At 43.7% G+C, this 284,308-nt stretch overlaps 11 protein-coding genes, 1 long non-coding RNA gene and 3 other non-coding genes across 22 annotated transcripts in view; 8 read left to right on the top strand and 7 right to left on the bottom strand.

The window, feature by feature from the left end:
* The window catches only part of HSPA9 (heat shock protein family A (Hsp70) member 9), a 16,048-nt gene extending 4,933 nt beyond the window's left edge, over positions 1-11,115 (top strand). Inside the window, exons 7-17 of the mRNA XM_060143689.1 lie at positions 1-85; positions 565-727; positions 1,873-1,965; positions 5,434-5,643; positions 6,752-6,979; positions 7,874-7,978; positions 8,742-8,859; positions 9,287-9,381; positions 9,640-9,732; positions 9,919-10,059; positions 10,376-11,115. The exon at positions 1-85 is cut by the window's left edge and continues 22 nt beyond it. Coding sequence (XP_059999672.1) covers positions 1-85; positions 565-727; positions 1,873-1,965; positions 5,434-5,643; positions 6,752-6,979; positions 7,874-7,978; positions 8,742-8,859; positions 9,287-9,381; positions 9,640-9,732; positions 9,919-10,059; positions 10,376-10,453 — 1,409 coding nt within the window. The 3' untranslated portion in view covers positions 10,454-11,115. The remainder of the gene's footprint in view (positions 86-564; positions 728-1,872; positions 1,966-5,433; positions 5,644-6,751; positions 6,980-7,873; positions 7,979-8,741; positions 8,860-9,286; positions 9,382-9,639; positions 9,733-9,918; positions 10,060-10,375) is intronic.
* LOC132518932 (small nucleolar RNA SNORD63) lies at positions 6,035-6,105 on the top strand. The gene has a single exon (XR_009540046.1). It is a non-coding gene; the product is annotated as a small nucleolar RNA SNORD63 (small nucleolar RNA).
* Positions 11,116-22,468: 11,353 nt separating the features above from the next.
* Positions 22,469-50,443, top strand: ETF1 (eukaryotic translation termination factor 1). The gene is made up of 11 exons (XM_060143686.1): positions 22,469-22,604; positions 22,766-22,869; positions 40,668-40,843; positions 41,220-41,359; positions 44,120-44,258; positions 44,586-44,776; positions 45,608-45,737; positions 46,275-46,430; positions 46,838-46,902; positions 47,709-47,856; positions 48,138-50,443. Exons 2-11 carry the CDS (start codon positions 22,784-22,786, stop codon positions 48,218-48,220), a joined length of 1,314 nt encoding a protein of 437 aa, XP_059999669.1. The 5' UTR covers positions 22,469-22,604; positions 22,766-22,783; the 3' UTR covers positions 48,221-50,443.
* LOC132517096 (uncharacterized) lies at positions 34,327-61,009 on the bottom strand. Its single transcript, XR_009539586.1, has 3 exons — positions 60,911-61,009; positions 59,853-60,072; positions 34,327-34,443 (listed from the first exon to the last, which is right to left on the bottom strand). It is a non-coding gene; the product is annotated as an uncharacterized LOC132517096 (long non-coding RNA).
* A 15,928-nt stretch (positions 61,010-76,937) lies between these two features.
* Positions 76,938-80,704, bottom strand: EGR1 (early growth response 1). The gene is made up of 2 exons (XM_060143685.1): positions 80,152-80,704; positions 76,938-79,450 (listed from the first exon to the last, which is right to left on the bottom strand). Exons 1-2 carry the CDS (start codon positions 80,450-80,452, stop codon positions 78,156-78,158), a joined length of 1,596 nt encoding a protein of 531 aa, XP_059999668.1. The 5' UTR covers positions 80,453-80,704; the 3' UTR covers positions 76,938-78,155.
* Positions 80,705-93,292: 12,588 nt separating this feature from the next.
* On the bottom strand, positions 93,293-99,499 carry REEP2 (receptor accessory protein 2). Of its 2 annotated transcripts, none has more exons than XM_060146282.1 (8): positions 99,349-99,499; positions 97,319-97,391; positions 96,954-97,030; positions 95,676-95,796; positions 95,341-95,454; positions 94,838-94,985; positions 94,610-94,740; positions 93,293-94,524 (listed from the first exon to the last, which is right to left on the bottom strand). In XM_060146282.1, exons 1-8 carry the CDS (start codon positions 99,378-99,380, stop codon positions 94,456-94,458), a joined length of 765 nt encoding a protein of 254 aa, XP_060002265.1. In that variant the 5' UTR covers positions 99,381-99,499; the 3' UTR covers positions 93,293-94,455. The 2 variants fall into 2 exon arrangements, with proteins under 2 accessions (XP_060002265.1, XP_060002266.1); XM_060146283.1 differs by having other exon boundaries at positions 94,838-94,979.
* A 1,698-nt stretch (positions 99,500-101,197) lies between these two features.
* Positions 101,198-159,926, bottom strand: KDM3B (lysine demethylase 3B). 3 transcript variants are annotated; one of them, XM_060143682.1, is made up of 24 exons: positions 159,715-159,926; positions 146,610-146,777; positions 143,755-143,868; positions 140,971-141,076; positions 139,267-139,391; positions 137,099-137,173; positions 133,806-134,405; positions 128,875-130,111; positions 127,564-127,765; positions 123,590-123,804; positions 122,665-122,817; positions 117,251-117,358; positions 115,563-115,690; positions 114,200-114,479; positions 113,200-113,456; positions 110,071-110,337; positions 109,099-109,270; positions 108,611-108,701; positions 108,335-108,465; positions 107,266-107,385; positions 105,888-106,027; positions 105,431-105,607; positions 104,463-104,597; positions 101,198-102,617 (listed from the first exon to the last, which is right to left on the bottom strand). In XM_060143682.1, the coding sequence occupies exons 1-24, from the start codon at positions 159,907-159,909 to the stop codon at positions 102,537-102,539; spliced, it is 5,277 nt and encodes a 1,758-aa protein (XP_059999665.1). In that variant the 5' UTR covers positions 159,910-159,926; the 3' UTR covers positions 101,198-102,536. The 3 variants fall into 3 exon arrangements, with proteins under 3 accessions (XP_059999665.1, XP_059999666.1, XP_059999667.1); XM_060143683.1 differs by lacking the exon at positions 122,665-122,817; XM_060143684.1 differs by lacking the exon at positions 133,806-134,405.
* Positions 159,927-162,960: 3,034 nt separating this feature from the next.
* Positions 162,961-173,085, bottom strand: FAM53C (family with sequence similarity 53 member C). Its single transcript, XM_060143681.1, has 5 exons — positions 172,956-173,085; positions 169,492-169,721; positions 169,043-169,100; positions 166,860-167,644; positions 162,961-165,929 (listed from the first exon to the last, which is right to left on the bottom strand). The coding sequence occupies exons 2-5, from the start codon at positions 169,567-169,569 to the stop codon at positions 165,672-165,674; spliced, it is 1,179 nt and encodes a 392-aa protein (XP_059999664.1). The 5' UTR covers positions 169,570-169,721; positions 172,956-173,085; the 3' UTR covers positions 162,961-165,671.
* On the bottom strand, positions 172,952-177,419 carry LOC132518389 (histone RNA hairpin-binding protein-like). The gene is made up of 7 exons (XM_060146353.1): positions 177,376-177,419; positions 176,451-176,546; positions 176,240-176,344; positions 175,472-175,615; positions 175,218-175,326; positions 174,256-174,367; positions 172,952-173,055 (listed from the first exon to the last, which is right to left on the bottom strand). Exons 1-7 carry the CDS (start codon positions 177,417-177,419, stop codon positions 172,952-172,954), a joined length of 714 nt encoding a protein of 237 aa, XP_060002336.1.
* Positions 177,420-178,558: 1,139 nt separating this feature from the next.
* On the top strand, positions 178,559-201,892 carry CDC25C (cell division cycle 25C). Of its 3 annotated transcripts, XM_060146279.1 has the most exons (13): positions 178,559-178,764; positions 179,465-179,559; positions 180,269-180,314; positions 181,856-181,889; positions 182,005-182,094; positions 186,789-186,947; positions 196,378-196,530; positions 197,469-197,570; positions 198,579-198,641; positions 199,940-200,038; positions 200,573-200,706; positions 201,086-201,197; positions 201,397-201,892. In XM_060146279.1, the coding sequence occupies exons 1-13, from the start codon at positions 178,568-178,570 to the stop codon at positions 201,544-201,546; spliced, it is 1,434 nt and encodes a 477-aa protein (XP_060002262.1). In that variant the 5' UTR covers positions 178,559-178,567; the 3' UTR covers positions 201,547-201,892. The 3 variants fall into 3 exon arrangements, with proteins under 3 accessions (XP_060002262.1, XP_060002263.1, XP_060002261.1); XM_060146280.1 differs by lacking the exon at positions 198,579-198,641; XM_060146278.1 differs by lacking the exon at positions 197,469-197,570 and having other exon boundaries at positions 178,568-178,764.
* A 5,407-nt stretch (positions 201,893-207,299) lies between these two features.
* On the top strand, positions 207,300-225,003 carry GFRA3 (GDNF family receptor alpha 3). Its single transcript, XM_060146277.1, has 8 exons — positions 207,300-207,715; positions 214,884-215,171; positions 219,877-219,969; positions 221,288-221,600; positions 223,083-223,186; positions 223,357-223,491; positions 223,901-223,989; positions 224,203-225,003. The coding sequence occupies exons 1-8, from the start codon at positions 207,643-207,645 to the stop codon at positions 224,290-224,292; spliced, it is 1,185 nt and encodes a 394-aa protein (XP_060002260.1). The 5' UTR covers positions 207,300-207,642; the 3' UTR covers positions 224,293-225,003.
* Positions 225,004-238,068: 13,065 nt separating this feature from the next.
* On the top strand, positions 238,069-238,140 carry TRNAC-GCA (transfer RNA cysteine (anticodon GCA)). The gene has a single exon. It is a non-coding gene; the product is annotated as a tRNA-Cys (tRNA).
* A 14,692-nt stretch (positions 238,141-252,832) lies between these two features.
* Positions 252,833-275,762, top strand: CDC23 (cell division cycle 23). 3 transcript variants are annotated; one of them, XM_060146276.1, is made up of 17 exons: positions 252,958-252,993; positions 253,079-253,151; positions 256,373-256,401; positions 256,744-256,881; positions 257,829-257,871; positions 258,623-258,728; positions 258,823-258,955; positions 260,527-260,704; positions 260,790-260,887; positions 261,029-261,110; positions 271,537-271,690; positions 271,811-271,930; positions 272,251-272,326; positions 272,654-272,715; positions 273,417-273,495; positions 273,573-273,692; positions 274,534-275,762. In XM_060146276.1, exons 4-17 carry the CDS (start codon positions 256,759-256,761, stop codon positions 274,702-274,704), a joined length of 1,545 nt encoding a protein of 514 aa, XP_060002259.1. In that variant the 5' UTR covers positions 252,958-252,993; positions 253,079-253,151; positions 256,373-256,401; positions 256,744-256,758; the 3' UTR covers positions 274,705-275,762. The 3 variants fall into 3 exon arrangements, with proteins under 3 accessions (XP_060002257.1, XP_060002258.1, XP_060002259.1); XM_060146274.1 differs by lacking the exon at positions 256,373-256,401 and having other exon boundaries at positions 252,833-252,993; XM_060146275.1 differs by lacking the exons at positions 253,079-253,151; positions 256,373-256,401 and having other exon boundaries at positions 252,857-252,993.
* Positions 257,136-257,257, top strand: LOC132518954 (small nucleolar RNA ACA64). The gene has a single exon (XR_009540067.1). It is a non-coding gene; the product is annotated as a small nucleolar RNA ACA64 (small nucleolar RNA).
* A 694-nt stretch (positions 275,763-276,456) lies between the features above and the next one.
* On the bottom strand, positions 276,457-283,896 carry KIF20A (kinesin family member 20A). The gene is made up of 18 exons (XM_060143680.1): positions 283,715-283,896; positions 282,454-282,543; positions 282,232-282,351; positions 281,513-281,651; positions 281,222-281,409; positions 281,006-281,135; positions 280,630-280,824; positions 280,406-280,517; positions 280,228-280,296; positions 279,865-280,008; positions 279,558-279,723; positions 279,283-279,447; positions 279,014-279,153; positions 278,769-278,871; positions 278,253-278,451; positions 277,917-278,008; positions 277,555-277,692; positions 276,457-276,926 (listed from the first exon to the last, which is right to left on the bottom strand). Exons 1-18 carry the CDS (start codon positions 283,877-283,879, stop codon positions 276,609-276,611), a joined length of 2,673 nt encoding a protein of 890 aa, XP_059999663.1. The 5' UTR covers positions 283,880-283,896; the 3' UTR covers positions 276,457-276,608.
* Positions 283,897-284,308: the final 412 nt, after the last annotated feature.

Genomic DNA, 284,308 nt, shown 5'->3' with positions numbered 1-284,308 from the left:
TATCTGGACTAAATGTGCTTCGGGTAATTAATGAACCCACAGCGGCTGCTCTGGCCTATGGTCTAGACAAATCAGAAGACAAAATGTAAGTTTGTGCAGTGAATTCCACCTAGATTTGTGAGACTTAAGTGCATGGAACCTTGAAACTTACCCTAAATCATCATCTTGATTTCATGGTGATTGAGCCTTATACTTAGACTGGAAATGTACTGCCTTGACCTTTTCCCAAGGCTTTTATGGTCTGTGTTTTTCATTCATTTCAAGATTGTCCCTTGATTACGTTTTCTTTTTAAAGTACTGGCTGTGGTCATTTTTTCCCCTTGGTATGCCTGTTGGCAAGTATTCATCCAAAAGAGTGGTTTTTGCTTTTTAACATTTCATTTTAATTGTATGTATGTTTTACATGTTGCTATTAGGGCCACATGTTAAGACATACATCACTTATGCAGTCATCAACTTTCATAATTATACCTGGGGGGGAAATAGCCAAATTTATGTTGGTTTGGTTACTGAAATCCATACGCTGTGATGAGTTTTGTTCCTGACGGCCTTTTTCCTTTCTAGCATTGCCGTATATGATTTAGGTGGTGGAACTTTTGATATTTCCATACTGGAAATCCAGAAAGGAGTATTTGAGGTGAAATCCACCAATGGAGACACTTTTTTAGGTGGTGAAGACTTTGACCAGGCCTTGCTGCGTCACATTGTGAAGGAGTTCAAAAGAGAGGTTAGTTACCAGTGTGGTTAATACGTACACATTGGAATACTGAGAATTTCTTTGTTCGGACTGCTATTTGCTTTGTTTTACGATTTTTTTCCCTTAAGAGAGTGTTGAATAGGCCACTGAAATTGCATTGTAGTTCCATGGGTGCTCTGAACTATTCTGGTTATCGTAGCTTCAAATTGGAAACAAACAACAAAAGGCTATAGCAGGCTTCCCTGGTGGCACAGTGGTTGAGAGTCTGCCTGCCGATGCGGGGGACATGGGTTCGTGCCCCGGTCCGGGAGGATCCCACATGCCGCGGAGCGGCTGGGCACGTGAGCCGTGGCCACTGAGCCTGCGTGTCTGGAGCCTGTGAGAGGCCACAACAGTGAGAGGCCCGCGTACCGCAAAAAAAAAAAAAAAAAGGCTATAGCACCTGGTGTACAATAGTACTATGGCATTTTATATAAGGGACTTCGAATATCTTTGGATTTGGGGTATCCGCATTTGACAGGGGTTGCTGGAACCAATTCCTCACAGATACCAAGGGATGACTGTGTAGGTTTCCCTCACTATCTGAAAATTGAGCCTGCGAAATTTTTGATAAGCTGAAATGTCGTGAAGCTACACATTTTGCTAACGGATGCACAACATAAATGGTTGTATGCTCACAGACAGTTCAAAGCTATGGTGGTGGTTTGGTGCTCAAATAAGTGTAGTTACTGGGGAAGGAGCTTGGGGTGCACACTGCCTCTGTAATGGCTCGCTGCAAAGCAAACGCTGAACATTATTTGTCCTTTTTGCCTTTTTTGTAAAAGTGAAAATCCTTTTTAGATTTCATTTGGTTAGCAAAAACAGGTATTAAAGTAGATCTTATATAAAAGGGAAGTGGTGTAAAGCAAACTTTGGAAAAGGAATTATGGGAACTCCTTTTTTGAGCTAGAATTCTACAGCTGGAAAGAACTGAGAACAGTTCATCCTCTAACTCCAGACACATATTTCTTTTTCAAAGTAGGTCTTCTTTTTTCCTATAGATTTTTAAAGGCAATAAGTAATTTCTGCTTGTTTATAACGGTATGGCTCTATTTTGTTTTGTTACACCTTACCACTGCAATTTAAGTAGCATTTATTTTCTTAACATTAATATATTGTGTGTCTTCACTTTGTAGACAGGGGTTGATTTGACCAAAGACAACATGGCGCTTCAAAGGGTTCGGGAAGCCGCTGAGAAGGCCAAGTGTGAACTCTCTTCATCTGTGCAGGTGAGACGTGGACAAATTCCACCAGTCTTGATGGACCTTTTCAGCCTGAGTTTACTCGAATAGCATATTCTAATTGGCATAATGTCAGTCAGATTTCTTTTAACAGCTTTCTGGTTGGTGATAAAAAGCCTTTCCATTAGCAAAGGAGCATTATGTTTTTTATGGGTGAGCTGAAGCACCCAAATCAGAGGTTATGATTTGCTTTCCTGCTGCCACCTGAGAACCTGGAATTAGATCTCCTGCCATCTTGCTATATCCCTGACACGGACCTAACATACTGTTATTCTGTTCTTAGTGGTTAAGGCAAAGGGAGGCTTCATCTTTCAGAACTGGAGCAACTTTAGCACTCTGGGAAGGGAAGAGGTATTCATAGCATCTGTCATTGTGTTGGTAAAGTGGGTGACCTTCAGTCACATCTGGATTTTTTTTTTCTTTTTTTTTTTTTTCTTTTTAATAGCAGCTATAAGGAGTGACAAAGCTGTACAGGGTCATCCATGAAGTTGATGGTATTCCCTTGTCCTGCTGTCAGAATTTGCAGCACGATGGTTGGGGCTGAAATATGTGGCAGTACCAGAGGATAGCTTATAATTCTTCCCAGGGGTTGTCACTGTATGAAACGGGACGTTGGTTAGTTTTACTGTGGCTCTATCCTATTAATAGATATTTGGATTGTTTTCCACCATTTTGCTATTATAGCAAGGTGTATTGACCACCCTTGTACATTAATGTTTGTGCATGTGTGATTGTAAGTCTGTAGGTTAAATTTATAGAAGCATTTATTACCCTTGAGTTTATAATGGGGTTTGGGGAGGTGGACACTAATGAGAACACTATTTTTTTTTTTTTTGCGGTACGCAGGCCTCTCACTGTTGTGGCCTCTCCCGTTGCGGAGCACAGGCTCCGGATGCGCAGGCCCAGCGGCCATGGCTCACGGGCCCAGCTGCTCCACGGCATGTGGGATCTTCCCGGACCGGGGCACGAACCTGTGTCCCGTGCTTCGGCAGGTGGACTGTCAACCACTGTGCCACCAGGGAAGCCCGAGAACATTATATTAGTAAACATCAGAAGTAATGTAGAGGTTAAGAGTTACTCTGGGGCTTCCCTGGTGGCACAGTGGTTAAGAATCTGCCTGCCAATGCAGGGGACGCGAGTTCGAGCCCCGGTCCAGGAAGATCCCACATGCCGCAAAGCAACTAAGCCCGTGCGCCACAACTACTGAGTCTGCGCTCTAGAGCCCGCGTGCTACAGCTACTGAAGCCCATGCACCTAGAGCCTGTGCTCCACAAGAGAAGCCACCGCAATGAGAAGCCCGCACACCGCAATGAAGAGTAGACCCCGCTCGCTGCACCCAGAGAAGACCCAACGCAGCCAAAAAAAATAAATAAGTTTTTAAAAAAAAGAGTTACTCTGCAAGCAGACTGGTGGAGATGAAGTCCTTATTTCATTACTTATTAGCTGTGTGACTTTGAATGAATTACTTAACATTTCTGTTTTCTATAAAATGAGGATAATTAGTGTTCCGTTCCCCCTTAGAGTTGAGAGGATTAGTAAATTAATACATATAACATGCTTAGGACAATGTGTAGTAAATAGTAAGTGGTATTCTAAATGTATGCATGTATTTTGTTTTTTTAAAAAGGCAAAGTTAGATTTATAATAAAGGAACCTGACAGGTGTTTGACATAATTAGGAGAGCTTCTGTAAGGTGAGTTAATCAGGAAGAGATAAAGGGTCAGGCAAGTATGAGGTTCTCGGGTAAAGACCTGAGTAAGGGTCAGTGTGGCTGAAGTACAGACTAGACTGGCAGGAGGAGCATAGAAGATAAGGCTAGAGGCTTTATAGATTGGGGATTTGGTATCTTTCCTGAGATAATGACAACAGACAACTGAAAATTTTTAAGGTGGGCCAGTTACATGGTCAGATTTGGTGAAAGCACTCTGAGGTGGAGTGCTCTTTGTGGCAGCCTGAGTGGGTGTGGGAAAATGTTGGGAGGCTATTGCAGCACACCAGGTGGTGAGAGAGGAAGGACTTGGACCAGAGTGTGGTAGTGAGAGATACATGGTTGGAATTGAGAGAGAAGAGGGACAGAACTTCATGGTGGAACTGGCTTTCGAGGGTGGAGAACCCTGGAGTTTTTCACCTGGTCATTATAGCATATAGAACTGCACTAATACAGTAACTACATGTGGCTATTTAAAATTAAATACAATTTTTAAGAATTCCATTTCTCAGTTCCACTAGCTGTATTTCAAGTATTCAGCCACATGTGACTAGTGGCTGCTGGATCGAAAAGCAGAGATAGAGAACATTCCCATTGCCACAGAAAGTTCTGCTGGATTGCATTACTATAGATAATTTTATTTACTGATGCGGTTTGTTAACATTTTGCAAAGAAAGAGAAAATTGTTATTGGTGTTCTTGAAACTATATCCAGTATCATTTATAAAAGATGTGCTGATTTTCCCTGTAAAGCACTTATCTGTCCAGGGTACTCTACCTGAAGAAAGCTGGTTAAGGATTTGCTCCCTTCAGCCTTTATTCCCTGTTGGCCTTGCTTTGTGAAGTTTGAGGGGCAGCATGCACAAACTTTTCCTGGGGGTTCACCCCGAGACATGTGTTTCTGCATGTTTAGTAATGAGTTTTGTTAGTCTAAATATTCTTAATCCATGCCTTATCAGGATTTTAGGCTTATTAAATACTGTATGTTACATGGTGTGACTGTAGCAGTGTTAGCTACTCTCTGGGGATGTGATAGCAGTAGTCAGTCCTTGTACTTCTCTTTAGCATTTTTGTTGTAGCTTTCTTAACCATCTTCCTGTAACTTGCAAAGCCCTGGTTTAGTGGCAGATTATTTGGTTCAGAGCATACCTTTCACATTTTTCTTAATGTGCAAGGAAATTTTTTAAAACTTGGTGAAAGAACACAGTAGTGTGATTCTTAATATATATATATAGATAGATAGATAGATATATTTTTTTGGTGGTATGCGGGCCTCTCACTGCTGTGGCCTCTGCCGTTGCAGAGCACAGGCTCCAGATGCGCAGGCCCAGCGGCCATGGCTCACAGGCCCAGCGGCCATGGCTCACGGGCCCAGCCGCTCCGCAGCATGTGGGATCTTCCCAGACCGGGGCACGAACCCGTGTCCCCCGCATTGGCAGGCAGACTCTCAACCACTGCGCCACCAGGGAAGCCCCTTAATATATTTTTAATAGCAGGACAGACTGTTCTTCACCTGAATGGGGATTTTTCCTGCTTCTCTATTCCTTTCTCCATTGTTAATAACAGATTTATAGTGTTTACTTCTGGGAAGATAAGAGGTTGAATCTTAAAGAGTCACTGTCTTTGGTGGCCATTCATTTAAAGTGTCTGACCCTCACTGTGGCTTTCAGAGTCTTCCTTTCCTAGGGTATAGTCTTTAATTGAAGTAATAAAGAGACTTCACTACTGGTCTCCCTGCTTCCTTTGCAGACTGACATCAATTTGCCATACCTTACAATGGATGCCTCTGGACCCAAGCATTTGAATATGAAGCTGACTCGGGCTCAGTTTGAGGGGATTGTTACTGATCTAATCAAAAGGACCATAGCTCCATGCCAAAAAGCCATGCAAGATGCAGAAGTCAGCAAAAGTGACATAGGAGAAGTGATTCTGGTTGGTGGCATGACTAGGATGCCCAAGGTAAGGACCCATGGAATTCTTGACATAGAGCGCAGAGAGGGCCAACACATGATGATTTATTAGGACATAACATATGGCTTATGTTGTGTAGGGACATGAATATGTGGCCTTTCTACCACGCTGACCTGAAAGACCGATGAATTTGTGCCCTTGCTAAAGAGTTCTTAAAGTGTATTTTAAAAAAAGGATTAGGAAAGGGGGGAATGTCTTTGGGGTAGTAGCAAGGAGGATCCTGAACTTCAGTTTTATAGAATTTTTAGGAATGAAACAAAGTTTGCGGTCAGAGACAGCTTAACATCCTGGTATTAACTAGCCTCTATGGGCAGTTTTGGACATGTGTTTTGCAGTATAGTGTTTGGGGTTTCTAAAGGCATCTCTTCAACAGAGATTTGTGCAATGATGCATTTTATCAACACATCATTCTGAAAAGACAGGTGTGTGGAAAACTAATAACTGAGCACAGAACCTGTTGATGGTGTAATTCTTGCTTTATAGCTTGAACAGAACTATCTTGGGCCTTGATTTTCATAATTTTTCCTTTGGAGTACTTGTGCTTAGGAAAATGATGCATACAATAAATCTGAAGTGAAAAGGAGAGGCTTTGAACCAGGCAGATATTTTTATGTTAACAAATTATCCCAGATGTTACTCAAATAGAACTTTTTCCTAGCATTAGTAAAATAAGCAGGAGGGGAAAACATGCCTCATACTTGCACCAGTATTGAATTACTACTGCTTCTGTTAAGCTGATTTTTAGTTGATATGTAGAAGAGGACTTGGACTATACAAATTAAGTCCCCTTGCCTTGTACCTTGTATTTCTAATTTGATGTGTTGCTTGAAACCAGATAAAAAAATTTAGGCAAATTGTTCCCAAATTTAAAAGGGCTATGAATGAGATACTCAAGAGTAAAGTATATGTGTAACCAAATAATATACTTAACTCATTAACAAGAACTCAACTACAAAATAATTTGAGTAAACGTTCTTGGATCTGAAGCACCCTGTCCTGAGACCTGGTGGGGTCTCAGGACACACGTGCTACTCTCCTCTTCTCAGGCAACTGCCCTGAGTAGTGAGTGACAAGGTTCTTTTTTCTTGGTGCTCAGGTTCAGCAGACTGTGCAGGATCTCTTTGGCCGAGCCCCAAGTAAAGCTGTCAATCCTGATGAGGCTGTGGCCATTGGAGCTGCCATTCAGGGAGGTGTGTTGGCTGGTGATGTCACAGATGTGCTACTCTTGGATGTCACTCCCCTGTCTCTGGGTATTGAGACTCTGGGAGGTGTCTTCACCAAGCTTATTAACAGGAACACCACTATTCCAACCAAGAAGAGCCAGGTAAAAGCCACCCCACCCTACTTTGTCACAGAGATACTAGGTTCTGTGAGGATGTGATTATAGCCACTTCTGTGAGCTTTTCCTAGAAAACTTTCCTTTTTGTTTTGCAGTCCATACTAGTTGAATATGGAGGGGTGGTAAGAATCTTCTCCTTTGTTCTCTTTTGTTCCTAGAAAAGTTCTCTTTCTGTCAGCCAGTGGTGATAATTTTAGGGAAGTCATCAGTAGTCTCTCCTTCTCAGGATAATAATTGCCAGAAGGAGCCTCATTATTTGAGACTGAATTCCTGTACTCTTCTGTTCTCAAAGGCAGTAAAAAGAATGGCATGGCTGAGACTAAGGGAGTTTGCTTGTCTTCCTGGAGAACGATAGGGGTTCTGAGATATCAAGCCAGGGTTATTTGGACAATGGCTTGGTCTTAGATTAAGAATTATTTCCTTTCTCAGGTTTGGTGTTTTTCTGAAAGAACTATGGCTATTGCTATGTTTGAAGTGACGTATTGCCAACACATCATTCTGAAGTGTGTGGTGATTTCCTGTGACTATGAGCATAAAATAAATGTCCTCTCTCTGACCCATTTCTTTGGATGAGCATGTTTCAACATCTCGCTTTTTATAGCTCCTTCTCTTGAGGCCTTCTGTGCTAATGCTGCATCTTTGTACAATGCCTTTGCTTAGCTGAAAACAATAGCTATTGTATGCCCTTTTGCTGTGCTAATCCTACTCCTGTTCTCTGTAAAGACATAAGCCTTTGTTCTGAACATAGTGTACATTAGGATTCTTCCAGTGTTGGGAGGTGAATTTCTTCCTTTGGTTTGTTGCACTTTGTAAGGGGGAATAGGCTGGGAAAAAAAAAAATCAGGCTGCCAACCCAGCAAGTTTCCTTTTTCTCCCTAGGTGTTTTCTACAGCTGCTGATGGACAGACTCAAGTGGAGATTAAAGTGTGTCAGGGTGAAAGAGAGATGGCTGGAGACAACAAACTTCTTGGACAGTTTACTTTGGTAGGTATTGGGAATCATGAATGTTATGTTCATTTTTTTATGGTGAAGTTACACTATTCTAACCCCTAATGTTACCATAAACTGCTGACAGACGTAGTCTGTGTTATCTTAGCATAGTATTCAAATGAATTCTGCAACTGGATAACCATGGCTTCAGTTTTTACCTGAAAGCCCTGCTTCTTGTGCCTTAGGAACTAAATAAAGAAGCTTGTAAAAGCCAGGGAAATGTTCATAAACAGTGCTTATTAGAAGAAATTCCTGATTACTATTTTACTACTTTTAAAGACATTTGATACTGCTGCTACTTTGTCATCGTCGTCTTTTTTTTTTGGCCATGCTCTGTGGCATGTGGGATCTTAGTTCCCTGACAAGGTATTGAACCTGTGCCCTCTGCAATGGAAGTGCAGAGTCTTAACCACTGGACCGCCAGGGAAGTCCCTTGTTACTGGCTTCTAGTCAGCATCGCTTATTGCTTGTTGGGATGAATGATGGAAAAGTTTACTCTGCACGCATTGTGTATCCTTAGGTACATAAAGCCACTGTGGTTACTTGCTATAGCCAGCCTTCGCTAGTATGAGTCCTGTTTATTTCAAGCAGCAATAAAATTACCACCCTCACCGACAAACTCATGTTTTTGTACATTTAAGTGAAAGTTTCACTTGTTCCTCCCAGAAACCAAGTAATTTCTTCCCCAGAAGACTGTATAGGTTTTGCACTGGACCCCTTTGTGAGAGGAGCTTACTCTGGTATTTATTTATTCTAGATTGGGATTCCCCCAGCCCCTCGTGGAGTCCCTCAGATTGAAGTTACGTTTGACATTGATGCCAATGGGATTGTACATGTTTCTGCCAAAGATAAGGGTACAGGACGCGAGCAGCAGAGTAAGTACTCTTATTTATTAAGACTGTAAGAGTGAGGTGAGGGACTTCTCTCTGTTGGGAACTAGACCCTCTAGATTGGGCATTATCTTTTCCCTTAGCCTCAGGGGAGGATGATGAGTCCTCTTTGCCCTCTTTCTCCTCAGGTATCAGTGTCACATTAAAAGGTATGGTGTTTATTCCCCCAAAAAAGGCAAGCACTGAGCCTCTGGATTGCTGAAGTTTTGGTAGGTAGGACAGTTAGTTGTTCTCTGTATATTTTAGACCCTTGGTTTCCCTCTGCTTATTGTAGAACAATAGGATATTCCCCTTCTTCATAATGCACATCAAGACAGCTACTTTGAAGAGGAGGATTCTTTTTCTTAATACAGTAGAGGAAGAAGCATATAGTTTTCCTGGGAAATAATGAGGTGCCTTCTTTTCACTATAGTTGTGATCCAGTCTTCCGGTGGGTTAAGCAAAGATGATATTGAAAATATGGTTAAAAATGCAGAGAAGTATGCTGAGGAAGACCGGCGAAAGAAGGTGATTACTTTGCTCATAACTTCTATGTGAAATGCCTTTCTTATTTATTCTCAGTCTTCCCATATCAAAATTTTCATGTTACAGCATCCAGCTAAAACCTCTTACAGATATCTCAGACCACAGTGATTTCTCCCTCTTAACTGTTTATACTCTGTTAACTGTGTGTAGCAGTTTTCATGTTGTCTTCTTAATGAGGACATTCAGCCAACTAGTTGATTGGGAAGTCTTCATTCATACTACATTTTTAATTTCTCTTAGGAACGAGTTGAAGCAGTTAATATGGCTGAAGGAATCATTCATGACACAGAAACCAAGATGGAAGAATTCAAGGACCAATTGCCTGCTGATGAGGTAAACCCTCTTTTAAAATAGCTCAAGAAGTTGGGAGGCATCGTCACCAATGTCAGTGAAGGTCATTTTTTCTGTGTGGGTCTTGATAGGAATTTAGTTTTTAAAAAATGTTTCTAAACATTCTGCTGTGTGTTAATGGGATAAGAACCAGAAAAAGTGAGGGTCTGGTGTTGTTTTGTTTTTAAGTGCCACAAGCTAAAAGAAGAGATTTCCAAAATGAGGGAGCTCCTCGCTCGAAAAGACAGTGAAACAGGAGAAAACATAAGGCAGGCAGCATCTTCCCTTCAGCAAGCATCATTGAAGCTCTTCGAAATGGCATACAAAAAGGTACAAGGCTGTTTTACTCAATGAATATTTTGCTCCTAACTTGATGTAACTGCTCTTGATTACTGTCACTGATGGCTCCTACATAGCCATTTATGGAACTGGGAGTATTGGAATTGGAAATATCCTTCTTCCTGCCTTCTTGACTACGTTGGGTGGGTGGGAGGGAGGGAGGGAGGGAGGGTGAGGTCAAAGGGAAGAAATCACTAAAACTGGGAGAGTGGAACAGGCAGGATATGGCTTTTTCGTTTTTAGTTCATCAGAGAGCAAACTGTCACCCTTAACATTAAACAAGTGATTCTCAAATGTTTTCTTACAGATGGCATCTGAGCGGGAAGGCTCTGGAAGTTCTGGCACTGGGGAGCAAAAGGAAGATCAAAAGGAAGAGAAACAGTAACAGCAGTAAACTTTGGAGTCGAAAGGACAACATATTATGATGCTTGGGAGTGAAGGGATTTCCTGAGCTGAAATGGGCAAAACTTCAATCTTCTACTGTGTTTTTGCAGTACTCTATATATAATTTCCTGAATATGTAAATTTAGTGACCATTAGCTAATGATCATTTAACAAGTGATAATTCCCAACAGTACAAAGTTCACAGTATTCTGTCCCTAGCCTGTCATTCTTTTTCAGCTGCATGTAAGATGGGGGGAAAAGTTATAACGTTGTTTTGTGCTGAAGTAGCTGTATTTTCAAAGGGGTGAAGCCATCTCACACACTGAAGACAGGTCTGGAATGAGACCATAGGGGGATGAGATCCTTCTAGTTACCTAAGTACTGCTGTACCAGCCTGTGTGTATATGGAGTTCTTCAACTGAGGCCTTGCAAGGCAAGCCAGCTAGCTGTGCCATGTTGGGAGGTAGGGCAGGGGAAGCTGAATCAATGGAAAACTAAGCTAGCTATTTATGTGAGGTCCAGCTTCTAAAACACAAGTCTCCCAAACTTTCTGAAGGCATACTTTCCTAGCTACCCTTTGGCCTGTGTCAGTGGCATCTGTATCTCTGATGACTGTTCTTTTTGATCCATTCTGGATTTTTTAAAAAATAAATAGGAAAAGCATTTTGATCTCTTGTCTGTGAGGGGTGAGGCCCTGAGATTTAGCTTCAGAAATATGACATGAATCACATTTCCCAACTCCCTGACCTCGATAAAGGATTTTCTAACACTGGCATTTGAATTTCTAACAAATTGAAAACTTGGGAAGGCTGGTATAATAAGCATTATCACCAAAGACAAGTCTGGTTCAGAGGAGGCTTTTATTTTTTTTCTCTCCCTAGCCCCATCTAAGGTTTGGAATGTTGAAATAGTCTTTAGATCTCTAACATGAAAATCAGGCCTCCTATTTCCAGGCTGCTTTCTGCTCTAAATAAGTCCAACCAGAATTGGCTTACAGTAATGAAACACGTCTAGTATTAAGTCCTAAGGTGATTTCAGTGGCTCAATAACAGGAACCCAGATTCTTTCTATAGTTTTGCTTTTTCATCCTCAGTGAGTTGCCTTGTCCTAATTTCTCTAATGTAGTTCTAAATATCACATGCTAACAACTTCAGAACCAGGAAGGTGACTGCATCTTAGAACTCACTTTAGTTTTAATAATTATTTCTTAAGTTTATTTCTTAAAAATTGAGATTGTTTATGTGATAATTATATTTCTGGAAAATTGTTTATTAACACCCTTTTAAAAGCTTCTTGAGGTTTCATATGAGAAATAATAGGCTCACATTTTCAGCCACACGACCACTTGGTGGGAACCTTGTGGGGTGTGCAGTAATTCTTTATGAAGGATTGTTTTGTGGCATGCTGGGGAAGATAATTAGCATCTCTGGTTGGCCCTTGCTCACTAAATGTGTCTAGTGTTTACCAATCATTGTGATAACTAAGCCTCTCAAGCATTTCCAAAGTACCCCAATTCAGAACTACTGGTTTATATTATTCAAGATTTCATCTTTGAGATCAGTGAGAGGAGCCAAGCATACCCTGAACAAAATGGGTTCTATCAGAGAGGTGGGGAGAAGAGCTGCTTGGGCAGGTACCCACAGATACTGTCTCAAGCTGTGCCATGAGTGGTATATGTAGTAGTAGTTCGGTTACCTTCTAATAAAACTAATAATCAGCACAAGCAGCCTTGAACAAAAATTTATAAATTCAGATACAGTCTTCCTTTTGTGGTGCAAGTGCTTGATAGGTCCCAAAAGGAAAACTTCTGGGATTATTCCAGTTGTCTTCCCCAACTTAAAACTCCACCCTTGCTACACAATAGTACAACACATGTGATCTGACCCCTGAATACCTTTCTTTTCCCCTGCCCTCCTACTATACTTTGACCTTGCTTGGACAGTCTCCCACAGATTTCTACCTGACTCATCCCTCACTTTTTTCATAAGTCATAAGGGTTTTTTTTTTCTAATTTAGTCATAAGGTTTTGAAATGTCATAAAACATGCTGCCTTCTTCAAGTCCCTGTCATTTCCTATCCTTACCCTACTCTTTCTCCACAGCAGTTATTACCACCTAATTTATCTTCCCCCCATTGCTATGGTCTGAATTTTTAGGTCCCCCAAATCCCTATGTTGAAATCCTAACTCCTACAGTGATGGTATTGGGAGGTGGTAGATCACTAAAAGGGGCTCTAGAAATCCCTGATCCCCTTCCACCATATGAGGACACATTTAAATTTATAACCTGGAAGAGGGCCCTCACCTGACCATGCTGGCACCCCAATCTCAGACTTTCCAGCCTTCAAAACTGCAAGATAAATTTTGTTTATAACCTACCCAGCCTGTGTTATTTTGTTATGGCAGCTTGAACGGACTAAGACCCACCATTTTAAGTTTCAAGAAGCCAGAAACTTCTGTTCACTGCTATTTTCCAACAATAGAACAATGCTTGGCACTTAAGCACTCAAATCTTCTGTCAAATCAGTCTCTCCCACGTCCAAAACTCTTGGGTGGTTTGGTTTCTCCATTTGAGAGAGAAAGGCCTTAATTTTTAAGTTTATGTATAAATTATACTCTGTCAAGAGTTCTAGGGGCAACAAACCAAACCCAGAAATTAGAACTTAACTGGTAAAAGATAAGTCTTAATTAGGAAAAGAATTTAAGGAAAAATTAATAGTAATGTTTAGAGGACTAAAAATGTGGCCTGAGGTATTCCTGGGCCAGCAAAGGGGGAATACGAATGACCAGAATAAATGCGCAACCCTCTTTTATACTTCATAGGTGTAAAAGTCCAATTCTGTTGCTGACTCTCTTGAAAAAATTTATCCAAGTGGAGTTTTTTCTCAACTTTTTATTTCAAACCTGTTCTTAGAAAATTAAAAGAACGGTATAATGAACACACAAAAGACCATTCACCTAGATTCAATTTGCATTTTGCCACATTTGCACTCTTTCACACGTGTGTTCACTCTATATATATTTTCTGAACATCATGACACTTCAGCCTAAATTTTTCAGCACTCTTAACATTCTCCCCGCAAATATTATAATCAGGAAATTTAGCACTGATATACTACCACCATATATATAGTCCATATAAAAATTTCCCTGATTGTCTCAACTTTTTCATCTAAGGTCAAATCAAAGATTGCACATGGCATTTAGTTCTATCTCCTTTTCCTAAGAATAGTTCCTTTGCCTTTTTGTCTTTTCATGATGTTGATAGTTTTGAAGGGTACAGGCCATTTGTTTTACAGAAGAGGCCTTTGTTCAGATTCACCTGGTGATTTCCGTGTGCTCAGCGTCATGTACACATTATTGGTAGGGATACTATGTAAGTCTTGTGTCTTAATCAATGCATCAATTACCAGGGAGAATAAGATATCAATTCTGCGCTTTGCTCCACACTTCATTCTTAAGATACCTTTAATAAGTAATCTCTGGCGGTGGCTTAATTTTAAGTATAATGTTTATACTAGGGATTCTATAGCAAGAAGGAGCAGTAAAGAGAAAAGCAAGTTCTTACAGATGGTACATGAGAAGATCGGGAGTAAAGAGACAACTCAAACTTTGAAAATAAACTGCTTCAAAGCAAAGACCCTTCACTATTTCAGATACCACTGTGACTCCATTCTCCAGTCCTAAGGCTGCTATGTTAGGGCTATGTCTCCACCTTTCCTTCCTCTGGTATCAGAAGAACAATTAAATGAGTGAAAGCCCTAGATAAAGGAGCTATAAGGCAACATACATTATTCAACCTGTGAAGGAGGTAATGTAGCAATTACAGAAAGAACCATTGAAACAGCCATTTTAGTAGGTCAAAAACGGTTGAGTATCACCAATTTCATATTGTTAAACCTAATTACAATGCACCATCAATCCCATTTCTGCTGCGGTAAGTCAGGAAATGTAAATCTATCTTCACACTAAAGAGAATACTGCAGCTGAACCAACCTTTAATAATTAAAACTTTCAATGCTGAGTGAGGCCACAGGAAACAGGAAATGTCCCACCTAAACCGTAAGCTCTTAAACCGGTTCTTGGAGCCCCTAACCCAGAGCGTAGAGATTTGGGGCAATGGTTGGTAAGTGGGGAGTCCACGTGAGTGACTTCAGGGGGTCTATAAACCACTGATTGTAAAATGCAAGACTGCAAATATTAATTTTTCTGGGGAAACGGTCCATTGCTTTTACTGATTTCTTGAAGGAATCTGTGACCAAAAGGTTAAGAACCACAGATTTCCTAAATGGGAAACCAATCTACCTTACTAGTCTAACTACTTAAATTCAAGCCATACGCCTTGGTCCATGTACCCCCCTTGCCTTTAGCCATCTCCCCAGTCATGCCTTTCCATATCTTAGGTATCCTTGGTCTACCCTCTTCTCTGAAGCCTTCCCCATTCAGCCCACACTGGCTGTTTCACTCAAATTCTTACACTCTATTTTTCAATTTTTTAATGTTCAATTCAGGAACTTATTATAGCTTTTAATATTTTCTCCCATCTTCCTTTGGATTATTTTGAAGCAAATTCCAGAAATCATAATTTTACTCTAACATTGTACCTCTAAAAAGGTTATTCTATAAAATATAACAATATCATGATCATATCGAAAAAAATTAACAACTCCTTAATGGCAAAAACTTGAATGTTCAAATTTTCCCAATATTTTCAAAAACTTTTTTTTTTTTTTTTTGACCACGCCACGTGGCATGCAGGATCTTAGTTCCCTGACTAGGGGTTGAACCCGGGCCCCCTGCACTGGGAGCGCATAGTCTTAACCACTGGACTGCCAGGGAAGTCTCATAACTTTTTCAACTGTTAAAGAGTCAGGAGCCAATAACGGCCACACCCTATATTGGTTGATATGTCCCTTAAGTCTCTTTTAAACTATAGATTTCCTTGCCTCTTTTTCCTCTGCTTTGCAATTTATTTGTTGAAGAAACTGTGCCACTTGTCCTATAGTCCTGTAATCTACATTCTACATTTCACTGATTGCATTCTTATGATGTCATTTAACATGTTCTTCCATCCCCACTTGATCTGATTCAAGTTAAGCTTTTTGACAAGATTAGTTCATCAGAGGGTATATAATTCTGGTTGGCTCTTTTGTGATGTTAGCAGCCACTGATGATCATTACCTACCCCTAGATCTCTAATTTCATTAAAGGTATACTATTCTACTTCTATCTTTTCTTCATTTTTTTATATGAAATACCTCTCTAGTGAGAAACTTCCCCTCATAACAAGTAACTAGTTACCCTGAGGTAGAGTTCATATGGGAAAGGCTTCTTTATTTACTGGTTTTTAGAATGAGTTAGATCTGTAGTATTAATCAAAGGTGAGACCAGTGAGATTTCTTGGGTGTCTTTGTGAACGCACGGATTTTAACTTATTTAATGTGCTTCAATTCACTGCAATTATTCTTATTAAGGCTCAAATTCTTCTAACTTTGGCCTTGGTAGGCTTTTCCTTCTGGCTTAGTTTTTTTTTTTTTTTTTTTTGCGGTACGCGGGCCTCTCACTGCTGTGGCCTCTCCCGTTGCGGAGCACAGGCTCCGGATGCGCAGGCTCAGCGGCCATGGCTCACGGGCCCAGCCGCTCCGCAGCACGAGGGATCCTCCCGGACCGGGGCACGACCCGTGTCCCCTGCATCGGCAGGCAGACTCTCAACCACCGCGCCACCAGGGAAGCCCCCTGGCTTAGTTTTGACAAGACCACATTAGTAAAGGACAGTATCTTCCATAAATGGTGTTGGGAAAACTGGACAACCACATGCAAATGAATGAAAATGGACCACTATCTTACACCATACACAAAAATTAACTCAAAATGGATTAAAGACACGAACGTAAGACCTGAAACTATAGAAGACAGTAAGCTCCTTGACATCAGTCTTGGATTTTTGGGATTTGACACCAAAATCAAAAACACCACCAAAAATAAACAAGGGGAGGGGGTACACCAAACTAAAAAGCTTCTGTACAGCAAAGGAAACCATTAACAAAATGAAAAGGCAACCTACTGAATGGGAGAAAATATTTGCAAATCATATATCTGGTAAGGAGTTAGTTCCCAAAATGTATAAAGAACTCATACAACCCAATAGCAAAAAAATAATCAAAAAATGGGCAGAAGACATGAATAGACATTTTTCCAAAGACACAGATGGCCAAAAGGTACATGAAGAGGTGCTAAGCATCACTAATCATCAGGGAAATGTAAATCAAAACCACAGTGAGGTATCACCCCACACCTGTAGAATGGCTAGTATCAAAAAGACAAGAAATAACAAGTGTTGGCATAGATGTGGAGAAAAGGGAACACTTGTTTACTATGACTGGAAATGTAAACTGGTGCAGCTACTATGGAAAAGAGTATGAAGGTTCCTCAAAAAATTAAAAATAGAACTACCACAGGATCCAGAAATTCTACTTCTGGGTATTTATCCAAAGAAAACAAAAACAGAAATTTGAAAAGATGTATGCACCTCCATGTTCACTGCAGCATTATTTACAGTAGCCAAGATATGGAAACAACCTAAGTATCCATTGATGAATGAATGGATAAAGAAGACGTGGTGTATATATACAATGGAATACTATTCAGCCATTAAAAAAAATGAATTCGTGCTGCTTGTGATGACATGGATGGAATTTGAGGGCATTATGCTAAGTGAAATAAGTCAGACAGAGAAAGACAAATACCGTATGATCTCACTTATATATGAAGTCTTAAAAAAAACAAGCTCATGTATACAGAGAACAGATAGGTGGTTGCCAGAGGTGGGGTTGGGGGTGGGGTGGGAGTGATACGGGGCTGAGTGAAATGGGTGAAGAGGGTCAAAAAGATAGACTTCCAGTTATAAAATAAATCAGTCTTGGGGATGTAATGTATAATATGGTGACTGTAGTTAATTATACTGTATTGCATATTTGCAAGGTGCTAAGAGAGTAAATCTTAAAAGTTCTCACCACAAGAAAAAAATTATTTAACTATAAATGGTGATAGACGTTAACTAGACTTATTGTGATCACTTCACAATATATACAAATATCGAATCATGTTGTATAGCTGAAACTAATATGATGTTATACGTCAATTATACCTCAGTAAAAAACCGAAAGTCTATCAGGGTATTAAAAGTACTTTAAAAAAAAAAAAAAAAGACCCCCAGTAGTCTTCGTTCCTTTCCTTTCTTACTGATATAGCGAAGTGTTTCAGGCTCAATTTGTTCATTTCTGCCTCAGTCCTATAAACAGCTACTTCTCCTTTTATACTATTATCTATTTGTTAAATATTCCTATATCTTTTTTCCCCTAAAAAAAGACCATAAATTTAATGACTGCACTACATCTAAAAAGAATGTTCAGCACTTACCCCAGCACTCTGCTAGACAGAAAACTAGTACGCGATAAATATTTACGGAATTGAACTAAAAGATTAGCATCTGTCTAGCTATTCTACAAGGATGTCTACTGAGTCAAGACAGGCAGCACAGGAAACATTAAGCACTTACCTCCTCCCCAGGTGGTCCAATGGCATGGCTCAATCTCACTCTAATTATTCTTTCATGTTATGGGAAGACCTACTCCAGCTCTAGTGAGTACTCCCTAGAACAAGGATTCTAAAAAAAGAAAAATAAATTTTTCTAGAGTTGAAAGAATGAGAAAAAAAGTTCTCTATGTGCATAAAGTTGGAAATCATTATAAGGTAAAGCATTTAATGGTCCATATCTGCTTAATTTAACAAGACTACAAATTAGTGTAAAGATGTTTGGTTACCTAGAGAGGAAACTGCTGTCATTCCTTAGCTGTAGTCCCCCTTCCCACTGAAAGGTTACATTTCACCACTAGGTGTCCACAGGGGAGGAAATGATACCTTACACTGGCCCATTTCAAGTCACTTTCACACACATCTGCACTCCACAATTAAGCAACTGTGCCTTATGTCAATTTACACAAATCTTCAATCCTTTGAGTTTTATATTGTACCATGTAGGTCTTCTTCATAGACTTTTACTTATGTAAGATTTTTTTATTTACTTAAAGATGGAATCTACAGAACTGCATTCCTTAAATTCACTATGCTTAAGTACAGCCAAGAATTGAGGGCAGACTACACATTCCTTTATTTATAGAGCTCTACTTCATGAACCTGTAAGCACTTTAGAGATAGTCTAATCCAGAGATTTTTCAAACTATTTTTTATTTTTCTAGGCACAGAAACATTTTTTTTTTCTTTTTGAACATACTATATGTAACTCTTTGATGGATGGACGGGGCAGGGAAAACACACGCAGTTACTAAGATACCTAGGAAAACGTCATCCATTCTACTAATATAGTTAGGGTTATAAAAACCCAATATTTTAAACTCTAACTCTGAAAAGTTCTGAATTTCTAACAATCATTAACACACCAGCCATGGAAGCAGCAGAAAATATCCCACAGACTTATTTTACTGGTCCCCTCTTTCCACCAGAAGGAAAAAATCCCTAAGAATTGTACTTTGGATCTGTTCTTCCTTTAGTTTTTCAAACTTACTTTCTGCTAGAGAATGATCAGGTGAGTAGTGTCACAGATCCTCAATAGAAAGAGTATAGAAAACAGCAGAAGAGGACAGAACAAATTAGGAAAAACTAAAAAGAGAACTAAAATTCACTGGTGACACATGCTTGCTGTAAATGGTACTAGGAACTTCACACAAATTATTCAATCCAACAATAGTCCCAACAAAATAGATGGGATCCCCATTTTACAGACAAGAAAACTGAGATTCTGCAAGATTTAAGAAGTGACTTGTTCAAGGTAAGGAGGAGAGCGAAGGCTCAACCCTAAGACTTCCTAGCTCCAGACTTTTCTTTAACAACGCCATTGACTTCCAGAAGAGCCATGGGTTTGCCTTAGCAAACCTTTCCACAACCATCCCTTGCCGCCTTCTCCACCTTGATTACTCCTAAACTGGCCTCCACATTAGCAACCAATTATTTCATTCTGTACCTAACAGCACTTTGTTCTCAAGCTGCTACAGGTGTTTTCAACATCGAAACAATCCATCCCTTTCCTTTCCCCTGAATCCCCACCTATTTACTAGGAATGTCACCTATACCCCATATTTAAAATTATTACCTAATGTTAGAGCTGGGGGAAAAGTTCTGAGGTCATCAAGAACAAATCCTTCATTTTTCAGAGGACAACCTGTGCCTAGAGAGGTTATATATTCTACATTTTGAAAAAAATCTTTATCACCATTATATTACAGGAGGTTCCTCCTGAACACTGAATGGTCATGGCCTCCTCCTTGCCAAAGGAAATAGCATCCCTGTTCTATTGCTCCCAAATCACTTCTGCTAGAGATCCACGCCAGCTTTTGTCTCTAACACACTGATTTCCAACTCTAAGTGCAGAGATGGTGAATTTGCAGCAACTAGGCAAGTAAGCTTTTAGGGCTACAGTTCAACTGCCTGGATTTAGAATATTCTAAGAAAGAAATTGCAGGAATATTACTCAGCCATAAAAAAAGAACAAAATAATGCGGTATACAGACACATGCGATGGACCTAGAGATTGCCATACTTAGTGAAGTAAGTCATAGAGAGAAAAACAAATATCATATGATATCACTTATATGTGGAATCTAAAAAAAATGGTACAAATGAACCTATTTACAAAACAGAAATAGAATCACAGGTATAGAAAACAAACTTATGGTTACCAAGGGGGAAAGGGGAGGAAAGAGATAAATTGGGAGACTGGGAATGACATATACACACTACTATATATAACATAGATAACTAATAAGAACCTACTGTATAGCACAGGGAACTCTACTCAATACTCTATAATGACCTATAAGGGAATAGAATCTACAAAAGAGTAGATATATGTATATGTATAACTGATTCACTTTGCTGTCAGCAGAAACTAACACAACATTGTAAGTCAACTATACTCCAATAAAAATTTAAAAAAAAAAGAAACAAGTTGCATATCTTGGTAATCACCAAATTTCAAGGATTCAAAGGTTAACAAACAGCAATTCCATCTGGGATGTCACCATGCTTACTTCAGCATGAATCACAAAGAAAAGCCTGTGAGCTAGTCTAGAAAGCCTGTAAAGCTATCACACACGGACCTGAAGCAACACTATAAACATAAAAATGAGCAGGAAAAGAAAATCAAGGCAACCTAGCATAAAAAGTAGGAATTGAGGCAAAGGGAGTGAAGTAGGGAAAATCAAAGGACATGGTAGACAACCAGTCAGTAAGCAGTGCTTATGACTATTTAAGAAGGCCCATTACTAGGCACAGTGAATGGCACCCAGTAGAAGTACAATAAATATTATGAGTTAACATATGCTGAAAATTACAAAATGGAACCTAAAGAAGAGACTCCACTCTGGGAATTCATTTGCTGGGGGAAAGAAGACTTGCCCCCCATGTCCCCAACCTGAGCAACTCCCTTTTACCTTTCTTTGCCTGAGTTTCCCAATGTATGAAATGGGGGTAAAAGCCCCATTTCCAAGGTGTGGACAAAATTGAAATAACATGCAAAAAGGATTCAAAGCTCACACAAATGCAACCGCCTGAGAGCACCACTGGCATGTCTCATAAGCAATCTCAAATTTAATAAGCACAAGATGAAACTTTCAATAATCTCCCTCAACCTGCTCCTCATCTTGCCCATCTCAGTAAAGGAAACCATTTCAGTACTCTGGCCATCATTCTTGCCCTTCCTCCTCATCCAACCCATCATCCAGTCCTATCCATTCTAACCTTCAAATATCATTCACTTCTATCTGCACTGTCATCACCCTATTCTAAGCTACAATTATCTCTCACATAAATTACTGACCTTGCTCGAGCACACCAGCTTTTGAAGTTCCTCAAATGTGTTTTGCTCCCTCCTGACAAACTCCTGTTCACCCTTTGGGTCTCACTCTAGAGTTTTCACTCACTCCTCATTCATTGCACTCTCACACCATTTTGAAGTACTTATGTATTTGTGCAATTATTTTCTTTCACAAACGGCTATAAATCCAACTAAACTAAGAGTTCCACGAAGGTAGGCACTGTGATTCGTTTGGTTCTCCTCATGAAAACCGGGTCTGGCACATAGTTTAGGCCCAAATATTTGAATGACTCCAGCTGAGGTGGAGACATAAAGTAGCCAACTACAACTCCTAACTCAAAAAGACAACTGCCCACGTTGCTTCAACACTCTCCCCACCTCCACTCTCAACAGCTCAGACCAAACCATTCACGTCATCAGATACCTCAGGGTTCCAACCTCAGGCAGCCCCTGCTTTCTCCACACACACACACCCCCGTAAAGTTCCAGGTCCAAAGAGAACCCCTCAGCCCTGGGGCGGGAAGGGACGTGCCTCTTTTGCCCCTGCGGGTGCCGGGGTGCCGGACTACCCAGGAGAAGTTTCCTAATCCGGTACACCCTGGCCGAGCGTCTGAACACTAGTCCGCGCAGCCGTGACGCACGCAGGCCGGAGCGCTTCGTTAGCTATGAAGCAGCAAAGTGCGAGGCGCTTCTTTGAGATATCTCAGACGCAATTTAAACCGCGCGTCCCGGCTCGAGCGTAAAGGCGCGTCGCAGACCCTCAAATGTCCATTCTATTCAAGAAGGTGGGACAGAAAACACTACGACCCACGCGCCTTGCCCTTTAAGAAACACCCCCGTTTGAGCCAGGCGGGGCTCCGAGTAAATCCTCGCGAGAGCCACCTGCTTCCGCCCGCTTCCTGCTCTCGGCTCTCCGGACCGGAAGGAAGGAGGTACTTCCCCCGCCCCCGGCTTCTACCTCACAAGGCAGCGCGGCCCCAGCTGCGGCCAATCGGCGGGCTCATTCTAGGCCACGGCCCAGAGAGCCAATGGAAAGTCGCGGCGCGCGCAGAGCTTCCTCTCTTCCTCACCGGCCCCTTCCCTTCCGCCTGCCGACTTCCACTCAGCCCCTGGCGGAGGAAGTGATGTCACAGGCCCCATGTGAGCGGATTGCAACACATGCAGCTGCCTGGAAAGAGGGAGCCGGTGTCCTACGTCAGAGCCGCCGCCGCGGAGCCGCCGCCGGGGAGGAGCAGCCGCTGCCGCCCAGGACTGGGCCCTTAGGTAAACCAGGGGAAGGGAAATGCCAGTGACCACCGCGGCGGGCCGCGCGGGGCGGGAAGAGGAGGGACTGTCGGGGGTGGCGAGGAAGGGGGCCGCTCTGCCCCAGCGGCGGCGCTAACTCTGTGGTCTTGGTGTCTCCGGGCCCCGCCGGGCCGCTCTAGGGAGGAGGAGGCGAGAAGATGGCGGACGACCCCAGTGCTGCCGACAGGAACGTGGAGATATGGAAGATCAAAAAGCTCATTAAGAGCTTGGAGGCGGCCCGCGGGTGAGCGCCGCGTCTGGGCCCCCCCATGCCCTCTTGGTTTCCGGACCCCTCAGGATGGCCGCCCCCGCGCCGCATGGCCGGATGAGGAGAACCGGGCACTAGCCAACTCCCGCCTTCTGGACCTCTGGGTAGTAGCCCTAGTCTTAGGGGCGAGGGTCTGCGCGGTTGGTCCGAGAAGGGGCCCTTTACCCTGTTAGGGCTAAGGGGTCCCGCTCCCGGGGCTCGGGCCCCTCGACCCCCTCGTGGTAGGCTACTGCTACTTTTGTACCCCTTTCAGGCGCTTGAATCCAGAACCTCCCGTTTTGAGCTCCAGGTGCTGCCACCCAACTCGGGTGCTGCTGGGGGAAAGGGCCAAGCCTTGCTTTCCGAACGCCTTCCCTGATTTCCTCTCTTCTCCTTCCTTCACTTTTCTCAGCCAAGTTTCATTAAAATGGCCTCCCCCTCCCGGGCTTCTGAGACCCGGGTGGGTGAAGTTTGGATGGGGCGGGAAGGAGGGGTTGTCAGGGACAACCTCTTTCTGACTTCCTCTGATTTCTCTGGGTCTTACAACTCTCCCAGTATGACTTCCTCCAAGTCCTTTAATTACTCCGTAGCTTCCTGGTGTTAGCTGTTACAGGAACCACCTCTAAACTGAAAATGTGTGCGGGGTCGGGGAGTGGGGGAGGTTTTGGTTGACAGGTGTGTATCTGTATATACAGGAGAAATCCCAGTTATGGGGCCGTTCATGTGAACTCTACCAACAGGGTCCCTTTTGGCCTCTCTCTGGAACTCTTGGGGTAGAGGTGCTGATGTATTAGTATTAATGCTTGTTGAAATTCAGAACTGGATTAAGCGGGCTTTGAGGGTTTTTTGTAAATTTGGGTAAGAAACTATTAGGTGTGTCCGTTTTGGGAAGGGGAGACTAGGTTAAAACTGACTTTATATGTTCTTTTTTTAATTAAAAAAAAGTTGTTCTTTGGGGGAAGGTGTGTCAGAGGTATATCCGTTCTCTCACTATATTACTTTATTTTGTTCTTTTTCCCAGTCATAGAAACTCTTTACTTACAGGAAGTAGAGGGAAAAAGTGTTTGGAACATGACATATTTGTATGTCTTCAGCATTCTTAGAAGAGCAGAGTGGCTTGTCCTGGGCCATGTTAAAAGTTATATTCAGTACAGGAATTGGACATTCTGGTTTCCAGCACAGGTTTTGTCCTTGCTTGGTAGATTTGCAAGGATAGGATTCATCAAATTCATAGTTGTTACTGCTTTATGAAATAAAGTATGCTTAGTTCCATTGAAGGCCCAGGGCTAACAGTTTTGTCATTGTGTTGTTTTGTTTATAAATTTATTTATTTTTTATTTATTTATCTTTGGCTGCATTGGGTCTTTGTTACTGCATGGGGGCTTTTCTTTAGTTGTGGCGAGCGGGGGCTACTCTTCATTGTGGTGCACAGGCTTCTCACTGCAGTGGCTTCTCTTGTTGCGGAGCACGGGCTCTAGGCGCGCGGACTTCAGTAGTTGCAGCACGCAGGCTCTGTAGTTGTGGCTCTCGGGCTCTAGAGCGCAGGCTCAGTAGCTGTGGTGCACAGGCTTAGTTGCTCTGTGGCATGTGGGATCTTCCCGGACCAGCACTTGAACCCGTGTCCCCTGCAGTGGCAGGCGGATTCTTAACCACTGTGCCACCAGGGAAGTCTCTGCCATTGTGTTTTGTTCCTAGTAATTAGTGACAGTTCTGTTTGGGGTGAAACTTCTGAAAGTTTAGTCCTCTTCTGTTACTGGGGCTTTTGCTCACTTTCTAAGATATGAATTGAAGATAGCAGCTTATTTTTCATTCAGTAGGTTTGTTTTTCTTTGAATTTAATACGACATTCAGACCTAGATAATAATCTTAACCAGAATTTGAACACAGATGATTCTCTGCTACATGGTAGAATGAATAATTATTCCCCAAGTGTGAGAATACTGTACAGGAGAAGCAATATAGGTCATGACCCATTATGATGCACTACCAGGAATTAGCCGGGTTCTTTTGTTTCACTAGCACCTGCTGTTATGTTACTTGAATCCTTCACTTGAGTATGGCTTTTACAGTTTGCTGTTGTTACTGTTGTTTAAAGCTGGATGTACCCCTTGAGTTTGTTCTCTTATTACTTTAACTTTTTTTTTCGTTTATTTGGTTGCGCTCAGTCTTAGTTGCGGCACATGGGCTCCTTAGTTGTGGCATGCATGTGGCATCTAGTTCCCTGATCAGGGATTGAACCCCAGCCCCCTGTATTGGGAGCGTGGAATCTTAACCACTGCACCACCAGGGAAGTCCCTCTTGTTACTTTAACTTGAAGGCAGGTTCACACATTAGAACTTGAATACATTACATACTCTGAGGAAGTCTAAAATATGAATTCAAACTATAATTTGCTTCTTGTCCAAGTGAAGTGACACTGAAGATAACAGTGCTGAATAACAGCATTCCCTTTACTGCTTGATGAAGGAAGCTCATTCTTAAATTTGTTCCTATCTATGTTACCTAACCACTTGAAACTTTTAAGCTCCTCTTTAAAGCTTTTAAAGACTTTAGTCCTTTGATTAGCAAAGTCCAGTAAAGTTTAAAGCATGCTAAAAATGAGGTTCTCTTTGCAGAACTTTTTTTCTAAGTAGTAGTTTTTATACAAGATTAAACTGTCCTCTAAACAGTGTGGTTCATAATCGTGTCTTGCTTTGCCTACTTTGCTTTTATTCAGGATTTGGTTACATCTTGATCCCATGAAAATGTAAAATCTTGGCCATCTATAGGTATCAGGAAGGGAGTCACACGTTTCTTCTGTTTAACTCAAATGGTTCTTGGTATATACCAATTTCTTTTTGAGAATAGCAAGATTGTATTATCATGGTTGAGTTGTGTTAGTCAGACTCATTAGATTATAATAGTGTACAGTGAGAAATGTTTTTCCTTCTTTGCCTAATGGTAAAATACTAATAGGAGAAGCGTGATGGACTTTAAGCACAAACTGGATAGCACAATAAATCTATCTGTACTGGTGTTTAAGGGGCAAGTTGTGGGTTTCAGGAGAAAACAGGTTGTGTTCAAGCATGGTTATTAACACTAGATAGCACTTAGTGGCAGATGAGTAGAATGGCTTTGGAAATGAAGATTTCTTCTCCACCCCCCACCCCCCAACACACACACATACCCCCCCCAGCAATTCTGGGCATGAGAATCACAGATTGGTTTGTTTTTAACCCTGGCTCTTAAGGTATGCTGGGATAAGAGTAATTTTGAAATTGAGATAGTCAATATGTGATTATCTTGATATATGACCCCCAAGGTAATGTAGCTTTAAAGGGGAACCACCTGTAAAATGGACTCACTGATTAAGTACATCTGAACAGAGTGAAGTTTCTAAGCACAATAATTTATTGCACACTTGGCATGTTATAGACATTGTGTTAAGCAATACATTATTTCATTTAACCCTCACAAAAAGTATTGCCACCATTTGGTGGGAAAGGCAGACTAAGGCTGTGAGTTTAAATATCTTACTTTCTGGAATGTAGCAGATGCCCAGGATTTGAACCAATGTGCTGTACTGCCCAATGGATATATTTTATGTTTAAAAAAAAATGCAAGACTACACTACAGCTATAACAGACTGTTTTATGCTATGGAAGACCACTTATAGGGGCCAAAATGACTAAAATGGGGAACTTGCTAGGAGTCTTTTTGTAGTCTTTTTGTCATACTTAATTTTCTGAGTTAAAAAGTGTGTTACACGTATAACTTGAATTTAAGTTGGGTGGAACATATTTAGCTTCATATAAGCCTGGTAGAATGTTGGTTTCTGTTTATGCTAGTAAAATAACCAGCTAATTCTTTTCCTATATATAAGTCCCACTTAAAGTTAATGATAGCTCTTTCCGGTTGACGATTGCTCTTGGCGTATTCTCTGTAGTTGGCTTAATGAGGATAAATGTGTACATAAGTCAACTGGAACTAGGACAATGTGGATGGAAACCATGGTTGTGGGTATTTTGAATAAGGAACTAAACCAGGTGAAGATATGTAGGAGAAAGGCAGTTGGGAAATTTACGTTGTTTTTTCCTAATGTTTTCTGAGCCAGCAAGAGGTAGCCACAGAAATTGTGTTGGAAGCTTTATAGTTTTCAGGTAATAAAATCATAACCAGAGCCTGTTATTACCAAGGACAGTGGTGAATGTAACCAAGGAACAGACAAGGTTCATTTGGGCTAAATTGTGTCTGTGGGTATTAGAATATTTTTTCACTTATCTTCGGCAGGGAATCTTATTTCACATATAATGAGGGCTCAGTCAGATAACCCATGTTTGAAGATCAGCACAGTTTCTAAGCTTCATTTGAGTGTTTGGGCATTTTTAAAGCTTTTGTTAAAAGCAACTTGTAGATATCTTGACTTTGAAGGAAATAAATTACCTGGCTTTACATGACTGTCTTTCCTGCCCCCAAATATAACTGGTGGGGGGACTATCTTTTTCCTCTACTCTGAGGAGTTCTGATCCTAGATGTGTGGTTTTTTGCCCCACACCAGGCAGTTCTCCAATTCTCACTCTACACCAACTGAGCGTTCCTACAGTTGAATTAGATTCTGACACTACCCAGAGTTAGTGTTGGATCCCACTAGGTAACGGGGTCAGTCCCACAAGACTGCCCACACTTGTGATGCCAAAGCAAGTCCTACCCTACCCTACTTCTCAGACAGGCTATAATTTGGGGGTTCCTATGACTCCCTCCTTGGGTTCAGTAATTTGTTAGAATGACCCAAAGATCTCAGGGAAACTATTTATGTTAACCGGTTTATTACAAAGGATATTATAAAGGGTATAGACGAACCGCCAGATGAAGTGGTACATGGGCAAGGTCTGGAAGGGTCTGAGTGCAGAAGCTTCTGTCCTTGTGAAACTGGGGTATGCCACCTGGGCTTACCAACCCAGAAGTTCATTAAATCTTGTTCAAGAGGTTTTTTTATAGAGCTTACTCTACAGCTTCCCCTTCCCATAGGTCTGTGGATAGAGCAGAAAGTTCAGCCCTCAGAAAACTTGGTCTTTCTGGTGACCAGCTCCATCCTAAGTCTGCCTAGGGGCCCCACCCTAAGTCACTTCATTGGCACTCCATATGAATAACATAAACTCCCATCTCAGGAAATTCTGAGGAATTTAAGAGCTTTGCTAAAGGCCGGGGACAAAGACCAAAATCTCCACAAAATTCCTTACGTTATATTGAATTAGAAGTTAGTAATTTTATGAAATCGTTGAATAGGTTTTTTAAAGACAAATAATACAGATTGTTTATATGGTTCGAATAAATTAAAGTATCTAAAATGTGTTTGGGTACCTTTCCCAAGTGAAAATTGTTGATTAGTAGAACACTTGGAAGTTCTCAAAGCGATGAATTTCGGGTACTTTTATTTTTACTTTTGTTCTCCATATCCTTAAAGAGCCGGCTGTAACTAGAGTGATACTTGGTAGTTTTTCATACTAATACAAGAATATTCAGGCTCTTAAAAGGCTTTTTTCATCCTGTGTTCTGGCTTCCCCTGCCTCTCCTGTCTCTGATTGTTAACACACAGGTAAAAGACCCCCCTAGAGAAAAGTCAGGAATTAGAATATTTTTAATTTCCTGAGAAGAGATGAGTGTAGAACAAATAACTACAGAGGTCTTGGTGGCTTCTCACTAAGGGGTCAAAATACAGATGCCACCAACAGGTCTGAGCCATGAGAAGAGAGCAAGAAAGAGGTAGTAAAGGGAAGAGGAGGAGATAAGAGTAGGGTGTGGTGGTGTTCCTCAGTCCATTCCAAGTGTCATAGGCTGCCTGCCTTAACTCGGATCTAGTCCTAACTGCCTCTGTATTCTGGCATGGTGTTCTGTGCACTGTGAACCTAATGAACAATTACTTTCTTTGAATTTCAACTCTTGACAGACTTCTCATTGTAACAGCAGATACACTTATCCTTCCAGGAAAGGAAGGCTTGCTCTGGACACATTCCTAGGTAAGCAAGAGTACCTAATTAGAGTACCGTTTAAGGCAGAATGTAATGTAGGTCTCCAGTGTCCCCCCCCCCCACACCAGTTGGACCCCTTTAGCAGAGGGCCCTTTTTCTGTGAGCTTGGGGTTGACGGTGTGCTCAGTGTGGCAAACCTTTCAGAACATGTTTGGTTGTGAGAAAACTTAAAATGTGGGTTTTGTAGCAGGGCTAAATGGTTTTAGATCCTATTTAAAGAGAAGGAGAAATCTGCCTCTTTTCCCTAGACCTACTGCTGGAACTGTCCCTCTGAGAACTTGGGCAGCAGAAATTTTTTCTGAGTCCAGCCTGTTCTCCAGGGATCTCAGAATAGAACCTTCTTCTAGAATACATTCGATAGCTGTCTCTTAATTCTTCAGCAGCCTGCTCTTTTAGTGGCGGGGGAGAAAGGATTTAGAGGGGGTTCAAGATTCTTCTTTCCAGCAAGTTGGAAATTATGAGATTTCTCTTTGGGGCAGCTGTCCTCAGAGAGCATGATGAAGTTCCCTCTGATAACAGCTTTCTCTTATGCCACTGGACATACTTTGAACCCTAGCTTACTGCCTATCAGGAATGAAAATTTCCTCTTTTTTTTTTTTCTTTTTCTGAACAGGTATCTTTTTCTTTGAATGTAAGTGAATTGAGGTAAACAATGATTGCTCTTTTTCTCACTTCTAAACATAACTGAGTTTGATTAAGAGCCATAATTTCATTATTATTCTTGTGGATACAAAGATAAAAACACTTGATTATTGGACGTTGATAGATTGATCAAGCTTTCTGTGCTTTAATCCAGCCGTCTCTCTTTTATCTCCTTAATTTGTATGTAATAGGTGTCTTTAAAGTATTTACATGTTCGCTTTGTCCTTTTTTTTAACCTCCAAGTTGTTTTATATCTTTTTTAACACCAATTTTTAGACATGTAGCTTTCATCCAGTGTATACTTTGTCTTTACTCATCACCATCTTTTCTACCCAGTTCAGAGGACTTGACATTTTCAGGTGCCTGACAACAACTTCTTGTCATGCAGATAATTTGGGGAGTACTGGTCCTGTACTGTTCTGTTTTCACATTTTTGTTTTATCCTTTAAGGTCTCCTTTAGAAGAATGATCCTAGTCAAAACAAAAGATTGTCTTTTTCTTGCCATATCTGTGGCCTTGTAAATTAGATTTTCCCCCGAACTCACATCTAAGTATATGAAAAACAAAGCCCACAAATGTATTTTTTACTATTAACCAGTCAGCTTACAAGCTTCATCAAACATCTGCTGTAGGTTGGACATTTATACATTTAGGGGAGCAGTGTGTAATACCATGAGAATGGTCTGACACACAACTTTGGAGTGATACTATGAACCATTTCTGGCCCCAGAATAACCTGGTACATGTTGAAGGAGATGTAGTGTAAGCAAATGATTTGGGTCTTGAATGAGGCATTGGGCATTGTCAAAAACGGAGAGATTGTTTAACTACTTGAGCAGATTTCCTAGGCAAGTCAAGTGTTTCAAAGAATGTAACTGTGGGCATTGGTATTATTTGGTTGATACAGTATCTTTGATACACTGATGTAGTGGAGCTGTAACTGAACTGAGACTTTGAAATGGTCATTGAAATTCATTCTTGATTAAAAGCCAGTTAGCCTAAAATTAGATTCAAAAGCTTTGTGTTGGTCGATGGTTGGTGAGCTGTCGGGGTATTGAAATAGTGCAGAGTATTTGCATATATGTGCCTTGTTGGTAAAGTTGGCTTGACAGAGTTTGACAGTCCCAACACCAGTTTGCCTTTCAGTGTAAATAAACTTTAGGGTGCAAGTATGGAAAATGTACTGATCCCCAAACATTAATTCCTTAATACCTCTGAATATTTTTAGCTTTTTACTGAAGAAGAAAAAAAGTTTTCTTCCTATTTGACTATCCCATTCTCTGGCATCTTCTGGCCTTTATGACTCTACTTAAGAAAGAAGGCTCCTCGGGAAAGACAGGGTTAATCAAATAATGAAACTAGTTTTCTGAAGATGGGTTGAATAGCATACATTTTGGCTCCTCACAACAGCTCTGTGAGAAAAGCTATTACTGCTATTTCATGGATGAAGAAATTTGAAGTACAGAGAGATTAAGTAGGTTGCCTAATACCACAGTCTAGTACGGGGCAGTGCTAGATTCTGTTCCCACTTTCCTGATTCCAGAGCCTCTGATCCTAACTGTTGTACCACACTGCCTTGCTCTTTGATTAGTATTTCTTTTGCTGAATAGAAACATCTATTCTCTTCTGAAAGGAGGATTCTTGTCCAGGGAGATCTGCAATTTACTAGAGGGAGCAGATCTGTGGAGACCGAGGAGCAAAGATAAAAGGGAAGAGGCATGCTGTTTGCAAATCTACCCTAGGAAGAATTGGGGTACTGAACATGTTTGTTTTTAATGAGCGTCATTGGTGAGGGAAAAAACTTAAGTTTTAAATCCTTCCCCAGAAGCTCATTTGTGTATTAGAAAGAAGATTAACAGGAAGGCTGTGGCTTTTCTTTTATTTGAAAAGTACTTGGCGTAGTGGCCAGAAAAGATAAGAAGTGGACTTTCTCATTTATACAGTCCTGTGTAGAACACTGGTTGTTAGTAAGTCCCTAATGTTGGTTGTGATTGATATCTCCTGGCTTTGCACTGATGTGAGAATGCTAGAGAAATTTTCCAGCTTCTGCTGCTCCCTGGTGGAATATTCCACTAGGTCGATTTGTTTGTTTTTAGTTTTCTTTTTATGACAAAGTAAATTCCTGTAATTGTAGAAAAAATACTCCACCAGATATATACATTTTTGTTTTGGAGGACAGCAATCCTAGTGCTTTGAGGATAAAATGAACCTTCTGTAAACTTTACTTTCTGTAAAATATTGGGACATCTTGAGTTACTGTATCCTCTAGGATAGAGACTGCTTTAATGTCTCAGCATGTTCAGATATTGGTACTTGTCCCATCTGGTAATGGCATCTAACCCTGAGGTCAGTTGCACAATACCAATTTCTAGTAACTTTGTCTAGCCTCTTTCAACAGTAACAGAATCCTCCCTTAGCTTGGTATTCTGCAAGCTCTTTATAAAAAGCAGCCCCATCGACCTCCTACCTGCATCATAGGTAATGTGGGGGGCAGGCATCAAGGTGAGGATGAACCAATTAAAGGTGGCAAAAGAAGGCATTCTGAAAGTGTTAGTTTTGTTGTGTTAAAAGACTGATGGGATGGTGTGAGCATTTTAGTGAAGCTAAAGCAGGGACAACTAGTCATTTCTAGGCACATGTTAGTTCCTCTCCAAAGACTGTCAAACTTTTAATTGGTATTTTATTTAGTAGTTTAAATAAATCTCTGGCGTCCACTTAGAAGAGACTATATAGAGAAGACCCTATTTTTTATGTTAGCAATTAACCATTTATTCATTCTCAAATGTTTGAGCATCCACTATGTCCTGAAATGAGTTCTGCTTTCAATAAGTAAGTGTTGTTTCACTGTTACTTGGTGGAAGAGAAAACAGGTCAGATCTTTGAAGTGACTGATAACCAGATAGAAGTGACTGTCTCTGAATTATATCAGAATATTTAACCCATGCCACAGCTGTAAGATGAAGCCACTTAAGCTATTTAAAGTTTTAGAGGGAAATGAATTTCTTTATTTCTCCCTTGTGATAAATTACAAAACAGCTTTAGCGTTCTGACCATATTGTTTTGAACTGTTTTGGTTTGGTTCTTTTGTTCTGTTGGTAGATTTGACAGGTCCTGTAACCCAATAAAGGTGATTACCACCTCCCACAAAGTCAACTATTATCTCCCTCTTTGGACTTAACTCAGATTCAAAGAAGACTACAGCACCACATAACAGTGTTGCTCCCCACCTCACCCCACCCCACCCCGCCCCGCCCAGCTGTGCTGTGCCCTTAATTCTGGTTTTTACTATTAAGGGCAGGGGGGTAGGGCACAAGAAGCTATCAAGTTCCATCTAGTTACCATTTAGCAATCTGTCTGCTTCCATGCTAGGCAGTTGACATATATTCTCTTATAGAATCCTCATGACCTTGTGAAGTAAGGAGAAACTGAGTCCCAAATGGATTTATGTGTAATTTGCCCTAGGTTGTGCTGATAGGACAGGACATGAACCCAAATCTGTCAGATTTGGAAACCTGTGCTCATAACCACCCTCCTACTACGTTCCCATATTAAACCCATATAAAACCATGGTGAATAAAATGACAAAAGGAGTAGTAATTGGAGAGGAACTGATTGATTTTCAGCTGGTGATCCATATAATGTAGCTAGCTTAGTGAATCCCAGAAACACTGTGTCTGAGATTTAAGTTGAAGTTTGTGAGCTTGAAAAGGGGATAGGGGGAACCTTGGCCATCCATATCCTAGGCATATCCTAGACAAACATCGAGATGAAAGCTTCCTGGGGGGCATATACTCTTAAGTCCCAACTAGACCGTATAGTAGGCAGTCTCTAAAATGCTCCTGCCCTAATCTGAAGGTAGTTCTATTATGTAGGGGTGATAAGATGGATGGCAGGGATTTGATGATAGGGTTCTGGCTGGAAAAAGTTGGGCACATCTGAGCCATCACAATTCACTGGAGTTGTGTTACTGCTAGGGTAAATGACAGCAGCTTACTTGCAGCACTTGGGCTCTGAGTTTCTCTTTAGGTAGGGGTGAGGTCATGGAATCTCCACGACTTGAGCTGGCTAAGAGGTCTGCTTAAAGGCATACAAAGCAACCCAGACACGGTGATTCTTAACCCTAGTTGTGCATTAAAATCTACCTGATTCTGTTTAAATCAATCCATTTGAGAACTGAGACTCTCTTAACCCATAATCACTATCACCCTCACTCTCCCTGTTCATGAGCTATTGAGTCAGAATATAGAGGAAGGGGAGATCTTTTTGTACCGGAGCATTTTTGTTTTGCTTTTTAAGAAAGCTCTCCAAGGGTTCTGTGGCTCTCATGCAAATTGGGCAGTGGACAAGCTTGTGGGTACCACATTTTCTTCCTACCTACCTTTCTAAAGTGTTCTTGAGCATTGTTAATGATGAGCACTGGTGAGATCTTTACAGGTCAAAGAGTACCTAGATTTTTCTTTTTGTCACTCTTATGACCATCTGCATCAGCAGGCTTCTTGAATCCTGAGGCTGGAACCCTGAGAGCCGTAAAGTTACATAAACATATACCCCACAGCCCAGGCTTTGCTCTGCTTACCTTGTGTTTTCTTCTTTAGAGACCTTTCAGTCCTGACAATCTGAACCTTAAGTTTCCCTGTCCATAGTGTTTAGGGGTCATGAAACCTTGGATTAGGTAAGTAACTGGTGGTACTACTCTAGGGAAAGAAACATTCCTTTCAATGGTCACCTTTGAGAATGAGGGAACAGAAAGCTGTCAGCTATTTAATTCCCTTCCTTCCTGAGTTTTGTCTAGTATTATTTACTGTCCGTATTTAGTCTCCTTACAGCTACTTCCTTCTGTCTCCCAGCTGTTTTATTTCTCAGAAGTTAGTCTTCTGGGTGGAAGAACTGCTGAACTCTTCTTTGAAAAGGGAAAGTGCCCCTAAAATGATGAGAAACAAGAAGGGATCTGAGAACAGAGGCCCTTGAGGCCTTACATGGCACATTGTATGTTGTGTCTTATTTTGCTCAGTTTTTACAACCTGCATGTGAATCATTGCTGTATACCTCATAATTCACTGGCTCTTGAATGAGAGCCTTTTGACTTTGGGAAAGGGACATGGTGACAAAGCAGAGGAGTGGATGAAAACTATTAAAATCAAAGGCATAGTTTGCATACACTGCCAGCAGCTCCTTAGTGAGAGCTTTATTTCTCATTCTCCCCTTAGGACTGTTTGCTCTACTTTAAAATGAAATACTCAGCTTCCTTGGTTTTATTTTGGTGTTTACACAAACTGGTCTAGCAACTTAGATTGGCTTGGGGGGGTGGGGTGGGCGGGGAGGACTATTTATTTTGTTTGGAAGCTTTCCTGGAAAAACTTTTTTTTTTTCCTTAATTTATTTTTTAAAACCAGAAGCCTCCCTTTTTTTTCATTTTAAAAATTTTTATTTATTTATTTATTTTTGGTCACATGGTGCAGCGTGCAGGATCTTAGTTCCCTGACCAGGGATAGAACCCATGGTCCCTGCAGTGGAAATGCAGAGTCCTAGCCACTGGACTGCCAGGAAATTCCTGGAAAAACTTTAATTTTCTGTATCAAACCCAACATACAAAACATCAGAGATTATAATGTGGCCTTTAAATTTCTAAAGTAAAAGCCATCCATTTAAATAATCCTTGTTTCCTCATCCCCAGTCAGGTGTCAGATGAATTCAAAAACATAAGGTTTCCCCCAGACTGGGTAGGGAGAGGCACAAGGGGAAACTAGTGAAAGGTAATTTTTTTAAACATTAGTCAAAATTCAAAATGAGTAAGAAGCCAAGACTAACTTTCAAGTAGTGTTTCAGATTTAGCAACTTGGTAGAAATCTACCAAACAAAATTTTTTGGCAAGCTATACTTCCAAACCATTTTTTTTAAGTGGAATCCTATAACAAGATTCTGTTCTTAGGTATCTCTACCACTTTGTCCTCTCTAGGATGTTAAATGGATGTGAGTGCAAGGTTGCCCAACTCTGGTGCTATACAGTGAAGTTGCTTAATGGATGCTTATCTTCTTAACCTATCTGCAGTGGAAAAGTAAATAGCTGCTTATCTTAAGGTCATTGCTTTGTCCTCCACCTGATTATCTTGCTTTAGGGATTTCCTTTAGGCATTTTGGGTTCACTCAGTTAATTTATCCCAACATCCTTTTTAGCCTCAAACTTTACATCCTTTGGGGTTTGGTGCACATTAGCTTCCTGAGCTCTGAGCCTTCACCCCTGCTATCCTTGGAGCCCCTTCTCATTACGTTTTTCCTACTTACTGCCTCTTTGCTCGTTCCATCTCCTAGGAAACTATTCTGTAAATCAGAGCACATGAGCTTTTTAAAACTGAGCCCTTCTTTTGAGAAGTAACTAACTCCCTTGGTCCCTAAAGATTCCAAAAGCCCCAGGGTAGAGAAATACGCTCTTTTGAGAATTGTTCATCTGAAAACAAATACAAGCCAGTGAAGCCCATATTGCAATTTAACCTGTCTTCTTTTTTCCCTGTCTTGTGTATTTTCATAATATACAGGTGGCACCTACAATCTAGAACAAGTTTAAAGTTAAATTTACTTGCCCAATTTTTCCAGCCCCTCCTAGATAAAGCAAACTCCTATTTTCCTCTTTGGCCTATAAGATTTGGCAGAACTCCAGACGGAATTATCAAAAAGTTTTTTGGAAATTCCTCTTCAGGAACCTAGCAAGATAAATATTGGAAAGAAAGCAGTTTGTTACATTTGATAGCTGAAAAATAGGACCCAGAGCATACTCACTGACTGTAAAGATCATTTTTCTTTTTTTGTAATAGAAGATACCAGTTTGTTTCATTTGAGAATTCTTTTTCTGTCTAATTCAGAAACTGGAACACGGCCACAGGTAGAATTGTCTGAGAGCGATACATCTGACTTAGTGTAAATGTGTGTGTGCATGAGCAAGGGATTGTTCCGAATCAGTCTGGTTTGTCAGTACTGTATTTGAAGTTTTAGGTGATTTAAATAATGGAACTAGATATACATTTATATAGGTGAAGAAATAACTATGGGTCAGGTGTGGTGTGTGGATATGCTTTATCTTATATGAAGTGTATCTTGGAAGCAGCTTTTTTTAATGATCATTTTCCTTGTGTTTGTGGTAACAACTAAAGCTGCTTATCATAAATTTGTTTGATTCTCTGGTTTGGCTAGAATATTTGCTCTGCTATCCAAGGGGTGGCAGCAGAGCACACACCATACTTTACCATGTATTGTTAATCGACTTGTAGTTCATTGGGGGAAGTATCACAAAGGTTGTGAACCAACCTTCTAGATTTGGAGTAGATACCCCAACAGAAACAGTGCCGGTTTTGGAGACGGAACATTAGCTGACAATCTGAGAGCAACCATTTTGATAGTGGAAGAGCTTGATAGCCAGCTTGTCTCCTTCTATAAAGAAAACTTGTCTGACTAAGGGACTTGTGGAATTTACCACTAGGAGAAAACTTTCAAAGGGCAGGGTCTTGTGTAAGTGAGGTACCTTTCCAATGCTGGTACCAAGGTGCACATTTGTGAAGTTAATTTTACTCTAGAAAGGTAGTTTCCAGACACTTCCAGATTTTAAACAACTATAGTTATAAAGCTAATATTAGGGGTTTTCTCTACTTTTTGATGTTGTTCCCCTCACTGTCTCTTCCCTTCTTTCTTATGCCACTTGGCACATAAGCCCATTTGACTTAACACTGTACCCATCTTTCTAATTTCTTTTTCTTGCCAACTTCCACCAGACACTGGATATGTGAGATTACACACTCGGTGATTAGGGGAAAATTTAGGTGTTTCTGTCAGTCTTCCCAGTTTTTCTAAAGAAAGCCCCCACCCATTTCATTATGACACTAATACTTGTAATGATTAAACTTGTCATAGCCTTTAGGGGCATGATCTATAAGAGTCTCAGGAAGTAAGTTTCCTACAGACTCATTAAGTATCATGTAGAAACAGTCTGTAAAATGATAATCACATTACTTAACATGCTTTGGCTCGTATCAAATCAGCTTTTGCCTTCAAAATATAAATTGTCTCAATTTGTTTATTTTTATTGAAGTATAGTTGATTTACAGTGTTGTGTTAATCTCTGCTTTACAGCAAAGTGATCAGTTATACATATATACATTCTTTTTTTATACTCTTCATTATGGTTTATCATAGGATTGTTTTAATTGATTTATTTTTGGCTGCATTGGGTCTTTGTTGCTGCGCGTGGGCTTTCTGTAGCTGTGGTGAGCGGGCGCTCCTCTTCTTCACTGTGTGCCGGCTTCTCATTGTGGTGGGTTCTCGTTGTGGAGCACGGGCTCTAGGCACGTGGGCTCAGTAGTTGTGGCTCACGGGCTTAGTTGCTCCATGGCATGAGGGATCTTGCCAGACAAAGGCTCAACCCGTGTCCCCTGCATTGGCAGGCGGATTTTTAACCACTGTGCCACCAGGGAAGCCCGATAATGTAGTTTTATGTTTGCTTCAAGGAGAACTAGGAATATTGAAATGAGGTATTTCTTAACTGGTGGTGCTAGTAAGTATCTTGAGAATGCCCAGGTAAAAAAGATATGTTGCTGGCATCAGTATTAAGGTAAGAGTGAGGCTGGTGGCTGCTCATAAGGGACCTCCCATGTGACAAGGCCTTGGGGGTGTCCTCCATAGGTCAGGGTTTAGTCCTGGTTTTTAGTTGTAGAAACTTGAATTTGCTTGAGTACCCAGAGTTGATCAGACATTCAGTGCATTCCTCTTTTTAATCAAACTCAAAAGTGATTAATATGTAAAATATATTTAGAGATACATTTATTTAGAGAGAGAGGTGTGTGTATGTGGGTGTGACACTGTGAATACAAGGCTCTCGTTTCCCATTATAAGGATACTTAGGGTGCTAAATTAGTGATTATAAATTTTCGTGGTGAGCCTGGAATTTTATTTATTTATTTTTAGTATTTATTTTTTTGGCTGCGTAGGGTCTTAGTTGTGGCATGCGGGATCTTTGTGGTGTGGGCTCTTCCTTCTGGCGCACGGGCTTCTCTCTTGTTGTGGTGTGTGGATTTTTTTTTCTTTCTCTAGTGCCGCGTGGGCTCTCTAGTTTTGCGGCACGCCAGCTCTTTCGTTGAGGCGCCCGAGCTCAGTAGTTGTGGTACACAGCTTAGTTGCCCTGCAGCATGTGGGTCTTAGTTCCCCGACCAGGGATCGAACCCACGTTCCCTGCACTGGAAGGCGGATTCTTTACCACTGGACCACCAGAAATTTTAAAGGGAGGGACCAGGATATTAAATTGGTATTTCATCTAGACTTTGGAAAGATCTGTTGCACCATCCTATGATGGCATCATCCTCTGAAGAACCACCAGATTCCAAGCCTCTGCCATAGACTCAAGGTCAAACTCCAGCCTGTTGTCACACCCTTATCAAAGCTTCTCTCTTCATTCCTTGGGGAATGAGGTGTTTCCCAAGAACCCCTTAAAGTGCCTTACTTCTTTACATATTACATAACTAATATTCATTCAAATATTTGAGCACCTACCATATTCTTTTTTTTAATTGAAGTATAGTTGATTGTAAATCAAACTGGTGTACAGCAGAGTGATTCAGTTATAATACATATTTTTCATATTCATTTCCATTATGGTTTATTACAGGATATTGAATATAGTTGCCTGTGCTATACAATGGGACCTTGTTGTTTATTTTATATATATATTAGTTTGTATTTGCTAATCCCAAACTCCTAATTTATCCCTCCCCCACCCGCTTTCTCCTTTGGTAACCATAAGTTTGTTTTCTACGTCTGTGAGTCTGTTTCTGTTTTGTAAATAAGTTCATTTGTGTCATATTTTTAGATTCCACATGTAAGTGATATCATATGGTATTTGTCTCTGATTTCACTTAGTATGATAGTCTCTAGGTCCATCCATTTTGCTGCAGATAGCATTATTTTTCTTTTTTATGGCTGAGTAGTATTCATGTGTGTGTGTGTTTACCACATCTTCATCCATTCATCTCTCGATGGACATTTAGGTTGCTTCCATGTCTTGGTTATTGTAAATAGTGCTGCTGTGAACATTGGGGTGCATGTATCGTTTCAAATTTTCAAGTTTTCTCTGGGTATGTGCCCAGGAGTGGGATTGCTGGATCATATGGTAGTTATATTTTTAGTTTTTTAAGGAACCTCCATACTGTTTTCCATAGTGGCTGCACCATTTTACATTCCCACCAACAGTGTAGGGAGGGTTCCCTTTTCTCTACACCCTTTCTACCATTTGTTATTTGTAAACTTTTTGATGATAGCCATTCTTACTGTTGTGAGGTGATACCTCATTGTAGTTTTGATGTGCATTTCTCTGATAATTAGCAGTGTTGAGCATCTTTTCATGAAATGTCTATTTAGGTCTTCTGCCCATTTTTTGATTGGGTTGTTTGTTTTTTGTTATTGAGTTGTATGAGCTGTTTGTATACTTTGGAAATTAAGCCCTTGTCAGTCTCATCGTTTGCAAATATTTTCTTGCATTCAGTAGGTTGTCTCTTTGTTTTCTTTATGGTTTCTTTGCTGTGCAAAAGTTTACAAGTTTGATTAGGTCCCATTTGTTTATTTTTGCTTTTATTTCTATTACCTTGGGAGACTGACCTAAGAAAACACTGGTATGATTTATGTCTGAAAATGTTTTGTCTTATGTTCTCTTCTAGGAGCTCTATGGTGTCATGTCTTGTATTTAAGTCTTTAAGCATCTTGAGTTTATTTTTGTGTATGGTGTGAGGGGGTGTTCTAACTTCATTGATTTACAGGCGGCTGCCCAGCTTTCCCAGCACCACTTGCTGAAGAGACTGTCTTTTCTCTGTTGTATATTCTTGCCTCTTTGTCAAAGATTGACTGTAGGTGTGTGTGGGTTTATTTCTGGGCTCTCGATTCTGTTCCATTATTCTATATATGTTTGTTTTTGGAGCACCTACCGTATTCTGAACACAATTCCTAGCTCTGGGTATACTTTGATTACAGTGGTGTAGCCCCTACCTTCATGGTCACCTTGAGAGTGATTTATTTCTACTATTTTAGGGGCGTCTCACTTTTAACTCCCTTTATTAATGGTAACTCTTTACTTATATGGTACTTAAACCTCTAATGCTATACTTTCTTCGACAGCAATGGCACAAGCATGATATCATTGATCATTCCTCCCAAAGACCAGATTTCACGAGTGGCAAAAATGTTAGCAGATGAGTTTGGAACTGCATCTAACATTAAGTCACGAGTAAACCGCCTTTCAGTCCTGGGAGCCATTACATCTGTACAACAAAGACTCAAACTTTATAACAAAGGTAATCTGGAGCTTGATCATTTACCTCCTCTACTTTGTCTTGGTTGTATTTTCCACTTTGATCCTGCCATGATGCTTTCGGTCACTAGTGTTTTCTTCACCCAGCCATAAGCATTGTCCCTTTGGTCTTTTTTTTTCCCCCTAAGTTATTTTTTGAAAGTTAAGTAGTATTCACTGTACTTAAAATAATAAATCCTCCTTTTTAAAACATCTCAAGTTTCACAATTAGGGAGAGAAATCTGCCTGAGAGATTTACAGATATTTCCACTTTATTTAAATTATGAGGGGCAGGAACAACAGGCTGTGGGAACATTTTCTATTAATTGAGGAAAATTAGCTGTGGATGTAAGTAGAGAAATTGTTTGTGTTCTTTGCAGTACCTCCAAATGGCCTGGTTGTTTACTGTGGTACAATTGTAACAGAAGAAGGAAAAGAAAAGAAAGTCAACATTGACTTTGAACCTTTCAAACCAATTAATACTTCATTGTATTTGTGTGACAACAAATTCCATACAGAGGTAAGAAGTTCATCGAATATTTTCATTACCCGGAAAGAAACCCCATACCCATTAGCAGTCATTCCCAGTCCTCCCTCCCTACCCCCACACCCCAAGATCTCTCAGCTCTAGGCTACCCCTAATCTATTTTCTCTCTGTGGATTTGCTTGTGCTGGGCATTTCAATATAAATGGAATGATAGAATGGATGGCCTTTTGTGCCTAGCTTCTTTCACTTAGCATGTTTTCAAGGTTCATCCATGTTGTGGCATGTATTTTGCTTCATTCCTTTTTATTACCAAATAATATTTGCCACATTTTACTTATTTAACATCATTTGATGAATATGTTGTTTCCACTGTTTGTTATGAATAATACTGCTTTGAACATACAAGTTTTTGTATGTCCATATGTTTTCATTGGGGGCAGGTATATACCTAGGAGTGAAATTTCTGGGTCATATGGTAACTGTTTAACCATTTCAGGAATTGCCAGTCTGTTTTAATTGTGCCATTTTACAAGGCTGGCTTTTATTTTTTTTTAATTATTATGGCACTGAATGATATGATCATTCAGCATGTTTGAGGAAAGTGCTAAGCTGGGTTTGAAGAACTAATTAGAAGCAAAGAAATAATTGGTTACCTGATCTCCATGTCTCCTTATGTATCCATGATACTTCTCTACATTTCTCGCTTAGTTTTCAGCTCACAGATTGTAAAATCTTTATTAGCAGGTCCATAAGAGCTTCCCCCGCCCCCTATAAAACTTTTGAGTGACAGAGCTGCCATAATATGATGAACATTAAGGGTGGAAAGGAAAACTCATTAGAGTGACCTAAATCAGTCAACAGTAGAACAATCAGGAATTCACAGCTGGCTCCTAGTTCAGTCTCTTGCCTTTCATCGACCTAGGGGAAAACCTCTACAGTGGAATTAGAATTGACATTTGTCGACACAGTTTACAATGGATGATTTTGCTAACTTGACAGGAAGTTCAGTTCCAGTCAGATCTTGAGCGGTTGCATAGATGGTGGAGACTGATTTTCTCTTGGCTAACACAGCCTCCTTCTGGCAAAAGCTTTATTGGAGAAGCTCTTTGCCACCCTCTCCAACTTAACTGTTGTCTGGTTTGATGAAAGCAGATTTTAAATCTTGTTCATTTAAATAGTACCTGGTACTCATGTTACCTAGTTTTAGCTTACTTACTAAGTTAGCTTCATTGGTTTTTCTAAACCTTAACTCCTCTTCCAAGACACCATTTCATTGTGCTAGCTTTATCTTGGCTTTAACGTGTATGTCAATAACTACATACGAATGTGGCATACTGAACAATACAACTTACGTCGTGTTTAATCGGGATATTTATACATTCTTACGAGGGATAAGTCTATTCCCTGATGAGCAGGCTTGTTAAAAACCTAAATTAATCAAGCTGCGTATCAGAGGTTATTGGGATAAGGCAAAATTTTTAACGTGGGCAATACTCATGTCTTTTTTTTTTTAATATCCGCCAACACTTTGTTTTATTTAATTTTTTTTTGTTTTGTTTTATAAATTTATTTATTTTTGGCTGTGTTGGGTCTTCACTGTTGTGCACGGGCTTTCTCTAGTTGCAGCGAGCGGGGGCTACTCTTCGTCGTGGTGTGCGAGCTTCTCATTGCAGTGGCTTCTCTTGTTGTGGAGCACGGGCTCTAAGTTGCGCAGGCTTAAGTAGTTGTGGCACATGGGCTCAGTAGTTGTGGCTCGCAAGCTCAGTAGTTGTGGCACACGGACTTAGTTGCTCCGCAGCATGTGGGATCTTCCCAGACCAGGGCTCGAATCTGTGTTCCTCTGCATTGGCAGGCAGATTCTTAACCACTGCGCCACCAGGGAAGCCCAATATTCATGTCTTAATGCTAATTACCGGGCGTGCTTTGGTAAAAGGGTGATTCTTAGTGATTAATCTGCTTTCCAGTCAATTCCTGAAGGAGGTATTTTCTTCCTCAGTTAAATGGTTTGGGTAATAATTAGTGCTAAAGAGGCTGCCACCTAGTAATTAGTCATCCACCAAGTCTATAGAATTTAAACTCCATCATGGAAAGTCTTGCCCATCTATATGGGTCCCAGGACTATTTAAATATTTTCTCTTTCAGGAGGCAGAAATACAGTGATATAATGCTAACCCAGAAGGAAGATTTTCCCCCATAAAAATTCAGAATTATTACCTGTAGTACCTTCAATATAAAATTGAGTTTTAGATCCTGATATCATTAATGATACTCAAGACATAGTTAAATGAAACATTTAAAAATCAGATCTTTTTATAGACTGTTTCTGGGTTTTGTACTCAGTGAGTACTACTCTAGAGTTGATTTACAAGATACTCTTATTTGCCATAGTGAATACCGCCTATTAATGCTGGGGTTATTAATGGTAACAGAAAGTCAACTTTTGGAGGTTAGACTTTGAATGTTATGTTCCCTAGACCATCATCAGTCTAAAATCAAGGACCTAGGAAGAATTTGAGCCCTGTAACTCTGTATTAGTTTTGCATTCCTGTGCCTAGGTCAGCTTTGTAAAAAGGCTTCACATTGATATTGTTGGTTTTCTCCTGAATCTGGTTCAAATTTGTCCATGTGAGTTACATATTTATAGCTGAAGTCTATAAATTACTCCATGAAATGGTTTTTCTGTAGTACTCATACAAGTGAGTGGAGAGGGCTTGTATATGTCCTTTTGGATTTTTGTCTTGACTTTAGCAAAGCTTTGAGGTTTATTGTGTGGTACCTGTGTTTGCTTTTCAGGCTCTTACAGCACTACTTTCAGATGATAGCAAGTTTGGCTTCATTGTAATAGATGGTAGTGGTGCACTTTTTGGCACACTCCAAGGAAATACAAGAGAAGTTCTGCACAAATTCACCGTGGATCTCCCAAAGAAACATGGTAATCTAGGAAGAGAACATGAGCACCTTTCCTTTGTATCTGATTAAAGAAGCAAATTGTATAACAGGGGAAAGTAAATCCAGATGATGGGAGAAGCATCATGCAATGACTTGTTGGTGCTTGTGGCTCTTTTGACTAGAGAATTAGTGGTCACTCTGGGAAAGCCAGTAATAGTTTATACCAAACATTTAAGTTAAGGGAATAGTGATTTTCCTCTTTCTCCTTTCCTTGGGGAATAGCATGATTATATAGTTACTTTTTAATTAGCAAGGCATCTTGTACTTTTTAATAATTGACTTTTTCTCTCACTACTTTTCTTTGTCAAAGGTAGAGGAGGTCAGTCAGCCTTGCGTTTTGCCCGTTTAAGAATGGAAAAGCGACATAACTATGTTCGGAAAGTAGCTGAGACTGCTGTGCAGCTGTTTATTTCTGGGGACAAAGTGAATGTGGCTGGTCTTGTTTTAGCTGGATCAGCTGACTTTAAAACTGAACTAAGTCAATCTGATATGTTTGATCAGGTAAGTGAGAAGTAGATGCTCCTTTATGTAAGTTTCTAGGTGAGAGTAGTTGAGTTCTCTGAGTGCTGGGACATGCACATCTTTTTTACTTTTACAGTGAAAAATTCTGTGTTAAAAACCTAGCTCTGAGTGGACAAAATTCCATGTGTATTATTAGGAATATTAGGAGATATTCCCCCATGTCTTTCTGGACTTTTTTTCTTTTGAAATCAGCCATTTTTGGGATAGTATCTTTCTGGACCCTATGTTGGCCCCTGCTTTTTGTGGGTTGCCATAATTGGCTTTAAAATGGAGTTTGATTTCAAAGAAACTAGGACTGGTTTTTCCTGTCTTTTTCCTGGAGGTAAGTAAAGCAGTGAACCTCTCAGCAATATGACGGAGCTGATTAAGCCTAAAGCGTTTAATCCAGAAAGCTCTATTGGTTTATGACTTGGGCTGGGCATAACACATTCCCAAGGTGTTCTTCTGGTGTGGGGTAGTAGCATTACAGTAGAAGGCTCACTAAAGAAGCTGTCTTATATACTCTACCACCTTATATAGCAGGAACCAATAGTTCCTCCTTTCCTCCACAAGACACTTTGTTTTGTTTGTGTTTAATGAGTTAGGCTTTTATAGATCTGATAGAATGTGTGATATTATTGGCTAAGAAGTTTATCCTGGCAGTGTTCTTCAGTGAGACCTATTCATGAGTAAATTTGGCTCTTTCCCCTCCTCTTGAGGCTTCACTGATCGTGTTGCTAGTTTTGCATGTCATTAAAAGGTAATGGGTCTTGGTAAGGGTGTTCTGAAGTACTAATGATGTGCTTTTTAAATTTTTTTTAATTGTGTCAGAGGTTGCAATCAAAAGTTTTAAAATTAGTTGATATATCTTATGGTGGTGAAAATGGATTCAACCAAGCTATTGAGTTATCTACTGAAGTCCTCTCCAACGTGAAGTTCATTCAAGAGAAGAAGTTAATAGGTATCAGTGAAATGCAACTTACTTACTGTGAAATGTTTTTGTATGTATATGTGTATGTATATGATTATATGTACGAAACAAAACACTGAAAAGGTAGAAGGAAGATTTAGCATTTTAAGTCCTCTTCAGTGGAATCATTAATCTTTCTTTAGTTGTTAAGTCTAATAAATGTGTTTGTTTTTCTACTGTTTTTACTGTTTTTGGCAATAGGAACCAAACTTCAGTTAGAGTTCCCATATTAATTATCCTTTGTAATAAGAGTGATGAATAGAGAGCTCAAATTAAAAATTAATGGGGCCATTGTTTGGCTATGTTTCTAATTTGACACACATTTCCAAATGATTGTGTATTTGGCCCAACTATTACCTCTTCAGAGTCATTTTCTGGAGCCTCAACTAGCAGTGTGATTTTTCACTGACATTTGGCACTTACTCATTTTTAAGTTGACTTTTTTCTCTTCCCGATTTTGAGTAAGAAGGTCTGTATCTACAAAAGAAACCTTAATATATGTTCTTAATGACCTGTCCCTAACCACAGGGCGATACTTTGATGAAATCAGCCAGGACACGGGCAAGTACTGTTTTGGAGTTGAAGATACACTAAAGGCTTTAGAAATGGGAGCTGTAGAGATTCTAATAGTCTATGAAAATCTGGATATAATGAGATATGTTCTTCATTGCCAAGGCACAGAAGGTATGAGAATTAGAAAATAAGATGACTATTACTGACCTGTGTATTCAAGAAGCCTGGGAGGGAGATTTGGGAAAGGTGGCTGATTTCAGGAGCAATGAAAAGGCAGATCTATACCGTGTTTCCCAGTCTTTCAGTCTGTATCCAATTGAACTGATAAATGTCTACCTAAGATTGTTAAATATTTTGAGGACAAGGGCTATATCTTAAATATCTTTGGTGTTTCCTTATGATAGGAGCAGTGTACCTGGTAGACATTCATTCATTGCATGCTGACTAATGTTCTTATGAAAAGAAGGTTGCTAGAATGCGTTCAGGAGCTCTTTCATCTAACCTGATTCATCTCATGGAACTTAAACCTGTTAATATGAGAAGCGGGTTAACACATTCTTTTTTCCCCAATGCTGCAGAGGAGAAAATTCTCTATCTAACTCCAGAACAAGAGAAGGATAAATCTCATTTTACAGACAAAGAGGTATGTGATTGGTTTGGTGATACACACAAGGAAACATAAATCCATATGTTAGAGCCCTGGCAGCACAGAGTAGCATCAGCCTTGGAAAACCAAACCTCGTACTTGCTGGCAGTGGGGAGTACCGGGAGGTGGTCAGCTCCGGTATGCCACATACTGATCTGATTCCAAAGAAGGAGGCCAGGTCATGGTTACCCTGGTTCCTTATTTTTAAAGAAAACATTCTCATACTTGAAAAATGTTTGAGAGGAAGATTAATTAAATAGTTCCTCTCCTGCACTGTGAAGTCTGTGCTGCTTTCTTCATTTACTTTACCAGCTCTTCTACTAAAGCAGCTTCTACAGGTTTGGCCTAACTGCACCACCACAGCTTCAAGTGTTACCTGCTCAGCACAGGTCCCTTTTAATTGGTAGCTTCTTCAAGTTCTGAGTTGAAGGACTTTGGTTTTTACAAGCCTGCTCCAAAAAGCAGTTCTGGCGTGTCTCTTCTTGGCTGTTGAATGAGTGCTGCCTAGAGACACTTTATAACAGCCTGACTTCTAGAGACAACAGGAGGAACCATAAGCTGCAAAACTGCCAAGTGTGTTAACATTTCCTTATTGAGGCTAGAGCCTGGGGAAGAATGTTGTTTGAAGTAATCAGAATTTCTGTGCTGTTGCAATTATATCACCAGAAACCATAATTCGCTCACAGTTTCACATACATAGATACGACAGGGACAAGGAGAATGTTGGCAGGCAAGGGAGCAAGCGTTCCTGTCTTGATATATCCTAATCCCATTGTTTCTGTATCTCGTGGCTGCCCCTGCAGACAGGACAAGAACATGAGCTGATTGAGAGCATGCCCCTGCTGGAGTGGTTTGCTAACAACTATAAAAAATTTGGAGCTACATTGGAAATTGTCACAGATAAGTCACAAGAAGGATCCCAGTTTGTGAAAGGATTTGGTGGAATTGGAGGTGAGTAGCAAATCAGAAAACTAATAGCCAGGGTCTCAGGCCACAGCCTTTTCCTGGCTATCCCAAAATAACGTTAACTTCAGGTGAGGTGTGCTCATCATCCACTGAAGCAAGGGATTGAGGCAGTGCATGTGCAGGTTCCTTGGTTGGGACCACTTTTTATCATCTCTTTGCTTTCTATAATTCTGCAAGGGGATGGGGCTTCCCTTAATGGAGTGAACGTGCTCCCCACCCCCCAGTTCTGTGAACCACAGCTATTGACTGTTTGTTTGTTTCCCCAGGTATCTTGCGGTACCGAGTAGATTTCCAGGGAATGGAATACCAAGGAGGAGATGATGAATTTTTTGACCTTGATGACTACTAGGTAGTCGACATGGGTCCGGCAAAACGTGCCTCACCCTCCAGCATCCAACCCAAGGAGCATACCCGTGGTGGAATCCAAACAGATCCCTGCCTTACAATTGGAACATTTCCAGAACTTAGTCCATGAGCATTGGATATTGAAAAGAAAACCGAAACAAAAACCAGACCCAACCCTACACTTTGGTTTGTCATGGTGTCAGCACAGCAGCCTACAACTAAGTTCCTAAATGCCACTTTGGACTAATTTAAAAAAGAATCCCAGTTTTTACTTTTACTTGATGGTGAAATTGGTTGCTCTTGTATTTTATGGAACAAAAATGATTTTTTTAACCTTCATACATAGAAGCAAAATACTTTAACTGCTGTAAACCTTCAAAAGTTAATAGAAATGAGATCCTACTGGTTTGTTTCTTATTTTGATTGGAGAAAAATTAAATTGCTGCATTTCGCAGTGACCCATTTACATGGCATTCTCAGCTTAGACTGCATAAGAAGAAATATATGTGGTGAAATGTTGGAACCATTTCTCTCTTGGTCTCTGTTTAATGTTGAAAGGGTGAGCTAATAGGAGGCAGTTTCAACTTCACTCCCTCACACTACCCCTCCCCTCCAGACTGTCAGTTTCAAGAATGCAGATTGCATTGCAAAGATAAACTGACACATGAAGCATTTGGGCCAGTGCTCTGTTTCCTTCCATCTGTTTTGCAGGCGCATTTGTGCCCGGGGTTTGGGAGCCCTTAGCATCAATTGCTTTGACAAGGGTTTGCATAATCTTGCATACTAGAAACTAGTTTGGGATGGATATGATGGGGCTTCTGTGCTATTGCTGGGATTGGGAGAAATAAAACATGCAATTTAAGTGGAAGCAAAGAAATTTAAAGAATATTTTATTTTGCTTGGGTCTGTCCTTGGTAAAAGGGAGGTGGTCATGTTTTCCTTGTGTTGGATGGCATGAGATTATATTGTTTTGATTTTTTAAAAATGAACTGCAAGGTTTTCACAGGAACAACAGACAAGACATGTATGACTGTGCATGTAATTGTAAACCCCTGACCTGGTGGGGTTGGAGCATCTGTTTCAAATATGGGACTTACAAGCACCTCTCATAGGAGAAATTATGGGAGGAGGGTGGGAAGGGCAGGGATGGGAAGGGATGGGACACAGCTTTTGGCACCAAGGACTTAACCACGTTGGATCCAAAAGTGGGCCTGAAAACCTGAAGCTTATGCTTCACAGCTGGGCTGTAAATCGGACTTGACCCCAGCTGACATGCAAGGTCATGGCGTGCCTGAGGTGGTGACAGTGAACAAAGTGTATAGGACGTGCCCAGTGGTAGCAATGGAAAAAAAGTATATCAAATGGACTTTGAAGGACCAAAGGTTTTAAAAGTCAATTGGTATCACCCCACACTGCTAGGGTAGTGGGGTGCATTTGGTTTTCAAATTGGGTACTTTTTAACACTTTAGTGCCTGACTGCTGTTCTTCACTGACTTGACTCAGTCACTCGTAGCTTTATTGGTCTGAACCAGCTCCTTGTTCCCAGGTTACAGACCTGCCTATCGTTCCAATAATCCTGTTTCACTTGAATGAAGGGAGTATGTCTTAAATGTAAAGCTTCTGGTTCTCACACTGTACTCTGAGGTCCAAATGACTGTCTATGTATAACCTGATGTCTCAACCCCCAGTGAGAAGAGTCAATTCTTTGGTATTCACCAACGCGGGAGGCTTCACCGGAGCAGGCTTTTGCTTTGGGCTCTGCTGTTTGTTTGCAGAACACCCAAGAGCGAGCAAACATGCTCTCTTCACAGCAGTACCTTAGGGTTTTGCCATTGTAAATGGGTCTAATGTGATATGACAAGACCAGAGAAATTGGATGTAAATTTACATTTTTGAATATGCTTGTTGTTTCACATGATACATTTAGGGTATGCAGCTCCTTTTGTAGTTTTTATTTTTACTATTTAAGTTTGGAAATGATGCCAAATTTTTGTATTTCTTTAATCAATGTGTTCTCTTTGGTGATATATATTGCATTATATATTGATGTGTGTATCAATATATACTGATATGTATTACACTTACACATACAAACACATAAATAAGAAGGGGTGAAAACCGTAGCCTTTGCATTCTCTATAGCCTCTACGGAGAGATCCTAAGCAGCAAAATCTTGGTGTTGTGATGTACAGAAATGGAGAAGAGTATTAAACCATATTTAAGAATATACTTTGTGTGCTTGAGATTCTTTAGGACTGTTCCTAAGAAAGGTCTAAACCGAGGAGAACAGTGAGTGAGCTCTCTAAGGCACATGTCAGTTTCATCATAGTTACTAACTTTTCAGCCTTAGATTTAGTTGTCTTTGGCTACATTTGCCTATAGAAGGGTATATGCAAAGGGTATCTGAGGTCATGATCCCAGTGTTAACACCAGAGAAAAGAGGTTCCAGTTGCTAGAGCCAAACGAATTTGTATCTTACTCTATTCTACATGCATGCCCAAGGGAAACTTGCCCTTTTTTAGGAAAAGGTGTTATGCCATGTTACCTCAACATTCCATGGAGGTAGATGGTGCTTCCCATTTTATAAGACAGGCCAGAAGAGGTTAAGTAGCAGCTCTTTAGTGGTGAAGCCAAATTTTATCCCAGGCCTAATTCCAAAGTTGATTCTCTTTCTACATCTGCTTGCGTTTGAGTCAATAGAATGGTCCAGATGGAAGAGCAGAAACTAAGCCTCCCCACCTTGATCTTGCATACCTGGCACGGGGTAGGAGAGCAATAACCTCATTTAAGAGCAAGTCAGAGGCTGGCTCAGCGGAGCAGGGCTTCTAGGCTGTATCAAAACAAGAAGATTTTTTTTTTTTTGCAGTACACGGGCCTCTCACCGCTGTGGCCTCTCCCGTTGCAGAGCACAGGCTCCGGACGTGCAGGCTCAGCGGCCATGGCTCACAGGCCTAGCCGCTCCGCGGCATGTGGGATCTTCCCGGACCGGGGCACGAACCCGTGTCCCCCGCATCGGCAGGCGGACTCTCAACCACTGCACCACCAGGGAAGCCCAGAAGAGGATTTTTGTTTCATTTGTTTTTCCAAAAGTGGAGGTACTTAGAGCTTCTATTTGGTAGCTTAGGAAGCCTAGTTGAAGTATCAAGGTGGTATGTGATTTAATTTCTCCAAATTTAAGAAGTCAATGTTTTTAACAAAATTCACCAGTAAGGGAACCTATTGTGTCACTTTGCTTTTTCAGCATACTTTTGCCCAGTTTCTTATCTGATTTAGATGATAGCCTTGATAAAACCCAATCACCCTATGGGAAGGGGCAGACATGCCCCATGCATGGTGGAGGTACAGTTTTTTCTCCTGATGCATTCCTAGCTGCTGTTTGAAATCAAAAGTTAGAAGGCAGCACAGTAGTGCCGATTATGTGGGCTGTTGTGCTTGCCTGTCTGGGCCTGCAGCACTTGCCATCTTTTGTTCTCCAGCTCCAGTTCTCATGCCATGGTGCTCCCAGACAGGCAGTGTATTCAAGGTGGAATTTAAGCTTCATGCCAGCTTCTCCCTTGTTGCCAATTTGAGTGAGCGCCTGCTGAGACTCCTGCCTGCCAAGTCTCACCCTGATAGGACTGTGCCTCCCAGGGACATAGGAACTGACCAGCCAAGAAGTGTGGAAGCAATGGGTGCCAAAGTTATTAAAGGTATGGCTGAATAACTGGCACTAGAAGTATATGTGAAAACCATTTATCTCCAGGGTTCTCTGACAATAAGCTTCAAACGTGTCTGGGAACTCTGCTTCAGATAGAGTCTGAAATTGCTTGGCAAGCTCATCCTTGGGTTCAGTTAAGAGCCCAGGACAAAGAGCCAGCTCTTTGGACAAACATCTCTGGTTCTGTCTCTGCCATTAGTTGGACTTCTGATTTCAGATAAGTCCCTTCCTACCCCTCAGTTTCCCTATCAGTGTAAGGATGACTTTGAATCTAAAGAGTCTTTCCAGCTGTAAAGCTATCAGGATATAATGGTGAGCAGGAGATCTGACTGGAAAAAAGATCCTGCCAGTAAGACTTTGCCCATGTCTCTGAGTAGCAATTTCCCTACCTGTAACAATGCCTACTCCATAAGGACTGTGGTAAGGATTAAATGCAATAAGTCACGTGAAATACATAGTACAATGCCTGGCACTTAGCAAGGGCTCACTCAGATGGAAGATGATCCTAAACTTGGTCCTCAGGAAGTGACCTGGGTGAGTTTGCACTGGCATCCACGAGGTGGTGCTAGAGTTAAGGATACTGGTTGTGGAAGAAAGTTGATTCTGGTGGGGAGATTTCTGACAAGCATTAAGAGATGACTGGGACAGTTTGCTTACCTTTAAAATTTGGCTATATGGAGAAGGGAAACTACCAAAGAAAGTAGGGATGAGCGAACAGAGAGGAGAAACAGGAGTCTCAATCTGGGCTTCAAGCTACCCATCTGAAAAATAACGACAATCACTAACATTTGTTGGACGGTTACCATGCACCAGGCAAGGTGCCATGTCACATGCATCATCTCATTTAATCCTTAGAAAAACAATGTGCTACATACTGCTGTATATCTGCCCATGTGGTTCCAAAGTCAATGCAAATACAGGTCGTTCCTCACTCAAGAAGAGAACAGGTGCTGGTACTGCTAAAAAGACAAGTCGACTCACCTCACCAACATTTGTGCCTTCAGAGACAACCAACAACTTGGAGTGCAACTGGAAGGCATCCATCTAGAAGTTATGTCCTTCCCCCAGGACACACACCTTTTGACTGATCAGCCCAGCTTAGCCCACAGCCACAATTGAGAATGGATAAAAGGAGCTCCCTTGGACTCTAGAGGATCCCTGTAATTTATCCAGCATCTTCAAAGAAGAATGTACACACATAACGGAATTTCTCAGCGACTAGGGCATCTGCCCCTACTCTTAAAAACATGTTGTCAGTAGGGCAATTAATGAAATTGGAATGTGGACTATGGATAAAAGTATTGTATCTATGTTAAATCTCCTGAACTTGATAACTATATGTGGTTACATAAGAGAATACCCTTTTTCTTAGGAAATATACACTGAAGTATCAGGGGGTTTAAAATGAGACATTCACTTAGGGAATTTTTGAAATTTCAGAAATATGGAAGAAAAACATAAAAGCATCATTTAACTAACATTTTAGGGTCATCATGAACGCCCATTATAGAACAGTGTGATATAATGAGTGTTTAGGTTCTAAATGATTCACAAGGTATCTAAAACACAACTTTAGTTTGATTCTTCATTCAAGTTTGGTTTTTACTCAGAATTTGGGTTTGACTCAGATCAGCATCTAGAAGAGTTCATTCTGCTGCAGGGTACGCAGTTGAGGAGAAATCCCTACTGAGTCAGCCAGAGGGGCGAGGGGGCTGAGCCTGGGAATTGGGCCCAGACTGGAAGGAAGTGAGCAGAGGCAGTGCCAGGAGAGGAGTGCTGTCAGTCACACACCTCAGAGATGAAATCAGCTTTGAGGTTGGACCAGTGCTAGGTGAGATGAGACAGTAGGAAGAACAGGGCTTCTTGGGGGACCCTTGACCCCTGGCTCACTGAGCAACCAAGGGGGTGATGGGAAGAAGGGAAAGCTGTATCTCAAAGCCTAAAACCCATTCACAGAAAGGACAAGTGTCATCAGACTCTACTCGTTTATCTACAGCCACACCCTTCTGTTGCCCCATACTTTCACTTCTTAAGGAATCATAATTTTAGCACTTACAAGGGCCCTGGACCTTACTATTCCAATCCCCTAATTAGGAATAGGAAAGCTGAAGCCCACAGAGCAGCACGACGACCTGTCATGTTCATGCAGCAGATGACAAGAGCCAACATGAGCAGCTGATATTGCAACTCCAAATTCAGTACTCTTAACACATGGAGGATCTTGTTATTCATCTAAGCCCCTTCTCCCCCTTGTTAGAGATGAGAAAAGGGAGGATCAGAGAGACTAAGGGAGTGGCCTGAAGCCAAAGACAGAGCTGGGAGGGGAAAGGAGGCCAACATCCAGGTGGAGTTATGAAAGTTGTTTTGAAGTCACTTCCCTGTGAGTCAGGGTTGGCTTGAGTGTGTAGACTAACTTGCTTCTCCAGCCCCGAAGGTTCCATATTAGCCCCATCTAGGTTTCCCTTACAGTCAGACTTCCAGCTCTTCCACTTGGGTGAGATACCCTGCCTGGGCTCAGCCTCTTCTGCTTGGTTCTTCATCCTAACCCAAAGGAAACCTAGGGGGCAAACCCATTTTCAAATCAGGAAAAGAGGGTGGAAACGTCAGAGAGAGGCCCTGCAAACAGGAATGGCAAGGATCTTCTGAGGTAAAGGCAAGATGCAGGAATATTCTGCTACATGGGGGAAGGGAGGTGGGAGCCAGGATTGAGAACAAGGAGAAATCAGGGCTTGATGCTGGAATGCCTGCCCCAAGTTGTATGGCTGTCCAGACCTAAGTACTGGGTTGGCCCAAAAGTTCCTTTGGTTAAGGAATACATTGTTCAATACAGTTCTTGGTGAAAATGAAAAATGTGTCTTTTATTTTTGCTTAAAACCAAATGAACTTTTTTTGGCCAACCCAATACATTCCCGGGCTAGGCTGAAGAGTGGGATGGACCAATCACCTCACATCACAATTCCTACTGGAGGGCCTGCAAAGGGGGACTCTGTTTGTAATAGGACAGGATGTCACCTGAGGAAGAGGAGTTGCATTCCTGTGCTCAGGGTTAGAGGCCCTCCCTCACACCCCTGTCAAACTTGGATTCTAGAGAGAGATGGCAAGGAAGGGGCTCTGCTCCTCCCTGGGGAGCTGAGCAAAGGCCCTCAGAAACTCAGTCTCCTCCAGACTCTGTTTCCACAGACATAGCTCATTGCCACCTCTATTCCTTACATTGTGCTTGGGTTAACTCTGGTCTCATTCTTTCATTCAGCAAGCATTTAGAGACATTTCCTATGTACTGGGCCCTGTGCAAGATGCTGGGATGCAGTGGTGAAAAACAGTCACTGTCCCTGCCCTTCAGCACTTACACTCCAGCAGGAGAGACAGCAAGAATGACAATAAAAGTGAGGAGTATTAAAGGATGAGGAGAGGGCACCCCTACTTCATCTGGGGGTGGCCAAGCTGCCTGGTGAGCCAGGGTCAGCCTGGAGAGGTGAAAGGCGAGTTTGGAAAGGCAGATGTGCTGGTCCTGACTTGACCCAAAGGCCAGGAAACAGCTTTACTGTGGTATAATTTACAAACTATAAAATTAACCCACTGTAAGTATAGCTTGGTGATTTTTTTGAAATAAATTCGTACAGTTGTACAAACATTACACAATCCAGTGTCCATCTCTCAGAAAGGTCTTTTGTGCCCCTTTAGTCAATTCTTGCTCACTCCCAACCCTAAGCAACCAATGATCTGCTTTCTGTCTCTATGGTTTTGAATTTCCTAGAAATTTCACGTTACCAGAATAGTGCTATATGTAGTCTTTTACATCAGGTTTCTTTCACTTAGCTTCCTTCATTTAGATGGATTTTTTACATACATCCATGTTGTTGCATGTTTGTTGCTTTTTATTGTTGAGTAGTGTGATACAGTAAGAAATATATATTTGGTCTTTATCTCCTGTTCTTGGTACACAGCTTCTCTAAAACCCCTGGAATCTCTAGCGTGATGAGTGTCTTTTGTATGCTAGTGAGATGCCCAGATAGTTTCAAGAAGGGGGCTGCTTGCCAAAAAAACCCCAGGATTACAGGGTTGGAAGGTTCAGCCCCACCCCAAGAGAGGGGAGAGGCGCTTAAGATCGAATTACCAATGGCCAATGATTCAATCAATAATGCCTACATGACAGTGCTTCCATAAAAATCCCTAAATTATGGAGTTCAGAGAGCTTCCAGTTTGGCGAACACACTAAGGTACTGGGAGGGATCCTTGCAATTCTATATGAATATGAGGATCAACTTTTCCATTTCTTCAAAAAAAAAAAAAAGCCATTGGAACTTTGATAGAGATCACACTGAATCTGCAAATTGCTTTCGGTAGTATTGCCATCTTAAAGATATTAAGTCTTCTAATCCATAAACACAAGATGTCTTCCCATTTATTTAAGTCTCTAATTTCTTTTGTAGTAGTCTGTGTATAAATCTTTTACTTCCTTGGTTAAATTTATTCCTAGGTATTTTATTATTTTGGATGCTACTGTAAAGGGAATTTTCTTAATTTCCTTTTTAGATTGTTCACTGGTGTCATTCTGGTTTTGATTTTCATTTTCATGATGACTAATGTTGTTGAACATCTTTTCATAATCTTTTCATGTGCTCATCAGCCATTCATATGTCTTTTTTGGTAAATGTAATTTCATTCTTAATCTCCCACTCTGTATTTCTAGAGTGGAGAGAGGGGAAGTCCCTTTGTCTCTCTCACATACTTTCTCCCTTCTTCCATTTCTCTTTACTTTCAGAAAGTACTTAACAGGTAGAGGGATAGCATAGTGCAGGGGGTTAACAACACAGACACTGAAGCCATATCTAGGTCCCACTCTGCCATATACTAGCTGCATGACCATACTTCTTTTTCAGTTTCTTCAAGGTTTAAATAGGGTGTTTTGTTAAATAAGCTTTTATTTCATTTGTTACACAAGATAACTACAGCCTACTACAGCCAAGCATTGTGCTAAACCCTACAATGCAGTCATGAGCAAAAGGGACACAGCCAATGAGCTTCCAACACATTATTCCAGTGAATATGAAACCCCAATTGCAATTAACACCTGAGGGAGGGCCACAGGTAAGTGTCTGTCACAGGGCATTTTGACCTGGCTATCACCTGTTCTGAAGACACTGGTGCTTTAACTGAGCACAGGAGATGTTAGCTAAGCCAAGAGGAGGAAGAGCATCCCAGGCAGTGAGAACATGTAGGGGGTGGCACAGTACAGCTGAGGAGGCAAGTGGAGAGCAGTGTGGATGAAGCTCAGAGAATGAAAGGGGAATGTGGTGGAAGATGAAGCTAGAAGAGGCCAGCATGGGCAGACTGGATTGAGACTCAAAGGCCTTGCTGAGAACTTGAAATTTTATTCTGAAGAATAGGAGAAGCTGCTGAGGTGTTTTAAGCAGAAGGGTGACAAATTCAAATTTGTTTTTCAAAGAGATCCTTCTGGACACAGTACAGTTTGAGAAGACAGCATGAGGCTGAGTCCTGAAGTACTAGAACACTTAATATCCAAATAGAGCCTTGTACGTCAAAATGTGTAAGCAATGAAAGAGAGGCCTTCAAGAAGAGATGATCACCTACAAATCAAATGCTGCTGAGAATTACTCAAGGAAGATGAAGACTGGAAAAAATCTACTGAACTCAGAGTCAGGAGGTCCCTGGTAACAGCTAAGGAGCCCCCAAACACTGCTGCTCAGACCTCAGAGTCTGTCTGCCCTCTCTACAGCCCCACAGCCACTGCGTCAGGACTTCCCCTCTGGCAGATCAGAGCAGGTCTTTCTCATTAAGCTTCTTAGGAGGATTCCCTGGCAGCTCTCCTGGCTGGTTGCACCAGATACATCATGGGGCCAGGCCAGTTTGACCATGTCTGCCTATCTCATCTAACCCACCTCACCCATTTCGCTACTCGGGAGCCAGAGGTACCTACTGGGTGCCACCATGCAGGCAGCCTCATGCCATGGCTAAGTGCTACTCTGAAGGCAGACACCAGTTCCTAACAGCTCTACCACTAATCAAGATCTTGGTGAAAGATTTCTTTTCAATTAAAAAAAATTTTGTTTTTGAATTTTTTTGATTTTTTTTAAATTTTTGGCTGCGTTGGGTCTTCATTGCTGTGCGGGCTTTCTTTAGTTGCGGTGAGCGGGGGCTACTCTTCACTGCACTGTGCAAGCTTCTCACTGCGGTGGCTTCACTTGTTGCGGAGCACGGGCTCTCTTGTTGTGGAGAAACTAAGCCTGTGTGCCACAACTACTGCACAGGCTTCAGCAGTTGCAGCATGTGGGCTCGGTAGTTGTGGCACGTGGGCCCTAGAGCGCACGGGCTTCAGTAGTTGCAGCTCAGTAGTTGTGGTGCGTGGGCTCTAGGGCGCGCAGGCTCAGTAGTTGTGGCACACGGGCTCTAGAGCACAGGCTCAGTAGTTGTGGCGCATGAGCTTAGTTGCTCTGCGGCATGTACGATCTTCCCAGACCAGGGATCGAACCCGTGTCCCCTGCATTGGCAGGTGGATTCTTAACCACTGCGCCACCAGGAAAGTCCTGGTGAAAGACATTTAAGTGGCCGAAACTGTTTTCCAATTTGTAAAACGCTGTGCCAATGAAGCATGTATCAAATACTCCATCTAAGGAATTAGCTATCATAGGTTCATAGTCATTCATTCAACAATTGTTTATTGTACAAGTAATAGGGATATGATAGTCAACAAGACAGACGTCATCCATGTCAACACGGAATGCCTAATCTAGTGGGGGACCCAGTCAAGCAACGATTCAGTGCTTCCATGGGAAAAGCACAGGGTACTGGCAGAGGATTAGGTGGGTGGGGGAAAAAAGTCACACCCTTAGTCTTGATAGGGAGGGTTGATTTTTCTTTGGGCAAGATCATTCATTATAGCATAAATACAGGATTGGTGCCATTGGCAAGAGAAGGTTTGGTTCCTGTCCTTAGAGAGAATTTAATTTGGTTGAAGAGGCAAGCACAGGAAAACAACGAGAAGAAAAATGCAAAGAAATTCTAGGCAACTGTCATACTGGGTGTCACACTGGCTTTTTTTGCAAAAAGTCTCAGCTTATCTATACTCAGGTTCCAAATATCCCCACCATACACAGGCCTAAAAGCTGGGCCCCAGGGCCACTGGAGTATCTGTGTCTCTCAAGACAGGGAGCAACGCAGGACCGCTACTGCTCCATAGGATTTTCCCAGGCTCGAAGCCCTCTCACCCAGAAGTGAACACAAGGCCTGCCCAGCAGAGGTCTGGGGTTCCTGCAAATTCTGTAGCTGGAGAGGAGGCTGCCGGAGCTCCCCAGCTTCTCTCAGGCCTTCCTCCTCTGCTAGGTTCAGCTATGAATAGCTTGCTGGTTTCCAGCTGGGAATCTCCCAGCCCTGCAAAGAGTAAGCACCGCCTTCTCACCCTGTGCTGCCCTCAGCCTGGAGCAGAAGGGGGTGGTAGCTGGCAAGGGTAAGGAGACTAGATGAGGGAAGGGCAAGAATCACCACCCCAGAGAAACTGGCCACTGGACTACATTACCCACAATCCCAGATTGTAAATGGAAAGAAGAGGCCGCTGGAGGCCTGCAGCCTTAGGTAGGAACAAGTCCAGAGGTGTCCTAGTCCCTGGGTGTGCAGCCCAGGTCCAGACCCAGTTTTTTTTCCGAAATGTAACCCCTAAACCTTCAGTCATGGGCCTTAGAGATCATCTCCTCTCCATGTACCCAAATCACAGGCACTCCCTGAGGCCAGAGAGACAGACAAAACTTCTTCTATTTTGGCCTTATTCACAGCGTGTGCCTGTGCTTACCACCAAAGACTGGAAGTCTGTGAGTGATTTTATTCTGGATCAAGTCCAGAGGCTTCTTAGTGCTAAAAGCCCCCTCCCTGGCATATTACTTGACTTGTTACTCCCAAGCTCTGAGCTTTTATCTCCCTGCCTCACCTGAGGAAGAGCAAATGCTCACAGGTTGGTCCATGTTGCACTTCTGGAACCACGGCAGGGTGGGTGTTCAGGAACTGCTGCTGGTTTCGTCTCTGCTGAGATCTGGTCCCTCTCCGAGCTTTGCTCCTCTCCCAGCAGATAGATCAGGGTAACCACATGGCTGCGGCAGGTTTAAGTCCCTGGAGGCACTGTACGAGGGCCTGTGGGGGCCTGCTGGTTCCTGCAGTGGATAAACCGGAGCTGTCAGGCTGAGCAAGTGAAGCCATTCTGGGTGGTGGAGGCACCCAGTGGGCACCACTCCAGACCACAGTGCCACTGCAGGTGTACACCTGCCCCATCTCTGTCTCCCCCACCCCAACCTTCCAACTTTCCACACAAACTATTCATGTTGGGTTCTGGGGCTCATGAAGCTCCAGACCACAGGGAGCGTAGGAGGTGAAGATGTTAGCGGCTGGAACTAAAGTCGGGGACCCCTGTCCAAGGTGAAAAGGTACTGTGGCTATCCTGACAACAGGGTCCTTTCCCTCTTTCCCCTCGCTCAGATATAATAACAACTTTCACATACTGAGCCAGGCACCAGGAATGCGAAGAGGAGTAAGATCGAATCGCAGTCTCAATAAATAACCGATGTGTTAGGTGCATCCCAGACCCGTGGGGTGGGAAGGACTTATAGATGGCCAGAGGCCTGAAACAAGTAAGGGTTGAGTAGCAGTTCTACCAGAATGGTGTGGGAAGGGCATTCCAGGCCGAAGGGACAGCTTGAGTAAAGGCAGGGAGGAGCGAGAAACAGCAAGCCGGGAGGAAGGCAGGGCGAGAGAAATACCGAAGACCGACTAGCAAAATGCTAGCGGAGGCGCGCGGCGAACGAGGGCAGGCCCTCACAGCACGCTTAGGCTTGGGGTTTTAGGCCCCGGGCCGGGAGCCGAGGGAGGAACTCCAGTAAAGTCAGCTGCGCTTAGAGAATTAGGGGGAAAAGTGGGACAAAATATAAAACCGGTGGGGACAGTGGGAACCTCAGACCCTCTTGGGACGCCCAAGTCCGCCTGTCCCGCGTTTACCTCAGCCAGGCCGGGCCGCGCGTTCCCGGCCCCGCCGCCGCCCCCTCCTTGGCAGCGGGTCCCCTGGCCGCCGGCTTCAGGGCGCGGGCGGACCCGGAGGGCCGAACTCCCGCCCACAGCCGCCTGCGGGCCGCCTGCCAGACACGCCGGGAAGGAAGAGCCTTGTATGGGCCTCAGGCAGGGAGCAAGCGTCTGGCAGGGTCCCGGGAGGAAGCTCCATATATGGCGAGGGGCGGGCCGGGGGTGAAGAGCGCGCCCGGCGCGAGGAGCGCGCATGAGATGGAGGCCGCTTCCGCCGCCGCAAGGCGGAGCCGCGCCGCGCCGCGCCGCCCCACCCCCACCCCGCGCCAGGCCCACTACCCCTCACCCAACCCTTCCTGTCTCGGGAGGTACGCACAGCGCCCAGCACGGCTCCCTCGGGGTCGGAGCTACGGGAAGTGGGGACGGGAGGCGGGGTCCAGGCCGCCTTTGACGCCTGACCGAGCCGAGACTGATTCCCGGCTCCAGGCACTTGCTCTGTGACCTTGGGCAAAACGCTTCAGTCTCTGATCCTCAGATTCCTCTTCCTCCGAGAGGTGGGGATAAAAATGAGAAGGATGCCTGTTAAGCACGTCCGGGAGCGGTACGGCCCGCAGGGGCAGCGCATTCACCCTAACAATTGTGTGTGGCGGGGATGGGGGCGGAGATTCCCAGTCCCCTTCTGTGTGTGTCCTTTTAGCCTCTCCCTAGCCACCTCGGTGGCTGGGGGCTATATGGAGCTGACGCCTCCAGAAGATATCTTTCCAGAAGAAAATAGGGCTACCTTAAGGTCTAGAGTTTTCCCTTCCAAGCAGTGGGATTCAGACAGACGGGGTTACAATCCCAGCTTCTCCCCTTCCAGCTGACTGATGCTGGGAAAGCTACTTTACCTTCTCTAAATCTCAATTTCCTCATCGGTAAAATGGGGATAATTCTTGATTTGCAGGGTTGTTGTGGTAATCAGATGAAACGAAATGGGGCCTCTGTGCGTGTATGTGTGTGTGGTGTGAGAGAGAGAGAGAGAGGGAGAGAAAGAAGTGCTTGACTCGGAGTAGGTGCTTAATTAATGTTAGTTCCTCAGTTCTCTGTGCACTTTCCCAACTGGAGGCTGGGGAGAAGGAGATAAGAAGGGCTAGGTAAGCTTGGCCATTCTTCCTGGAAGTCCTGCCCTCTTGGAGGAGACTGTGCCTTCTTTGACATCTATAGGAACTTGTTGCCAATATTTGGTGCTTCTTCCGGAGGCGTATCTGTGGCCCTAATGCTCCCCTTTCTCAGTTCAGCCACTGCCCCAATGACCTGCTCTCCTTGCCTGCTGTTCTTCTCTACCTACCCCAGAGCCTAGCTGACCTCCTGGACAGGCTGGCAAGGGCAAAAATAACCTGGAGGAAGTTGAAGTTCCCATCACAGCCAGAAACTGGTATCTAGGACATCATCCCCTCCCACACCTGCTGTCAGTACCACACCCACACATTTCAACAAGAGATGGGTATCAATCTCAGAGAAACATTCCCTAATCCTCCCTTTGGCCCTGCCCTGCGCTCATCTGTTCTGCCTGTACTGGAGTTCGACTTAAATCTAACCTGAACCTTCTTGCCTGTCAGTGGCAGCCCCATCCTGTAGTTAGCAGCCCCTAAGAGGTTCCAGGCAAGTTTGTGGACACACACAATAAATGTGTCACCCATTGCCTTGTTTCCTTTCATCCTGTCGTTGGCATGGTAACCTTCCCTGTAAAAGTTGCAGCCCTCACGGATGTTTTTCAGTTCTAGCAGGGACATAGCTCCTTCCCCTCACCCCGTGTAGATCACAGGGTGACATGTAGCTGTGTCATTCTGGCTCCTCTTCCAGAATGGGGTCGTGGTGCTGGTGGCACAAAAGAAGGACTGGTTTATGGAGGGCAGCAGAGGACTTAAGGGAGATGCTGATTGGATCTCTGAGGAACAGATTCCTTCTGTCCTACATGTTGATCCTTGGCCACCCAGAGAAACCAGCTCTGAGGCCCAGAATATTTAGGGAGCCACTCAGGATCTCATGGTGAATGATAAACACACATCTTCACTAAAATCAGGCACCCAACAAATGGTATGATGGCCGGTGCTTAAGCCTATAGAATAAACTGATAAACTAAAAAGCCTCCAGAATCCAGTGATTTCCTCTCTCCTCAGTCCCTCTGTGGAATAAATCAATATTTATTAACCATCTCCCGTGTTCCAGTTTCCCCATATATTATTTAAACTAATTCTTCCCACAGTCCTTTGAGGAAGGTATTAGAACACATTTTACAAACAAGGAAGCTAAAATTTGGGCAGAGATCTTAAGCAACGTAACCAAAACTACGTGGCCGTGGAGTGGTGGCACTGAGACCTAAGTCTTCAGACTCCCAATCCCACACAAAAGTCCTGTGTTCCTTTGTATTTGTGACTGTGCTACTGATAAAGAAATCCTTGCCCCCAGGTCCCAAGGCATTGCCTTTCTAGGAGGTCCTCAGGAACGAAATGGACATCAGCGTCAGTCTCTGTGGCCAAGGGGTCCTGCGGGGCCCTGCGGGGCCCTGCGTGGCACAGCAGCAGCAGCAGCAGTGTCCTCATCCTCAAACCTGAGTCTTCCCCCTGCCAGCTGCCTTGTCTCCGTCATGGAGTTTCCCCAGCAGAGGGCAAGCCGAGGGAAAGTGGTTCCCAGCTGCCAGCCTCATCTAGACAAAATTGCATTAGCGCCAGCCCCGGCTTCGGTCCCTCCAGAGTGAGCACATACAGCTCCCCCGCAGAAGGGAGGGGCAGAGAGACACGGAGCAAAAAAGGAAACTTCCATTTCTTTCTTTGGCTGGGAAGCACTTGGCTTCGAGCTGCCACTCATCTTGTAGGTGGGGAAGATTAATACTGATCCTCTGGAGATTATAGAAGTCTCTAAAATGAACCCTTGGGCAAAAGGTTTGCTAGGGAGAGAGGCTAGTAGGAAAGCCCGAGGTTTGAGTGCAGCAGGAGGGAAAGAGAGGCAGTCTGAGGAGGGAGAGAGGCCCCTGATCTCCTCTCGTGCTCTTTTCTGGGTGTCATTCTTCTTTCCGTGGGACTTATGTCCTTTTGTCCAAAAAGACCAGAATAGTCATGTCCTGGCAACTGGAGCAGGGTGAGGGAGGAAGCAGTAGGAGGAGGCAACTATCAGATTGTCACCTCAAGCAAAACAGAGAATGCGTTAATAGTATTAATAGTTAATATTTAATAGTTAATAGCGGGTCAACCACACTTCATTTATTATCTTATTTAATAGATCCTACTGTTATCCCTGTTTTAGAGAAAAAGAAATTGAGAGGTTTATGGGGCTCCTCAATGACAATACCTCCCAATAGGAGTGGGCCAAGCACTCAGCAGATATTCTCATTTAATCCTCACCACAAACCAGTGAGAGGGAACCATTATGCCCATTTTCTCCAGGTGAAAACTGAGGCTCAGAGAAGTAGGGAACTTGCCTGTGATCACTAAGTCATGTAAGTGGCGGAGTGAGGGATTAAAATTTGGATGTGTGAGTCCAGAACTTATGTGTTCAACACTGTCTCGCTGCCACCAAGTCTTCTCCACACCTTCCGGGACTCCTGCTCACATAGCCTGAGACCACAAATATCTGCCCACACCTGCACTTCCCTGCCTTTTGCCACACAGGTGAAAACCCAGCCAGGAGCATTCACTGGGTTTAGTTCAGACTTGCCACCAGCGTCTTTCTAGGGCTTGGACAGATGGGCCTGGGTAACATGGGGCCCTGTGTCTTGGGGCTCTGGCTCCCATCCAGACTCCCGAGGTGGGAGGAAACCTAGAGAGGACATTACCACCCTCCACATGCCTTGAGATTTCCCTAAGAGATACAAAGATGTATAAATTGAACAGCCCTCGGGAGGTCTCCTTAAGATCCAGGAAGGTGCTTCTTGCAGGAAAGGATGGTGAGCCCAGCAATTTCAACCAGTGAGACCCGAAAGCAGCAGTCTCTCCAGCTGGGCAGGCTCCCAGTGGCCTTTCTCAGAGGCTCCTCTGCACTGTTACATGAGCAGACTCCATCACTCCCACCCCCACTGCTGTGGAGGTGGGAAACACTTGGAATCCTGAGTCACAGGCAAGGTTCCACTTCACTTTCCCTGGAACAGCAAGTCAAGGATGCAGCCGGCAGTGTATTTGGAAAGGAAGGGCAACTGGAAAGTGAAAAAGAATAGTGCTCATTTCCTTCCCTACCATCTCTTTTATTTTAAAAACATTTTATGCATTTAATTTTTATCACACCATGTGTGATGCACGTTCATTGCAGAAAATACATGTTATGGAAATGAGGTTTATTAGTGTGAGTGTTCCTCCCTTTTTTCTCTCCTAACTTATCCGTCCACCAAAAGGTTTCCAGCTCAGAATCCAATCCCACTTTCCCACTTTCCAGTTTAGAGGGTTCAGTCTTTGCCAGCCCAGTTCCTGGACATTTTGTGATGCACAATCAGAACTGGGGGGAGGGAGTAGTTAGAGAGAGATGTAGAGTCTGAGAGGCTGGAAAAAGGAAGGACTTGGGCAGAGAGGCTAAACTGATCTATTTAATAAAGAACAAGGAAGGAGAGGGAGAAGGAAAGTTAGAAGGGAAAAGTAGGAGGACTTTTATGAAGTATTGCTGTGGGGCATTATGTGAACTCCCCATAATTCCCCAAGTAGAGATTGGAATAACTCTGTATTTTCTGGCTCCAGGATCGTAATTCCTTATTTGCAATTCTTTATTGCAAACCTTGTAGAGCTTTGACCATGTAGAAATCCAGCATTTATTAGGGTTCTATACAGGAAAGTACAAAATATCATTATCCGATAAGTGAAAGAAAATAGTCAAGTATTTATCCTGCCCTTTTTTTTTTTTTTTTAAACAACTATGATTAAGCCTAAGTTCATCATCGACAAATTCTGGCTAACAAATGCAAATGGAATGGTAGAATTACAAAATCACCATTTAGTAACCTCTAATGAGATAATAGATTTAGACAAGGATCATCAGTAATCCAGGGATTCCTAAAACCATTGGGTGGTGAAGGATGGAAGGGAACTTTATAATATCAATAATACTTGAACTCATCAATTAATTTTAACATCACAAAAAGAGAGACACCCAAGAAAACAGAAAACATATGTTCACATAGAAACCTGTATATAATGTCCGTAGCTGCAGCATTATTTGTAATAGTCAAAATGGAAGCAACCCAAATGTCCATTAACTTGTAAGTGGATTTTTAAAATGTGGTATATCCATACAATGTAATATTATTCAGCCAAAAAAAGGGGAATGGGGCTTCCCTGGTGGTGCAGTAGTTGAGAGTCCGCCTGCCGATGCAGGGGACACGGGTTCGTGCCCTGGTCCGGGAGGATCCCACATGCCGCGGAGCGGCTAGGCCCGTGAGCCATGGCCGCTAAGCCTGCGCGTCCGGAGCCTGTGCTCCGCAACAGGAGAGGCCACAACAGTGAGAGGCCTGCGTACCGCAAAAGAAAAAAAAGGGGAATGAAGTACTGATACATGTTACAACATGGATATACCTTAAAAATATTATGCTAAAAAAATATAATGCTAAGTGAACTGAGATACCAAAGGCCACATATTTTATTGTTTTATCTACATGAAATGTCCAGAATAGGCAAATACAGACAGAAAGTAGATTGGTGGTTGCCAGGTGCTGGGGGGTGGGTGGAACACGGAGTGACTGCCAACAGGTACAGGATTTCTTTAGGGGTTGATGGTAATGTTCTGGAATTAGGTAATGGCAGTAGTTGTACAACAGCGTGACTATATTAAAAACCACTGAATTTTACACTGTAATTTTTATGTTATATGAATTATTTTTCAATTAAAAAATAATATCTAGAAAATTAAAAAGAGAGAGAGAGAACCAAAAATTATGTGTCTCTTGATATATTGCAGAAGCAAGTACATAGCATGACCTTAAAAGTGAACCTGAATTTGATCAAACCTGTAGGTATAAAAGTGAGTTTGGGGGCTTCCCTGATGGCACAGTGGTTAAGAATCCGCCTGCCAATGAATGGGACATGGGTTCGAGCCCTGGTCCGGGAAGATCCCACATGCTGCGGAGCAACTAAGCCTGTGCACCGCAGCTACTGAGCCTGCGCTCTAGAGCCCGCGAGCCACAACTACAGAGCCTGCCCACCACAACTACTGAAGCCCACACACCTAGAGCCTGTGCTCCATAGCAAGAGAAGCCACTGAAATGAGAAGCCCGCGCACCACAACGAACAGTAACCCAGACTCGCTGCAACTAGAGAAAGCCCGCATGCAGCAATGAAGACCAAATGCAGCCAAAAATAAATGATAAAAATAAATATTAAAAAAACGAGTTTATAGGAAATTCACGGGATAGAAGGACATAGTAAATAACATTATGAGGGGAAAAAAATGCAATCTGTCAAATCTAAAAGTGGGGAATTCTTCAGGACAAGTAACTTGGTTTCTTCAATAAATAAATAGCAAGGGAAACTAATATGAATGAAAAGAAACTTAAAAGACATATCAACAAATGAAAAATGTGGTCTTTTTCAGGTCTTGATTCAAACAAAGGAACTTAAAAAATACTCATAAAGATATATACTGAAGTATTTTCAGATGAAATTAGGTAATGTCTGGAATTTGCTTCAAAACAATCCAGTGTGTAGTAGCAGGGAGTGCAGAAGGCAGTGTAGACGAGTCAAGACCAGCTGTGAGTTGACAGGTGTTGAACTGATGGTTAGATACAGAGAAGTTCATTACACTACTCCCTCCTACTTTTGTGAATGTTTGAAAATTTAAACACACACATAAAAATGAGGCTTGATTTTTCCATGAAATTGGGGCATATTTAAAAGTTATATGTTATTTAAAGGAAAATGGGCTAAGGTCAAATAATTGAGTTTGAGGTCACTCGTGCTTTATTGAAAGCTGAAATTAAAGAGCATGTGTAAAATCTGAATGACCAAATTATTCTTATCATTATTGTTATTATTGCAATAACTAAATTGGAAATGGAGCGGGGGGACCAGGACCCTCCCAAGGAGGCAGGAAGCAGTGCAGCCTTTCGAACACCCAGAAACACAGTCAAACTAAGTTGTTGGCCTTCTGGCCCCAACCTGCTTTTCCAGCCCCGTTTCTTGGCCCCCCTCCTTTCCTTGCTCTCAGGCCACACCACCATTAATTCACAGGTTCCTGAACACCTTGACTTCCTTGCCTTTGTACTTGTTATTGCCTCTGCCTGCAAATCCCTCTCCTGTGAACACCCCATCTTCCTCCTACACCCTGTTCGCCTCCTCCGTCATAGGATTAGTCACTCCCTGCTCCATACACACCTCTATCACACTGTGAGGCAATTATTTATTTCTAAATCTCCCCCCACCCAATTCTGTGATGGCCCAGACTCTATCTTGTTTATCTCTGCATGCTCAGGGCATGACAGAAAGCAGGTAGCATTTGGTGAATGTGTTTTGGATAACAGACTGACTGAGTAACTGAGGAGCAGCATAGACTTTGGATGGCCCAGTGCTCTGTGTGGCCCCAAGAAATTTACTCAGACTTGGGCTCTCTCCCAAGATATGCCTGCTAAACTGGGGTACAACAAAGCAAACAGTCTGATCCAAGAATAAACAACAAGATCACCTGGTTAACACCAACCCAGTTATAAGTAAAAGAAAGAAGTTTAAGAGAAAAACTTGGAGCCTAGTAGTATGCATGAATTGTGTATTGGAAATAGGGAGAGATAATTTGGTGATGGGGGCAAGAACTCAAGAGTCCTGTGAGAAATAGGGTGGCAAGCTAATAAAACAACACTGCTTTTTGACTTTTAAAAAACCTACAGCCCCCCAATATAGAAGCCAGCAGCAGCTCCCTGATGCTTCTATCCTGCCAGCCCCAACGGACAATCCACCTACAGGGAATATTAAACAGCCAACCTGTGTCCTCTCAGCAAAGAACCTAGAGCTCTGAGTCACTACAAAATCTTTCCCTTCTTTTCTTTTTAGCACTCTTAACACCTTACAACTGAAGGAGCACATCTGTGCTGGGGGAGAAAATACTCCATCAGAGGAACTTCCTAAAGATGACTACATCATACCAGATTCTAGAAAATAATTATTTGCTTACCTAATCTTATTTTTTCTTTTTCTTTCATAAATACTTTCTTCTGATGATTTTTTAAAAACTTGCTTACTTGGAAAATACAGAAAACTACATGAAATGAAATTAAAATTTCCCATAATCCCATCAGAAATAACATTAACATTTGATGTATGCGTGTGTGCATGTGTGCATTTTATGTAACTGGAATCATGTCATATAGAGTTTTATATATTTACCACTTAGTAGTATATTTGGGTATTTTTTCAGGTCAATAGTTATTTTAGAACATGATTTATAGTGACTGCCTAGTAGTCCATCATATAACAATTTACTTCAGCCATCACCCATAGGACATTTATGTTGTTGCCAGTTTTTCTCCATTGCGAATAATACACTGTAATTAACAGCAATCCTGGAAGAACTGCTAGGTCAGAAGGCATGCACTTTTTTTTTAAGACATTTATTTATTCATTTTGGGCTGCATTGGGTCTTCGTTGCTGCACATGGGCTTTCTCTAGTTGCAGAGAGTGGGGGCTGCTCTTCCTTGCCGTGTGTGGGCTTCTCATTGCGGTGGTTTCCCTTGTTGCAGAGCACGGGCTCTAGGCGCATGGGCTCAGTAGTTGTGGCTCGTGGGCTCTAGAGTGCAGGCTCGGTAGTTGTGGCGCACGGGCTTAGTTTCTCCTCGGCATGTGGGATCTTCCTGGATCAGGGATCAAACCCGTGTCCCCTGCATTGGCAGGCGGATTCTTAACCACTGCGCCACCAGGGAAGCCCCGGCATGAAGTTTTATAAGGCTTTTGGTGCATGTTGTTGAATTGCCCTCAAGAAGGCTTATACCAGTTTATTCTCCCTCCATCAGTGTGTGAGACTTTCGTGCATCCACGGGCTATCCCTCAATCTACCATGTGTAAAAAAGGTAAGGTGTTTCTATATTTCTCACAATTGATATATATTTCATAATCAGAAAAAAAATCATGTTCTTTTTTTAAAGAAAAAGAAGTTTTCCCCATTAAACAGATGGGAAACCTGAGGCCCATGGATGAATAACTTTTAAAGTCTTGCTTTTTGAAGCCTGACAGTTGGGTCTAGGAGATTGAAAAAAAGTATTTCTGGATAGAACCAAGATGCTTCTGAGAAGAAAATTCTAAGGACCTTGGCAGTTTCAGTAGCCAAGAATGAAGTCTGGCTCTGAAGAGAATGAAAGATGGCTCTGAGGAGACAATCAGGGGAGTCATCACAAATTTGAGGGGACAAACTTGGTTCTGAGGCCGCTGGAATGGGATCGGAAGCAGTCACCACTCCAGAGTTTCTGTTTTATAGAGACTTGGGGCAATCAAATTTGCATTTGCATCATTCATAGGATATTGAGAACACTCCCCAAAGTACTGCTTGGCCTCATCACTGATCTAAGAAGACTTACAAATGGGCCAGGTCGGGTGGACCTTAGAGTATTAAATAGGTGGTTCTGAGAAGACAGTTTAAGATGGATGATTGGTGTTGAGGTGACTGAAAACTGTTTTTTTTAGTTTGTTTGTTTTTTTGCCGTACGCGGGCCTCTCACTGTTGTGGCCTCTCCTGTTGCGGAGCACAGGCTCCAGACGCGCAGGTTCAGCGGCCACGGCTCACGGGCCTAGCCACTCCGCGGCATGTGGGATCTTCCCGAACCGGGGCACGAAGCCGTGTCCCCTGCATCAGCAGGTGGACTCTCAACCACTGTGCCACCAGGGAAGCCCTGAAAACGTTTTTTTTTTTTTTTTTAACTACTTATTTCAAGACTTAGTATTTTTTTTTTATGAATCAGTTACATATATACATATGTTCCCATATCTCTTCCCTCTTGCGTCTCCCTCCCTCCCACCCTCCCTATCCCACCCCTCCAGGCGGTCCGAGCTGATCTCCCTGTGCTATGCGGCTGCTCCCCACTAGCTATCTACCTTACGTTTGGTAGTGTATATATGTCCATGCCTCTATCTCGCTTTGTCACAGCTTACCCTTCCCCCTCCCCATATCCTCAAGTCCATTCTCTAGTAGGTCTGTGTCTTTATTCCTGTCTTAACCCTAGGTTCTTCATGACATTTTTTTTGAAAACTGGTTTTGATAAGGCAGCTGGAGATTCACTCTCTCTGACAAGCCAGTTTGAAGGAATTCAAAGTTGGTTCTAAAGAGATTCAAAGGTGTTTGGCAGGTTGGGGTGGTTTTGTTTTTTGTTCTCCCAGATCCCCTCCATATGCTCTGGACCAACTTAACCCCAGTAGGTGCTTCATTAATTTGTTCAATAAATGAGGCCCAGTTTTGTTCTCAGGAGTTTGGTCTTTGGATCTGAAAAGATTCTAGGATGAGAAGTTGGTTATGAGCAGAAATGAGCTTCTGAGGAGGCTGAGATAATTTTCTCTGAGGCGGGCACCCACTTATGGTTCTGTGGAAATGGCGACTTCTGGGTTTGTCTGGGAACTCAGGAGGCACTCAGGCCCAGGTGGGCAGCCTGATTTACCTGGGTCACAGGGCTGGGAGAACACAGATTCGTTTCCATGCATTTGCCTCCCCAGATTTACTAAACCCCCTCCCTCCAAATGAGTCCCAAGTGAGAGCCTTAGGAGGGCCTCCCTCCCCACTATCCCCAGGCCTGCTCTTTGGACTCTAGTTTGCAAATCAGCGTCATGGTCTTAGAGGGCTATGTTCTCCCAGCAGAGAGGCTGGTCAGAGCCCAGGCCAGGACAGCCAGCAGGAGAGAGGGCTCAAGAGGGTCACCCCCAGGGAGGGAGGACAGGTCTGTAGGGCGGAATGAGCACTGGGAAGTCTACCTGGGGAATGGGCACTAGAAGACAGGAAAGGAAAAGATTTTAAAAATCTAGATGTAGTGAGGTATAAAGGGTTTAAAAATAGCTTTATTTACATACCATAAAATTCGTCCATTTTAAGAATACAATTCAATGACTTTTAGTAAATTTCCGGAGTTGTTCAAACATAACAGTTCATTTTTAGAACATTTCCATCATCCCCAAAATAAGAAGCTGATTTGCAGTCAAGATCTACTCTTTTTTTTCTCTTTTTAATTTATTTTTGGCTGTGCCCCTCCGCATGCAGGACCTTAGTTCCCCCACCAGGGATCAAACTTGCATCCCCTGCAGTGGAAGCACAGAGTCTTAACCACTGGACAGCCAGGGAAGTCCCTCAAGATCTACTCTTACCCCGAGCCCCTGGCAACTACTAATCTGCTGTCTATAGATGTGCCTTTTCTGGACATTTCATATAAATGCAACCATACAATATGCACCTAACTTTTTTTATTATAATGTCTTTAAGGTTTATCCATGTTGTAGCACACATCCATATTTTGTCCCTTAATGATTGCAGAGTGGTCTTTCGTTGTTTGGATCTGCCACACCTTACTTATCCATTCACCAGTTGAATAGACATTTTGACTTGTTTACACTTTTTGGCTCTTATGAATACTCGCATCCATATCTTTGTGTAAACATGTTTTCACTTCTCTTGGGTAGATAGCCAGGAGTGGAATTGCTGGGTCGTATGGTAAGTGTATGTTTAACTTTATAAGAAATGGCTAAACTGTTTTCCAAAGTGGCACCTTTTTACATGCCTACCAGCAATGTATGAGGGTTCCAGTTTTTTCACATCACCAACACTTGTTATTGTCTGTCTGAAAAGGGTAACTGTTAAGGATAATCTTCTAAAATAAAGCAAGTCACCCTCTCCCCACACCAACCCCAACATATACCCAGGCAGGCAGCAAGTGCCAGTTTATCAGAGTTGGGAACCCACCCTCTGACCCCCACTGCCTTTTCACCCTCAGGCTGCTGCACAGTCCCAGGCTCCCTGGGCCCAAAGAGGAGAGAGAAAAGATGCAGTTGCAAGACTATCTCAGAACTGAGGGGTGGGAATGTGGTAAGATAGGGTTTGTGATAACTAGTGAGTGAGTGGGGCCCATGTTCTAGAAAATCCATCCAGGTAAGATCCCCCAGGAGATAGTAACAAAATGCAACGTGTACAGATAACCTCTCAGGACTATCTCCCGGGACAATTTCCCACACCATCTGATCTTAGCCCCTTCCTCCTTCTGAGGTACGAGCACCTCATCAGTGTGTGGCCCACCATCCACCAGGCACCTTTTCTCCTTAGAAAAGTATTGCTGAGGACTTAAGGACATTTGCCAAACTGAATAAACAATGACATATAAACAAGCATACCTTATTTAGCCCCAGACATATTACCAAGAAGATATAAACAAACGGGACGGAGTTTGAAATAGAGCAATGAAGATGATGAAGGGGCTGGCTCCGTTTCCATGCAGAAAGATTAAATGAAGCAAAAAATTTTTAGGAGTCTGGGCCCTGACTCTGTGAGTGGGGGGGGGGGAAGGGGGTGATTATTGCTTTGAGTAAGAGAGAGGGGAGTAAATGGGGACGTGGTGGGAAGAAGGTGCCAGAACGGGGGGGCTCTGGAGTGAATGGGCCCACATCCACACAAAGACTTGTACTCAAATGCTCAAAGCAGCTTTATTTCTAATAGCCCCTAAAGGGAACCAACCCCAACGTCCATGCACAGGTGAGAAGGTGAGCAACTTGTGCTATAGCTGTGCAGTGGAATACTGCTCAGCAATAAAAAGGAGTGAACTATTTATACATGCAACAACATGGATGAATCTCAAAATAACAATGCTAAGTGAGAGAACCCAGACCAAAACGAGTACATACAGAATTATTCAACTTGTATGAGACTCCAGAAAATGCAAACTGATCTATAGAGTGACAGAAAACAGATCAGCGGTTGCCTGGGGACAGAAGTAGAAGAAGGAAAGACGTCCAAGGGGTGTGAGGAAAGTTTTGAAGGTGATAGATATGTTCATTATCTTAATTGTGGCGATGGTTTCACCTGTGTACACATGTCAAGACTCATCAAATTGTACACTTTACATGTACCTCAATTGTATTTACATCAGTTTTGTGTACTTTTATATGTACATCAAGTGTACCTCAATAAAGTCATAATAATAGCAGTAATAATAATAATAAACAACCTAAGTACTGAGGAGAATGGACTTATGGGAGGGCTTCCTGAAAAAGGAGATGAGATAGTTTTACTTGGATCTGAGAAGCTGAGCCACCAACTTGACTTAAGAGAACATTATCGAGTAAGCTTTGCCTCAAAAGGCTCTCCTAGGTTCCAGTACTGGGAAAAGGGAGATGGGATGAAAAATCACTGAAGTGGAGGGCTAGATTTGCTATTTGGGTGCAAAATCTTATTAGCACCCAAAAGCGTATGGGTAGAATGTTGACATCTTACTTGCTCATACCTGCTTCTTTTAGACTTGGTCTCATTCCCCTTAGGACCACTGGGATCTCACTCTGCCCAATCTTCCCCTCTCAAGTTGCATTAAGTGTCGCTGCACCAGGGAAAACAGCAGAGGAGAGAGGGGAACATTGGAGAGAACCCCTCTGACTCCATTGCACCCGTTCCTGACTCCATTTCTTCCTGGGGTGTGGGAGCTGTAAGTGGGGGCAGGTAGAAGGAAGCACACCTCAAACCCAGCCTGACAATAGAAGCTAAGCTCTGCCTTTCTGAGTGCTTAGAATCTTTCAAAATGAATGAGGCTGAGCATTCCTGAAATTTAAGAGAAAAGAGTACCTCTCAGATACTAAGAGGTCAGGGTCAAGAGTCCTTAGGACCTGGTTTTCTTTTGCTTCAGAATTGAAACCTGTCCTTCGCTGGCCGAGTTCCCTTGCCCTCTCTCCTCTTCCACCCCATTCCTCTCTGTCCCTCTCCACATCCCTGAAGCCCTAGAAAATGTCCCCAGGTAGCAATCAATTGTTCAACACTATCTGGGTTCCTTCCCAAACCTCAGCCTTTATGATGATGCGAGTTTTTATCAGCACTGCCCTGTGCCCTTGGTTTTAGATTTCCCTCACAGGAGCAGGAGTTAAAGTGAACACTTTCCTTTTTCTTTACACTATAGGACCTTAAAATCAGGCAATTATTGAGTCTTGGCCTATTTAAACCATGCAAAGAAACTTAAATTTCAACTGTCAGAACCTAAAGAAACCCTGGTGACAGGACTAATAATAATTAGCTGGCAGGCTTGGCATCTGCATCAGAATCACCTGGCATGCTAGTTATCAAGGCCAGTTCCAGGACCCCATTCCAGACCTCAGGAATCAGATGCTCTGGGAATGGGGCCTAGGAATCTGATTCTGATGCACTGTAACAATGTAGGAGACCCTTTGCTTTAAAGGAACAGAGTGAGTCTTTTTGCTCCTTCTTTCATATTTTATTCTTGCCATGTTTTTTTTTCTTGGGAGCCTGTGATGAGAGATTCTTAAGAATGTGTAACAGGCATAGACTTGTTTTCCTGGGCCTAGAGTAAGATGGGGAGGGGAGGTGGGGCTGGGAAGAGGTGTGCCGATGCAAATATTGTCCCATCAGGACGTGGTGATTTTGCCAGGAGGCTACAGGGATGTGCCCGTTGCTAGAGAAGGTGGCTTTGTTCCCCGTGTTCCAGGCTGAGGATTCTGGTGTCATGGGAAAGGGCAGAGATCAAACACTGCTGGTGCTTGAGGGGTAGAATGGAAGAGAAAGAATTGGGTTGATGCCAGGGGATTGCTGGAATTCCCCTGGCTCGGGGAGAGGTGTGGGTTGGTAACCAGGGAGACCCTTGGGGGAGGAGAAGGTGTGGAGGTAGGTTAGACTTCGATTTCATTCAGGGCCTGATATCCATACTGGATAGAGGGGATACTTCATTGTCCTTGATTTTGGGGTCAGAAGTTGGGAAGGGAGCCAAGGCTTGGGAATTCCAGGACACCAAATCTATTGCACCCATCTGACCAATGGAAGGTGGTGTCTGACCAATTCACAGAAGACTCATATCAGGGTTGGAAGTAGTGCTTCCATTCAGTAATCCATCCATCCATCCTCCCTGTCTCACACACAAAGCAAGCCAATTGGGCCGACTTCCACTTACTTTGCCAAACTCAACTTTTCCACCTTTCCTAAGCCCCTGGGTGGGTTGAGTGTCCTTTGCAGTACTCCCAGAGAGCCTCATGCTTGCCCATGTTATATGACCTAGCACCATGTTATAATTTTTGGCTTCATCTCTATCTCCCCAACTGACAATGTGCCTTGTTGTCATGGCCAGCTCAAGGCCTCTCACAGAATAGACAGATGCTCACAAGCCCACGAGAATTGCTCTGGCTGTGAGTGTGGACCCTCTGGGGGCTGGGGCCAGAGGAACCTAGCACTTTAGGCCTCCTGCATAGTGGGGACAGACTTAGTCTAGGTGGAACAATAGACACCAGGCCAGCCTCCTGCCCCCTCTGCCCTGTGTCACAGGAGGCTGCCAAGGATCACAGCTCTAGCTGGCAAGTAATGAGATTTTCTCCTGGAAGGATTCTTGGCTTGATAACTGGTCCTTGCCTCTTCTAACCTTCTTCGATACCCTCAGGCTTCTGGGGACATGGAGGATGGGAGGAAGAGTCTGAGGCAGCCCCAGCTTTTACTGTTTCCCAAAGCCCTCTGCCCACCCCTTATCTCCCCCAGGTGTATAGGGCAGGGATTCCCAAGAACACAGAATTTCCCTACCCTGGGTAGAGATGGAGGCAGGGCTGGTCAGACATTTGGGGCTAGAATGGTGCTACCTCTGGCCACACATGTTCCACCTCTACCTCTGGCCTTTTTTAGCTTTCACTAACCAAGATAAGCCTGAAGCCCACCAGACTGAGGAATGGGCCCAGTATCAAGAAGAGGAGACCCAAACCCAATTCTCGAAGAATTCACTCCAGCGACACACAGTGGGCACGTCTCTGGTTGGAATATCCTTGTCTCTGGAAAAGCCCCTCAAACCCCTCGATAGAGACGGCTACTACAGAGGCCTCCCCCTAGCCCAGGAAACACACCCAACCACAGCTATTTTATTTTCCTTTTAATTTTTCTGAAGGATATACACCACATATCCCATGGGCAGTAAAGCGCATTCAACGTGTTTATAAGCCAAACAGTCACTTTGTTTAAGCAAACACAAGTACAAAGTAAAATAAAACCACAAAATAATGAACTGCATGTTCATAACATACAAAAATTGCCGCCTACTCAGTAGGTAACTACAACATTCCAACTCCTGAATATATATATAAATTTACATTTTCAGTTAAAAAAATAGACTTTTGAGAGTTCTGATTTTTAGATTTTGTTTTCTTACATTCTGGAGAACTGAAGCTCAAGCTCAGCCCTTTTCCTTATTTTGCTCCCAAAGCCTCCCCTGAATCACCACTCCTTGCCCCCCTTAAGGCTAGAGGTGAGCACATCCCTCACAATTGCACATGTCAAGCCGTCAGCAAGGCGCATCACACAAAAGGCACCAAGACGTGAAACTTTTTAAACCAAAAGGACAAAAAAAAACCCAAACCTTTCAAAAAAAGGAGAAAAACCAAGCCATATTTTGCCACATGTGAGAGTACAGTCGGGCAATATTTACAAAAAGGTTAACAGAACAACACTCTGAAACATGCTCTGATTAATACCGAGAATTGCTGTTTCAAAAAAAGCTTCAAACTTAATTGTCACAGCATCATCACAAAACAAAGGATCACCATTGGTTTGCTTGGCTTTTCTTTTTTTTTTTTCCCCCAAAGTGAGGATCTAATTCCAAATAATACAATAGAGTATGCAAATTATTTCACATCAAGAGTACCCCAAGAAAAACAAAATCCATGGCACAGACACTGTACAAGAGTACAAGGCTGGACTCTGAGGGGCCCAAACCCCATTTTGCCAACTTGATTTTCTAGCATTGAAGGGAGCAAGGGGTCAGGCATACGATGGAGATGATACTGAAATGATATATCCAAAATCCATGCAAATCAAGTTCTTTGGATAGAAGTGAAGACCTTGCACATGGCTGTTTCAGGCAGCTGAAGTCAAAGGGAGTAGGTCCTGGGGAGGAAAGGGAAGTGGACAGAAAGAATTGTTGGCCAACAGACCTTCCACAGCGACCCTGGGGTCAAGTAGAGGAGGATTTGGCTCTGAGAACCTCCATCTGACTTAAGAGGAGCCCCCTCCTATGGCCATCTCCTCCTCCCGTCCTTTAAGTCTCTTGTGTTTCATTTTCTCCCTTTTTCCTTTCCTTTCAGCAAATTTCAATTGTCCTGGGAGAAAACGTGGTCGTCATGTCCGAAAGCCCTGTGGAGGCGCTGAAGGAGTTGGTGACAGCTGAGGAAGGGAAGCTGCTGACCTGGGCAGGGAAAGCAGGAGGAACGGAGGAGTATGTGGTAGCCACGGAGGGTGACGGGAAACCACTGTGCACAGGCGATGGGTAGGTCGAGGAGCCGGGAGAGGAGTAGGAGGTGGGCACGGGTGATGGGTATGAGGTGGTGGCTGGGGATGGGTAAGAGGTAGCCACTGGGGATGGGTAGGAAGGGAGAGAGGAGGTAGCGGCAGAGGCCACACTTTTGTCTGCTTTCTTGTCCTTCTGCCGCAAGTGGATTTTGGTATGCCTCTTGCGTTCATCACTCCTGGCAAACTTTCTCCCACAGATGTCACAGGCGAATGGCTTCTCGCCTGTGTGGGTGCGGATGTGGGTGGTGAGGTGGTCGCTGCGGCTGAAGTTGCGCATGCAGATGCGGCACTGGAAGGGCTTCTGGCCCGTGTGGATGCGGATATGGCGGGTGAGCTCGTCTGAGCGAGAGAAGCGGCGGTCACAGGACTCCACGGGGCAGGCGTAGGGGCGTTCATGGGGGGGAGTCTTGCTGGGTCGGTTGGGGTACTTGCGCATGCGGCTGGGTTTGATGAGCTGGGACTGGTAGGTGGTGTTGAGGGCCTTCAGGTCCTGGGAGCCCGACTGTGTGGCAAAGGCCTTGATGGTAGAGAGTGGAGTGAGCGAAGGCTGCTGGGTACGGCTCTCCAGGCCCTGGAAGGGTTTCTGGTCTGGGGTGCCCAGGCCCAGGTCCCCCTGCTGTTGTGGAAACAGATAGTCAGGGATCATGGGGACCTGGAAGCCACCCTTGGCAGCAGGGTAGGCAGGAGGTGGGTACTGAAGCGCGGTGCCTGCTGAGCCTGGAAAGGCCTGACCTTGTGGCTCAGGGAAGATGTCGGTGTTAGGTGTGGGGAAGGTGGGTGCCGCTGAGTAAATAGGGCTGCTGTCGTTGGACTGCACTGCGCAGCTCAGGGGTGGGCTCTGGGAGGCAGAGGAGGAGGCCGCTGGAGATGATGCTGAGGATGAGGTGGCTGGGGGGTTGGTCATGCTAACGAGGCCGCTGACCAGGCTGAAAAGGGGCTCAGGCCATAAGGTGTTGCCACTGTTGGGTGCAGGCTCCAGAGAGAAGCGGCCAGTGTAGGTGATGGGGGGCAGCCGGGTGGTTTGGCTGGGGTAACTCGTCTCCACTAGAACCTTCTCGTTATTCAGAGTGATGTCAGGAAAAGACTCTGGCAGGAGAGAGAGAGGGAGGAGGCCTGGTTACTGGAGAGCAATCACTGGAGGGCGAGGAGGACCCACGCTGCCAGGCGAGAGGTCGGGCCAGCTACCATTGACTCTTGAGCTGGTTAATAATTGATAGCAGCAGATTGCAATGTTCCTGGACCCGATCCAGAGGCAGAACCCATTTCAACAACAGCTGACGCAAATACGGAGAATCCCCCTCCACTGCAGCTCCCAGCGTTCCGCAGCAGGAGCTGCGAGGGCGAGGGATTCCCGCCAGCACCCCCTCGGCCACCGCTAGTGCGCGACCCCTACCCGGGGCTGCCGAGACATCCCTGGCCAAGGATCACGGTCCTTCCCTGGGGACAGGAGGCAGGCTAGCCTTCCTGGAGGCGGAGGGGGCGCAGCCCTGCTCGTCAAAACAAGCCCTCCCCCCTCCCCCCACCCCCGCAGCCCCACAGCTCTCCTTCCAAAACAAAAGCTGGCTCCCCTGTGCACCGTTAAGGACGAGGAGGGGGTGGGGGGATGTCCCCAGGCATTCCTCTAACACAGGACCTTGGGGATGACAGGAATGGAAGGGAAACCCCACTTGCATCCCTTAAGTCCAGAAGCACTGCCGCGGTGAAGGGGCGCTGCAAAGGCCGTGGGGAAGGACCAGACTCCAGGATGGTGGCGAAGGGGCTAGCCCTCGACGTAGGCCACAGCTTACCTGCGGTCAGGTGCTCGTAGGGCTGCTCGCCCGCCTCCCCCTGAGGGTTGAAGGCGCCGCCGCTGCTGTTGCTGTTGCTGCCGCCCCCTCCACCTCCACCGCCCCCGCTGCTGCTGCTGTTACCGCCGCTGCCCTCCGGGGCCCCGGAGGCACCGAGGAACTGGGGAGCCCCATTGCTCAGCAGCATCATCTCCTCCAGCTTAGGATAGTTGTCCATGGTGGGCGAATGAGGAAAGGAGCCAAAGGGGTCGGAGATCTGCAGCGGGGACATCAGCTGCATCTCGGCCTTGGCTGCCGCCATCCCGGACTGGTGGGCTGGAGAGCTGGTGTTGGGGCAGGTGGGCGCAGCCCGGGGCAGGAGCTGCGGGGGACACCTCTCGGGGGCCTGGCCAGGTCACATGCGGGGCGCGGGGCACACTGTGGAGAGCGCAGGTGGGGTCTGCCGGCTCGCCCTCGCCGCCGGCCGATGTAGACGCGGCGCGGCTGCCGAGGCTGGGGTAGGGGCCGGTCCTGCGGCGGAAGCTGGTGGCAGCGGCGGCGGCAGCTGGCGGCGGCGGCTCCCCGAGTTCTGCGCGCTGGGATCTCTCGCGACTCCCCGGATCCGCCTCTATTTGAAGGGTCTGGAACGACATGGACCCACCTCCTTCGTGACGTACATGGCCATAAATGGGAAACAGGAAGCCCTAATATGGCAAGACCAGCCGGGAGGACCCGGAGTGACGTGAAGCCCCCTCTCCAAGAGCCATAGGCACTGCCATCCCGCACCCTGGGCCCGACGCCGGCTCCCACACCCTGGGTGCCCAGGCCTTGAGGAAGCTTAGTGCTCAAGCCACAGCTGAGGACTCCCGGACCGAAGCTGCTCCGTAGTTCCCGGCGTTGCCCCCGCCCCTTCCCTCCGCCTTCTTCCCTCCTCCCGGAGCCGGAAACAGCCGGGCCATATCTGGGCACTCCAAATAAGGCGCTGCCCATATAAGGGTTGTTCCGGCGGGGGATCCTTCCTGCTCCTTATATGGCGTTTCCGGGTCGCTGCTTGCTGTTCCCTGCCTCCCTCCCTCCTCCCTGGTTCCGAGCCGGGAGCCCTACGCGTGCGCAAGAGCTGGGGACGCCCAGGCGGGGAGGGTTCCAGGCGCGTAGCTCTATGCGCTTCGAGGCTCCCGGCGGGGACTGGGCTGGGAAAGCCCAGGCCCTGGGCGGGGGCGAGGGCGAGTAGGACCTGGGTTCTGCCACCGTGATCCAGGGCTCGCCCGCCTACCTCTGGGACCGTGGGAGCCGGGCGGGAGCGAAGGGGAGGAGCTGCTGGGCTGGCCAGGGCAGAGGCCGCCCAGGAGAGGCGGGGCCCTGACCCCAGGCCTCGACCAATGGCATGGTGCCTTTCCAAGTGTCGCGGGGAAACTGAGGCTAGGAAATAACGGCCAGATGGTTCCTGGGTTCCTTCCTGTGCGGTACGGTGGGCCATCTGTTTCTCCGCCATCTGCCAATGGGGTGGGGCTGCTGGAGCTTGGGGATCCCTCTGTGCCACCCGAACCAAAAGGCTGTTCTCTGGTCCCTCTGGGGAAGATCCCACGTTTGGGTGGTTGGACGAGGTAAGCTGATTGCTTCTGGAGAGACCTGAGTGCTGTTCCCACCAGGAGCTGGTGGTCCCTGTGTTGGTGGGAGACTGTCCCACCTTTATCCAGAACAGGTGGAGGTGGGGCGGGAAGTGTGGGAATCTGAAAAGGAGGCTTCCCTGTGGACTGTCTGGGGACCCCAGGCTGGCTCGAAGAGAGGACCTGCTTGGCGGGTTGGTGCTGCCCTCTGGAGGTCCCTCCAGCTCGGTTCCCCCGGCCCCTGGCCGAGTGGGCTCTTCCGCCGCCGTCTTTCTCCCCCTCCCGGCTTCTGTGCTGGGCGCTGCGCCAGGCTGGGGGAGCCTTAGACGCAGTGAGCGCGAACTGAGCAGGCGCCGCATCCTGGGCTACCCCTGCAGTCCCTGGGGAGCCGCCACAGCCGAGGCGCCCAAATCCCGGGCGGGATAACACTCCCCTCCTCGAGCCAGGCCAAGGGCGAGGGTGGGAGGAGGGGAGTAGACTGGAATGGTTCCCGCAGGTCTCCCAGGAGCGGGACGCAAACGAGGAAGCCCTCCCTGTCTCGTCCCCGCCCTCCTCCCCACAATCAAGTGCGCAACCAAAAGAGAACTGGGATTCCGGTAGGGGAAGGCTTCAGCTCTAGCTCTGAATCCAGGGGAGGTGGTGTTTTTCTGAATTTAAAAAGAAAGCAGAAAGTGTGTGTGTGGAAGGAGCTTGCTGACGATACTGGGAGGGAAGGGGGCGGGTTAGGGTCTGCTTGAACCTAAACAGCCTCAGGAAGTAGGTGTCGGAGGGTTTAAATTGGGGGGGGGCGTAGCTATCTTGTGCTTCATCCCTCTGAATCCTACACATACACACACACACACACACAGACACACACACAGACACACACACACACACACACACACTTTCTTATAAAAACCGGCTTAAGAAATCCGGCAGTGAACCAGGGCTCCCTCCTCTCTGTGCTCTAGGTCTGAACTCCCCATCCCAAATGCTAGGGCCTGGTGGGTGTCCACTCCCACCGCCTACCGAGTTGTTCATTAGGAGCAAGAGTGAGGCACCTCTCTGAGGCCTCCTGCTGGGCAGAAAGGCCAGGCCAGTCAGGGTCAGATGTCTTGTGTCTGAATGCCCATTTTGCTACTTCCTGGTGGGGTACCTTGGCCAGAATTTTTGTATCTTTCTTCAGCTGTAAAAAAGAGCTAATGTTGGGCTTCTCTGGTGGCGCAGCGGTCGGGAGTCCGCCTGCCGATGCAGGGGACGCAGGTTCGTGCCCCGGTCCGGGAAGATCCCACATGCCGCGGAGCGGCTGGGCCCGTGAGCCATGGCTGCTGAGCCTGCGCATCCGGAGCCTGTGCTCCGCAACGGGAGAGGCCACAAAAGTGAGAGGCCCGCGTACCGCAAAAAAAAAAAAAAAAAAGCTAATGTTAATGATGCCCACATGGAAGGATTGTTGTGAAGACTGAAACTCACGTGGACTTATGTCTGTGAAGTCCTAAATAAAGCACAGTGCCTGCCTTGCTGTTGGCATTCAGTAAACAGTGGCTATTGTTATTTATGACCCCCACAGGGTCACCCACAGCTCACCCACCCATCCTCAGCCTCCAAGCAAACCCCAGTGACCCTTTTCTGAAAAGTTGTACAGAGAAGGAGAAACATTCCAATTCTAACACAGGGGACATTGTCCTGAAGAGCTAATCGGAATCCTTCTTGCGGCAGTAGAACATCATTTCCTAGAGCAGAATTATTTCAACCTTGACTGTGCAGCAGAATCACAGTGGAGCTCTGAAAAAGAAAGGTTTTACCCTAGGCTAACTGAATCACAATCTTCCTGAGCTCCTGAGGGCCAGAACTAAGCAGGCACTTTGTCCTAGGATCCTTCTTCTGTCTCTCAGGAGCTGCCCAGACTCCAAGAGCACATCTTCCTCCCCCAGCCAGGGCAAACTGGTTCCCCTGTGATTCTAATGTGTAAGCTGACCTACGGTATCTTCAGGTCCTCACTGAAGCTGGGCACTCGAAATCCTAACAATCTACATCTTTTGCTTTGCATGTCCAACCTTTCTTTTCCTAAGTGCTCCCTGCCAGTTATTTCCTCTGGAGAGCCACCCCAATCCATGTGGTTGAGGGAAGAGAACCCCATCCTAGTTCTAGGAGAGGGTATGTCACCCTTGCCTGGCCATCTGTCTAGGACGCTTCCATCCAGCAGTCCAGGAGCATTCCATCTCCCTAGGCATAGCCACTGAATCAGGATGGGCACATGACCCAAATCAGGCTAATGAGAATCTCTTCTTGGACTTTTTCTGGAACTCTTGAACAAAGGGAATTCTCTTACCCAGGTGGTACTAAGCCAATGGAATGTAAGCCTGGAAGCCATCTTGCCATCAGGACTGGAGAGCTTACCTGAGAATGAAGCCAGTGCAGAGGAAATTAGAAAATAGATTCACACATAGAGAGTAAGTCTCTGGATACAGCCTGAGCCTTTTAGTTACACAGGTCAGTGTATTCCTTTTTTATTTAATAAAACTTATTTCAGTTTCTGTTACAACACAGCAGGTTCTGATTAATACACCCATTATACACAACAACAAAAAACTTTTTTGAGGACTTTCTGTGGGCAAGGCCTGGGAATAAGGCCTAACGCATAGGCCCCTGCCACTGAGAAGCTTACAGTTGGGTAGAAGCAAGCCTGGATTCCACGTTACAAGAGAATTAAGAATAGGCAGCAGCCCTGTTAGCCACCAAAAGTCAGTTACGCTACAGAACATAGAGGATAGGGGGCTGGGAAAAGGACAAGGATGATATTTTGGAGAAACAACATGATGAGGAACAAACTTTGTGGTGAGGAGATGAGAGGCACTTTCAGGCCGGGGTTGGGGGTGGGTTGGCCAGGAGAGTCCATGTGTGGTCTGTCTAGAAAAAATGCGCTGGAGTAGAAAGCATTCCTATTGGGAAGTAGTAGGAGATACAGTTGAATAAAACATTTATTCTTTTAAAAAGAGGTTTATTGGCCATTGCGTGTATCAGACACAGTGCTAAGGAGGAGGTGGCCTTTTCAACTCTGTCCTGACTCCACGGTATATGCCCCTAGAAGGCAGCTTCCACCCAGAAACAGTGACAACAGCTGGCTCAGAGCCCCTACGCACTGCCTACCTTCGCGCTCGCTGTGAGGGGGCATGAGTGAGAAAGAAGCCCGGCGGAAAGCCTCCTCCTGGACAGGGTTATACTGCTGGTCTGCCTTCTCAGCAGTGGGGCTGGGAGCATCTGTGTTATCCCCATTCTCCTCTGGTCTGTCTTTTGGCCAATGGCACACTTTTGTTCGCTGTGACTGGGGGGACAGAGAGGGGAGGAGACATGGTGAAAAGACTGGGCCCCTCCCAAGGAGGGTTTGTGAGCACCCAACTTGTGACCAACAACCCAGATGGGACAACAGGTCTGGGGCCTAAAGGAAACCAGGTTGGGAGAAGGAAGGCCCTGAGCACCCTGGCCCGGGTGTCAGCGGGGCCTCAGGGGGGCTCAGGGATGAGTCTGGGACTCTCAGACCTTGCCTGCTGGGTGACTGATGCCAAAAACCCTGGAAAACTTGAGAGGCCCTCAGAGGTTCTGCAGGTCTGAGCTGCTATCTGTGCTCAGACCTTCCTTGCAAACCAGAGAAGAGGAAGACGCAGAGGTGAGAGCAGAACTGAGCTGGTCCAGGGCAGCTGAGGCTGCAGGAGAAAGCCAGTGGGAACCATCATGCCTGACCCAGGGTCGAGCAGGCTGCAGCTCTCGGAGTAAAACAAGCCCCTTTTTCCATTGCCGCTTCCTCCTCCCCAGCCCCAGGCTACGTCAGCACACACATGCGCTGCTCAGATCGTGGTTTGCCACCACTGTGGCCCGCCCAGGGCTCAGGAAGTGACTCTTGCTTTGGTTCTGTCTGGGGTGCCTGTCACACTTTCCGATGGCTGATCGGCTCCGCTGGAAACGTGGAGGGCCTGGCCTTCAATGGGTCTGGGGGTAGCTCTGCTCCCACCCCAGGGAGGGTCTTTGGGTGCAGAGAGAAGAAACCTGAAGAGGCCAGGTATGGGGTGGGACAGAGGGTGCACTGAGAGGGTGGGGAGAAGTGGAGACCTGGAGGAAGGGGGGAAATGAGAGAGAATCATCCCAGAGTGTTGTAGAGTGAAACCACCTCATCTTCTCCAATTACAGACAGGAAACCAGGTGCCAGAGGAGACCCTGAGCCCTAGGATAGGTGGAGAAGGGCAAGTTCTGAGATAGGCCCATGCAGAGTGATGCTGAGGCCTGAGGAAGAAGGGGGTCCACTGGGCTCTGAAGAGGTGCCTGGCATGCGCCCTCCAGATGGCATCCAGGGCTGCAGGGAAGAGCCCATGGAGGACTGGCCCAGGTGGGGGTCTGCCTGCGAGAGTTGGGGTCTGGGCTGCTGTCCTCAGAGTCTGCCTGAGGGGTCATGTGCCGGACAAAGTTAGGTAAGGCCTGAAGTGGAAGTCACGGAGGTGGCTCAGAGGGGCCATTGAGGGAAGAGGGAGGGAGTGGGTCAAGATAGACGACCTTTATCGTTTAGGCCTACTCTCCTGGTCCTCTCTGCCCCAGAGTATCCTGCAGATGCAGAAAGAGGCCGCTGTCCCTGGACATCAGTCCCTCTGCCCTGTGCTGAGTGGCCCCTCTCCCAGGCTCAGGGCCAGCAAGATCCCGGGCTTAGAGGACAATCCATCCTGCGGTGGCTTCCTTGCTCCCCGCACCCCCAGCTGAGTGTGCAGCAAAGCTGGCTGCAGAAATCTCTGGAAGCTCGTTGGGCAGGCAGAGGGAGGGGAGTGTTACATAAGAGCCCACTGATGTGCAGGAAGTCTAGAGCAGCCTTTAGATTAGAAAGGCAGCGTTCCCATCCAGCCCAGAAAGGCAGGAATAGCAACTGCGGTTATTTCTGGCCCCTCACCACCACCCAGCGCCAGGGCTGCTCAGCTTCGTGGTGGGTGAGCTTGGACTCTGCAGACCTGGGGGGAGGGCAGGGAGCGGGGACAGGTAGCCCCTGGGGTTACCCCACTCTGGTACTGGCCTCACCGTCCCCTTCCTCTAAACACCAGGATGCTGAAATCAGTGGTGGTGCTCGTTTCCTCTGATTTTCCTTAATCTCTAGATGCATTCTCTATCTCCACCCCACCCCCAAGACACATTTACGATGTGACAGCCTCCGTGCTAAACACTTGACAGGCATTTGTCCTCACAATGCCTTATGAAGTAGGTTCCATTCTCATCCCCATTTCACTGAAGAGGAAACAGGTTCAGAGAGGGCAGGCGACTTGCTCAAGGTCAGAGAGCCCGGCAGTGGTAGAGCCAGGATTCCAATCCAGACAGTCTAGAACCCTCTAGCTGAACCCCAGCTCATCCCAAGAACTGTTTTCTGGGGCCCCAGAATGAATCAGACAAAGCTTTCATCTTACCGGGGTTCTTGAGTCAAATCGAATGGGGAAGCAGACACGTGAACACATCATTTCACTTCATTCATTCAACGATTACTTATCACATATCTGCTCCACTCTAGGCATTAAAGATATAAGGAAAAAAAAAAAGATATAAGGAGAAGTAAGGAGGGTTCTCCCTTTTTTGCAGGTCATAGCCCAGTAAGGGAGACAGACAAGTAAACAAGCAATTTTAACAGTGTGATATGTGCTATCATGGGGGAAGCACAGTGACTGTGGGAGCCCCTAATCCAGCTCCCACCCACTGACGTGGTTCCCAGTCAGTCAGAGAGCCGACTCACCATTTTAAAATAATTCCAGGAGGCTGGGTGGGGGAGGAATGGTGGTGAGACCAGCCAGGAAACCATGCAATCATCCAGGAGAGAGGGTGAGGTCTGGGTGCATCAGCACCAGCTATCACAGAGACTCTCTTCAGGGGCCTCCGAGTCAGAGGCAGAGAGCAAGAAAAACTGACACCCCAATTTACTGACAGGCATCTCAGCCCAAAGTGCATCCATTTCCCATGGTATGGAGGCAATAGGATAGTTAGAGAGGCTGGATGGAAGAGTCCTCTCTTTTTCCTCCTCTAATCATCACCCTATCTGGTCTACCCATATTATGAGGAACGCTGTTTTAGGGCAAAGTCAAAATGAGTGACTGAAGAGGAAGCTGGCACCCAGAACCAGGGAGAAGAGCTTCACTTGGGCAGAGGCTGCACTTCTGTTCCTATCAGCAAAGGGAGGGGATCTTTGGAACTGAAAGGACCCAGTTTCCCTCTGGTCAAGCCACAGAGAGAGCCATCATGGCAGGATGACGATGTCTTTAGGCTGACATCGGACTCACTGTTTTTTTCAAAAATATATTGCAGTAAAATATACATAACATAAAATTTACCATTTTAACCATTTTAAGTGTCCTATTCAGTGGCATTAAGTACATTTGCAATGTTGTGCAACCATCACCAGTATCCATGTGCAGAACTTTTTTTATCATCCCAAACAGAAACTCTGTACCCATGAAACAGTAATTCCCCATCCTGTTCCCTGCCCTCTGGCCCCTGGTAACCTCTGTTATAGTTTTTGTCTCTCTAAATTTGCCTCTTCTAGGTACCTCATGTAAGTGAAGATATTTGTCCATAATATTTGTCCTATTATGCCTGGCTTAGCATAATGTTTTCAGGGTTCATCCGTGTTGTAGCATGCATCGGAATTTCATTTCTTTCTAAGGCTGAATAATATTCCATTGTATGTATGTACCACATTTTGTTTTGTTTATCCTCTCATCTGTTGATGGACATTGGGGTTGTTTCTACCTTTTGACTATTGTGAATAATGAATATTAGTGAGCAAGTATCTGTTTATGGATTCTGTTTCTATTCATCATTCATCTCATCTCAGCAATTACCAGAGGGATTAAAGTTAGATTTAAGAAGGATTTTCTGGTTTCCTACTACCAGTGACCAAAGCAGCAGCATCTCCCTCTTTGGATAGTTTTCTTAACTCAAGTCTCTTCTACCTCCTCTAATCCCACCCCTAGACTGGGGTAATGCCCAGAATGGCTGCACTGGTATTAGAAAGAGGCTTTACAGGGGTCACTCTGGGGTCATAACTCTGGATGGTTTATTTTTAGGAGCTGGGTGGCAGGGGTCTCACGGTCTTCTCCTGGGCTCTGGGTACTTTTGCCACCACTACCCACCCCAGACCCAGACTTTCTCCTTTCCCTGGCAACATCCAGGCTGTCTCCCTTTTTCTCTCCCAGGCTAAATTGGGAGTGTGAAGCTGCTCTTCTTCCCAATTTAGCTTTTGAATTAAAGTGAGAACTGAATGTGGCTGGAAAGCTGACTCCCATCTGTGTGTGTGAGGGAGAGAAAAGCAGAGCAAGTGAGCATGAGCACATGCAGGGGGGGAGTCCAGGCGAGGGCAGGTGATCTGGGCAGCCGCTGTTTAATGCAGACACCCATCCTCAGGTGCAGGCAAACAGCTCAGCAGAGAGATGCTGAGGTTGGAAGGTTGGTGTTTTTCCAGGAGCAGAAGAATACTGCATGGATATCATTCGAACATTCCAGAAAAATGTGCTGAGTTCTTATAGTGTGCCAGGCCCTGTACTAGATGCTGGTGGACCAGGTAGACCCATCACCTATGCCCTGGCTTTCAGTCCAGTGGGGAAACAGGCAATGACCAAACAGGGTGATGTATGCTGTCAGGGAAGAGAACAGAAGGCCACAGGGGCCTGGACTGAGTGTGGTGTCACATCTAAGCTGAGAATTGGAGTACATGCAGGAGCTGACCAAGTGAAGCAGGAGACCAAGAGTGCTCGGGCAGAAGGCACTGCGTGTTCAGAGATTTGAGTGGGCCTGGCTTCCCCAAAGGAGGACGCTGGCCCCGGGAGCCCACCAGGTGGGCTCAAGAGGGCCAAGAGCTCCCATCTCCTCCTCGTCCTCTTCTTCCAGGGAGAACAGAGCCAGATGAGAATGACTGGGCCAGAGAAGTCTGGGAGCATGTGAGTCCCTTCTGCTCAGGCTCTAAATAGTTGAGGCAGGGGGAGGAGGGAAGCCTCAGATCTCCTCCTGAGTCACCACTCAGAAAGCTGGACCTGGCAGGTCCAAGATGGACATAGAAGAGAGGAAATGGGATCTCAGTTGCATCAGAGGAGACAAAGGAATCAAGAAGGGTCTCTGCTTGGTTTAACTTACTCCATCCTTTCCTGGGAGGCTGGCTGAGTTGGTCTCTGGGGGACCTGTCCTCTTCTAACCAAATGGCAATGAATCATGATCTGGCTGAGATAGGAACAGGTCGAAATCTTGGCAAAGAAAGACCTTCTCTTGACGGGAAAAGGAGAGAGCTCTCTGGGGGGCCATGCATTTCTCTGTCAGCTCTCTAGTGAGTTCCCCAATGACAGGCACAGCTAAGGGATGCTGGTGTAAAACTTGCCATTAATATTTCAAGCAGCATTATTTATTGATCACTCATCTGGCTGGGACAAAAGTAGAGGGTAATACATTAGGTATTCAGGGCTGGTGGGGTCAGTTTGGGAAAGAGGTCAGGCAAAGGTAGGTCATTGAGGAGTCTCGGCCCTGGCTGCTGGAAAAGTACTTTGGGATTCCAGGGTTTGGAGATTAGGGTCTTTGTCTCCTTTTTCATCCCTACAGTACCCCAGATGAAAATAAGGGAAGGGGAAGGGGACAGGGACACCTGGGGGCAGGCCTGGGACTGCCACTGTGGCCATCCAGGAGATCATATCCAGGGAATCCTGCAGCTAGGTTAGCGTTCCTCTCTTCCGCCCAACCCGTCCCTCCCAAATTCCCTACCCCTTGCCACCTCTTGGGTCCCTCTTCAGACCTGACCCTGAAATCAGCTCCAGCATCCTCTCTAGATGCCATTTCAGAGCCCAGGTTGGGTTCCTTGGGCTGTAGGGCCCTCCCAGGGTCAGCTTGGCAATTTCCCTGCTCCCAGGAGGTGCCAGATCCTCGCCCAAAGGGAGTACCTGCCCACTGGGTCTGACCATCTCCTGTGCACACAAACTGGGGTTAGGAAGTGATTGAGAATCCACAGCTGTCCTATCTACCCACAAGGATGCTTTCTTCATGAACCTCCAACTCCAGGGAGTGGGGTATAAAGCATCCTACTCAGCAGACTGACTGCTGAATGTAAGACTGTCCCCGGCAGGGGCCAGAGAATCCCACAGTGGAAGCGAGCTGCGCCATCTAGTGGGCTCTTTTCCTCCTTGCAGGCATCCCTCCCACCCATCGCTGCCTGCAGCCTAGATGAGCGACAAGCTCTCAGGTAGAAACCAAATGGCTCTAAGACTTGAGGTGCTCTCCTCCTCCATGCAGGCCTGACCCAGCTCAGAAAGCGAAAAACTGGGGGCAATTTGTGAGGCAGATGATCACGTACTGGCTGATATTTAAGGCAGTGGGGAAGCCAGCAGTACCTTTAGGCCTGGAAACAGTCTCTCCCTATTATCCAGAATGCCACATATATGGGGACCAGAGCCCCCAGAGCCCCTCCTTCCTCTACCTAACACCCTTTCCTCCAGGCTGAGCAAGGCTGGGCTCAGCTCTACCAGTCAAGGAAGAGCTGGCATAGGCTGGAGCGGCGGCTACCTTTCCTCTGACATCAGAGCCTGGAAATCCCATTTTAAGCAGGTTCTCTGGGTGTGGGGCACACACAAGAAAGGGAGGGGGAGCCAGCTGAAGCAGCTTCAGGCCTGAGGCCATTTTAGCCAGGGACCTCAGGCCTGGAGGGCTGCCCAGTGTCCCCAAGATGGTCTGGGCATGGGTCACAGGGCTAGACCTCAGCCCCCGCTCCAGAGCTAATCTCTCTTAATGCCCAGTGGGAATCCAGGCAATGATCAAGCACTCTCCACATAGCTCTAGCCATACACCTGTTATGACTTCTCTTCCCCACTCCCCTGGCCTAGAGAGATCTATTGAGGCAGAGGGGAGAGGGTAGGTGGTCCCAGGGGACGAGACAGCAAGGGGTCACATATACCCAGATGTGTCTCCCCAGCCTCCTCCCCCACATTCTGTTTGTCACTCTCCATCTCTCCTCTCCTACCCTGCACCACAGGGGTCAGGCCCTGTGCCTAGTTCTAGGAGGTTGAATGTTTCCATGGCAACGGACCAATGAACTTGGAAATCGGAGCATGTTTCTGTTGACATAGGGAAACCCAGATGTGCACGGAGAGCCTGGCAATGTGGAATCTGGCAGTGACCTCCTTAGCCACTGGTCACTGTGGATGGAAGTGTGTTATCTGAGTGTGTGTGAATGTGTGTGTGTGTGTGTGTGTGATATGCAGCAAATGAGATTAAGGTTAGAGAAGGCCTAACCTGCTTTCCTGGCCATATGGTAGCTGCTAGCAGGAGACTGCAGCATCTTACTCTCTGGAGATCTTTCTAGAACAAGGGTGTCTCTCCCCTGAATTCTACCCTGACACTTCCTCTCCTTTCTGATAGAGAAAGGGGCCAAATTGCCCAGAGGTCAATGGTGAAAGGAATGCCATTCAAAGGTCTATTGACTGGAAGAATCCAGGAAAGATGAAAAGGGCATCTCACACCCCACCTCCACTGCCACCTCAGTTCAGGAGGTTCTTGGCCAACTGGCTCAAGTGTGGCAGAAGGACATGCCCTTGTGATGCCAGGGAAGGGAGAGGAAAGCCTGATGTAGGGACATTTTGCCAACCTTGGGGTCCAGGGCCTGGAGTTAGGTCCCCACTCATACTCCCTACCCCATCCCCGGCGGCTATGCTTCCTCTGTTTTCCTTCCGCAAGGCTGAGCCGCTATTTCTCTTGCTTCCTTCACCCTCCCCCTCCTCCTTCCCTCCCTCTTTACTCTTTTCCTTCGTCTCTTCCAACGCTGCCTCTGATCCTCTGTCATCCTTTCCTTCTCCTGGCTTCTACCTCAGGATCTCATCCCCACCAGCTGTGCCCCTCCACCCCTGGAGACCTTGGGTCTACCTCCCCAGAACTCAGACTCCAAGTGCTACAGCCCCCCTCCTCCTTCTCTCCTCCACCCCAGCCCAGCAGCTTAGGGCTCGACCCCTCCCTCCTCAGGCCACATGGGCATGCCTCGTTGGCCTCAGCCCTTGGTTCCCTGTCCTCCTTGCCTGTCCCCAGGGTCAGACATGATCCATGGGGCTGGTTCCTCATCTCCACCTCTCCCCTCATCCCACCTATCTCCTCCTTTCAGTGTCTGGCTCACCGTTTCTAGGCACTATGGGCATCCAATCTCCTGGTTCTGACCAGGAGCCCCCATATCCCATTCTCTCTTCCCTGGGGGCCTCATCATGATCTCTGTCCCTAGAGCTTACACCTGGCACTTTCTGTGAGGTACCAGAATGTGCAGGGGTCTCAGGGTAAGATTCTGAGGGACAGGACAACCTCTGAGGGTTGTCGCTCGCTCTTCATAAGTCCTGGCCCCGCCTAGTCCCCTGGCTCTACCTTGAACCTCAAAACCATCTTCCCAGACTGAACTGCCTCAAGCCTATCTCTTACCTTGGAGATCAGAACTCCTGGGGTTCACAGTCTGGCCTCTTCCCCCCTCCATCCTACAGCTGAGCCCTGCTTCTCACTTGAAGTCCTTCCCACCTGTGGACTGGTAGAACAAGAACAAAGCACAGAGGCCAAAATAAATGAGGTGCCAGAATTTGGTTTATTGGCTCATCCAGTGCGAAAGGTCCATTGGGCACCCTCTTTCCATGGATTTGGGAGCCCCCTGGCTCCTAATATCTTTTTCTTCTTCATACATTCCTCCTAGCCCTGACTGAAGCCACGGCAGAAGCTGGGGCAAAGTGTGGGGCAAAGGCTGGGCTCTGACGGGGGTCTGCTTACATGGGGCCTAGTCTGCTTGGCATAAGACGAGGACCCTAGGGCGAAGGAAGATGGGCCCCCAGGTGAGGAGGAAAGGAACCAGCTCAGCAAGGGCCTCTACTGAGGGCTCTGAGGGGTGGAGCCTAGTCCAAGGGCAGGGCAGGAATGGGAGGAGGCAAAGGGGAGAGGATCAAGGGCAGAGGAGGAGGTGAGAGGCCCCTCAGAGCCCTACTCTCTCATGGGCTGGGGTCCTCTGAGGCTCAGAGAGTAGGAGGGAGGGCTGAGGGTGGGGGGAGGTTACTGCTAGAGGGAAAGTCCTTTACTCAAAACCCCCCAGCTCTAGACCCAGAAAGATGCACACACACGTACACTCTCACACGCACACCCCTGGAGCCCCAGCTCTTTTCAGTGGGCGCATGTAGCACACAGTCCTACCCAAGGCCCTCAGCTGCAGCTCTGGCCTGGCCCTCCTGGTCATTTGAGTGCACACTAGGCCCGTGTCCTCTATTCACAGCTTCAGGCCCAGAGCCCCTGCCCAGGTTCTCCGAGGCCTTCCCCACTCCCTCTCTCTCTCCCAGGGCCTTCAGGCCTGTCTCTGGTCATTCTGGGCTGTGACTGGCCCCCGACCCTGACCCAGGGAGAGCGGTGGGACCATGTCAGGACTTCAGACGAGGGAATGGCCATGGTCTTCAGCAAGGCACTGGGTGGGCGGGGGCAGGGCTGGAGCGGGGAGAAGAGCGCTCAGGCTCTGAGGAGCCCACACCTCCTCGAGTGGCTCAGTCCTCAGCTCCTGGTCCAGCCTCTACCCTCAGCCCCCACAGCAGGGCCTCCCTCCTCTTTTCCAAGCCCTTCCGGGGGAGGGGCCACTGGGCAGGCACCAGAACCAGCCATCTGAGAGGCCCCAGGGCCTGAGAATGAGGGCTGCTGGCACAGTGTGGAGCTGGGGCTCTGCAGCCTGGGGCGGGGGGTGCGTGCCGGGGCCTCAAGCGGAGTCACCCCCCGCGGAGATCTTCTTCTTGGGCCGGGTCTTCAGCGTCTTGGAAGCCAGTGGCTGTGGGAAGGAGACAGGAAGACAGAAGGCTCAGCCTGGAGTTGCAACCCCTCGCCATTTCCCCAAGCTCTGGCCCAGCTCTCACCTCAGCTTTGGGCACTTTTTTGATGGATTTGGCCCTCTTAGGGGCCTTGTCTCCCGTGTCATCCTCAGAGATCTCTGTCCGGGGATCTGCCTGGTTCGTGCCTGACCTTAAACTCACGGCAGGGTCATCTCCTGGTTCGGGGAGGAAAGGAGAACAGTGGTCTGGCCTTTCTCCCACCTGGCCTCCTTGCCCCTGTGCCCCATGCCCAGCCCTGGGCCTGGTCTGTACCTAAGTCCTCAATGGTGTCCAGGAGGCTGCCAGGGCTGGGTCTGAGGCGGCCGTCGGGCCCCTGCAGGGGCAGCGCATCCTCGTCCCGGATCAGGGTCAGGTCCTGCATGCTGAAGCTTCGGAGCTTCTCTGACAGCACCCCCTGGCCCTAGGGTCACCACCACGCACCGGGAGAACCGGAGGAAGGGGCGGGGTGGAGATAGAGGTCACCGTGGGGCACTGGGCAGCCACTGGGCTCAGTGCTCTCCCCGCAGTGTCCTCACCCTGTCCTATGGCAGCACTGACAGGCTGGGGCCATGCTTTCCCTTTGGACAGATGAGGAAACTGGCCCGTTGAGTGGAAATTCCTTAGCTGGAGGGTGTTAGAGGCAGGACTGGAACCCTAAGCTGCACAAGACCCCAAACCTTCACACACCTGAGGACCTGGTGGATGCAAAGGGGCTTGGCCAGGGGGACGAGATGAGCAAAGTGGGGCCCTGGGAGCTGGGTCTGCCCCCATCTCACCTTGGCAGCAGCCGTGACCGCGGCATTAGCGGCCAGGTTCAGACCCCTCTTGCCCACCCTCATCATGGTCTCATAGCTCTTGTCTCGGGCCTGTGTGATGTACTCGTCGATCTCCTGAGGGGTCGGAGGGGAAGCAGGAAGAGGTGAGGGGTGGGCCCTGCTGGCCAGGCCCTGCCCTGCCCTTGTTCACACCTGGACAAAGGCACTGCTTGCCCCAGGAGGCCAGGGCCCTGCCAGATCACCCATAGGGAGAGCCACGAATGCACGTGGTTACAGGCACTGGGCTGCCTTGACCTGGGGCAGATGGGAAGGGAGCTTCCCTCGTCCCAACAGACCTTCTCCTTGTTGGACAGTGTTGGGTGCACGAACTTGCGGTAGAGCACGCTGGAGCCTTTGGTATAAGGGGACAGCAGCCATATCACAAAGGCAATCTTGAGCTCAAAGTAGAATGGAAACCTGTTGGGTGGAGAGAGGCAAGCGGCGGAGCCTGGGGCAGGGAGTCAGGAGGTGCGCCGACTCTCTGCATGACCCTGGCTGGCCCCCCACCCCTTACTGCACTGAGGTCCCCATGTGGCTCAGGAGACTGGTCAAGGGGAGGCTCAACTGAGACTCCAAGTGGGAAGGTGAGAGGTGATCCCGCAGGAATTCCCCGCAGCAGTGGCTCTCCTCACCCTCTTCTGACAGAAGACTACCCACTCCTCTGTCCTGGGGTCAACACCACGGCGAGATCCCTGAACTTCCAGGTGCACTCTTGGGTCCTCACCCCATTCTCTTCCTGCCCTTCCTCCCATGAAGAAGCCGGGCTTCTCCAGCTGTGCTCTGGATCCACCCCTTGATGCCATGGCATGGCCCCTGCTTTTAAGGATCGTTCTCCATGCCCCAAGGCTCTTTCCCAGGCCACACACTCCTTCAGGTCTCCTCCATCCTCATCAAAGCTCCCTCCTTTGCTTGTGTCAAGAGGCACCTACACTCACTGTTCTCAATTTTTAACCCATTACTCTTTCCTAATTTGACCCCATTCAACTTCCTCTTCTAAAACTGTTTTTCTCAAAGGCCATAGGCCCTTGAAATCTACAAATGCAAGGATGTTTTGTCCTCTGCCTCTGTAAAACTCTTTTCTTTGGACTTCCAGTGTACCCTGCTACATTAGTCCTGTAAACATTTTTGAGCTCCTGCTGTGAATATACAGATGATTAGGGCATTCCATGTCCTCGAAGGACATATACATAGTCTCGTAGTGCCTAGAAAAAGCCTTTGAAATACAAGCATCCAATGTTTATAAGAATGAGTCACACGCCTATTTTACAAATAGGGAAACTGAGGCCTAGGAAACTGTGACCTGCCAAGGTCACGGCAAGTCCGGCAGAAGCAGGTTTCCTGAATTCTATTGTGGTGATTTGGCTACCACCAGAAAGAAATGTGAGGGTTATATCTGTTCTTATTCTGCTGATCAAGCCAGGCCTGGATGGGGATTGGGGGGAGGGGACACCCAGGACCCCATGGAACTGTTGGGGGATCCCACCCTGGGTCTCAGTCTTCTGTTTGACTGGCTGTGTAGAAAAAGTCAGAGGCCCCGGTCCCTGAGGATGCAGGGAGGGGACACTAGATCTCACCAGGAGAGCACAATATCTGTGAGTGTCTCGGCAGTGGTGAAGAAGGCAAAGACGATCCAGTACATCATCCATTTCACCTGAAGGTACAGAGGGTGGTGTTGGCTGGGGCCTTGGGGGAACACCCAGGACCCCACCTTTGCCTGCCAACCATGCTGGAGGTGCTGTGGGGGACGCTCAGGACCTCAACTTTGCCTGCGTATCACACCAGGCCTGGAGGAGAGGAACACACTGGAACCTCCCCTGAACCAGGTCTCATTAGTGCTGACAGCATTAGTACAAAGTCATCCCCACCTGTCATGTGACCCAGTGTCCTCCCTGATCTCTGCCACGTGGGTTGGGTGGGAGATAAAGGGTCATACACTCACATATTCCTTCACGTTTTTTGTCTTCACGGCCTTGTAGGAAGAATAGGCTGGGTACAGGGTGCCAAAGATGAGCCTAGGGAGGCAGGCATGGTTACTGGGCCCCTCGGCCAAGAGCAGTAGCCTCTCCCTCCCAGCTCTGCATCAGTCCCTGGGTAGGTAAGGGGAGAATGGACAGAACTCCAGAGTGCCACATCAGCTGGACTGATGAACTCAGGTCAGGGGTTTAGGTCAAAGCAGGCAAGCCTGAGGTGATACACAAGCATGGAAGCCCCAGCCAGCTAGGGTGATGCCTCATAACACCCCCCCACCCCTTTTTGTTTTGGCTGTGCAGCACAGCGTGTGGGATCTTAGTTCCCCAACCAGAGATCAAACCTGGGCCCCCGGCAGTGAGGGTACCGAGCCCTAACCACTGGACGCCAGGGAATTCCTCTGTAACCCTTTATTCAGTTTTTCTCCAGCCCCCGAGGCACAGAAAGACCCAGAGGCCAGAGGGTCTGCTGTGGCCTCTTCAGCCCTGATCCTTGTTTGTGCATAAGCATATCAGGGGTGGAGGTCTGGTCACTGCCACAGGGTTGTCTTCCTTCTTGACACCACTCCCATTCATACCCATCTGCCCTTACCCTCTACCTCCCTGTTGCAGAGCCAAGCTGGGTAGGGCCACCTAACAGGGCACTCTACCTGGCAGTCAGAGGTACCACTGTAGCCCTTGGGGCCTGGGGAGCAGAGGGCACAGGGGCAGGAGGCCCTGAGAGAGGTTTATTCCCCCATGTAAACACTTTTGGGAACAGGCTCAGGGTAGCGTGCTGGGCTGGAGGTCCTGGCTAGAGTGGAGTCCGGTGTTGATCCCATCAGAGATCACATACAGGACACAGGTGAGGGAAGGAGAGGACCGATGCCGCTCAGCGAGCTCATTCACACGAGAGAAGCAGACACTGGGAAGGTCACAGGGAGGTCTGAGGCCCCTGGATTCCCTCTGGGGTGGGATGCGGGAGAGGCAGGAGGGAGACTCTGGTGGGTCTAGAGGAAGCCAGAACACAAGCACATGACAGCAGGGAGGGGATTCTGGGGTGTCAGTCCCCCAAGGTAGAGGCTTAGGGGCAGGGACCTGAGCTGGGGCAGGGAGGGGTTGGCTGAGGCCCATGTGGAGCCCCTGCCAGGCCCAGCCCCTTGACAATGTGTGGTACTGCCTGTTCCCCCATGGACTTGCCTCACTAAGGCAGGACACTTCTGAGAAATAGGCTTTGGAGATGGGGTGGGGGGCGGAATCCTCAAGGACAAAGTCCCCGGTTGTGGGAGAGGGTGACCTCCTGCAGCCTGGGGGAGGTGGGAGGGACGTAGCTGGCAGCCTGAAATGAAGGCCACCTAACACCCTCCCCTCCGCGGCTTTCACAATTCCAGGCTGGCCACACACATCCTCTCCCAGTTACCTCCCACACTTTGTCCTCCAAGCATCTCTGCTTCCCATATCCCGTCCTCCCTGGGGGGGTCTTCAGAGCATGTGCCCTCACCCCCCAGTCTCCTGACAGTCAGTGGAAGAGGCAGGAGAAACCCGGCCCTCTGGGGAGGCCAAGGCTGCCACGGCCCTAAGCTATGGAATGAGGAGGCCCTGCCTTGCTCCCCGGGCTCTTCCATTAGCCCTCTCCCCAAGGGAGATGAGGGCCCAGGTTTGAGGAGCTCCTCCAGTCAGATCTGCGACGTGGGGGAGGGGACAAGCCGCCTCCCCTGATAAATCAAGCCGTGCTGCCCAGCCCCTGGGGTGAGGGAGGGCAAAGAAACAGGGAAATTAAAAATAAAAGGGGTGGGAAGCCAGGTCTGCCATGCTCCTCTAACAGTTCCCCCTCCTCCAGGTCCCACACCTCCACGTCTCTGGGGACCCCAAATAGGGACGATGTGCCTTTAGGTGACTCTGCTGTATGAAGCCACGGAGTGGTCCATCCCGGGCTTCAATACCCCTCACCTCCCATCCCTAGCCCCCATCCCCCTCCCAACCGGCCGCGCCCCGCCGCCGCCGCCGCCGCCGCCGCACTCACACCACCAGGCGAGAGATGATCCAGGACACCATGGCGGGGCCGGGCGGGGCGCAGGGCGGGAACCCGGCCCGGGCCGAGGATGCAGCTGCTGGAGGCCGAGCAGCGGCGGCAGCAGGAGCCGCACTAGCAGCAGCACCCGCAGCAGCAGCCGCCGCGGGGGCCGCGGAGCGCCGAGCCGCCGCCGTTAAAGGGGAGGTCCTTGCCGCAGCGGCGTGCCGTGGGCGGTGGCGGCTCTTAAAGGGGAGGCCGCGGCGGCGGCGCGCCCCCTGCACCTGCTGTCGCCGGGCATGCGCCTTTGACCTGCCTTCTTCTAATCGCTTGTTCACCTTTCTTGGGTTCCAAGCCCTGGGCTGAGGTCCTCAGAGGCCTTCATGGTTCCATCCTGACATCCTAGCCCTCCTCCTGCCCTGCCCACAACAGTCTGAAAGAACATCCCACGAGGAATAATAGCTATGACTTATTGAGTGCTTACTGTGTGCCAGGCCCGTGCTAAGAGCTTCACATGCATTATTTCAGTGACCATCCTGTAAGGTAGAGGTTATAGTTATTCTCATTTTGAAGATAAGAAAATGGGAAGCTTTAGGGAGGTTCAATAACTTGCCAAGGGTCACTGAACCACAAAGTCATGCTGCTAAGATAGGAGCTCAGGAAGTCTACTAAATGGGCTACTCCCAACTGCTGACTATCAAACCCTCCTCCCCCATCACAGGCCGTCAAGACACCCACCCAGGAAGTCCTGAAGTCAAAGGTACAGGGGCATCTGTCCACCCCACCATCACCAATCACTCCAGCTGGAAAAGGACCTAACCCCGTTCCCAATCTGATCTGCTTTTTCAGTTTTGTAAGGGAACTGAGCCCTGTGCTCTCAAGGTGGATACCCTGGGGCAGGGGAGTGCCTCTTGGTAAACAGAGGCTGATAGAGAGGCCTGGGGTCCAGGTAGGAGATGAATCCAGGGGCTCCAATTCCATCCCCATCAGCAAGCACTGGCGGCAGTGGATGCCCTAATTCTGAAGACATTTATATCCAGAATGTAGGCTAGCCTGCCTCCTGATTTTCACCAAAGCAACAAAGCTCCAGCAACCTCTGCAACCCCCCTTCCCCCACTGCTTTCCTTTCCTGTGCCATTTCAAAGCTTCTGCATTCTTTATGTCGAGGTGTAATCCTCTGATGACCATAGCATCAACCCATGCCCATCCAGGCTGAAAGGACATGCTCAGAACTCTGTATTTCATTTATGGTCCTATTCAAGCTCAGTATCCTTGAACCACACAATGGTCTATTTCTACCCGGATAATTGTATTTCCAGGCTGAAACACTTCGGAAGATGTTTTTCCAACAGGATCCAGAGAAGCAGCTTCTGATGATCCCTCTTGCTATTCTTTACAACTTCCTCTTCAAAAGGCCTTTTCTAATTGGAACGTAGTCTGTCCTCACCCTTCAAGCCACTTTAATTTCATACATGGACAGCCAGGCCTCTTGTTTTGATGAACTTTTGTCACTGATTGCCAAAAACCTTGCTCTGGCCACTTCCCATGTCCTTTTCCCCCCAGACTGTTCAGGAAGGTAGGAACCCAGCTTTCCCATAGAGCATAAACTATGGAAAGCCCATCTTTGCTCCTACCCTCTAACTCATGTAGCACCTTCCCTTCATCCCCAAGCCCTCAAACCACAATGACCTGGCACTTCCCTCTCCCAATTGGACACATTCGGGAAGGAAAGAGTAATAATCGGATGCAACAATGTAATGATGATATGAAAATTAACCATCCTCCACCTCCAACCCCATCCTCAACCTGGCCCTGCTTTTTAGAACGGCTGGCACAGGAAGAATTTAGTCCACTACAAACAGATTTGTTAGATTTTTAATAAGAACATGGAAATCCCAATCAGCCCTTCAACAAAATTAAAATACAGAAAGTGAAATTAAAAGTATTCTACAGTAAATGACTTTTATTAAAAAAAAAATGTAACTGTGAACATATAAACAAGCCTGCAGGGCACTACAGTACAGCCGGGAAGATAGATACATTTTCCAATGTACCTATGGGCCAATGAATTCCATCATTTTCAAATAAATTCTTAATAAAACTCCACTGAGTTGGAAAGTTTTGCTGAAAATATTTCCGGACAAAAATCCCCCAAAACAAAAAGCCTCATGTAGGAAAGCAAACTTTCCTTCGCATTTGGAACTGTAAGAGGAGTCCCAAGGGAACGCTGGTAATAGATGGAAATGGGTCCTGGAGTCACCAGTGTGTGTATGCGTGGAACACACCAACAGCACAGACATGACAAAGTTCTTTCTCAAGATGGCTGTTCCCTCAAGATAGGACTGAGATGGGATGGGGAGAAACTAAAAGAATCCTACAAAGCCAATTCTTTAAAATTCTGCTTTGGCTGATTTTTGTGCTATAATGGGCCGTTGATTTCTAAAAGTCTTATTTCTTCAAAGAGTTTTATCGAAAGGAAGACTAAACATAATGTGCCTTTCCTCATAATCCAGGAAAACAACTGTGGTATTTCAAAAGTTCTAAAAATATCTACTTTCATGAAATAGTAACTATTTCACTACAAACCTATTTTTCACTAAATACACACATTTCCTAATCCTGGAGCCCCTTGGGAAAAGCAGTGGATTCCCCTGGGTCCTTCAAGACTCCACTGTTTACAGGAGAGATGGTGGGGAAAGGCTTCACCCGGCTCCCGGGATGGGGTGTGTCAGAGGTCATGTGCAGAGACACCATCAGGCTTCCACCAGGCGTGTTTAAGCAATTAGCCCCCACTTGTACCAGTTATGTGATTCCCCCTACCTCCAAACACATTCCCACTTAACTAGGCACAAGAGAAAAAGAAAAGAAAGGTGTGCCCACATTCCTGGTTTCCATGAATCTCAAATCATGAGAATGTGCAGGAAAGCCCAGCGATATTCAGGCAATTCAGAGTCCCAAAAGGCCACAGGATGGGGATGTGGCACCCTTGGCTTGGAGTCTGAAACTGTGTGTGTGAACAGTGCGACTTTCCTGTGTCAACCTTCAGTGTTGAGGCAGCAAAGAGTGGCTGGAGAGTTTGTAATACTGACCACACTGGCTCCAAGTGAAGGACCTCTGCTCCAGCAGAGAACCCTGCTGTTCCCTGTATGTGTTGTGAGTGAAAGACCTGCTTCACAGGCGAGTTTGGAATTTCTCCACGCCTAAGACCTTGCCAGCTTGGATTCATGAGCCTTGAGGGTGCCAACAGCATCTTTCACTGCATGATAAATGATGTTCTTCACCTGGAGAGAGCAATCAGCACAGTCAGTTTATGGCAGCCAGACTGTGTTCTGCAAATGAAAATGTTATGTCCTACACTGACTAAAAGCCTTCTGATTAGTGACGAAAGCCCTCAACCAGGACTGCATGCTTCCTAAATCAATCCCAAAAGATGATTTACAAGTCACACAAGATATATAGTCTATATTCAAAAAAGAATGATTTCATCATTTGAAAGGCTATGTAATCACCATCCTCTATATGCTGGGAACTACTGTTAAGCTCTTTATGTGGACTTTCATTTAATCCTTACCATAATACTATGAGGCAGATTCTATTATTATCCCCATTTTACAGATGAGAACTGAGGTTCCATGGTTAAGAATCTTACCTGAGGTCCTGTAGCTAATAAGAATGCACTAAAACAATAGTGGGCAGGTAGGATTTATTGGGTATTTTTCCCTTTTGTGCTTATACATATTTTCTAATTTGTCAAAAAGGAACAAACATGTGAAGTAAAAGTTATTAAAATAAAGTGAACAGGATAAAGACGGTTTTAAACCAACACTGTGATTATTTCTGAGGAGGTAGAATGGGAAAGAGTACATGGAGGCTTCAATAATGTAGTTGTTGAATATGTATATATTGTGTATGTGGTACGTATATGATGCTTTATTTCTTAAGCTGAGTTATGGGCACAAAAGCCCCCTTTGCTGTTCTCTATTACATTTTTTGTATTAATTCAATAAATATTTACTGAGTACCTACTATGTGCTAGGGAAAAGCAGTGAATAAAACAGTAAAATCCCTGCCTTCATGGAGTTTAAACAGCTTATGTCCTAGTAGGGATAGAAACAAACATAAAATACATAGTATGTTAGATGGTGAAAAATACTACAGAAGAAAATAAAGCAGTGACAGAGGATTGGGAGGTGACATGTAACAAGTAGAGACCTAAAGGAGTTGGGGTCTGAAATATGTATGTCTGAATACTTGCATTATATATCTATAATATCAATGTTAACTATTTATCAATGTGATGGTACTTTGTATAAGAACTTTATGGTTGAAATATTCCATAATTTTGAAAAAGGAACAGCAAAACAGATCAAGTTCAGGGTTAAAGGTGATTAAATCTACCAGCAACCAAGAAAAATCTACAACCTCATGGGACACTGACCAAAGAAAACACACCTGAGTCACAGGCACGATGGAGGAAAACAGGTCACATGTGAGAGGCTGGAAGAACGCCTATTCAGATGCTGAAGTTCTGCCTGGGAAATCTTGCTTCCTTACATTCTTTTTCTTTTTTAATGTTATTAAAGCATCCAAGTATATTAACAATGAAATTCTGCCCTTCAAGTTCCAATCCATTTCTGAGCAGAGGAAAACCTAATCTGATTGTCCAGCTTACATCTACAAGTGGGAAACAACTCTTAGGGACATGGATTACAGTCCCTAGCAGGGCTCTAAGGAATTGAGTTTGCACAGAAATTTGCTGTGAGAAGAAGCTTTGGGGAAAGAGGTTTAGAACACATTGCCACAGTGCTTTTCCCACCTGACCGAGGAAGTCAGTCTAGTCAGTTACTAACACGGATACACTGTATCTTCCAGGGGCAGAGAAATAGAAGATTGTCACACTGGAAGTGACTAGGTTAAAAGATTCATATTCTCTAAAAGCACACCTGAAGAGGACTGATTAAATACTTCTGGAGGGAGGACTCCATACCCCAGACATGGGTCCCTTAATCATCTCTCTGCAGTTATACTGCCCAGGTAATATCCTCAGAAAGCAGAATGTGCCTCCTGTATATGTAGCCTAGTAGGAGATGAGAAGACAGGGTTGGGGTGGAGGAGGAGTTCTTTACCTGCAGTTTATCCTCATGGTTTGTATGAGTGTTAGAGAGATGCCTGAATTCCTGAGTCAGGCGGAAACAGTGCTTTACATGCTCTGGAGATACGAAGTCTTCTGCTACTTTTATGCAACTGTATAGATTGTGCACCTGGGAGAGGAAAAGTACAGAGGCAAACATCAGGCACTAGAGAGTCAGCAACAGGTGGAAACTCTCCATCATATCGTTTAAAAAAACACCTTAGAAATACTTATGATATTCCATTTTCATAAAGACAACAAATGCAGAAAGACTGTAAGTATACATTTATAGATGAAAACATTAGTATTTGCACAGAAAAGGATCTGGAAAAATACACACCAAACTGTTAACAGTAGGCTACTTTCTGGAGAAGGCAGGACAAGGGGACTGAAAAGGGATATGGCATAGGTAGCTGAACAGAGACTCACCTTTTCTTTAATAGTCTCCCTTATTTAAAAATCTTTAAATAAGCATTTAAAATTACATGGAAGGGGGACTTCCCTGGTGGTGCAGTGGTTAAGAATCCATCTGCCAATGCAGAGGACAGGGATTCGAGCCCTGGTCCGGGAGCATCTCACACGCGGCAGAACAACTGGGCCCGTGAGCCATAACTTGAGCCCGCAGGCCATAACTACTGAAGCCCACGTGCCTAGAGCCTGTGCTCCGCAACAAGAGAAGCACCGCAATGAGAAGCTCGTGCACTGCAACGAAGAGTAGCCCCCGCTCACCACAACTAGAGAAAGCCCGTGCACAGCAACAAAAACCCAACGCAGCCAACAAATAAATTAATTAAAAAAAATAAAATTACATGGAAGAAAATTAAAAATCAAAAAATAAGTTGCACTTGAAGAGCAATCAGTCTAACCCAGCCATTTATATCTATTGCCAGATTAGCAAGAAACACAGATATAAGGAAACTATGGGAATTGTGGAGCCAGCCCTACCCCCAAGTTGGAACATACCTGGTGTGGGGCTCCAGCAGGTATGAAGACGGCATCTCCCAGGAACTGAACAATGGCCCAGCCTTGCACACCATATTCCTCATAGAGTCGCTTACGTAGGGTCTGGTCCAAGTACCAACTTTGGTCATGAATTGGATCATGATCAGGGGGATTCTCTTGGCCTTGCTCTTCTCCAACCTGATCATGAAACCATGATCAAAACCCAAAGATGGAAAAATCAATAAATACATAAAGATTATTAACAGGATAAATCCAACTTGCTGCAGTAACATCACTGGTGGGCCAAAGTTTCTACTTTATTCAATATCCTCTAAGTGTGGATTCAGCCCTATGGGGCATTTTGACAGAGGGCACAGGTCTTTAATGCCAAGGGACTCCACATGAGAAACCCTAGGCAGGCTGTCCCAGCATCCCCAGACCCTTTGTCTGTGAGCTGGGAGCCCACCCAGGGACACACCTTTCGGAGCAGCTCCCGGATCTTCTCCGCATCCTTGGCTGCATAGATGTGCCACAAAGCACCAGGTTTCTCCTTTCCATCATGAATCCTTTGCTTTGTCACCTCATCAGCATCTCCCTCATCAATTGTCTTGAGCACCTCTGAAAAGAGCAAAGTGGCACTTTTCAACATAACCAGCCATTTCAGTACCTCTGAGTGAAGCAAAATGTCCAATTCAAACAAGTTTAGTCTCTACTATTCTCTATCTCTCTGGAGTGATATAAGGTAGAATCAAAGAATCAAAACTCACATTGGTCTAAGCTTCCTACACATGGGAAGAGCGACCCTAATCTTCCATACTTAACAGAGACTCAGCATTTTTTGGAGATATAGTGTCCCTTTAAAACATATTTCCTGCTCAAACTGTGTAGCCATATTTTATGTTCAAATTGCAGGTTATTTCCTGCTGTAAGTAGGTGGACTGTATACTTTCTCAAGACCTCTTCAAACTCTAGGATTCTGTGGATTTAAGGCCATGAAGAGTAAAGCTTCTCTGGCAAATTAAGAGGCTTGGCTTCTAATCCTTGTCTGTTATGATGCTTTAAATGACAGCCTAATGGAAAGATGTGCAGATGTGTAGCATCAAAAGCAAATGTGTGGCAGGAAATATACCAAAGTAATGATATTGATTATCCCTGAACTTTGAGATTTTGAGTTTTCTTCTTTAAAATTTTGTTTTCTAAAACTTCCGTAATTAACACACATTAATTCTACACTGAGATAGCGGAGAGTGCAATGCAGCAAAATATCACTTTTATGCTTCATCTCTGTGCAAATGACCTGGCTTTATCACCTATTACCCCATAGCTGAACTGGGTGATGGACCAAGTAGGCCAGTTTGAACTTTCTTCTTTTTTTTTGTTTTTGTTTTTGTTTTGTGTGGTATGTGGGGGTCTCTCACTGTTGTGGCCTCTCCTCTTGCGGAGCTCAGGCTCCGGACGCACAGGCTCAGCGGCCATGGCTCACGGGCCCAGCCGCTCTGCAGCATGTGGGATCTTCCTGGACCGGGGCACGAACCCGTGTCCCCTTCATCGGCAGGCGGCCTCTCAACCACTGCGCCACCAGGGAAGCCCTGTCCTTTCTTCTTTACTCCTCTTTGTGATGCTACATACTCAGTATTAAAGGGCAGCATTCCCAGAGAGGGAATAACTCTGGTCAAAGATACACAAGTACCACTCTTCTCTGCTGCAATCACCCCTTTGTCTGGGCACCTACTATGCATCATGCCTGGCAGAGATTTAAGAAAAACCCACTGGCCCTGACTGAGGAGAAAGATACACCATTTTACTCCTGAGGCTAAACCTCACCCTGCTGAAGCACTGGGTTCTAGAAATCATACCTTCATCATGAGCACCCTCCCCGATGGGGATCCCAACATACACCATCACATTAACTGCATCGGACACATCTAAGTGAAGATTTGTTGTGCCAACTCTTCTGTCTTCTGCTGTTATCAAGCCTGAAGGTAAAAGGAAGATATGCAAGGTGAAAGGGCAATATTATGTTGTTTTTTTTTCTTTTTTGGCTGCACCGCAAGGCTTGTAGGATCTTAGCTCCCCGACCAGGGATTGAACCTGCGCCCTCGGCAGTGAAAGCGTGGAGTCCTAACCACTGGACAGCCAGGGAATTCCTGAAAGGGCAATATTCTGAAGAATCCATATAAACCCTACAAGTGAAAACATACTCGAAGATATTCTTAAATGTGTAACATTGGGAGAATGACGTATATCTATTTATCAATAAATAATTCTCCTCGTCTCTTTTCTAGTGTTTTAAAACTGATTTCAAGCTCAGTTGACACTATCATTAGCTTTGGCCATTGATCCAATTCCACCCTCCTAAATGATCTCTCCCCTTCAGAAGCAAAACAGATATGGGCATTATGGACACTCAAATGAAGCTTGGCTTTCACAGTGATTTAGGACATTATTGTGACTTCACAAAGAGCTGGTTGGGTAGCATGGTACTCAGACGTCTTCACTCTTATCTTGTCAAGCCTCTTAAAAGCTAAGGATCTTTGGTTGTGCTGTGCGGCATGCGGGATCTTAGTTCCCTGACCAGGGATAGAACCCTCACCCCCTGCAGTGGAAACACAGTGTCTTAACCACTGGACCACCAGGGAAGTCTCTTGGATGGAACCTTTGAGAGGAAACTTTCTAACTACTGTGTGTGTGTGTATATATATACACACATACATACATATACAGTACTGGGCCCAAAGGGCTATTATGCAAATCAGTGGTAAAAGCAAACATATTCTAAACCATCCTGGATACTGTCAACTTCTTCAGTTCCTGTCACTTTGCCCTCTATCATCTCTACACATGATCTTGACTACAAATCTCCCTCTATAGGTGAAATGGAAACAGTAGTGTCCAGAAAGGTCAATTATGGCCTCTCCCTCATACCGTAGGCATTGTACATCTTGGGGCCCAAATCGGGCCTTACAAAGTAGCTGGGTAGCCTAGAGGCTAGATTGAGTCTGCCATCTCGTTTGGTATATTCTGGCAGAGGAAGGTTCTCCATCAGATCTTCAAACCTATAAAAAAAAAAAAGCATGAAAGATGACTTAGCTTGTTATAGGGGAAAAAGGAAAAGAGGTGGAGTTCACTTTTCTGTCATTACTTTGTGACAGCTTTAGCAAAGCACAAGTCTCTCAAGACGACTCACTGTAGTTCACTAACCTTGTTGGCATCATGTCCCGAAAATCTTCCCCAGGAGGCCAGTCCTTGAGTTTGAGCACCATTGGCTGCCCATCTTCTGACCTTAATCGCTCTGGAAGACAGAAAGCACTCCTACAAATATCTGCTGGGTTGGCTGCTGCCTGATTCTCCAGTGACTAAAAGGGTTAGAAGACTAAACTCTTATTTTCAGACGTGTAAACCCCCATAATGGATAAGGCGGGCTTTGTTTTCCTTAGCCACTGCTTTAGTACATGATAAATTTTTCCATCTCAAAGTGAAAGTGCTCCACACATCCCATGTGATCATGTGCTTAAGTCCAGGTATGCTCTGGGAGCCATGTGATTGCCATGAGAGCTACCTGGTTGGCACCAAGATAGAATGTTCCTCCTGTGAAGAGGATGTAATTTGTTATTTCAGCGGTAGGGCTGGGCATATAGATGCTTACTTTGCAGTCTGCTTTTACTGAACCAGATATCAAAGCTACTTACTGCATATGATCTCGAAGCCATCCCAGAAATCCCGAACTTTCACATCGGAAATTATAGCACAGTTCCTGCAGTTCACCAAGTCCACATCCTGGTCTCCAAATTCCTGGCTAAAGGCTTCTGGCTTCCAGAGTTCAGACTTGAGTTTTTTATGTACCCCTGATACCAGCACTGGCTGTGGAAACAAAAGAATCTCAATCAGAGTCACTTAGGAAATACTTAGCTCAGGGCTAAGGGACAGAATAGGAGGGTTTCCTGGGGACAACCTCTTCTCCACAATGATTTATTATTCCCTCCCAGTTTCACAATCTATGGATTTCAACAATGTCAGCTACAGAAACAGCTACTCTGTTATTACACTTGATTCTCACTGCGGGGGGTGGGGTGGGGGGGCACATTCCACAAAAATCACTTTTGCTGCCCTGGTATCTACCACTATTTTGAGGTGAGAGGATGAAAAGCTGACAAATGCAAATTCTGAGAATACGTCCTCACATCTCGAATGAAAAACTCTCCAGACAATTCTACAACCTCCCCCCCCTTCCTCACACCTGCTAATGTATAAAAATCAGGAAGTGTTATCACACTATCACACAGACTTGTATGGTCTTGAAACATTTACCTAGAAGAGTACCACCCACTTCCACCCATTTTCGCCTCACCCCATATCACACTTACGGATTTTCCTCTAAAGGTGTCATTAATGCCAGATCACAACCTCACAGGAATTTCAACTGCCCTTTTAAGAACACAGAGCTACACAGCTGAGAAATAAAAAGATCCACAATGTATTTTTAGGAATCTTCTGACTTTTAAAAATCCAAGAAAACTCGAAGTAGCAAGGCTGTCTATAACAAACTTAGTATATGTCTAAATCTCCTTAGCAAAGTGTCTCCCAGAGAGAATTGAAACTATCCTGGTAGCTACAGTGGGCAGGCAGACAGCCGACCCTGGGACCTGCTTATTCTTGCTTACCTGGCCTTGCTTCCAACACTCCCGGAAGATCTTCCAATTGTTTTTGTTGCTGGGGTCATGGAGACACAGAAGTCTTCCATCACAGAGCCAGGAGTGAGAGGTATGGGGGTCCAGCACATTTAACCCCATCACCATCTCCTTCACTTCCTTTTGGGTATCAGTCAAGTTACAGGCCCGCTTTGCAGCATCTGAGGTTTTCTTATTTTCTACCACTGAGGCAATGATGTGGTCAAGGAAGTTGGGGAGGCTGGCCTTGTTCTTCACTCCCTGCCAGACACAAACCCATCAGGTTAGTATGACTGAGGCACCATCAGTAGAGAATTCAAAAACAGTCTCACAGTTATATTCACACGGAGTTCTGATCTACCTGATTAAATTTCATAAAAGTTAATTGTAAAGTCTTTTGTAGTTGGAGGGGGGAGGCTATTAAGTCACTATCTTACATTTCCCTAGCCTTCATATTTTGCTTTATATTTATGAAAAAAAATTACAGAAAGGTCCCCTCTACTGCAGGAGATTTGAGACTTAAGAAATATCTTTGGCATTCAGCCCCGTTTTAAGCATATGCACGTAGACTGCAGGCATCACAAAATGCTGTAACTGAGTGAGAAAGGTCATTTATTTTCAGGGTTACACATTTTTTTTGGCCAGCATGCCCAAGGGATATACTTCAATTAAGTAACTGAGGTGACTTATCAAGGCAGTGATTTTTTTTTAACCAGGGAGTGTACCCCAATAAACAGTTGTACCAGAGTACCCAAGATAACTGTATATTCTGAAAGCAGTCTCCTACTCCCCAATCCGTCCCCTACCAAGAATCTCTCATTTGTTTCAGCTGGTGGGAAAGCTCAGGCCCAGAGATGAAAGTGACATACCTAAGGTCATAGAAGTGAAGGAAGGGGAGGGCTTTTGTAAACTTGATAACACAATGTCTGAAGTATCACTAATCATGATCTCTACAGAGTATATGTAATCATATAACATCCTGGGAAAATTTAAAAAGAAAAAGGAGAACTGGGAGTTGGAGCAGTACAAATAAGACAGAGCTCAAAGTAATTTTTTTGGTAATTTATCCAAAAGAGAAACAAATAACCCACATTGTACAAGGCTCAACCACCCACAGTTCATCAAATTTCAGTCATTAGTCATAAAATAGAATGAGAAACATATTTGTGTACTTGTTTGAAATGATCTCTGGAATATATAAACTGAAAATACAAAAGCAATGTATAAAAACATCTGTGTAAAAAGGGGGGGAACTATATACATATTTTAATATCATTGAAAGGGCAATCATGAAACAATGGTCACCTACAGAAAGGGAGGCAACAGTGGGAAGGAGACTTTTCACTGTATTTTTAAAATTTAAATTTTGTACATTTTGAATTAATTAGTTCAGTATATACTTACTAAATACTTATGTATCAAACATTGTGGCACTAGGGATATAGTAGTGAATAAAACAGACAAAAATGGGGAATTCCCTGGCAGTCTAGTGGTTAGGACTCTGCTTCCACTGCTGGGGACCTGGGTTCGATCCCTGGTTGGGGAACTAAGATCCTGAAAGCTGTGCAGCACAAAAAACCCAAAAAAACAAAAAAACAAAAAACAGACAAAAATGCCTTTAAGTGGAGGTGAGGCAGAAAATAAATAAAACACAGCAAGTCAGACAGTAATAAGTGTTATGGAAAAAGTGCAGGGCTTCCCTGGTGGCTCACCGGTTAAGAATCTGCCTGCCAATGCAGGGGACACGGATTCGAGCCCTGGTCCGGGAAGATCCCACATGCCACGGAGCAACTAAGCCCGTGTGCCATACTACTGAGCCTGCGCTCTAGAGCCCGTAAGCCACAACTACTGAGCTCAGGTGCCACAACTACTGAAGCCCATGCACCTAGAGCCCGTGCTCCGCAACGAGAAGCCACTGCAATGAGAAGCCTGCGCACCGCAAGGAAGAGTAGCCCCCACTTGCCGCAACAAGAGAAAGCCCGCGTGGAGCAACGAAGACCCAATGCAGCCAAAAATAAATAAATTAATTAATTAAAAAAAAGTGCAGGGGAAACAGACATGAGTGGAGGATGGGAGTAAAATGGACTTTTAAAAAGGGTGATCTAAGAAGAAGGCTTACTGAAGAGGTGACATTTCAGGAGGGAGGAGAGGAAGTTGATTAAGAAGCAGGCCATGTTGTGACATGGGAAAGAGAGTTCTCGGTGGAGAAAAAGACAAGTGCAAAGGCTCTGAAGAGAGAGCATGCCTGGCCATGTTCAAGAAACAGCAAGAAGGTGGGTGTGGCCAGAGCAGAGTGAACAAGAGGGAGAGTGGTAGTTGAAGTCAGGGAAGTGAGGGGAAGATAGGGCTGGAACGTTATAGTCCACTGAAAGGACTCTGCTTTTATTATGAAATTGGAAGCCCTTGAAAGACTTTAGGCAGAGGTGATATAATGTGACATATCTTAAAAGGACCACTCTAGCTGCTCTGTGTAGAAAGGGAAGAAATACAGAGGACCTCTAAGGAGTTTACTACAAAAATTCAGGCAAGAGAGGATGTTGACTCAGACTAGAGAGGAAGCAGCGGAGCTGATGAGAAATGGGTGCACTCTGAATATATTCTGATGATCAAACTGAAAGGTTATGCTAACAGATTAGATACGAAATGTGAGAGGGGAGTCCCAAAAGACTCCAAGATTTTTCGCCGAGCAATTGGAAGCCACTGACCAAGAGAAGCAAAAAATAAAGGAGATGCAGGCTCACAGGCAGAAGAACAGGAGTGTGGTTTTAGAGGTTTTAGGTTTGAGGCGTCTATTAGATACCCAAGAGAGTACAATATGAATGTACTGCCTACGTTTAAAAAAAATTTAATGTCTGTTATTGTCAAGAAAATAAAGTGATTTCTGCTGATGATTGAAAAACTTCAGTCTCAGTTTCTACTGACTTCCTAACATGGCACAAAAGGTTTACTACTTAAAAGGATCTCAAACATTCCCAAAATTTAATATAAAGAAAGATCTTGTCAGCTGGACTGATAATGTGGAGGACACAAGTCAGTCATATACCCTCTAACCCAGTTATCAGATCTCTGATGGTTCTTTCATGGAAAAGCAGCAAAGGCTAGAGTTGTAGAGAGGACACTTACTGCTGAGGATGTAGAGAAGACCGGGGGGAAGGGTATGCCTGTGTCCAAGGGGGTTTGAGGAAGCTTTCCGGGCCCGGAGTGGAGGAGGTCTCGAAGGCTAGAGCCTTCAGTTTTGTTGTTGGAGGCAGTGGGACCCAGTAACAGACTGTTAAAAAGCTTTGGAGTCAACGGAGAGACCTTTGCAGTGGAGTTGAATGAGTCCAGCCCAAAGGGTGAATGAGACTCTTTATTGAGCACCGACCTCAGGGACCCTGCTTCTGTAAGAACATAACCAGGAATAGCATTAGGCACAAGGAATACCCAGCAGGCAACTGACTCCTAAAAATCAGCCAAGTGGGAAAGAGGAAAGACTTTCCCCTCCCCTGCCCCCCAAACTACGTACGGTTTGTCTGGGCCAAGCCTGACGAGCTATGACTATGGCAGGTCTCATGGCCAAGGAGAAGCTCTCCTACTTCTTCCTTTCTTTTCCAGATCTGGATTTCAAACTTCCTTTTGTTCCCATCCATCTTTCGTCTCCCTCACTTTCTAAGACAGTGTTGCTTCAAGTGGGTCTCCAGAATACTTGTATTAGAACCACCTGGAGTGCTTGTTAAAAATGGAGATTCTTGGTCTTACTCCAAGAGATTTTCACTTAATAGTTCTGGTGGGGCACAGGAATCTGCATTTTTAACGATTCCCCAGGTGATTTTGTGCCCACTGAAAACCAAGTGTAGCCCTCCTGGCTAGTAATACTGGCTATCAGGGCCATTTGGGAAGCTTGTTAAAAACCTTATATTGATTCTGACTAAAGAGGTTTGGGGTAGAACCCAGGCATGTGCCTTTTTTAGAAAGCTCCACTTCTAGAAAGAAGTGGAAAGAGATTCCCTCATTTTACATGATCAGCCAGAGAAAGCAAGTGGCATGTTTCAAAAATGTGGATGGTAATGTGTGAGTTTGAAGAATCCCAGAATAACTCAAGTGTTCCACCCACAGGCAGGGCAGAGGCTTGTGTTAATCTCACCTTTTGTTTCTTCCTTAGCCTTCTGAGTTGCTAAATCCGCCAACCAGTGCAGGGCAGAGGAAGGTGGGCCTGTGTCAGGGCAAGGGGGCCTGATGGCTTTTAGCTCACTATTGCTATTTGACGCCGAACTGTCTGCTTTCAGAGGCTCGTCAGATCTGATGTCAGTACTGTCGGCTTTGGCAACATGGTCAGTCTCTGGTTGTGTTACCGATGCAGTTCCTCCTCCACCTGAGAAGGTGGTTTCATTTCCAGAAGAGGCACTAGGGTTTATGCTAGGAAGCTATAGCACAGAACGCCAACATGGTTAACGTGTTGTCCTTGTGTAGAAAAAATACAATGCAAATAGTAATGACAGCTGATGCTAAACAGGTCTGGGAAAGCAACTGTCCCATAAACTGCTATTTCACTCATTCATTAATTTAACATATATTTGAGTCCTACAATGTGACAGAAACTATGCTAGGTTCTGTGGAAAGAGCAGTGAACAAGACTTGAAAATAAAACAGTGTTTTTGTTTGGCATGCCTGAGGCTCAAATTCTGCACTGGCAAATTGGTGATTAGAACTTGACCGCATAGAGCTGTTCTGAGGATTAAATGAGATAGGACTGATATATGCAAAGAGCTCAGAATAGTGTCTGGCACACATAAATGCTCAATAAAATGGTTATTATTCTATTATTGAATTTTCCAGATGATTTGCTCTAATATGTCAACTCTACTGAAAAGATATTTTGAGATCTCTCAGCATTAATCCCTGTACCTCTTATTGATCATGTGTAGCATTCCTGGAAAGCCCTCCGAATGTAAGAGGTGTGTGTGTGGTTTTTTTATTTTTTTAAAATAGCCTCTTATTCAAAATAGTCACCATCACACCAGAATGACCTCCACCTCTGACAAAGCAATGAGAAAATCACTGCCTCTCTGTGAAGGCTTAGGACTGCTTTCAGGGTAGAATGATCCCAGATCAGCAGGCTAATATTCATACTTCTTTCCTCAGTACCTAACATGACAAGGCAGGGACCATGCACACAAATAGGACTGTATTCCTAATTACCTTTTCTGTACTCTTCACCTACACAAGGAACCTGAGGTACAAATCTTGACAAGATGCAAAGAATCTCTTTGTGCTATTTATCAAACAAGCCTGAACTGGTTTTAAAGACACATGAAGAGAAACTCATACCAGTCAGGGGGAATTTAAATCCCTTGAGTAACTTCTGGGGCTCTCTCTAGACAGGCCTCCCCATCCCCTAATTCCCCAGGAATCTGACAGTAGCCTGGGACAACAGAGGTGAAAATGAGGCACTTCCTGGTACAAAGAACTTGAGTTTCTCTCAGCTGTACCTATACACACCACTTTACCTGTGACATCCCATTAGTGACAGCAGGTCTCAACACAGATTTGTTCTGCCGGCTAATACAAGGGCAGTTTGCTTTAATTCCCCACTTGCCCCGGGCAGCATGTACCATGTCTCCAATATTGTAAAGAGCTGGAAAAAAAATAACAATTAACCTTAAAATAATTGTATGTGCCAGGTATTGTGCTAAAGACCTTATTTACATTATCTCTCTCAAGCTTTACCACAAGTCAATGAGGTAGCAGCTTGTACCCTCAATTTTTTTTTAAAGTTATTTTTTTTTTAATTTTATTTATTTTTTATTTTTGGGTGCGTTGGGTCTTCGTTGCTGTGTGTGGGCTTTCTCTGGTTGCAGTGAGTGGGGGCTACTCTTCGTTGCGGTGTGCGGGCTTCTCATTGCAGTGGCTTCTCTTGTGGAGCACGGGCTCTAGGCGCGTGGGCTTCAGTAGTTGTGGCACGCGGGCTCAGTAGTTGTGGCTCGCGGGCTCTAGAGTACAGGCTCAGTAGTTGTGGCGCATGGGTTTAGTTGCTCCACGGCATGTGGGATCTTCCCGGACCAGGGCTTGAACTCTTGTCCCCTGCATTGGCAGGCGGATTCTTAACCACTGCGCCACCAGGGAAGCCCAGTACCCTCAATTTTTGATGATGAAACTGAGACTCAGAGAAGTTAGGTTATTTGCTTAAGTACATAAAGTTGGTAAATGAAAGTACCGAGACTTTAACCCATGTCTATCTAGCACTAAAGTTCTGTGCACGCTTAACCACTAAGCTACACTCCCTCCCTCCTCTAGTAAACGTTAACAAGGTGTCCTTTAGCAGAAACTCTAGGGGTAGATTCCCTGTTGTTCAAGCGTATGTAAACATTTTGAATTGTATACTTGAGATTTACTGTAAGTTATACCTAAAAAAAAAAATAGACCAATGTAAACTTTACACAAACATTTAACCAATGCTTAGATCAGCAGGGAGCAGGCCTCTGACCACTGCACTCAGGGAGCTCTTCTGTTCAGATGCACTGGGTTATAAAGATCCAGGGGATGGCTCCCCAAAGTGGAGAAGAATATAGGCAGAGGATTCACCAACTTCAGTGTGTGTATGTTAATGGAACTGTGGAAGCTGGAAACAGTCTATCTGGAGGAATCAATGAAGTAAGCTGCCACAAGACCATTCATTCCTACTGTTAAGCTGCCTTCTTCATGGATTCAAGAGCTTTGATTAGCTTCAGCTGGATTTTTATAAACCTAGAACCAAAGGTCTTTCTGGAAGCCAGGGGACTGGCTTTTTCTTTCTTTCTTTTTTTTTTTTGCTGGGCCACACGGCTTATGAGATCTTAGTTTCCCGACCAGGGACTAAACCCGGGCCCTCAGCAGTGAGAGCACAGCGTCTTAACCACTGGACCACCAGGGAATTCCCAGACTGACTTTTGCTATTCTGGTCCTGCCGACCATAGGAATGTAAAATGACATGTGAAAAGCAACCAACCCCTCCACCCAGAAAGGTGAGGCGAAGTGGGTGCAGTGGCTGCATACAATCTAACATTTCTGAAGATTCAAATTCTCAGGGAAATCTAGTGAGGCTTAAAAAGAGTCAAGCTGAGATAAACCATTTTACCAAATATTATGGTGTGTAAATTACAGCTCAATTAAAAACATCTTTTTTCCCCCACCAAATCTAAAAAAGGAATTCCTTTACCTGTGCCAGGGATGATCTGTGTGGGCATGAGATTCTCTGGTTCATGGGACTGCCCCTTTGCACACTTCAACCAGGAGAAAACCTCTTCATCACCTATCTCTTCTGTCTCTGAAACAGAAACAAAATGACTTTACTTATTTTATGAGGGTCACAAGATGTATCTCTCTCAGTAAGTCAGAGTTTCAGACTTTACAGGCCAATTTTTTCATGGGTCAAAGAAGATAACAGCTAACTTTAAAAAATACTGCTACACTGAGTTATAATTTACATAAAATTAATTCAACAATTTAAAGTGTACACTTCAATGAATTTAGACAAATGTATATAGTTGTAGAAACAGTACTACATTCAGGATTTGGAACTTTTCTATCCCTTCATAAAGTTCCCTTCAGCACTTTACAGTCAATACCGTTTCCTCAACCCCTGGCCACCAACAACCAACTTTCTAACACTAAAATTTTGCTTCTTCTAGAATTTCATATCACTGGAAACATATGGTATGTCATTTGTCATTTGTGTTGGGCTTCTTTCATTTAGCAGTGATTTTCAGATTCATCCATATTGTTGCATTTATCAGTAATTCATATCTTTTTATGTCTGAGTGCTGTTCCATAGTATGGATGTACCTTATTGTGTTTACCTACTTATCAGCTGGTAAATAGTTGGATTGTTTCCCATTATTGGCTATTATGAATAAAGTGCTACAAACATTCAAGTACAAGCCTTTGTGTGGACATATTTTCATTTCTCTTGGAAATACCTAGAAGTGGAATGCTAGTTTATGTCTAAATTTATAAAGAAATGGCTATACTGTTTTCCAAAGTGATGGTACCAAATTGCATTACTATCAGCCATGTTTAATAAGTTTTAGTTGCTCCATATCCTTGACAGCACTTTTGTACTCTCAGTTTTAAAAATTTTAGCCATCCTAGTGGGGTTGGTGGTTTCTCATTATGGTTTTAATTTGTATTTCCCTAGTAAGTAATGATAGCTTTTTCCCATGTGTTTATTTTCCATTGATCTATCTTCTTTGATGAAGTACCTGTTCAAATATTTTGCCCATTTAAAAACTGGGTTTTGGTGGGGACTTCCCTGGTGGCACAGTGGTTAAGAATCCACCTGCCAACGCAGGGGACACGAGTTTGAGCCCTGGTCCAGGAAGATCCCACATGCTGCAGAGCAACTAAGCCCATGCACCACAACTACTGAGCCCGCGTGCCACAGCTACTGAAGCCCACATACCTAGAGCCTGTGCTCCGCAACAAGAGAAGCCACCGCAATGAGAAGCCCGTGCACCGCAACGAAGAGTAGCCCCCGCTCTCCGCAGCTAGAGAAAGCCTGAGAGCAGCAACAAAGACCCAACTCAGCCAAAAATAAATAAATTTAAAAATTAAAAAAAAAACAACTGGGTTTTTTGTCTTCTTGTTATTGAATTTTAAGAGGTCTTTATTATGGATGCAAGTTCTTTAGCAAATATGTGATCAGCAAATCTTTTCTCCCACTATGTGGCTTGCCTTTTCATTTACTTAATGTCTTTCGAAGAGCAGTTTTCAAATTTGATATTAATGTTTCTTTTGTTTTTTTGTGTCTTAGCTAAGAAATATTTATCTAACCCAAGGACACAAAGGTCTTCTATTTTTTTCCTAGAGGTTTTAGAGTTTTAACTTTTATGTTTGGGTCTATGATTTATTAGAGTTCATTTTTTGTATATAATGTGAATAAAAATAGTTCATTTGATTATTTGAATATGTATATACAGTTATTTAAGTACCATTTGTGAAAGGACTATCTTTTCCCATTCAATTAGCTTGGCACCTTTGCAGCTAATCAGTTGAATGTATATGAGTGGGTTTACTTCTAGACTCTGTTCTGTTGTGCTAACCATAGTGTCTTGATTACTGTAGCTTTATACAAAGTCTTAAAATGAAACAGTATAAATCCTCCAACTTCATTCTTCTTTTTCAAAATTTTGGTTATTCTAGGTAATTTGTATTTCATATAAATTTTAGAAACAACTTGTCAATTTCTACAAAAAGGCCTATTGGGATTTTCATTGGAATTGCACTTAATTATAGATCAATTTGGAAGAACTGACATCTTAATATTCAATCTTCTATCCGTGAATACAGTACATCTCTCCATTTATTTTTTATTTTTTTGTGGTCCGCGGGCCCCTCTCCCGTTGCGGAGCACACGCTCCGTTCGCGCCGGCTCAGCGGCCATGGCTCACGGGCCCAGTCGCTCCGCGGCATGTGGGATCCTCCCGGAACGGGGCACGAACCCACGTCCCCTGCATCGGCAGGCGGACTCTCAACCACTGCGCCACCAGGGAAGCCCCGGTGTGGTTTTCTTAACGTATTTTCTGTTTGAGGATTATTGTTGGATTTGTGGTGTTATAGCTTTTTCATCAAATTTGGAAAATTTTTGGCTTTATTTGTTCAAATATTTTTTCTGTCTCTGCCCTCCTGCCCTCTTTCTGGAACTCCATTTATAAGTTTTGGAGACTGCCCAATATATCCTGTAGTTCAACAAGCCACTCTTCAACTTATAAATTTCTTTCTTCTCTCTGTGCTTAGTTTTTATAGTTTCTATTGCTGTCTTCAAGCTCACTGTTTCTTCTGCAGTATCTAATCTGCCACCTAGTGTATTTTTGGGGGGGAGATATTTTTCATCTCAAGAAGTTTCATTTGGGTCTTTTACAGGTCTTCTGTTTTTCTCATTGTGTTTTCCTTTATGTCCAAGCATATTTAAAAGTTTTATAATAGCTGTTTTAGGTCCTTGTACAATAATTTCATCACTACTGTCATTTCTGGATTTGTTCTACAGATCGTTTTTTTTTTCTTTTTTCCAGATTATTGGTCATATTATTCTGCTTTTCTGTATACCTGACCATTCTTCACTGAATGCAGAGCTTTGTGAGTATTATGTTCAGAGTACTGGATTTTGTTGTAATCCTTTAAAGAATGTTTGGTTTTTTAGTGTGGCAAGTAACACTAGTGTGGCATGTAACAAGTTACATCTACAAGTAACTTGTAGATGAATTTGATCCTTCCAAGGCTTGCTTTACACTTCATTATGGCAGCTCCAGAGCAGCCTGTATTCTGGGACAACATTAGTCTTACTACTAAGGGTGTGACTCTTTTGAACTCTATCCAGTGTCTCTCCACTCTGGCTGGTGGGAATACAAACTGTCAGTTCTGTATACTACTCAGTTGATTGCCTTGAGGAAAGTTTCACCTTATGCATGTGCAGATCACTATAAGACAAAAAAAATTTAGACGATTTCTCCACAGATCTCTGGTGTTCTCTCTGTGTAGTTGTAACCTCTTTAGTACACTACCTTACTCTTTGCAGATTCTGATCTCTGTCTCAACTGATGAGATTGCCAAACTCTATTTTAGTTGCCTTTCCCTGTGGTACAGGATGGAAACTGCCTCCAAGCAGTAAACTGGGACAACTGTAAGATTCACCTTGTTTCTTCCCTTTTCTTAGGGAACACAGACTCAAACTGCCTGCTCTCTAATATCTGAAATTGTGGTTTCATATATTTTGTCTGGTTTCCTTGTTGTTTATGGCAGGAGGGCAATTTGTGCAGAAGTTTATCTTTCATGGGCGAAAATGGAAAATCTTAGCTCCATTAATATGTAGAACCTAGTGGATGTCAGGCCCTGTGTTAACCACTTTACATACATCATCTCATTTAATCCTCAAAACAATGCTGTGGGGGACATACTCATATTATCTTTGTTTTATAGACAAGGAAACTGAGGTTCTGAGGGTTTAAGTAGCTAACCCAAGATACCATGGTTGGTATAATAATGTGTGCAAGTAGGATTCAGATCCCAGTAGCCTAAGCTCTAAAACCACCGTTACAATGGTTACACTGTATCTTAGAAGAGGGAAGAATGAGGAAGTGGTGGGCAATAAGGTAAAGCAAAAACAAAGTGAAGCAAAGGATTTGAATAGACATTTTTCCAAAGAAGATAAACATAGGGCCAATAAGCATATGAAAAGATGCTCAACATCAGTAGTTATCTGGGAAATGCAAGTCAAAACCATACTGTGAGGGACTTCCCTGGTGGTGCAGTGGTTAAGAATCTACCTGCCAATGCAGGGGACATGGGTTCGAGCCCTGGTCCAGGAAGATCCCACATGCCATGGAGCAACTAAGCCTGTGCGCTGCAACTACTGAGCCTGTGCTCCAGAGCCCGCAAGCCATAACTACTGAAGCCCACGCTCCACAACTACTGAAGCCTGCGCGCCTAGAGCCCATGATCCGCAACAAGAGAAGCGACCACAATGAGAAGCCCGCGCACCACAACAAAGAGTAGCCCCCACTCGCCGCAACTAGAGAAAGCCCGTGTGCAGCAATGAAGACCCAATGCGCCATAAATAAATAAATAAATAAATAAATTTATTAAAAACACACACACACACACACAATGATATACTACTTCATAGCCACTATGATGGCTACAATTAAAGACATTTAATAACAAGTGTTGACAAGGATGTGGAAAAACTGAAATCCTCATACATTGCTGGTGGAATTATAAAATGGTGCAGCTACTTTGGAATACAGTTTGGCAGTTTCTGAAAGGGTTAAAAATAGAACTGCCATATGCCCCATCAGTTCCACTGCTAGGTATATCCTCAAAAAAAATGAAAACATATGTTCACACAAAAACTTGTACACAAATGTTCCTAGTGGCATTATTCATAACAGCCCAAAGTAGAAACAACCTACATGTCCATCGACTGATGAATGGATGAAGAAAATGTAGTATATCACACAATGGAATATTACCTGGCAATACAAAGGAATGAATTAGGTGCTATAACATGGATGAAACTTTGAAACAGTATGCTAAGTGAAAGAGGCCAGTCACAGAAGGCCAAATATTGTATGATTCCATTTATATGACATGCATAGAATAGGCAAATCTATATAGACAGTATGTAGATTAGTGGTTACCAAGGTCTAAGGAGGGGGAGGAATGGGGAGTGACAGCTAATGGGTGTGAAGTTTCTTTTTGGAGCAGTGAAAATGAAATTACTATATAACCTTGAGAATATACTATACTATGGTGATGATTATATAACCTTGAGAAGATACTAAAAACCTTTGAACTGTACACTTTAAAAGGGTGAATTTTACAGCATATGAATTATATCTCAAAAAAAGATGTTATTAAAAAAACAAAACCAGGGAAGACAAAGATTTACTCTTGGCTTGTTTTAACCTTCCCAGTCAGGCTGGAGTGTTGGCAATTTTAAGACCTCACAATGTGACAAAACATAAATGAAGCTAAACAGCTAAAGAGGAGGCGCAAACCCATTTCTGCTTCAATTTCCAAGTCCACACCTCCACTGACAGTTTACCTTTAGAACTACACAGGACAACATTTGCTCACCACTGCGTGGTCGGCTTTTCCTGAGCCTGTAACAGTCAAGGCAGACCCCAAATCCGCATTTGCGACAAACCCAGTGGATGTTGAAGAGAGTTGTTTCACATACATCACACATCTCCCGTACACCACGCACTGCTCGCTTCCATGCCACTTTCTCTGGTGGAAAAAGAGGAATACTGTTGGCACTGACCATCCTGAGCAACAGCAAAAGATCCCAGACCCACTGATTTCTACTCAAGTGTTTTGTCTAGCAATTAAACTCAAAGGTTCATGAAGTCTGTATTTCTATAATTGTAAGAGAAACAAAATACATGGAATTTCTAATATTTCTGAACAAGTGTCAATGAGAATGAATGCCACGTGTTGTCATTTAAGATACTATAAAATTTTCAATTTGGGGAATTTTGAAACAAGAGGATTCTTTTCTTAAAGTGTAGGGCATAATTTCATAGTATAATATTCCTTGGTCTAGAAATAGGGTACAGTATCTCATAGACATGGAAATATCATAAATGTCTGAAAAATGTGGGTTCTAGGTATGAAACACAACAACCAGTAGCACTTCATCTATTCACAAACCATCAAGTATCACTTACTAACACAAATTAGTTCAAAGCAAACTGAAAATATTCGGCGTGAATCAAACCCAAACAGGGATCAAAATGCAAATTATGACAACTGTGCTACAACAATGAAAGACAAACAGGGAAGGAATTTTTAGTTTTTTAACTGCCAAAGACTAAAAGAATGAGGACTGTTGGATACAGGTGTGGCTTCAGCTATTTAGTTTACTACAAAGAGAAGTTTTATCGGCCTTAATTCATCCATAGAAAATGCCACCTGCCACTCCTTCCACACCTCCCTTTAAGCAAAAGAAAATGAGTTTCCAACTAGAACTGACTGGAAGACAAGCAAGAGGGTGCCTTACGGTGTGGCTCCACCATCATCATGGCCTCCTTCTCAGACATCACAAGCTGGCAGAACTGGTCTCCAACGTTGGCAAGAATGTATTTTGAGGTTTCGAGGTCTATTCCTTCTGCTAGGGAGGAAGAGGGAATCCACAGGTTCATGGCATCAGGGTCACTTTGCTGGGGACTCAGAAACCCCTCCACTCGGAGTACCCCCTTTCGAGTGAAGATCAACCTGAGACAGGAAGGTACACAGTCAAATACATAGTAAATAGCAGCAACCATGCAAACCAACACACACTTAAAATCCTAGGACCTAAAAGAAATTAAATGACACATAACAGGAATCAGACTGAGTTCAGAAATTTCACTGTATTAGACCAACACAGTATGCACTAATAGGAAGGCTTGTTCACACCTAGTAGGTCTGGGTTCTTTAAAAAGCTGTCCCCAGAAATGTCCACCAGTTTCTCCAACCACCTGTTCCACACCAGCACCCACAGCACTGAATCTGACCAGAGAAAAATACAGAGCTATGCTCACTGTCACACTTGAAATTCATGTCTACTCACGTGAACCCTTAATATTGCCTGGCAGCCACAATACAGTTTCCTAGCGTGCTCCCTCTCCTAGATGCCTATTTAATATCTTCTCCTTCCTTTTTAAACCTCCGGTATTACTTTCCCCACAAGGACCTTGCTAAGTATTTCACTGAAAAAATTCCGCAAGGAGCCAGAAGAGAATTCCCACAAGCTCCCACCACCACGCTACCACACGTTCTTGTCACTGGCCCCATGTACTCCATTTCATCTTCTGCTACTATGGATGAACTAGGTACCAGTGAAGACCAACCTCTCCACCAATGTTCTACATCCTATCCTCTTGCATAGGCATCCCTCCACTAATTCTCTCTTCCACATCATCTATTTTCCTCTCTACTGAATCATACTTGTCAGTATTTGAACATGCTATCTCAAAAATCCCCTTGATCCCACACCCACCTCCTCCATTTATGTTTGTAAGAGCAGTTTCCTTTTTTTTTTTTTTTTTTTTGCGGTACGCGGGCCTCTCACTGTTGTGGCCTCTCCCGTTGCGGAGCACAGGCTCCGGACGCGCAGGCTCAGCGGCCATGGCTCACAGGCCCAGCCACTCCACGGCATGTGGGATCTTCCCGGACCAGGGCACGAACCCGTGTCCCCTGCATCGGCAGGCGGACTCTCAACCACTGCGCCACCAGGGAAGCCCCCAAAACTGTTTTTGACAAGGTCATTCCCCCTTGTTAAATCCAATGGTCATTTTCAGTCCTTAACTGACCCCACCCAATCACCAACATTTGCCAGAGTTCATAATTCCTTCCCGGAAATACTTTCTTCAGTTGTCTGCCAGGATACCTCACTGGCTGTTCTTTCTCAGCCTCCTTTACTAGTTCCTCTTCATCTTTCCCATCTCTAAATGCTGGAGAGCTTCAGAACTCAGTCCTTGGACTACTTCTTTTCTCTGCCTAGACTTTGACTCCTTAAGTGATCTCAGTTAGACTCACAGCTTTAAATACCCAGTAACATCCACGTTTTTATCTCCAGCTTGGACTTCTTCCCTCAACTCTGGAGTTGTATATCCAGCTGCTCTTTCTTTCTTCTTTTTTTTTCTTTTTGGGCGCACCATGCAGCTGTGGGATCTTAATTCCTTGACCAGGGATTGAATCCGGGCCCTTGGTAATGAGAAGGCAGAGTCCTAACCATGGGACCACCAGGGAATTCCCCAGCTGCCCTTTCAACATCTCTACTTGGAAATCTAATAGGAATCTCTAATTTAACATATCTAAATTAAAACTCCTGCACTTCCTTGGTGGCGCAGTGGTTAAGAATCCTCCTGCCAATACAGGGGACATCGGTTCGATCCCTGGTCCAGGCAGACCCCACATACCGCGGAACAACTAAGCCTGTGAGACACAACTACTGAGCCCACGCACCACAACTACTGAAGCCACGTGCTGCAACTACTGAAGCCCATGCACCTAGAGCCCATGCTCCACAACAAGAGAAGCCACCACAATGAGAAGCCCGCACACCGCAACAAAGACCCAACACAACCCAAAATAAAAAAATAAAAATAAATCAACTAATTAAAACTCCCCATTTTCCTCCTCAAACCCACTTTTCCCTAAGAAATCACCTTACCAGCAAATGGCAATTCCATTCTTCCAGTTTTCAGGCCAGAAGCCATAAAATCATCTTTGACTCTTCTTTCATAACCCACATGCAATCCATCAGAAAATCATGTGGCTCTACCTTCAAAATATATCCTTAATTTAACCACTTCTCATCACCTCTATTAATACCTCCCTACACTAAGCCACCATCATTTCTCACCTGGGTAATTCCAATATTCTCCTAATTTCTCCCTGCTTTTGCCTCAATATAATCTACTCTCAAGAAGGTAGTCACAGTGATCCTTTAAAACATTCATCAGTGTTACTCATCAGCTCAAAATCTCCAACAACTGCTTCTTCAGCATAAAAGCCAGGGCCCTTAAGAGTAGCCCTTTACAATCTGGACCTATCATTAACTCTTTGACTTCACTCTTTTCCCCCCCTTGCTTACCCTCTTTTACCCACCCTAGCTCCATGAACACATTAGAAATATTCCAGTCTCAAGACAGTTGCTGTTGCTGTGCCCTCTATCTCGAATACTCGTCTCCCAGAAAAATGCGTGGCTCACTCCCCTCACCTCCTTCAGGTCTTTACTCAAAACTCACTTTCTCAAGTTATCCTTTTTTTTTTTTGGCCTTGCCACATGGCATGTGGGATCTTAGTTCCCCAACCAGGTATCGAACCTGTGCTCCCTGCAGTGGAAGCGAGGAGTCCTAACCACTGGACCACCAGGGAATTCCCCCATCAAGCCATCCTATTTAACTGTAGCTTCCTCCAATAAAGATATAAAAATAGGGCTTCCCTGGTGGCACAGTGGTTGAGAGTCCGCCTGCCGATGCAGGGGACACGAGTTTGTGCCCCGGTCCGGGAGGATCCCACATGCCGTGGAGCGGCTGGGCCCATGAGCCATGGCCGCTGAGCCTGCGTGTCCGGAGCCTGTGGTCCGCAACGGGAGAGGGCCACAAGAGTGAGAGGCCCGCGTACCGCAAAAAAAAAAGATATAAAAATAAATAAATAAACTGTAGACTCTCTAGCCTCCCCACACTTCAATCCTCTTTCCCTCCTTTTTCTTCCTCACAGTTATTACAGACTGACATACTATATATTTAACCTTTTTTTTTCTTATTTACTCTCTGCGTCCCCAACAAGCCTCCTGAGGGCAGGAATTTGATGGTTTTATGTACTGTTTAATCCTCAATGCCCACAACAATGGCTGGCACACATTAAGTGCTCAATAAATATTTGCTGAATAAGTGAATCCATGCCACATGGATAAACCACCTGGATTTCTTTATTTAAAAAACTAAGGACACTTGAATGATTGCTTAGAAGAAATTCCTCTTCTAAGTTTATCAAGCAGAAGAAAAGTGACTAAATAGCTGTTGTTTGGTAAAAGCAAGGGATATTCCTAGGATTTCAACAGTTATCTCTATTTCACATTATCTCCTAATCTTACTTCCCCTTCTCCGTAGCGGACTCCAGTTACTCTAGCACTAAAGAGGAATAAGTGGTCAGGCAGATCTATGACACAAAATGGCATCCTTCTGCTCACACCACTGGTTTCAAATGCAACCCAAGTTAGGAATAACTCAACACAGCTCAGGGGGCAGCAGGTAAGATTGTTCAATTTCAGTTCTCTAAGGACAAAGTCACATATCATTTCACAATCCAAATAACTAAGTGGCCACTAATGGGATGGCAGAACCTTAGCACAGACTCTAAGAGCAATGCAATTTAGGAAAACAGTAAAAAGATGGTGAGATATGTTTACCGATTCAGAGAAAGAGTGGAAGTTAAGTGTCACTAACGAAACTGGGAAGGAGATGAAGAGAGGAGTCTGGGTACCTCCGGAAGTGAAAGAACCGGCAAGCCACAGTGGAATCATCTTGCTCTTGTTCCTTAAACTTCCGATACCGCTCCAGGCGGCACTCACGACACTTGTGCAGATGAGGGGCTACATTGATGCACGACCCATCCTGCAGGAAGGGCTCTCCGGACTGCTTCAGCTTCTTCACTTTGCTCACATCTTTCAGCACTGACTGGCCAACTGTGGCAAGGGAGGGGGAGAAATGGTTGGTCATGAAAGGTTTAAATGAGACTCAATAACATAATCCTCCTGGGAACAGTCACTTGTCCTGACCTGAGTCACTCCTCCTTGCACTGAATGGGCATGAGCCCATCAGGTCTATCCTTGACAGAAAAGGAGCACAGGGAACAAAGGCTTCAACTAGGAGTTAAAGACCATGGAGAATTTGTGGGAAGTACCCCATGACAACAAAACAACTCTGAGCATGGGTGAGGAAAACTCAAGACAGCAGAAGCCTCTTGCCACTAGCCCCTCAGGATATGACTGTTCTACTAATCAAGAACTCTTGGGGTTCCCATGGGATACCAAATCCTAACAAGAATGGCGACTTTTACCATCAGACTTTCTCTTAGACACTTGCCCTTATACAATTTTGGACCATAACCTCACTCCATAGGAGTTAATGGCTTTTGTAAAACCATATATATGTAACAGAGAGGAGCAAACTGAGGAGTGGTTCGCTTTGCTTCATCAACTCTACTAAAGGCTGCGATGTAGGGCTTCCCTGGTGGCGCAGTGGTTGAGAGTCCACCTGCTGATGCAGGGGACACGGGTTTGTGCCCCGGTCCGGGAAGATCCCACATGCCGCGGAGCGGCTGGGCCCGTGAGCCATGGGCCGCTGAGCCTGCGTGTCCGGAGCCTGTGGTCCGCAACGCGAGAGGGCCACAAGAGTGAGAGGCCCGCGTACCACAAAAAAAAAAAAAAAAAAAGGCTGCGATGTGAGAATGAAGACTAGTACTGAGTAACTTGCCTAAGTAAATAAAAGAGGAAGGGCCAAAGGCAAGAGAAATACACAAGAAAAGAGTTCCTGACCAAAAATAACAGACTATCAAGACTTTTTGGGATTATCATTACACAGGACACATACCCCTCTTATAGTACTGGTATAGATCAATCCTGCCCTGAACCAGAAGGTCTGATGAGGGGCCCCTACTGTGCCCTTTTGACTATGTAATTCTATGAGATTATAGAACTTTCCATCAAAGAGAGGGCCTCTGCTGCCCAAGAGCACAACAAGCATTTAAAGCTAGTGCCAGAGCCAAGCCCATGTATAAGCCCAGCAGGATCACCTTTCAAGGGGGCAGTCCGAGGCCGGCCTTTGGGGGCCTGCTTCCCTTTGCCTTTTCCCAGCAGCAGCTCAGCACTGCGCTCCCCATTGGGGCCCAGCTTCCCCATCAGGTGCTCCGGAATCCCCTTTAGGCCGGTCTTGGCTTGCAGCTGCTCCTCAGAGTCGCTCAAATCTGACAGGTCGCTATTGGTACTCGAGTCCGAGTCTTGTCTGCAAGCCAAGCTTCGCTCATCCAGTGAGAACCTTTTCACAGCTTCAAAAGGAGCTTTGTTCTCCTGTGAAAAATCTGCTGGGGAGGACAGAAAGCTGCCTGAGTGTCTGCCAAAGACGTTACTAAAGGTTTTAAGGAGAGGATTGTCCTGCTGCCCAGGCCCCACAGTTGGTCTCTCCTCTGTGGGGCTAGAGGATAGAGTAGGCATCTCAATGGGCTGGGTGAGGCTGCTGGTGGGTGAACTGGACCGGCCATTCCCCATGGCAGAGAGGCTTGGCCCCCCAGTGGTAAGAGCTGAGCCCAGAACACCAGACACCAGTTTGGAGGAGTCAGTTGTGATGAAAAGGGTTTTCTTCTTTGCTAAAGATGCTGAATCTGTAGAGGAGTGAGACTCGGGCCAGCTGGGTGCTGCCTTGGAGGTGACAGTGGTAGCAGAGGAAGAGCTACCTGATGCCTGAGATGCAAAGCTGCTGAAAGGGCTATGTTCAACTTTCTCCACAAATGCCAAGAAAGGGTTAGGAGGCTCTTCTCGGGACAGTTTAGGGGGCTGTAAAAATAGATTTTCATGACTGTCTGGGGTGCGGGCATTTAGGAGGCTCCGTGGGAAGGCTGGCGTGAGGGTGGGCATGGACTCTGCAGGCACTTTCCGATCCACAGAGCTTCCAGCCTTAGAGCCTGATTTAGTGTCTGCTCCAAGAGCGGATCTTCCTTTACATAGGCTCTCAAGGCTTTGTTTGAATGAGTCTCGACTGGAGGAATCATCAGCCAAACTCTCTGAAACAGTAGTGAAGTAGTTACTGGTGGGTAAAGTTTGGGACATGCATTGAAAAAACAAGTTTTTGGAGAGATCAGAGTCTTTCTGAGACTCTGGTGCAGAGCTACAGCCAAAAGAGAAGCCCAAAGGTTTGTTCTCTGTAGCTAGAACCCCATTGGACTGGCTCCTTCCACTTCCAAAAGTCAAAGCTTGTGATGAACTCGGGAGAGATGCTCCAAATCCAGAAGAGGCCAGAACAGAATTTCTTGAATTCTGAAAAGAGAGAAGATAGCCTGAGTTAGTGATGCTGGCTTCTCTTGACAACCTTAAGACATCTTCTTGGACCTAGGCCAACATTTCCGGTGGGTCAATCAACTTTTCTCTCCTACAATTCCAGGAAAACTGTTCTTATACCTATATTTCACCAGGGAAGAAAACTGCCACAGACAGCACAGGGGGATCTTTAGCAAGGTAAGCTAGAGATGGCAGGATGAATGATATCCTGCCATTCCCTTGGTTGTTAGCCAACTGGTTGTCAGAGCACTTGGAGGCTGTGTAGGCTTCTAAGTATCTATTTAGAAATGAAGACTCCACCGGGAACTGAAGAAAAGGGCTCCCCAATGGACATCAGCTTTTACTCTGAAATATAGTGAAATATTACTAGTGACCCTGTAATATTAATCTATCTCAAAGACCTTAGGGGCTATGGTTAAAGTTTCAGTTTATTTAAGCCATTGCAAATTGCCCATCTTACAAAAGTGACTTCAGCCCTATGGCAAGCTCACTGTACATTAAGGAAAAGTATTTTCTTTATTAGTCTGAAACTCACCAAGATGGACCCTTTTGGAATTTGGCCATTTATTTTTATTTATGGGTCTAAGTCAACCTAAAAGTTGAATTATCTGTTTCAATTAAAGTTAGACCTAAAGGTGCTAAATTAAAGAAGGCACACCAGTTACTGAACCCTTCTGTTATCATTAGGATCTAACAAGTCTCTAAAGTGGAAAACTGTAGACACTGATACACCCACCAAATAAAAGCATTCAGCATAACAAATTGGAGAATGAAAAAACACTTTCTTTTTTTTGATACCTTAAAAATGCTAACTTCTGCATTTGAATAAAGAATACATAAAGTATACATAAAGTATAAATAAAGATATTTATGTATAAATAAAGTATACATAAAGAAGGGTTAGAATCACTTTCATATGGTATATTACACACCCATATATGCGTAATACAGAGAAATATCCACAGGTAGGTACGAGCACTTATGTAATACTTGGAAATAAAAATTATTCCATGACTGCTTAATGGATATGGAGTTTCTTTTTGGGGAGAAGAAAATTTCTTTAACTAGATAGTGGTGATGGTTGCATAACACTGTGAATGTATAATGCCACAGTACTGTATACTTCAAATGGTGTGAGTGGTAAATTTTATGTTATGTGTTACTTTACCATAATTAAAAAAAATTTATGCCAGATAAATGAAAGGGTGTTGTTAAAAAAAGGCGGGGGGCTTCCCTGGTGGCGCAGTGGTTAAGAATCCGCCAGCCAATGCAGGGGACACGGGTTCGAGCCCTGGTCCAGGAAGATCCCACATGCCGCAGAGCAACTAAGCCCGTGCGCCACAACTACTGAGCCTGCGCTCTGGAGCCCGCGAGCCACAACTACTGAGCCTGCGTGCCTAGAGCCCGTGATCCGCAACAAGAGAAGCCACCGCCATGAGAAGCCCAAGCACCGTAACAAAGAGTAGCCCCTGCTCGCCACAACTAAAGAAAGCCAGAGAGCAGCAACGAAGACCCAACGCAGCCAAAAATAAAATAAATTTATAAAAAAGGTGGGGGGAGTTTCAATATATTTAAGGTTTTCTTTAAATACGCAAGAGGAGTCTACATTAGGACTTTCTTTGGGGTGGCAAAGAGGCATGAGAACCAGGCAGACCACCTGTGGCTTGCCTCCGGCTGACATCTGCTACAGAGACTGCTTCAGTGCATTTAACAGTCAAAAACTTAGTTCATTCTTCTTTTCCTTCCCACTAACCAGCAACCAGACTTAAACTCCTCCAAATAAAGAGAAGAGACAGACACAGCACTGATGCTATGCTGTTGTTTCACTGCCAGAATTTGGCCAGGAGCCTTGACACCTGCATGACTGCAAGGAATAAGCATAAGGATCTCAGGTTTCACTACTAAAGTTACTCTTTAAAAATAAATACACACATGAATGAAAAATAATTTGGATGGTCTTTCATTTTCTTCAAATGATTAAATTTCAAATCCTCTTCTTATAAGAAAGTGATGACAAACTGATTTTAACACACATTTTAGGGAAAGAAGTTTCCTGGAGGGCTGTGTCCCTATTTCATGATGGAAACATCCATTTCTGTACTTTTAAATCATATTCCAAGAGAATACCTAGGCTAACACACTAGCAAAGTTACAGATACAGTCACAGAAATTTCTCAAACCCGTTTGGAAAATGCCCTTTGATCCACATTTCATTTATTCAGCTTTGCCACTCCAAGAACAACAGCATTCAGTGCATCTCTTCTTGCAGAGTGTAGTATTTGGTCTATTTTGTAATCCCCATTTACATCTACTCTGCCTTTGACATGGATTTGATTTTAATCAATTTGGGCAATATGATGACTTACACATACTGGAAATCCACATAAGATCCCCAACTAGCTAGTTGGGGATCTGGTAATGCTGGAATGCTGGTAAACTAACAGAGAACAAAACATGAAGAGTGCGAAATTTGCATTTACAGGCCTTCTCTTCTGCCTGGGCACTTAACCTCCCTCCCCAACCCTGCACACTAGAGATTAACAAACTGCATTTGCTAGGGAGGGGAAGAAGTCAGATGAAATGTATATGCCATGTTTTATATGGCACTGTTATACACTGTTATAAAATGATTCCATTTTAGGATGTGAGCTCCGTCAAGCAGGATTTCAATTCTTTGTTTATAATATACAGTACTTAGCACACAGTAGTTTCCTATACATAATTTTTAAAAAAATTAGTATTTTATTTGTATTTCATATTCCAGCTTGAATTAACAGCCAGTTTGAAAAAAATATGACTAGCATCATAAATCATACTTTGGTGACCAAAATAAGAACCAAAAGACTATAACTGATTTTGACACTCTTTCAAATTTGACTGGGGAGCCAACTTGATGTTAACTTGTATTTAACAAAAGTTCCTTTTCAGCAACAATACATGCATGTAAGATAAAGAACATAGTAAACTAGATACTACTGTGATTAATTCCATCAAAATTTCCAGGTAAGGCTTACAAGATTAATTTAGGGGAAAAAAAAAACCAACCTTCCATGGTCATATCAAATCAAAGAAAACAGCCCAGCCTCAAAGGAAAATATATGAAATGATGAAATAATTCCATCAAAATTTCCAGGTAAGACTTAAAAGATTAACTTAGGGGAAAGAAAAAACCAACCTTCCATGGTCATATCGAATCAAAGAAAGCAGCCCAGCCTCAAAGGAAAATATATAAAATGGTGAACTGAAAACAGGGGTTTGGGTAATAGTAGCTTTCACATAGCCTTAATTACAGTGTTCACTGTTGCCAACACTATAATTCATTAACCTTGCCTCTCATAGGCCTGGTTGAGGCTCAACCACTACATGAACTAAATAGATAGCTGAATTAAAAAGATTCCCCATTAGATCTATTTTAACAACTCATTAAATTGGGCTGTATAATCAGTTTTTGATCAGCCCAATTGTTCAGGTGACTTTTAAGAGCTGATAAAGTTTTAAAGATATATGCATTTGCCCAACGAGCAGTAAAGGACTATCCACAGAATACAATTTAAGCACATCTCAGAAATACTCCTTCCCTGTGGCATTTGAGATGCTTTTTTAATGTGTTAAGAACAAAGTAGGGTGAAAGAGTGAACCCAAATCTTGCAAATCTGCCCCTGAAACAACTCACCTCTCCTGGGGCCTGCGACCAGCTGCCTTTCTGTTTTTCCGGCCCAGTCCCTGCTGCAAGGCCAGTGTCTGAGATCCTCACCGTGGTTGGGGTGGAGCTGGCGGTAGTGACCACAGCTGCTGAAGCCACCATACCCTGGCCAACTTGTTCCAGTGTTTTTCCTGCCTCTTTATTTTCGGCTCCACCCACCTCTGGGGCCAAAGGTGTCTGACCTGTGGCTGTAGAATATGGAGTGAAAGGTACAGGTGTGTCCCCACCTATGGGTTCATCCTGCACCACCAGAGTCCTGCCGTTTTCTTTGGTGTAAGTGGCAAAGCGAATGTTGCGGTTAATCTGGGGGACAAATGTAGTCGGTGGCTGCTTGGCTCTCTGATCCAGCCCTGGCTCTCCACTGGCATTCCCTCCTTTCCAGGGCCCTCGGCTTGCCTCACCTCCATCGCTCCCATTACTGTCTACTTCACCCCTGTCTCCTTTTAATTTCTTTGATGCAGGGTCACACCCAGAGTCCGAAGCACTTTTCCTCCTCCGGCCATCTTTCCCCTCTATGCTCTCTCTCTTCTTCTTTCCTTTGGAAGATTTTACTGCTTTTAACGTACCCCCCTACAAAACAAAATTCAAAAAAGATTTATTACAAGGGACTTTCCATCCTGTGAAAACCATAAACCATTAGCTCTTTCCCATCTCTAGAAGCAGACAATCAAAGCAGGTACAGATTGCCAAATTCCAATGCCAGCTCTAAGACATCCCCTTTTGTTAAAAAGCTCCAATCTTCCTGTGATTCAATTTATGCACACATATTCAAGATAATGGTTACTAAGAAGTTAACTCACTTGGCAAACCTTCCCTTAAATAAAATCCACTACTTCCTCAAATGGACTTTTTTTAGGATTTTAAAAATTTGTGGAATTTCTTTTACAAAATAGACTGCTAGGCTGGGAACTTATTTGCCTCTTGATGAAAAACAAAATCTGCTTTACTTTTATATTTATCTCCTTGTTTGACAGAAACTGGCATTTCAACTATTGAAAAATAAAATCTCTTCTATCCAGAAGTCATTAAAAACTGGTGACAACTTAACAATAGGAAAACCATGAGTCCGTGACCAGAGCAAAAGTGAGCCCAACAGAAACAAGTCTGAATTGCTCTTATGGACACTATAAAGACACAAACAATCTCCAGAGCTTATTTCAAAGCATTAGACAGGGAAAAGCTAAAAAGGCAGGCTACCATAACCAAACAACCAAATCTCTTAGCTCTTCCAGTAATTTTAGCCTATCACATGAAATCTTATTTGTGCCTTATTTGAGAGGTCAGACAACTTTAAAAGACACAGAATTAAAAGGGGGCAATTCCTATCTCTGAATAAAAACTCTTTCCCTGAGAAGGACAAGAGGACAGGGGCTTGGGACAGAGCTAACATTCTCTCAAGCAACTTATATCTGGAACAGTCTTAGATTGGTATCCCACCATGAAGCAAGTTTTCATTTTAGCTTCATTTAGCTAACTTTCACACAGTTTTATTCAGATAACACGTTGGGGTGGCAATAAGCTAGAGACATAGTTATTTGGCCATTATTATTTACCAACTTGATTACTCTAGTCTTGCTGCCCTTAAATACTTATAGATTCTTTGTGCAGATCTATCTTTGTTGTAATCATTATTATAGCTGTTATAACTGAAATTTTTTCAAATTTTACATTTCTTCTTGCCAGTTCTAGTTTTTTTTTCTTCTTTTTTTTTGCTGCCTTCACTTCTGTCTTTTCTCCCTTAATTTACTTCTACAAACCTTAAACAAAGCTCAAGATTTATTTGTTTCTCCCATGCTTTTGGTAATATTAATCTAAGTTTCTAAATCTTTCGTTCAAGAACTGTTTTTGTTTGTTAAGAATTGCTTTCAAAAAAAAAAAAAAGAATTGCTTTCATGTGATCCTTTTAAAACCTTTCTTCAACCTCCATCATCACCCAGTTTTCAGTGCTGTGAAGTACGGAAGTACAATCAGTGAAATCTCTCCTTTCTTTCTTGCTCACTCTTTTAAGGAGATGAGGTAACCATGGATCTCTAAGAAGGGTTACTGCAAAACTTGGCAGAACTGTCAATAATTGTACTTTGCTAGCTAAGAAGATAGTCACATCATGGCAAAGCTGAGAAGGGAAGAATCAACATCTGTTGCTGAAAACCACAGATCTCACCTTTAACTCATTCGGCCAACTTACAGAGCCTGGCTCAGAGCAATCTCCCTGATCAACAATTTACATGTATGCCCTACTTACAGTGAGCTACTCACATGTGAGTAGAAAGACTAGGACACTGAGACCAGTACTCTCTAGCTATACCTGGGCAGCTAAACAGTACCTGACATATAATAGGTGCTTAAAGAATGAATGAAATAAAGAAGGAAATAAAAGAGGGACCCAATATGGCATCAAAATAACAAGTGTTTTTCAGCCACGTAAACACAGTCAAGAGACTTATCCTATTTGTAATAATATAATATGTAGTAAAGAACTATTAAATGTAACCCTGATTCTTCTTTTCCTACCCTAATCTTGTTTTATCAAGCCAAAAATGACTGGATAAAGAAGATGAGGAAGAACTGTATACTCAGCAGGAGTAGCCAAGAGAGCAATACTACGCAGGTGCGAAAAGACTATGAGGAATATATGGACAGAAGGCTGTCCAAGTCAATGTCCTACTGAAGGAAACTCATACAGGATTCCTTGATTGGTTCAGGCACTGATATATAATGTATCTTTTTATGGGTTATGTTAATTCTCAATGAACCAAGAGTTGGCCTGATTCACAGTAATTATGGAGTAATCCACTGTGTGCTGAGCACTGAACTACACACCAGTTTGATTTGACTCTTCTTGGGATATGGAATTTCAGATTTCCTTGGAGCTCACTACCACCTAATGGAAAGAAAAAGAGGATGTAGCTTCTCCTCCATTTCTTATTACTGGGTAGTTCATGAATACTTCTACTGCTTATTACAGCTTTGTCTACTGTATCTTTCAAATATATCTGTCCTGAAAAAATGTAAGAAAAAAGTAGGCCATGGATTTTAAAACAGCTAGACAACATAGCCATGATGAAAAGGGTTTGCTCAGACTAGGTCTCTTTCTTGAGATTATCCTCCCTCAACTGGACAAGACCGTGGAGAGAGCAAGAAATGTACAGTGGTCAGAGATGAAACCCAAAGGGTATCCGTGGATAACACACACATAAGGAAGTCTATGTAACAAGATAACGCAAGCTCATGAGTCTGCTCAGAGACTCAGTTCATTACTGTACCTCGCTCTGAGGCGCTGAATTATCCACCAGCATCACATGGATCAGTCTGGGATCTACGGACTTGATCTCACCACTCTACAGTAGGAGCGGGATAGAAGAAAATATGAAAAAAGGAAGAAAAAGATTTAATGCCTTGTCCACCAAAGACATAATTATGTATTTTTCTAATCTATGTAATTATCTCTATTTGTTTCTACTCCCCTGCTAGAATGAAAGCTCCATGAACAGGGATCTCTACTATTTCATTCACTGCCAGAATAACAACATCTGAAACAAGGTCTAGAATATGGTAATCACTCAAATATTTGTTAAACGAATGAATGAAAAAATTTCATTCAATGCCCAAGTGTCCCTTTTAGGGATATGAATTTCAAATTCTGCATCTCTAAAACCTTCCTATTCTGAAATTAAAAAAACAAAAAACCTTCAGAACCAGTAATCATTAAAAGCACCACTCTACTATTAAAAAACAAAAGGTTTTGGGAGGGGCCAATTTGACAGACATCGTCAGATTTAATGTGCATATTCTTTGACTTAGCAATTACACACTTAGGAATTTGTTCCAATAAATAATGTGAAACAGTATAAAATGATATATGCCCAAAGATATTCACTGCAGCATTATTCGTATTAGTGAAAATAATACAAATTATTTAAACGTCCATCAATTTTAAATTAAATTAGTTATGATACATCCATTCAGTGAATAGTATGCATCTATTTTAAAAGGACGAAGTATTGATAGATTTCTATATATATTTACACACAAAGATGCTGACAATCTAAAATTAAGTAAAAAAGGTAAATCAAAGAACTATATGTATCATATGATCCCATTTGTTAATAAAGTATGATTTATATAGCTATCTCCTAAATGGACAATATATAAATATCATACACACACACACACAGAAGATATTTGGAAGCATATGGAATATACACCAAACTGTTAATGGTGATTACCACTGTGGGGAGTAACATTTGCCTAGGGGAAGGGATGGCTTTCAATATCTATTTTATATATATGTGTATCATTTGAAATTTGTAAATGAGGATTGAATAATTTAATAAATAAAATTCAATAAAGAAATAACAAATCATTTATGTTTACATTACATGTGACTGCTGAGGGCAAGTCTGAAACCAATTCAAAGATATCATAAATACATACGTGTTTGCCTCAAAATACTCTGCTATTGTTTTTGTTTTTGGCTGCACTGTACAGCACGTGGGATCTCAGTTCCCCAACTGGGGATCAAACCTGCACCCCCTGCAGTGGAAGCAGTCTTAACCACTGCACCATCAGGGAAGTCCCCAAATATTCTTGTTGTTTTGAGAGACAATTCTCCAGGTAGCTCTAGATGCTATGTTTTTTTCTATTTATTGCTTTAGAAACAATTCATTTTTCAGTATCTAAGGGGGAGTGGCATAAGTATTATAGAAGCAAATGCTAACTGATTAGATTTTTAAATACTAAACCTTCTGAATATGATAAAATAATGATAATACCACTTCACATTTGTATACCCTTTCATAGAATTCAAAGCACTTTCAAATACATTATCTTAGTTCCCAAAACATATGCTGTGAGGTCAGGGGGTGGTTACCTAATTAACTCTAATTTACAAATGAGAACACTGAGGTTAAGAAAGTTGAACAGTCTTTCTCAAGGTGATAGAATCAATAAGTGATAAAACCAGGGGGGACTTCCCTGGTGGCACAGTGGTTAAGAATCCGCCTGCCAATGCAAGGAACACACGTTCGATCCCTGGTCCGGGAAGATCCCATGTGCCACAGAGCCAGTAAGCCCGTGTGCCACAGCTACTGAGTCTGCGCTCTAGATCCCGCGATCCACAACTACTGAGCCTGAGTGCCACGACTACTGAAGCCTGCACGCCTACAGCCCGTGCCCCACAACGAGAGAAGCCACGGCAATGAGAAGCTCACATACTGCAACGAAGAGTAGCCCCCGCTCACTGCAACTAGAGAAAGCCCATGCGCAGCAACGAAGACCCAACGCAGCCAAAAATAAATTAAAAAAAAAAAAACAGTGACAAAGCCAGAGATGGAACCCAAGTCTTCTTACATGTAATGAAGTGCTCCCTTTTCCTACACCACCCTGGGTAAGGGGATGGATGGACCTCAGACAAAATAACACAGAGCCTCACCTCAGTTACAGACACCTCCATAAGACGGGTGATGGAGTCTTGATGGCTTACAACACCACAGAGCCAACTTTCTTCTCCCTCTGGCTGGTATACTTTGACCCTGTGACCTTGAACACTGTAGGGACCTAAAGGAGAGATTAGTCAGTATTGAGTATTTTTGGCTAAGCTGTATTTCATGATTGTTTCTAAAAACAGAAAGAAAATTATATAGTGTAAATACTTGGCACTTTTAATCTTCTTGTATGGAGTTGAATAAATGAGCAATTTCAGATTTACCATACACAGCAATTTAAAAACAAAACATAGTTTTTCCCAGAGACTTTTGTAAATTGTTTATTTGGAGATTTCTTAGAATGTCCCAGGCCTCCGATTCTACCTTATCTCGATCTTCCAATTCTAGAAAGTAATACAGGGAAGAGAAAAGAAACTTACAAATCAAAAACTATAGGTAATGTGAAAATCTACTCAGATCTATCTAATATATACATTAAAAAAGTGGGAGGCCAGTAAGTTGAATGTACTATTTTGTTATGTTACCATAGGAATGATATATAACCATTTACACTTTGCTATCTGACTTTCATTACAGTAGGTGGAGAGTTCAATTTATGAGGTCTCCAGCCTCTGCACTAATAATAGTCTGAACAAATATAGCACCTGTCTTCCTAGGAACACAGAGTTTCAAAGATATTACTTTAGCAGCAGGTAATGTTACCCTGCAATTTCAGCTGGCCCTCCAAGAAGGACAGTTTCTCTCTCCTACATATCTTATACATTTGAGACTAGATAGCTAAATCACTGCTTATTTTAAATTATTATCTTTCAGAGCTACAATTAAGCTTAAATTTTCTATACATACTCATAAACATCTCTACCTCTCATTCTGTCCACTTGATTTTTTTCTCTCTGCTATTTTTCCTCACATTCTTTCCTCTTCCATACCTTTCCTTGATTATTAAACATCATTTTACCCTGATACTTTCCTTTCCCAAAGAGGCAAGTTTTCTTACCTTTACCTATTTAGATTTAGTTTGACAAAAGAGAACCAAGGATCCTATTTCATTGAAAAGCATGATTATCACGAGGGTCAGAAAGGACGTAGAGTAGATGTACAACACGAAGGGAAGGATAAATGAGGCAACAGTCTACCTTCTGCGTAGAATCTTGGGCAAAATCTGTATGTGAACTGAAAAAGCTAATAAAAGCTAGTAATTCTTTTTGGTTTTCATTCTTAAAAATTTACATGCTGTTAATGTGAATGAGTCTGTGGACACCTTCCTTTATGAACATACCTTACACTCTAAGTTGTTATTTGTTGTTGTTAACAGTCTTTAGAGCATACCTTATAGACAGTAATGCTCAACAAGGGCAGAGACTTTCCAGTTCATGGTTATATCCTCAGTACCTTAACACTGTGTCTAGTACGAGGTTAGTACTTAATAAATATTTAAGAAATGAAAAAAAGAAAGACAAAATTGCATATTACGAAATGTAATACAAAAAGGAAATAGTGGTCTGAGTGAGATCCTGTTTTTCCAATCTATTCTAGAGATCCAGCTAACTGGAGTTACTCTTGACACCACCCACAAAAAGAAGACAAGCACAAATGTTGAGAGTTGCATGGTGTCCCCCCCATTCTATCACTTTCAACACTGACCATACACCTGATTCAGAATTCAGGGACAGAGGACCACCTGTTCTTACCTCGGCTAAATATCTCTTGCAGCTTTTGGTCACTGATCAAAGCATTAACTGTTTCTCTCAGAGCAGCATGTTCCAAAAGAATCTGGTTTTGGCTATCTGTTCCCATCTGATAAAGATAAAAGAAGAAAAAACGGAATATTGAAGTAAGTACCAATAATATCTAACCAGAAGAGAAAAATTATACCCCTGAGGAGCTCTACATCAGCATTTGCCAGAGAATGTTCCATAGAAACCTAGTCTCACAAGATGCTCTACAAAAGTTAAGGATGCTAGGGGAATTCCCTAGTGGTCCAGTGGTTAGGACTCCAAGCTCTCACTGCTAAGGGCCCAGGTTTGATCCCCAGTTAGGGAACAAAAGTCCCACAAGCCAAGTGGTGTGGGCCCCCCCAAAAAAGGTAAGGATGCTAGGATCATTTAGGTTTAGGAAATATTATACCCCCATTGAACAAGGTGGGGGGGGGTTAGGGACACCAACTGCTTCCCCACCCCATGCAGTCAAAAATCTGCATATAACTTTTTTTTAAAAAAATATTTTCCCGACGTTTATTGGTTCTACCAGTTTGTGGTTCGCCTTTGTGTTTTCTTTTCTTTTTTAATAAATTTATTTATTTATTTATTTTTGGCTGCATTGGGTCTTCGTTGCTGCACGCGGGATTTCTCTAGTTGTGGCGAGTGGGGCTACTCTTCGTTGCTGTGTGCGGGCTTCTCATTGCAGTGGCTTCTCTTGTTGCAGAGCACCAGATCAAGGCGCGCGGGCTTCAGTAGTTGTGGCTCGTAGGCTCTAGAGCGCAGGCTTAGTACTTGTGGCACATGAGCTTAGATGCTCTGCGGCATGTGGGATCTTCCCGGATCAGGGATTGAACCCGCGTCCCCTGCACTGGCAGGTGGATTCTTAACCACTGCGCCACCAGGGAAGTCCTGTATTTATTGATACCCTAAGTTTATGATGTCTGTTTACAAGATGAATCATCTGTCAGTACACTACATCATATAATACAAAACACTAGATGTTATAAGTATTAGTAACACTAGATATCAAAAATGAAAAGATAATGTGAAAAAAATTCGTATTAATTTATAGGTACTGTATTTACTGAAAAAAATCCACATATAAGTGGACCCGTGTAGTTCAAATCCGTGTTGTTCAAGGGTCAACTGCATACTATATCTTTCTACATATGACAGTATATTAAAGGCTCTGAGAAGACGTGTAGGAAAAAAACATGTTTAGGTCAGCGTTTCTAAACTTATTTGACCACAAAACATTTTATTCCATGTAAATCTTTTTGTTTATTTTGATACTTATCCGACATTCACTGAGTGCCTATTCATATAAGCACTAGGATTACGAGATGAATAAAGCAAGATTGATGAGAGGGTGTGAGGCCTAATGAGGGAGGAAGACATATCAACAACAAAAAAATCATTAATATTACACAGAACACAGTTCAGGAAATGCTGCTCTTGGCTGCCTCAATAAGACAGTAAAACTCTTGGAAGTCTCCTAATTTTTTTTTTTTTTTTTTTTTGCGGTATGCGGGCCTCTCACTGTTGTGGCCTCTCCCACTGTGGAGCACAGGCTCCGGACATGCAGGCTCAGTGGCCATGGCTCACAGGCCTAGCCTCTCCGCGGCATGTGGAATCCTCCCGGACCGGGGCACGACCCGTGTCCCCTGCATTGGCAGGCGGACTCTCAACCACTGCGCCACCAGGGAAGCCCGGAAGTCTCCTAATTTTTAACCTTCAGACAGTAACCCTTACAAGTGAGAAATAAATATTGCCCTCCATAAATTCTGAAACTCTAACTCAGACACTAGTTTGTTTAAACTACTAACTTATCCCTTTTTTTGTAACTAAAAATATACCTAAGCTCTTTAATATTTAATGTTGCTTGGAACCAGCCCAAATTCCCAGCTTCCCTGCCACAGACGTAAGTATAGGACCTCTTAGACTCAAGTTATAGAAGCAGCCACCTCTGGGAAGCCACCTCTTCTGAGGAAACCCTTAGAGTTGTGGTCTTAAGTCTTAAGTGGTTTTAGGGTGGGGTGGGGGTGTGTAGAGGAGGAAAGAAGCCTCAGCTACCAAATATACTTTTCAAGAGAGCAAAGAAACTTTAAAAGGTACATGGAATTACTGGGAGGAAGAACTTGATTCAATGTTAAAAGAAAAGGGGACAATATAATTAATTGACTTATACTACCACCTGTGCAGACTGATGATAGCCAGACCAATACATTTGACCTCTGAGATAATCATGGGGTGTTCTGTGGACCCCTTAACCCAGCCTTTCCAAGATTAAACTGATGTTTTATCCTCCCTAAAATGTTGCTTTTTCTATTATTCCATCTCTTTGAAAGCATACACCACCAACTGTGGCATCCATGGAATTGTTTTACTCCATTGTTCTCATCTGGGCTGATTTTGCCCCCTCTGGAACAACTGGCAGTGTTGGGAAACATTTCTGCCTATCACAACTCAGTGCTGGCATCTAGTAGGTAGAGGCCAGGGATGCTGTTAGACATCAAACAATACACAGGATAGCCCCCTATGAAAAAGAATACTGACCAAAAATGTCAATATCGTTGAGGCTGAGAAACCTTGGTCGAGACTGTTGAGAAATAATATTAAAATTTTAATCTAAGATTCCCACCATTCTCTGTAATTTTATAACGATATTAAAAATATTATCTGAAATAAAAAAGGAGGGTAAGCACCCTATTTATAATCAACAGAGAAATTAGCAAGGAGAGAAATAAGTTTAGGACTAGATCAAGTGTTAAGTACCTGGAACAAATGCAACCCATTAGCATCTGACAGGAAACGAAGCTCTCGATCCAGAAGGTATTCAACTGGAACCACAGAACCCAAACCGAGTTTATCTACTAGGGGAGTGAAAGTCTGTGAAGTACAATGACAAGAAATTGATTAGAACTTGGAAAAGGAAATAAATAACAATTCAACTGAATATCTAACTGCAGAGAAAATATCCATTATTAATATATCTTTCACCCCAGTAAATATAGATAAGCTAAAGCATAAGTCCTCAGAGACATTCCCAACCTAGCATCTGCCCCTCAAATAATCATATGAAGCCAACCAGAGCATAAAGTCAGTTCAATACTCTTATTTACAGCTAAAAAGGACAAGAAGAACGGGAAATTCCTCATTCTCTCTAGCGATCTGACTAATCTTGTCAGGCTCCAAGAGGGCTAAATTACAGTAAGTTTCCAGAACGAAGAGTCACACCATTATCATCTCTGGAACTTCTGAAACCTTAATGAGATTTCTAAAATGATCAGTGGTATAAATATGCATGGGCAAATTCACATTACTGTTTCGTAAATAAACTGCCTACTAAAGTCACCCAGGGACCCAGATCCATTTGAGCTTCTTCTAAAAGTTCAACTGGAAAGTGGTCTTAAAAACAAATGAAAAAAGACAGTTCAGTAAGTGATGATATGTATAATCAATAGGTTAAGAAGTTTTGTTTTGAATATTATTTAATTTGGTTAATAACAGGAGAATTAGATTTAAAAAAAAATCTATTTATGCCTACACTTTGCTAAAAGAACAGATAGAAACAAATGGATACTCTCAGAATTAAATTTTATAGCACTAGTTTGTCTGACTTCAGAAAACAAAACTTAATAATTAAAAAAAACAACAACAAAAAACTTTAGGGAATTCCCTGGTGGTCCAGTGGTTAAGACTCCATACTTTCACTGCTGTGGGCCTAGGTTCAATCCCTGGTCGGGGAACTAAGATCCCACAAGCTGTGCTACATAACCAACAAAAGCAAAAATAAACAAGTGGGACTACATCAAACTTAAAAGTTTCTACAAGGCAAAAAAATGATCAACAAAATGAAAATGCAACATAAGGAATGGGAGAAAATATGTGCAAATCATATATTTGATAAAAGGTTAATATTCAAAATATATCAAAAAAAACCTCATACAACTCAAGAGCCAAAAACCCCCACAAATATCCCCAGCTGACAGCCAGCAAGGAGACTGGAACTGAATTCTGCCATAAACATGGGAGGTTAGAAGAGGACTACCTACTATAGGTGAGAACATAGCATTGCAAACACCAATTTTTGCCTTGTAAGATTCTGAGCTAAGAAGTAGGACACAAAGTGTCTGTACTTCTAACTTACCCAATTAATAAATGGGTATTAATTTGAAATGCTAAAAACAAAACAACCCCCCCCCACAAATAATCTGATTTAAAAATGGGCAAATCACCTGAATAGACATTTTTCCAAAGATAGATGAATGGCCAACAGGTACATGAAAAGGGGCTCAACTGCACTAATCATCAGGGAAATGCAAATCAAAACCACAATGAGTAATCACCTCACACCTATTAGAATGGCTATTATCAAAGACAAAGATGACAAGTGCTGGCAAGGATGTAGAGAGGGGGAACTCCTGTGCACCATCAGTGGGAATGTAAATTGGTGCAGCTACTATGGAAAACAGTATGGAGGTTCCCCCCCAGATTAAAAATAGAACTACCATATGATTCAACAACCCCGCTTCTGGGTATTTATCCAAAGGAAATGAAATCATATCTTGAAGAGATATCTGCAACCCCATGTTCACTGCAGCAGTATTTACAATAGCGATGACATGGAAACAACCTAAGTGTCCAGTGATGGATGAATGGATAAAGAAAATGTGGTGTACACACACACACGAATATTATACACAATGAAATATTACTGAGCCACAAAAAAGGAGGAAATCCTGCTATTTACAACAACAGCTGAATCTCCAGGGCATTATGCTAAGTGAAATAAGTCAGAGAATGACAAATATGGTCTGATTTCAATTACATGTGGAATCCAAAACAACTGAAATCAGACATAGAGAATATACTGGTGGTTGCCAGGGGTGGGGGAAGTGGGGGAAATGGATGAAGGTAGTCAAAGGATATAAACTGCAATAATAAGATGAGTAAGCTGTGGGGAGCTAACGTATAGCATGGTGACTATAATAATGCTGTACTGTATACTTGGAAGTTGCTAAGAGAGCAAATCTTAAAAGTTCTTACCACATATGTGTTGTGAGAAGCAAATTAGATAATATGTAGGAAAGTACTCTATAAAACAGTGAGATTATTATACCTTATTGAGATTATTAAAGTGTTCTGCAAAGTTAAAAAAAAAAAGTTCTTACCACATACACAAAAACCTATGTGAGACAATGGATGTGTTAATTAACTTTATTGTGACAATCATTTCACTATATATAAAAAATCATCACATTGTACACAAACTTACAAAATGTTATATATGTCAATTCTATCTCAAAAAAGCTGGAAAAAAATAAAATAGTTTCTATGGAAGAAAAAGACTTTAAGGATTACATTGTTTCATTACATAACTATGAGAAAAGAAAAGGTAAAAAATTATTTAGAAACAAAGTATCAAATATTATCTAATATAAAAAGTATGGGAAGACACAGGAGAAAAGATCTCTCCCAGTTTTTGCTCTGGTAACTTCAGAATCAAAGTGTGTTAAGGACAAAGCCCTGGGAGTTTTGGGAATTCTAAAGAGTTCAGCTATTGGGTAAATACCATATAGAATAGGAATAAAGCCCAAATATGTTCCTAGCCAATAAAAGTCACTCACCAGGGCTGGCCATTGTGCAATTGAGACTCGAGTGCCCTGGACAAGGACTGGGTCCTTCCGGGGTGCCCATACTAGAGACCCTTCCAGCAAAAGGACAATAACTTCTTCAGCATGAACTTTAACCCAGGAGTGTTGCTTCCAGCTACAGCCATCAAATTCTACAAAGATCTGGAAAAAGAGATAAAAAGCCATCTTGAGGTCACATTTGGAAAAATCCCACACTATAATATAAAAACAAACACAAACCCCCTGTTTTGAAAAACTGACTAGGTAAAATTCTACTAACTTGTTTTTAAGTTCTTTTAATGGATTTCAGTAAAAACCAATCTTACTTCAGAGCCAGGAAGTTGGTCTCATCCTCACTCGGAAAAGAGCGTACAGATTTAAGGGGGCGTGAGTTATCTACAGTTAGTAATTTCTAGCCGTGATCCTACTGAGATTTACAACTCTTAGTTTCCAATTCACATCTAAGCACACTAGCTGGGGGCTTACTATGTATAAGGCACTATGCTAGGTTCAGGAATACAGAGGGGAATCTAGTACACTTCCTGGTTTCAAGGAGCTCACAGTCTAACAGGTAGGAAGAGAAATTTTTTATACTTCTACTGAAAATGACTGTGAACTTTTTTTTTTTTTTGCGGTATGTGGGCCTCTCACTGTTGCGGCCTCTCCCGTTGCGGAGCACAGGCTCCGGACCCACAGGCTCAGTGGCCACGGCTCACGGGCCCCGCTGCTCTGCGGCATGTGGGATCTTCCTGGACCGGGGCATGAACCCGTGTCCCCTGCATCGGCAGGCAGACTCTCAACCACTGCGCTACCAGAGAAGCCCGACTGTGAACTTTTAAAATTAATTTTGAATAGGTTATATATACACAGTACACAATTCAAAAGGATAAACAATTAAAAAAAAAAAAACAACTCCCAGTCCCAAGTGTGGATTTTTAAAGTACCACTGACTGCCAGGAGTGATCTCATATCTGCTAGCAGAGGCACACCGTTGTCACAATGCTTTGCTTCCTCCCAGAAAAGATACTCCACCTTTTCAGATATACTTACGTAGAATCTTTAAAGAGTTTTTGAAAGCAATTCATATTAAATGAAACTACATTTTCCTAATAAATAGTATGCTTAGGTTTAACTTTTCCATATAAATTCTGACATTGGAGCATGTTCTACACAGCAATAAAAGCAATACATAGGCATATAGGTATCAATATTTAGAACAGATATATCTAGTGCCTAAAATATAGCTGGTTACAAAATAAAGGCTGGAGTATTTATATCCCACTTCATTTTCAAAGAATTTTAGTTGGCTTTTGGGAAACATATACAATAAGATGCTAAAATATCAATTAAAAAACCAGGGCTAAGCAAACTACAACAGGAAGTCATTGTCTAAGTGTAAAAAGAGAGAAAACTTAAGCAGGCAATAGGGATCTATACAGCTGTATGACTGAGTGACATATGATGAATGATTGATTGATTGATTGACTGACTTGGCTCTGAGCTTCCTAAAGGCCAATCTGAAAATGGAGAGGTCAGTGGCATATTCATCACTGGCAAAAAGTAGAACACAAACCAGTTTCTCAGGGAAGCAACACTTTTCCAACTACTTGGCTCTACAAGAAATTTCTCACATGACACTCCCTAAGGCAGCAATGAGTGATGTAGGACAACATCAGAATCCCCACAGCAGTCATTCCCAACTAGAAATCACAGAGTTACCAGGAATATCTTAAGTACTAAGGGTACTAAGCATTTCCTCTAGACTAAATACTAGAGGTCTGGTACATGTGTCACCATTATTTTTCAAATATATGTAGATCATATAATGAATAAAGTTCAAATCCTTTAGAATTGTTACTGAAGTCACAACAACTTTTGTCAGTATATTAGTTCCCATCCAGTCAAGCTAAAAATTAGAGTTACAACTATATGAAAATTTACGATACTTATACTTGAAAAGTGTGGAACCACTCAGTAGCCTAGCATTAGGCTTAATCTCTTCACAGGTAATAAATACTTGTGAATTGAAGTGCACTGCTGGAAAAGCTATTCCAGAAATTAAATTCATTATACAAAGCTCCAGTTTTATTATTTATATTATAACAATATTTTATTATTTATAATATACCAAGTAACCTTCATTTCTACTTAAAAAAAAAAAATGATGGGAAAATAAGGCTCAGAAAGGGGAAGCATGATTTTACTGCAATACCTTTAACATGTGAACGGGAAAGAACATTAAACTGCAATACATTTAACGTGTGAATGGGCTCACTCATATATTCACATATGTTCTAGGGGAATCAAACACAACTTTAAGTAACTTGCTGATAACTGGAAAAAGATGTATTCAAACTTACATTTAAGTGCAGACTCAGGCACCAGGAAAGGTAGTAATGGACAGAGCTTGGGGATTATGTTCCGGGAGGCTTGGATTTCAGTCTTAGCCCCACCCTCTACTAATCACAAAACTTGAGCAAATCACTCTCCCCTCCTCAAGTCTTGGTTTCCTCCCTTGTGATAAGACACACAAGATTAAATAAAGTAATGGATTCAAAAGCACTTTGGTCAACTGCAAAGCACTACTTGGGCAATAACATGCCATAAGATAAACAGAAATAAAATAAAGTATAGGGGGTGTTCAGAGGCAGGAGAGATCACTTCAGGTGTGCAAAGGGACTGATATGGGCTGAGGTTAAGGAAAAAAAAAAGTCCCAGTCAAGTTCTAGGATGGCCAGGAGCTATAACACACTGGGGAAGGAGTGGGAAATGAGACTAAAAAGACTAAGAGTCAATGTGGAAGACCCCGAATACTGGGATAAAATTTGGGTTCATCCAGCTGCCAATGGGAGATGTGTGTATGTGTGTGTGGGTGTGTATATGTGCAATTGCCATTAAAAGGTTTCTGACTGAAGTCAAAATTGAACAAAACAGTTGGTTTTAGGACAACTCAGCTACTCAGTGGATGTAGATGGTTTAGAGTTGGGGGTGGGGTGGGGAACAGGGGGTGTTCTTATATGACCTAGAGTGGGAGCAGTGAGACTAGGAAGGAAGTTACTAGTGCTCGTGAGAATCGATGAATCCTATCATCAAGCATGATGACTGGCTGGATATAAGGGTAAGGAAAAATTGAAAAATGACTTGGATTTTGAACCCGAGACTAGGAGAACAGTGGTCCCATTACTGTTCAGTGGTGCCATAACTGATGTCTGGAGGAGGCAATAGCTGAAAGACAGACAAGACCTTGCAAGCCATGAAAAGGAGCAGAGACTGTTGAAGCCCCAGGCGGAGTCTGACCCTGAGTGACACAGTACTCTACTGGGCATTACTTAGAAAACCGGAGGTTGAGGCTCCATGGTGCCTGACAGCTAGGTGCCATGCTATAGTTCTAATCTGCCAACCACTTTAAAAATCAACATACGAGGGCTTCCCTGGTGGCACAGTGGTTGGGAGTCCGCCTGCCGATGCGGGGGGCGCGGGTTCGTGCCCCGGTCCGGAAGGGTCCCGCATGCCGCGGAGCGGCAGGGCCCGTGAGCCATGGCCGCCGGGCCTGTGCTCCGCGGTGGGAGAGGCCACAGCGGTGAGAGGCCCGCGTAACGCAAAAAAAAAAAAAAAAAAAAATCAACATACGAGTCACAAAATTCTAAGTCATACCAACACACAAATATAAGAACACACTAAAAAATCACTGTACTAAAGCTGTAACGATTTTAATTCTTTGTAGATAAGAACTTGAACATTTAAAAAGTTAATATTCAGGAATCCTATCATCACACATCTGAAAACACCATGGAAAAGCTGAAATATTTGAAAGTCATATTTCACCTAATTTAAGGGCAATTATTTCCTAACCTGTCCGGGCAAAGGAATAAAGTGTTGAACTTGACAACCACAGTGCTATATGTTCTAGGATCAAGCAACAGCTCTAGGCTAATAATACAAATATGTTTTGAGAGCAATACGGAATATAGATATGTAAACATGTTCTACCAGCATTAAGGCTTGTTTCTGGCCCTAGCACTGTGCTTCACCTCCTAGCTAGAGATGGAAGGAGTTAGAACATATAAGGTGAAGAATCATTTCAGGTCAAAGCACACAGAACATGAACTCTTAAAATGGTAGTGGCCAGGTCACAGGACAGAAAGAAGGGATATAAACTAACAAAAATCAATGGTGGTGGTTGGACTGAGTTAGAGATGGCCAAGGCAGGTTGATAATCTGGACAGAACAGAACTAAAACACTTTGAGTTGATTTTTTTTTTAAGTCTTTTAAAAATTTCTACTATTAGAGTAAAAGCAGCAAATACTACTATACATTGTACAGCTAGAACCCAAGGACTAGATGTGTAAAATATTTCCTTAGTTAAGAAGAGTTAGCGGTAAAACTCCTGCTTTCATTTCAAAATCTCTTTTATGGTCTATATGTGATGTACATTCATTTGAGTGACATTAAAATGAAATAAAATTTTAAAAAAATCAAATAAGTTAACCTAAGTTTGAAAAAAATCAAATGATAGTAATCTGAGTAATATAGACCTCCATGTTTATCACATAATCATGTAATAATCAGTTTGGATTCTGGTTCTCCCTAAGGCCATTCTTACTACAATTAATAAAATTATTCATTTATTCACTCACTCAACAAAAATAGACAGAACGCCTCAAAAATATATGTGTGTGCGCACGTGTACGGCACTTGCCAGGGCTAAGGGTATCAAGGTGAATAAGGAAGCACTCAGCAGGAGGGAATAAAACCCTAGATGAGCCAACAGAGAGGTATAGAAATTATTAAAGAGTTATGTAATAAGGGCAATAATAAAGACTGAACACGCTAGAGAAGGCGTCTGCCATGGTAAACTAGAAAGGTTTCACAGAAGAGGTAGTAGTATACAAGCTGCATCTCAAAGGACAAACTATATTCTTCTGGCAGAGAAGGGAGAGAAAGACTTTCCAGCAGGTGCAAAGGCAGAGAAACTAAGAGCAGACTGAGTGTTCTAGAGAAGGATTAGGATAGGAGAGGTAATAGTATTTTAGCCTTACCAGTAAATGTTCCTTCTTTTTTGTTTTTAAACATATTATTTATATAATAACTTTTTTTTTTAAAGGAAAGAATTAACTTTGGGATCAGTTGGAAGGGAACTCATAGAGGCAAGAAACTGCAGGCAGGGAGACCAATTATAAAGTGATAAAAACCCAGGTAAAAGATGTAAAAGGCCTAAACCAATAAGACTGTGTAAATGAAAAACATATTTGAGAAATTACAGATAAAAATAATAGGATATGGTGATGATTGTGAGAAGGTAAGGAAAATGGAAGACTAACTTCCAAGGTTCCCAAATTTTCTTTTCCAGTTTTTCTAACTACATTCTAAACAAAATATGAACTCTGTTACAAATGATATTACAAAACTGGGACATCTTGACAGCCACAGTGGGGAATGATGCATGTCTAGAACACTGCTGTTTTCAAGCAAAAAATAATTTTCCCTCTATGGTTCCTTTGATCAAGAGAGAAATTTCTAACAATTACTCCCATTTTTTTCCCCTACTTTCTAACAACCTCAATAAATTAAATGTTAAGTACTTGAGTACCACAGGAATAACCTGAATAAAAACTCAAGCATATAGATATATATGCTCTTAGGGGTAGAGGAATCACAAAGATCTGGATTTGCATCCCAACATCCCTTATCTGTGTAACTGGGAGCAGGTTACTTTAGCCTCTTTGAGCCTTACTTCCTTTGCCTATTAATACGGACAGTAAGTACCTCAAAGAATTATGGCAGGATTAAACGAAATAAAGTAAAATGCCTAGCAGATCTTGGGCTCCTATAAACATGCATTCCGTAAGCAAACTCATACTACTGGTCAAAATATAAACTGGTATGACTTAAAAGAAAAAAAAATTGTCATATATCAAGAATCTTAAATATGTGTATACTCTGTGTTTCCATAATACCACTCCTGGCAATAATCCTAGGAAATCACCCTAAAAACAGAAAAGGCTTTATTCACAAAAAACGGTCATCAATGAATTATTAATAAAGCTTAAAATCTGAAGCAATTTCAATATCCAATGAGAGAAGAACAGTTAAATAAATTATCCAGGTTAAATAAATTATAAGATTTTCTTAGAGAGAATTTATTGTTTCCCTTTCAGGTACGAAAGCACCTGAAGCACATGTTATCTGTGCCAAATACAGAAAAGCACAAAGAAAATTAAAATCACCTATAATACCAAAGTTTTTGGTAATATAGGAAAATAATTGCCACATTAAGTGAAAAGCAAAACTCAGAACTGAAAATACAGTACGAATTCAACTTTTAGCAATTCTAAAAAAAGATTAGAATATGTATCAAAACAGCAGTTTTTAATGGGTTATGACACTATAGGGGCTATTTTTTTTACTTATATTTTTATTAAAATAATTTCTACATTTTGTATACTAGGCGTGTATTACTTGAGAATCAGAAAAACAAAACATCTAATGCTTCTAATCCAGCAACTCAGATTTAAATCACAAAAACCAATGGACAATGTACTTTGGATGGGGGTCCCAAATATAAATCCAAACATGTAAAGAAAAAAATTGGTAGTCAATATCAGTAAAAATATACAAAAGAAAAAACCTTAAAGATCAAGTATAAATACCTTATAACAGGGGGTCACAGAGTAGAAAATCCATAATAAATCAGAAGTGAAAATTAACCTAATACTGACTTCTAAATATGCTATTTCTTAAGATAAGGTGGTCAGAGAAGGATTGTAAAATAATAGTAAAAAATGCATGTGTTCCCTGTTCTTTTTTTTTTTTTTTTTTTCAGTACGCGGGCCTCTCACCACTGCCCGCGCAGGCTCAGCAGCCACGGCCACGGCTCGCGGGCCCAGCCGCTCTGCGGCATGTGGGATCTTCCCGGCCCGGGGCACGAACCCACATCCCCTGCATCGGCAGGCGGACTCTCAACAACTGCGCCACCAGGGAAGCCCTCCCTGTTCTTGATGAACTTAGAATCTAGTAGGGGAGATAAGCTATATACCTTGTTATGTATCTATATAAAAAAAAAACTGTGATAAATATTCCAAAAGAGGTATCCACAAAGTGATAAAGGAGCAAAGCAAAAAACACTCTGGGGATTTAGAAAGGCTTTATAAAGGTGAAAGAACCTAGAATGGACAGGCTTTCTTTTCTCTTTATAGGATTTCAATGGATGACAAAATCAAAAGCAAAGTGTCAAGGTGGAATAAAACAATGGAAGCCAGAAAGTACTAGGAAAGCAGAGGATCACCAAATCAGGACTGCTCGCTGTAAATATTCTTTTGGCAACACCCTACTTTCCTTGTCTGATTCTGTGCATGACAAGGATCTGTCTTATCTGTAATTTGGTCTCTTGAGGAGACCAGGAGGGGGTTCTGTGCAGATCTCTGGATAGGTTTATCTCCTACTGTAGGTTAATAACCTTACATGTGGATTTACAAATCAGTCTCCAGTTTGGTTAGTGGGAATCAGTCCCCTAGAGCCTGATTACCCGTGAAGTCACATAAAAAACCCCCAGAACTCCTGCCTTTGTAAAACTGAGAGAGATAGCAGTATGAGTCACTACTAAACAATCAGGCAGGTTTTACCCAACTACAGAACAAGGGTAAAAGATACTTTGGCAGTAGGGATAGTGGGGTGGGGAGGGCTTAAAAACCACCAACCTGTCAAAGGCAGCGGAAAACTGAGAAGCAGCAACAGGTGTTGTGTCCCCCAGGCCTTGTGGAAGCAAAGCCTACAGGAACCCATTCCAGCTGTTGCTGAGAAAATCACTAACAGAAAACACCATGTTACTTACAGGAGCAACTAAGCCCGTGGGCCACAACTACTGAGCCTGCGCTCTAGAGCCCACGAGCCACAACTACTGAGCCCTTGTGCTGCAACTACTGAAGCCCTCGCGCCTAGAGCCTGTGCTCCCCAACAAGAGATGCCACCGCAACGAGAAGCCCATGCACCACAAGGAAGAGTAGCCCCCGCTCGCTGCAGCTAGAGAAAGCCCGCGCGCAGCAACGAAGACCCAACACAGCCATAAATGAATGAATGAATGAATAAATGAGTGAATAAATGAACTAGGCAAGTGATTACTAAAGGAGGGAATGAGCCCTTGGCAGGTGGGGAGTTAGTGAAACAACTTTAAGAAACAAATGCATAAATTAACAAGAAAAATCTGATTGTGTAGTAAAGGGAGAGGCTGCTGGACATAATGACCAGTGTACAGTGTGATCACTGGTGGACATATGGTATAGTCTTGAAACAAAGAGAATGTAAAGACAATAAGATAGAGGTATTAAAAATTACATGCACACATAAAATAAGACAAACTTTAGAAAACAACTATATGAAGCACTTGAGTGCCTAAAAACCTCAACAGTGGCTCAATGTTTCAAAAATAGACCTCCTGCTGTAAGAGGAGAGTGCAGGTGAAAAGTGTGAGTAGAGGACCTCACACTTAAACGTGATATATTCTTTTGTACAATCTCATTTTTATTTAAAGTTCTCTAAACCACACACTGATCCACAAAACATATTCTATTGACTTTAATAAACAGCATATGATACTATAATATTATTCAGATTTTTATTTAATTTTGGAATTATATGCAAGAAAAGGACACTTAAGGATAATCATTAAAAGCCATAATCTCCTATTTCAATTAGGGCTTAAATTCTGTGTTTGAACACAGGTTGAGAATAAATTATATTGGATTGTACACTGGAAACCTGACTATAATTATTACATTATATAGAAACAAAGTAGAGAGGTATTTTAAAGTCCACCTAATCTGAAACAAAGAAGAAACATTGGAGGAGGAGGTTAAAAAAAAAAAGGCGGGTAGGCTTCCACTCCTCTTGGAAGACTCCCAGATGGAAGAAACATGGTACTAGCCTGGATACTGCCACAATTATTACATTATCTCAAATCAAAGAAAAGGAGTATTTTAGAGACCACCTTTCCCCCAGATAAAGATAAAAGATTAAGGGATTAAAAAAATTACGGCAGATACGCTTTTACTCCTGTTGCAAGTTCTGGACAGCTGAGATAGATAGGTAAGATACACATTCAAAACAAATCAGTGCTACTAAAAGCATCATTTAATTCTATCATACAGAAAGAAAAGGATGGTTTATTTAATAAAGTTGGTGCTGCCCCAATTGGTTACTACTCAGTAGGAAAAGTTAGATTGTCCATCACACATGCCACTTACAAAAATATTCCAGATGGACCAGAGATCTAAAGGTAAAAATAAATGAAACATTAGAAAGAAAAGCTGAAAAATATTTATATAGGCTCAAGGTGGCAGGGGGAGGTCCTCTTCCCAAGCAATTAAATCCTTCTTAGAAGCCATTAAGAAAGGTCTAAGAGATCTGATGATACAAACATTTTATTTTTCTGTGCAGCAAAGCAACCCATAAACAGTTAAAAGACAAATGAGAGAAAATACACACTTGACAGGTAAAGGGGTTAATGTGCTAAATATGCACAGAACTTGTACAGAATAAGAAAACTTCCATTTTTTCAAATACGCAAAAGATTGGCATAAATAACTCATAAAAAACGTAAGAGGCCAATAAACATAGAAAAAGATCAGTAGTCATGAAATGCTAGATACTATTTTTCGCCCATCAGATTGCCAAAAACAACAAAGGCCAATGACACCAGTGATGGCAAGGATGAAGGGAAACAAGCATTGCCTGAATGCTGGTGGGAGTATGAAAAGCTAAAATCTCATAGGAAAATAACCTGGCATTACCTAACAAAATAAAAATATATAGATGTACTCCTTAACCCAACAATCCTGGATAGCTAAACTACAGAAATAAAACCATGATTACACAAAGATATATGTACAAGTATATTAACTGCAGCATTGTTTGTTAAGTGCCCCAAATTTTAAAATACCTTGAATGCCCATCATAAAGGATACATCCATTCTATGGAATATAATGTAGTTATCTAAAAGGATGAGTAAGAGCTACAGGTACTGATGCCCATGGTCTAATGTTAAATGGAAAAAAGAAAAAAAGCAGGCTACAGATATTGTGCAGTATGATACCATTTGCTAAAAAAAAAAAAAAGCAACCTTTTGTAGAGATATAAATGTTTTCATACTTTTTTGTACCAGTATTGAGAAAGGCGCACAAAGCTTCTTTGATAAGTGGAAGCTGGTAAAGGATGGAGACTGTTGGCTTTCCCGTGTTTATGCTTGGCTGTTTGACATTCTGCAAAACGCAAGTTTTGCTTTTATAACAAAAAAAGAAAAATCCACTATTTTTGGTTTGTGTGTTTATTTACCATACGTATATATGTGACGGTCCCAAGGTCTCTGCCACTTACATAGACCAATAATGAACCAGAAACACAAGGAGGACACAGAGTTAGAAAAGAAGTTAGAGGTAAAGGCACAAAAATCCATTAAACTAATTTTGAAACTAGACTTTTTTTTTTTATCACATAACAGGCCTATTTTGAAATACAAATAAAGCTACTATTCCATGAGGGGGAAAAAAAGCTGTTTATCCACTTAATCTAAAAATCTCAGTTATTTGTCAGCATAGCTTTGGTGAGGAAGATGCCCACCTAACAAACCCTTTTCAACAAAACTCTTGATCAACAAGATCCTGACTTATGGCTTTGGAACTGTTTTCCAAAAAAAAGCGTTCATTAATGGATCAGGACTACATTTTGGAAGATTTCTGGATCTAAAAGTATCTAGAAAGAGGATATTAATGGAGCCTAAAATTGCAAAGTGTTTTCAATCACTTCAAAAACTCATTCATTCAACCCTCAATCACTCATCCTTAACAGGGGGCGCCCTGCAATGCATTACTCAAAACTAAGCATGCCTGAAAACATCTTAAACATAACTGAATGAAAATCTGCCCAATCACAGGCCAGCTGCTTGTAAACTCCACCCTTGAGTACAGGAAGAACACTTTTGATTGGAAGACAGTTGTGTTTACTACGGGTGTGTGGAGCAAATTGGAAAGGCCCACATGCCTAGGGTCCAAAGGAAATCTCTTTAATGAAAAAGGAAAACAAACGGCCAGTTTTGATCCTATGTTAATTATTGTCATTAACAGAACCTCATCATCACAACAGCAATTCTTGAGCAATTTTGCAAGATGGTAAAAAATTTTAAAGGCTCTGAGTTTTGTTGTGGCTGTTTTCTCACCTATGTCCCTTGATTATACACACAAGACAAGCGTAAGAGTATTCTTAAAACCAAAACTGCCTTTGTTTTTATATGCATAAAGCTCTATGCAAGACCTCAACACAGTTGTAATATACACTTTGCTTTAATTTCCAAGAATCACTGCAACTTTTTACTTGGTTTGAGAAACCAATTCCAAGGGCAGTGGTAGAACTACTCAGTATTTAGCTTACTAGGTGTCCAGCATCTCAGTGAGCTTCAAAAACCTCTGCCCTTAGGGAGCCCAGCAAACAACAAAGTGAATGGGTAGCCATTTCAGGTGCAGAGCTCATTAGCAATTCATCTGATGGAGGAAACAACTAGAACATAAAACTTTGACTGAAACTCTAGGACAGACTAAGCCTTTGGTCAAAATATGCATATAATGGTGGATCTTACTTAAGTTTTGCATTTAAGGGGGTAGAGTAAATTACTGGATCTGAGAGGGACACCTCTCTCCCGTCCAAGCCCATAAAAAGCAATCTTCTAAAGAAAGCGCAAAGGAATTTAAATCCAAATCCCCTTTCTTAATAATCATCCTCACCCCACTATGTTCCTGTTATCTCTACAAATTCGCCCCACTGAAGCCTCATAAATGTCCAAGCAGGCTTTTTCTCATAGAGCATGGAGAAAGATCAAAGTGAACGAACTCAAGTAGCAGAAGCCTAAGCCAGCCACAAGCAAAACAACCCATAAAGCTTGCGTATCAGGAAGAAAATTTAAAAAGCCTAACACCACTGATCAATAGGTAGAAAAACGAGCATCAGAAACCTGCAATATTAATATCAAATCTTATGAGTTCCTGTTTACAGCGAATAAAATATCTGCAGAAACAAGTTCATCAAGAAAATTTTCCTTCTGCCTGAACATCTATCACAATCCAAAAGAATCCCCCTATTTTTCACAGCCTTATCTCAACAGAGAAGCTAGGGCCGTTATCAGAATGAGGAACTAAAGAGGTTTGCCAAAGCTCAAAGGCAGTATTTTGCCGCCACATTAACAAAAATAACACAACATGATCCCAAATGCTAGTTAAGTTCTATTACTGAACAACTTTAATCACAACATACACCAAGACAAGTATTCAAAATCGGCCGAGCCCCAACACAAAGTTTCAAAACAAAACCTCTCCCAAGGTTTGGGGGGGTAGCCCAGCTACGAGCAAAAAAGTACCACCCAACAGCCCCATTCGGCTGCCAAGACAGATCTCAAACTTATCAAAAACAGCTACAACAGCAGCTCCTGTCACCCAGAAGCGCTGAGAGAGGAGCCTGAAGAGAATCCTGAGAGCTGGCCTTTCTGGAGACCGCCAGGCCGAGCCCGGCTCAGACAAGGAGGAAGTAACTGCCAGCTAAAACAGCCCCGAGCAGCTCCAACTGCAGCCTCTCCGTCTCCTACAAGTGCCCACATTCCCGCCCCACTCGGGGCTCCGGGAAGAAGGGAACAGGGCGCAGGTCTCCCGGGAGAGGCTGGGGACTACAGGTCCGCGTCTTCAAGGAGGCAACGGCAGCACCGGCCGAACTCTGAGGGGCCCGGGAGCCCAGGGTGTGAGAGCCTGCTCCGAAGGCGTGTTTGGCGGGTGGGGGGGAAACGCTGAGAAAGGGGTCGCTCAGGAGGCGGGGCCTGCCGGGCGGAGGCAGTAGCTCCTAGTGCCCCAGCCGCCCCCCGGGGTAAACCGGGGCGCGAACCCCGACGCGGAAGCCATGCTGGCCAGAGCTCGGGGTGCTGAGATGCCGGCGGGGGGCGCTGAGGAGATCTGGGGGCGCGGAACTGGGTCACCCCCACCCCACCGCCCCCTCACAAAGGCCCCCGGGGAGGCCGCCCGCAGGCCGTGCAACCCCGGCCTCGAGTGCCCGCCTCGGCCGCCACTCACCGCTAAGTCCTGGGGCACCGCCCCGCTCATGGCCCGCACCGTGCCGGCCCGCCAGGCCCGAGTGCGCAGCGCAGGCCCCGGATCTCCACCCGCCGCCGCCGCCGCCGCGGGGACCGAGGCCGAGGACGAGGCCGCGGTGTCCGCGAACAGAAGCAGCAGCCGCTTGCCCACCGGGGAGGCCGCCGCGTCCGCCATCGCCAGGGCCGGCCAGACCCGCGCTCCCGCCCGCCGCCTCCCACCACCTCCGCCGCCGAGCTCCCGATCCGCCCGCAAGGCCTCCCTCCGCACCACCCGCGGCCGCGGCTCCCCCCCCCAAACAGCCACCACCAACCACCGGCGCCGCGCAGCGCCCCCCTTGGCCGGGAGCGGAGCTGCAACCCGGGCCCCGCACAGCGCCCCCCGCGCTCCGGAGCGGGACGGCAGCTCCGGGCCCCTCGCAGCGCTCCTCCCGAACCTCCCCGGGGCCTGCAGTGCCCCCTGCGGCAGGGAGGGGAATTGCAGTTTCGGCCGGGGTGGGGAAGTGGGCGGGTCCTTCAGTCCCCCGTGGCACCATCCTGGTGCCATATTTCCTTCAGGGGGCCCCTTTATCTGAGAAGGCTTTGGCTTACCCTCCTCGGACACCAAAGACTTTTACTGGACTGGGGGCCTCAGGGGCAAATTACCTAGAGAGTTGATATTTTGAGCTAAAAAGTTAGTGCCCCAATACCCCATTGATTTCCGAACTTGAAAATAGGCACTACCCCTCCTGTCATTATCTTTTAGGAAACTTTCTTCCCATTGGTCCATGGGACACAATTATCTTTCTTCTCACTGGTCCATAACATGGTACCATCCCATTCTATATTACCAATACTTCATAGGTTCCTTTCCAATTGACCAATGTGTCACACACCCATTGTATGTAATAATGCCACCCTTTACATTGGCTGAAGGCCAGCATGCTTCCAACATCTCAGTATTTTGACATAACCCCATGGAGCTTCTTCCCCTTCCAAATCAGCCAACGTTATGAAGTCCAGGTGTTTCTCAATTCAACTTTCAGGGGAATTGGAAAGAGACCAGAAGTATATACATCTTACCATGGAAGTAGTGGGGCTGGGGACAAAGAAAACCTCACCACTCCTATCTGAATTCACAGGCGTGGAAGATTGATACTCCTGTTAGAAAAGGGGCTGTAGAGAAGGGGAGATACATAGATTTTTTTGCCTAGATTTTTATTCACACTGGGCAATGAGAAACCTAAGTCATTAACGTTGGTCATGTTAGAGACTAGCACAAGTTCCATGGCCTTATGGATGCAGAGTATATGTGGAAACAGATATAAACCAGAAAAAGGTCCAGTATTAATGCATGATTACTACCGTAAAAGTGCCCATTTTTTTCCACTGGTCTGACCTACAGACAGTTAAGAGCAGTAGAGTTTTTTCAAGACTTATGTGCCTACCCAGAAATCTGTCCATAGCCTTCTTTACCCTTGACCTACTTGTCTTCTAGCAAAAGTTGGGGGCAATAGGGAGGTACCAATTATTGACTTCAGTCAAAGTACAACATCCAGGGAATTCACTCTAGAACCCTGTGGAGCACCAAGGAAACTTTTCCTTGGATTTTTTTCTCTCTATTCATTATAACTTCCATTTCCCATAGCTAACCTGAGGCCTGACTCAATGTTTTTCTGCACCAAGAGACACCTCTTAAAGCACACAGCCCAAAAATTGTAGTTGGTAGGAGAGAAACAGGGGTGAATCCATACATGACCTAGCTGCCTTGCAGCTTTTCCATTAAAATTCACTGCTGGGATTTTCTCCCATATGGAGCTCTAATTACTGTCCCACTGTCCAAAGCTGGCTTCTCACAGCACTGACACAGAAATGTGCCTAAGTCCAGGGATGGGAAGACAAAGGTAAAAAAATTAATTCAACAAATATGGCAGATACTTTTCATATGCCAGTAACTTCAAAGTGTTGGGACACAACACTGAATAAAAACAAAACCTTTGCCCTCATGAAGTTTATATTCTTTCCTATACTTCAGGAATGGAAAATAAAATCACATTTGCCTTCACAGAAAATAAACAGTAGAAAAACCCAACAAAAAAACTGAACAGAAAGGAAAAAAAGCAGAGGGAAGTAATTTTAGATGTTCAGGCTTTACCCCTGCTCAAACAGTAGGTGAAACAAAACAGCAGTTCTGAAGAAAGAACGAATCTATAATTCTGAGATTCTTTAACCACATGCTATTGTCCTACCCCCTCAAAGCCCTTCTTCCTTTGTTTCCAGGGCAGGTGACAACTCCCACTCTTTTTAGAGTGTTTTTTTCATCCCCTCAAAGTTCCTGCTCCAGGTAATCAAGCCAATCCTGTCCTCTTGCACACTTCATTGGTATTCATTGATGAGTGCCACCAATTTGAAGCAGGAAACTGGGTTGGAGGCTAAGCAACTTGACTCTTCTTGCCGCCTGGCAAGTCAGCACCACAACTGGTAAAAGAAAGGCTATGCCTTAGGGACAAGAGGCTCCTGCCTGGCTCTCTAAGCAACTATATTTCACCCACACACATTGCAAGAATGCTAACGTAGGGAGAAGAAAGGATGGAATAGAAATGTCTAGAGAGAGAGAGAGAGAGAGAGCCATACAGCTTCTTTCAGCAAATGAACATTCCACATTGAAGCATTAGGGAAAATACCACCTTCTAGAGCAAAAGAGAAGCTCTGCTGCTAGGATAATTTTCCAAAATCAGTATTTTCAGGATGGAGAAATTGCCTAGGTCTTTGGAATCTGAATTCTGATGACTTTATCTCCATCTCTCCAGGACAGAACATGTGAAAACTCTGAAAAGACATTCCTGGTCAAGGCTCCTATCATGCCTTCTCCCCACGTCCCAAAGCCTACAAACCAATCTAGACAAGTTTCTAACTGCACCATCAAGCATTTCTCAGGGAGCAAGAATGTATTAATACTTGACTTCACCCTGCTGGAAGTGAGTGGCAGGAGGGAAGAGGAGATGGGTGTAAGTACCAGGGAAACAAGAGATCAAATCAGACTGCCAGAAATAACCAAGGCCTTAACAGAAGCTGGGCATAGGATATAACTACTGTGGCGCAAAGGGCCCAGCGACCAAATACTGCCCTCAAGGGGCAAAGGCCCAGCCATGTCATAGAAGAAGGGGCTGGAACAGTTAGGTGGCCTTCTCCCCGCTTCCTCCTTGCCTTTCTTTGTGAAGAGAGGAAGAAGACACTGTAGTACACAAGGTTGCTTGGGAAAATGGATTATTCTAATAAAACTTTATTTTTTCAAACACAGCCACAGAGGCAGGACCTCATGTTTAACATACACAGACTTATGGATTTTTTTAAAATATAAAACAAAGTTTACGAAAAAATTTTTTTCCACTTTTTGTATTTGTAATCCCATTAGCACAGGGACTTTGGCAGCAGGTGGGAGTGAAGGGCAGCTGGAGCTGCCACTGGGCAGTCACCGGGCACAGGAGGAGAGCACCAGCCTGGGAGTGGCTTCACTCACACACGCAGGAATACTCACCTACTGGTCAGCCACACCACACACACAACACAGATGCAGATGTCTACCCAGGGTCAACCACAGCCCGGCAGAGGTGTGCTCCACTCTGGGTAAGCCCAATATGTGAAAATCCAAAGAGTCAAAACAGCTAAAGTAGAGGGAGGTTGCTTGCTTTACAAAAGAAGCAATCACAGGCTGCTTTTAAATGGTCAGCAGTCCAAATGCATTGGAAAACAGCATTTGGTTTACACAGAACTGTTGGAACAGATCTACTGTGTAAAGCAAAATAAACCACTTCTCGAAAAGGCTTGTCCCAGGGCCACAGGTACTTAGATTGGGAAGCAAGATGATAGCTCCAGCTAGTTTAACTTTCCAGATCTTAAAGTAATGGAATTCATATATGGCATCTACAGATCTTCTCCCCTAAGGATGGTGCCCTAGAGCTTTGGGGAACTCAGGGTGGAGACAGAATTATTGCCCTCACTTCTTAAGCTTTGGGTCTGCAGAGACCCCACTGGCATTACCAGTGGCCTATTGTAAGCTGGCACAGCCCCTGTGTAGCAGAGAGCCCAGGGATGAGGATGCCCCAGGAGGAAAAGAAGCTGGCACCAGGGAAATTATGGCCTAAAGAGGGAAAAGAGCCAGGGGAGGGATGAAACCAAGGATGGGCAACTCCTGGGCTCATGGTTTCCTTAGATTCTCCAGAAAGCCTCTCTCTCAAGCCCCTACAGACCTAGTAGCTCACTGGTAACATTTGGTAACTAGCAGGAGAAGTGAAGGAGCCCTGGAAGGGTAGAACCTCTGAGGGCTGGAGGCTGAAAAAGAAACAGCCACCTCCTCTGGAGTGGAGGCGAGGAGGCTAGGGCTTCACTGATGCTCCTATCCAACATGTGGCAGACCCAGAAAATGACAGGTTCAATTCCATGAGGAAGAAAACACACAGACTTTGGTCTTCTTCCCTAACATGAGCAACTGGTTCCTTCAAAACCCTGGAAAAATGCCCTTCTCCCAATAAACAGGAAGGGCAGGTCCAATTTGGTACCGCAGGGTCTAAGCAAAGCTGGACAAAGCCTCACAAGCTATTGTGGCAGCAGCTTCAGTAGGCATCTCCACTGGAGCCAGCCTTACAGGGCTTCCGCAGTCCTTAAACCCACCACCATGGCCACTGAGACCCATTGCCCAGGCTCAAGTTGTGGCTGTGAAACAAAGAAAGAAATTCAATCCAACAACAAACTCCCAGCTGCTTCTCACAGTCTTTGCTTTACACATCCTCAGCCAGTCCTTCGGTGAGCCTCAACCTCCCTGAGGTCTCTAAGGACCAATTAGAGACAAACATTTCCTAGCAGGAGTGGAAGACAAGCCAACTAGTATATGCTGACATCCCCTTCCTCTTTCTCAAGCAGGTCAGAAAAGAGGCTGGGCCTGGATCTTTTAACAATAGGTTTCTCTAAAGTTAGTGCTGGGGTGCCTGCTGGGGACTGAACACTACTTCTGCTGCAGGTCAGCCTCAATATAGGGCCTTCCTTCCTTGTTCTTGACCCTCGAAGGGCAGAGGGTAAGGGGGAAAAGGTCCCATCAGTAGGGAGGGAAAAAAAGAGATGGAGCCCTTCAGCCCTGCCTCAGTTGCCCACATATGCCTGCATCTACTTAGAGAGTGAGACAGGCAGGTTGTACACAGCCTAGGCAATCTGACGAGAAAAAAGCCCAGCTCAGAATCAGTGTGGAGAGCCCTCTCCAGCCAATACTAGATCTATCTACGGGAGGTGTGGGCCTGAGGGAAAGACCATTAGCTGAGGTCATAGCACTTAAAAGACCCTGCTGTACCCCAAAACAGAATCCTCTGCAGAGCCATTGGTGCTAATGGATTACGAGCCTGGTTCCAGAGCTCCTTAGAACCTTGACTCCTTGAACAAGCCTGCTATCCTGTAAAAACCCAAGATCCATGGTGCTCTGCCGTTAAGGAGCAACTGCCTTCCTTCCCTAAGGCTACCCAAACACACCTTTCCTCGAGCACTCTCATGCATGCACACACTCTCACACAATTTCTCAGAGGAGGCTGAATGAACCCCCCACCCTGGCCAAATTCTAAGACACAAGTGCCCTTTGAAGCAAAGGGGCTAGTGAAATTCCCCGAGCTGGGGTCAGGAGACCCCTTCCTTCCCTGCCCATTGCTTTCTTGGTGGCAGGGATACTCACACTCAGGGCCGCCATGGTAAGGGCCTGCTCTGGGGCTGTCCCTCCCGCCACCAGCTCCGTTTATCTTGTCCCAGCCAGTCTCTCGGCATGGTCGAGCTTCCTGGAGTGAGAAGATTTCCGGCTGCCCTGAGTCGGAGCCCTCCACTCACCCCCATTCCCAGGCTGGGCCCCCGGCCTTGGGACCTCGACACTTGTTAGTAGCCATAAGAGAGTCAGTCTGTGTGGCCCCAGGAAGTAGCCTCTCAGTTTTAGTTCTCCTCAATCAGATTCAAGTCCAGGTCCCCAAAGTCCTGCTGGCACAATGTCCGCTTGCTCAGCGCCTGCCGGCCCCACCGCACGGACCCCTCCTCCTCCTCTTCGCTTTCACTCAGCACCTGGGAGGAATCCCCAATGGGGCTGCAGGAAGCAGAGAGGTGTGAGGGGCTACAGGCCATGAACCACGGTGGAGAGATACTGCTGCCTTCCCGGGCTGTTTCTTGGAGACAGAGACCTCCTGAGTATGGTTTCTGTCAAACAAATAAACAAAAAATTAAGGCAAAGAAAGATGCTAATTTTCCAGAGAACGCTGGCCCAAGTTGGATTTCAAAGTACCCCTCTCTTAGTTATCCTTGAAAGCAGGAGTCCTTTCTGTTAGGGTGAGGTCGTGAACTCCCTGATAAAATTTTGAAAATTCAGTGTATGTGCACATTTCTTTGAGGAAAGTGCCCATAGTTTCGATCAGATTCAAGATTAGAAGCATGTTTATAAACTTCATATGGACAGGAATACTGTCTGCTTGTCTCACTCCTGTATTGCCAGTGCCTAGTCAGAGCCTGGTACATAGTAGGTATCCAACACTGCTTGCTGACTGGTTGAATGAATGACTCTATGAATAAGTCCTCAGAAAGTTTTATGACCCAGTGGTCTGGAAGGAAGAATATGAAAAAAGTGGGCAACTGCCTACAACAACTGCACTCACACTGGGAAGTCAAAAAACCATTTGTTGAGCAGATGAATGATGCAGAGCCTGTTTTGCTTAAGCCCTTACAGACCCACATGAAGCCGTAAAGGGCAAGTGACAAAACCAGCCTTGCATGAGGAGGGGTGGGGCACTGATGATGGGGCTTTTGTGGCTCATGCATTCTCAGAGAGGACGGAAAGTGTCTCTAGCAGGACAATCTGGGATCTCTGTTGGAAGGTTTAACATGGGTCTCACCCCAAGTTTCTCTGGAACCCCCAGGACTGAGAAATTTCACAGGACATGGGACTTTCAATGATAAAACCAGAATAATCCTGGGCAAATCGGGATGGTAGATCACTCTCAGCAAAAGCTCAGACAGAAAGGAGCTCCAAGGGAGGCCCTGCCAGGAGGGCCTGGAGCTAGAGGACAACTCACAGGTGCAAATGGAACAGTCCCCCTACTCCCATCCAAGCTTCCCTAGTCCTACTGGTCCCACCTGATTCATCTTGTCAAAGTCCAAGGAAGGCCGCAGCCGCCGAGGGTCCTCCTCGTGGCGCCGCTTGACTCCAGCTTTGCGGGCATCAAGATCACAAGGCTGTGAGCGGCTTCGGGGAAGATTGCGCAGGCCTCGAGGTCTCCAGGGCAGCTCTGGGGAGGATGCGGGGGAGCTCCGGGCAGAGGGCAAGAAGCGGCTTGCCTGTGGGCCCAGGCTGGGTGACAGGGAGAAGCGACGCTGGGGTGGGCAAGGTGACAGGGACTCAGCATCACTCTCCCAGGAGCCACTTTGGGGGGAGGTGGCAGAGGGACGAGAAGAATCTTGGGCCAGGGCCAGGCTGAAGAAAGGGGGGCTGTAGGGTCTGTGGGGTGGGGCACATTGAGAAGAGGCACTGGGAGCTTGGAGGAACCTGAGGCTGGAGACCCGCTTTGGGGGGCTCTGGTGAGGCACCTGCGGCCCACCCCCTCCACCACTGCCCCGGTGCTTGATGGGAGTCCACAGCTTGGAGGGGGCGGGCCGCCACACCGGCTGCCAGCGAGACAGGTCCACGGGCACTGAGAGTGAGCGGCAGTGCCTCTTAGATGGAGGGGCAGGGGGCACAGGAAGCTTTTCTGGGTCTGGAGGCTCAGGGCTTAGGACTTGGGAGAGGGGCTGCTCCTGTGGGGAATTTCCTGGGCTGGGTGGTCTGAGGTGCAGGCTCAAGCCTGAGGGGTGGTAGCTGAGATTGAGGCTGTCCTGGAACTCAGCACAGGAACAGTGGGGCAGGCCCCTCCAGGAAGCACCTTCTGGAAGGCATTCATAATAAAAATAATATTAATGATAGCTAATATATTTTTAAGAGCTTACTATGTGCCATACAATGTGATGAGCACTTTATGTGAGGTTTCCCAAAAACTTCATGAGTTAGGTACTATTACTACCCCCATTTCACAGATGAGAGAAGTCCAGTAACTTGCCAAAAGTCATGCAGGAATCAAATGACCAAAAGCAGGGTTCAAAACCAGATTTGTCTGATGCTAAAGCTGCCTTTTAACCAGCATACTATATTGCCTCCAGTATGAGGAACCACCTGAAACTTAAAATATAGTCTCATATACTGCCTGCTGCTCCCCGTCAAAGGTGGAATGAGTCAAGAGCAGCGAACGTGTGAGAGCCATGCTCATCCCTCACTCTACTCCACCGAGCTCTACTTTGCTCCCGCATCCCCCAGCCCGGAGTTGTGAAAAGCAGGCCTATGCTCTCCGTCCTTAGCCTTTCCCTTTCCTATGTGTCAAAGCACCAAGACAGGAGGTAGGTGATCAAGCAGGTAAGAGATCATTTGTATTTCTAGGGAGGGCAAGTAGGGTGGGGAAGGCCTTTGCCAATGGAACCCATGCTTGGGAAAAACCCTAAGACTGCTCGTGTTCCTTTGTGTCTCGCCACCCACAAGGAACATACTTATAGGGAAAGATCTTCTAGCCATATTATGATTAGTTTAAAAAAAAAAAAGTGCCAAATATACAGAATGCAACCTTTTGTGTTAAAAGCATGGGAATAAAAACATTTACATTTATATTTGCTTCTATCTGTATAAAGAAACTCTGGTTGGATAGACAAGAAACTAATAACAGTAGTTACTTTTAGGGAGGTGATGGGAGCTGGGTGCAGAGGAGAGAGGAGAGGAAGGGGGACTTTTTTCAGTATAACGTTTTTGCTGTTTAAAAATTTTGGAAATGGGAATGTACTGCCTACACAAAAAATTAGATTATAAAAGTTCCTACAGGGGCTACCCTGGTGGCGCAGTGGTTGAGAGTCTGCCTGCTGACGCAGGGGACACGGGTTCGTGCCCCGGTCCGGGAGGATCCCACATGCCGCGGAGTGGCTAGGCCCGTGAGCCATGGCCGCTGAGCCTGCGCGTCCGGAGCCTGTGCTCCGCCAACGGGAGAGGCCACAACAGTAAGAGGCCCGCGTACCGCAAAAAAAAAAAAAAAAAAAAAAGTTCCTACAAGACTAGAATAAGACCATACTAAACAAGTAACTTCCATGCTGGTGCAGTAAAATGGAGACAAGCGCCAATCTCAGAAGGTGACCCTGGCAAGAAAATTGTGGAGGCAGGCTAGCTAGTCCTGGTTACTGAAAACCAATGAAAGAAATGCGTGGATAGAGGCATGGGCATACACACAAATATACACATCATGTCTTACCAGACACAAGCTGGAAAGGATTCCCACAGTTGGAGATGTCTACATGATCAGGCAAAGGCTAAGAGACAGAAAATATCCATCATGATTCAGGATCAGAACAGAGTTCCAGGAAGCCCTCTTCAGCTCACCCCTGCAATTCATGGGCTACAGGGATGTTAGGAACTCCTAAGTGTTCTCTTCTTCTTGTCCTCCCAAAGTTAGTGAGTAAAATAATCCACGTCTTCCAGTATCTCAAACCCTTTTCCACCCAAATTTTGGTGTCCCTTTTATAACAGTGAAGAAAATCCCTGCCCCCTTCCTTTTGGGCTGGGTTTTGAGCCTTTAGTGGGCTCTTGCAATACAAGTACCATGATTCACACAGCACAGGACAAGGGTGAAGTAGTAACAACAAACAGCCTCTGAAAAAAGGGGGAGGGGGTCGTAGAGAAGCAGGAAGACTGGTCTTTTACCAGACTGATGCTGAAGCGTGTGCATTTCAGCTCATCCAGAGTCTGCTTCTGTAGCTGCTCAGTGATCAGGGTTATCATGATTCTCCCCGGAATTTGACTTGCACACTTTGGAGCAAATGATGGATGTCTTCCCTGTTGTTCTTCCAGACCTCACTCGTGAGCCGTCTTCTGCCACTGCAGCACCATTCTAGCACCATTGGGACTTCCCTCTCCAGTCATGCCTGCTGAGTCTGCCAATTACAGAGGGACCAGCCCCAAGTGATATTAGAGATGTACCTAGTCCAGAGATGGAAAATGTATGGCACACATACCACAGCATCCCTATGTCAGGCCTCTGGCAGACATCATTAATTGATCACAGCTCTTTCCTGCTAAGCCTAAACATAGCCTCAGAAACATTCTCAACCTGACACTCCGGATAACCAGTAAAATGAAATGGAGTTGGCAAGCAAGTTGAAACCTATTTGCCACTCCTAACCCGGTTCATGCTCTGCTCTGCCTACCCAGAATACTAGCACCACTTAGAAAATAGCTCAAATGAGAGAGATGCCCAAATTGTTATTTCCATCCTGATTAGTCCAATATTTTCTTTATCTTCCAGTCATAAGCAAAGAGAGGTAAACTTTTCCTAAACTACAGAAAGAGTAATAGGGAACAGAACGGTACAGTGGTTGTAGGAATGACTTTCTGCTTCAAACCAATCAGAATAAACAAGGTATTATGTTCTCCTTTAGCCTGAACAGCTGATATTATATTATTGTTCTCCGACAGATACTGTACATATTCTCTTATAAGAGGATAAGGAAACGCTACCGAGGTAATTCCATTTACATTTCAACTCTATAGAGTTTAAAAACAACAACTCTGACTTCATTTGACTAAGTTTTTAGCCTGATTTGACTCAAAGACCATGAATACAATTAATCAAGACTCTTTCTCATGGTCAATTATAGTAGAAGCAAACTAATTCTATCAGAGGACAGGCTTCAAGCCCACAAAATTGCCTGAGGGGCCTCGCTCAAGGGAGGAGGGGAAGTTAACCTAACATTTCCATACTGTTCTGCCTATTCCCAGAAATGACCAGCAGGCAGACAGCACACCAGACAGTGGAAGCAGCATTTGCTAGCAGAGAGAACTATCAAGAAATCAAATCTGGATCCGATTTGGTGTGATGGTCTTGGCAAATCATCAAACTTTTCTTTGCCTCAGTTTACCCATAGGAAAAATGGGCAGAATAATCTTAATATGTCACTGGGGGCTTCCCTGGTGGCGCAGTGGTTAAGAATCTACCTGCAGGGGACACGGGTTCGAGCCCTGTTCCGGGAAGATCCCACATGCCGCGGAGCAACTAAGCCCGTGCACCACAACTACTGAGCCTGCGCTCTAGAGCCTACGAGCCACAACTACTGAAGCCCGCGCACCTAGAGCCAGAGATCCGCAACAAGAGAAGCCACCGCAATGAGAAGGCTGCGCACGGCAACGAAGAGTAGCCCCCACTCGCCGCAACTAGAGAAAAGCCCGCGCGCAGCAACAAAGGCCCAATGCAGCCAAAAATAAATAATAAATAATTTATTAAAAAATATATATGTCACTGGGACAACATAACACAAATATCAAAATGTAAAAAGTATACCACCTGCCCTGTACAAATCAGGAGTTCACAAAGACTGCCATTTCTCACCCCTCCTATTCGTTGCTCTACAAAGCCTCAGAATGCCACAAGTGATAATATTAGGATGAAGAAGGCAATTGCGTTCATCTATTTGGCTGGATATCAACCTCCCTCACCTGCATACCAAGAGAAGCCCAAAAGGCTTGACCTTGAGGGCAGATAACTTTCTACCTTAGCAAAAAAAAAAAGAGGGGATCCTCTCTACCCAATTCCCACCTCAGAGGGAGGCAGGCCACAAGGAAAAGCAAAGAAATACACCTCGGCGTACTTGGAGTTCAGGGAAAAACGTTGTAGAAGTCAATCATCACTATAGTTAAATAACATTTTCATGCATAATCATCATTACCACCTTGAACAAAGTTCCAGCTTCCTGAGTGCTCCCTTCAGCTGCTTCCCCTGTTCTTGTAGGAGAAGCTAAAGCTTATATCACTTCTGCTCTTGGTTTCTTAACTCTGCCCTCAAAGATCAACCAGAGAGGGAACCTAACTGTAGGCTTTTACCCTCAGAGACCCCAGGCCTCAGGCTGACCAGCCATGAGGAGCAGGGAGTGAAGCAAACTCTTTCAAAGCTTTTCATGAGGCAGCTGGCCAAACAGCAAACTTCCAGCCCTCTCTGGGATCAAGTGAAGCGAGTGATTTTGTGTTTTTCTGCATTTTAATTGTTGGGATGTGGCCACACACGGCGGTAATTGGAACAATGCAGCTACCACCACGCAACTGATACTCTCAGTCTGAGTTTCCTAAAACAGGCCAGGCTGAGAGGGGGAACAGAACGGAAGCCATAAGGAATCAAACCAGGACACAAAAGAAGGCAAACCAGCTCCGCGAGGGGCCTCCTCTTTCTCAAGCAGGCAGAGGAAAAAGTATAAGAAGCCCTCTCTTGCCGCCTTCCTTCCCCTTCCATTTTGTGTATCTGAGGGGCAGAGACAGCCCTGAACGTTCACTAAGCAAGTTAAAACTTCTCAGCTTAACAACTGGCACGGGGGCTCAGCCCTACACAGAGCAGCAGGCCGCTAGGCCCTCCCCCAAACCCCACCAGGCCCAACTCTCAATCCAGGCTTTCTCTCCACCATCAGCACCACCCCCCCGGCAAATAAAGGCTGGACCCCCACCCCACTGGGTGGCAGTAACCCCTGACATTACGGTTTCAGGGATGCTGAGGTTGTGCTGAAACCTCGATAACCTAGGATCAAGTCAGGCCAAGGGAGAGGACAGTCACAAACCCCTGGGGACCTTCCCCCCAGGTCCCAGTCCCACAGCTCTGGGGGAGACTGAAGGAAAACATGAGGGAGGCATGAAGGTACATGAACAGGTATGTGGGGACCTGACTGCTCTTCCTCCATATGGCACTGAGGGGATAGGGCTGACAAGTGGGGATCACCCCTCCCCCCACCCCAATGAAGAAGCAAAAGGCTAGCCCCCCCTCCAATCTTCAACCTCTCCCTTGGTTGCCCTGCCTGTCCCCGCGGGGTGGGGCATGGGGCGTCCGCTGGCCCCTGGGGGGCGGGGGGCGCCGGGGCACGCTTGAGGGGGGCTGTCGCTCGTCTCTTCCCAATCAGCTTCCATCATCTGGCCGCGGGAAGCGAACTCAGGACGCAGGGTATGGAGAGGGTCTGGGACTTAGCGCTCCGCCACCCCCTCCCCCACCAGGTCCCGTGCTCTCCCAGCGGAGGCGGCCAGCGAGGCCGTGCCTCGAGGGTGGACGGGCTGGGGGAGGGGAAAGAGGGAAGGAGGGAGGGACGGTCTAGGTGCCCGCCCCGAGGCCCCAGCGCCACCTGCCCTCCGCCACCTACCGCGGCTCCTCCTGCTCCCAGGGCCGCGGCCGGAGCAGCTCTGAGCGCTCCGTTCGCCCCACGGTGCCCTTAAAAGGCGCCGGCCCGAACCAACGGGCCCCTGAGGAGAGTGGAGAGATCGCTCCAGTTCGCAGAACGCCCCTGAACCGTCCGCGGAGGCTCGAGACCCGCGTCGTTTCTCTCGCAAAGTCTTTCTTGGAGAGCACAGTCAGGAAGACGCCCGGCTCTTTAATTTAGCGATGAGGGTGGTTTCCTCCCTAGCGAGTCACCCCCTGCAAAATATTGCAGAAGGTGGACTGGCCCAGTTGGAGGCAAATCTCAAAACCCCCGGGGGAGGCCGTGTCGGTCGAAGGTAAACAAAGACATCGCCCCTGCCCTCTGTTACTACATCGGCCCCTGTACAGCCCCCAACTCGGTTCCGGCGCGTAACGGAATTAGCCAGGATTCCTCTCACCTGCTCTCCTACCCTCTAAGGCCGCCACTCTGAAGGAATCCCCCTTCCCCCATCAGAGGACCCGTCCGCGGCGTGAAGGTTTCTGGGAAGTGTAGTCCAAGCGCCGATTAGGGCCTGCTCTGAGTCCCGGGAGCCCCTCTTCCAGCTGCCGGATGGGCTCGAACGTTATAAACCCAGGATTTACAACGGTTGCGGGGCCGTTCCCACTTGGTTCTGTAATTAGCCGTCACCCAAAACACCGTAAATCTGACGAGGGCCCAGGGCGGTTCACTCCTTCTCCTCCCTCTACGCCCCCCCCCACCCCAGCAGGATGAGGTAATGGGATTGTGATTATGACATCATAGGCGGTTCAGTTGCTTGCGTGGGGGAGGGGGGAGTTCGGTGGTTACAGCTGGACCACTTTCCTTAAGACAAAAAGGGAGGGAGGAAACAAGCAGCTGGGGAAAAGATGTTGATGGCGCTATACTTCCTTTTCAGGAAGAGGAAACCACCTTTTATTAAATCTCCACCACTACCACCACCTCCCACCTCAGCCAAAGTTTAAGTCCTTTTTGAAGAGACTGAATGTAGCCGTTAGCACGTGAAGAGGTTGTGGAACAGCTAGGTGGTTTCTGGCTCTTATGTAAATTTGAGTCTCAGCCAGCAAAGAAGGTTTAGAGAGAGGGTAAAATATGGGAAGAGGAGAGGTTTTAAACAATGCCTTCGTGTTATGATCTCTTTGTAGGACAGAGTTTTAGATCTTTTTTAATCGATTGTTAAGTAGAAGTAGTGCAAGTAATCTTCACTATTACATTCAGCAACGAGTCCCCTGAAAGATATGTTTTCCCTAAATATTTTGTGTCCCACTCAAGTCTGGGACAGATAAGTAATTGTGATCAGCTAGAAGGTAGAGCCAGTGGTGGGGATCTTCCTCACAGAGCCAGGGAACGGAGGAGACAGGAGCCACCAAACCTGCAAACTGGAAAAGAAGAGTAGAGGGAAAGTGAGGTAGTATCAAGAAAATGGGGGGGGGGGATGGGAGATACACTGCACATTTGCTTGCCCTGCACATTTCCCCTTGGCAAAAGAAGGGACAGGGGCCATGAAGTGTAGGAGACATGGTTTCCAGTAATTGCTGCTATGGAGCACTTATGTGCCAGGCACCGTGCTGCATACTTTAAATATGTATTCTCATTTTTGTTTACAATCATCAAATGAGACAAAATCTCCTTATTTGTTGGATTAAACAGCAGGAGAGGTTAAGTGACTGCCCGTGTGGTGGACAAAAGCAGTATTAAAAAGCAATCTGACTCATAACATTGTTAACCAACTATACTCCAATATAAAATAAAAAGTTAAGAAAAAGCAGTCTGAGGTTCTAAAGCCCTTGGTCTTCACCACTTGGTGATCACCCTTTTTATTTAATAACAAAATACCATGCTTACTAAAGTTAAGTGATTGAGAATAAGAAATTAAGTTAGCATTGGCGCATTTGGAAAACACTGAAAGAAACTGAGACACTTAAAACAACCAAACCCTGCAACTCAGGTTTCATGTCTCCTTTCAAAGGAAGATGACACCCATTTCATCACGTATAAAACAGCGCCCCCAGTGCAGCCCAACCTGTCCCCCATTACTAACTATAACTAGATTTCTTTATGCCACTTTTGGTTCAAGGTTTTTTACTCACGTCCTGCAATTTTTTCTTTCTGTCCCATTTCCCTTCTTTTGTTCTTGGGCTACTACCTTGAACCCCATCATAACTGTGACCTCTTGGGCCAGATCCCATCTCTGACCCTGCTCCAGTGGGTTTTAGCAGAGGATACTACCTGGGCTCCCTTCTGTTCTCCATCCAGATTCTCTGAGGGTTCCAGGGTCTGGAGCCAGTCATCCAAAGGGGTAGAATCCATTGGCTCTAAGAGATTGTCCATTCCCCACCTAAGAAGGCAGCAGAGTCAGAGGAACGTGCAGCTCATTCAGACTTTCCCTTTTCAGCCGGAGAAAGCTAAACCTCTGCAAAGTGGGGAGAGGTAGGGCTTAGTCCACCACTCAGGGAAGGAACAAGGAATAGTAGTGCACACACCCCTCAGCCTGCAGAGGCTGGCTGGGGGGGTCCCAGGAATGTAGGGCTCTTCTCCACTGCCTGATCTGGGCATCCCAGGAGCGACGGCTGTACCTCCTGTTCTTGTTTGGTGTTTGAGGGTGAAGTCCTGGCTGTCGCTGTGCCCTGGCAACAACATACATGTCAGACTGAGGTCAAGGTGAAGGGGCACAGCTCACTGCTTATCGTGATAAATTAGGAGACTCTTTAGGGATTCTCTGATAATGAGGTAAGATCAATGCCCACAATCCAAAGAAAATCTTTAAATTAGATTAAACATCAAAATTCCCAATTCCCTAATATTCTTTCTTCTGGGAAGGGTAAATTAGATATTCCAACTCCCTCAGAAGTCAAGAGAGATATAAAAGAAAATATTTGACATCTCTTTAAAATACATTCTACCTTTTCATACATTAGTTTGTATGTATGCATGTAAGCTTACATGTAATTAGGCAAGTATGTTGTAATTAGCCAAGTCAGATGGAGGCATGAGGTGAAAATGGATGGAAGAAAAAAAATTTTCATTAGCAAACATGGATAGAGCTTTAAAAAGTCTTATGGCCCACGTATAACTTGTTCCATTTGAAAAAAAACACTTCGAAACTTATCTGGGGGGCTAGACTGCTGGATAATTTAATAATGCTACAACTTTGTGGGAGCATTCAGATTCTAGTATCTTTCCATCATCTGGTAGTGAACAAAAGCCACGTGGTTGACACTCTTGTTGTAACTACCCACAACTGCACTCACTTGGGGACCTGCTGCAGAAAGCACTGGTAACCAGGTGTGCGCTTGCCATAATCTATCTGCTTTTGCCGCCGCTGTAGGACAATTGCATCTGTCTCTACCTCCCACCTGTGAGGAAGTAGACAGTTGTCCCATGAAGTGTGATGATGGTCATCAAAGCGGAAACCAACTCTTCCCACATTCCGTTAATCCCCAGCCTGATTGTCAAACTCACCTGGCATGGCAGGGCTCTGTACTGACTCCCACACTCACCATCTCTATCCTAGAGGATAAAGACTCTTCACGCACCTCCTTTCTGGGGAAAGAGATTCTAGAGATTAAAAGGGTATTAGGATAAAACCCAGCTACTCTCAGCCACTACCACTACCAAGATCCTGACACCAGATAAAGGTTGTATTTCTCACTTACTGTCTCTCAAAGATAAAGGCTGCATTTCTAATTCGTTTCTCAAAGTGTGGTCTGCAAGCCATCTGTCTGGGTAGCACCTGGGGGCCTTGATAATTCCTGAGCCCTACTCTAGACCTACTGAATTATCACTTTGGGAACATGTATTTTAAAGAGCTTCCAAGGTTGTTTTAAACATTTTTATGGAAAATTTCAAATATACAAAGAGAATAGCATAATCTCCTGCAACTCAAAGTATGGTCCCAGTACCAGCTGCATTAGCATCAGCTGGGAGCTTGTTAGACGTTCAGAATCTTGAATTCTTACCCAGACCTACTGAATCAGGATATGTATTTTAACAAGATCCGCAGGTGATTAGTATGCGGATAAAACTTTGAGAGCACTGATATCATGTACCCCCTAGCTACCCATCACCCAATACTCACGGCCAATCTTGTTTCACCTATACTCACCACCACTCCCACAGGATTATTTAGAAGCAAATCCCCAACATTAAGAATAAATTCTTAGTATCACCTAGTCAATGTTCAAATTTCCATAAACAACCAAAGTTTGGTATCCTCTGGACTGTGGTAAGGATTACGCCAAGAGATGCTTCAACTCTCCTACTTTCCTTGAAAAGGATTCCCTTTACCGCATATAACCTAGCGTCTCAGATGCTGCGCGCTTAAAAGGGACACCGACCCAGGAAAGCTCTTGGAAGGGGCCAGTGCTATCATCATAAATACACGCACCTGTCTTGCCGCAACATCTGCCACACGGGCGGCAAATGTTCCATCTACAGGGGAAGGCTAGCAAAACTAAGAGGGAAAGGTCCACGTAACGATACGAGAAAGAAGCAAGGGAAAAAAACAAAAACAAAAAACGTTTAAAGCACCCTCCCACCTAAATTAATTTCTCCAGGTATTACCCTAGGGAGTGGTCGTCGCTAGCAATTTGAATGTCCCGGGGTTGGAGGGGCTGAAGGAAAGGAGAGCTCAGAAAGGGTGTGGTGATAGGCCAGAGGGAGAGCCAATGAGGCGCCAAACTCCCTGTGGGGCGGGGTTTAACTCGGGCCTTGCCGAAAGCTGGTGGGCCAGTCGGCAGCCCGCTGGGCTGCGGGGCGGGGCAAATCTCGCTCCTTCCGGAACAGTTCACGCCCTTGGGTGCTGTACGAGGCAAACGATTGGCCGAGGTGTGTGGGGGCGGGGTTGTCTAGGCGGGTGCGCGGAGATTGGCTGGCGCAGCTTAGAGGCGAGCGGGATAGGTTATTGGGCGGGCGGAAGGTTTGAATGGTCAAGGCCTATGGCTGTTGATCTTGCTCTGAGGCTGTAACTTCGACAGTCCGGTGAGAGAAGCGGAGAAGGCAGACTCCAGCCTATCTGGTCGAGAGGCATAGCTGTTGTCTGGTTAAATCGCCTCCTTTCCCCAGATTTCCTTGAATTCTGCTAGAGTCTTCGCTTGTGTGTGATTCCCTGCCTACTTCTCTTCCTCCTGAAGGCAAGTCTCAGACTCAAACCTGAGGTAAGCCCAGAGCTGTGTCCTCCTTGGAATCACGGGCCTCGCAAACAGAGGTTAGGGGGACAAAACAGGCATTATCGCGAGTTAGGAGACCCGAGTTCCTTCCTGTCAGGAGTCACGAGCTATGTGGCTCCTAACAAGTCCAGGTCCTCTTTTCATTCCATCTTTAAGGTCCTGAGGTTGCCTTTCGGTCAGTTCAGGTTCCGCTGGAAAGGCCAAGCCGCTTCGGCAAGTGCTATTTAATCTTCAAGCCAAGATGTGGTTCACCGTTTAGGAATGCCCCCTCCTTAATATTGATCCGCTTGGTCGCTGCTGGAAAGGGTGGAGGAGGTTCTGACAGCTAGACCATCTGTGATGTACCTGTGTAGATGACGTTCTCCCTCTCTTAGCTACGTTTTATTTTTTCTTAGTGAGAACTCGGAGACCATGTCTGCAGAATTCTTTTCATCTACAAGAGAGGAGGGAAGCCCTGGCTCAGGACCTAGTTTTAGGTCCAATCAGAGGAAGATATTAAACCTGCTCCTGGAGAGAGATACTTCCTTTTCCATCAGTTCAGATCTCCCTAGAACCCCAGTGGAGAAGAAACTTTTTGGTGATTCTGCAAACCTAAGCATTTTGTCTGGGTAAATCCACTTTTTCTTTTCACACCTTATATCCTTTGCTCTTCTAAACAGTTTTTGGGTTTTTAAAAATTATCCTGGCTCAGAGATCAGGGTTTAAGTCTTAGCTCTGCCCTTGACTAGCCATGTGACCGTTTTGAGTCTCAGGCTTCTTTGCTGTGACATAATATCTTACTAGGATCTTGTGAGAATCAAATGATGTGATGTCTGGGAAAAGTCTTTGAAAATTTTATTGCATTATATGAGTTTCCACTTATTAGTACTACTGTTAACGTTACTGTTACTGTACTTCAAATTCTGGTCATGCTATGCCCTCATGCGTCAGCTAATCAACAAAGTTGGAGAATCACAGATCAGAGAAGTACTGGAGACTCCAGGGAGAAATCAAATCTGTGTTGTTATGTTGCTCAGGGCAAAAGATGTGTGGTCAAGACCCACCTCAGCCAATTTTTAAAAATTCCCTTGTCTCAATATGTTGGTGAGGAGAAAATGAGGTACAGATTATTAGAGTAGAGAAAAGTTGGGAGATTTTTCTCAGCCTCATCTGAAATACTTCCAAAAAACAATTAGCTTTATTTGGACACTGCTCAGATTATGTGATAGTCATTGAGGGGTGTTTCAAATGAAGAGGATAATGTGATCTTTGCCTTTTAAGGATGTTACAACCTAATGGGAATCTTGATGTATTATTATGTCTCAACAGAGAAACCCCAAAACGTTGCCTTAATCTTTCGAATCTTAGCAGCGGGGAGATGTCTGCCACTCAGTTTACCACTTCTTCAGACCTTGATGAAACTGGTAGGGAAAAGGGAGGTAAAAGCCTCAAGGGAAGGAATAACTGTTAGGGGTGAGGACAGAGTAGTAGGATAGAGATGGAAGGTGGTAAAAGTAAATAGAGAACCTTGAAGATGGAATTCTTTGAGTACCTAGAGGATTTTTGAGGAGAATGATTCAGCCAATGGGAAGAGAATTGACCCCAATAGGAGTCACTTTTCATTGAGAAAGTTAGACAAGAAGGAATATTTTGTTGACTGATTGTGGGAATGAAAGTGGTAGTTAAAGATGAAAAGTTTATGCCCTAGTCTAATCTCAGCAGAGGCAAAGAAACCAACATAAAGAAATACTTTGTCAACTAATTCTTATGTGTTTTTATAGGGTGTGTACCCCAAAGGAATGTGTTTTACTAGTCAACCATTTTAGTATTTGTTCTGATTTCACATTTCCTGAGTGATAAGCTTTCCTTTCTACTCATGGAAGAAATCTCTGTAGTTTAGCATAATGCACTGCTAATCAGAATTTTTTCTTTCCGTGACACATGTAAATTCTTAAGTTTCCATGAACTTGTACCTTATACCATGGTACCTTGTACCATGAAACTGGTACCTATCAAGAGCCTTTGTGTTCACAAGGCCAGCTTTTGAAATTAATATGGCTCACTGGTAATGAAGAAAATGAGAAGGAAAGACAAAATGCATGGACAAGAATAACTCTTCACATCTGATTGCAGGTCACTTGGATTCTACAGGACCTGAGGAAATACAGTTAGCTGGGATGTAAGTTCTTTTGCGAAATGAACCCCATGCTAAAGCCTTTTCAACACTGGCCTGGGGATTTTATCCTATGCAGACTCTGTAGAGTAGAGAATGTTTCACTTTAGATGTAAGTGGGCTTGGGGGCCTAGATTCTTCCCTTGAAATGTTTTTAAGTTTCCAAGATCTAAATTGTGTTGTGAAAATGAAGGCTATTCATTTTAACCATCACATACAATCAGTATTGTCTTTAGAATGGAGGAGAATGGTATACTGCACTTAGATGGAGTATATATATCTTAGTGGTTGAAAGTGTAGAGTGCAGGCTCTGGAATCAGAGTGTCTGGATTCCAGTGGCTTACTACTACTTCACCAGCTGACTCTGACAAGTTTCTTAATTTCAAGGGACCTTAGTTTCTTTATTTGTAATAAAGAAATAATAATAATGGAGATAATAATAGCACTTTACATAAATGGCTGCTGTGAGGATTAAATGAAAATGTGTACCTAATGCATACCATACATTTTATAATGTTTATTATTATTACTGTTGAAGATTCTTTGTTGGAGATCTTTTTTTAAAAATTAATCTATTAATTAATTAACTTTTGGCTGCATTGGGTCTTCGTTGCTGCGCGCGGGCTTTCTCTAGTTGCGGCGAGCGGGGGCTACTCTTCATTGTGGTGCATGAGCTTCTCATTGCAGTGGCTTCTCTTGTTGTGGAGCATGGGCTCTAGGCACATGGACTTCAGTAGCTGTGGCATGCGGGCTCAGTAGTTGTGGCTCGTGGGCTCTAGAGTGCAGGTTCAGTAGTTGTGGCGCACAGGCTTTGTTGTTCCGCAGCATGTGGGATCTTCCCGGACCAGGGATCGAACCCGTGTCCCGTGAATTGGCAGGCGGATTCTTAACCACTGAGCCACCAGGGAAGTCCCGTGTTGGAGATCTTAAAATGTTCAATCAGAGTACTCAGGACTGAAAAGTAATTTTAATTCAACTTCTTAAATTTATCATAAATTTTCCATTTGACTGTTTTAATCTTTTTATAGTATTATTCTTCGATGTTTAGATGAATTAGGTGCCACTTTTATGCACTAGGGAAGGCTTTCCATGAGTATTTTTAATCAATACATGTGAAAATTTTACTTTATATTGCCTGTATTTTCTTTGAATTGTTTATATGTCCTAACCCAGGTAAACTAGATAAAATCTGGAAAGGGAGGATAGAAATTCATAAAAAAATAAATATTAACTCCCAATAGTCAATGCTGAAAAATTAGTAAATTGTAAATTGTGTCTGCATAAGATGTAGGACAAACTCATCATCTTTGATGCATATCTCTATATATGGTTATGCCAGTGAAATGAGGTCCTTATCCCCAGGATGTCACTCAATGTCTTGATATTTACCACAGAGAACACCCTACATATTGTTATTGGAAAAGACATATCAACTAGGTACAGGTCTCCTAGAATGGAAGAAAGGAAAAGTGGAATGTCCCAAGCCACTGAAGAATAACCAAATTCTATTTGGGGTTTAACTGACTGGCAGTTTTTTTTATCTACAGGAATTATCACCAACACCTTGTAAAATGCAGCCCAGTGAGTAACTCATCTTTCTTGGGTCTGAGTTTGTTTGTCAGGTGGGAAGCAGAGGGCTTCCAGCTTACCTGTGGCTTGAGGATGCTGGATGTTCTCAGAAAACAATCTCTTGTAGGCACAGCTGCTTTGTAGCACTCCGAATGCTTTGGACCATGGCCACAGGAAGAAAGATGCAATATGTAGCTCATCCGCAAATAAAGAGAATGTGAGTGTTTTAATGGAAACCTAGATCCATTAGCAGTTTTCTTCCTTTGAGTGGAACAACTAACTCATCAGTATCATTATGAGACCTAGAGCTGTTTGTGCCTCAGTATGCTAGACAAGCAAATTGCATCACTATGGTAAAAAAATTCTTTATGGTTTGTTTTGTTTTTACCCTTTAAGGTTTGATCCTAGCTCCAAGTCTTCCACAGCAGTTCATCATTATTACTCGTGTTCAGTTGATTGCAGTGTAAGGAATTTAGGACTTTTTTTCTTTTTTAAACAGATAGGGATAACTTACATAACTTGTTCACATATTCTTTGCATGGCTTCATATACAAGTCTAGGTTTCTTAATTTCTTCTTATTTCCCCCTTAGCCCAGGTTCTTAGCCCCTATTCTGAGGAAGTTATTGTCCTTTTTCCTCTGAGTCTCAGACCATCCTTCAGTTCCAAGTTGAAACTGGCCTCTCCAAAGCTACCTAATCGCTAAGATAATTCTCTAACTAATCCCTTCAACTAATCCCATTTTCTAGCCATCTTTTTTCTTTTCCCTGCCTCCCATCCTTTCCGCCAGGTCAGTATCTATAAAAGATAGCTGCTGTTCTTCTTTGCTCACATTGCCTAAGTTATGCCCATGTTTTTGGCTGTTCTAATCAGCTTTTTCTTGAATTACAGTCCTTCTAATCTCCCTTTATAATCACTTTTTAAAAATCTCATCATTCCTTCCCCTGTCAGGCTCCCTTTTTCCTCCCTTCATTTGGCTTGTGATCATAAAATTAGTACGCTCCAGAGCAGATCTACACACCATAACAAATCCAAACCATAATTTGTATTTTCAGGGTACGTGGTCAACCTTGGTTACATATACTGTGTTTTGTAAGGATTATTCATGGCTTCATCAGATGAAATGTTTTTGGCAGGGTCTGCTGACACTTCTCTTCCTCCAGCCAATGTAGTTTTTCTTATGCAGGAAAACAGCACTTCAAAGCCCTTGGAGTGGTGGGTACCCAGGAACCTGAGGTCTCCTCTTTTTCTGCTGGTGAGTCACTGGACATCTTCCTCAAGAGTCAACTGAGGTATTGTGGGGTAGAGGATGATAGATCTGGATTTATGTCCCTTTGAATTTTTCAAAGCTGACTTGGGTGAGAAAAGAGGTTGGAGAAGTAACCTTTGAGCAGGGAAAGGGAGGAGATATCCTCTGATCTTTTTATTCATTTAAATTTAAGGAGAAGAAAAAATTCTTAGGCCTTTTAAAAAATTTCCCCTTTATTCTTTAAGTGTTTCCGCCCCCCCTTCCCTGGTTTTAAAAGTACTATGTGCCCATTGTGAAAATGGTATAAAAATAAACTACAATGAGATATCATCTCACACCGGTCAGAATGGCCATCATCAAAATATCTACAAACAATAAATGCTGGAGAGGGTGTGGAGAAAAGGGAACACTCTTTCACAGATAGTGGGAATGTAAATTGATACAGCCACTATGGAGAACAGTATGGAAGTTCCTTAGAAAACTACAAATAGAACTACCATACAACCCAGCAATCCCACTGCTGGGCATATACCCTGAGAAAACCATAATTCAAGAAGAGTCATGTACCAAAATGTTCATTGCAGCTCTATTTACAATAGCCAGGACATGGAAGCAACCTAAGTGTCCATCAACAGATGAATGGATAAAGAAGATGTGGCACATATATACAGTGGAATATTACTCAGCCATAAAAAGAAACGAAATTGAGTTATTTGTAGAGACGTGGATGGACCTAGAGTCTGTCATACAGAGTGAAGTAAGTCAGAAGGAGAAAAACCAATACTGTACACTAACACATATATATGGAATCTAAGAAAAAAAAAAAAAGGTCATGAAGTACCTAGGGGTAAGACGGGAATAAAGACACAGACCTACTAGAGAATGGACTTGAGGATACGGGGAGGAGGAAGGGTAAGCTGTGACAAAGTGAGAGAGTGACATGGACATATATACACTACCAAATGTAAAATAGATAGCTAGTGGGAAGCAGCGGCATAGCACAGGGAGATCAGCTCGGTGCTTTGTGACCACCTAGAGGGGTGGGATAGGGAGGGTGGGAGGGAGGGAGACGCAAGAGGGAAGAGATATGGGAACATATGTATATGTATAACTGATTCACTTTGTTATAAAGCAGAAACTAACACACCATTGTAAAGCAATTATACTCCAATAAAGATGTTAAAAATAAATAAATAAATAAAGGAAAATATAAAAAAGAAAATAGCTACCTCATAGAGTAAAACCACTATTAACATTTTACCTCATTTCTTTCAATCTTTTAACCATGTGTACAGTTTTACAAAGTTGAGGTCATATCATATATATAACTTCATATCCTGTTATTTTAAGTTAATATTAAAACTCTTAGGGCTTCCCTGGTGGTGCAGCGGTTGAGAGTCCGCCTGCCGATGCAGCGGACGCGGGTTCTTGCCCCGGTCCGGGAGGATCCCACATGCCGCGGAGCGGCTGGGCCCGTGAGCCATGGCCGCTGGGCCTGCGTGCCCGGAGCCTGTGCTCTGCAACGGGAGAGGCCACAATAGTGAGAGGCCCGCGTACCGCAAAAAAAAAAACAAAAAAAAAAACTCTTAGTAAACATTACTTTTTAAGGGATGCTTTTATTCTAACCCCTACGTACAATACTTCCCGATTGTTGGACACTTAGGAGTATCCACATTTTGCTTTTACAAATAATGCTATCATGTAAGTTCTTGAGCACAAATTTTTGCCTATGTTAAAAAATTTTTTATTTAGGATTAGCACCAAGACAACATAATTACTGGATTAAAGGGTTTAAATATTTGTTAAGATTTTTGATACATATTGCCAAATTCCTTTCCAAAAAAAGTTCTAAGAATTTATGTTTTCAGGAGCAATCCATGGCTCATTTGGATAATTTGTTATCACTTTAAAAAAAATGCTTATTAGATGGGTAAAATGTTTTATTTTATGTTAAAAATAATTAGTAATGATTTCATGTGACTATTAGCCATGTATATTTTCTCTAGTGAATGATTGTGTCCTTTGTCCATTTTGCTATTGGAGTCTTAAGTTACCCAGGCACTCACTTGTTGTGATTTTTTCTTCTTTTTTAAATTGAAGTACAGTTGATTTACAAGGTTGTGTTAGTTTCAGGTGTACAGCATCACTTGTTTTTAATAGACTATGGACTTAAGATACTGCAGAGATTTGGATTCTAATCTCAACACTTTGGGAAAGCCATTTTAACATATCCCATGCTAAATAGATGAAGCTGATCATGTTTCAGATTTTTGATTCCTTGGAATAGGGGAAGACGTGGAGCATGGTGAATTACTACATAATCTTCTGTATATGTGTGTGTGATTTTTTTTAATGTAGTAAAATATACATAACATTTACCATCTAAACCATATTTTTGTGTACAACCCAGTGGCATTAAGTACGTTCACAATGTTGTACAACTATCAGCACTATCCATTTCAGAATTTTTTCATCCTTCAAAACAGAAGCTGTCTACCCATTAAATAATAACTGCGCTTTTCTCCCTCTGGTAACCTCTAGTCTCTTTTCTATCTCTGTGAATTTGACTACTCTAGGTACTTCATGTAAGTAGAATCATATAATATTTGTCCTTTTGTTTCTGGCTTATCTCACTTAGCATAATGTCTTCAAGGTTCATCCGTATTGTAGCATGCATCAGAATTTCATTCCTTTTTATGGCTGGATAATATTCTATCATATGAATATACTGCATTTTGTTTATCCATTAATCTGTTGATGGACATTTGAGTTGTTTACACCTTTTGGCTATTGTGAATAATGCTGCTGTGAACATTCGTATAAAAATATCTTCAAACCCCTGCTTTCATTCTTTGGGGTATATACCAAGAAATGGAATTACTGGTCATATACGGTAATTCTATGTTTGATTTTTTTGGGGAACCACCATACCGTTATCCATAGCGACTGCACCATTTGACATTTCCCACAGCAATGTACAAGGGTTCCAATTTCTCCATATCCTTGCCAACACTTGTTATTTCCTGGGGTTTTTTGTTTGTTTGTTTGTTTAATAGTAGCTATCCTAATGGGTACAAAGTAGTATCTCATTGTGGTTTTGATTTGCATTTCCCTAATGACTAGTTATGTTGTATATCTTTTCATGTGCTGATTGGTCATTTGTATATCTGTGGAGAAATGTCTATTCAAGTCCTGTTTCCTTCTGTTGTTATTGTTGCTATTGTTGTTATTGTTGTTATTGTTGCTGAGTTGTGGGAGTTCTTTATATATTCTGAATTTAATCCCTTATCAGATATGTGATTTGCAAATATTTTATCCTATGGGTTGCCTTTTCACTTTTTTGATAGTATTCATGTGATTTGCAAATATTTTATCCTATGGGTTGCCTTTTCACTTTTTTGATAGTATTCTTCGATGCACAAAAGTTTTTAATTTTGATGAAATCCAGTTTATCTATTTTTTCTTTTGTTGCTTGTGGTTTTGTGTAATATCCAAGAAATCATTGCCAAATCCAAGGTTGTAAAGCTTTCCTCCTATTTTCTTCTAAGAGTTTTATAGTTTTAGCTCTTACATTTAGGTCTTTGATTCATTTTGAGTTAATATCTGTATATGGTGTAAGGTAAGGGTCCTGGATAGTTTTTAATATTGTCAATATAATTCATAGGACAATGGAAACTTGGTGGAAAGTGAAATGAAACATCTGGACAGTCCTATTACTACAGTTTCAAAATTAGATAAAAATCCAGAGCTAGGAGAAAACCAGACAGAGGAGATTTCAGATGAATTGATGGAGTTTTCTCTGGAAGATCAAGAAGAGGCCAAGGTAAAGTACTCTCTGATGGTGTTTTTGCATTTTTCGAATTCCTTCATTCTTTTTAATTAATTAAGTTTTTAGCTGCGTTGGGTCTTAGTTGCAGCACGCAGAATCTTTCATTGTGGCGGGTGGGTTTCTTTCTAGTTATGGCACGCGGGCTTCTCTCTAGTTGTGGTGCACAGGCTCCAGACCATGTGGGCTCTGTAGTTGCAGTGCATGGGCTTAATTGCCCTGCGGCATGTGGGATCTTAGTTCTCCAACCAGGGATCAAACCTGCGTCCCCTGCATTGGAAGGTGGATTCTTAACCACTGGACTACCAGGGAAGTCCTAAATTCTTTCATTCTTGAATAAATAATATTGTGTATCTAATATGTTGCAGCCACTGTACTATGTGGTAGGTCTGCAGAGATCAAGAAGACATGGTCTCTATACTCTAAGGGCTACCTGACTGATAGGGTATCAGGTCATCATGAGACTCTTATTACTGCTGGGTGAGAAGGTTCGTTAGCAGTTTGAGTAGATCACCATCAATGTAATCTTGTGTAAGTGATGCCTCCAGAATAATAGTAATAGATGGGATATACTTAGCATGATTTTTTAAGTATTATACAATATATATTTTTGTCTTTTATCCTCCCCATATCATTGAGAGGAATATCTGAAGCCTGTAGCTTATTGGCGATATACTGAAATATCAAAGATAGTTTCTGAGGCAGTTAGATTTTCTGAATCAACTTCATTTCTTTGAAACAAATATGTGTAGGGGTGTTTTTTGTTTTTTGTTTTGGCTTGCCTTGTGGCATGGGGGATCTTCCCCAACCAGGGATTGAACCTGCACCCCCTGCATTGGAAACATGGAGTCTTAACCACTGGACTGCCAGGGAAGTCCAGGGGGTGTGTTTTTTAAACTTATTCATTTTACAAGGTAATATGATATAGCTGAGTTAGAACCCTTGGATTCTGGTCCTCATTCTCTTATGTAGTGTTATGACCATGAACAAGACACTTAACCACTCTAAGGCTCAGTTTCTCAAATATAAAATGGAGAGCATAATGATAATAAACACTTCCACAAGAGAATCATTGTTAATATGATAAAGTATTAAAAGCAGTTTGTAATAATATACCTACTTTATTATTGTTAATAAAAACTATTATAAGCTGTTAACAATATTCAATAAGTATTTATTAGGAAGCTGGTATGCACCAGGTGCTGTGCTAGAACTAAGAACAGAGTCATGATTAAGATGGACAAGATTCCTAATTTTCATGTAGTTCCTATTTGTATTTTTTCTAGTCAAGAAGATAGATAATGCAAGTAAGTCAATAAACAAGATAATGATTGTCAAAAGTGCTGTGAATGGCAGAGTGATAGGAAAAAGGGACCTAGGAGTTTGGGATGGTACTACTTTTAACTTCAATCTGAGTAACTGGAGAAATGGTGACACTGTAATGAATTTGAAAAGAAACGTGAATTCAAAGGGAATAAGATGTGTTCAGTTTTGGACATTTCAGTTAGAGACAGTAACAGGAAGCTTAAATGGAAATACTGAATGAGGAATTGGAACCATCAGGGCTGGAAATGTACATTTCAGAACCATCTGCATAGAGGAGAAAATGAAGGCTAGTGACTCCAAGTTTAAAAGCAGAGAGAAAGTTTGTGAAGAAGGAGTAATAGCCACTAAAGAGTCTAATAATGAGGTAGATACATAACAGGAATAACATCATTCAAGGATCAGAAAGGAGAGATCTAGGGCACAGAGGTGTCAATTTTATTTTCATCACTCCACACAGAAATTCTTTGTAGAGTTGTATAGTTTTAACTCTTAAATTTGGGTCTTGTTCCATTTTGAATTAAGTTTTGCTTATGGTGTAAGGTAAAGGTCCAATTTCATTCTCTTGCATGTGAGTATCCAGTTTTTCCGGCCCTATTTGTTGAAAAGCCTGTCTTTTCCTCATTGAAAGGTCTTGGCACCATTGTCAAAAATCATTTGACTGTGTATGTGAGGGTTTATTTCTGGACTCCCTATTCTATTCCGTTGGTCTAGGTGTATCTCTACAGAACCATAGTTCCAATTACTGTAGCTTTGTAATAAGTCATTTTATATATTTTCTTATTTCACAAAGTATATTTGAATATATTCTCCTTGAAAGAAAATTAGGGTTAATTAGCCTTGGGTATTATGTTTTTCTGACCACCATTCCCAATCCTGATTGAAGGATGACTTTGAGATTATTTGGGGTTAGAGGGAAAAGTCAAGAGCATGGGAGTCAATAGAGCATATTGGTCTAAAAAGTATGGACTCTAGAGCCAGACTGTCTGGGTTCATAGCTTGACTCTGCCACTTTTACCTGTATGGGTGAGTCATATGATCTTGCTATGCCTCAGTTTCTTTTAAATTAATTAATTAATTTGTTTGTTTGTTTGTGGCTGCTGCGTTGGGTCTTCGTGCCTGTACGCAAGCTTTCTCTAGTTGTGGCGAGCGGGGACTACTCTGTTGCATGCTCGGGCTTCTCATTGGGTGGCTTCTCTTGTTGCAGAGCATGGACTCTAGGTGTTCTTCCTATGTTTTCCTCTAAGAGTTTTATAGTGTCCAGTCTTACATTTAGGTCTCTAATCCATTTTGAGTTTATTTTTATGTATGGTGTTAGGGAGTGTTCTAATTTCATTCTTTTACATGTAGCTGTCCAGTTTTCCCAGCACCACTTATTGAAGAGACTGTCTTTTCTCCACTGTATATTCTTGCCTCCTTTATCAAAGATAAGGTGACCATATGTGTGTGGGTTTATCTCTGGGCTTTCTGTCTTGTTCCATTGATCTATATTTCTGTTTTTGTGCCAGTATCATACTATCTTGGTTACTTTGTAGTGTAGTCTGAAGTCAGGGAGCCTGATTCCTCCAGCTCTGTTTTTCTTTCTCAAGATTATTTTAGCTATTTGGGGTCTTTTGTGTTTCCATACAAATTGTGAAATTTTTTGTTCTAGTTCTGTGAAAAATGCCACTGGTAGTTTAATAGGGATTGCATTGAATCTGTAGCTTGCTTTGGGTAGTATAGTCATTTTCACAATGTTGATTCTTCCAATCCAAGAACATGGTATATCTCTCCATCTATTTGTATCATCTTTAATTTCTTTCATCAGTGTCTTATAATTTTCTGCATACAGGTCTTTTGTCTCCTTAGGTAGGTTTATTCCTAGATATTTTATTCTTTTTGTTACAATGGTAAATGGGAGTGTTTTCTTAATTTCACTTTCAGATTTTTCATCATTAGTTTATAGGAATGCCAGAGATTTCTGTGCATTAATTTTGTATCCTGCTACTTTACCAAGTTCATTGATTAGCTCTAGTAGTTTCTGGTAGCATCTTTAGGATTCTCTATGTATAGTATCATGTCCTCTGCAAACAGTGACAGCTTTACTTCTTCTTTTCTGATTTGGATTCTTTTTATTTCTTTTTCTTCTCTGATTGCTGTGGCTAAAACTTCCAGAACTATGTTGAGTAATAGTGGTGAGAGTGGGCAACCTTGTCTTCTTCCTGATCTTAGTGGAAATGATTTCAGTTTTTCACCATTGAGGACGATGTTGGTTGTGGGTTTGTCATATAAGGCCTTTATTACATTGAGGAAATTTCCCTCAATGCCTACTTTCTGGAGGGTTTTTATCATAAATGGGTGTTGAATTTTGTCGAAAGCTTTCTCTGCATCTGTTAAGATGATCATATGTTTTTTCTCCTTCAATTTGGCAGCAGGATTCTTAACCACTGGGCCACCAGGGAAGTCCCTGAGCTTTTCTTTGTGAGTTTTGTTTTGTTGTCATTGTTTTTAATTATTTTATTTTATTTTTTGGCTGCGCCGCATGGCATGCGAGACCTTAGTTCCCTGACCAGGGATTGAACCCATGCCACCTGCACTGGAGACGTGGAGTCTTAACTACTGGACCTCCAGGGAAGTCCCTGTGAGAAATTTTAAAATTACTAATTTAATCTCTTTATTTTTTGCAGGTCTAGTCAGATTTTCTGTTTTTTTTCTTGACAATAGTTTTTGCCTTTTTAGGAATTTTCCTGTTTAATCTAAGTTTTCTCATTCATTAGAATATAATTGTTCATAGTATACCATTATGATTTTTAAAAATTAATTAATTAATTTATTTATTTTGGCTGAGCCAGGTCTTAGTTGAGGCATGTGGGATCTTTCAGTTGTGGCATGCGGGCTCTTAGTTGCGGCATGCATGTAGGATCTAGTTCCCCAACCAGGGATCAAACCTGGGTGCCCTGCATTGGGAGCACAGAGTCTTACCTACTGGACCACCAGGGAAGTCCCCATTATGATGTTTTTAAAATTCTATATGATTGGTTGTAATGTCCTCTCTTTCATTTGTGATTTTAGTAATTTGAGTCTTTTCTCTTTTTTTCCTGGTCAGTCTAGCTAAAGGTTTATCAATTTTGTTGATTTTTTCAAAGAAACAACTTTTGGTTCTGTTGTTTTTCTCTATTGTTTTTCTATTTTCTACTTCACTGAGTTTTGCTCTAATCTGTCTTATTTCCTTCCTTCTGCTTGCTTTGGATTTAGTTTCTTCTTTAGTGGAGGTTAGGTCATTGACTTGAATTCTTCCTTCTTTTTTATTATAGATATTTACAGCTATAAATTTCATCTAAGCACTGGTTTAGTTGCATTTTTACCTAAGTTTTTGTATGTTATATCTTCATTCTCATTCATCTCAAAGTATTTTCTGATTTCCCTTGTGAGCTTTTTTGACCCACTGGTTATTTAGGAGTGTGTTAATTTCTACATATTTGTGAGTTTTCCAGATTTTTTTCTATTATAAATTTCTAACTATTCCATTGTGATCAGAGAACATACTTTGTATCACTTCAATCCTTTAAAATTTATTGAGGCTTGTTTTATGTCCCAGTATATAGTCTATCCTGGAGAATGTTCCATGTGTATTTGAAAAGAATGTATATTCTACTGTTTGTTGGGTACAGTATTCTATAGATGTCTGTTAGATCTATTTGGTTTATAGTATTGCTTCAGTTTTTGAGCTTTCTAAAAATGGAACCATACTAAATGCGGCCATCACTGGCCTTGCTATTCTCACCACGGCATTTGTTGTTCCTTCAGCCTGAAACACTCTTCCCCTGGGCAAACATGATTTTCTCCCTCATTTCGGTCTCTTATCTCCACATATGTCACCTTAACAGAAAGGCCTTTCCCGACAAACTTCTAACCCCAATATTTTTCCTGTCTTTTATCCTTCTTTATTTTTTACTTACAGCACTTTTCACTACATGAAAGTACAGAATATATTTATTTGTTTGTCTCTTCCACTCTCTGATTCACTGCTGTGTCACCTGGTATTTACTTAAAAATTGTCAAACAGGTATGTGAATGTGGAAGTCTGGAAGTAAGAGCAGAAGTCTTGAGAGAAAAATTTGAGAGTCATCAGCATAGAGGGAAAGTTTAAATTCATGGGTAGAAAAAAGTCACCTGTGGCAAGAGTGAGGAGATTGAAAAAGGGCCAGGTCCTAGCCCTGAATCCAACATCTGTTAGAGGTTTGGTAGGTGAGGAAGCTTGACAAAGAAGACTGAGAAGGAGCAACAGAGAGGTAGAAGCATCACAGTTCTTTTAGTAAACAGTTGTCTATACTAGGACTAAACTAAGAAACTAGGCTGTGCCATTGAAGCTAAATAAGGGATTAGCCAAGTCAGTGGAAGGCACTGTGAAATTCAGGATGATACATGGCTAAAGAAGTGACCGTCTGATGTGACAACAAGAAGATTGTAGATAACCTTGACAAGAGCAGTAGAGCGGTACAGACAGAAGCCAAGACTATGTGTGCTGAAGAGCATATAAGCCATGAGGAAATGATGATGCCTCCTCAGTTTACAAAGTAATAATTATCTAATTTAACATTTTAATAAAATCCACAAGTAGAATTGAACTTTTCTCCTTTCTGGCCTTTGCAATGCTTTAAAACTCCCAGATTTGGAAAGTGTTCATTGATTCCTTAAACAATGAAAGTCATTAGTTGGTAGATCTAAGACAGCTGGTCCTGGGATCTCCCCTCACTAGCTTCTGGTAACTGGGAAACTTCTAACTGGCTAGACAAATCTAAAGTATCATCATCATCATTCCTCTATGACCTACCACTTATACTCCTTGCAATAAGTTGCCATTTGTTTTTATATAAATGTATTGGAAAGTATCTGTCAAAACAGTAGTGGCTGTTTGTTTCTGTTTGTTTCTGTTTGTTAAAGTCGTTTTTTGCTATCATTTATTTCTGGCTTCTTGTCCTTGGACAATATGAAACCCAAAGAGATGTTTATCACCTTCGTTATCACCATCATAATAGCTACCAAAAACCTAAAGCTTCAGTGCAACAGAATAGATATTCGAGAAACAGACTCATGCATATATGGTCAATTGATAATAAACCAAGACACAAAAGCAATTAAATGGAGAAAGCATAGTCTTTTCAACAAGTTGTGCTGGAGCAATTGAAAATCCATCTGAAAAACAAATACTTCAATCTATACTTCACACCATATATAGAAATTAGCACAAAATGGATCATGGGCCTAAATATAAAACCTAAAACTGTAAAACAACTGAAGGAAAAAAACAGGAGGAAAATGTTTGTGACCTTGTGTTAGGCAAAGATTTCTTAGATGTAATACTAATACATGGATACATTTCACTTAGTAGATAATTAATTCAAACTCTTTAAAATGAGCCCTTAGCTTAATAATTACAGTGTGTTCTAGAGAGGCTCTTTTGGTTAAAAGAAACAAAGATTGCACTAAGGCCAGCAAATTTGAAATTCTGATCTGGCTTCCTCCTGCATTCTTCTCAGGGCAAAACTGAAGTTATATGAAGGGAAGTCTGTCATGGAGGCTGGGTAGCCTACTCCTCAGTTCTTCACCACATTTCCTCTACCACCATACCTTTGGTTCATCCATCCATTCATTGGCGTCATGGCCTTTGACTATATCTCTTGGCTTCTTCCTTTTAATAAAGCTTTGGCTTCTGCTGCTGCCTAATTATTTTGATATTTTCCAAGTTAGACTATCAGAGAGGGAACCTGATTGGCCCAGGTTATGTTTACATATTCTTGACCACTAAATAGGAGTGTTCAGTCAGCAATATGGTCCAGTCACCAGTGGCTTGGAGTAGGGTTGTGGAGACATAGGGAGATGACTGGCAGGGGTCCAAAGGAAAAGGTAGGTATAGAATGTTGGTATATCAAATGTGAACTGTACCTTCAACTGGTACCATGAACAATGGAGTTTTCCTTAGGACCATGGGTGTGACAAACACTGTAGTGTAGATATAGTTATTGTAAAGTAAAATACTGATGTTCATGTTTTCTTCTCCTAGAAACCATTTATTATCAATATGTGTTCTAATTTTGGCTCTCTTATCTCTTATTTAGGAGGTCTAGCACCCTCCTAAATCAATCCATGGCAATTAGTGAGGTGAGTGTATAAAGAAGGAAACAGAGGATAAGAATCTTGAATTAGTTGAAACTTGCCATCAGAGGTCTTTTAATATATCCCCCTGCCTCTGGGTATATAACACACATATCATGCCTTTCAAAGAGACAATTAGTCCATCCTCCTGTATTAAGTCTATTCCTGGGCCAGCAACTCCCAAACTAGTTCTTCATGGTATTTAATCTACTTTTTTCCTGATGGGCTTCATAGTATCAATCCTGTAATGGTCATCCTGATATTAGATTCTAGTGTTTTCTTTTTCCTTGCATGCTGCTTATTTTGCTATATTTCTTCCCCATTCATCCCCTTTAAGAAGGCTGAATGACATTTTTTCTCTCTCACTCCACAGATTGAAAATACTAAAAAAAAAAAATTTTTTTCCCAGAAAGTTCCAAAAAGTAAGCTTGAATTTGCCCACACAGGAAACTATTTACATAACATTTACATTGTATTAGGTATTATAGGTATTAGGTATAGGTATAGGTATTAGCTGTATTATAATCTAGAGATGATTTAAAATATACAGGAAGGACTTCCCTGGCAGTTCAGTGGTTAAGACTCCACACTTCCACTGCAGGGGGCATGGGTTCGATCCCTGGTCAGGGAACTAAGATCCCACATGCCGTGCAGCATGGCCAAAAAATAAATAAATAAAATACAGTATACAGGAGGATGTTCATAGATTATATACAGATACTACATGGTTTTAAGTAAGGGACTTGAGCGCCCCTAGATTTTGGTATCTGTAGTAGTCCTGGAACCAGTCTCTCACAGATACCAAGGGACAACTATATACTCTTGCTTCTTAGTACTTTTTCACCCAGGCTAACTTTTTTGGCTTGTCATCTTCAGTTTTGTCGGGGTTCTTAAATCTTGATTGTCAGGATCTTAGACTTCCTTGGTGGCACAGTGGTTAAGAATCCGCCTGCAGGGCTTCCCTGGTGGCGCAGTGGTTGAGTCCGCCTGCCAATGCACGGGACACGGGTTTGTGTCCCGGTCCGGGAAGATCCCACATGCCGTGGAGCGGCTCGGCCTGTGAGTCATGGCCGCTGAGCCTGCGCGTCCAGAGCCTGTGCTCTGCAACGGGAGAGGCCACAACAGTGAGAGGCCTGCATATCGCAAAAAAAAAAAAAAAAAAGAATCCGCCTGCCAATGGAAGGGACATGGGTTCGATCCCTGGTCCGGGAAGATCCCACATGCTGCAGAGCAACTAAGCCCGTGTGCCACAGTTACTGATCCTGTGCTCTAAAGCACACGAGCTGCAACTACTGAGCCCTCGTGCCACAACTACTGAAGCCCGCGCGCCCCAACTACTGAGTTTGCATGCCACAGTTACATGCCACTGAAGCCTGCGTACTGAGCCCATGTGCTGCAACTACTGAAGCCCGTGTGCCTAGAGCCTGTGCTCTGCAGCAAGAGAAGCCCCTGCAATGAGAAGCCTGCGCACTGCAACGAAGAGTAGCACACACCGCAATTAGAGAAAGCCCGCGTGCAGCAAGAAGACCCAACACAGCTGGAAAAGAAAAATTGTTTTTTGATTGTCAGGGTCTTAGGATCCCATAGAGAAACTATCATATGACTGGAGGAACTAAGCTTGCATTTGCTTTCTTCTACAAGAATTGTTATATATAAGATGGTCAGGTCGAGAATTTGGCTGGATTTAAAACATCTAGGAGAGATGGAACATCATGCAGTCTGAGGAGAAAGATGTTAATGAGGAGGGGAAGACAGGTTGCTTACCTGGGGCATTGTTTCTCAAACTTGAGTGTTCCTAGGAATCACCTGGGCATCTTGTTAGAGTGCAGATTTTAACTTAGCAGGTCTGGGCTGAAGCCTAACATCTGGGATTCTGCATTTCTAACAAGCTCCCAGGAGATGTTCATAATGCTGGCCTGCAGACACACTTTAAGGAGGAAGAACCTTGGGGTTTCATATTTCCAAACAGGCATCTGTGAACAGGAGCTGCCTGTATCGCTCCTCTTCGTTGCCAGACAGTTTGAACAGTCCAGGACTGAAGCAGATGGTAAAATTCAAGGACAACACAATACCAGATAAAGTAAAAAAGAAATATTGTTCTAGCCACAAAGAGCTCAGGAAGGTAAGAAACTTTTTAAGAAGACAGTCTCTTTAATCTTCTATCTCGTTTTCTCCACTTTTCTGGCATGGGGATTGCTTTAGTACATCTTTTGGTCTTCTTCATTACTTTTACTTTTATCTCTTCTTTCCATCTTCCTGTTTTCTTTTCTACATCTGCATCCATATATAAAATATTTAATAATAAATATATTATAGTATAATTTTGGAAATGATGTCATTGTATTGTCTTTCCAACCCTCTTTTTTAAGATCTGAGAAAGTACAAGGGAACTTTGATTGGTAAGGACATTTATTGTTGTTTTATATGCATTCTGAGAGAAATAGCATCCTAGAGCACACTTGTTTGGTGGGAAGCAAATTCTGAAAAACTTAGCCCTCATTCCCTATCCCTCCTTTAAAAAAAATCTCAATACATTTGGCTATTTTATAAAATCAGTGTATGACGTTACAGAAAAATGGAAAATGCAGGTAAGCAAAAAGAAGCCGTTGCGAAATGCCCATAATCCCACAGACCAGAGATAATTACTGTTAATACTAGATGTATAGTCTTTCAGACATTTTTTAATGCAAATGTTTTTTCTTTTATTAAAGTGGCATTATAAAGTACATGTTTTCTAACCTATTTAATGATATCATGTCATATTTTCATGTCACTGAAATTTACAATATACTTTTTATTCCTTAATAGTAATCTGTAGTGTGTGGATATGATTTGTTTAATCAAGATCCTGTTATTGATCATTTATTAGAAATTTTTCTCTGTTGTAAACATCCTTACAGCCAAATCTTTGTACATATCTTTATTTTCTTAGTAAAACAAGTGGAATTATTAGATCAAAGAGTATGCATATTTTTAATGTCTCCCTCTACTCCTTCCATCCCATGGTTTTTAAACCTTTAATATGAGGACTGGGGGTGGGGGGAATCTTGTTGTCTTCAGGGTTTAGGTATAAAGAAAATGGTCTCCCTCTGTGACATTAATATGACTCAGATGCTGGAGGAAGATTCTAACCAGGGGCCTCTGATTGGTGATTTCTCCAAGGTGAGTTTGGTTACACCAATCCTATATTTCATCCTGTATTTTGGATCTGAATCTTCTCTGCTTGCAGAGGACACTAGGTTTAATTAATTATGCATCTTCACCAAGTACTCACTGATAACCTGAAATTGCTGTAGTGGTAGATCTAGGCCCTAAACCTTTCATGAGAAAGGATTCCTTATTCATTCTGGGAATATCCAGAGCAGTGGGGAAGATAAGAAGAGGCTTTCTTTTTTTTTTTAGCTGTACTGTGCAGCATTCAGGATCTTAGTTTCCCAACCAGGGGTCGAACCTGTCCCCCCTGCAGTGGAAGCACGGAGTCTTAACCACTGGACTGCCAGGGAAGTCCCAAGTATGAGGCTTTCTACTTTTTTTTTTTAATATATTTGAAAATTATGTAAATCATACTTGGTCACTACAGAAAAGATGGAAAATGAAATCTACCCCAAATCTTGTCATAGTATTGTTGCTTTTATTTAATATTTTCTTGGTGTATATTCCTGCAGACTTTTTTCTATGTATTTTCACAAACACACATTCATGTACACAAATACATTTTTTGTTTTTCTATGTTTGTTTTGTGATCTGCTGAGGTTTTTATTCCCTCTCATTTGATGTATCAGGAACATCTTTTCATGTCAGTAAACAGTTCTGCTTCATCATTTCATCACTTTTAATAGCAGCACAGTACTTCTTTCTTTCTTTTTTGGCTGCCCATAATTTCTTGATAAATCCTTTCTTGTAGGATATTTACTTCTACAATTTTTCCTTATGCACTATACCAAGGTGGACATATTTGTAGCTAAATCTAAAACTTTGTACCTATCCGTAATTATTTCCTTAGGATCAGTTCTTAGAAATGAAATTGCTGCATATGCATGTTATAGAGAGCATTGATTTCTGAAGGCATCTGAGGTTTTAAATGTCATTTGGAAAGGACAATATATGGGTCATGATCTCAAATTTGGGTATAGAGAACTTGCTATTATTTCAGCTCTTGGGTATTTCTAGGTATGTGCACTGCCGACCGTGTCAGGGAGACACCAAGATCTGAAGTACGTCAACCCAGAAACAGTAAGCAGATTTCTGGAGATGGTAACTGGTTACATAAGCTACCATCTGGTCTGTTCTGTCCCTAAAATCCCCACTTCCATTTGTATTTATTTCTGTGTTCACTCATATAGGCTCTTTATTCAACTGAAGCTGTGTTAAAGGACTCTCTTTTATATGCACCTTTGTTTTTAATTAAACAAATGATATATAATTGTTATGAAAGAAAGGAAGGAAGGAGGACGGGGAAAGGAAAAAAGTAAAAATCACCCAGTTAGGCTGAACTTACATCCTGGTTTACATGTTGCAATCCCGTTTATGCCTATTAGTGTAGGGTAATTATTAATAGTATTCTCTTTCACTCTCAAAAGTGTCCCAGTTTGTGCAGTAATTATTTGGTCACTCTACCCATAACCTCACCATCAGAAATAAGCACTAATAATACTTTCCTTATGGCCTTACACATTTTATTCTGGCATAAGTTTTATAAAAATAGGATCATAATAAACATGTAATTTTGCAATTAGCTTAGTAAGACATTGTAAACATCTTTCTATAGCAATAAAAATCTATATTATTTTTGGATAATATAGATAATATATCTATATTATCCTTTCAATGGCTATGTAATATTCTGTTATACTGATAATGTCTAATTTATTTAACTAAACCCCTTTTATTGAGTATTTAAGCTATTCATAGTATTTTGATAATATGAAACAATGGTGAGATGAATATTATTGTGCCCTATCTTTATGTACTTTTCTGTTTACTTAAGATGTTAGAAAAGAAATTGTTGAAAGTGTAATTGCATTTATTTTTATAAGTATTTACAAAGTCCCCTCCAGAAAGGTTGAACCAATTGACATAACTACATGAGCTTAAGTTTCCTCTTCTGGATATCACCCCTTTCCTTCCATATCCCTTTTGGGAAACTTGCTTTCTAATTTTACAGCGGAGGGTGGGGAATCATTTCTCATTTCTTCTTGTAAAATCAGGAGCTCTAGCTGCTACCTGTGCCCTTACAGAAGTCCTTGGGTATCTTCTCAGAGGCTGACTGCAGCCATGCCTGCCTCCAAATAAGTAGCCTGAGTGTGGTTTTCCCTGATGTCCTGGTAATACCAGCTATTTTGGTTCTCCAAAAAGGCCATTTCCTATTTTATCCTCTCATGTGGGGTGGGGCTGCATCACTGCCGTATTTCAACCATAGGGGGACTTTGGAGGCTGGGCGTACAGTGGAATGCTGTGCAAATCAGGAACTGTGTGACTGGCTCTTCTCTCCCTCAGAAGAAGCAGGATATTCAATCATAGTTTCTGTGCAGGTGGCTGCCTTGCTTTTGGGGAAGTTCCAGGGTCTGATAGAGATATTTTATATCATCGATTGCCGCTATCCATATGAGTACCTGGGAGGACACATCCAGGTAAGGTTACATTGAGGACTTAGTAGGGAAGGGGCTGGGGATAGCTCTTTATTGAGAAGTCTGGACAAAGGGTCCTGTGAACTCTAGAACCAGGGCAGATTTTATATATTTGGAGCACATCAAGGCTCAGTCCTCATTCCTGTTCTAATTCTGTGTACTTTGAGCAATTTACTTTCCCTTTCCCTCTTAGACCAATCTCCCGTCTTTCTATAGGAGCCAAGAGCTCCTACCTGGAAGTAAAAACATTCATCCAAGGACTGAGAAGCACTTTGCAAACACTTAATGCTTACAGACATTCCTCACAATGATCCCTACACTTCAGGCAGCTCCATTCTATAAACATTTATTGAGCACCTACTACATACCAAGCTCCATGCCGGGCCCTGGGGGTAGATACAGGTAGATTGCCTCTCTGCAAGTACTTATAGTCTAGCCTTCCTGAACCAAATATTTCAAGATGGTATTCCAGTTATTTCTAAGTGTTGGCCCTGTTCACAGATCCTTAAGGAAATACTTAATAAAATTATTTTACAGGGAGCTTTAAACTTGTACAGTCAAGAAGAACTGTATAACTTCTTTCTGAAGAAACCCATTGTCCCTTTGGATACTCAGAAAAGAATAATCATTGTGTTCCACTGTGAATTCTCCTCAGAGAGGGGTCCCCGCATGTGAGTGTCTACACAGGGTAGGGTGGGTGATGGAAATGGATCTTGAGTAGGGACTTACAGCCAGAGAACCTTCCCAGATCAGTTCAGACAGAGACTGAATCAATGAATACTTTTCACTGAAGTTTGAAGACTGTTAGGGAGGTGGAGGAAAGGGGTTTCTACAATTCAAAGGTTGGAAGCAGTGAAGGAAAAAGCATTGGGAATTAGGTACCAATGGAGCAGAGGAGAAAGAATGGTGCTACTTGGACCTTGTTTTGCAAAAATAGATCTGGAGTTCCTTTTGAGGGTTAGCAAAAGTCCTCCCCTTCCCCAGTGTATAGCCCGTGGAATCCTGAACTTGCTTCTTTCCACCCCACCCATCCCTGGATTTTCTCTAAAGGTACCGCTCTCTGAGACAAGAGGACAGGGCTGTGAACCAGTATCCTGCACTGTACTACCCAGAGCTGTATATCCTCAAAGGGGGCTACAGAGACTTCTTTCCAGAATATATGGTAAAGGATGGGGCACATGGGGCAACGGGGGAGCCCAAACTCGGGGAAGCCTACTTCAGCATGCAGCTCCCAGGTCCTGCAAAGCCCTCTGAGAAGAAACTGCTGCTTCTTCTTAGCCACTACTTGCAGCATCTCTATTATACCTAGTAGGAAGACTGCATAATCAAGAGGATCCCTTACTCTGTCCCCTGCCTTTCAGGAGCTGTGCGAACCACAGAGCTACTGCCCTATGCATCACCAGGACCATAAGACTGAGCTGCTGAGGTGTCGAAACCAGAGCAAAGCATGGGAAGGGGAGCGGCAGCTGCGGGGACAGATTGCCCTGCTGGTGAAGGATGTGAGCCCATGATATCAGATCACCCACTGGCTGCTTAGGACTCACCAAAAGACACTGTAGAAACCCTAAGCAGAAAGAGGCCATCTTCTATGCAGCTAAACCCAAGATGTTAAAAGATGTCAGCAAACCAACAGGCTGCCAAACTACTGAAATCCCAGGCCTGGGGACTGGTTAGGTGTCAGTAGAGCTCCTGGCTGGTGGGAAGTCCTGGAGCTGGCTCTATAAGGCTGGAGCCTTGGGTTGCATAGAGATTTGTGTTGCTTCAGGGAGCTGTTGGATTCCTCTTCCTAACTGCTTGAGTCTCCTCAGAGGTCAGCCACATCTTTTTCCCCGTGGGCTTCTGGCTATGCGAGAGAGAGTTGCCCATCTTCTTTCTCTATATTTTCCTTCTTTGTTTCCCTTTCTCACCTTTTTTTAAAATGGGAAAATAAACATTGAAGAATGAGAAATGCGATTGTGAGCCGAGTCTGTTCCTAGAAGATGTGTATAAGGAAGTAATCACCACATTAAACTCCTTCGGACAAAGATGTAGCCATCTCTATTCATAGCTAAGGCCTAGGTGCTTTTCTCCAGACCATGGTTCTCAAAGTTTGGGCCCTGGTCCATCAGCATCATCTGAACTTGCTTGAAATGCAAATTTTCACAGCCCACTCCAGACCTACTAAATCAGAACATCTGAGGTTAGGGCCCAGAAATCTGGGTTTTAAAAATCTCCTTTTCAGGTGATTCTGATACATGAAAGGCTTGAGAACCACAGCTCTGGAATTAAGGAAAACCTTTTAAATTTCATTCTTCAGCAATGTTCCAGGCTTTCCTTTCCTAGACCATTCCATAGTATGAGTTGCCTAAAAGTGTGCCCCAGACTCAACACTCAATGGTATCAAGGCTCAGAAAACCAAAATAATTGCCATTCTCTAAGGCCAAGGGATAGGTCTGAGTTGGGCTCAAAAGGTTCCTTATCTACAGCCTCAATGGAGTTTTGACTTTTCCCATTTTCCAAAATTTTTTTCTCCACTCCACTTCATGTCTCACAGAGACAAGTTTAGGATTTAGGATTGTTGGAAGTAGAGATCCGTGCTATATGAAGATAGGAATAAAAGAAAAGTACCAAGCAAGATCAGTTAGACTTCAGGAAGATATTTTAAATTGCATTCTTCAGTATTATCCCAGGCTTTCCTTTCTTAGAGCTCTTTAAGGTGAGTAGGCTTTTGTCTGTGTAGTAAGGTACAGCCCTACTTGGCCTGGGTGGCCGTGGAATTAATTGAACATTGTCTTCTCTGGCATTAACCTAGTAGTAGTGATAGCTCAGGACTAGAAAAGGACAAAGGGCTCTGAAGCCTAGACTGACATAGAATGGAGACAAAAATGATATCTTCCCAGGTTCTGGAGCAGGGAGACTTTTTAAAAGTGAGTGGGAGGGAAGGAGGGCATTAGCCATAGGGCAGCCCAACAGTGTGCCAGAGTGACTGGATTGATTTTTGCAAGGTTTGCAAGTGCTGTTCTCCCGGAATGCTGCATGCTTGCCTCACAGCAGAGGGCACTGCTGTATTCTCTAAGCCAGCCACTGCAGCCTGCAGCCTCCACTCCTAGCTGGAGCGTGTCTGTCCAGAGGGAGGCTCCCTCTCTGACCTGCCTAAGCCCTTGAGCTCAGAGCTCAGAAGGGCCGGGGGTAAAAAGGAAAGAAAAGCTCCTGCTACATTAGGTGGAAATAGCTGAGGGAAAGATGCTGCTTCCCTGTCCCACTCCACACACTTCCCCCCACCAAGCAGGAACTTCTAGTTGCATGAGCAGGAAACTGCTGGAAGCACCTCCACTTCCAAGTGTGATGAGGGGTCCCTGACTCACTGCCTAATCTAGTGGGTCATTTCCTGATAATTCTCCCCAAAAAGGTGGAAGCAAGTCACTACCTGGGAAGAGACTGGTGTACAAGTGTTCACATTTCAGTAATCTTAAATGGAAATTCTGAGTTGCAACACATAAAACTAGGGCTTAATCAGCTATCTACTTTGTGGAAAATTATATTTGCCTAAAAGGCAACATTTTCCCATATAGTTTCTTGTAATATCTTCCCATTGTATAGGTACCGCATCACTTAATTCATGTTATTTTCAGGAACAATAATAATAGTAGCTAACAACTTTTCAGTTGTTTACTGCATGCAAGACTTCATGAACTCATTTTATATATAAACTCATTTTCACAACAATCCTGTGAGGCAAGTATTCACTATTATGCATGTTTTACCAATAAAGAAATTGAGGAACAGGGGGATTAAGTAACTTGTTTTTTTTAATTTATTTAATTAATTTATTTTTGGCTGCATTGGGTCTTTGTTGCTGCACGCGGGCTCTCTAGTTGCAGCGAGCGGGGGGCTACTCTTCGTTGTGGTGTGCAGGCTTCTCATTGCGGTGGCTTCTCTTGTTGTGGAGCATGGGCTCTGGGCACGCAGGCTTCAGTAGTTGTGGCACGCGGGCTCTAGAGCACAGGCTCAGTAGTTTGGTGCACGGGCTTAGTTGCTCCGCGGCATGTGGGATCTTCCTGGACCAGGGCTCAAACCCGTGTCCTCTGCATTGGCAGGCGGATTCTTAACCACTGAGCCACCAGGGAAGCCCAAGTAACTTGTTTAAAATCCCACAGTTAATTAATGGCAGAATTGGGATTTGAACCCAGGCCGAGATGGCTCCAGAGTCTGTACCGTTAATAGATTTTGCTGTTACCAAATCCTCATCAATGAACAATCTGTCTTTCTAAGTTGGCACTGTATCAGGTGTTACATGTGTAAGAGCCTCAGTTGTCGGTTCTTGAGAAGTCAGGGCCATAGGGTTGCTAGGGTTTGAGAAATGAGGCTAAGGGCAGACACTAAGACCCCAGCCCAGGAACCTCCACACGAGGCTATATAGGGGGTTAGCTCTGCTCTGGTGTCCTTGCACTGACTGGTATTCGTTCATCATGAAGTCAAGTAATAAAGAATGGAAACCTTTTGGTCTGAATACTGCTTCCTGCTTGATTCTCAGCCCCAGGACCTGGCTGACCTCTGCTACAGAGAGGGAAGCATTTCCCTTTCCTTACCAGGCATATAAAGTGGGAGGCATGGACCATTTTCTTTCCCCACTCAGTTCAAGCAAATGTTAGGGAAACACCAGTTCCTCTCTAGGGATGTCAATTCTAAGTACCACAGGCATTCAATAATATGACACAGTTCCTGCCCTCAAGAAACTGACAAGGTAGAAAATGATTCCTTTTGTTCCCATCCCTACAAGCACTCTGGCCCACTAGTATATTCAGCAAAAGGAAGAAGAACTAGCCTTAGCTCCAAAGCAGTAGGTCTGGTGGTAGGGGGTGGCTGAGTTCATAGAACAATGAACTCCTGCCTGCCTCCTGGGGTGATATCATTCCGTGTTCACTATGTGTCAGGCACTAAGCTAAACCCTTTACTCAGCGTATACTTGTTTAATCCTCACAATGGTTATATGAAGTGAATGCTGCTATTAATTTTACAGATGAAGAAACTGAAGCACAGAAAAATTAAGTGACATGCCCGAGATTACCCAGCATGTGTTGGAAATGGCATCTGAAACCAGGTAGTCTGTAAAGCTTGTTCTCTTAACTGTTTTTCACTAAACTGCTAACACCCTGGATTAGCTAAGGATAGCAACAGGAATGAAAGCTCAATGGTGAGAGAGGGCTTGATAGAAGGCAGAAAACCAAGATTACAAATGAAAGTGGAGTTAGGTACAGAGTCTTTGGACCTTTGAGCCCCAATCAGTGGTTTGTAAGGCCTCCCAGGGCAGTTTGTGTCTCAATCATTTCTGCACCTGGCACAAAGCTGAACCCATAATCAATCTCAAAAGACATTATTGAATTGAATGATGGCTGAGTAACATCTTTGTAGAAAGTATTGGCTCATTTGTCATTACCCACAAGGTTCCCAATGACAATGCTGCTTATCTAGCAGGTGTTGGCAAGTCACAGAGGACATGGTTGGTGGGGAGACAGTGTGCTGGAGGATCTGTCAATATTAGTCTTGGAGTCATATGTATTTGCAGAGGCTTCCACAACCCTCCACTAGTCTTGGTTACCAATCCTCATTAAAGGCCCAGTGATGTCAAGCTCTCCACCGCAGTGCCCAGACAGGAATATGCTCCAAGTATCTCATTTACTCTCAAAAAGAGGCTGGCCTTTTACAGGTGGAATTGGATATTGCTTTCAGCCCATTGGCTTGACCTTGTTCCTGCCTTCCTGGTCCATTTCGTGGGGAGAGCACTGAGTGGACCCACTGAGTAGGCACCCTGAGCAAATGCCTTTTCCAAAGTTACCCTCCTACCCCAAACTTGATTTGCCTTGGTTGCTGAAGGAGTAAGCAGAAGTGACACCCCTTGAACACCCCACATCTTTGTTGATTCATAGTACCCTTTCCTAGCATCCCAACCACCTGAAATTGTTACCTTTTGCCTTGTAAATCCCATTTTGAAACTATTGCCAGAGTGAAGTGGAAAGTGGGGGCTGTCAGCTCCCCAGCCACAGGTTTTCTAATCTTACTGGAGGGAAGGACTTGGGAAAGGTACACAGAGGTAGAGTGGAACTGGGGGGAAACACGCCCTGTACAAAAGCTGAGTAGCCAGATGTTCACTTTCACAGCTCTCCTGTAAGACTGGCAGGGCAGATATAGATTAAAATGAAGCACAAACTCCATTTAAAGTGCATTACAGCTCAGGAATCAGCTCCCCCTGGGCAGGAGAAGGGAGAAAAGGGCACAAGAGGCCACATCAGTCTCCTTCCTTATCTAGGACCACATGTCTCTCTCCTAGCTTTGTGAAGGGTGATTTACACCCTGGCTGGAATGACTGTCTTTCTGGGCTGATTACATCGGCAAATGCCCCCCAGAGGCCACAGCAGGATGGCCATATTCAGAAGCAGCAGCCAATAAATCTCAGAGGTCTATATTGCATTTCTCAGTACCCTCCCTCCTGGCCCTCTGCCAGGTGGGCTGTGGAAGTAGGAGAGGGCTTGGCTGGAAGGTTAGGGGAGGAAACCCTCCAATTCCTTTCATTACCGTCTTCTCTAAGTACTGTTTAGTTCTCATTCTTCCAAGTCATTCTGCCTCTGTCTTTATTCTGGGAGCAGGTGGGAATCAGCTCAATAAATTAGTCTAATAAATACCCTATCTTTATATGTAGAAGTCCTGGGTTCTCCTAAGTATTTAATCTTGGTAGAGTAGCTTGGTCTCTTAACCATCATCTGAAAATGACGAGGCTCCTAAATGGTCTCTCTAGCCACCTTTCTCAGTGATCTTTTGTCCAGGGAGATCTCCACAATTTAGTCTGAGGGAAGTTTGATCCTTCCATCCTCCCTCATGACACTGAAGGGGCTGAATTTTGGAGGAGTCTAGTCTAGCAAAGGTCCTGGGATCTGGCCTCAGGTTTGTTCCCAGCAAAGCCATTTCACCTGTCTGGGATCCATCTTTGCAGAATCTTGGGGTTAATAACAACAACCGAATCTCACCCTTGAAGATATTTACGAGGCGAAATGAAATCACAGATGTGCAAATTCTAAAAGAAAAAATATACTTGAAATGTAAGTGCCCTTGTGCGTTTGTTCAAGTTTTGTTATGTCATTTGGGTTGGTTGTTCCTTGGTGGTAGAGGGGGTTCCGGAAAGTGAGACAGGATGCTTTTTTTCTTAATAAATATCTGGACCCCAGAGATGGCGAGTTTCCATTGACAGTTTCCACACTGTCTTGGGTAGAAGTCCTCCTCTAAACGAAGTTGGCGGCCGACAGCATGTGGGCCGGCTGGGGTGGAGCACTCTTCAGAGCCAAAGACCGGCCGCTCCGGGGCGCGTGCCCTCGCTCGCCCTCACCCCAGCCCTGCCGGTCCAGGAGGAGAGTCGGCGTGGTGCGTCCGTCCACTTTGGAGTTGGAGGGCGGCGCCCGGGACCCTGGTGGGAGCGTGTTGGCGCCGCGCGCGCGAGGCGGGGCGGGAGGCGGTGGTGGGAGGCGCCGGCGGAGGAACCCGGCTCGCAGAGCTCCAGCGCGAGGGGAGAGGGCGCTCCGCGCCTGGTGCAGGCAGAGCGCCCTGGGACGCCGACAGTCGGCTAGCGCACCCCGCCAATGGCGCGCCCCCCGAGCCCACGACCAATGCTGCCTGCACTCCTGCTGCTGCTGCCGCTGCTGCTCCGAGCGGGTGAGTGTCGTCTGTGCGTCCGCGGAGTCCACTCCGGCTGGGGCGGGAGGGGGGGGGGGCTGGGGTGGTGGTGAGTGGTGGTGGTGACCGTGTAGGTGGGGTCCCGGCACCAGTGCCCAGAGAGGTCTCAGGCCCCACACTGCTGCCTGGTGCGGGGCGTCCGTCTGTCCGAGCCTGGGGAACTGGAGGAGGAAGCCCAGGGTGTCAGGAAGGGGCTGGGTTCCACACCTAGTCCAGTGACTTAACTTGTAGATTGAGTGCCAGCCATGACCAGGGCACCCAAGCATCTCTTCGCTCCTCGTTCCCCCTCTTCCCCCGTTTGAAGTGCGTCTGTACAGTCACAGAACAGCCAGCAGCTAGGCCACTACCACTACAGCATCTCTAGGGGGCGGGGAGAGTCAGAAGCAGGACTGCCTTTTGCTCCACATGGGCTTCACCTCTTCCACCCCATGTAAGGACTGCGGAAGCGGATACTAGGTACAGGTGAAGCTGGAGAAGTTTTTGTTAGGGCTGACTTGTCATTGGGAACTCCCTGGCCGTCCAGTGGTTAGCACTCTGCACTTTCATGGAAAAAACAAACAAACACAACTGACGTCACAAATTAAGGTTGAAAACTGCTTCCCAATACTTGCCAACATCATTATTTGGTTGTGTGATTGAGAGTATTGCTCACCATCAACAAACCCTCTCTTCAGGATATACTTTATTATTATTTAAATTGGAGGGGAAAACTCACTAGTGGGCAAGATGGCCTTTCCGTGCAAGCTGCCCAGCAACAGTGCCTTGCCCTGTTATAAATCCACAATAGGTGTTTTGTGGAATACATAGTTAAAGGCCGGGTTTTAGAACTATGCCATCCCCCCAAGGAGCATGCACATGGCCTTTGGGAGTGGGATGGGTACATGGAATCTCATTGTGGGGCTCCTGTCCAGAGCCTGCCTGGAGGGAATCGTGAGTCAGAGACCACGTATCTACACATGACCTCAGTCCACAAAGTAGGACTGCAGAAGTGCAATCTTGGCTGAGAGACAGATATGGAAGGAAGGAAGGAAAGTACTGGTCTGTCCAGACTGACTTCATTAGTAAATCAGAGCAGCAAGACTTTACTGATCTGATTGGACTGCCCAGGATATTTCACTAACCCTAACAGTATGGCTGTATGTCAGGATCAGGGGTAAACTTTAAATACCTTCCTTGTGACCAATTTAGTGGAACAAGTTACCACCTGTTAATGATGAAACTTAACGTGACCCCCACCTTCTTTTGTTGAGCTGCAGTGCCCTTAAACCTACTACTACTCACACTTGGTGAACTGTCAGCTTAGAAATGAGAGAGGTTTACTTTTTTTTTTTTTTTTTTTTTAGAGGTTTACTTTTGAAAATTGTTACGACTCAATATTTAGTCCAGTTAAAGCAATGAGACTTGGACCTGCTACGTTTCTTTCAGCAAGCACTTTCTGGGTACCTACCAGAAGTAACATCTTAAACATTCAGCATTTCTCAAACTGTTTAAATCCATGTCCCCTTTTGATAAAGATAAAAATCTCATGTCTTCCTTAAATAAATTTTGAAATTTCAGAATATTTTTAATGATACAAATGAACTTACAGAAAAGAAACAGACTCATAGACTTAGAGAACGACCTTATGGTTAGCAGGTAGGAAGGGTTGGAGGGAGGAATAGTTAGGGAGTTTGGGATTGACATGTGCACACTGCTATATTTAAAATGGATAGCCAACAAGGACCTACTGTATAGCACAGGGAACTCTGCTCAATATTATTTAACAGCCTAAATAGGAAAAGAATTTGAAAAGGAATAGATACATGTATATGTATAACTGAATCACTTTGCTGTACACCTGAAACTAACACATTGTTAATCAACTATACTCCAATATAAAATAAAAAGTTTAATAAAAAACTAGTTGCATTAAAAAAAAGTTTTTTTGTTCATCTTCCACATATGAAATTGTCAAATATGCTTTTTTATGTGATTTTTTTACATCTTTATTGGAGTATAATTGCTTTACAATGGTGTGTTAGTTTCTGCTTTATAACATAGTGAATCAGTTATACATATACATATGTCCCCATATCTCTTCCCTCTTGCGTCTCCCTCCCTCCCACCCTCCCTATCCCACCCCTCTAGGTAGGCACAAAGCACCAAGCTGATCTCCCTGTGCTATGCGGCTGCTTCCCGCTAGCTATCTGTTTTACGTTTGGTAGTGTATATATGTCCATGCCACTCTCTCACTTTGTCCCAGCTTACCCTTCCCTCTCCCCATATCCTCAAGTCCGTTCTCTAGTAGGTCTGTAAATATGCTTTTCTGAACCACACATTCCCTTTGGAAATTCTGATACACCCCCCAAATGGGCCCATCCTCTCTCTTCCCCATCCCGTGCATTGAGAAACTCTGGTTTAATCCAACCCCCTTTTTTTTTTTTTTTTTTTTTTTTTTTTTTTTGCGGTACGTGGGCCTCTCACTGTTGCGGCCTCTCCCATTGCGGAGCACAGGCTCCGGACGCGCAGGCTCAGCGGCCATGGCTCACGGGCCCAGCCGCTCCGCGGCACGTGGGATCCTCCCGGACCGGGGCACGAACCCGTGTCCCCTGCATGGGCAGGCGGACTCTCAACCACTGCGCCACCAGGGAAGCCCAAACCCCCTTTTTAAAAATCAAAATTAATACCAAAAATCCATTATGAACAAAATACCAAAATTTTAAATTAAAAGAGTAATAATGCCATGCTGAGGCGTATTGGAACCTGAAGCAAAAGGAGAAATCAGTACTACTGATCCTGTCTTTTTTTACACATTGGATATGGCACCAATTCTCAAACTTTAGGTTACATCATTATCTCCAGTAAACTTACTAAAATTCAGATTCCCAGGCTTTATCACCAGAGGTTCTGATTTGGTAGTTAGTGCTAGGGCTCAGAAATCTGCATTTTAATAAGTAATCTAATTGATTATTATGTGATTGGAAGATAAGGTTGGACTACCTAAACTCAGAGGCCCCTCCTAATTTTGGGACTCTTTGATTATAAGTAGAGAGAAGGGGCCCAGAGAAGTTATCAGGGTGGCTCATAAAATGTCTCTGTTATGTGGTCATTTTTAAAATATTAGTAGGCACTTACAAAGAACAAGCCCTGTTCTAGGAACTGGCAACAGAGTAGTGATAAGATAAACATGGAAGTCTAGCTGGGGAGATAATAAAAAATGAAGTAAAAAAATATCAAGTGGTTGGGTTTCCCTGGTGGTGCAGTGGTTGAGAGTCCGCCTGCTGATGCAGGGGACGCGAGTTCGTGCCCCGGTCCGGGAGGATCCTGCGTGCCGCGGAGCGGCTGGGCCCGTGAGCCATGGCCGCTGGGCCTGCGCATAGGGAGCCTGTACTCCACAACGGGAGAGGCCACAGCTGTGAGGGGCCCGCGTACCGCAAAAAAAAAAAAAAAAAAATCAAGTGGTGATAAGTGCTATGCAGAGAATTGGAACAACAGTGTGTTAGAGTAGCTGGGGGGCTATTTTACATTGGTTGGTTGGGGATGGCCTTTGTGAGATGACACGCCATGTGAAGATCAGGTGGAAGAGCATTCAAAACAGAAAGAAGGCCAGTGCAGATGGAGGGAAGTGGGAGAGGAAGAGAGAGCAGGAGGTAAGATTAGAGAGGTGGGCAGGGACCAGGTCTTTACAAGGTTTTGTAAACCAAGGCACATAAACTAGACCTTAACCTAAGTTCAATGGAAGCTGTTGGAGGGATTTAAGTAGAGAAATGAGATCATCTGATTTACAGTTTTTAAGAGATGATCCCATATAATGCTAGTCAGTATTAGAATTATGTTATATTCACACAATGGATTGTTATACAGCAGTGAAAATAAGCTATTTACGACTATACTTATCAGTGTGGGTGAATTTCAGAAACGTAATATTGAGCAAAAGAAGCCAAAACACCAAAAGCACATGTTGTATGATTGAAAAACGGGCAAAACAAATTGCTAATGTTAGAAATCAGGATATTGTATTATATTTGCTTCGTTGGGAAGATGGTGACTGGCAGATGGCTTCTGGGGTGCTGGTAATGTTCTGGTTCTTTACCTGGGGATCTGGTTACACAGGTGTATATAATTTGAAATTAAACTATATATTTTTGATTTATGTATTTTTCTATATGTTATACTTTAATTAATTTATTACCAAACATGATATACAAATGGCTAACAAACACATGAAAATATGCTCAATATCATTAGTTATTAGAGAAATGCAAGTGAAAACCACAGTGAGATACTACCTCACACCCACAAGGATGGCTATAAAAACAGAGCAAAAAACAGAAAACACGAGTTGGCAAGTATGTAGAGAAATTGGAACCACCCTCATGCATTGCTAATAGGAATGTAAAATGGGACAGCCACTGTGGAAAACAATTTGGTGGTTCATCAAAAAGTTAAACATAGAATTAACATATGACCCAGCAATTCCACTCCTGCGTATACACCCAAGAGAAATGAATACAGGTATTCAAGCAAATACTTGTACATGATTCTTCACTTAGCACTGTTCACAATAACCAAAAGGTGGAAACAACCCAAATGTACATCAACTAACATTTAGGTAAACAAAATATGGTATATCCATACAATGAAATATTATTCATAAGAAAGAATGAAATATTGATATATGCCACAATGTGGATAAACCTTGAAAACAGCATGTTAGGTGAAAGAAGCTAGATACAAAAGAGTATATATTTTATGGCTCTATTTACATGAAATACTAGAATAGGTAAATGTGTAGAGACAGAAAGCAGACTAGTGGTTGCCAGAGACTAGGGGAAAGGGAGGATGGAGAGTGACTGTTTAATGGGTATGGGCTTCCTATTAGGGTGATGAAAATGAATTGGAATTAGAAGTGATGGTCGTATAGCATGGTGAATGTACTAAATGCCACTTAACTGTACCCTTTAAGATAATTAATTTTATGTTGCATGAATTTTTTTCTTTCTCTTTTTCTTTTTAAAATGAAGTTTGTATAAAAAGAAACGAAATTGAGTTTTTTGTTGTGAGGTGGATGGACCTAGAGTCTGTCATACAGAGTGAAGTAAGTCAGAAAGAGAAAAACAAATACCGTATGCTAACACATATATATGGAATCTAAGGAAAAAAAAAAAAGAAAGGTCATGAAGAACCTAGGGGTAAGACGGGAATAAAGACACAGACCTACTAGAGAATGGACTTGAGGATATGGGGAGGGGGAAGGGTAAGCTGTGACAAAGTGAGAGAGTAGCATGAACATATATACACTACCAAACGTAAAATAGATAGCTAGTGGGAAGCAGCCGCATGGCACAGGGAGATCAGCTCGGTGCTTTGTGACCACCTAGAGGGGTGGAATAGGGAGGGTGGGAGGGAGGGAGATGTAAGAGGGAAGAGATATGGGAACATATGTATATGTATAACTGATTCACTTTATTATAAAGCAAAAACTAACACACCATTGTAAAGCAATTATACTCCAATAAAGATGTTTAAAAAATAATAAAAAAAATAAAGTTTGTACCTTTTGACTACCTTCATCCAGTTCTCCCTCCCCACCCTCTGCCTCTGGTAACTGCAAATCTGATTTCTTTTCCTATGAGTTTGGTTTTGAAGTATAATTGACCTACAGTACTATGTTCCTGGTGTACAACATAGTGATTTGCTATTTCTATACATTTCAGAATGATCACCAGGCATGAATTTTACCCCAATAAAAATTTTTTCCAACCTAAAAAAATTCTTAAAAAAGATGAATGCAACAACAAAAAGAAAGGTAATTATGTGAAGTGAAGGATGTGTTAATTTTAACACATCTTATTGTTAACACGTCTAATCTTACTATGGTAACATTTTACAATATATACATAAATCATCATGTTGTATACCTAAAGCTTAAACAATGTTATATGTCAATTATATCTCCATAAAGCTGGAAAACAAAAAAAGATGGCTGAATGGTATGGTAGAATGAATTTGGAAGGTGGAATCACTGAGACCAATAAGGACTCTCAACTAGTTCAGACAAGAGTTGATGGTGGCTTGAGCTAAGGAAGTGGTGGTAGCTGTGGAAAGAAGTGGACAGATTCCAGATATGTAGTGGAGTTGACAGGACTTACTGGATTGAACATAGAATGTGAAGGAAAGAGAAGAATTCAGAATGACTCCTAGATGTTCTGCCTTGAAAAACTGGGGGGTGATGGTGTGCTATTACCACTTGATAGGACCCTAAGTCCTAGGGTGCAGGGCCTTTCTCCAGAGCTGAACTATAACCAACCTTGATATTCCTGAGTGAGTGACAGAATCTGTAAAAGCCCCCCACCCCAACCCCAACCAGTTCCCACTGTAAGGTATTTTTAAGTGACTTTTTTTTTTTGCCGTACTGCGCAGCTTGTAGGATTTTCATTCCCTGACCACGGATCAAACCTGGGCCCCGGCAGTGAAAGTGCCGAGTCCTAACCACTGGACCGCCAGAGAATTCCCCTTAAGTGACTTTTTTTTTTTTTTTTTTTGCGGTATGCGGGCCTCTCACTGTTGTGGCCTCTCCCATCGCGGAGCACAGGCTCCGGACGCGCAGGCTCAGCGGCCATGGCTCACGAGCCCAGCCGCTCCACAGCATGCAGGATCTTCCCGGACCGGGGCATGACCCCGTGTCCCCTGAATCGGCAGGCGGACTCCCAACCATTGTGCCACCAGGGAAGCCCCCCTTAAGTGACTTTTAATGGAAGACTCAGAGTTGTTGCTAACTGTCATTTAGCACTCCCATGCACATTCTCAGCTCTCTGGTTATGATGCTATCCCTGTCCATGGCATAGCTCTGCTCAGGGCCCTCTTCCCAGTGCCTGGCTGGGCCATCAGGCTCAGCTTCAAATAATGTCCCCCTCCCCCTCCCAGGAGGCTGAGCAGCTTGTCTTCATCAAACCCCCCTCTCTTCTTGAGCCTGATCTCTTCTGTCCATATTGTGACAGCTGCAGACTCTCTACTCCTACTGGACTTCTTTCTCCCCGCTAAAGGCTTTTGTGCCGCCCCAAGACTTTCCTGCTAAAGATTTCATCCAGAATCCCCCCACCCTACCTTATGACTAGGTTCTCCCAGACAGCTACTCTGACCTTATATGATCTCTCTCCCTCCATAGGGGACCACCTCCCCACAGAAGGCCGGCTCATGAACAGCTGTATCCAGGCCAGGAGGAAGTGCCAGGCCGATCCCACTTGCAATGCTACCTACCACTACTTGAATTCCTGTGCCTCTAGTATAAGCACCTCATCACCTGCAGAGGAGCCTTCAGTCCCTGAGGACTGCATAGAGGCAGCACAGCAACTCAGGAATAGTTCTCTGATGAGCTGCACATGCCATCGGCGCATGAAGAACCAAGCTACCTGCCTGGACATCTACTGGACCGTTCACCCTGCCCGTAGCCTTGGTGAGGCCCCCATCCTAGAGCGGGCTAAGCTAGGGAAGATGGCTCTTGGGAGTTGTTTTTTAATCCTGCTGGATATGGGCCGCATGGTAGATTCTGACAGGGATGATAATGAAGCTCTGCATTTGACGTCAGTAAGAAATGCAAGGAGGAATTGGCAGTATGCTTTTTGGCCCCACAGTACTGCCCTCCCTTCTCACTACTTTCCCCTTTTTTTTTAATCTGGAAACATGTAGCTGCCTCTTGGAAGGTCTCTGAACCAGGCTAAGGCCCAACATGGGGAGCTCCTGGAACAGACAGATATGGAGAGGAAATGGAGGGAAATGGTCCTAACTCATAAACAGGCTGCAAATACAACATAATCCATAGGTTCAGAGAGACTGGGAGGCAGTGTCCTGGTCCAGCCTTTAACAGAGAGGATATTCATTAACCAGACAAGAGATGATAAAAGACGGAAGGCACTGGAAGAGCCAAAGAGAGGAGCTTCCTCTGACTCTGGAGATCCCCTTCCGTATCAGTCAGCTTTTACTAGACTGTGCTGCAGTAACACAACAGGGTCTTGTAAAACAAAGGTTAAGTTCTTGCTCATGTTCTGTCTTGGCTGTGTCATGTGTCCTCTTCATTCTGGGATCCAGTACAGCCTCTACCTGAGATGTTCCCTTCTCATGGCAGAGGGAAATGAACAATGGCAGAACCATTTGATGCCTTTAAAAGCTTCTGCTCAGATGTTACATAAAATACTTCTGCTCACATTCCATTGACAAAGCAAATCACGTGGTCATACCTGACATCAGTGGGAAGGGGAAGTATACTCCTCCCACAGGGGACACTGAAAATCACATGGCAATAACTGAGTATGTATAGTCTTACAGGGAGGACAAAAATAATTGTAAACAATAATGCAATCTACCATCGTCCACCAGTTGGTCAAAACATTCATTTCCCTCCCTTTCACAAGCAAAATATACCTACTCACTTTCTAAGGAAGGTGCCTAAGAATTCTATCTAAGCAGGACATCAGGCTCCAAGTCTAGGATCTTGTGATAATTTCTATATCAGGTCTGGATGTGGTTTCTCTTAATCTAGAAACCTATGCGCTAACAAGTCATCTGCTGGGCTTCCCTGGTGGCGCAGTGGTTAAGAATCCACCTGCCAATGCAGGGGACAGGGGTTTGAGCCCTGGTCTGGGAAGATCCCACATGCCACAGAGCAGCTAAGCCCATGCGCCACAACTACTGAACCTGCACTCTAGAGCCCGCGCGCCACACTACTGAAGCCCGTGCGCCTAGAGCCCATGCTCTGCAACGAGAAGCCACGACAATGAGAAGCTCGTGCACCGCAATAATTAGTAGCCCCCGCTCGCTGCAACTAGAGAAAGCCCGCACACAGCAATGAAGACCCAACACAGCCAAAAATACAGATAAATAAAGTTTTAAAAAAGTCATCCTCTTCCCATCTATACTCAATATATAGTAATGGAATGGGGACAGGAGAAGCACAACAAACTCTCAGGTAGAAAGAGGAGTAATGGGAAGCACACAGCAGACATTGATTCATAGCAGTTCTGAAGTCCTGCCACACAATTGTTGCAAGGGCTGTCTTCCCTGGGAGTAGGGATTGCTCTTTAATAAGGCCCTGCTTTTGCTCATTGGGGAGCAAAAGCCCAGGAGTTTCCCAGTCCCCTGGGAGGTCCTTCGTTTCCCATTATTTTCTTGGGCTACATCTGGAAAGGGCATTGGAGACTATGACCTCCTTAGGGATTGAGTAGCATTCTCCACTTGCTTCCTACCTGAGGAATGTTGGAGCATCTTAAGTCTCAAATAGTTAGAGTCTCTTTTAATCCAGGCTGGTGGCTCTTAGCAGTACAACTCTCTCAAAACATAATTGCGTTTTATGTCTGATTTCTGTCACCTCATGTGCCAGTAGCCTTTCCTATAATCCCTTTCAAGACATACATCTCTTTTGAGACCTAATTAGAGGTACCTTGCCCTTATCAAGCTTCTGTGGGAGAGCCACTATCTTAGTCTTTTTTCCCTGAGAACATTTGTCCAACAGGCAGGATTTATCGGATACTGTCTTAATCAGTGAGAGATCTCCACAAAGGGCATGATAGCCACAAACTTGAATTGGTCTCTGGCCCAAGGCTGAGTTGTAATTGACCTTATTACTCAATGCATTTTTCAATTTTACCTTTTACTATTTGAATATGAGGAGTAGCATTTCTTAATTTTGCAGGTCCTAGAATTTCTGTATTCTTTCTTTTCTGTTTCCTCTCTGTGTGTAAACTGGTCAGTTCTCTGAGCGTATATCTTTCTCGTAGTACCATGCCAAGTGTGGCTATCAGCAATCAAGACATATTAGTAATCTTCAGCTTCTCAGCTTCTTCCCCTTAAAGCACAAGCTCACTCAGTACATCATCTTCCTTCCAAGTTATTGCAGGCAACAATTTTACCAAATGCTTTGCCACTGCATAATGAGGGCTGCCATCTTCCCAGCCCCCAGTAACAGCTTATTCACCACCCACTACCTAGTCCCAAAGCCAATACCATTTATTTTAGATCCTTTTTTGTTACTTCAGCACTCCATTTCTAGATACCAATCACATTTTTTAACATCTTTATTGGAGTATAATTGCTTTACAATGTTATGTTAGTTTCTGCTGTATAACAAAGTGAATCATCTATATGTATACATATATCCCCATATCCCTTCCCTGTTGCATCTCCCTCCTACCCTCCCTGTCCCAACCCTCTAGGTGGTCACAAAGCACCGAGCTGATCTCCCTGTGCTATGCAGCTGCTTCCCACTAGCTATCTGTTTTACATTTGGTAATGTATATATGTCAATGCTACTCTCTCACTGCATCACAGATTACCCTCCTCCTCCCCGTGTCCTCTCTCTCTATGTCTGCGTCTTTATTCCTGTCCTGCTCCTAGGTGCATCAGAACCATTTTATTTTTTTAGATTCCATTACATGACCAATTACATTTTTAATAAGAATTTGCTAAATTATGCAGCCAACCCCAAATCTCTGGCTTTCACCAACAAAAATATATCTTTTCATGTTACACATTTGCTGTGGGCTTCCATGAGTTGGCTTTGGAGGACAATTTTGTTATTTATTTATCTATTTTTGACTGCATTGGGTCTTCGTTGCAGTGCGCGGCCTTCTCATTGCGCTGGCTTCTCTTGTTGCGGAGCACGGGCTCTAGGCATGCGGGCTTCGGTGGTTGTGGCTCGCGGGCTCTAGAGCGCAGGCTCAGTAGTTGTGGCGCACGGGCTTAGTTGCTCCACGGCACGTGGGACCTTCCCGGACCAGGGATCGAACCCGTGTCCCCTGCATTGGCAGGAGGATTCTTAACCACTGCGCCACCAGGGAAGTCCCATGAGTTGGCTTTGTCTTTGCTCCACTTGCCTTCTTCATTTGAGGATCCAGGATGGTAGATGGAAAAGAGCCAAGCAGGACCACATGATAGTTCTTGAAACTTAGAGGTGATTATGCCTCTTTAGCTCACAGTCCACAGGCCAAAGCAAGTCACATGGCCAAGCCTTACAGTAGCGTGGGAAAGTACAGTCCTCTCATAGGTGGCCTAAAAGTCACAAGGCAACAGGTGAGGTTGTATAATCCTCCGACAGTAAGCAATTGGAAACAAATTCTCTTTGTTCCCTGATTTCCACTCCTCATCCTAATCACTTCTCTTTTAGAACTTCCACTGAGACTTCTCCCTGAATGCTCTTGTCTCCACCTCTTTTCCCTTGGGAGCTCCCAGGTCTTCCTAAGCATCCAAACCATCCTTTCCTGTTGGCTTGATATCATCTATATCCCTTCCCGCCTAAAGACATATTCACAAAGCCTATTGGGTGACATCCCTGCAAGCTCATCTCTGTCTTCAACATTTATTGAGCACCTACCATGTGTATGAGCTATGCAGTGATCTTGTTTTTTTAACTGAAGTACAGGTTGGTTAACAATGTTGTGTATGCAGTGATTTTATAAGACCTAGTGATTTTATAAGGTCTTAAGGAGCCCACAGCCCCATGGGGTGTTTGAAAGAGATGTGTTTCCTTTCAGATAATTTCTCACCCTTCTCTGCTTTTCTCAGTCAGGTTCAGTTCCAGATCTAGTCTCATTTGCATCACCTCAGCATGCAATGCATCTCCATAGCCAAGTGGTCAGGCCTGGAACAGAGTCCACTACTGCCCCTTCTCCAATAGCAAGAGAAAACAAGACAGAGTCCCCTTGCCTGCTTATGTGCCCACAGGTGATACTTGTAGTAGTTAGGAGCAGAGACTCTGAAATCAGGTAATCCAGGTTTCAAATCCCGGCTCCATTTACTAGCTTATGTGAACTTGAGCAAGTGAATTAACCTCTCTTAACCTCAGTTTCCTTTTACCTACCCAAAGACTTCTATGAAGACTAAGTGAAATTGTATGTATATATATATATATTTTTTTCCACTTGCACCATAGTGCCCAGTAAACAGTGTGCTCAACAAACAGTAGCTTTATTATTCTTATCATTAAACCCAGCTTATTTGTCAAGCCTAGCCTATACCTTTATGGCCCTGTTCTTTTTCTCTCCTCTGCCCAGCATGCAGCTATTTAGGTAGAGACTGTGCTTCTTCTTTTTCTCCAGCAGCTTCAACCCCTCCTGCTCCCACCCCCAGCCCCATCCTCAGGATTCTGGTGCTCCCCACCTTGTCTCTAGGTGACTATGAGCTGGATGTCTCTCCCTATGAAGATACAGTGACCAGAAAACCCTGGAAAATGAATTTCAGCAAACTGAACATGCTCAAACCAGGTGTGGAAGGCAAGCTGGGGCTGGGGTGTGGGAGGGCCTGGACCCTGAGGGAAGGGTGGCTAGTGGGGAACACAAGCTGGGAGAATGAAGGGAGAGAGTTGTGGCCTGCCAGGTAACTAAAGAAGCACTCTCAGGGTGAGAGTCTGAGCTATGCCGCATGATCTAGTCTCACGAGTTAACACAGAGCAATAGTTATTAGGGAGATATTCCAAGAGAGCCCATTAGAGCTCCCTGGTTCCAAAAGGTGGATCTCTACAAAGGCTTTGGTGGGAGTGGCAGCAGTCCCAGAAAAAAAAAGTGCTGAGATGGAGTATTTACCCTAATTCGAGGCAGCCAGGAAAGTAGCTTTTTGTCCCTGAAGACTAGGAAATTGCTTGTTTTCAACCATTCTAATGGGATGGGCGAGGTGTTGGGCAGGGAAAATGGTGAGAGAGAGCGTGACTCCTCAGGGGTGACTCAGGGTGGGGAGCCATCTGTCTGGCAAGGACTAATATGATGCATGTTTTTCAGGAAGGTGAGGCTGTTGTATTAATTGGAAAGGAACACACACATGCACTCTCTTTTTGAGAAAGATGTGAGCTTTGTTGTACAGTCAGTACTGTGTATTAGAATTTTGAGAGAAAAGCATAGAGATTTATGTATTACAAACTCTAGGTTACAGGGAATCTGGGAATAACCTATTCCAGTTATTCCATTGTTCTGACTGCTGGAATATTCTGTTAATAGAACTATCACCATAATTTCCCAAGATTCAGAGTATGGGGGGTTTTATGCATGCATCAGTCAATGAAAGATGGGCAGAATAGACAGATGCAGAACCAAAATCCTAAATAGAATTTGGTTGCATCTGCTGTGGACAATCCAGAAAGTACTTTCCTGTGCCAGGAGGATTGCAGGATCCTAGTTCCCCTACCAGGGATGAAACCCCTCAGAAGTGAAAATGGGGAGCCCTAACCACTGGACTGCCAGGGAATTCCCCAGAAAGTACTTTAGAATGTTGTAGGGCCTCTTGGTTACAATTTCCACCATGGGATCTCACTCATTGCATAGGATTGAGGAAAGGGTTTGGTTAGATGTATATGGCTTTTTTTTTTTTTTTTTTAAACCTAGGCAAGCTGAGGAGCAGGATGGGAGAGGCTCACGAATACCTGATACGGTTTGTGGGTAGAGGGAAAGGCCTTATTCGGTGCAGTCCTCCCTGACAGGAGTGCCTTCACACTACCGTCCTTGTGAAATCAGAGGGTTGCCGGGATTCCTGGGGAGGCTGGGCTGCACGTCTGCAGAGAGGACTGCTGACTTGGTGCCCCTCTCCCCCCAGACTCGGACCTCTGCCTCAAGTTCGCCATGCTGTGCACTCTTAATGACAAGTGTGACCGGCTGCGCAAGGCGTACGGGGAGGCGTGCTCCGGGTCCCGCTGCCAGCGCCACACTTGCCAAAGGCAGCTGCGCTCCTTTTTCGAGAAGGCGTCGGAGCCCCACGCTCAGGGCCTGCTGCTGTGCCCGTGCGCGCCCACCGACCAGGGTTGCGGGCAGCGCCGGCGCAACACCATCGCCCCCAGCTGCTCACTGCCATCGGAGGCCCCCAACTGCCTGGAGCTGTGGCACATATGCCTGTCCGACCCGCTGTGCAGGTGCCGGGTGCTGGGTGCGGGCAGACGGGGTGGACACCACTCCTTCGGCGCCTCCTTCCTGGGCAGGGCTGGGTCTGAACCACCCTCCTCCCCTCCCCCACGCCTCCGCAAGGCACCATGAACCGACTTTACCATGTAGCTACCCTGGATACTTTCTGAAACTCTTTTATAAAAAAATAAAATAAAATAAAATAATATAGAGAGAGTGTAAAAACTTTAGGAAATATAAAACTGTGTTAAAATATCACTCAAAACCTGTCACCTGGAGGTAATCTACCATAATTTGGGGAGCATTTCCTTCCAGTCTTTTTTCTCTCCAGGTAAACAAAATCAGACACCAACCTTGTTTTGCAACCTGGTTCTACCACTTACTTCTCTGTATAACCTTGGGCAAGTTACTTTACCTCTCTGAGTCCCACTTCCTCTTCTGTAAGATATTACATGGAGCTCTCAAAAATCATAATACTAACACTTACTGAGTAAGTGTTAGTTACTTACTATGGGCTAAGTACTATTTTAAGTACTTAACATCTATTAATTTATCTAAGCTTCACAAGAACCCTATAAGATAGTTGCTATTATTACTATTTTTTTTATCATCCTCAGTTTACAAATGAAGAAACCACAGCAGAGAAAGTTTAAATAACTTGCTCAAATTCACCTAGGTAGTAAGTCAGCTTTGTTAATGAGGTTTGGATTTCCTTCATAGGTAGTCTGGCCTAGAGCCTGTGCTCCTAGAGGCTCTGTTATGCTGCCTGTTATTATGCTGGGAGCTATGGGTTGGCCAAAAAGTTCGTTTGGGTTTTTAATGGAAAAACCCGAACGAACTTTTTGGCCAACCCAATATTACTATTACTGTTACATAACAAGTGCTGGGCTAGATGACTAAGATACTGTCCCTTCCTTCAAGGAGTTTGCAACTGCGTGGGGATGACAGATAAGTAAACCACCAATCTAACACAAAGCAAAATATAAGGAAAAGTGCACAAATATACACACAAAAATATACTCATCGTTCCATCCCCTGAAGATAACCAGCTTTACCTATTGTAGGATGAGTGTTAAAAATAATAATATCTAACATTTACTGAACACTCACTGTATACCAGGCACTGTGTTAAATGCTATACATGTATTCTCTTACTTCATCCTCACAAAAATCCTCAAGGTAGTGTTATTTTCATCTCTATTTACTGTCAAGGAAATTGAAACTGAAGAAACTGCCTGAGATCTCATAATTAGGGATTGTGGAGCCCAAATTTAGAGTGATATGCTGTGGAGGCTGGGGTGATGGTGCATTTAATTGTGACAGGAGCAGGCTTCACTGAGGAGGACGCCATGGGCCAGGCTCTGAAAAAGGCAGAGGCAGATTTGGCATGAAGATGGGCATCTCAACTAAAGGGGCAGCAAGGTGACACTGTGGCAAGGTGAAGGCTGCAGGCCACACCATCAACAGGGACTCTTAAAATTTCCCTTCTTCAGATCGCGCCTGGCGGATTTTCAGACCCACTGCCATCCCATGGACATCCTAGGGACCTGTGCAACAGAGCAGTCCAAATGTCTGCGAGCATACATGGGGCTGATTGGTGAGGCTGGGGGGCATGTTTAGGAAGCCTACAGGTTGGCCAGCCTGGGGGGGGGGTGAAAATGCTCTGGAGACTGAACCCCCATGGAGTGGTCCTGAGACAGGTGGGAGAGGATGGGAGCTGAAGGTAGGGTTGGCTTAGGCACTGACAATCCTCTTTTCACCCCATAGGGACTGCCATGACTCCCAACTTTGTCAGCAACGTCAATGCCAGTGTTGCCTTAAGCTGCACCTGCCGAGGCAGTGGCAATCTGCAGGAGGAGTGTGAGCAGCTGGAAGAGTCCTTCTCCCGAAACCCCTGCCTCAGTGAGTGCTCTCCACCTGCTCCCAGCCCCCGTGGCTGGCTCAGCTTGACCCAGGGAGAGGGAAAGGGTCCGCTCTGTGGTCCACTGGTTCCATCCATCTCCTGCAGACGGAGCAGCCCCCTCCTCAGCATAGGCTTACATCTCCCCAACCTGAGCCTTTCTGCCTTCTCCCATTCTATTAGTGACCCACCCCCATCCCCGGCCATGCTGCCTCTTCACTTGCCTGGGCCCTAGGGACACTCTTCAGCTCAAGGAATAGCAAGCAGAATGAGATAATATCCCATTCCCAGCTGCCACTCACCCACCCTTGCATATCCCAGGGTCCCTGAGACATTCCCTTTCCTTCTTTGGGAGCCTGAGAGATCTCCAACATCTGCCTGCTTTCAGTCTTCCTTCTCTCCTCTCCTCAGTGGAGGCCATTGCAGCTAAGATGCGTTTTCACAGCCAACTCTTCTCCCAGGACTGGACAGCCTCTACCTTTTCCATGATGGAACGCCAGGTAGGGCCTCCTCTGTTACACCTCTCCTACCTTTACTGGACCGCTGGGGGAAACCCAGACAAGGCAGGCAAGAGATTGGATGGGGGCGGTGAACTCCTTGTGGTCATGAATATTTTAGACCTCTAGCAGACACCTCAGGGGAGGAGGACAGGCCTTGACTGAGGCTAAGGTGGTGAAAAGGGTGGAGCTGACTCCATTTTATTTTTTCCACAGAACAAAAACCCTGCTCTGAGGCCACAGCCCTGGGTGCCCTCTCTTTTCTCCTGTACACTTACCTTGATTCTGCTCCTGAGCCTCTGGTAGCTGGACTTCCCTGGGGGCCCTCTTCTCCTTTACCACACCCAGCTGACCTGCAGCCTGCAAGGGTTGAGGAAAGGACAGCATCAGGAAGGAGGTTTGGTATACAACATGGCAACCCTGACGTTACCCCACACCTCCAGTTGACTCCAGATTAGGCCACAGTAGAAGCTGACTAGCCTAGTTCTCATTCCCTTCACTTCTTTTTTTGTTTTGTGGTGGTGGTGTTGTTGTTGTTTTTGGCCGTGCCTCTTGGCTTTTGGGATCTTAGTTCCCCGACCAGGGATTGAACTGGTCCCTTGGCAGTGAAAGCTCGGAGTCCTAACCACTGGACCGCCAGGGTCATTCCCTTCACTTCTGACTCAGGCTGCCCCTCCTTAGGACTTTAGCCATATCTTCTGGTGATGTCCAGCTCTACCAGGCTCTCTCCCTACCCCTTTCTTCTGCCCACCAGCATCACCCAGGCTCTAACAAATCAGTCACGCTCTCTTGCATTCTCCAGTTAGGCAGGGCTGGGTGTTCTGAAGCAACCTAGAAAGACATTCCTCATGGTGAGGAAAGCTGGAGCAAGACTCTTGGCCCCTTGTCTCCTCCTCTGAATGGGGAATGGGAACCTACTGCCTTCCCAGGGATCCTACAGAACATTTGAGCATCACGAGCTAGAGCATATGGGCCTTGCTTTCTTCCTGCTACTGTCCCAAAGTCCCCTTAGCCTCTTGGATCATGATTAAACATTTTAACTTAAAACTTTTCTCTTTTCCCGTTGTCTCATACTGTGAATTTATATAGAACTAGGGGTGTTACAGACACAAGAGCACAGGCCAGGTGATCTAGGAGACACAGCAACCCTGCCACCAGATGCTATGTGACCCCCCAGGCAAGTCTCTCAGCCTCTCTGTGTACTTGACATGGAGTTGGAAGAAAAATAACTTATGTGAGGCTGTGGACTGGGTACCTGTTCCAGCTCCAGCCATTTTGGGCATGCTGCGTGGGATCTGCCACAGCAGCTGAAGGGGGAGGGTCCATAGTCAACCACAGCGTTTGAGCACCTGCTTGTGTTATCGGTCTGTTCCATACCATAATGGGGGCCGGACGAAAGGAGAGACTGGTTCTTGAACTCATGTGCAATCCAGTTGGGATAAGGAAACAGCTACCCATGCAAAGTATTGGGAAAATATATTTATAGAGCTGTGGAAATTTGTCTGTTAATTCATTCACTCACTCTTTCCAAAAGCATCTGATGAGTGCTGGCTCTCCAAGACACTGTGCTGGGTGTGGGAGATTCCAAGGTAATGCTATTTGCAGATCCTATTTTCAAGCCTTTTACATATCAGAGCAGGGGAACTGACAAGGCAGTCAATAAGAACAGTGCAGTGTGATGAGTACTGTACAATAATTGTAATAATAACCCTCATTTACTGAGCCCCTACTGTGTGCCAAGTACTACTGTGCCCCTACTGTGTGCAAATACATTCATAATTCATTTAATTCTTCACTAGCTATGTGACCTTGGCCTTAACCTCTTTGGGGCTCACTATCTACATCTGTAACATGAAAAGGTGAAACACCTACCTCACAAGGAATGAGATAATCCATGTGAAAGCATTGTGCCTGATAAATAGAACTCAAAAAAATTAGCAGTTACAGCATATGGTTTTTGTAGAGAATTTGGACAGTACAGATAGTTATAAAGAAGAAAATTAAAATCTTTAAAATCCCATTCTCAAACTTCCAAACTACTCCCTGTACATCTGTGCACATGAGAAACTATGGGTATGTATAATTTTATATATGTGAGGTCAGAGACTGCTTATCAAAGTGTAAGTCACAGACACTTTTCAACATCCATGAGTAGAGCTCAGAATACATCGTCCTTTTTATCAGCTGCATAACATGGACTTGTATGAATGCATATTCCTACATACATAGTTTATTTAACTGGTTCTGAATTGATAGGTATTTGGTTATCTTCCTATTTTTCTCTGAGCCAAGTTTTAAGGCAGTGAGGAGGTGACTGGGGGTAGGATGTGCCGAAGAGCTGCCCGAGTGGTGGGTGGAGTAGGGAAAGCACCCCCTAAACATTCTTGTATCCACATACCCCACCCTGCCGAGGAAGTGCCCAGCCAACCTGCTGTCCTGCAAACTTCAGTGCGGCACTGGGTGGACCTTCCCCTTCCTCCCCTCCCAGGAAGATCTCTGAACCGTCAAGGCCTCTCCATTTGCTTTGGCTCCATTATCCTGGGGCTGGCGGGGGGGTGAATGGTACAGTCATTCCTTGCTAAGTGCTTGAATTAGACTAATAGGTCATCTGTGCTTTTCTCTGAAGAAGGTCCAAATTCCTGGTAAACAACCAGACCACTCTCCCAGCCTAGGGCCCAGAGCCAAGACTCGGGGTGGGGGCACACAGTGGCTGGACTGAAGCTTTTAATGGTATCCTGGCTGGCCGGGATGGTTAATGCCATTAGACTAGTTTCTGGGTAATGAGGTGGGAAGGGCTGCTGGCAGCAGTGATAAGCAGAGAGCGCTCAATTACAGGTCTCTGCATGGCCGGGTTGGAGCAGACTGTCTTTTAAACAACTATCTTCCAATTCACCCATTCAATCATGTATTCATTCAACAAACCTTAGCAATGCTCTGTAACAGGCTGTATTTTTCAAGGTCTGTCCCTGTGCATTCATGAGCTGCCATTTTGGTGAAGGGGCAGCCCAGGACTTTGGCAGCTAGACCTCAGCTTTAGGCACTTGGGACTTTTCAGTTATCCTGGTTGATTTTAACACTCAGCTGTTTGACCTTGGCAAATATTCTTTATCCCTCTGAGCCACCATTTCCTTATCTCCAGTAGGGATCCCAGTAGGAATACTTAAAGGGTTGCAGTTCTTGTTTTGCTTTTGTTTTTAATAAATACAACATCAGCAATTTAATTTCAATCAAAAAACAAATTAGCAATATCAACTGATGTTTATATCAATTTAAATGGTTTTGGTTGGCAATTTTTTTGGCTTCTTATTTCTATAAAAGCTTATAAGCATGAGGAATGTATGCTCATTTTGATCTCCATGTATATTTACATTAGATAACAGTAAAAATATTTAAAACAATCAGGGTTGTTTGAAGACTGGAAATAATTACAACACTTAACATAGTGCCTGATACAGGATGAACACTCAGTAAATGGCAGCTATTACTATTATTACTTCTGGGAGGGGATCTGTGGGTACTATGTATTCTGCTCCCTGGCCTGGAACAGTGGTGAGTGATGGTGCTGGCTCTGCCTCCAATTGTGGGCTGAATTCTGGGTGGGGCTGCTTCTGGGAGACTCGCTATTCAAGCTCTGAACTCCAGGATGGAAATCAGAGCTCTGGGTCTGTAGCTCAGACTCTGAGGGACCTTGGACCAGGCATGGAATCAGAGACAGTCAGTGTCTTAGTCAAGGGTCTTTTGGCTGCAAGTAACAGAAACATTGGAATTACTTAGTAAAAAGGGAATGTCATGCAACTGAATCCCAGGAAGTTCAGCTGGGCCCTTGCCGAGGATAGGACTGGAAAGTCAGGAACCAGTCTTGAGCCCTGTCTGTTGAAGACCGAGACATCTTGGGCCATCTACTTCATTCTTTCTGTAGACCTACTTCCTTTGCATGACCTTCCAGGGCCAGCATTTTCAACTAAACGACCTCCATCCCAATTCCAAATTCATGGAAAATCTGATTGTCTGTGCACAGGTTCTAGATTGGCTTTCCTGGGTTAAGGGTCCATCCCAGGCTTATCAGCTGGGTAAAAGAAACATAGATCCACATGCTACTAAAGTAATTACAGGGCCCCAGGCCTGTTAGTGGAGGGCAGTTCTCAGAGAAGGCAGTGTGTCTCAGCAGGACTCCAAGAGCATAGACTCTTGGCAGGGAATTAAGGTAGATCTTAATCACCCAAGGTCCAGCTTTGCTTCTTTTGTGGCTTCCTTCCTGGTCTAGGAGTGTCTTCTCTGAGCTTCCTTCTTGGATGCCCTCAGGGATAGGAATGTAGGAACATAGGCCCTGTTGTGGCTCCTTTGGGTCTGAGAACCATCCTGAGAGCTAGATGGAGTTCTTTATGGCTGCAGAAGGAGGCTTTGCTGCTGTGGGGCTTGCTAGATTTCTGGTCCCAACAGTTGAAGAGTAAGGCAAAGTGAAGGGGGTCAGAATATGCCACTCCAAAATATGCCACTTTGGCATAAGGATTATTTTTACCTGAAGGCAATTAAGAACCAACAGGAAGAGTTCTATGCCCTCGCCTTACGTGCCTGAAGGGGCATAAATGGAGATGAGGAGTCAACACCAAAATAAGTTTGCATAGACAGACCTTACTAAAATAGCCCTTATCTTCCATTAGTTTCCCCCATATATTTCCTAGTCACTTCTGCACAATTTATTGTTCCTTGGGACCCAAACCCTCTATCCTTTGTTAAAAGGGTATATAAGGCCCCTAGTCTAACCCCAAGTCCTATATTCTTTTCTGTAAACTCGCATGCAGGTAAATATTAATAAAAATTGTGCCTTATCTCCTGTTAATATGTTTTTGTTAGCTTAATTCACAGGCCTCCAGTTACTGACCCTAAGAGGGTAGAAGAAAAGGTTTGTTCTCCCCAACAAAAGCACAGCCACTTCCTTGGCTGATAACCCTCCATCTTTGCCTCTATAGCCCCTCTTACCAACAGTCATAGGCTCTCACTCTCATTTCCTCTCATGGAATCTTGGGTTCTCAGAAATTCCAGTCTCTTTTCAGCATCTTTGCTTCTCTCAGGAGGATGCCTATTCACATGGGAGACTTGGTCCAATAAAATTCCACCCTCAGGTGCTGAGCTGGTCAGGGCTTATCTGACATACTGTGAGAGTTGTGGGGGTGAAGGAGACAATAATCATAACTAACATTTATTAAGAGTTTAATGTGTGCCAAGCACCAGGCTAATGGCTTAAAGAGCATTGTCTCATTTACTTTTCAGAAGTATCCTCTTTTATTTTCCTTGTTTTACAAGGGGATATAGCCAAGCTAAGCAGCTTGTCCAAGGTTACAGGGCTAACAAGTGGCTGATCTAGGAATCAAACCTCAACCTCCCTGACTCCCAGGAGCAATCTTTGATCCACGTCACGTCTGTCCAGTGTTGGGGTGAGACACCACTACCTAAATTTCAACAGAGGCCGTGATGAGGAGTGTGGGTTCAGAGAGCTCTTTTAAGCTACAAGCATGACTTCCTAGAAGAGAAGGTATTTTTTTTTTTTTTTTCTTTTGCGGTACGTGGGCCTCTCACTGTTGTGGCCTCTCCCGTTGTTGCGGAGCACAGGCTCCAGACGCACAGGCTCAGCGGCCATGGCTCATGGGCCTAGCTACTCCACAGCATGTGGGATCTTCCCGGACCAGGGCACAAACCCGTGTCCCCTGCATCGGCAGGCGGACTCTCAACCACTGCGCCACCAGGGAAGCCCCAAAGAGAAGGTATTTGGACTGGACCTGGCATGAGTAGGGTTTATCAGGCAGAAATTTGGGGAAGGGCACCCCAAAAATCAGAGTGGGCAAATGCAGACTAGAAAGGGCAGGGAGTGCTGGGAGGATGACAAGTAGTCTGCTGTGACTGAATTTCTTTGAGGGGAGGTGTTGTCAGGTCTTCCTGTCACTCAACTCCCTACCACACTGTCCAGGGGGAGGGAGGGTTCTCCTCTGGGGACACACCCAACTGCAGAGCTACTGTTGTGAAAGCCAGGCCCTGTGGATCAGGCAGGAGTCCTGGGAAACTGGTGTGCAGAATTCTGGCTTGGCATGCTTGGCGTCCCTGGCCATGGGGAGCTCCGTGGCCTCTGGACCCCTTGGTGACGTCCCAGGGTGCAGAGATCAGTGTGTGGGTGAGAGGATGAAGTGAGTCTGTGTCTGGCCTGGAACAGTGACAAGCAGGAAGGGATAGCCTATCCGCCACAGAGGGATACCAGCAAATAGCTGCTCCCTCCCTCCCCGCCCCCATGCTGACTTACCAGTTGCTGCGGTCAACTGAAGTGTCAGGGCGTTCATTCCAAGAGTCCGGTCTTCCCAGACTTTGGTTGGCTTTGGGGTTCCCGTGGAGACTCCTTCCTGCTGCACCTACTGTGGACTGGGTATGGCAGGCAGTAGGTTGGCGTAGAAATGAAGACAAGTTTTGTTGTGGAGATAAACAAATAATAATCATTTTTTGAGTACTTGATATGTGTTGAACATTGCACTGAGAGCTTTGCATGTGTATCCTTTTTAAAGCTGAGTTGCCTCATGGGCTTGTCTCCTCATGGTATCATCTGGCATCCATAATATTTGAAAAAAAATTTTAATAACTATTGCACAGTCTTTTGAAAAAAGTACACAGCAAAACTTGAAATCCTCTTTCCCCATCTGTCTCCCTGTATTGTATACACAAAGCAGCCATCTCCACAGAATCTCTTCTCACAACATGATCCTCAGAGGAGAGATTTACACCATGAATATATATAGTTAATATTTTTTCTTTGTCTCACATGCGTAAGTAATCCAATTTAAACTTCCTTACGGCCCTCTGAGGGCATACACTATTATCCCCATTTTACAGATGGAGAAACAGATGTCCAGAAATGAATTATTGCTCAAGGTCACACAGCTAATCACTGGCAAGTGTTTTTGAAGCAGGATTTGTGCTTGTTGTGAAAGTGCATGTGATCTAGGGTCTGTGAGACTCCTGAGGAAGAGGCAGTTAATTCATTGTGGGGGGCTTCATGGAGGAGGCAGTGTTTGAGTAGAAACCTCAAGGGACAAAGAGAAGCTCAACAGATAGAAATGGGCATAGAAGTGTTTCTTAGGAAGGGAGGAAAGCCTGAGAGATGAGTGTATTATATTGTGGGATATCAGAAGAGAGGCAGTCTCATTTCTCCACGTCTCATGGCTCCCTCTCAGTGGTGGTGGGCCTGGCATTTAAGAGACTTGCCTCATTCCCCAACTTTGCCCCAGGCAGAGTCTGCCTGTGCCCTTTAAGAGCCTCCATCACAAAGCCTCCTTGTGTCTTCTGAAAGAGACCATCTAATTCAGGCTGGTTGCCTACCCTCCACTCCCCTCCCGCACATAGAAGAGAGGGAGATGTGGTGAAGGAGCCCAGAAATGAACCCCCTCTTAGGCCAAATCAAATACACTTAATTCTTAAGGAATTGCATGTCAGGAGTGTTTTAGGGAACGCAGCTCTCTAGCTGTTCAATGGAAGCATGTTGTAGTGAAAAGAGCACAATGGAAAGTGGATTCAGCCTTTGCATCTCAGCAAAACTACTTATCAGCTGGATGAATTCAAGCAAATTGCTTAATCTTGCCAAGCTTCAGTCTCTTGATCTAAAAAATCATGGGCCCTATTGCCAAAAAGCTGTGTCTGGTAGGTTTGTCAGAGATGGAGAAGAAATGGCTGTCTGGGGATATACTGATCTAATATTTACTTCAGTGTTGGGTGTCAGGGACTTGTTAAATCCAGTTTTCTCCTGCAGGAAGTGGACAGTATGAGATCTCAGGAGCTTGAGGTGGGAAGGTGACTCCCAGCAAGTAGAAGGAAAGAGAGGAGGTGCTAGATGAAGCATGGACAGAGACGTTTCTCTTGTTGCCATGCTGGAACAATTCTGTGAACCTCTCCCAGCCTCAGTTTCCTCACTTTCAAATGCCAATTCAACTTAATGAATATTGGCCAGACACTTACATTGCTATTTCATCTGTTTAATTTTTTTAATTAATTAATTTATTTTTGGCTGTATTGGATGTTCTTTGCTGCACGTGGGCTTTCTCTAGTTGTGGCAAGTGAGGGATACACTTTGTTGCAGTGCGCGGGCTTCTCATTGCAGTGCCCTGTCTTGTTGCGGAGCATGGGCTCTAGAGTGCAGGCTCAGCAGTTGTGGTGCATGGGCTTAGCGGCTCTGCGGCATGTGGGATCTTCCTGGACCAGGGCTTGAACCCGTGTCCCCTGCATTGGCAGGCGATTCTTAACCACTGTGCCACCAGGGAAGTACCATCTGTTTAATTTTTAAATGTATTTTTTTCATATTCTCCTTCAGCCCAGAAGAGATTTCAGGTGGCTTATAAAAAATACACAATACAACAAAATGAAAATAAAGGCACAGAAACCAAGGTGAAGAGAGAACAGTGAATGACAGCCGGATCATTTCAGTAGTCTGTAACGCATGTGAACATGTCCTGCCCAGATGAATACCATTGCCACAAACCCCCTAGTATATCATGCTTGCAGGTAGTAGGGCTTGGAAAATGTATCTTAGAGCTAAAGGTAACACTTCTGTTTTACAAATGAAACTGAAGTTAAGTCCTGCTCTGGTTCCAGCATATAATGTACATGTGCCTGAATGAGGGATAGGGAGGAGAAACCCTTTGTAAATTCTACAGAGTACAAAGTTTGGGTCTCCTGTGTTTGGCAAGAGACCACAGGCAGCTGCCTCTGCTTCCTCGGCTGCCGGGACCACTTGATTGAAATGGCCAACCAGGAGAGGGGAGGCAGAAGAGGATAGATGGAAATTAGCATTTCAATAAGTTATCCTGCCACCAAAATTGATTGAGTGCTTGTTATGTGTCAGCTAGTCTGCTCAGCACTTCGCCTTTACTATATTTCATATTTAGTGTAGTCTAAATTACATGTTGGAGGGTAGGTAGCCTAGGAGTTAAGGGCACAAGCTTGGGTAGGAGGGGTGGGAGTCCTGCCTCCCTTACTCGCTTGCTACAATCCTTGGTTATCGCCTATGTTCCTTCACCTGTGAACCCCAATTTATCTGCTTCCTGGGTCGCGGTAGCGAATCAGTAAGCTAAAGCATGTTAAGTGTGTGGCCCAATGTTAGCACACAGTAAACAACAACATAAACAACAGCATACGTTTTTGAGTGATAAGGGCGGCTGGGGCGTCCTATCCTGAAACACTATCCCCCCCACCTCCCCACCCCCATAACAGGTCTCCCCGTTTAGTTCGAGTGAAACCCGGCGCGGGTTCTGCCCCGGCGCGGGCTCCGCGGTGGGGAAGCCGCAGGCGGCGTGCGGAGGAGGCGCGCCGCCTAATGCAGTTGTCAGTTAATTAGAGGAGAAGGTTATGTCATTAACGGCGGGATCGAAGCAAAGGGAATTAAGAGGCTCTGGCAGCGCTGTTGCCACGCTCTCTGCGCGGGCCGCAGGCCGAATTCAACAAAATTCGATACGCATTAGCGCACTATCAGCGGCTGCCCGGGACGCGGGGCCGCCGAGCGCGGGAGCTGATGCGCCTAGGTTGGGCGGCCCCGCGAGGGACGCGGTGCCTTGCTGTGAAGGGCCTACGCCGCCCGGAGCCCCTGCGAATGGTGGGGGTATGCCGGACGTGGGATGCGGGATGTCCTCTCAGGCGAGTTTTGTGGCCTGACCCTGGGGAGGCTGGGGGCACGGTGGCTGGCTCCTCACCAGGCCCCCTCCCACTGACTTTAGTCACAAGGAAGCCAAGTTGACCTTCCCAGACTAGGCCAGGCCACGATGTAACCCACCCTTCCAGTACTGACTTCTTCATGGCCTTTATCACAGCGTCATTTCATGGTGGTCTGTACAACTTTCTTATCATGTCTGTTCCCCAACCAGACTGTAAACTGCAGGAGGGCAGGGACTGTGTGAGTCTGCCTTGTTTATCTGCACTCACAGAGCCTGGCACATGGTAGGTGCTTAGTAAATATCAGTATCTGCAGACAGAATTAATCTCCTCAGCAACCCAGTGAGTTGGTAGAGTAAGGAAATTGAGGCTCAAAGAAATAAAGTGACGGGCCCAAGATCACACCAGTTTCCGCCAAAGAAACCCCAAGCTCTTTCCTTAAGCAAATCACCTCATCTGTCTGAATCTTGTTTTCCTGTCTGGGGAAAATTAGTTAGAGCTGCCTCCAAACTATGTGCCAGGGACTGTGCACTTCTTTTAGATTTGCTCCTTTAATTCTCACAACAACATTGTAAGACAGAAATTGTTTTATAAAGGTGGAATTTGATACTAGCAAGAACTGGGTCCATCATTTGCCTGTTTGCCCTCATATCCATTGCTCCCCTTATGATACTCTGTGTCACAAATGGGTTCCTCTGACCCCTCTACCCCAAACCCACCTCCCAGCAGGCAACATTTCCCAGGCTTCCTTGTCGCTGAATTTTGTTTGGGTTTGGCCAATGGGAGCCACTGGCTCGAGATTAGGGGGCTGAGGACAGGAGGAAACAGGGGACCCTCAGCCTTGGCAGCTTCTGGGCTCTATCTCCCTTACTTTGGACTCCAGACCAGGGATGGTAGCGGTTTCCTGCTCTTGCTAATCTCTGGGTCACCTCACTTTCCCCTGTTTGGCTTCTCGGTTCTTCCATTACCTGAGTGGCCACAGTATTAAATTCCCTCTGTTTGGAGGGGGTAGGAGGGGAATATAGGAGATGTAACAGGTAATAATAAAGTTCTTTTTATTTTTTAAATAAATAAATAAATTCCCTCTGTTTGAAATACTAAGAGTGAGTTCACTTTCCTGATTACTCTAAGAGCCGTGATTGGAATCCAGATCTGTCTGACTACAGAAGTGCACTTAAAGTTTTTTTTTTGCAGAAGATGATAGTGAGGCAAAGCAGTAAAAGTGATAACCATTTAACCACCCTGCCCAGAGAGCTCTTCCCAGGTCCCTTTTGTGAGAGAAATTAGTTTTAGAGATGATGATCCACTCATAAAGCCTATTCATAATTTATTATGTTTAAGAAATTCTGCTTTCCATAGCTAAAATATTGTTTATACCTGTAAATGAAGATATTAATAACATCTAGTTACCAGAGTTGTTTTGATGATTAAATGAACTAATGTATGCCAAACCCTTGGTATGTGGTAAATGTTCAATGATAGCTTCAAAACCTGGTTAATTTTTAGTACCTTCAGTTTTCTCAGCTTGCTGATCCTGGAGTGTGGAGGACAGCTGCTCTGTCTTTCATTCCATCGAATTCTTCTTATCACATTGTAGATTCACCTTGCCCATTGGACCAGTGAGTGAGAAGTAGTAATCAGATGGCTGGCCTGGCAGCTACAATCCACAGATGTGTGCAGTGAATGCTTCTAAATCAATTGGACCTCCCTAGAGACTTGGCTGGCAATGAATGAGAGTATGAGATGCTTTTGACACACACATGCAGCATCTGATTTGAGTGAAAATGTCTGCTCAACAGTCCCGAGGGCAGTTTTCTCCTGATTGATTTGCAACTTTTGATCTCAATGGAAAAGAAGCCAAATGTAAAGGAGGTAGTTTTCTCAGCGAACAAGAAATCTTGTTGTGCTTTCCTTTCTGAACTTGGTGGGTGGGGGAGAAGTACCATCTCCTATTACCGGCAAAGGGGCTACAGAGACCAAACTTTGATAGAGAAGGGTGTTTAAAGGTGGGGGTGGGAGTTGGGGAGAGGAGCTTCTTAACCCACACAACTCCCAATGATTCAGGAGAACCAGGAGACCAGAAACTGCCCTTGATGCAATCCAGTTGCAGACAGCAGATTAGGTCTTCAGCTACCACAGTCTAGAGCCTGGGGCTGGGAGTCCCACCTGTGCCCTTGGACATTTTCGCTCAAATCAGATGCTGGATGCGTGTGTCAAAAGCACCTCACACTCTCATTCATTGCCAGCCAAATCTCTAGGGCGGTCCAATTGATTTAGAAGCATTTGCTCACATCTAACATTCGATGTACACATCTTCTGTGGATTGTAGCTGCCAAGTCAGCTGTCTGATTACTACTTCTCACTCACTGGTCCAATGGGCAAGGTGAATCTACAATGTGATAAGAAGAATTCGAGGCACTTCATTTGAGCTTGCCCTGACTACTGCACAGGTTGCTAGGGACTCATATGAGTCATTGATGTAAATGCAATTTAAAGAAGTTTGTAGACCTTACAAATATATTTGAGGTTATGGTTGTAAGCTAGAACAGTAGCTAAAAAACTGCTTTTTACTGTAATAGCATAAGTCTCCTACTCCTAGAAGTTAAGAGTACAGGATTTGGAGTCAAATAGACCCAGGTTCCAATCCTAGCTCACCGTGACGTGACTACTTCTCACTTAATCTTGCTGAGCCTCAGATTTCTCATCTGTAAGACAGGAATGATAATGCCTATCTGGAAGGGTTGTGAAGTTAAATAAGATACTAAGGTGAGAGCTTAAGAAATGGTAGCCATGTTAGAATTGTTCACAAATTTATCTGCCAACTAATATTTTGGAACAAAATAGGGAGTCTGGTCAACTAGGTCATTATAGTCTTCAGAACTCTCTAGTATTCATACTTTGGTTTGTCATCTATGGTCCACTTCTCTAGGAACTGTTCCCAATCATAGTTCTTGCCAAATAGCTAGACCTGGGCAGCCATGTTTGTGCCATATGACCCTGTCCCCTTGGCCATTTGTTGGTTGGACCACAAGTGAACACTTAACCTAAGCTAGACAGATCAGATTCCTCTTTTGGGAACTGAAGCAGTCAATTGTGGGGCGTCATGTAGACTCCAGAACTAGTACAGCTGATGGATGAGCTGAGGAAACTGATACGGAGAAGTACAGAGACATATACAAAGAAGAAGCCATTTAGCTTTAGTCTATGTGAAAATGATGGAAATGGACTTGTTCCTGATGATTTTTTCAGTTCCATAAGGCCTAGCCATGCTAATTTCCTGTCCTTGAAGTCTATGCAGTCTACACACCCAACCATTAGTACTCACCTTTTCTTACACTAGCACGAGTGCCTCTCTTTTCCTTGCAACCCAAAGAGACTATTCTAGGATAAGGGCAATGTTGTCCCTTTATAAGGTAAAACACACTTCTTTAAAAACTTGAATGGTTTTCTTACAAATGAGCTTATATACTCAAAACACACCCATACCTCAGTTAACTAGTAAGCACAAATCAGTAAAACCAGTTATGAATCAAATTATCAACAAACTAGTTGAGAAACTATTTTCCCCCATGTTTTCTAGAATATTTTGTCATTATATGGAAAGGCTCAAAATGTTTGATTTGCAACAGCACCTGGAAGTTTTCAAAAAAATTGTATTATATGATCATGTAGTTTCAAAAGGGATTTTTTTTTACATCTTTATTGGAGTATAATTGCTTTACAATGGTGTGTTAGTTTCTGCTTTATAACATAGTGAATCAGTTATACATACACATATGTTCCCATATCTCTTCCCTCTTGCGTCTCCCTCCCTCCCACCCTCCCTATCCCACCCCTCTATGTGGTCACAAACCACCGAGCTGATCTCCCTGTGCTATGCGTCTGCTTCCCACTAGCTATCTATTTTACGTTTGGTAGTGTATATATGTCCATGCCACTCTCTCACTTTGTCTAAAGGGATATTGAGGACCTAAGGATGGGTGGGGTTAGAGGACTTACACTGAGCTAATTAAAGAAACAGGGAAGGCAATTCCCTGGCGGTCCAGTCGTTAGGACTTCACACTTTCACTGCTGAGGGCCTGGGTTCAATCCCTGGTTGGGGAACTAAGCCGCATGGTGTGGCCAAAAAAAAAAAAAAAGAAAGAAAATTGTAAAAAAAATAAACAGGGAAAAGCTATCTGAGAGTATATAATTATAAATGTCTATTATCCCCGTCAGTAAAGTGGGGACAATAATGTACCCACTTCATATCATTGATCCAAGTATTAAATGAAGTAGTGAATGTAAATTCTTTGCCTGCTGCCTGGCATACAGATTAAAATCCATAAATGTTTTATTAGCTACAATGATTATGAAAATGTGACAAAAGTTGGTGCTGGAGCCAGATTTTAAAGGAAAATAAGAGGAGGTATAGCTCAGTGGTAGAGCATTTGACTGCAGATCAAGAGGTCCCCTGTTCAAATCCAGGTGCCCCCTTGTCTACTTTTCTGGGCTTCACTGGTGGTTCAGTGGTTAAGAATCCGCCTGCCAATGCAGGGGACATGGGTTTGAGTCCTGGTCCAAGAAGATCCCACATGCCACGGAGCAACTAAGCCTGCGTGCCACAACTACTGAGCCCACGTGCCACAACTACTGAAGCCCACGTGCCTAGAGCCTGTGCTCCGCAACAAGAGAAGCCACCACAATGAGAAGCCTGCGCACTGCAATGAAGAGTAGCCTCCGCTCGCTGCAACTATAGAAAGGCCACGTGCAGCAACAAGGACCCAAAGCAGCCATAAATAAATAAATAAAATTTATTTTTTAAAAAAGGAAAATGCTCTAAAATTAAATTAAAATTAAAGTAAATGCTCTGCTATCTACTCAGTAGCTTTGTGAGGGTAGGTACTGGGTCTTGATTGCTGTGGTTTTCATAGAGCTTAGTGCCTATTCGACAAGTAATTTTTGGATAATTACTGAGCCCTCAGTATGGTCATCACAGACTGAAAAGGAGTTTGAAAGCTTTGGAAAGTAAAATGGTGATTTTGAAGAGAACTCTAATTCTGGGGTAGAAGTATTGAAAAGTAGGTAGATGAGAAGGGTGGAGAGGAGGGGTTCATGGACTTAGAGGGTCAACATGAACACCCACAAATTCTTAAATTTTCTTCCAGAGTTTAAAGTCATGAGCTTAGTCAAGAAATTCTAACATGATATGGGTTGAATTGCACCATCCCCCCAAATTTATATGTTGAAATCCTAACCTCCAGTACCTCAGAAGGTGACCTTAGTTGGAAACAGGGCCATTTCAGATATGGTTAAGATGAGGACTACAATAGCCAAGACATGGAAGCAAACTAAATGTCCATCTACAGATGAATGGCTAAAGAAGATGTGTTTTATATATATATATATATATATACACACACACATGCACACAGTGGATTTTTACCCAGCCATAAAAAAGAATGAAGTAATGGTATTTGCAGCAACATGGATGGACCTAAAGATGATCATACTAAGTGAAGTAAGTCAGACAGAGAAAGACAAATATCATATGATCTCACTTATATGTATAATCTAAAAAATTGATACAAGTGAACTTATTTACAAAACAGAAATAGACTCAGACACAGAAAACAAACCTATGGTTACCGAAGGGGAAAGGGGGGGGGCAAGGACAAATTAGGAATTTGGGATTAATAGATCTACACTAGTATATATAATATAAAATAGATAAGCAACAAGGACCTACTGTATAGCACAGGGACCTATATTCAATATCTTGTAATAACTTACGGAATCACTTTGCTGTACACTTTGCTGTTACAGAAACATTGTAAATCAACTACACCTCAATTAAAAAAAAAAGATGAGGTCAAACTGGAGAAGGGTGGGCTTCAAATCCAGTACCTCTAATGTCCTTATAAAAAGACAAAAACTGGACATAGACAAGTGCACAGGGAGAATGTCGTGTGAAGGTGAAGGCAGAGATCAAGGTGGTGATACTATAAGCCAAAAACACCAAAGATGGCCAGCAAACCACCGGCTAGGGGAGAGGCCTGGAACAGATTCTCTCTCACAGCCGTCGAGGGAACCAACTCTGCTCAAACCTTGATTTTGGACATCCAGCCTCCAGAACTGTGATGCAATGAATTTCTGTTGGTTAAGCCACCCATTTTGTAGTACTTTGTTACCACATTAGTTTGCTAGGCAGCTCTAGCAAACTAATGTATGAAGCAAACAAATCCAAAAATGCTGCCCCTGCGGCTTGACCAGTGGTAATTTCTGCTCAAGCCCAGATAATTAGATCTATAGGTACTTGCCCCAAACCACTTCTCTTGCAACAGCTCCTGCCAAGTATGCTTCCAAGCAGCAGGCAGAATGATGTGGAAAGCCCTTGACCTCTTAGTCCCAAGGAGCATGGTAGTTTTAAGTCCAATCAACTACAACCATGCAATTAAAAAAAAAAATCCTGCTTAGGTCTGAAGAGCTTTAAAAAAGTTTGCAATTTAGCTATTTCATCCTAACACTATTTTAATAAGTAATAATAATTGCTAAAAATTGATTGATTATTATGGGTTAGGGAGTTTGCTAAACACTTTACAAACATCATTTCTTTAATCCTCTCAACAGCCTTAGGAGATAAGTACTATTATTTACATTTTATCAAGGAAGAAACTGAGACTCAGAGAATTAGCTTGTCTACAAATCCATAGCTAGCCAGTAATGGAGCTGACCTCAGACCCGAGGTGGCCTGAGCCCAGAGTCCATGATCTTTGTTACCATGCTCCTCTGTCTCCTGAGGGTACTGGGCCTCCATGCAGAGAAAGCTTATGGAACATTAGATCCCTCCCCTTGTCTGACTTAGTCTCCTTGTAATTGACATAAAAGCTACTGCTTGTTCTGCCTGCATTTTCAAGCTCAAATTGAAAGAAAAGTGACTGGCATATAGTAAGTGCTCAGTAAGTGTTAGCTATTATTGCTATTAATATTGCATTGTATGTGTTTCTCTCTGGCAAGGGAGGTGAATCCCTAGTCTATTGCTAACAATGAGTACTTAGAAGTGTTCCTGAATGAACAAGATGAGTGGAGTAGGGGCTTGGAAAGTAAAGTTGATCTAGGAAAAAAAATGAGAAGTGAGGGTAGGGAGCTTAGGGCTGGGGGAGGGGGCGAGGGACAGAGAAAGCAGTTGGCAGAAGGCCAGATACCACTTTGCCTTTGGTATGGCTGCCCCTGGGGGTTCAGAGGTGGGGGCTGTGTAGCCTTTCTGCTCCTGATTGGTCAGCTCACCTAGCTTTATCCTGTATTTTCTCCCGTTTATGGTGTTGGGGAGGCTGCAGCTTGTGGTTACATAAAGCTTCCTGGAATTCTTCCAGGAAGAGGCGAAGTGCCTGAGGTGCTGACAAACAAAGGTTCCGGGAGTGAAGATGTGTGTGAGTAAGAGTGATTGTGTACCATCCATCTGCGTCATGGTGAGGCCAGAGGGCACTGGAATCAGGCAGATTTAGGTGGAAGTCCCAGCTCTCCCGTTTTAGTAACTGTGTGACTTACCTTCCTGAGTCTGATTTTCTCTTCTATAATAAGGATGATAATGGTACCTACTGCATAAACATTTAAAAGCCTAGTACAATGCCTAATAAATTATAGCGGTTATTATTATTGTTATTATTTTAAGTGTTAGGGTTTAATATCCTCTCTGCCTGAACATATGAATTCCCAAGTCTCCTCCTCTCCCTCCTGTCCCCTCAGTCCTGAAAATTTGAGACAAATTCCTCCAAGTGCCCCTTGATACCTCTGCTTTCCCCTGGTCCTTCCAGTGGGGCCAGGCCTTCAGGGACCCTTGGGCAGCCCTAGGAGAGTGGAAAGCATCTCTCCATGACTCTGGGGTGGTCCTTTTTTCCCCACAGCCTAGGAAGGGTTGATAAAAGCCTTATCTGAGTCACCTTCCATTACAGGATTAAATCAGACTTGCTCTGGGGCCTTCTGTCTGCTACCCCAGGCTTGATGCCGGCAGCTCCTTGTTACTGCCTTTGGCCCAATCTGAGGTCATCACACTTCTTTGGGCCCAAGGGACCCTCAGAGGCAGAGGCTGAGGAGAGGCTCTGGCAGCCATTTGGGATCAATTTCAAGTAGCAAGGACTGACTAAGCATGGAGGCCAACAGCTAGGCACTCACTAGGCACCTTGGGTGGCAGACTGGGAGGAAGGATGCTCACCCAGTCATCTCCAACCTGAGGCAAGAAATGACAGGCTCCATGAGGGCAGTCAACAGGGATGCAGGAGATTAGCAAATGAGAGTTAATGGGGCAAAGGTATCATCATGTAATTGCAGAGTTATGGGGCAAAGGAATAATTGTGTGATTGCAGGTGAGTTGCTAAATTTCTCTGAGACTTAGTTTTTTCAACTCTGAGCTGGGAACATTAGCATTTACTACAAAAAGTTAATTTAGATCGAAATGTATGAGTTAAAGCAACTAGGTTTTAGAGATAAACCTGAGTTTGGATTCTGGCTTGGCCACCCACTGACCTTGTGCCACACTGTTAACTTTTCAGACCCTGTTTCCTCATGGGTAAAAAGGAGGAAATAACACTTCTCTCCCAGGGTTGTACGGGTTAGAGAAATTTAGGCATAGCAGTTAGCACTTACTAAGGCAAGTGCGCTAGGGCAAGTGCATAGCCCCGTCCCCTGGCCCCTAGTGCTGCTCTACGAATGGGCACTCATGAGTCTTCTTCAGACCGTGTAGGTGGGAGTGGGTTTAGCCTTCTTGTCTACCTTCTCAAATTAGAGAGGCAGCAGAGAAGATGCATTTCTCTTGCCCAGGTTACGAGTGTTGAGGGGGGGGCGCAGGGGGAGGGTGTTAGAGGATGGGATGCATGTCTCTGTGTGTCCCCTGGCAGAAAGAGCTGGGACTGAGCCAGATGCCTCCTCAGCATGAGGTCAACACCGTGGAGATATGTTTACCGGATTTGGGTCAGCTTGGGACCAGCCTCAGCTTGGAGGGCAAAGCAGGAAGGAAGGGAGAAAGGGGGATTTCATTAGCCTCCAACAACCAGGTGGACCTTGGAGTAGGCAGGTGCAAGCTGTGAGCTGTCTGGGAGGCTATCCAAAGACAGGGAAGGCCTAAATGCTCAGTGCCGGGCTGCCCCAGGGAGGGCTCCTTCCTGAGTCTGAGGTGCCAGCTCAGGACTCTCAGCTTGTACTTCACCCTCTCTCTGCCCAGGTCTTTCATCTTCCTGGCTCCCTTCTTCTCCCTTACTTCTTATTTTTATTTGCCACCACTCTGTAATTTTATTGTGATTGATCCTTTCCTGACCTGGACCCAGCAGGTAATCTGGCAAGTGTGAAGGGACACCGGACCCCCTGCCTGTTGGAAATGCAACAATCTTTGTGTAATGACTGTCTGCATGGCATGATCTCATCTCATCCTCAGAACAACTTTATGAGCGAGCTTCTCTTAGTACCCTCCTACTCCAGTTGAGGAAACTCTCATTCTATGAGATAAAACAACTTGCTCGTGGTTACTTGATTAGGAAGTGGCTGAAGCAGGACTTGTTCAAAGACTGAGTGACTTTTCCATTCCAACTCCAGATAAAGAGCATTCTCGGGTCTGAGCTGTGCTTTCTGCACTCATGGACCCTGGGAAGTGTGAGAATGGAGCTGTTTTCTCAGGAGGGGCCGCAAGCTCAGTGGAGTGGTCACTGTGCTGCCAGAAACAGTGGGCTGGTAGAGGGTCCTCTGATGTCTTCCTCAGGGGGCGGGAGCCAGGCAATGAGCTCACAGGAGCGGGTATGCTGAAAGTGGAGCTTGTTCCATCCAAGTTTTAAAGGGAAGCCCAGAGGTTCCTGGAGAACATAAGTAAAATAAAACAAAAATGGGGGAGGCAGTAGGTTACTTTGAAATGATGCCAGTAGATGCCCCCTGCTATAGCAGTGGTTAGGCACATGAGCCTTGGAGTCTGGCAGATCCGGGTTTGAGTGCCACATTGGCACCTGCTTCTGTGGGTGACCTTTTGCAAGGCATTTAAATTCTTGAAGCCTCAGTTTCTTCATCTGTAAAATGGAGATGATAGTGGTAATTTGTTATGAGGATCAAATGATATCATGTTTCATAAAGCTCATAGCCTAATACCTGAACCTCAGTCAATTAAAAAAAAAAGGTATTGGTAATAGAACTGGATTAAGAGTAAACACCTGTCAGAAATGTTCTTTACCTTGATCTGGGTGGTGGTTTTATGAGTGTGTGCATATATAAAAAACAAACCTTGAATTGTACACTTAAGATCAAATTACTTTTCACATGTGAAAATGGGTACTTTTCACATTTTATTGTATGTATCTTATACCTTAACAAAAAAAACAAGAGCAAGAAAAACAAAAGGAAGCTCTTGTAAGTCAGGGTTGGTAAAGTGAAAGCGTTCAAATTTAAAGAAAAAAAATTGCAGGCTAAAATGTAGGAAAAAATGTATTATGGAGGTATGTCAGGAAGTTAATTAATAAAAACATGTTTCCCCCCCTCGGATTTTGTAATGCTTATGGGATTTGTCAGTTGTTTTTTTTTTTTTGGCCGCACTACGCGGCACGCGGATCTTAGTTCCCCAATCTGGGATCGAACAAGCGCCTCCTGCAATGGCAGCGTGGAGCCTTAAACCACTGGATCGCCAAGTAAATCCCTGTCATTTTTTTTAATGTGTAATTTTGTATGATTTATTTTATTATCCTAAGTAAATATTCACTTTTGTAGTGAAAAAAATGTGAATTGGGGCTTCCCTGGTGGCGCAGTGGTTGAGAGTCCGCCTACCAATGCAGGGGACACGGGTTCATGCCCCGGTCCGGGAGGATGTCACATGCCGCCGAGCGGCTGGGCCCGTGAGCCATGGCCGCTGAGCCTGTGCGTCTGGAGCCTGTGCTCCGCAACGGGAGAGGCCACAACAGTGAGAGGCCCGCGTACCGCAAAAAAAAAAAAAAAAAAAAAATGTGAATGATCCCCTCTTCTGTAGTGCTTCGCAGTGGGACCCTCTTGGGATAGGAGAGAAAGCAGGAGTTGCTAGGTTGGATAAGGACAGAGCCACCCCACTCCTGCCCTCCTCCCTCGGGTGGTTGGAACCAATGAACAGCCTGGGTGTGGGGTCCTGTGGTTGTCCTGAGGGAAGCCTGCCTGATGGGAAGCCTGCTGTGATCAGGCTTAGCTCTTTGCCCCTGCAGAAGGAGCTCCCGCTGTATCATCTTCCCCCATCGCAAAGAGAATGAGCAACACAGTGATATCAGCCCAGTCAATTCTCCCTCCTCCTAACAGTTCTCAGCATTGACCTTGGAGGTGAGGCATCCTTAGGGGGGACCTTATTGAGTAATAGGGATAAAGAACACTGAGAAGGGGGGGTACCCAGGCTCTGAGCCCCCGATGAGCAGGGCTGGTAGCAAGGCGTCCCATTTCATCCTGGAGCTATTACCTTGGGGAAATGGAATTGGACAAGCCTGCCTTCCCATTATACAAAGAAAGGGCTTTTCAAGTAAATTTCCATTTAAGTATGAGCTGAGATCAGTGAAGATGGGGCCATAATAGCTTAGACGGTCATCGCAGCTATTAAAAATACATTTTTTACCATGTGCTCAGGCTGCCTTGTCATCTTCATATCATTCATCCCCAGAAGACTGTGACTCAACCTTTTGCAAGCTTCTGGGAGGCAGGTTAATGTGCATCTGTATTTTCAACTTTTTAATTCTTTGACATACACAGTGGATGAAATTTACACGCTTGACACAGCCCATGGATGTATTCAGAATGTGATAAAAAGTCGGTCCAGGATGGAGATGGAGATGGGTGGTGGGTGGTAAGTAAAGCACTTCACTCACTGGTCATTGCCTGCAATGCTGGGCTTGCCTCTCTCTTTAGACCATCTCGTGCCACCATTCCCTGCATAGGACCTCAGACAAACACAGTTCCATTTTTAGCTCAAGGCCTTCAAATGGTGGTCTCTGCTGCCTGGATACTCTTCCCCCATGCTCTACCAGGCTGACTCCCACTTATTCTCCAGGTCTCAGCTTGAACCTATGTCTTCAAGGAAGCCTCCCCTGACCCACTCCCCACCCCCAGATCAGGTTAGGACCTTCAACTGGATTTCTGTCTTTGGATAACAAACTTCCCTTAACCACTTGCTCATGATTCTGCAGTTTGACTGGGCTCAGTCTTGCCTGGGTGACCTCTGCAGCCGCTGTCAGTTGTTGGGTTGACTGGCTGCTAGCTGTTCCTAGATAGCCTTGCTCATTGTAAGGAGCCTCAGCCAAAATGGTGGAAACAGCTGGGACAGCTAGAATGCCTGAGACAGCTAGGAGGCTAACCTGGGGCTTCCTTACATGGTGGCTTCAGGGCAGCAAGAGGGTGAGAGTAGAAGCTGTAAGGTCCCTTGATGCCTCCTCCAACTCTCAAGCATTGGAAACTGGGCTTTCAGGGCAGGTGGCCCTCAGAGTACATCCCTTGAAGGTCCCCAGAAGTCATATAATGTCACTTCTACTGCATTTGTTTTACCAATAGGTTAAAGAAAGTCATAGGGCCAGCACAAATTCAACAGCAGAGAAATAGACTCACTTCTTGATGAAAAGTCACCTTGTAAAAGGGCATGTATCTAGGGATAGAAGGACTTAGAGCCATCTTTGGCCATAGTCTAGCACAGGTCTAGTTCCCTAAGTGCTTCCTTCACTGCTCTTATAACTGTTGTTGACTAATTCCTTGTATGATTGTTTCTTTGTCATTTTTATCTCCCATTAGACAACACGGTCCATGAATGTAGGGACTGACTATCTTGTTTATCACTCTATTCCCAGAGCTTGGCACATAGTGGAAACTAAGTAGCTGTTAAATGAACAGATGGATGAATGAATGAATAAATAAGGCTCCAGGAGTCCCAAAGTTGCAGCATAAGGCTTTGGAGATAGTCCTGGGTTTGAAATCTAGTTCTATCACTTCCTAGGTGTTTGACCTTAGGCAAGTTGCTTGATGGCTGAGCCTCAGTTTCTTTATCTTTAGAGATTAAAATAAACCACACCTGGGGACTTCCCTGGTGGCGCAGTTGTTGGGACTCCATGCTCCCAATGTAGGGGGCCCGGTTTCGATCCCTGGTCAGGGAAATGGATCCCACGTGCATGCTGCAGCTAGGAGTTTGCATGCCACAACTAAGGAGCCCACCTGCCGCAACTAAGACCCGGCACAGCCAAATAAATAAAATATTTTTAAAAAATAGGGACTTCCCTGGTGGCGCAGAGATTAAGAATCCGCCTGCCAGTGCAGGGGTCACGGGTTCGAGCCCTGGTCTGGGAAGATCCCACATGCCGTGGAGCAACTAAGCCCGTGTGCCACAACTACTGAGCCCACGTGCCACAACTACTGAAGCCCACGCGCTTAGAGCCTGTGCTCCGCACCAAGAGAAGCCACCGCAAGGAGAAGCCCTCGCACCACAACAAAGAGTAGCCCCTGCTCGCTGCATCTAGAGAAAGCCCGCGCGCAGCAACGAAGACCCAACACAGCCATAAATAAATAAATAATTAATTAAAAATAAAAAAATAAACCACACCTCACAGTCTAATCCTAACCATGAGGGTTTCAACTCCACATTTGCTCTCTTCCCTTCTCTTTGTGACCCCCTTAGCTTTTCTTACTCAACAGGTGAGGGCTAGTTTCCTTGTTTTAAGGGCCTTCCCCCAACTCCCAAGCATTGGAAACTGGGCTGTCAGGGCAGGTGGCCCTCAGAGTACATCCCCTGAAGGTCCCCAGGAGGCTATTCTATATAGACCATTGCCCCAACACTATTAGTGGCTGCAAACCAGTGGTTCTCAACTAGGAGTGATTCTGCCCCACAGGGGACGTTTGGCAATGTCTGAGACATTTTTGGTTGTCACAGGCATTTTTGGTTGGGGAGGGGAATGCTACTGGCATCTAGAGGCTAGCAGCTAGGGATGTTAAACATCTTAAAATGCACAGGACAGCCCTCTCCCAGCCCCAACAAAAAACTAAACGGTCCCAGATATCCGTAGGGCTGAAACCCTGATGGGAACTGACTGTTCTTTCTGTCCTCACCAGTTTAGATGTAATAGATTCTTCCTGGTAGTAGTCAGCCCTCACCCTTCTTTAGCTCTGGTGTCTGGTGATGGCCACAGTTCTCCCATTCCTGGACCACACATCTTTTGAGCAACAGCTTTTCTGCTTAGGCAGTTTGAAGAGAAGGGAGGGAGGAAATGGCTCTATCTGTTGGCCAGAGCTGGGATCACAGTAGGAGAAGACAATGGAGTTTATTCTGGGAAAGGCCTCAGGTGTGTCAACCTTCACTGTATTACAAACCCCTAGGGCAGCTGGAGAATGTTAGTTGGGACAGCACATGACTGGATAAAGTTGTTACTGAAGCTGTCGTGTGTGACAAGCTTGGGGTTAGGGCCTAGAGTTGTATTCAGCAACTTCTTATTCTTTCTTCTTTTTAGAAATTATTGAAAAAATTATCCCAGGGGTCCAGACCCAGGAATGGAGATGATCCTAGAACTTCATTTTCTCAAAGGGGATTAGTGTCCTAGGCATAACAGCACACCAGCCAGGAAGGTGTTTGTAGCCACCTAGTGGGTGCTTGTTAAACACTTGCCGAGCTGAATCCAGAGTTTAGGAGAAACTGCACAAGCACACAGCTGCTTTTAATACCCCTGTTGGGAAGAAAATTTATCAAAGAAAGAGGAAGAAAAGGAGAGAGGAAGGGAAAGGTTTTAACTGATTACTGGGTACTTTATGTGTCATTTCTTCTGATCCTCACAACAACCCTGTGTGGTCAATTACTGACCATTAGTATCATCACCCCCATTTTATAGATGGAGAGGTTTAGTGACTTTCATTAAGCCACTGCTGGTATATAATGGAACCACAATTTGAACCCAGGTCTCTATGACTCCAGAGGCCTATTTCCATTATACCACAGAATTCTTCCATCAGAGAAGAAATGATTTTAAAATAATAATAAATATATAAACAACTATTTATTGACTTCCAACCATATGCCAAGGTCTGTGCTAAGGTTTCACATAGATTTTCTCATTTAACCCTCACACAAACACTATCTCATTAAATTTTACCATGAGCCTGTAAGGTAGGTATTGTTCTTATTATTCCCATTTTATAGATAAGGATACTGAAGTCCATAAGAATTAAGTATGTTGCTCTAGGTTTCATAGCTGTGAAATAGCAGAGTGCGGAAAGAAAAAAAAAGAGGGAATTCTTTAAAAGGAGGAGAATGGAAGAAAGAATGTACAGAGGGAGGAAAGGAAAAGAGAAAGAGCAAAGGGAAGGGAGGGGAGGAGGAAGGATAGTGTCACTGGAGGGGCTTCTAAAGAACTGGTAATCTCTTTGGTCTTGGCCACAGAAGAGGTGAGGAAGGGGATGTCATCACTGAGAAAGCGTCACAGTAAGGTGCATACATTTTGCCGCCTCCCACCTTCAGGAGTCAACCTGTGGCAAATGTGGCTACCTGGCCAAGAGGAAGAGAAAGTATAATGGAGTACCAAGGCTAAAAGACAAAATATCGCCTTGACCAGTGAATGAGGCACCTAAAAATTGTATGCTGTGGATTCAGGCATGGATTCTGTGAAGGAGCAACACCTAAACCCAAGAGGGCAGCTGTTGCAGCATACAGTTCATCTTATGGGTTTCAACGGCTAGTCATGCATTAAGTGTTCTGGTTTAAAAAAATTTTTTATAAATAAATAAATAAAAATAAATAACTGGTAATGTTCTTTTTTTTTTTTCTTTTTTTTCTGTACGCGGGCCTCTCACTGTTGTGGCTTCTCCCGTTGCGGAGCACAAGCTCCGGACACGCAGGCTCAGTGGCCATGGTTCACGGGCCTAGTCGCTCCGTAGCATGTGGGATCTTCCCGGACCGGGCCATGAACCCGTGTCCCCTGCATCGGAAGGGGGACTCAACCACTGCGCCACCAGGGAAGCCCTGTTCTATTCTTAATCGAAGTAGTGGGTCATGTGTGCTCTTTTAATTTCCTCCCTTCCTCCCTCCCTTTCTTCCTTCCTTCCTTCCCTCCCTTTCTTTTTTGGCTGCGCTGGGTCTTCATTGCAGCATGCTGGATCTTTTAGTTGGGGCATGCAAACTCTCAGTTTTGGCATGCACGTGGGATCTAGTTCCCTGACCAGGGATCGAACTCGGGTCTCTGCATTGGGAGCACAGAGTCTTACCTACTGGACCACCAAGGAAGTCCCTTAGTATTATTCTTTAAACTGTTCTTATATACTGTATGTTATGTATAAGCATACTTATATACTGTATCTGATATAAATGTATCATACCTGTAAACTGCTTTGCAGGGTTGTCCTGCAAATTAGTGATCTGATATGCAAAGATCCCAGCAGAGAGTAAGTGTTCAAGAATATCTTACATGTATCCAGTGCTCATTGTGTTAACAATTGCTCTAACTATATTACATGGATTATCTCATTCAGTTCTTACCCCAACTGAATAGCAGGAATTATTGTTATGGTCCTCATTTTATCATTGAATGACCTAAAGGACATAGAATAAATGATATTCTCAAGATCTTGGGAATACTGGTAATGGTGGAGTTAGGGCTTGAACCTAGGTAATATGGCTTAGGGCCCACATTCTACAGCTCTCCACTCAACTGCTTCCCAGTAAAGAACTCATTATTACCACCATTGTACCCCTGGAGAGAGAAGAAATGTAAAAGGAGGACTGATGTCAGCTTGGAAATAAAACACCTTTGAACTGGGCTGAGATTGGTGGTGTTGGAAAGGCAAGGAAGTAGAGATCAGGAGTTCACAAACGTGTTGGGGGGGGGCAGTCCACATCATTAAAGGTGGTGATTATGGCTTTCATTTTTTAAACATTTAACAAATAAGATAATTATTAAAATATTTTCTCCTGATAAAAGGAAACAGTTTGGGTCTTGAGTGAATGAAAGAATGAATGTGAGGTGGTTCTTGGTGATCAGAGGAACATGAAACAGTTTACAGTTGACATCTGAACGACATGGGATTTAGGAGTGCCAGCCCCCGCCCCCCAGTCAAAAATCTGAGTATAACTTCTTTTTTTTTTTTTGGCTGCGTTGGGTCTTCATTGCTGCGCGCGGGCTTTCTCTAGTTGCAGAGAGCAGGGGCTACTCTTCGTTACGGTGCGCAGGCTTCTCATTGTGGTGGCTTCTCTTGTTGCGGAGCACGGGCTCTAGGTGCACGGGCTTCAGTAGTTGTGGCACATGGGCTCAGTAGTTGTGGTGCACGGGCTTAGTTGCTCCACGGCATGTGGGATCTTCCCAGACCAGGGAAGCCCACGTATACGTATTTATTGAAAAAATCTGCATATAAGTGGATCTTCACAGTTCTAACCCATGTTGTTCAAGGGTCAGCTGTATTACTCAGCTGAACACTGGAAGCCTCCATGGTGGATTTGACTGTTGTAGTGTTTTATTTTAAGTCATATATATTTTAAAAATTTACCCACAATGGGCTTCCCTGGTGGTTCAGTGGTTCAGAATCTGCCTGCCAAGGCAGGGGACACGGGTTCGATACCTGGTCTGGGAAGATCTCACATGCCGTGGAGCAATTAAGCCCGAGCACCACAACTACTGAGCCCACGTGCCACAACTACTGAAGCCCATGCACCTAGAGCCTGTGCTCTGCAACAAGAGAAGCCACCACAATGAGAAGCCCACGCACTACAACGAGGAGTAGCCCCCGCTCGACGCAATTAGAGAAGATCCCGTGCGCAGCAACAAAGGCCCGATATAGCCAAAAATAAATAAATAAATTTATTTTTAAAAATTGTGTGACAATTATATCCAATTTATCTTTTCATTCATTGGGACAAAAGACTGGCTACACTAAAAATGTGTTGTTTGTAAATAAGTGCTTGCCAAAAGCATATTGAAATCATCTCTATTTTCTTGTTATTTAAAAACAAAACAAAAACTATAAAATTATAGACAATTATAAAAATAAACAATAACATTTTAAAGGGCAAATATAAGAATTCTAAACAAGTCATAAAAGCATTATCTATCTATAATGCCATAAACAGTTACATTTCATTTTATGTGTCAGTATTTATTCAGTTTATATTCAGTATATATATACAAATATATATACATAGATACACATGAGTAGATGTATGATATACTGTAATTTTTGTATTTGCTAACAAATCATTTTTCTTAAATTATAAATTTAAAACAAAGTGTGCAACACTTATGAAACAAGAAAAAAGTAGAATTTTGCCTTCATGCACTGTATAGTATGTTGCGATAAAGTTGACTTTAGAATACAATCTTTAATAATACATGTTAATCTAAACAACATGATTTACTTAAAATCACTTCTATATAACACCCAAAGAATGGGTTCAAAACATTCCCAAGGGAGTTGGTAAAACCATATATTACTATGAAAGGGTTAAAAATAAAACAGGTTGAAAATGTTCATGTAGTGTTTAAGAACTCTGGGTTTTGGAGTCAGAGCTGGGTTATAATCTAAACACTCTCCTTGGAAGAGTGATGCAAACTCTCTGAGCTTTCGTTTTCTTCATCTGTAAAACTGGGATGATACAATATCATAGAGCTGTTTTAATGGTTAAACCCGATTATGTATGTAAAAGTACAGAACCTGTCATAAGGTAAGCCCTCAATAAATGTTAGTTACCCTCCCCACTCCCCCGGGGTAAGAAAAAGGTGGGTAAAGAGGAAGAATTCTCCACCTGTGGCCATACAATTTACTTCTTTAAGAAAAAATCTAGAGGATACCAGACATCCTTGCTACACACATACACCACTATGTCATCCAGCGGCACAGAATCTACCCAAGAACTACACTCTTATCTTTCGTCCAATCACATAATTCTGCACTGTCTTGCCCCTATTCCCAACCCTAGTTTCCCAAGCCACCTTCCCAATCACTCATTCCTCTCTGCCCCGCCCAGAAGTCGTGGCTATCCCCCCTCTTTCTTGTTCTAACTTTCGCGCCCCACTAGTTCTTCGCCAATCGGAGAAGTAATTGCCTCTTCCCTCCCCGCCTCTTACTGACGTTACGAGAAGGAAGATTTCTGATTGGTTTCTCTGGAGCAAGAGCGTGCCAATAACAGACAGACTTTTTTGGTGCGGAGGGGCAGCTAGTATTTTCGCTGGTGATTGGCTGGGGTGGCCAAGACAGGAAAATGGCTGCCAGCTCTTCTGTAGTCCCGGTGTCAGTGTCGGCTGCCGTGGTCCCCGCCCTGTCATCGAGCGGCGATTTCTCAAATTTGCGGGAAATTAAAAAGCAGCTGCTACTTATCGCGGGCCTTACCCGGGAGCGGGGCCTACTGCACAGTAGCAAATGGTAAGATGTCGGAGTCCGAGGGGACCGGGCTTGGATCCTCGGCCTTGGGAGTCTTTAGCTGATTCAGTTTGTGTGGGTGTTCCAGGTCTGCGGAGTTGGCCTTCTCCCTCCCGGCGTTGCCTCTGTCCGAGCTGCAGCCGCCGCCGCCTATTACAGAGGTAAGCACGTCTTCACATTGAGTGCTCCCCATCATCAGAAGAGATACTGAGTGCTCTGTCACCGGAAGGGAGCATACTGCTTAGCAGGGATGTTTGTAGGGGAAATTCAAGCATTCAAAGAGCTGGGTGTTTTAAGCGATTTTATCTGTATGTTTTTGCTGAGTTTTGAAAGACTTAGTGGTGCTCTTACTTAAGCTGGAGAGATTAGTAAACAATCCTTGCTTAAGATTTCAGCCTTTTAGGTTTTCTAGCTCAACCTAGATAGTATTCATAACGGGGAGAAGCGTCAAAGGTTTTTATTGGATTGGCCAAAAAGTTCCTTCGGTTTTAAAATAAAAATACAAATCACGCATTTTCACCAAGAAGTTTATTGAACAACGTATTCACTGTTCCACTACCTCCTCACATTTTTCAGGCAACTTCATAATTCCATCTTACCAAAAGTTTTTATCTTTTTTTTTTTCTTTTTTTTTTGCGGTACGCGGCCCTCTCACTGCTGTGGCCTCTCCCGTTGCGGAGCACAGGCTCCGGACGCGCAGGCTTAGCGGCCATGGCCCACGGGCCCAGTCACTCCGTGGCATGTGGGATCTTCCCGGACCGGGGCACGAACCCGTGTCTCCTGCATCGGCAGGTGGACTCTCAACCATTGCGCCACCGGGGAAGCCCCCAAAACTTTTTATCTTTTTGAGCAAAGAACTGTTCCAGGTGCCTTTTACAGTCTTCCAGGGAATTGAAATTTTTTCCATTAAGAGAATTTTGTAAAGACCTAAATAAATGGAAATCCAAAGGTGCAATGTCTGGTGAATACAGCAGTTGAATCAGAACTTCCCAGCCAAGCTGTAACAGTTTTTGCCTGGTCATCAAAGAAACATGCAGTCGTGCGTTATCCTGATGGGAGATTATGCGTATTCTGTTGACTAATTCTGGAGGCTTTTCATCAAGTGCTGTTTCAGTTGGTCTAATTGGGAGCAGTACTCGTTGGAATTAATTGTTTGGTTTTCCGGAAGGAGCTCATAATAGAGGACGCCTTTCCAATTGCACCATATACACAACATCACCTTCTTTGGATGAAAACCGGCCTTTGGTGTGGTTGATGGTGGTTCATTTCGCTTGCTTCACGATCTCTTCTGTTCCACATTATTGTACAGTATCTATACACTTTTCATTGCCCGTCACAATTGTTTTAAAAACGGAACGTTTTCATTGCATTTAAGAGAGAAAAACACATGCGGAAAAACAGTCAAGAAGGTTTTTTTCCGCTTAACTTACGTGTAACCCAAACATCAAAGCAATTCATATAACCAGGCTGGTGCAAATGATTTTCAACTCTTGATTTGGATATTTTGAGTATATCAGCTATCTCCTGCATGGTATAACGTTGCTTGTTCTCAATTAACATCTCAATTTGATTGCTATCAGCTTCAACTGGTCTACCCAACCATGCAGCCTCATCCAGTGAGAAATCTCCTGCACGAAACTTTGCAGACCACTTTTGACACGTTCGATCAGTCACAGCACCGTCTCCATACACTGCACAAATCTTTTTTTGCGTTTCAGTTGCATTTTTACCTTTCTTGAAATAATAAAGCATAATATGCGGAAAATGTTGCTTTTTTCCTTCTATCTTCAATATTAAAATGGCTACACAGAAGTTCACCAGTTTTGATAAGTTTTTAAAAAAATTAACCCTGAGGGCTTCCCTGGTGGCGCAGTGGTTGAGAGTCTGCCTGCCAATGCAGGAGACACGGGTTCGAGCCCTGGTCTGGGAGGATCCCACATGCCGCGGAGCAGCTAGCCCGTGAGCCACAACTACTGAGCCTGCGGGTCTGGAGCCTGTGTTCCGCAACAAGAGAGGCCGCGTTAGTGAGAGGCCCGCGCACCGCGATGAAGAGTGGCCCCTGCTTGCCGCACCTAGAGAAAGCCCTCGCACAGAAACGAAGACCCGGGCTTCCCTGGTGGCGCAGTGGTTGAGAGTTTGCCTGCGGATGTAGGGGACACGGGTTTGTACCCTGGTCTGGGAAGATCCCACATGCCGCGGAGCGGCTGGTCCCGTGAGCCATGGCCGCTGAGCCTGCGCGTCCGGAGCCTGTGCTCCACAACGCGAGAGGCCACAACAGTGAGAGGCCCGCGTACCGCAAAAAAAAAAAAAAAAAAAAAAAAGAAACGAAGACCCAACACAGCCAAAAATAAATAATAAATAAATATTAAAAAAAAAAAACCCTGATGCGACAGCTGTCACAATACACTCTAACAAAATTGTTTCAAATGAAGTTAAAGACAACTAAGCACTACTAGAGCCATCTAATGGAAAAAACCGAATGGACTTTTTGGCCAGCCCAATACAACAGCACGAAACTGATTTTGGATCCAGACAGCTCTGGGTTCAAATCTCAGCCATACTAGTGACTTTTGGCAACTTAATTAACCTCCTGAGCCACAGTTTTCCCCATCTGTGGATAATAGTATTTACTTTGTGAGGATATTGAGACAATTAAATGAGATAGGAATACATTTTATGTATGATCTATAGTATATATGTTTACATAGTCTGTGTCATCTGAAAGATCTTTATCATAATCCATTTTATTTTTCCTGAAGATGGCATTTCTTGATTACCACCCCTACCAACCACACACACACACACACACACACACACACACACACACACACACACACACACACACACTTAAAAACAATGAATGTTCCTTAATCCAAAAGATACAATGCAGGTGAGAGAGGCAGGAGAAGAAATAAGTAAATGGTGAGTGTATGTGAAAAGGGCCACCACAATCCTAAGCTGAATGGCCATATTTAGGACATTTTCATCCAATGAAGAAAATATTGAACATAATTTTGGTTCCAGTTTTGTGCTGGTAATATTTGGACATGAAGGATGAGGAGAATGAAATTACTAAAGTTTTAATCAACTTATCCTTAGAATTTGCGGGGATTGTATGTTTTTACCTCAAATGTGCATCATTTCATTTTTTTTTTTTTTACATAGAGAATTATAGCTGTGTTTTTTTGGTTTTTACAATACTAACATGTCAAAACTTTGTTGAAATACAAAAAGTATAAGTAATTCCACAGCATGTTGCATTTATGTGGAAATTTAAAAGTCTGCCGAAGGAAAGGCATGTCACATATTAATGCTAGACATTTTTCATGACTTTCTCACTTTTTCCTCATATCAAATCCGTATTACTGGCTCCATTTTACAGATGAAGAAGTGAATACTCAGAGAAGCTAAGTAAGTTCCCTACTAATGTCTTGAAACCAGGAAATCAAGCAGTCAGAATTTAAATCCAAGTCCCTAACACTAAAGCATATGCAATTTCCCACAACATTTGCAGAAACAATAAAAGTTTCTGAGTGCATTGGTTTATTTTTTTAAATTTTAATATTGTCCCCAAGCTTTTATTTTGAAAAAATGTTCTGTGACCTTACTTCATAAACTAATAAATAAGTATTAGGTTTTTGGGAGGAGGAAAATAATTATCTTTTCTTACATCTTGAAATTAATGAATATTCTTGGATTTGAACTTTTGTTATCCTGTTCCTAACCACTTACATTAACTTGTCTCTTTTTTAGGAGGATGCTCAGGATATGGATGCTTACACCCTGGCCAAGGCCTACTTTGACGTTAAAGAGTATGATCGGGCAGCACATTTCCTGCATGGCTGCAATAGCAAGAAAGCCTATTTCCTGTACATGTATTCTAGATATCTGGTGAGGGCCATTTTAAGATGTCATTCTGCTGTCAGTGAAGCATCCATATTTAGAATCCCAGTAGCAAGTTTAATCTTCAAATAGTTTAGCAAAAGTCTACTTGGTGAATGTACTTTATAAATACTTAGCAATAATAAAGAAGACATCATAAGTAAAGTAAAAAAAATGATAGTACGAAAGAAAATATAAAAATATTGGTAATATTCATTATTGACAAAGGTATGGGGCAGTAGACACTCTGTTTCAGGAGTAAAAGTAGTTTGGCGTTGGTTTGGTTGGCGTGCCTGTGGGTGAGATTTGGCACCCAGAACCACTGGGGCCTCAGCCCACCACCCACTCCTTGGTATGGGGAGATGAAACCCATGCCCCAACATGTGTGGGCTGCTGCTCTGGGCAGATTATGTCAATTTGAAATACTATGCCCAAACAATTCTTCCTTAAGAAACTTAGCTTGTCCAATAGAAATACTTCAGTGTGTGCACAAGGATATATATATGTACAGGGCTGTTCATTGAAGGGTTTTTTGTAATAGACAAAAAAATTAAAAACCTAAATAACCATTAGTCAAGAAATTCATTGTTAATTTTTGCCTGAAGTATTCTTTATTAAAATGTTGCAAAATGATGATTTTCTACTCCAGCACTCTCTTGAGTAGTAAATTCTAAGCAAGAGTCTGTCTTCCCCTTCTCCACTTATTTATGCATTTATCTAGTATCAGTATGGACTCAAGAATTCCTGTATTTTTAATTGTTTATAATTCATTATTTCACTTTATCATTTTGGTACTCAGATTATTCTAGATTTGGCCAGTGGGAGCCCCCGAATAGTTGTTTAAAATTAGTGACCAATAGTAGATGTCATTTTGGTTGGACTTTTTGGTTGAATCAGGCTGCTACAGGTTTCAGAATAAGCGGAAAAAAGACCTATTTATTGATTTTCTCTTACAGTCTGGAGAAAAGAAGAAGGATGATGAAACAGTTGATAGCCTAGGTATGAATTTCTTTCTCTTACCTTTTGGACTAAAACAAACTCTATAATGCCTGTAGGAGCCAGGCAGTTAATATAAACATGGGAAGTGGACTGAGGAGGAGTCCACTGAGGAGGAGTTTGCAAATTGGAGAGCACAACTGGCTGGTTGTCACCCAGCTCCCTCTGAGGGTTGCCCTATGGGAATGTGGGCCTGGTGTTGTCAGGGGCTTTCTTCCGCTGGCCCTAACCTGTTTCCTGCAACCTGAACCTGGAAATTTAGATTTTTAGTTGAGGCTTCTGAGTTTTCAGCATTGATAATTAATTCAGATTTTTAAAAACCTGTGTGGGCCTAACAAAATATGACTGCAGACCACTTATCAGTTGCAGTTTCTATAATAAAGTAAATGGACTGTGTAAGATGTCATTGGAGGGGGCTTCCCTGGTGGCGCAGTGGTTGGGAGTCCACCTGCCAGTGCAGGGGACATGGGTTCGTGCCCTGGTCCGGGATGATCCCACGTGCCGCGGAGCAGCTGGGCCCGTTAGCCATGGCCACTGAGGCTGCGCGTCTGGAGCCTGTGCTCCGCAACGGGAGAGGCCACAACAGTGAGAGGCCCACGTACCGCAAAAAAAAAAAAAAGATGTCATTGGCCACTTGTGAGTGTTTGCTGGAAGTTCCAGGTGTAACTTTGGTTGATGCCAAAGGGAATATCTAGGTCTATGAAATGAAAAACAGCAGTCTACCCTTAGATCAGAAACTCTGTTTCTTTCCTAGGCCCACTGGAGAAAGGTCAAGTGAAAAATGAGGCTCTCAGAGAATTGAGAGTGGAGCTCAGCAAAAAACACCAGGCTCGGGAGCTTGATGGATTTGGCCTTTATCTGTAAGTGTTATAGTAATTTGGAACTTATGTGAGATATTCTTCTGAGTAGAGGGGAGATGTTGTTAACTTCTGTGATCGTTCCCTTCTTTCCTAGGTATGGTGTGGTGCTTCGAAAGCTGGACTTGGTGAAAGAGGCCATTGATGTGTTTGTGGAGGCTACTCATGTTTTGCCTTTGCATTGGGGAGCCTGGCTAGAGCTCTGTAACTTGATTACAGACAAGGAGATGGTAAATTGAGATGAGCTATGTAAAAAATCTTCTGCTTCAAGTCTTATGTAATTCTTTAATAATGGGGTAGGGGGAGAAAGTTTTGCTAAACCTTTCATTATAGCTACCTCTTTGCTCCTTCTCTAGTCTCTTTCACTGTTGGGATTTAGGTCTTTATTTGAAAGACTGATGTCTAGATCTTGTTTGGTAGCTGCTGTTGCATTTGCATTCAGTTGACTTAGAGTATCTTTTCATATTCATGTTTTCACATTCAAGTTTTACTGTAACTTGTTTTATAGACTAAATGTTATTATAGTTTCTCTACTAATTCCAAAGATGCTATAGGAACGATTTCTCTGATATCAAGAATTGAGTTAAAAACATTTTTAATGTTTCTTCTGAGCTCTCATAGGTCTCTGTTGAGATTTAGAGATTTGTTAATTAATGAAATAATGTATATGAAATTGCTTTATAAACTGCATTGTTTTATTAGTCATTGTTAGAGAACATTGTCTACAAAGTTTATTTTGCTGTTATTCAATAGTTAATAGAAGCAACAACACACTTCCTTTTGTTGGCTCTAAAGGACCAAGGGCTGGTTGATTTTCCCCAATAGTGATACATGCTACTACATTTGTGTCTGAAATCTCAATCTTGGTTTACTTGTATTTACCTATCTCTAACTGCCTACTAGACTTTCATTAAAAGTTTGTTTTATCTCTGAACTCAGAATATGCAAAACCAAATTTCTCATCTTGCCTACCAAATTCTCTTTCTTCCTCCCAACTTGATGGACTCTCAGTTGTATCTCTGTTTCTCAGGATGCACCCAGTCTTGACTCCTCAGAGTCATATTTTGTCTCTTCCCTTTCTCTTATTTCCCTTTATCTAGTCAGTCGCCAGACATTGCCATGGTTACCTTCTTGTCTGCATCTCTTTCTCTTGGTTTCCTTTGCTGTCTTGGTTATCATCTCAAATTTGGATTACTTAAAAGTAATAAATACTTTCTATCTAACTTTCCCATTTTTATACTCCCATTTCCAAGCCATCTGACATACTGTTTCCAAACTTATTCTTAAAGCACCCATGTCATCATGTCATTCTTCTGTCAAAAATTGCAGTGGTTTCCTGTTGCATCCCATTTCCTGTTGCAGCATAGGACCCACCCTATCAGTTCAGTCTTATTTTTCCACTTCTTCCCAACACATAGCCTCCCCTCAAACTGAGCTAGTTGCCTCATTCTATTTACCCACACTCATTATGACTGTTTTTCCTCTATTTTTATTGTCCTTACCTAGAATGTTGTCTTTTTTCTCTTCCTCTCCCTTTTTCTATTCAGTTTCTACCCATCCTCCAAGGCTCGCCTCAAATCCTGTCGTTTCTTTGAAGCTGTCCCCAGCTAGACCATTCCTCCCTATTCCTCCCTATTGTGCTTGTAAGTCCTGTTCACTTAATTGAACTGCCCTGTGTTCATTATTAGGTACTCTAATAAAATTTTGGTGATAAATTCTTTTAGACAATATAGTTCCTTGATGTTCATTTGGGAGAGAGGTCAAAGTATATTAAGTGTGTTCCTCTCTCTCCTGCTGCCAGCTGAAGTTCCTGTCTTTGCCAGACACCTGGATGAAAGAGTTTTTTCTGGCTCATATATACACAGAGTTGCAGTTGATAGAGGAGGCCCTGCAAAAGTATCAGAATCTCATTGATGTGGGCTTCTCTAAGAGCTCATATATTGTTTCCCAAATTGCAGTTGCCTATCACAATATCAGAGGTGAGTGAATAAGGACAACGAAATACCATCAAACCCTGAAGGTAGTGCTGTGTTGTTTTCTGAACTCTCTGTCTTCTTTCTGCAGATATCGACAAAGCCCTCTCTATTTTTAATGAGCTAAGGAAACAAGACCCTTACAGGATTGAAAATATGGACACATTCTCCAACCTTCTTTATGTCAGGGTGAGCTCCTTCCTTTGCTTGGACTTAAGCTCTTTTGTGCTTTGATCTCCTGGGTTGGATTGTCACCTAGTAGCATTAGCTACAAGAACAATTATGTAGGGGTTCCTTTTTCATGCTTAGATCGTCTTTCTTTTCTTTCAGAGCATGAAATCTGAGTTGAGTTATCTGGCTCACAACCTCTGTGAGATTGATAAATATCGTGTAGAAACATGCTGTGTAATTGGTAAGAGTCACCATCTTTTTTCTTTTTTTATCTTTATTGTGAGTAATCCAAATGTAAAAATAACAATAATATAAAAGTGTCAAAAGAAAAAAAGGGAATTCCGTGGCGGTCCAGTGGTTAGGACTCCGTGCACCCACTGCAGGGGACATGGGTTCGATGCCTGGTCGGGGAACTGGGATCCTGCATTCCTGCATGCCTCACAGCACAGCCAAAAAAAATAAGTGTCAAAGGTAACAAAATTGGGACTTCCTTGGTGGCGCAGTGGTTAAGAATCCGCCTGCCAATGCAGGGGACACGGGTTCGAGCCCTGGTCCAGGAATATCCCACATGCCGCGGAGCAACTGGGCCCTTGCTCCACAACTACTGAGCCTGTGCTCTAGAGCCCATGTGCCACAACTACTGAGCCCACGTGCCTAGAGCCCGTGCTCCACAACAGAGAAGCCACCGTAATGAGGAGCCCACGCACCACAACAAAGAGTAGCCCCCGCTCACCACAACTAGAGAAATGCCGTGCACAGCAACGAAGACCCAACGCAGCCAAAAATAAATAAATAAAATAAATTTATAAAAAAAAAAAGGTAACAAAATTATATACAATAGAATGTGAAGGATCACTGTAATCCCACCCCCAAGATTGGTGGATATGACTCCAGAATATTTTTCTGTGTGAGTACTATAAATGGTGTATGTGTGTGTGTATGGTTTGCTTGCAAAAACTGTATCATTATACACACTGCTTTGTAATGTCCTTTTTTTTAACCTAACAATATATCTTTTCCATCTTTCCATGCTAGTACATGTAGAGTTGTATTGTATTATTTTTGATGGCTATTTAGTATTTTATTATATAGATGTGCCATTATTTTTATTTAATCATTTTCTGTTGTATAAGTTGTGGCTAGTGTTTGTTAACATAAAAATTGCTTCAGGAAACATCTTTGTATGTATATATTTATTTTTGCATGTTTATGCAACTATTTCTGTATAATTAGTTCCTTGAAAGGCTGGATCAAAAACGTGTGTATTTTTTATATATATATGTGGGTTTTTTATTTTAGTAAATTTATCTATTTTATTTTTGGCTGCGTTGGGTCTTTGTTGCTGCACGCGGGCTTTCTCTAGTTGTGGTGAGCGGGGGCTATTCTTCGTTGTGGTGCGTGGGCTTCCCATTGTGGTGGCTTCTCTTGTTGCAGAGCACGGGCTCTAGGCACGTGGGCTTCAGTAGTTGTGGCGCACAGGCTTAGTTGCTCGGCGGATGTGGGATCTTCCTGGACCAGGGCTCGAACCCGTGTCCCCTGCATTGGCAGGCGGATTCTTAACCACTGCACCACCAGGGAAGTCCCTATATTTTAAAATTATTATTTTATTTGTTTATTATTATTTTTTTGCGGTATGCGGGCCTCTCACTGTTGTGGCCTCTCCTGTTGTGGAGCACAGGCTCCGGATGCATAGGCTCAGCGGCCATGGCCCACGGGCCCAGCCGCTCTGCGGCATGTGGGATCCTCCGGGACTGGGGCACAAACCCGTGTCCCCTGCATTGGCAGGCGGACTCTCAACCATTGCGCCACCAAGGAAGCCCCTATTTATTTATTTTTTAGCTGTGTCGGGTCTTAGTTGCGACACGCAGGGTCCTTGTTGAGGCATGCAGGATCTTCTGTTGCGGTGTGGGCTCTTTGCTGCGACACGCGGGGTCTTTGTTGAGGCATGCAGGATCTTCTGTTGCGGCGTGGGCTCTTTGCTGTGGCACGTGGGCTTCTCTCTAGCTGTGGTGCGTGGGCTCCAGAGTGCATGGGCTCTGTAGTTGTGGCGTGCGGGCTCCAGAGTGCGTGGACTCTAGTTTGCAGCATGCAGGCTCAGTAGTTGTGGCGCACGGCTTAGTTGCCCCATGTCATGTGGGATCTTAGTTCCCTGACCAGGGATTGAACCCGTGTCCCCTGCATTGGAAGGCAGATTCTTTACCACTGGACCACCAGGGAGGTCCTGTGTATTTAAAAAAAAAAAAGCCTGTGTATTTTAAACTTACTAATATTACTAAAATGTTTGTAAGAATTTCCAATCCTATGAAAAGAGATGAGAGTGTATCTTTCTGTATCAGGGTGTCTCACTCTTGGCTCTATTGACATTTTTGGCTGATAATTTCTTTTGTGGGGGTCTGTCCTATACATTGCAGGGTGTTAGAAGTATACCCAGCTCTACCCACTAGATGTCAGTAACCTCTTTCCCCCAGTTGTGCAGATAAAGCCAAATAACCTCTTGGGGTCAGAATCATCCTTGGTTGAGAACCATGGCCCTATGTACTTGGCCACACTACTGTGACCTGATAATCAGTTGACATAAATAGATGAATGGCCACTCTTGGATAAAAGTAAACTTGGTTGGTTGTGATTGAAAGCCTAAGTTTCCTGGAGATGAAAGACCCTGTTCCTGGGTCTTTGGTGACACTGCATTGAGAACATACATTTGTATGTTAGGATGTTGTTAGTAAACTGATAGAATTTCAATTCAGTCATTCAATAAATATTTCCAGCCCTTTAGGAAGTTGTAGTGTAGTATGGGAAATAAATATTAAAAAAAGAAAAATCCTATGGGAACATAGGTAAGAGGAACAAATAATCTTTTCAATATCAGAGCATTGAGAATGAAGTATAAAGTCTGTTAAAGTGAGGATAGAACTCCAGTTTATTCAGAAAACATCTTTTGAACATCTTCTGAGTGCCAGATGTGGTGGTTTGTGTTGCAGTATCTACCTCATTACCTACTGAGGAAGACCAGTAAGAAACAACTATAATATAGTGGGTTGAGGGTTATGATTGAAGTAAACATAGGATGCTAAGAGAGTATATAGGAAAAGTAGCTAATCCAGTCTGATGAGGGAAGGCTTCTTGAGAAGGTGATACCTGAAGGATGGGCAGGAGAGAAAGAGTTCACTAAAGGAGGAGATGGATTGACTTGGGAAGGGTATTGCAGTGCAGAGGCATTGAAGTGTGAAACAGTCAGTGATCCTGAAATAGTTTAGTGTCCTGAAGCATGGTGTGGGAGGAGGGAATGTATGAACGGGGCCAGATCTTGAAGAGCCTTTTGTGCCTTACTAAAAGTTTGGATTTTATTCTTAAGGCAGGAGAAGTCTTCTGAAGGATTTTAAACCAGAGAATGATAAATGTTTTTAGATTTTCATTTTCAAATGATAACAGGAGACAGTGTGCTGGGAGGATTAGAAAAAGGGCAAGACCAACAAGGAGGCTTTTGCAATAATCCAGTCTAGAGATGATGAGAGCCCAAGCTGAGGTATTGGCAGGAGGAATGAAGAGAGGCGATTAGATTTAGAAGATATTTAGGAAGTAGAACTTACAGGAATTGGTGAATGGGTAACCAGATTGATAACAGTGTCCTTCACCTGAAGAAAGGAAACAGAGGTAGGGGAGATAATGAACTGTTCCTTTTTTAGCTTACTAACTTAAAGCCAGTTAAAATCAAAGGATATGGGCTAAAAAAAAAAAAAAAAAAAAAAAAAAAAGGATATGGGCTTCCCTGGTGGTGCAGTGGTTGAGAGTCCGCCTGGCGATGCAGGGGACACGGGTTCGTGCCCCGGTCCGGGAAGATCCCACATGCCGTGGGGTGGCTGGGCCCGTGAGCCATGACCGCTGAGCCTGCGCATCCGGAGCCTGTGCGCCGCAACAGGAGAGGCCACAGCAGTGAGAGGCCCGCGTACCGCAAAAAATAAACCAAACAAAACAAAATCAAAGGATATGTACATATGAAGAGTAATGCTTTAGGAGTTTCTGTTTTTTTTTATTTTATGTATTTATTTATTTTTTGGCCATGCCTCGTGGCTTGCAGGATCTTATTTCCCGGACCAGGGTTTGAACACTGGCCCTTGGCAGTGAGAGTGCGGAGTCCTAACCACTGGACTGCCAGGGAATTCCCATCTGGTTTTTTAAATAATCGTTTGATTGGTAAACTTCTTAATGAACTGTTTGTTCTTCAGTGTATCTGTAATGCCTAGCGAAGTTCCTGACTTATGGTCAATAAATGTTTGTTGAATTCAGCCCACCTATCTTAAAAATCAAGAAAAAGGAACATTAGATATGACAAAAAATATATTTCAGCTTTCACAAAGGAGAAAGAAGGGTGGAGAGAGACGAGAAGAAACTGAAGACCTGAAAGAGAATGAAACAACTTAAGAATAGAGTGATGGCAAGAATCTCCTACTTGTTTAGTCCTTGCTTCTGCAGTTATGTCTTGATGTGAATTGAATGCTTCCTCTGCATCTTTTCTGGAGTCCCAGTCTCTGAGAGGCAGCTTTACACACACACACACACACACACACACACACACAAACAAATATGTATATGTATTTATATATGTATATATTACAGTATAGCATGGTTAAGATTTGGACTCTGGAACAAAACTGCCCAAGTTTAAATCTTGGTTTTGTTACTAACTAGCTGTGTGACATTGGATTTAACTTCTGTGTGCTATACTTTCCTCATCCATAAAGGGATAATAACAGTAGAACATTCTCCCATGTATTCGTTGTGAGGAGTAAGTAAATTAACATATAAAAAGCACTTTTAACAATGTAAGTTGCCCAGCACATTGTAATCATTCAGTACATTTTAGCTGTTCCAACTGGTCAGAAAATCTCATCTACTTAATCTTTGCCCAGAACTTGCCTGTTCTGACTTCCTTAACACCTCCTTTTCATCCTGACTCCTTTAGCAGCTAAAGCTTATACCCTTGCTACCACTACTTCACTTCTCCTATTCTATTACAGAAGTTAACCTTTGGACAATCTGCCTAGAGTTTGCTTATTCCTCTGTCTCTGGGTCTGAGTCAGTGGCAGAAGCAAAGGTATCCTTTTATAGGACATAAAGCCCTCCATCTTGCTTTTTTCCCAGGTGAATGTGAACTTGAATGATCTTAGGTGATACAGACAATTGTTATAAATAATTTCTTCTGAATCAAACTGACAGCTGAATCTAGACAAATTAAAAGCAAAGACAAACACATATATAGAAATCTTATTACTTGTTTTTTACCAAAGTGGAATTGTATAATTTCTCTGCAATTTGCTTTTTCCATTTGACAGTATATCATTATCTCTGTAAATTAGTATATATACATTTAAATCCATCTTTTTATCTAGTTTATGCACATGCAATTTATACATAACGGAAATTTTTTTAAAGTGCAGGGTTTTTTTCCCTCACTGCACCTTTCCTCCTTTAATATACTTGTGTTAGCATGTCCCATACCACATGAAACATACACATACACATATGCAGGGTTTAATGGGCTGTTTGCTTACAAAAATAGGATCATATTACACACATTTCTCTGTATTTTACTTTTCTCACTCAACAATATCTCATGAAAAATCCCTCAGAGTCTTGGTATATCTCAAATTGTTTTTTCTTCTTTTATTATTTATTATTTTTATTTATTTATTTTTTTAAATGAATTTATTCATTTATTTAATTTTTGGCTGCATTGGGTCTTTGCTGCTGCACGCGGGTTTTCTCTAGTTGTGGCGAACGGGGGCTACTCTGTTGCGGTGCGCTCACTTCTCTTGTTGAGCACGGGCTCTAAGCACGCGGGCTCAGTAGTTGTGGCTTGCGGGCTTAGTTGCTCCATGACATGTGGGATCTTCCCGGACCAGGGCTCGAACCCGTGTCCCCTGCATTGGCAGGCGGATTCTTAACGACTGCGCCACCAGGGAAGCCCTCTTTTTTTTAAAAAAATTGAGGTATAGTTGATTTACAGTATTAGTTTCAGGTGTACAACATAGTGATTCAAGTTTTTTATAGATTATACTCCGTTTAAAGTTCTATAAAATATTGGCCATATTCCCTGTGCTGTACAATATTTCCTTGTAGCTTATTTATTTTACACGTAGTAGTTTGTACCTCTTAATCCCCTATGCCTATCTTGCCCTCCCCACTTCCCTCTCCCCATAGGTAACCACTAGTTTGTTCTCTATATCTGTGAGTCTGTTTCTGTTCTGTTATATTCATTCATTTGTTTTATTTTTTAGATTCCATGTATAAGTGATAATATTTAGTTTGTCTTTCTCAAATTGACATTTCACTAAGCATAATACCTTCCAGATCCATCCATGTTGTTGCAAATGGCAAAATTTCATTCTTTTTAATGGCTGAGTAGTAGTCCATTATGTATGTATACCACATCTTCTTTATCCATTCCTCTGTTGATGGACACTTAGGTTGCTTCCATATCTTGGCTATTGTAAATAATATTGCTGTGAACATTGGGGTGCATGTATCTTTTCAAATTTGTGTTTTTGTTTTCCTTGAATATATACCCAGAAGTGGAATTGTTAGATCATATCGTAGTTCTATTTTCAGGTTTTTGAGGAACCTCCATACTGTTCTCCCTAGTGGCTGCACCAATTAACATTCCTACCAACAGTGTACAAATGTTCCCTTCTCTCCACATCCTCACTAACATTTGTTATTTGTGGTCTTTTTGATGATAGCCATTCTGACAGTTGTGAGGTGATATCTCATTGTGGTTTTGATCTGCTTTTCTTTTTTTTAAAAAAAAAAAAATTATTTATTTTTGGCTGTGTAGGGTCCTTGTTACTGCACGTGGGCTTTCGTTTAGTTGCGGTTTTCTTCTAGGAGTTGCTGCACATGGGCTTTCTTTTAGTTAGGCTTTCTTTTAGTTGGGGGCTACTCTTTGTTGTGGTGTGTGGGCTTCTTATTGCGGTGGCTTCTCTTGTTGCGGAACACGGGTTCTAGGCACGCGGGCTTCAGTAGTTGTGGCGCATGGTCTCAGTAGTTGTGGCTCATGGACTCTGGAGCGCAGGGTCAATAGTTGCGGCACACGGGCTTAGCTGCTCTGCGGCATGTGGGATCTTCCTGGACCAGGGCTCAAACCCGTGTCCCCTGCATTGGCAGGCGGATTCTTAACCACTGCGCCACCAGGGAAGCCCCATGATTTGCTTTTCTGATGATTAATGATATTGAGCATCTTTTCATGTGCCTATTGGCCATCTGTACGTCTTCTTTGGAAAAATGTCTATCAAGTCTTCTGACCATTTCTTGACTGGGTTGTTTGTTTTTTTGATATTAAGTTGTATGAACTGTTTATATATTTTGGATATCATTTGCAAATATTTTCTCCCATTCAGTAAGCTGTCTTTTTGTTTTGTTTTGTTTTGTTTTAATTAATTAATTTATTTTTGGCTGCATTGGGTTTTTGTTGCTGTGCATAGGCTTTCTCTAGTTGTGACAAGCAGGGGCTACTCTTCGTTGCGGTTCACAGGCTTCTCATTGTGGTGGCTTCTCTTGTTGTGGCGCACGGGCTCTAGGCGCGCAGGCTTCAGTACTTGGGCTTGTGGGCTCTAGAGCACGGGCTCAGTTGTCGTGGTGCATGGGTTTAGTTGCTCCACGGCATGTAGGATCAAACCCATGTCTCCTGCATTGGCAGGTGGATTCTTAACCACTGTGCCACCAGGGAAGTCCCTGTCTTTTCGTTTTGTTGATTGTTTTGTTTGCTGTGCAAAAGCTTTTCGGTCTAATTAGATCACATTTGTTTATTTTTGCTTTTGTTTCTTTGCCTTAGGTGATGGATCCAAAAAAATGTTGCTATGATTCCTGTCAAAGAGTGTTTTGCCTCTGTTTTCTCCTAGGAGTTTTAATGGTTTCTGTTCTTACATTTAGATCTTTAATCCATTTTGAGTTTATTTTTTTATATGGTATGAGAAAATGTTCTAATTTCATTCTGTTACATGTAGCTGTCCAGTTTTCCCAGCATCACTTATTGGAGGCGGTCTTTTCCCCATTGTATATTCTTGCCTCCTTTGTCATGATTAATTAACCATAAGTGCGTGAGTTTCTGGACCAGTACCATACTGTTTTGATCACTGTAGCTTAGTAGTATAGTCTGAAGTCAGGGAATGTGATGCTTCCTGTTTTGTTCTTCTTTCTCAAGATTGTTTTGTCTGTTCAAGGTCTTTTGTGTTCCCGTACAAATTTTGGGATTATTTGTTCTGGTCTGTGAAAAATCCCATTGGTATTTTTTTTTAAATATTTATTTATTTATTTGGCTGCACTGAGTCTTAGTTGCAGCACACAGAATATTCATTGCCGCGTGTGGCGTCTTTGTTGCAGCATGCGGGATCTTTAGTTGTGGCATGTGGGATCTTTAGTTGTGGCATGCGGGATCTCGTTCCCTGACCAGGGATTAAATCTGGGCCCCCTGCATTGGGAGCACAGAGTCTTAACCACTGGACCACCAGGGAAGTCCCACCGTTGGTATTTTGTTAGGGATTGCATTGAATCTGTAGATTGTCTTGGGTAGTATGGTCATTTTAATAATATTAATGGTTCAAATCCATAAACAAAGTGTATCTTTCTGTTTGTGTCTTCATTTTCTTTCATCAGTGTATTTTGTTTTCTGAGTACAAGTCTTTTAACTCCTTAATTAGATTTACTCTTAGGTATTTTATTTTTTTGGGTGTGATTGTAAATGGGATTGTTTCATTAATTTCTCTTTCTGGTAGTTTGTCATTAGTGTATAGAAATGCAACAGATTTCTGTATTAATTTTGTAGTGTGCAACTTTACTGAATTCATTGATGAGCTCTAGTAATTTTTTGGTGACATCTTTAGGATTTTCTATGTATAGAATCATGTCATCTGTAAACAGTGGCAGTTTTACTTCTTCCTTTCTAATTTGGATTCCTTTTATTTCTTTTTCTTATCCAATTGCTGTGGCTAAGACTTTGAGTACTACATTGAAAAAAGTCACAAAAGTGGGCATCCTTGATTTTTTTCCTGATCTTAGAGGAAAAGTTTTTAGCTTTTCACCTTTGAGTATGATGTTAGCTGTGGGCTTATCATATATGGCCTTTATTATGTTGATGTTCCCTCTATACCTACTTTGTGGAGAGTTTTTATCATAAATGCATGTTGAATTTTGTCAAAAGCTTTTTCTGTATCAAGATGATCATATAATTTTTATTCTTCGTTTTGTTAGTGTGGTGTATCACATTGATTGATTTGCAGATATTGAACCATCCTTGCATCCCTGGGATAAATCCCACTTGATCATGATGTATGATCCTTTTAATGTATTGTTGGATTCAGTTTGCTAATACTTTATTGAGGATTTTTTCATCTATGTTCATTAGTGATATTGGCCTGTAATTTTCTTTTTTTGTGGTATCTTTGGTTTTGGTATCGGTGATGCTGGCTTTGTAGAATGAGTTTGGAAACATTTCTTGCTCTGCAATTTTTTGGAATAACTTGGAAAAGATAAGTGTTAGCTCTTATCTAAATGTTTGGTAAAATTCACCTGTGAAGCCATCTGGTTCTGGACTTTTTTGGTTGGGAGTTGTTTTATTACTGATTCATTTTCATTACTGGTAATTGGTCTGTTCATATTTTCTACTTATTCCTGATTTAATCTTGGGAGCTTATACATTTCTAGGAATATGTCCATTTCTTCTAGGTTGTCCATTTTATTGGTATATATTAAAAATAGCTTTATTGAGGGATAATTTACATAACATAAAATTTACTTATCTTAAGCTTACAGTTCACTGAGTTTTTACTAATTTATACTGTTGTGTAACCATAATCATAATCCAGTTTAGAACACTCCATCATCCCAAAAAGTTCCCTTGGGTCTATTTGCAGTCAGCCCTACTCCCAATCCCCAGCAGATCTGCCTTCTATCTGTATAGTTTTGCATTTTCTGGAAATTTCATATAAGTGGAATCTTGGAATATTTAGTCTTATTGTCTAGCTTTTTTCACTGAGCTCTTTTTCGAGGTTTGTCCATGTTGCAACATATGTCAGTAGTTCTTCTCTTTTTACTGCTGAGAAGTATTTTGTTGTCTGGATATATACTACATTTCGTTTATCCATTTACTAGTTAGTATAAGAAAGATGGCCTTTATTCCCTTTCTTCAAATAAAAGTTTTTATAGAATCTTAAAATCTTTCATATATTCTTTTTAAGACCAATGATAATAGAACTTCCTTGATTCTTGTGGAAGAGGGGAGTTCAGAGTGCTACCTTTTTAATCCTTTAGGTACCTCCTTAGAAACCTAGGAAGATAGTTGGAAAACCACCAATCTAAAGCATACTCTAGGAATTTCCTACCCTTTATTAAGGAAATATATGTATAAGTGCTATATTGAGAGGAAATAAAATGAAGAAAATCTTTGTGGTGTTAGGAAACTTTTTTTTAAAAAACACCAGAATGTGTAATAGATAAAATATATTTTCCAAGGGAATGATGATGTTGCCCATATGTAGAATTTGGCTTTTCTGCAAGGACTTCGGGGGAATGGGTTATGGTTCATGCCTACTCTGTGGAATGCTGCCTATTTTAGTGACTTATTTTTGCCTTTCTAGTTATTTATATGTTTTGTTTGTTTGTCTTTCAATTAGGCAATTATTATAGTTTGCGTTCTCAGCATGAGAAAGCAGCCTTGTATTTCCAGAGAGCACTGAAATTGAATCCTCGGTATCTTGGTGCCTGGACGCTGATGGGACATGAGTACATGGAAATGAAGAACACATCTGCTGCTATTCAGGCTTATAGGTGAGCATTTAGTTGGAGGGGGAGATGGAGCAGATTGTTGTGATTTTAGGAGTCTCTATTGAGCCTGCAAGTCGCTAACTTTGATTCTGCTCTCTTACCAGTCTCTCTTCCATTTCTTAGGCATGCTATTGAGGTCAATAAACGGGACTACAGAGCCTGGTATGGCCTTGGGCAGACCTATGAAATCCTTAAGATGCCATTTTATTGCCTTTATTATTATAGACGGGCCCACCAGCTTCGGTAAGTCGGGCCACTTGATGATGTGTTTGTTGTGGGAAGGGCTGACACTCTTCTTTCTCTTTTGATAGCTATTGAAGAATCACAGTGAATGGTTTGGACTCTTAGAGACCTGAGTTTAAACATGACATATGTTGTTTGGTCATTTTTATGTAGTGTATTCTACTAACGTGTTAATTGTATAATTGTGAACACAAAATAATATAATTACATGAGGTATTGGATTAAAGCCCATTCCCTTCATAGCTTTGAAATAGTGGTGGTGGTTCCTCAAGGGAGGACTTCAGTTTTTGCTTGGATTTCCTATTTCTCTTCCCTCTCAGGCCCAATGATTCTCGTATGCTGGTCGCTTTAGGAGAATGTTATGAGAAACTCAATCAACTAGTGGAAGCCAAAAAGGTATCTGAAATTGGGTCCTGAAGAGTTTGTGTGGAAATCTGCTGTTTGGATGAGGGGTTGAGCTATCTGTGCTTAATTTTCCTTCATGTAGATCTATCTACATAGGGAAGTCTGAATATTTATAGGCACATAGGGTGTATAAAGCAAAGTTGGGCTGACATCATTAGTGGGAATGTTAGTATGTAGCCTGGACCTATCAGATCTAGTAAAAATGCTTTGTATTCTCCAAGTCTGAACTTCTGGCTTGCAGGACCTGAGTCTCTATGTGATTAGTCATGGCACATGGGGCAGTGGTTGAAGTGACCGGTTTATTTATTTTTTTGACAGTGCTATTGGAGAGCTTACGCCGTGGGAGATGTGGAAAAGATGGCTCTGGTGAAACTGGCAAAGTGAGTGAAAGAGTGACACGCTAGTGATATTTCTGTTGGCTTCTCTGGTGAGGTGGGTCCTGCACATTCTAGAGCTTCCCATCCATCATCTACATGAATGAGGGGATGTAGCACAGTGTATGATTACTGATCTGGAAATTTAGCCATCTCGACTCAAAAGAATGCTACTTCTCTTTGAAGAGGAATTGTTTTCCTATTTGGAAAATTCAAGAATGAATTGAAAGAAATGAAATTTTTATGTCAGAGCAGTCTAGGAAAACTACTTTAGGTACTAATCTCCTCCTGATAAGGCCCAGGAAAATAAGGAATAACTCAGAAATGATAAGGAAAGAGGTTCTTAAATGCAATTTCATTCCTGCCAGTTCTTTTCTGGATTCTTACAAAAAATCTGAATTGCTTGGTATCTTTTTTAATCTCACTCAGGGTATTACCAGGGAATTTTTGCAATGGTATATTAACCAGCTTAAGTGTTTACTAACTTTTCCTCCATCACCAGTAGCAGAGTAATGATTCTAAGCTTTGATGAAGTAACCACCACCTCTGGGCACTAATACTGTTCTGGGTCCCACTGTGTCATTTATGTCAAAATTTGTACTTGTCTATGTATTATCATTTTTTTTATCTTAACTGTGTGCTTTTACTTTTTATCACTAGCTTGCTTTGAGATATGATTTATACTTAAAGACCAATTTCTTTTGTAGGCTTCATGAACAGTTGACTGAGTCAGAACAGGCAGCCCAATGTTACATCAAATATATCCAAGATATCTATTCGTGTGGGGTATGTGTCATGAGCATGAGAATTGGGTCGCTGATCTTATTCTTGTCACCTCAGTCATTCCTGATTTCCTTATCTAGGAAATAGTGGAACACTTGGAGGAGAGCACTGCTTTCCGCTATCTGGCCCAGTATTATTTTAAGTGCAAGCTGTGGGATGAAGCTTCAGCTTGTGCCCAAAAGTGCTGTGCATTCAATGATGTGAGTATCGGTTCTTTAGTAAAAGGTTTGGATTTTAGGTTCTAGCACATGACTTTACTATGATCTGGGGGTGGAAAGTGGAAGGTGGTTAAGAGGGTGAGTGGTTTGCATTCAATCTGTAGATTGCTTTGGGTAGTATAGTCATTTTCACAATATTGATTCTTCCAATCCAAGAACATGGTCTATTTCTCCATCTGTTTAAGTCATCTTTGATTTCTTTCATCAGTGTTTAATAGTTTTCTGAGTACAAGTCTTTCACCTCCTTAGGCAGGTTTATTCCTAGGTATTTTATTCTTTTTGTGCGATGGCAAATGGGGTTGTTTCCTTAATTTCTCTGATTTTTCATTGTTGGTGTATTGGAATGCCAGAGATTTCTGTGCATTAATTTTGTATCCTGCAACCTTACCAAATTAATTGATTAGTTCTAGTAGTTTTCTGGGGGCATCTTTAGGATTTTCTATGTATAGTATCACGTCATCTGCAAACAGTGACAGTTTTACTTCTTCTCTTCCAATTTGTATTCCTTTTATTTCTTTTTCTTCTCTGATTGCCGTGGCTCAAGAGGGAGGGGATATGGGGACATATGTATGCATATGGCTGACTCACTTTGGTGTGCAATAGAAACTAACACAGTATTGTGAAGCAATTATACTCCAATAAAGATTAAAAAAAAAATAAAACAGGGTGACTGGAAAGGCTACCTTGTTCTGTGGAACTTTGTATGTCAGTATTTTATTCTTTGTTTCTTTTTTTTTTTTTTTTTTGTATGTCAGTATTTTAGAAACTGTTTTTGAGAAAAGCCTTGGACATATTTTGACACATTTGCCTGACTTTGTTTCAGACCCGGGAAGAAGGCAAGGCCTTGCTCCGGCAAATCCTACAGCTTCGGAACCAAGGCGAGACTCCCTCCACCGAGATGCCTGCTCCCTTTTTCCTCCCTGCTTCACTGTCTGCTAACAACACTCCCACACGCAGAGTTTCTCCACTCAACCTGTCTTCAGTCACACCATAGTTGGCTACTTTCAAGCCAGCACATTGCCAGACCCATATTAAGCCTTACCTCCATGTAAAGAACAGCCACGTCTATTCTTCCAAGGACCTTAGTTCTTTTTGTTTGTACACATGGAAACAGCTCCTTGGGGAGTTTATAGAATCACCTGCACAGTAGACTGACAGAAGAATCCTGGCAGGAACAGAGCCTGTCTTTGCCAGTTTGAAGCACTTCTATCTCCCTTCTGTTCAGAGTGGCTATAGATCTTGGCCTTTTTCCCCAGACCTTTTTGCCCCCCCAAAACATCCCTTTAACAGCACTTTAGCACAGGCAAGGCTACAGGGACAAAGTTTAAATGCTGCTGGGAGTGGGAGATTTCTTTAGAGAGGCAAGGAAGAAAGAAGGGAGAAAAGCTTGCAACTCTACCCTCTGCTGATAGTAGGGCACTGGATACCCTAGGAAGGTCAGGGCACTGGATAGACATGACTCATCATTCTTTGATTTGCTGAGCATGACTATTCTGATATCAGAGATTAGGTTTAAATGGGGTGAAGGTATACTTTTGTTCTTACTGGGAAGACATTCTGCCGTTTTTTGTTTTGTTTTTTTTTTTTGCGGGATGCAGGCCTCTCACTGCTGTGGCCTCTCCTGTTGTGGAGCACAGGCTCCAGACGCGCAGGCTCAGTGGCCATGGCTCACGGGCCCAGCCACTCTGCGGCATGCGGGATCTTCCCGGACCGGGGCACGAACCCGTGTCCCCTGCATCAGCAGGCGGACTCTCAACCACTGCGCCACCAGCGAAGCCCTGGCGTTTTGGTTTTGAGGCGTCTCCTAGAAGCTTTCAAATTGGAAGTAACTTACTAGAGTTGAACAAAAGAAGGGGCAAAAGGACTCTCACTGAGTGTGGAACTGCTGATGGCCCCTACTAAGGGGAAAAGATGTCTATAGAGTTAGCTATACACCTACTAAAGCACAGCAAGGAGGCAGGGTTACAGAGAGTTTCATGGACATTTGGGTGTGATAACTTCTGTGATTGTACAGATAAAAATAAACTCTTAGAGTCGGTCTGTTTTAATAAATATTTTGCCATAATTGTCTCCCCCCCACATGCCCCCCCATCTCCACAAGAATGTTTTTTTTCTAGCCTTCATCTATTAGACAAGGTAAAAGTAATCATTCTTGCTATGCTCTTGGGAGAGTTTCAGGCCTGTGCTTGTGCATTCAGTAGGAGGTAATATGCCATGACTATAATGCCTGCTGTAATGAATTTGTACAGTAGATGCTATGGGTTATTCTGAGCTCAGGGCCCAGCCTTCCTTTATTTTTGTTCCAAAACAAGTTTGTTACCCATTCATCTCCTAATGTATGACACTTCATTTTATTTTATTTTTTTATGAATAACTTTTTTATTAACCTTTTAATCATTTAGTTAATTAACCTGTTTTTGTTTTTTGGGTTTTTTAACATCTTTATTGGTGACACTTCATTTTATATTAAGGAAGGTTTAGAATATCTAATGTCCCTTGAATTAATTTCTTGCCAAGCTTTCTTGGGTTAGCTGTGCACCAGTTGCTGGTCTGCACTGCCATTCCTGTGCAAAGTTCCCAGGGGCCCGAATGATACTTGATTTTCAATTTTTCTGCCCCTTTTATAATTTACTTCAATGATTATGCTAAATTTAGAATTCAAATTTAAAATGTGAACAATATCTTTATTTTAATATAACTTTTGTGTGCATAGAAACCATATAAGTAAAAAAGTGTAAGAATACATAGGTGATTATATTACAAAAGGGAGAAAAACTAATGTCTGAATATTGCATTCTGGATAGAGTTCCAGGTATATATATAGTAAAGCTTTAAAGAAACCTATTTCTTAAGCTGAGCAGCTGACCCACCTCAGGGCAATGCTCTCTCCTCACAACCTTAGTATTTTTTGCCAAAAGGCCCAGATTTGAGTAAAGGGGAGCACCGTGAGCGCAGGATCCGGGCATAAGGGCTGTAGTCTGTTGAGCTTTGGCAGGTGGGTGTTCGGGGCAGTAAGTTACGAAGAAATGGTTTCTTCCCTGGGGGCTGTTGGTTTGGTTGCTGGTTTTCCTGGTTGGCACCGAGGCGCTTTTTGGTAGAAGCCTGGCCTTGGAGTTTCAGCACAGTATGATACTGCTCCGCGATGCATGCTGCCTTCTTCCGAAGGTCCAGTTTTACTAGCATCATGTTATTCTGCAGCTCAGCCAGGGTCTGATCCTAAGGAAGATCAACAAAGTTATAGAAAACATTTCTGTCTAATCTATTAGAGAAACAGGAGGGCAAGGTAATACACACTATCCACTACTAGTTACTAAAACTGCTTTTTACAAAGATTAACTCTTTATGGTCAGAGCTTTTAACTGAATAGGAGGGTATTTTCTTTAAGACCCAAACAAATAGCACTGAATAGAAGGACCTTTTCTAACACATCAGGTGGTATGAGCTTGAATGATTTTACCTAACCTCCAAGAGCCTCAGTTCCTAGGTATCAAATTAGCCTAGGATGGTTTTTTTTTTTTTTTACATTTGAATACATCTGGAATCAGGATGCATTTACTGATGACAGTGTCATAGCTTAATTGTTAGTGTTTTGTCTTACAATTGTTTCTTATAATCTAAGCATCTTGGATGAAATATGATAGTATCTACCTCTCTAGGGTTGTTATATAACAGAAAAAGCCTACAAATTACTTAACATAATGCCTTGTACTTAGTGAATGGTTATTTTGCAAGGAAGAGAAACTCCCCTCACTATAAGATTAGCCTAAAAATCTTTACCTTTCTCTTTCTCACGTATACTCTGAAGTGGGCTGATGGGAGAAAGTGGTATATAGGCTTCCCTAACCTGTTTGATTAAGATGTCATCACATGTGGCCAAGGCTTGGCGAAGTTTTCCTGCTCCAGTGCTGTGGCAACAGGCTCTTTCTGCTGACTGGAGAGACTCACCAAGTTTCTGAAGCTCTGTCCGCAGCAGCCTTATATTCTGAAAAAGGAGGAGTAGGAACCAAATTGTGGCCAAGATCAACCAGTGATCTGGAGGAGTCGGAGAACCATTTGAAGAGAAGTAAAACTAGAAAGGCTAGTCATTTGAATGAGGTAGCCATTCTCTAGGACTGCAGAGAAAACATCTTGTCCTCATATGAACCAGGGATATAGTGTTGGAAATTGCCTTAGGTGAGAGCTTTGGTAACAGAGAAAGGTAATTACCTTCTGGCCCTCCTCTAACTTCTTGTCCACATCAACGATGAAGGGCTTGGCTGAGGGTGGTGGTTCTAACATTTTCTGATATTTCTGCAGCTCTGAGAGAAGGAAACAAAAACCTTACATGTGTAGGCTTTCTAGCCTTGGACTTATCTCTTTAACTGAATTAACAGTAGCTTGCAGCAAACATAACAAGTGATGCTGTGTGCATCCTAGGATGAAAGGTCAGGGGGATGTAGCTTGGAGTTAAGGAAATTATGTTGGAGCTGGCACCAGAAGGCCCAAGTTTGAAGAACAGCTCTTCCCTGAAACTTATGCTTCCTGCCCTGTCTCCTTCCTCACCTTCAGTGGTGGAGTTTAGCTCTGCTTTGCATTGTTGCAGTTTAGCTTTAATCTCCTGGAGCTGCTGGGTGGAGGCAGAAGCCGCCAACCTTTGTGACCGCCGTAGGGACAGTTCTGACACTGATTGTTGATGGGCCACTGGCTGCTGTCTGGCTTCCTTCAAGAGAGCTTCTAGCTCTTCAATCTTCTCATCCCGCTCCTAAGAAGGAAGCAGAGAGCACAATTCCATTCAGAGTCAGACGAACCCTACAGGAATAGATGACTGAACAATGAACAAAAATTTCCGTGATACATGGGCCTCAAAATCCTGTTTGTTAGCACTTACACCATTTCCTGGCCAATCAAACTCTTAATCAATTAATCAAACATAGACTGACAAGTACAAAGCACTAAGGAGACTATAGAAAGGTGAATTACATATTCCTACCCCTATGAGAGTTTATATAATCTGTTTATCTCAGGCAAGTAGCGATGGGAATCTGAGCAGCTAGTTGGGACTGGTTTAGGGCAACTCACCTGAAGTTCTTCTTGGTAAAAACTTGTCAGTGATTCCTTGAGGATCGTTAGTTTCTCTTCATACATTTCCTCTAGTAGTTCCTTTTGAGTGTCCAAATGTTCACTGTCAGAGGAGAAGAGAGAAGTGAGTGAAGATTCTGAGGAGTGAGCTTGGAGAGCAGATCTTGAGGCACTACTCCATCCTAGTCTCTGCTTCCCACCATCAGGTCTAAGTGACAGAACAAGAGGGGTTACTCAGCTGGTACCTGCACCACTGTTCCCGCTGTTGCATCTGCTCCACCATCTCATTGCAAATTTCATCACGGAGCTGCATCTCCAGCCTCAACTTTTCCTGCCGTTCTTTCAAAAGCAGTGCTTTCATGGCTCCCACCACCTGTAGAAGCTCCTAGGAGGGAAACACAGGTCAGAGGTCACTAGAAGCCCATGCCCTAAAAAGGCACAGGCCCACCTGGAAGGTAGCATGGAAAATGTATCGCCATCAAGCTGCTGCACCAAAGCTTTCTTGCATTCTCACCTCCTTGCCATATGTGGAGATGTCAACTTCATTTTCAATATCATCATCAAGGCATGGGTCTGTTTTAGCTCCAGTCTCTAAGCTGGGAGATGCCCGCAGACTGTGTTCCTTGATGAATGAATGTAGCGATGGGAATCCCAGTTGCACAGGTGGAGCATGCACAAGCTAGTGAGGGGGAAAAATCTTAACTGAATCCATTACTAGTCCCTAGTAGCTTCCTTAAGTACAGGTACCAGCCCAAAGTGAGCACAGTCATCACACCTATAGCTTCTCACCTGGCTAGTAATGGCTGAGAACTTGGCCACATGAAGGGTCTCATCATAGGTAGATGCACAGGGATTCACATTGACAATCATGCAGGAGCGGCCTCGGCCTGTGAAGAAGCCTTGGAACACTCGAGTCAACTTGCTGTCACGGAAGGGAACCAGGTTCTGCTTTGACCTGGCAGGGAATCAGAGAATAGAGCTGTGAGCAGAACTCCAGCCCTTGGGGGTATCCTAGCACTAGCCCCAGTGATGATCAGGAAGTCTCTTAGCAAACTGCAGAGCTCCAGGCCATCCTGGCTTGCAGTGAAAAGCTTACCGGTTCTGCTGGTTTTGGCGAAGGGCAGTAATACAGCGGCCCAAGGTGTGCAGAGAAGTGTTAATGTTTCCTGCTTCCTTCAGGCGCTCACCACTCTTTTGATCTTTGCAGCGCTCAGAACCAGCCAGATCACAGAGTGATAACCTTGAATGATGGACAGGATCTGACATAAGGATCCCACATGTTATGAGCTTTCTAGCCCTTTGTATAGTTTTAGGGAGGGGAGGACCCATGAAGAATCTCTGTACCCAAGGAAGGAGAGCATGAATCTAACGGAAGTAATTCCCCTGAGGACCACTCTCGTCCCCTCCCCCAATTACCATTTATGGCCAAGAACCCAAATTTCTAAATGGAAAAACTTACTCGCTAATCTTGGGGATTATATCCCCTTCCCCCTGAAGGTGCAGGATCCGGACTGAGAAGATGCTATGACTGGAAGTTAAGAAAGAGAGAAAAGTCACTGCATATCTTCTATGACCAGGTGGAGGACTAATGTTTCCTGGAACACACTGAAAGAAAGGCTGACTCATAACCCACCAACCTGCGGCTGGAGTTCTGGTTCAGGTGGGTGCTGGCAAAGCTCTGGTTTTTACGACCCACTTTCAGGAGTTTCCAGGCCTCCTCAGCATCCTGAACGTGAATCCAATTGAGATCTGAGAGGCCAAGGAAAGAAGGGCATACATAAGAGGGAAGCACCTAACTCTTTTCCTAGTCTCTCCCAAGGTCCCCTCCAGGGTTCATGCCAGCCTCCCTGCTTTCCCATACCTTTCACGTAGGGATTGCCATTCTGATCCTCACACAGCCGCAGTGTCTGCCTCTTGCGCTGCTGGCTATGTGGTTCTAACAGGTCATAAAGCAGTTCATTGTAGATCTCAAAGAAGGAGATCCAGATGGAGAAGCGAACATCTGCAGGGACACTTACTGGGGCAGTGTCTGGCTGTGCCCATTGGTGACTCGTTTCTGGGGAAGAAGCCAATGTACAGAGCATCAACTCAAGAGTAGTCCATCTCCCCTTTGGCCTGCAGGGGCCTCAGAAGGTGAAGCTCAGGTTGCAACCTCTGGTCTGTACCCCTGGAAGTTTTGGGGAGTAGAGAATAAGTTCCTACTGTTACTTGGCACAGAGCCCAGTCATGGTACATACCATCCAGCTGGCTACTGCTGGTAAACTGACTGGTGGAGGAGAGCCCAGCAATGCCACTGTCAAAGCTGGTGCTGGTACCCATCCGACTTTCAATGTAGACATTCTTCTTCAAGGAGGTGGACAGCTCCTCCTGGAGGAGTCCAGGGATAACATAAGCACAAAACTTTCTGGAGATTTTGTCCCCCATCCCTGCCTCTGTGAACATCAACACTTTACCTCTTGGAGGCCTCCATTTAGCAGGGCTAGTTTCTTCAATTCCTCCTGCCGGATCTGCTTGCTGTCTAGCCACATTACCTCGTTGGAGAGCACAGGCTTCAGATCAGGTGTTGGATGAAGTTGGCCTTGGAGACTATTGAAAATCAGAGCCAGGGACCGGGGCAGGATCCCACCATCCTTGATGGTACCTGGAGGCATGTGAAAGGTGGACAGCTGTAGTAAGTGCTGTTCCCCAACTCAGAGCATCAAAAGGCAAAGACAGTCAGCAGTTCTGTGAGGCCTATTACTCACCTTGAATTGTGTGGGTTTTCCCTGAGTTGGTGACTCCATATGTATAGATGAGCCAGTTCTGTCCTTTAAGTACATCCTTGACCATCTCCTTCACAGTCAGGTTGAAGAAACATTCCTGGCCCACTTCTGGCCCAAAGATCTAGAGACATACCCAATTTCTCAGAGGCCCATCCTTCGTTTCCCACTTTTCTCTGTGCAGAGCCAGTAGAGATACATCCCTTCCTGGGTGGTTGGCTCTGGAGACTACTCAAGCAACTTCTTCCTGCATTGCTGCCAGCTGCTGCCTAAATACTCTCTGCCAGTCCATTTTTCATCCAAATCAACAAATACTTATGGAATGCTATCCACTAAGTCCAATGCTGCACACAAAATGGAACAACATAATGGTCACAAGCATGGGCTTGGGAGATAGATGGATCTAGACTCAAGTCCTAACTCTACCAATGACTAGCTACATGGCTTCAGCAACATTATACTCACCGAGCCACAGTATCCTTACCAGGAAATTAGGGACAATGATGATAATAATAACAATAGAGTTGTTGGGAATTAATGCACATACAGTACTCGACACACTGACTAGCACATAACAAGGGTCCCCCAGATTGTAGACCTGCATAAATAAGGAGTCACAGTCAAGTAAAAAGCTTTCCTTCTAAAGAGGGAATAAAGTTGCCCCTAGGTATTGGTCCCTTGTTCACATGTCAGTAACTCCATACCTGGGAAAAGGTGAATCTGTGGGTGGCCTGTCCAATTCCTCGCTCATTGCTCTTCTGGGCAAAAGAGTCCTTGGGTGCCTGTAGGGCAAGGGTCTCTATATTCTCAATACGGACACAACCCTGAGAAGGGGGAAAACACAGTTGTCACAGAAGGAAACATTCCTGGGAACCTCTACTGTGCTGTATCATTCCACCTTGAATCCTCCCTCCTCAGAAACTTACCTGATCCTCCTGTCGTTCTAACTCTGAAGATAACAAGGGCCTGACCCTCAGGTATACTTTCACCTTCTCTGTACTATCTTCAGATGGAACCTGTGGCAGAATTCCAGGCCAATATCACAGATTAATCTCAACAGTTACTTCTGAGCAGATGGGCAAATATAGCATATTTCCTGGGAATCATGCTAACACTACCTCTATTCCACCTCATATGACTCTGTGCTATTACTTGGGTTCCATAATCATTCCAACCCACATGGAGTTTTTCAGTACTTAATCACCCTTCCTTGTCTCTTCACTATCCTGAAAACTTGGCTTACCACAGAGTATCTGAGTCAGAACTAGTTAACTGGTATGAAAATCAGCGTGTGATATAGCAAAAGACAGTAGTTAAGCACCCTGAAGGCAGACATACCTGAATTTGAGTCCCAATTTCATCATTTAGTAACTATGAGATCTTGAACAAGTTCTTTAAATTCTTTTCACCTCAGTTTCCTCATCTGTAGAGTGGGGTTAATAATAGCACCCACCACGTTCATTCAACAGATATTTAGAGATCTGTCTACTCTGGCCCAGAAATTCTAAGAGCTCTGGTAGTCCACAGTGAAGAACATTAACAAGGCTCCTGCTCTCATGAAACTTCTACAAAAGGGGAGACTTCTGAGTAGAGTTGTTCTCAACCATGGCCATTTCCCTTTCAAGGGACATTTAGTAATGTCAGGACAGGTTTCCCGGTTGTCACAAATGGTAAGTAGCTACTGACATCTAGTGGGTAGAGGCCAGGAATGCTGCTTAACGTCTTACAACGCACAGGACGGCCCTGTATAGCAAAGAATTATCTGGCCCCAAATATCAATAATGCTGCAGCTGAGAAACCTCAGCTCAGCAGAAAGAAAAGCTCCTTAAATGGAAGCTGTGGTTGATATTAAAACCTGAATTTACATTCCACCTACTTAATGGCAATATGACCTTGTGCAAATTATTTAAAATGTCTGGGACTCATGGCGAAGGAGACACAACAATTGCCTTCCCTCATAGGATTAACTGAGAGTATGCATTTGAGAATGTTTCGTTAATGCAATGCAATTAATAGTTTTCTTATGGACACACAACTGTACATTTTTTACTTGTCATGCTCTTAATTTTGAGTTGATCCCTCAAACCCTAGGATTGCTGGATTTTTTACCTCATGCTACTCTGTATGGACAACTAGTAGGCTAAGGATATCACTTTCTGTCCCCAAGCCACTCTTCAACTCCTTTACCTGCTGCTTGTCTTCCAGGGAGGTGGAGATGACAGAGCAGTCTGACAGCAGGTCCTTGCGTACCACAGATCCCAAATCTGCAGCTGTGGACTCAAACATGGGGGAGACTACGACCTCCTCATCCGACAGCAAGCCGGCTGGTGGAGAAAGGATCCCTTGCGACATTTCAGCAGGGGCAGTTTAGGTCTAAAAAGAGACGAGAGTGGGTAGAGAGGAGAACCTTAAGGGATAAAAGGGGCGGCAAATTCTGGGTAAGAAACAATTCCCTGGCCCCAGGACAATCTAGTCTCGCTGCCTGAATTCTTACTCCCTTTTCCCTTAAACTACCAGCAAAGGGGAAGGGAATGAGAGAAAGAGTTAATCATTTAATCCAATCTGAGGCAGCATTTCGGACTGCGAACAGGAATGAACAGATATCCGGCTCCGAAAGCATAAGGCCACGCTCCAAGTAGGGTGCCTCGCTCAACGGTGTCGTGGAGGCGGTGTCAGTAGCCCTAGGCTCCTGCTCCAACCTCGCCCCCCAGGCCCACAGTGAGGACAGTGGTATTAAGAAAAAAAGGGATGGCGGCAGTTCCGCTTTCTGAAAGCCGAATC

Source organism: Lagenorhynchus albirostris, chromosome 3 (assembly GCF_949774975.1).
Source record: "Lagenorhynchus albirostris chromosome 3, mLagAlb1.1, whole genome shotgun sequence".
NCBI lineage: Eukaryota > Metazoa > Chordata > Mammalia > Artiodactyla > Delphinidae > Lagenorhynchus > Lagenorhynchus albirostris.
This window is presented reverse-complemented; position numbering and strand designations above follow the sequence as displayed.

Bases quoted from the DNA above. Each gene is read 5' to 3' on its own strand.
- ETF1 (XM_060143686.1), top strand. From the start codon at position 22,784: ATGGCGGACGACCCCAGTGCTGCCGACAGGAACGTGGAGATATGGAAG. The intron at 45,738-46,274 runs GTATCAGTGAAA...CCCTAACCACAG, and splicing joins TCAAGAGAAGAAGTTAATAG to GGCGATACTTTGATGAAATC. The intron at 47,857-48,137 runs GTGAGTAGCAAA...TTGTTTCCCCAG, and splicing joins AGGATTTGGTGGAATTGGAG to GTATCTTGCGGTACCGAGTA.
- EGR1 (XM_060143685.1), bottom strand. From the start codon at position 80,452: ATGGCGGCAGCCAAGGCCGAGATGCAGCTGATGTCCCCGCTGCAGATC. The intron at 79,451-80,151 runs GTAAGCTGTGGC...CTCTCCTGCCAG, and splicing joins CTACGAGCACCTGACCGCAG to AGTCTTTTCCTGACATCACT.
- REEP2 (XM_060146282.1), bottom strand. From the start codon at position 99,380: ATGGTGTCCTGGATCATCTCTCGCCTGGTGGT. The intron at 94,986-95,340 runs GTGAGATGGGGG...TGGTGACCCTAG, and splicing joins CGGTCACGGCTGCTGCCAAG to GGCCAGGGGGTGCTGTCAGA. The intron at 94,525-94,609 runs GTGAGAGCTGGG...TCCTTCCCACAG, and splicing joins AAAAAGTGCCCAAAGCTGAG to CCACTGGCTTCCAAGACGCT.
- KDM3B (XM_060143682.1), bottom strand. From the start codon at position 159,909: ATGGCGGACGCGGCGGCCTCCCCGGTGGGCAAGCGGCTGCTGCTTCTG. The intron at 110,338-113,199 runs GTAAGTGTCCTC...TGTGTCTGGCAG, and splicing joins TCTTCTCTACATCCTCAGCA to GGAGTGAAGAACAAGGCCAG. The intron at 109,271-110,070 runs GTAAGCAAGAAT...TTGTTTCCACAG, and splicing joins AGTGTTGGAAGCAAGGCCAG to CCAGTGCTGGTATCAGGGGT.
- FAM53C (XM_060143681.1), bottom strand. From the start codon at position 169,569: ATGATAACCCTGATCACTGAGCAGCTACAGAAGCAGACTCTGGATGAG. The intron at 169,101-169,491 runs GTAAAAGACCAG...TCTGTCTCTTAG, and splicing joins CACGCTTCAGCATCAGTCTG to CCTTTGCCTGATCATGTAGA. The intron at 165,930-166,859 runs GTGGGACCAGTA...TTTGTTTGACAG, and splicing joins ACTTTGACAAGATGAATCAG to AAACCATACTCAGGAGGTCT.
- LOC132518389 (XM_060146353.1), bottom strand. From the start codon at position 177,419: ATGGAACATTTGCCGCCCGTGTGGCAGATGTTGCGGCAAGACAG. The intron at 175,327-175,471 runs GTGTGTGCACTA...CTGCCTTCTTAG, and splicing joins CAGCCTCTGCAGGCTGAGGG to GTGGGGAATGGACAATCTCT. The intron at 174,368-175,217 runs GTAGTATCCTCT...CTTCTTTTCCAG, and splicing joins GAGAACAGAAGGGAGCCCAG to TTTGCAGGTTTGGTGGCTCC.
- CDC25C (XM_060146279.1), top strand. From the start codon at position 178,568: ATGTCTGCAGAATTCTTTTCATCTACAAGAGAGGAGGGAAGCCCTGGC. The intron at 180,315-181,855 runs GTAAGTTCTTTT...TTTTATCTACAG, and splicing joins GAAATACAGTTAGCTGGGAT to GAATTATCACCAACACCTTG. The intron at 181,890-182,004 runs GTGAGTAACTCA...AATCTCTTGTAG, and splicing joins ACCTTGTAAAATGCAGCCCA to GCACAGCTGCTTTGTAGCAC.
- GFRA3 (XM_060146277.1), top strand. From the start codon at position 207,643: ATGGCGCGCCCCCCGAGCCCACGACCAATGCTGCCTGCACTCCTGCTG. The intron at 207,716-214,883 runs GTGAGTGTCGTC...CTCCCTCCATAG, and splicing joins GCCGCTGCTGCTCCGAGCGG to GGGACCACCTCCCCACAGAA. The intron at 223,990-224,202 runs GTAGGGCCTCCT...TTTTTTCCACAG, and splicing joins TTTCCATGATGGAACGCCAG to AACAAAAACCCTGCTCTGAG.
- CDC23 (XM_060146274.1), top strand. From the start codon at position 252,833: ATGGCTGCCAGCTCTTCTGTAGTCCCGGTGTCAGTGTCGGCTGCCGTG. The intron at 253,152-256,743 runs GTAAGCACGTCT...TCTCTTTTTTAG, and splicing joins CGCCGCCGCCTATTACAGAG to GAGGATGCTCAGGATATGGA. The intron at 258,729-258,822 runs GTAAGTGTTATA...CTTCTTTCCTAG, and splicing joins GATGGATTTGGCCTTTATCT to GTATGGTGTGGTGCTTCGAA.
- KIF20A (XM_060143680.1), bottom strand. From the start codon at position 283,879: ATGTCGCAAGGGATCCTTTCTCCACCAGCCGGCTTGCTGTCGGATGAG. The intron at 281,652-282,231 runs GTATGGAGTTAC...GTATGTCTCTAG, and splicing joins ACAGATTCACCTTTTCCCAG to ATCTTTGGGCCAGAAGTGGG. The intron at 276,927-277,554 runs GTTAGGGAAGCC...GATCTTCCTTAG, and splicing joins ATGACATCTTAATCAAACAG to GATCAGACCCTGGCTGAGCT.